The sequence below is a fragment of the Palaemon carinicauda genome, chromosome 14 (genome assembly GCF_036898095.1).
Source record: "Palaemon carinicauda isolate YSFRI2023 chromosome 14, ASM3689809v2, whole genome shotgun sequence".
Classification (NCBI taxonomy): domain Eukaryota; kingdom Metazoa; phylum Arthropoda; class Malacostraca; order Decapoda; family Palaemonidae; genus Palaemon; species Palaemon carinicauda.
The window spans coordinates 122465497-122675496 of NC_090738.1; the positions used below are offsets into that span (position 1 = coordinate 122465497).

At 39.7% G+C, this 210000-nt stretch overlaps 2 protein-coding genes across 11 annotated transcripts; one reads left to right on the forward strand and one right to left on the reverse strand.

Annotated features, from left to right (window-relative positions):
- Positions 1–5482: 5482 nt before the first annotated feature.
- Positions 5483–81879, forward strand: LOC137653713 (DNA-binding protein P3A2-like). Of its 9 annotated transcripts, XR_011046536.1 has the most exons (15): positions 5598–5948; positions 13316–13418; positions 17641–17727; positions 17895–18141; positions 19066–19190; positions 36310–36426; positions 40442–40637; positions 49346–49458; positions 57147–57251; positions 57394–57420; positions 57609–57761; positions 67491–67620; positions 73704–73942; positions 77652–77847; positions 80308–81879. XR_011046536.1 is itself a non-coding variant. In XM_068387307.1 (14 exons), exons 2-14 carry the CDS (start codon positions 13389–13391, stop codon positions 80350–80352), a joined length of 1614 nt encoding a protein of 537 aa, XP_068243408.1. In that variant the 5' UTR covers positions 5483–5575; positions 13316–13388; the 3' UTR covers positions 80353–81879. The 9 variants fall into 9 exon arrangements, 8 of the variants coding, with proteins under 8 accessions (XP_068243408.1, XP_068243407.1, XP_068243410.1 ...); XM_068387307.1 differs by lacking the exons at positions 5598–5948; positions 77652–77847 and adding an exon at positions 5483–5575; XM_068387306.1 differs by lacking the exon at positions 77652–77847 and having other exon boundaries at positions 5599–5948.
- Positions 81880–93974: 12095 nt separating this feature from the next.
- LOC137653715 (tectonic-like complex member MKS1) lies at positions 93975–203773 on the reverse strand. Of its 2 annotated transcripts, XM_068387316.1 has the most exons (15): positions 203673–203773; positions 185060–185359; positions 184422–184604; positions 184137–184287; positions 167978–168054; positions 166892–167023; positions 163947–164057; positions 141035–141143; positions 140103–140274; positions 129923–130051; positions 129413–129511; positions 124332–124498; positions 123947–124043; positions 106507–106662; positions 93975–94116 (listed from the first exon to the last, which is right to left on the reverse strand). In XM_068387316.1, the coding sequence occupies exons 2-14, from the start codon at positions 185125–185127 to the stop codon at positions 106544–106546; spliced, it is 1614 nt and encodes a 537-aa protein (XP_068243417.1). In that variant the 5' UTR covers positions 185128–185359; positions 203673–203773; the 3' UTR covers positions 93975–94116; positions 106507–106543. The 2 variants fall into 2 exon arrangements, with proteins under 2 accessions (XP_068243417.1, XP_068243416.1); XM_068387315.1 differs by lacking the exon at positions 93975–94116 and having other exon boundaries at positions 106251–106662.
- Between the last annotated feature and the right edge of the window lie 6227 nt (positions 203774–210000).

A 210000-nucleotide genomic window follows, 5' to 3' on the forward strand; every position in this document is an offset into this window, starting at 1 on the left:
TATAGTTTATTTATGGCATATTTGTTTTTGATGTTGTTAATAATTTATATGTGACATGTCTGTTTTGACGTTGTTACTTTTTTTAGAATGATTTATTGTTAATTTGTTCTCTTCATTTATTTATTTCCTTATTTCCTTTCCTCACTGGGCTATTTTTCCCTGTTGGAGCCCCTGGGCTTATAGCATCTTGCTTTTCCAACTATAGGGTTGTAGCTTGGATAGTAATAATAATAATAATGATAATAATCGAGGTGTGTTTTATCTGTTCAGCTGCAACCCCATCAGTCATTTTTTACCCACATAAAAAGAGAGATTGTCAATATGACCATTTCCTTCATGTCTGATTTGGGTTTCTTATCTTAACAAATACTTCTTCAACAGTCTTCTTTTCCTCTGGATACCAGTTATTTCTCACATCTTTGGACCTCTTTTCTGTACACATTGATATATAGCAGAGTTTTAACATTGTGATATCTTATATGAAATAAAAAGTCATGTATGGAGTATCAAGGTGGTTCATACATTACGCTAGAATATCTTCAGGTTGTTATAAGAATCAATGTTCTTTTGAAATAAGACTCCTAACTACTCATTCCTGTTCTCCTTGCGGTTTAAGCTTTTCGTTCCTGCGAAATGAACTCTTTCATTTGACCTTGTTGCGTATGGAGGTGTATACCCATATGGTACTTTCTTTTGTTTTTAAAGATAGCTTATTGTTTAGCTCCTGAGACGTTTGACGTTTTTTGTAAGTTATAAAGTATAGATTCTTTTTGTATTAGTTGAAGAATTGGTAATAAATAGTTGTAGCTCTATCCTTATCGATTATCACCCACTTTCCATAACTCCCATATTATCCAAAGTTTTTGAACGCCTGATGGGAAAATGTTTGATGCTCTTGCAATTCCTAGTGCCGTGCAGAAATCCCTTGATTTTGTTCATGAAGTTTATATGATTAGTCTTGACTTTAGCACAGCCTATGGCCGTGTTGGTTATGAGGACCTTGTTTTCAAACATAATTAGATGGGAGTTGAAAGATAATTTCTTTCTCTTATCATTGAATTTCTAACCAACAGCTTGCAACGTGTAGTTGGTGATTGGCCCAATGGCGACCACAGGAAAGAAATATCTTGTTTTCCTTATGGTAGTATTTTTAGCTCTTTACTTTCCATATTATACACACAAACTATGGGGGTTGACCTTCGAAAACAAGCCGGTTGCTTATGCAGATGATGCTACTCTTTATGCTTATATTCTATCGCCTGAATGTACAACTGTGGTTGCTGAATCCCTCAACAGAGACTTAGGAGAAATCAGTGTATGTTGCAAATTATATTATTATCATTATTAATATCATCATTATTATGATCACTTGCTAAACTACAACACTAGCTGGAAAAGCGGGATGCTATAAGCCCAAAGGTTCCAACAGGAAAAAAAAAAACCCAGCGAGGAAACGAAATGAGGAGATAAACTACAAGAGAAGTTTAGGAACAATGACGACATTAATTTTTTTTTCATATATAAACTATAAAAACTTCAAATGATAAGAGGAAGGGAAATAAGATAGAATGTTGAAGAAAATTGAACTTTATAAAAACCTAAAATAGGATGATTGTCAGTAGGTCAAAGACATTAGAACTTCTTCAACCAGACAGTTTTTCATTAAGTATATACAGGGGATTTACAATTGTAGGTCTGATTCTTGATTGAAAATTTTCTCGATCAAGAATGTTTCAATCATATTTTTCTTAACAATATCTTTGCAAACTATAAGTTCTGTAACAGCTTTCCAATTGATAGTGTGGTTGCAATCGTTCATATGCTGAACGAGGCTGCTGACAATATTACCCGTCCTAACATAATATTTATGTTGCTTTAGATTTGTTTCTACGGATTTTTCACTTTGTCCAACATATCTTAGGCCACACTGATTACAAGGTATTTCGTAAATAACACCCGTTTATCTGTAATAATATAATATATTCTTCAGTGTGTTGTTTTTAAAAATGACAATTCCAAATGGTTTCAATATCCTCGGTAGAGGTACAACCTGTTGGGAAAAAAACTAAAAAAAAAGAGGCTATCCACGTTAAAATCATTGTTGGATACAAATCCATAAAAAGTTTTTTTTTCGCTTTTGGACACGCTTTGTCTATTGAAATGGGACGGATACTTCAAAACTGATGATATTTCATGAATTTTCCGAAGCTCAGCTTCAAGGAAATCAGGGCAACTTATCCAGTGCCCGTAAAACATAGATGAGAAAGCCATCATATATCTATCTATCTATATCTATAGATTCTCTCTCTCTCTCTCTCTCTCTCTCTCTCTATATATATATATACATATATACTGTATATATATTTATATATATATACATAGGCTATACTGTATATATATACATATATATATATATATATATATATATATATATATATATATATATATATATATATATATATATATATATATATATAATGTTTGTGTACACACTATGACCAGACTTAAGGCAATGAGGGTAAATAAAAACCAGTAAGACGGAGTAATTAATCGTTAGTTGTGACGACGAAAGGGCGAAAGTGGGTGATTCATATGCTGTAAGTATCTTAGACTAAATATAAGATAAGAGTAAATGTGCGTCACATTATAATAGGAGTGTACCAACCATGTGTCACACATTTGTACATAATTCCTTTTGTATATATTATGCTTGTATCTTCGCTCTTCCCTCGCACTAAAACGAACATGAAAATTCATGTCTGCTGTTTTCCTCTGTAACATTGTCATTTCCTCGAACATGTATTTTCCTGTTGCCTTACGGTTTTGTATATAAAGGAGAGTGTTCTTTAATATAGTACTCAGTTGATTGCATCCTGCCTTTAAGTCACAACCCTTCTCTCGGCCCGTCACAGGATATGAAGGACATGTCGCAAGATGTGAGTGAAACATCAAGAGGCTCAAATAGTTCGTGGAATCTAAGAGGTTGCTGAACCAACTATCCTTGATCCTTGGTAAGAGCAGAAGAGACTCTTTAGCTATGGTAAGCATTTCTTCTAGGAGAAGGACACTCCAAAATCAAACCATTGTTCTCTGGTCTTGGATAGTGCCATAGCCTCTGTACCATGGTCTTTCACTGTCTTGGGGTAGGGTTCCCTTGCTTGAGGTTACACTCGGGCACAGTGCTCTATCATTTCTCTTCCTCTTGATTTTTTAAAAAGTATTTACAGTTTATATATGAAATATTTATTTCAATGTTGTTACTTTTCTTAAATTTTTTTTTAAATTGTGTTTCTCGTACTTTCCTTATTTCTTTTCCTCACTGGGCTATTTTCCCCGTTGGAGCCTTCGGGCTTATAGCATTTTGCTTTTCCAACTAGGGTTGTAGCTTAGCAAGTAATAATAATAATAATAATAAAATTGAAGTATTGATGTTGAGAGCTGTTTGCAGAGTACATGAAACAATAGGTTATTGAAAAATAGTATTCACTAATTAAGAAGAGTCAAGATGTAGAAGTGGAGAAAAGCACAGAAAGCGTTTGATTGACGGTTCTAAAGACATATTGTAAAAGAAGGATTTTGATATCCTGGAAGCAGGAGAGTGTTTACAAGATCTTTAGTGATGTTGCATTATGGGTAAAGGATTTGACTTGATGCCCATGAGCCTTTGGTGTAAGTGGGTAAATATGTTATCAGACTTGACTTTTACTGCCTGATGGATTCATTTACGATGCAGCAGTTAAAGGATTAATGTGTCTCCTTGAACACACACACATATATATATATATATATATGTATATATATATATATATATATATATATATATATATATATATATATATATATATATATATATATATATATATATTGAAAAGGTTTTACAACAATAAAAGACAAAGATGAAAATATGTGTATATATATAAATTAAGTGACCAAGTCCACAGGTGATGTGTAAAAACTCTGAAGTCTTTTGTGTAATTTGGTCTACAAATATAAACATATTTCTATGCTCTTATCATTGTGGAACGTTTTCAGCATAACAAGAAAAGTACAACATAGTACTCATTTGCACCATACACACACACACACACACACACACACACGTAACGCCATGATCAACAAAGCTTTACTAGTCAGGGGCACCCATACTAGGTTGGTTTGTTGTGAGCGATCAGACTAAAGTCTCCCATTGTCACCCATCAGCAGTAGCCAGCGTGGTGATGAAAATGACCAAATAACCCAGACTTGACTAAGGATATGTCTGAGGCATTTGTCCTGCAGTGGGGAAAAACCCCGGCTGCATTTGTTGTTGCTACTATAGAAGAGAGAGAATAAAATAATTTTAGCCACCTTCACATGCAGAAAACTTATTTGAGTCTGTTTTGCCCATACCCAAACAAGTCACAAGAGGAAAAATTGAAATTTCATTGGAAGTAATACTCTTATCTAAATAACATGTCAAAACTTATTTTAAACCTGAAGTCAATAGGAAAAAAAATACTAGCCCCATTTATTATCATTACAAGCCAAGTTACAACCCTAATTGAAAGACACACCGAAACAGAATGCTACAAGTACGATGGGGGGAGGTTCTAATCATTCCTCTCACGATTTAATTCCTACGATATTTTATGGTGACCACGTCCAACCTCGTGATTTTTGGTAATTAAGTGTATGCGGCATGAATTGTGTTTTCTCTGAAGTTATTCGCTGTTAGGGTAAACCATTTAACGTCAAAGGAATGTGTATCATCTTCAAACAATGTGTTTTACATATACTGAAATGAAAGAAGCAGAATTAAGCAACGTAGTACTGTATAACGAAAACGTCACAAACGAAAACGCGATTTTTTGTCGAACAAAAAAGCAGACTACATTTTGGGGTGACTGAAAGAGATATAATTTTGGAAAATTCCCACGAAAAGTTTTATAGCAAAGAAATCATTTAATAGTAAAAAAAAAAAATCATAGTTGATGTTCATAACGCAGTTACTGCTAATATAAATATAGTCTGTAAAGAATCTTCAATTTTATGGCTGTGAAATACGTATCTTTTTTTTTTTCGAGTAGGTTGAACTAATTACATTTTCTGCAAACAAAGTTTTCTGTCGCCCGAGGCTTTCCTAATGAAATGTCTGGAAATATAGGTTACCTAGTTTCCCAAGAACTCAAACGTGTATATCAACTTTAAATAATCAGTATATGATAATAGCAGAATGGTTATATTGTGAAACATAAAATACAAAGCATAAATTAATAATAAAAAGCTACGCACTTACGGAATGTCACCCAACAAAAATGTAAACAAATACAAAGCGATAAGAAGAAGATTAATAATGAGATATAAAGACCAGACTAATATAAGAATGAAGTTCCACTGCCGGAGAATAAAAATGGAAAATACAACAAAATAATAAAAAAAACGAAAAAAGGAAAGAAAAAAACATTAATGGAATAATGGTGTAGGATTATCTCAATAGATGGCAGTGGCGACGGGGGTTCAAAATCACTAGGTTGGCCATATTCCGCGTCCTGTCCTTGTTTCTAGGCATCTTCTTCGTATTTTTACTTCATTCAAGGTAGGTCTGACCTATTCTTCCCCTATAAATAGGTCAACAACCGGCTGTTGAATGGTGTAAGAGGAGGCTGAAGGGTCTTATAAGCAATGTTTATGTTCCCGCCGCAAATATCTTCTGCTAAGCTTTGTTCTGCGCAGACTCAATATGGCAGGGGTCGGAGAGTGGGCCGCTAGCCATGGAGAAAATCAATATTTTTCCTTCTTGCCACAAACAATTCAACAAGAAAATTAAGAGTGCCGTTCTTTGGTTCCCGGTGCTGTCCTTGCATTCGAGAGGATTGGCCATTACCTGCAAGGCGAGTGGTGAGGTGGAGGATTAATCGTCAGCAGAGGAGAGGAGTGGCTATCTACCCAAAATTGAGTGTAGGACGCAGGTAATATGTGCGTACGCAGCCCAGGCACAGACAGTGTCCAAATTTTGCTCATTTGGGCCTGCTCAGTTCCCGTACCCCCGCCCATCTTGCGCCAAATGTCACTGGATGAACCCCTTGGCATGCCATCGCGGCGCATAGAGTCATGAACGAGGCATTAAAACGCCTGCGAACAAAATCATTGTGAATTTTTTTCCCTCGAGCGAAAAGAATCCTTTACAGCTGAGAAGAGCTCTGATGCAAAGGGCTCGTGCGGGCCAATAATATGTCTGTCCATTGGCAGGGGTGTTTTTAAAGGGCCCAGACCGCTGGGGGATTTAAATAGTTTCGGAACTGGGTCAATGGCTTTTATAACTAATTTTACTGATGGGTATTTTTAAGGATTTTCCTCTTCCATAGCAATGTGTTCGCTAGCATGATGATGCAACTATCTTCAAGTTGACGTAGTTATTTTTCCGATTAAGGAAAATGTAGCTCTTTTGCTCATTAGTATAAAGATCTAGAACTATTAAATACTTTAAAATTAACTTAACTTTAGTCCTCAAATGCCAATTAATTTATCCCAGCTACGGTATACAATAACTATTAAACGTCATCGGAACGTATAGCCTAGACCAGCTGCTAACTTTTAATATATGTTCAGTCCTGTTTTTATTATTCCTCCACTTCGGTATTTATTTCTCATGAGATTATTTTATTGTAACAGTATCTATAATTACATTGTATTAAAGAAAAAACATCGTTGACATTAGGCCTAACCTATCACAAGAAGATAGGTCTTATTTACATAACTTCAAGGTTTTTGGGTATCAATAAGTCTGTGTTGTTAACCAATACATTGAATTAGTTATTAGTGATTTTGAAATTTTTGTTTTGGTAGATATGAAATTTGAGAAATAGTCAAACAAATAATGTTTCTAAGTTTTAGATAAGATGTAGGTTGACATTTTTCAGAATTATATGGGTGCTTAGTATGCAGTTTTGATTAATATAGTGGGTTGGAAAGTTTTATTTTAAGAGAAATTATACAAACTATTGCTTTAAGTAAACTTCATCTTACATTACCAAAAACTTTTTTAGGAATATGAAAAATTAACTTCATATTTGTAAATGACAATTGACAAAGTTAATGAATTTGACAAAGTAAAGTTACCTGGCTTTCTTCAATGTTTTCCACATCGCAACATTGCCTTTTCATATATGGTTATCACGGATATTGCAATCCTGTTGAATCTTATGAGTTTGATAATTAGCTTTGTGACTTTAAAGTCCCATGCAAATTTTATTCCAAATTGTTTGTTGACAGTTGAAAAGATGTTTGTTGGTGTTAATTTTATTGGATGACTTTGCCTTGTGGAGTTTTGTTTCATGAGGATAAAATTTGTTTATTGCATAAATGTTGCACTGGCTTATGATTGAGTAAAATTTTTGTTATTTAAAAGAGAAAAAGCTTGATTCTTAGCAAATGTTTTTATGTTGATCAGGCTGACATGAGTCTTTATATAGTTTATATATGACATATCTGGTTTTGACGTGGTTAATAGTTTATATAGGACATATCTGTTTTGACGTTACTGTTTTTAGAATGATTTATTGTTAATTTATTCTCATCATTTATTTATTTCCTTTCCTCACTGGGCTATTTTTCCCTGTTGGAGCCCTTGGGCTTGTAGCATCTTGCTTTTCCAACTAGGGTTGTGGCTCCGTAATACTGTAGATGATAGATACTGTATTTACCTTTTGCAAGGTTCTTTACATTTAATAATAGCTTCATTTCCAATTACATTTAATATAACTACAGTAAAATACAACATATAAATTTACTGTTGATTGTGGTAGCCATAAAGAACGGCTATTCAATACATTTTCAGACGACTGATATAAAAGTTTCAAAGCTGTAAATTTGGCATTGAATTCAAGACACCCATGAAAAACATGGAGCTGGAAAGCCAAGTTGTTGAATTGATTTCGGTTACCGGTAACTTATTACCTTACCAAGAACATATCTTGACACATTTTGGGGTGTATGCATTATTATGTCTAACTTAGAATAAGTTAAGTGAGTAGGTAAGGACACGGCTTGTAGGTTAGGTTAGGGGGTAAAGTTTAGGTTAGTTGATGTCTAACTTTAATCATCGTGTGAGGAACTGGCCGCTGATATACAAAGGCCCCCACATTTTTTTATTTATGTGTTCTATTTGTTTAACTTTTCTCCCAACCCTTTTATTGGACATTAATTACTGTACTGCATGGAGCGTTGGTATCATGCAGAAATTATGACCACTGTATTCCTTAATAATGCGTCGTTTCATTTAACGCTTCCCTTGGAATCAGCCTAGGTGTGTTCAGAGGCTGTTACCATACCTCTGTAACCCCCCTTCAAGTAGGATGCTTTGTTCTGCGTTAGGTTAGGATGCTGTTCTTGGTGATAGGGAGTGAGTGGTGTCGGATGTGATCAAATATTAGTCATTCTGAAAATAGCTCACAGATGGCAAAATATTAGATTTTGCTTGTGACTATTAATACCATAGCCCCTTCAATTCCTCCCCCGTACAAAATGAATTACAGTGAACCCTCGCTACTTCGCGGTTCGACCATCGCGGATTCACCACTTCGCGGATTTTTTCCATAACCCGTATATATACAGTATATATATATATATATATATATATATATATATATATATATATATATATATATATATATATATATATATATATATATATATATGAATGTATTTATGTATATATGTAGGTATGTATATGTGTATATATATATATATATATATATATATATATATATATATATATATATATATATATATATATTTATATTTATATGTATATATATATACACACACACACACATATATATATATATATATATATATATATATATATATATATATATATATATATATCTATATATCTAAAGTAGGAAGATGTGATGTAGTTCTAAGGGAAAAGTATGGGAAATATGTCTGGGTAATAAGCAAAGCTCTACCTCCAGTTTGTTTCTACATTATGATCAGAGATAAATGTAAACAAAACATTGGTTGCCATTTTTTATCGTGCTTTTTAGCATGTTTTGGAAATGCATGATATAAAATCACCTTTAATATTTGTGCCTGTTTTAGTTTAGGGTACTATAGTACATGCATTAAGTGTTCTGTACATTAAAGGGTAGTTTGTTAACAGTACTACGTACAAGGGAAGGTTTTAAAAGTCTGAATATACATGTTGAATAAATAGGTAAATATGGTGTCACTACTTCGCGGATTTTCACCTATCGCGGCCGCGACTGGAACCTATCTACCGCGATAAACGAGGGTTCACTGTAATCACTTGAGTCTCAGGTCTTTATTTTGGGGGGGATGTTTTACTGTATTTCGCCGTTAAAACTATTATTGCTGAGAATTTTATTTTGTCTAATCGTATAGCAGAATTAACTTTCTTTCCAGCGTCATATGGTTTAGTACAGATTTTGTCGATGTAAATCATCAGAGATAATTTCTTGGGATTGCTGGACGTAAAATACGTCTTATGGGTTTTAAAGTGTCTTATGGCATTCCTGGGATTAATGATGTTTATGGCATCATTTGTAAACAAATGCTATTTGTCATCGGTTCTTCATTGTCCACGCATTTCTGCTTAATTCTTTTGATACTGATGTTGGATCAAATTTCTTCTTATTGACTTATATTGATGTTGGATCAGATTTGTTGATATTGACTGATACTGATGTTCGATCAAATATTTTCCATAAATTTAGAGTGCTGAATATTATGCAATTAGAATTTTTTTTTTTTCAAGAATTTACATTGAACCTTGCTATCATATTCAAGTTTTATCATCATAAAGTTTTGACTGTTTTTTTGCTTGAAAAATGAAGGCCACTTCATAAACTACCCCACTTTTTAGAGGCAATACTGTATATGTAATGCTATTGTCTTTGATGTGAGACCCCATGCATTCCATCTTTCCCTTGCATTTGTTTTTATCTATTAGTTTTGGGCTAGGTTTGAGTACCTGTTTATTGGCCCATCTCAGACTTTGTATTAAAGAAGGTGATTGGATAATTTTTTTCTTCCAGGAGGAAGTATACTTTTTTTTTTATAGAAAAGTTAATGACAGGATTCCATAGAATTATCCACACAGTTCTTTGTTGTATACTCAAACATATAACTAATGGCAGTACTCGTCTTTATTTTATACAAGGTACCATATAATTTCTGGGTCGATCTGTGGCGCCGGGTGAAAAGTCCTTCTTGTATGTCTTTTCTGATAAAACCTTCCAATTATACCAGAGAAAGATAAAAGCATGGAATGCTGAGGTTACAACCCTCGCGCGAGCACCTTTTGGGTGTCGTGTATAAAGCAAAGGCGCGTGAAATCCACTATTCACAGGTTGTCTTCCATTTAGTTAATTCCTTCGTCAAAGGGATGGGCCGATACAACGGCCCTAGACACACCCTTTGAGGAATACAGTATAATCTCCAGTGTGTGTATTATTAGTTATTTATAGATGTGCATAATCTGTCACATGTATGTGCTGGCTTACTATAGCATACAAGTTAAGCAAGGATCTGGTGTGTATGAAAAAATATTCTTAAATTATTTAGGTTTCTTCGAATGTTGTACATGAATTACATCTACATGGTTCATCAAAAAAAGGATTCGAAGGAGTTATTTTTCAGTGAATCGGTCCATGTTTTGTTCTAGTACGCAGTCGAATAGAAGCTGAATATAAAGAAAATACCCAAGATAGGAATATGCACCTTTATTATGACTGAAGGCTTGAGAATGTAAATTAACAAAAGCTCATGGAAATAATATTGTAGATTTGGCAATGAAATATGATAATTGAAAGTAAAAGGCAAAGTGGGGACATTACTAAAGGTCTGCTCAAAATCTAATTGAGAAGTCTGTTCACTTTCCACCAAAATCTTATCCAGGCCTCACAATGACATTGTGGTGCCTGTGAATCCTGCGTCCTTAGTTACATGGAACCAAGTCAGTTAGCACCAAGACGGTGTTGTGTGTGTGGAACTGTGACATCTCAGTCATCTCTGAATCGAAATTTTCTTCATTAATCGGAATTTTCTTCCGTAGTTTCACTTATGCTGAAATGTAATCGGATTTCTCAACATAATTCCTCATACCACCATATTCTCATTTAACTGAATAGATTAGAGCACATAACATTTTCTAAATTTAAATTGAAAGTTGATTTGTGCCTTGTAAGTGTCAGACTCAGAAATGTAATTTTTTCATTTCAGAGGTTGATAATCTGACTCAGTTGTAAGTTCAAAGTTAATCAAGGACGATTTGAATATGATTGAAATCCTAATGTAGTCTTAATAATGGATTTGTAGGCATGATTGGCAGCATATAAGAATTTAGAAGAGGTAACATGGCATCTTCAATCTTTTTAAGGTTGTATATACTATACATACAACTGATGTTTGGTACTTGGGAACCTTTCCTAGGATACAGTATTAGTTATAACTGTCATCCTTTAGTTTAGTTTAGTACCTTTTGGAATTCAGAGGGACTACATTGTAGCAATAACTTCAGTAGGACTTTTGCTTGATGCCATTGAAGCCTGAGTGACTCTAATCCAGTGATTTCCTATGGGATTCAGATTGGTAAGGGATCAACAATTGTCACTTTGAATTGTCTCGTTTTAACATTTTTTGAGATGGTTCCTTGATTTTGTTGTTTTGGTTAGTAGCTCAAGCTAGCGATTTCAACGGTAAAAAATCTGAAAGGAAAGCTTGGTTTGTTTAGCTGGAAAAGATAATTGAGATAATTTTTATCACTATAGATGGGTTTTCTGTTTGTAGATCCCTGACTATAATTTGAAATGTTTGGGGCTTGCTGATGTGATTTAAAGTAAAGTTGGTTTAGAGATTTAGAATAACACCTTGGAATCATTTGCTGATCCTATTCAGCATTTGATTATGAAGTACAGTACTGTACAAGATGGTGTTTGGCAACTTCATTTGGAATTAGTTGGTCATAAAAGTACGGCAGAAGTTTGACTGACAAGTTATCCGCATAGATGCCTAACTTTGTAGGAAGACTATATAATGCTTTGTGCCTGATAAATGGCAGAAATATTCAGATTTACTTGATGGCGAGGGTGAGGGATCTATGCTACTAGTTCATTTATAACCTTTTTTATCACAAGTACCACCATTCATGGAAATGTGAAGGGTAGAGGAATTTCGTTTACATGGATGCCCCACAAGACTAGACCTCTGTATGGTAACTATCCAATCCATTGAAAGAAAAAGCCCTCTGGTAAGGGCTAGAATTCTATAATCAAGTGTAGTTACTACCTGAATTTGTAAGATAATGGTTTGTGTGCATTGATATGTAACTATGGTTTGTGTGCATTGATATGCATAACTTCTTGAAACTATATTTTGGATCTTCTATTAAATTGTAAGCACCCATATTAGTTAAATAATGTGTTATGAGTATATACTGTATGACATTATATTACAGTATAGTTTTGTGCTTTTTAGTCGTGTAGTTCTTGGTCAATAAAGATTTTGTGTTAGATCGTAGTAAAACTTGAAAATTAAAATTTGATTACCATGCTCTAATTTCATTATAGTGACATATTCTACATATAACTTTTGATAATCACGTGATTTTGTGGTAATTGTCATAGATATTTTCTCAAAGACTGGTTTGCTTAAGAAATTCCTATATCTTTCTTTGGAGGCTATTCATTTTAATTTTATATAAATTTTCATGTGATGTAAATGGTTCTTATTTTTATACGATGGCAGATTTTGTTAAGTGAATCTGTCAGCTGATCAATATATTGATTAGTTTTGCATAAAATATTTAGATTGGTGTGAGGGTAAACCATATTTTTATCTAGGAACAAGTGATTTTTCAAGTCATTTGTAGTCATAGTGTTTATGAATACTGATCACGCATGATATAATTTTTAGTCACTTCATGGCAGTATGAATAGATAGTCATCCAATGATTATTTATCATCTTAAGTTCCTATCATCCTTTTGAGATTAACTAGGGGGGAGAGTCATAAAACCTGTCCGTTGTAAATAACATGCTGACCATTTTTTATTTCTTGCTGCAAGTTCCACTTTTTATAGTATAAGGGTGCTTATGGTATAAATTTAAAAGCTAATTACTGGTCCTTTTTTATAGTACAGTATGTTCATATAGAAAATAGTTCTGCAGATGGCATCGTTTAGAATTAATTAGTTTTAGAATATGTCAATGTTATGAAAATCTCAAATGGTAACTTTATTTTTTGTGAGTTGGACTTCTTTAATGTAAAGTCCAGTTTCAAGCATTGCCATCTTTTAATAGTATTTGTATCCATAGGCACCAGAGGAGAAAGTGTGATCATCAACATCCTCACCTTTAGACTCGTCACTTCAAGGCAAAGCAAGTTACAATGCCGGGGTCCGACTCAGGTTCACCATATGTAAGTTAGCCGTGATCAGTTTTTTCCCTTCTTAATCCCATTTGTGCACCATATCTCATATTTATGATTTTGCTCTAAGTTCATTGTGTTCTTTTATCTTGCCTAATATGGTTGCAACTACTTATAGATTATATTTTTCCAAGTAAAGATTCTATCTGAGGCTTTGCAATGTACATGAAGTATTACTGTTTTTTTATGTATTGGTGTAGTGTGTTTTTAAAGATGACATATAAATGCATAATGCTTGATATTTATTTTCTGCATTAACTTTAATGTTACTTGTGGTATTTATTGATTTAAAAGTGCTCCTCCAGTTGACAATTAGCTCATTCTGTAGTTAGCAATCCTTCAATTTAAGATATCCTGTGCCTGAATAGATATGTATTCATAAAATATAAGTTCTACTAACTAAGGTTTTTTCTCACAAAATAACACTTTTCTCCTATTTCTCATTGGCTTAGGCTGTACTGTATATGTTAGTTTCTGCATAATTTTATTTTTCATTGATATATCATTCCAATTCCCTATCTTTCTTATTTCAGCAGTGTTTGATTTTATTTCCCATTCTGTGTGGTATTTTTGCCTGGCACAGTAATCTTTGCAATAATGAATAATTATTCCTTAATTGTTTGGTTGTTAAGGATCTTTTCCACTGGTTGGACTATTTTAAGTGCCTTGTTGTTGCAGTGCCAGTCAAGAAATTGAAACTATAGGCTAATCTTTAAAAGATGAGGATCATCTTGGACTTTTCTGCAGGAAAATTTTCTATGAGGCTGTAATATTTAATCTTTGTGTTATTCTGATACCTTTAGTCAGGAGTGAGAAATTGACCTCTTGTCTTGGGGTTCAACATACTGTAGGTGGGGTGCAATTTGGATTAGACCTTTGAAACCCCACTACATTAAACTTAGACCCACTAAATATTTTTTTCTGCAGGAATTCTAGATTCAGGCATCTGTAAGTGAGCTATGCAGTCTTAACACCTCGTAATTTCTTTTGAGTTATGCAAATTTATTTAAAGGTGTATCATAGTCACTTCCAAGTCTCTGTCGCATTGACTCGGATGGTATCAGGTCACTCTGTAGGCATTATTTGCCATGTATATCTTTCTACTTGACCTCTGTTCTTGCTTTCTTTCATCCATCCTGCTTTTCAACCTCTTCTACCTTTGTCCTTGTATTGTAACTTGGGTGCTGAATGACCTCAGAGCCAAGCACTGGGCTATGTAGCCCAAATCCAGGTATCGAGTTCAGAGGAGAAATTGTGTTGAGAAATATTTCTTAGGAGTGGGTAGTTCATTAAACTTTCCAAAATCTTGGTAGGTACAGTACTGTGTTCTTCAATTCCCAGCTTCATTGTATCTTGCTTCTAATTTAGATTAATGATCTGAGGGAATCTAACAGTAAAGTGATGGATTTTGTTTTTCCATAAGTTCATTGAGGCTCATTTCTGTCTTCAAAAGAGAGGAGCTGATCCGTGGTTAGTGGATCCCCTATTGAAGGCAACAATTACTGAGATCGCATTGATTTAGTACCACTTCAAGTCTCTTAAATTAAAGCTTAGCAGAATTCTTAGCATTTAACAACAAATTGAAAAATGATAGAAAAGGTAGATGGAAATTATGTGCCAGTCAGGCTGGGAGACATCTATATGTATTTTTTTGGTGGAAGGTACCCACGAAGACCTTCATTACAGCTGAAGAAGAGCAGTTCCCAGTCACATCCCATGAAACTGTTTAAATCTGCTTTTCTGTGTTAATGCCACTTGGGATTGCAAAATCAAACTTCATATAGTATATTACTCTGGGGATCCACGACCCTTTTAAAAAGGACAATGTTAGGAAGAAGCAACTGAATGTTATTTAGAAGTTAAACAACAAAGCTTTGGTGACTCGCTTTGTTTTTTCTGGTATAGATAAGTGAGGCTTTCAGTTCTTAGGTCAAGAAGTATTCATAGTGAAGTTTCCCACTCCTAGCCATGTTACTATGAACAATGCTGCAGTCCATCCTCCACAGAGGACACGACAGACACTTCTGAGTTAAAAAGAGTCTGCTGGGCACGGAATTCAGCAGTCCAAAGATGTTCAGGAACCAAAGGAAAATGGTCATCCAATTGGTTGGTACCTACTAAAGCATCCCATTTATTAGAGAGAAAGGCTTAACTCTCAAACCTTCCACTTCTGTGAATTCCTCAAACTTTCCGATATTTCCTAAAAAAAGGTTTGCAATCTTTAGGCAAGGTAAAATCTCCATTAAGCATCATCTCCCATATTGACTTAGATGCCATCCTCACTAATTTGGACAAAAGGGGAGTTTATTTTACCCTGACACTGTCATTCTGAGCACAAAATCATCAAGCAAACTGGTTTTAAAATGAATCCTCCAGCCCATGAACTGCCTCTGCTAGAGTATTCAAGGCAGACTTATATGGCATCAGAACAACCTCTTTTGGGATTAGCTGGAAACATGCCATAAAAGACTGTTCCATGAATCTCCATTGTGATTTGGGAAATGCCAAAATATTCTCAAATTCAATATCGAATGGCTCTTATGTCGAAAAATAATCGTCTCCTTCCAAGAGGCACATTCATCACAGGATTGTCAAGGATTTCACAATAGGTTCCCCTCCTCTACATCTTAGGAAGAAGTCTCCTCCGTCACCACCTCCCCAGCTTCCGAACTAGCAGCACTTGGGTCAGAAGAAAGAGCCCTATACCGAAGCCATCCTTGGAGGCCGATGACCCAATTGCCCAGCCACCGTCTGGGCTACAGGTAGACAGAGGGCGGAAACTCCCTTGAAGGGCAGCACGCTGAATGGGATAACTGTAGAGAGAGTGGATTAAACCCTCGGCTATCTTGGTGATAACAGGCGTCCAAGGGAGAAGCAAGCGTACCAACTTCTGGGCGGACCGGTAACTTGCCTATGAGAACCCTGGGTTGAAGCCAACCTTGATGGTAACCTAGACATCTAGCAAGCAACCTAAGGAATACCTCCCAGGGAAGACAGAGGAACCCTAAAGTAAAACTGCCTCGTCTTCAGTATCAAAGTCATCCTCTGAACCAAAATCCTAGAACCTTGAAAGGGGCCTGGTAAACCAAGACCCCATCTCCAAAACACCCTAACTGCCACATCTCAAACTGCAGTTCAGATGAGATCCCCAAGATCCGTGCTGGGTAAATACTCTGCAGAACTTAGCAATTTTTGTAAATCATTTTGCCCACATTGAAAGGAGATGATGTCGTTATCGCTCTACCCTTTCACAAGTGGATCCTGATTCTGAACAGAATGGATATATAGATAAATATCGTGTTTTCAAGAAGCCAAGGAGTAACAGCTAATAATGCCGTACAAATTGGAGTTAAAAGCACAATTGTTCAGATGTCAACGCACTTGATCAAAATTCAACCCATAGTACGTTAACTTTATTATCAAGAATAGAGGATAACCAACTAAAACTTGATTCCTGTTAATTGGCTTAATCATAGGACATGGTTCCTCACATCACAGGACAGTAGCATTGTTTCGTCTGGAATAACGTAAGAGATGGCACTTGGATACAAGTTGATTACAGGTAGTGCTGTATCCAACTGTAGTGATGGTTCTTTTGTCTATAGTGATGACTTAGTAATGACCTCGCCCATGGCAGACGGCTCAGTAGTGCCTCGCCTTGGTCTCTCTTATACATATTGAGTCTATGTTTTGCACGTTGTTACGCTGGCCCCAGAAAAGGGGAGACTATATTTCTTTGGTATTTATATCGTATTGGATTCCCTGTTCTAGCCTTTCACCGGAAATTCCTCAGAAACCACACAGCACATTAATCCAAAAGATATCCTTGAAAACATTATTGCCAGAATCCTTAAAATTTTTAGTTTGTTTCCAGTCATTAGATTTTAAAGAAGGCTGAATTACCAATAATCTTCTTCATTGATGAAAAGCAAACCATTGAGTCCTTACTCTAGGAGTTAAGAATGGGAGTTCAGTAGTATAAGAATTATACCTTTGTTCTCTTAGTTTTAGCTCCCCTTCATTTCTCTGCATACAGTACTACCTTTTTATCCTACTTTATATATGTTCTTTGCCAAAGCTTGATGGCTGTCTTGTCTTTATTGACCCTGTACATGTCGATTAAATTAATTTTACCATTTCAAGTTAATCAATATTTAGTAAGAAATAAGCAGAAGGAACAATTAATCAGTTTAACATATTTGTATATTTTCAGTTGGTGATGAACAGTGTAGATGCATCAGCTCTGCGAGGATGGCGTGTGGCATTGGCTGGTGGGCAACAGGTAAAACAGCTACCATGGGTAATATAATTCTTGTTTTGTGGCAAGGAATTTTTTGTTGTCGATATAATTTATTTTTGAGATTGTGAGCTTTTGTCCTAATTTCTAGAAATTTTGTTATAGTTGCTGAAGTTTTTACAGTATATACTGTGCCTATCCATAGTAACTTTTTTTTTTCTTCATTTTAGCTCGTTATGAACAGTGTTGGTGCATCAGGGCTAGCGGGAGTTGCTGGAGGCGGAGCTGTTGATCCTCTTGGAGATGATACCGGGGGTGGGGGAGGATCCGGTGATGCGGTCACTAATAACTTGGGAACGAGTGACGACGACGACGATGATGTGCCATCATCCACCGGTAGTTTTGATGATGATGACAGTTCTCTTCCAGGAGTTGATGATGTGACCGCCCAGTTAGCGGCGGCAGGTGGGTGGTCAGGTATGAACAACTCTAATTTCATTTTATTGGAGGTGGAGGGAGCCAACAGATAAGTATGACACCAGCGCTGGAGAAGCTGTGACCTAGAACGGCTTTATAAACATTCTACTAACAATAGTTGCAACAATTTTAGGTATATTTGATAGCAATAGGCATTTAGTTAAACATCAAAGACTATCTTTAAATAATGTATGAATAAAATACTGGTACAGTATTTGTTAACATTGGCAGTGAACATTTTTTTTTTTTTTTTACAAGTATTCGATTAAATGGTCATTCTAACTTATCCATAACAAGAATATGCATAGTCGTTATTTTAGCTAAATGACCTGAGCTTCTCCTCAGCAGTGTCATGCATGAATTGGTGAAGGGAAGGGCAATTGATTGAATAATTAAAAGTTGCATGATGTTAATCTGACTACATGAATGGTTTCTTTTTTATGCATGAAATTTTTGTTTCATTACTAACACAGAGGCACATAATTGCATGTTGTGTGTGTCAAAATGGTTATTTTAACTAATTTTTATTTTTTTTACCAGTGCATGCCCTATTTTTTATTTGTATTTTATTTTGTTTTTTTTTTAGGAGGGAAAGTGACTTTTTGTTATTTGCCTGAGATTTGAGTTATTGTTCTTTTTTATTTGATTTTGTTTGGCTTGAAATTTATAAGAAGTTTTTATTACAATTCACTTCATTTATTTTTTATTTTTACTTCTGATTACCTTAATTGTTACTGCTCTGAATATGTTTTTTTTACAGTATTATTTGTACTTCACTCTGCCTTAGTCGAAAGCTAGAAGCTCTTCAGAGTCAGAAATTCAATGTTCAGTACCCTTGCTTAGCTACATTGCCCAGTCCCGTTCCCTCCACCCAGGAGCGGACAGGGATTTATTTGTGTTTTTGTCTTTCTTTGGCATGCCCAGGTCCCGTAGGAGTTGCAGCTGCTGCCGCCATTGCCTCGGCGAAAAAGCGCAAGCGTCACCACAGCTTTGAATTAAATCCTTCCATACGCAAAAGACAACAGACGAGACTCCTAAGAAAATTAAAGGTCAGGATCTATGTACATGTTAACCCCAAACAATGAGGTTGCTTTTCCTTATATGGGGGTTTAGTTATGAAATTAATACTTTCCAATCTTGCTTTTATTGTACAGTTTCTTTTGAAATTCCAGATCTGTAACCTATTTCCATGATGTTTTCCAATATTTCCATGATGTTTTCCAATTTTCTTTGTCTTGTTACTTTTATATCTGCTTCTCTGACTTAACTATTCTTCATCCCTTCTCAATGGAATTTTTAAGCCCTATTTTTTAGCTGTTGGATGCCACATCTCCATATAGTGCCTTCATTTGACTGAAATCTTCCCATTGCTCTCTGGTCGTGAATAATAGCATTCTATAGCCTACTCAAAATCTCTCTATTTTCTTTTATGTGCCCGTTTCATCAGCATCCAGTAGCAAAGGCACAATACAAGAGTTTTAATCTCTTGGTCTATCTAATATTAGGATTTTTTTATTTGTCAATTTAGTAATTCCTTTCAACTTCATGTTTTTTCTACAATTTTTCTTCTGGTGTCTCTCCCTCAGCTTTCATAGTAAATTATATTTCCATTAGTAACAAGAATATTTTATGATCAACTCGACCTCCATTTTTTTTACCTTATTTGCTTTTCTTATACAATTTGGACATTTTCAATCTTGCATTTCTGAGTATCTTTTGACACAGTATACTACATTCAATACAGAGAATTAAGTTCACCTCCTCTCCCCTCTCTTCTACAGTATCCACATATGCCTTTTTCCAACTTCTTTTTCCTTTTGTATCCTTTCTGGGCACCACATAACATTTAAAACAGTGCAGCTGTCAAATGCATATGGCCCAGTGTTAAAAGCTTATGGTTTAGAGGTTGTTCATGACTTGCAGAAACAAGGACAGGTCATTATTCTTCCTCTCAATATCCTAGAGACCAATCATATACACATGATCAACGCTCAAGGAAGCAGAGGAATAAGTACATTCATGAAAGTAGCTAATATGAAGGCTGTGGAAATGTCAAGTTGAACTTGCCACTATTCCTAATGTAGCAGATGATGTCACATTACACGATTAAATTTTCCAAATACCCATTGAGTAAGAGATTTTCAGTTTGTAGTGTATGAAAGAAAATAGGGAAGAATTGGAAGTGAAGAGGGGAAAGTGGAGAACTAACTTGTGTTGCAGTGAAAGATATGAGATGAGTTGCAATATTTAAGTTAAGAAAAAAAAACAGTTTGGATATAAAAAGAGATTGCGAAATTATTGGAAAACAGGAAAACTGTATGTACAGTACACTGATACCTTGGAGATGGAACATCCTAGATTGGTTAACATTTTTTGTCCTAGAAGTTAAACAACTTGAAAGAACCCAAATGGACTAAGAAAGGCAACTGAGCCAGTTTACATTAGACTCTTGCCTAGTTCAGACATGCAAAGCATTGTTCTACTAAATTGTTTATAAATTTATTTGTAGTTTTTTGTTTATCCATGCATATTGCAAAAGGGGAAATGTCATAGGAGGAGGGTGAAAGAGATCATGCCCCTAGTTCCGTGACAAAAAGACAATGATGGAGAAATGGGCCAAGTTACGTAATTTTGCTGGAAAATATAATTAACTCTTGATTAATTTTTAGTAAAAAGACACTCTAGGGAATCACAGTTAGTGCCAGAAAAGGCAAACGAAGATTAGAACCCCAGAAGTTCAGTTACCAAACATTTTTATGGAAGGGTGACTCCCTTCTTAAGCAACACTAACACCATCTCCTCCCCTCCTCAACACCTTCCACTTGAGTCATCAACTCTCCTTACTTCAAGTAAAGTAAAGTGAAGTTCTTGTTCACTTACTCCATATTTATTCGTTTATTCTATTAGTTGTCTTTCTTATGTTTAGTGTTCTTTTAGGTATTGTAAACTGTGTGCAAAAGTGGCCCATAATAGGAGTGTTCAGACATTTGTATTGGAACGAATTACTGTATGTTTGATCTTTTGAGTTACCATTGTATCCCTTTAGAGACAAACCAACAGCTTATGATGCATACAAAGTGTTTTTATAACTCTCTAAGATGCAGAAACATTTGCACTGAAAGAAAATAGGCCAAGTATTTATGCTTGTACACAATGCTTGCTCTACCATATACAGCATAGAAAACGGTATTGATGAAGGCTATAGAGATTTTGTTTAGGTGGGACCATAGTCTGCTAAAGATTATCCAAGGTGTCTTATACAACTTGGAAGGGGGTTGTTGAATGGCTTCCCAAGACAACTCAAGACCTTATGTCCCAAAATTATAATTCCCAAATGAGGTAGACTCACATCTCTAGATTGATACAGTTTTCACTTGAGAGGGAAAGCAATGAGGAGCAGTTTCATGGATTAGAAAATCAATAGATATGGAAGTCAAAGAACTGAAAAGATTTAGGCAGTAAATGGAGAAGAAAGAACTGATATTATTATTACGAGCTAAGCTACATCCCTAGTTGGAAAAGCAGGAGGCTATAAGCCCAAGGGTTCCAAAAGGGAAAAAATAGCCCAGTGAGGAAAAGAAATGAGAAAATAAACTATAAGAGAAGTAATGAACAATAGAACTTATTATATGTCTAACCCTATAAAGGGAAATCTGTACTGTTTTAAACGTTTTAAAGATAGTAATTATGTAATTAAGTTTTTTGGAGGAAACAGAAGTTGGAGATGAGCCCAATCCCATAGGACAACTCTTTTGTCTTGTACTATAATGTCACAACTTTTTCCTATCCTTTGATTTTTTATTCTTCCTAGGGATTCTCTTAATTGATGTTGCTTAGGGAACTTTATTTTCAAGTTTCTTAATTGACAAACCCTGGAATAAATTGCTCTTGTGTCCCAACCCTTTGAGCACCAAACCCTCACCAAAATTTTCCACTGAAGTTCCAGTCCCTTCTTTTGCAGATTTTAGTTAATTTTAGTGCAAAACCTATTCACTGTAGGACATTACAACCCTTATGAACTTATAGCTGAGGAAATCAACATTGATGTACAATTTTACATAACTCGTAACATTTTCTTATAATAATAATAATAGAAAGAGAAAAAACTAGTAGTAACTGGCTGTAAATTAAGTGCGATGGCACCTAGGGGAGCCGAAATGTCGGATGTGACATACATCCAGTGGCGCTCAAAGGGTTAAGGTTAATTCAAACATGATATTTATATTATGGTTGTTTAGCTGCAAATGGAAAATCAGTGTTTCTGTACAGTATTATCTCAGAATTTGCCTAGAAAAAATGTACAGTACTGGAATTATGTTCTAATTCAAATACATACATTGTTTCACAAAATATGATTCCTTCTGATTTCAAGGTAAATTAAGGTAATGAAAATTTCAACTTAATTTTTTTTTTTGCTTTTATCAGTTCTAATTCCAAAAGGCAGGATAAAGATGGTTGTTATATTATGGATATTATGCCATTCGATTGGTTCCTTGCTGAAGGCAGGTTATTTATTTCATGAGGGATGCTTCACAAGAGGTAACCATCCCCTCTCTTTCTTACTACTTTGGAATCATCAATTACTATGTACAGTACAACCAATAATCTCCCTGATCCACAGCTGTCTGTTTGCTACTAGTTGTAACTAGAATAATTTATTTCACCAAGATTGTATGGTGGCGTCTCTCAATTTTCAAAAGGGACCATTTCAATGACTGGCTGCTTTTCAATTGGAGCTAGGACAACCATCAAATCATTAAGGTGGTAGTCAGCGATGACGGGTGGCATGAGGGGCACCCTTAACCCACCTGCCTGACACAGAATTGTCACTTGTTTTTGGTTGCAACTTGGGGTGGGGGGGGCGCACTGTTCTTCTTCTCTCTTGACTGTTGGCTCTTTTCTTACGTTCCATTTGTATGATGAGTTTTTTTTTTTTTTTTTTTTTTTTTTTTTTTTTTTTTTTTTTTTTTTTTTTTTTTTTTTTTTGGTGTTCTTGCTAGAGAAGTGGAATCATCTGTTAACCTTTTATTCCCTTTCTTTTCTTGGAGGGTTGTTCCTTGAGAGGAAGATGAAGCTCGACAGGTGGGAAGGCTTTTCTCTCAATTCCTAGGATCTTACTGATTAGTTCTCTTTCTTTAGTAGGGAGTGGGAGTATTCACCCACTAACTGGTACCTACAGGGTCAGTCAAGCAGGATGTGAACTGGTTTTAAAGTTACTGCTGTTGTACCTGGTGCTGGTAAGCAGTTTTCTTCAGCACCTTAAGCCAGTGGAAGGTTCCACCTCTCCCATCCTTATTGCTTTATAGAATTACTTGTTGCACCACTTTGTTCCAATAAAGAACTCTCGTTTTGGTTGGCAACTTAGTTGCTGGTTCATGATTGTGATACTATTGTGACAGTCATGGCTTTCATCAGTTGCAGGCGAATGTATCTTAACTGGACTGACCTGCTGCAATGTAAAGTGGGCCTTCTTTTTTCAATAAGAAGCTCGCTCATCGACTGGTAGCTTTCGGGCCGATTAGCAATTGTGAGCCTGGTGTGACGGCCACTGCTGTACCATCAATTGTAGGTGAAAGATCCAATTCTTGGATTGAAATCCAGCCAATTGGAAATGTATCTGCTTGGCAATCTGCTGGACTGGGGTTTTGAGACCCACTCATGTTCGATAGTAACTTGTAGTGTCTGCATCCTTACCATCCTTGGGAGCTAAGAATTGGGAGTTTTGGATAGCCAGTGGGTCTACATGATGCCATCAACAGCCATCACCTGTCCCTCCCTGGTTCTAGTTTGGGTGGAGAGGGTGCTTGGCCACTTATCATAAGTATATATGGTCATTCTCTAGGATATTTTCACTGTTCCTTGTCTTTGCAATTCATGAGCATCCTTTAACCCCTTCGCTATGATGACATTGTTTGACGTCAAAACATGCCTGGTGATAAAGACGATGACATCCGGATACGGCATCTACAAATTAAAGTATATCCTATAAAAGAGTATAGGACATGATCGTATATTACACAGTCCCCACCCAGGAAATTTCACCAAAAAATCTCTCCCTGTTATTAGTCCCTCCTTTCTTCAGCCAACCAACAAAGTCTTTGGGAGTCTAGCCTTTATTTCTGATTCTGTAAGAGCTATTTTAGTCTGTTTTTGTTATTATATAGAATTACATCCCTCTCTCTTGCCAATGGCGACATTCCCTACCCAAGGCATTACACAAACCCCCCTGACACCCCCCAGCTTAGAGACGTAGTGATCTTCACATTTCGCCCCACCACTAACTGTAACACTTGTGATTCTAGTCCTTATTCAGGGCCATGCAAGTTCTATTTTAGTGAATTTCTATGTTTGGATATGTGTTCAAATCGCATAGAAATCACCATGTAATGCTCTTCAGTCGTCATCGGTTCTTTGCCCTTTGACTCCAGTCCGACCCACAATGTCGCTAAAACGTTTTACCAGTGCAGTACAGTAATGCAAATTGTTGAAAGACAAGATTTGTTTTTTCTTATTTTATTCCTTTTTTCTCAACTGTCAAATGTACAAATTATCATCATCTTAAGGGGGCCGGCCGGCTAATGCCGATTTTCAATGACAAGACTTGGACATTCATACCACTCAATAAGGTAACTTTGGACATCTCCAAAATGCATAGGATTTTTGCTTCTAACCTTTGTTTTGCGACATCAGGGTGATTTATCCTGAAAATTAGTCTTTTTCAAATTCTATCTTATCCCTTTATAATTATTACTAAGATCTGGCATTACTACCCTATATAGACCTGATATAGACCTCCAATAATATGAAGAATATTTTTTCTAGAAGTAATTTTTTTGCCAGATATTAATTTTTTCTTTATGGTAAAACAATAAACCCTAAAAATCGGGGAAAAAATTAGGGAAAAAAATATGAAACAAAAATTGGAAAAAAGGGCTTAGTTTTATCATTTTATAATGTATTTCTTAGTTATATACCAAATTTAAAAATAAGGAAGACTTTAATTTGAAGGTCAACAAGTATAATTTTGAGATACGGTCATTCAAAGTTTTTCTTTGTATTTTTACAAAGACAATATTAATCATGATGATTATGAATTTTATATTCTTTTTTAGCTATTAATAAAAGAAAACAAAGCTATTTATCATAATTTAATCATAAATGAATATCCTTTTGCTCAATATCTTGCTTTTCTTGGCTCCTGTGAGACAAGGTCTCTCTCTCTCTCTCTCTCTCTCTCTCTCTCTCTCTCTCTCTCTCTCTCTCTCTCTCTCTCTCTCTCTCTCTCAATGATAAAATTCTTGGCAAAAACAAGAAAAACAAATGTAAAACTGATTGAATGTCATCGGGCGTTCAAAGTTTTTCTTTGCATTTTTACAAAGGCATTATCAATAAATCCTGAATATAATGAATTTCGTGTTCCTGTATGGATATTGATAAACAAAAACCGCACACACACAAAAACTGCACACACGCTCTCTCTCTCTCTCTCTCTCTCTCTCTCTCTCTCTCTCTCTCTCTCTCTCTCTCTCTCTCTCTCTCTCTCTCTCTCTCTCTCTCTCTCTTTTTTTTACTGCAATGTGATATGGTACCCACACTACCAAAAGGATATTGCACAAATAGAGTGTACAAAGGTCCTATACTGCTAGAATAGAAGTTAAGGACCTTGACTTCTGGGAAAGACTGCAATTTTTAAAACTATACAGTCTAGAAAGGAGAAGAGATTGCTACATGATGATACAAGCATGGAAGCAAATAGAAGAAATTACTGAAAACATCATGGAGCTAAAGATATCAGAAAGAGCAAGCTGAGGTAGATTAATAGTGCCAAAAAATATACCAGGAAAACTAAGTAAGGCGCATAGGACATTAATCCACTACACACCAGCATCGATAATGCAGAGACTCTTTAATGCGCTGCCAGCTCATCTAAGAAACATATCAGGAGGGATCGTAGATGTGTTTAAGAATAAGCTCGATTAATACCTAAGATGCATCCCAGACCATCCAAGACAGGAAGATGCAAAATACACCGGAAGATGCATTAGCAACTCTCTGGTGGATATACGAGGTGCTTCACACTGAGGGACCTGGGGGAACCCAAACATAAAATAAGGCAATAAGGCTCTCTCTCTCTCTCTCTCTCTCTCTCTCTCTCTCTCTCTCTCTCTCTCTCTCTCTCTCTCTCTCTCTCTCTCTCTCTCTCTCTCTCTCTCTCTCTTTGTGTGTGTTGTCTATTCTTCTTTGAAATTATAAAGTTTTTGCCAAAAGCAAGAAAAACAAACTTGATGAGTGAATGTCTGAGGTCAAACTCAGACATGTACTCTCTCTCAGGTTTGTGGTAGAACTAAAGGGCGAAGGGTATAGTTTACGATCGTCTGCAACTCATGGAAGTTATACAGATGCCATTGTTCACAATTTCTTTAACATGAAAATGTTATGATTATCAAAATTTGTGATAACAGAAGAAATACTACATTTCTTGTAGGGAACAATGTTTATGGTTGATTGAGTTACTTTTACAAATTACCCTGTAACTATGAAAGTAAGAGGAATTTTGACAAAATATTTTGTAAGCATTCTCCATTGCCCTTTAATGTCTTATTTATTTCATATTAGTACTGTATTGTTCATTGTTTTCATTAGTAAAGGTTATTAACATTTATTAACATTCTACGCAGTATTTGTAATGTTCTTACTTGCGCATTCCCTATTTCCAAGCCTGTGAAATACCCAAAACAGGAATTATCCAGTTCATAGTGACAGTCGTACACAAAATGGAATGATAGAATACTTCTTATGCCAAAGGAAACAAATGGATATATTCATTACATTTCTGTATAACGTAAAGTTCATTATTACTGATGAGTACAGTAGTTTTCTGTGTTTCGACGCCTATTTATGGTGGAATTATTACAGAATAACATAGTCACTTCAATGAATAAATTTTTTTTTTTACGACGCCTATTTATGGTGGAATTATTACAGAATAACATAGTCACTTCAATGAATAATTTTTTTTTTTTACTGATAAAATCAGTGTTTTATCATGATTTAGAGAAAATTATATAAAGTAAATTTCTAAGAAAAATTTCTATAATTTCTTCACAATGAATGCTAAAAATATTTTGGTTGTTTAGAGTGCAACACAATAGAAAATGAAGCAAACTTTTGAAAAATTTATTCTGTAATCTGTAGTAAAATGTTGGTTTTTAAAGAGTAAGGGAGAATGTATATCTAATGGTGATAAAACTTTTAAATAGCTTGAGGATGGATCCGCTGCCTCGTAGTGAAGGGGTTAAACCACACGAAAGGCTGATTTGGGCATCATTCCTGCTACATCTCTTACTATTACAGAGTCTAGCTTATAGAGCTCACAAACCGACTTTTACCTGTATGGTCAATCAGCAATGAGGAGCTAGAGTTTAGTCATTAACTGGTGAGAAAAAGAGACTGTTACCCTTTCGTCCAGGCTGTGGGCCCAATACATCTGCCCGCACAGCTCTACAGAACCCGTTCCGTGAGGGGCTGATCACTTGTGCTGTTTATCCATACAGGGATGAACACTGCACTGGCCAAGTAATCAAGGAGCTTGTCGCCCTCCCTCGCTGTTAACCTGGATGGTGGAGTATTGCTTTGATCTCTTATCTTTCATGAGGTACTTAGGTACCTCTGGAATAGGAGATCCTAGCACTCTGTACCATTCCAGAGCGCTAGCTTGCTGTGTATGCCAATGAGCTTGTTGGTAATAGGTCATCTCGGACTTCAAAGTCTAGAGCTGGGCCAACCTCACTACCACAAACATTCACCAGTAAAGCAGTCTCTCTATGCTTGAAGTACTGTCAACCGACTGATGGTTGGTCACGGTAACTACTTTTGGATACAGAGTCTACAGTAGCTGGTCTAAGGAACAGATAAGTGTTGGACTCTTAGGCTACATCTCAGGAGAGTTTAGTTGAGGTCATGGTGGAAAGGGGTCCTTTTTGTCATCTTTAAACAAGGAAAATAGCCCAGCAAGGAAAGGAAATAAGAAAGCAAATTACAGTGATCCTTTTCTTTGTCGTGGTTCATTTATTGGTCTTTCAGTACATGGCAAATGTGTAAATATGTTTGTGGAGGAAGTTTGGTGAAATATATCCCCCCATACACAGATATTAAAGTAATTTGTATTTTTTCTTTTATTTAAAAAATAAACTGCAGTTTTTATCACTATTAACTTTGATAGTTTATGATCTATCTATCTATCAATCTATGTACCTTGACTCTTCACCCAATTTTGGGAGTTAGCCAATATAAAAGAAAGAACAAGAAGGCATTTTTCCTCTCATCGTTCCTCCCTGCCTTGCAAGGGACTCGGCCACGTTTGGCTAGTAGTGCTAGGGTACCACAGTCCACTGTCCCCCTTTTTCCACCACAAATGAAGCTTCATATGCTGACTCTTCTACTGCGGCTACCTCAGCAGTCATCAAGGTGGCCCAAGGTAACAGCAGGGCCTACCGGAACTGCTTCACAATCGCTAGTCATTCATTCTTATTTCTAGTACGCTCTTTTGCCAATCTCACATCTATCCTCCTGTCATCTAAGGCTTTCTTCTCTCCATTCATTCATCCAAACCTTGGCCTTCCTCTTGTACCTCTCCCATCTGTTATTATATTTAAAAAAGAATATTCCATTGAATTTTACTCGGGTATAGCTACCTTAAAGAAAGGAAATGTTTTATTTAGTTGAATCCATGCTTGTAAGACATTCAGAAGCGACAGTGATTTTCAAGTGAGAGAGGAGTATTTTAAGCGCTCCAGATTTTTTCCTAGGGAAAATACACTCGATCCTTACAGAGTTTATCTGTGTCTAAATCAAAATTTTTGAAACTTCATACAATTTTTGCACAGGTGGTACTTTCCCACTTTCCCCAGTGTGTGGATTAGACAAAGCCAGACAAGATATGGTATAATCTATATTTGTTCCAACACGAATACTTACCTCGAACTACTTTCTTAGGAGTTACCTGTAATCTCCTCTCTACCGACCAGAGTTTTGTGTAGGGTACCCTCAATCCCGTTTTCTATGGAGGCCTACCCCGGCATTAAAGAATGTGCCCCGAGGGTAGGCTTAGCGCTAGGTCGATGTCCGCTTGGGTCGAAATCGTCAGTAAGTTCTCTGGTCGTGACGTGTCGCCACGTCGCTCTCGTTCTCTATCGATCCTTTGTGTGCGTTGTGTGTGTCCCACGTGTTTCCCGCGTGGTAACTTGCGTTTCCTGTGTACTGTTCCCGGGTGTTCCTGTGTGTTCACCTTCCACCCTTGTGCTTCCCCAGTGTATTCCTTGATTCCCTGCGTGCCTGTGTCTTGCGTTTGTGCATTATGGAGCAAATCCGCCGTTGTCCTGGGCCTAGAGCCGGTAAATCGTGTGGAGCGTTCCTCTCCAAGCCTGAAGTGGACCCTCACTCCCTTTGCTCTTCCTGTAGGGGAAAGGTTTGTTCGTCATCGGATACGTGCCCCGAGTGTGTAGGTTGGAGTGATATCCAGTGGGTACGTTACGGAACTAAGAAGAGAAAATCGTCGAAACGTTCACCCAGGAAGACTAGCGTTACTTCGCCGCTACCATCACCCAGTGAACGGTCCGACGGGGCCTCTGTTTCACCGTCCCCTACACAGAGTAGGGGCCGAGGTAAGTCTGTCGTGGGGAAAGAACAGAGCGATCTTCCCCAAGAATCTAGTGAATGTGCAGTGGGGGTTGCCGGTCCTTCTAGGGCTAGTGAAGAGCCCAGCAGTGCGTCTGGAGACTCGGCCCTTGTGCTCGGGGGTCACGTGTCCTCTGATGACTCCTTGTGGGGTAGTAACGTTGTGTCTGTGTCTTCGCCCCCTTCGTGGGCCTGTGTTTCAGGGTCTTCGGCAGGCGGCGACAACCAGGGTAAGTTAGGTTCTACGGGGAGTGATGCCTTCGGTTGGAAACTTCCGAAGACACCAGGTAGGTCCCCTTTGCGAATGGAAGAGGGCCTGGATCCCTGGTTTCCTGGCGTTGGGCGTCAATCATCGTTCCCAACCCCTCTCACGGAAGTCTCCGAAGAATTCCTTCAACCTTCTACCTCTGGCACTCAACGAGTCACGAAGTCCCCCGCGGTCCCCGCTCCCGCCCGCCGTACGGTAAGTGCAGTGTCGTCGGGCTCTTCAGAGGAGTATTACTCGTCGGGGGAAGACGCCAGGAGGAAACATCGCCGTCGGAGAGAGCGGTCCAGGAGCAGGCGTTCCCGTTCAAGGTCGCGCTCCAGATACAGCAGGAAACGCTCCCGCTCTCCAAGACGGAAGTACAGAAGGAGTAGGTCACCGGATGGCGATTGGGTCTTCGTACCCCGTGAGACAGAGGTACGTTGTTCCCCGGACCGTTGGTCCAAGGAGTTCTCGCCAAGGAGACCTTCCTTCAAGCACGGTTTTGACCCTCGCAAGCAGGTTCGCGAGAAGGACTCTACAGGCAGGCATAAGACCACGAAGCCTCCGGTTCACCCTTCCCAGCGGGGGGAACCGCGCTTCCTTTCGGGCAGCCTGGCCGAACCAGCCCAGCTGGTGCGGCCTTCGGGTCGGAAGGAACGGTTCCCGCTGTCGGGTCAGCCCACGGGAACCGCGTCCTCGTCCCCCAGAGACCTTGAGCGGACGCTAGTCCTCGCTGGGTCGACGGCGCCTGCGCTAACCCCTGTCCCTGGTGCGGACGCCTCCGCCGAAGAAGTCCAGTACCTCGGTAGGGCGGCGCCCCTGGCATCAAGAACGAGACGTCCGGTGGGTGTGCCCGGTGACCCGGCTCCCCGGTCTCAAGCCGAGACCTCGGCTGACGGTAGGGAGGGTTCCCCAACGGAGGACTCGGCCTATAGAAGGGTGATTGGCCTTATCAGGAGGCACCATAAAATTGAAGAACCTGCAGCTACTGACGAGGACTACTGGAGGTCCAGCCTTATACGACTAATGCAGGCCCCTACCCAACCTAAGACCTCTCTAGCTCTCCCTCTAGCCCGAGATCTTGTCCTAGGGCAAGAATATGTAGACAAAGTGGTGGCTAGTAATGCCGAGGCCCCCAAAATTACTCCAGGGTCTCAAGACTCAGGGCAAGGTATATGTACCGGAACGGCGTCGTCCAGGCCCCTGCAAAGTAGAACCTTCCCTTGACATCCTGGGTCATGGCGTCTCGGAGGATAGAGCTTCTTCGGCCCCAGTTTGTTTTTCTCCATCGGAGGCCGCCATGATGGAAGAAATGTCGAGGGACCTGGTGCACGTCTCCTCTTGGCTGGACTGGTGGGCTTCCACCTTAGTAGGAGTGCAAGCCTCGTTCGACCCCACGGACCCGGAACAGCAGAACCTCCTGAGGAAACTTATTACCTCCGGGGGTAAGACCTTAAAGTTCGTACCAGTCTTTCGCCCTGACAGTGAATTGGGTACTCCGCAAGAGAGACACCATCCTGGCTAAGGTGTCCCGGAAGGTCCCAGACAGGGAAGCGCGGGCCATGAGGAGCCTGCCCTTGTGGGGTGACTCCTTGTTCCCCTTAAAAGAATTAGACACCATTATGGAGAAGGTTTCGAAGAGGAAAGATTTGAGCACCCCCAGGCCTACGCCTACAAGGAGACCGCCCTACAAGAGGTCCGTCTCAGACAGTGCCGCGACGGCTCAGGCCTCCCCCAGCATGACGAGGAGAGAGGCTCCAGCATCTTCAACCTCCTTTAGGACAGGTTATTCTGCCTCTAGGAGAGGCCGTTCAGGCCGCTCCTCCAGAAGGAGATAGAGTGAGAGGCCCCCTATCCCCGCCCAAGCCTCGGGTTGGGGGATGCCTCAGACTACATTGGCAAGCATGGAAGGCTCACGGAGCGGAGCCTTGGACAGTGTCCGTACTGAAGGAGGGCTACAGGCTACCGTTCTTAGCAGAACCACCCCCTCTAATCCCGGCCAGCCGGGCGGAATGGCTGGTCCCCAAGGACCCGTTGAAGAAGACCGCCCTTCAAAAGGAAGTGTCCTCCATGTTGGAGAAGGGCGCCATGGAAGAAATTCTTCACCCAGGCCCGGGTTTCTACAGTCGCCTGTTCCTGGTAGAAAAGGCGACGGGGGGGTGGAGGCCGGTTATAGATCTGTCGGCTCTCAACAAGTTCATAAAGAAGACAGATTTCAAAATGGACACTCCGAAGTCAGTCCTGCTGTCCTTGAGGGAGAAAGATTACATGATGACCATAGACCTCAAGGACGCCTACTTCCAAATTCCGGTCCACCCCTCGAGTCGAAAGTTTCTCTGGCTGAAATGGGGTTCCCAGATCCTGCAATTCAAGACCCTTTGCTTCGGATTGTCAACAGCGCCCCAGGTGTTCACGAGAGTCTTCACGACCGTCTCAGTGTGTGCTCAAGAACGAGGCATTCGCCTCATCCGATACCTGGACGACTGGTTGCTTCTTTCCTCCTCGAAGGACCTCTTGGAGGAACAAGGGATGAAACTCCTCCAGTTTTGCAAGGATCTGGGCATCGTGATCAACCCGGAAAAATCAAACCTATCCCCATCCACCAGAATGACCTACTTGGGAATGACTCTAGATACCATTCTGGGAAAAGCCTTCCCTTCAGAAGACAGAATAAACAACCTCATGGAAATCATTCGCCCGTTCCTATCGGGGCGCCCCAGGAGAGCAAAGGACTGGCAAAGACTGATAGGGCACCTGGTGTCGTTGGAGAAACTAGTTCCCCAGGGGAGAATAAGACTCAGAGCCGTGCAATGGAACCTGAAGAACCTCTGGTGCCAACTGGACTCGCAACAAGTACTAATCCCAGTTCTACCAAACACGAGGCCCTCCCTGGAATGGTGGCATTATCGGTCGAACTCACTCAAGGGGATGCCCTTCGCGAACGACCCCCCCGAGTTACTACTGTTCACAGACGCCTCCAACCAAGGATGGGGAGCCCATCTCCTCGATGAGACAGCGCGAGGAACCTGGATGGACGGGGAAAAGGAACTCCACATCAATGTTCTAGTGTTGAAGGCAGTCCAGAAGGCTTGCCTACACTTCGCAGATCTTCTAAGGGGAAACACCATGGCGTTGATGTGCGACAACGCCACGGTAGTAGCATACATAAAGAAGCAAGGAGGCTTGAAGTCGAAGGAGTTGTGCAATCTCGCCATAAAGATTCTAGATTGGGCAGAAGAGAACCAAGTGGTGTTGTTAGCAAGGTTATTTCCCGGGAAGAAAAACGTGCTGGCCGACGGTCTCAGCAGAGTGGGCCAAATAGTAGGGACAGAGTGGTCCCTCCTCCCAGAAGTAGCCAAGCTCATCATCCAACGTTGGGGTTCCCCGGTGATGGACCTCTTTGCAACCAAACTGAACGCCCAACTCCCCGTATATTGTTCTCCTGTACCAGATCCGAAGGCAGCCTTGGAGGACGCCTTTCAGCACAGGTGGGACAACCTAGACGTGTACGCTTTTCCCCCCTTCACGTTGATAAGGCAGGTGCTCAACAGAGTAAGGACAGCCCGAAACTTAAAGATGACTTTGGTAGCGGCCTGGTGGCCGGGGAGAGAGTGGTTCGCAGACCTAAAAGACCTGGCGAGTCAACCTCCGTGGCCTCTACCTGACAGGTCAGACCTTCTACATCAACCTCATTTTCTCAGGCTCCACGACAACCCACAGTCCCTACGTCTTCACACCTGGAGACTATCGAGCGACTCCTGAAGAAGGAAGGATATTCTTCAGCCACTGCTAAGAGAATGTCGCTATACCTGAGAAAGTCTTCAGCTGCGGTCCACCAAGCTAAGTGGGCCTCCTTCACGAAGTGGTGCGCTGCGAGGCACATAAAGCCCCTCAATGCCTCTGTCCCGGACATAGCGGATTTTCTGGTATTTCTCAGAGACAAAATGGGAATGTCAATCCCAGCCATAAAAGGGGTATGAGCCGCCTTAGGCAAAGTCTTCTTCCTGAAGGGCATCGACCTGGGGTCCTCTAGGCACATAGCGATGCTTGTCAAGAGCTTTGAGCAGTCCTGCCCCCCACAAGCGAGTAGGGTGCCCCAGTGGGACTTAGCTAAGGTCCTGAAGATGTTGAGTGGCCCCCCCTTTGAACCTTTGAAAGATATCGTGGACAGGGATCCCACTCTCAAGGCAGTGTTCTTGCTGGCCTTGGCGTCCGCTAAGAGAGTAGGTGAGATCCATGGGCTGTCATGTGACGTCTCTCATTCGAAGGGGTGGAAAGAAGTATCCTTCAAGTTCGTTCCTTCTTTTGTGGCGAAGACCCAGAACCCAGCGGTCTGGGATCCTAAGTTCGAAGGTTTCTCCATACCAGCCATCCCTAAGACGGGTAATTCTGAGGATTTGAAATTATGCCCTGTCCGGACCATTAGAAAATACCTTGAAAGAACGGCTCATCTCCGGCCAGGCATCAAGAGCCTCTTCGTCTCCACGGGTGTTACTAAGAGGCAAGTATCCAAGAACACCATTTCCTTCTGGTTGAGACAAGTTATTGCCAGGGCCTACAAAGAAGGCCTGGCCGTGCCAGGCGCCCCCAGACCTCATGACATCAGAGGCCTGAGCACGTCCTTAGCCTTTGAGAAAAATATGGCAGTGGGTCAGATCCTTCGGGCAGGTACTTGGTCGAACCAGTCGACCTTTACTGCCCATTACCTCAAGGACTACTCGAGGAAGTCCTTAGACGGGTTCTCCATTGGAACAGTCATCTCCGCCCTCCAAGTGGTTTAACGGTAAAAGCCCCAGGCTCAATCGCGGATAGCAACCGGGAGACACAGGTGCGTTTCCTTTCATCCTACCCAGTTGCTCCCTTTCCTCATCGGAGATTACCTACTTGTACCATTGGATAACACGTTCTTCACGACTACGTTACTGGATGCAACATCAGAACAAGTTTTTAAAAGGGTGAGTACTTAGACACTAACGTGAGCTCTTTGTGTAGTTACCCTCTCGTCCGTTTTCTAGTATGTACCGTTATACCTAGGCTTATTGGCCTCCGCTTACTGGGTCTGTAGGTCAGAATAGCACTCCCGCCTCGTAAAGTGTAAGTCTCCTAAGAAAGTAGTTCGAGGTAAGTATTCGTGTTGGAACAAATCAAAAATTTTAAGTAATTTTTATTTTTCCTAACATACTTACCGAGAACTACTTTCGGGTAATGGCCCTCCCTTCCTTCCCCGAGTGCCTCTCTTCCCTTGCAAGTATTGTGCTACTTCAATAGAACTTACTGACGATTTCGACCCAAGCGGACATCGACCTAGCGCTAAGCCTACCCTCGGGGCACATTCTTTAATGCCGGGGTAGGCCTCCATAGAAAACGGGATTGAGGGTACCCTACACAAAACTGGTCGGTAGAGAGGAGATTACAGGTAACTCCTAAGAAAGTAGTTCTCGGTAAGTATGTTAGGAAAAATAAAAATTACTTAAAATTTTTGATATTTTTTAATCTGTCTTCATCTTCCAAATTTGTACCAAAAAATTTGGCCAAGAAACATTCTCTTAGTGTCTAAGGCAGAACTATCTGGCATAACCTTCGACACTCTCTTTCCCATACCAAGATTCTCATCATTGTTTATTTCACTTTGAATTGTTGGTTTGAAACTATTATTCCCTCCTTGCACTTGCAGAACAAGCAAATTAAAAGTTTTGAAATTTTTTTTTTTTATATAAAATTATATGTAAATTGGTTTCCATTTATTTTCTAATGGCTTTTATTAGGGGTATAATTTTCTTTTAAAATACTAATATCAGTTTTGTTTAATAACATGATCAATATGTAACCAATCAGCAATGAGTTGAGGAAATATTTAGAATGAGGACTTTTATAATCCCCATTTGATTTAAAATACAACTATCTTTTATATATGCCATATGGTAAATAGGTACATAACTCCTTAACTGATTGTGAAAAATCATTTTGAATTTACAGTACCGTACAATGATTTATTGATAATCATTATAGTTTGAAAAGGAATTGGTATGCTTAAAGAAAACTTACAAAGATGTAAATGAGAGGATTTTATACTAGTAATACGGCCCTAAAAACTACCTTGATATGTAAGTAACACATGAAAGCATTAGAATGAAGGTTGTTAGTTGGACAAGTGTATTAAATTTGCTCATATTTAATAAAGGGGTTCTTTTAGTAAATTATAATCTGTTTTTTTTCTATGCCTTATGATTATGATTTTTTTGCAGGCAACAATTGACGAATATGCAACGAGAGTTGGTCAGCAAGCTGTAGTTGTCGTTGCAACCCCCAGCAAGTCCGGAAATAATTTTAAGTGTTTTGGTGCAAAACCTCTAGAAGATGTTGTAAGTACATTTCATGTGATTTCAACTGTAATGTCTATATGTTAAAAGTTTGTTTCATGGGTTAGATCAATAATTTGATTTTTAAACCAAAATTGATTATTTCAGTACTTACCTAAATTCATATGCTATTTACTCTATATCTCTTGCTTGAGGGTACACTCGGGCACACGTTTTTATCCAATTTATCTTCCTCTTGTTTTGTTAAAGTATTAATAGTTTATATAGGATATATTTATTTTAATGTTGTTACTATTTTTAAAATATTTAATATTTCCTTGTTTCCTTTCCTTACTGGGCTATTTTCCCTGTTGGGGCCCCTGGGCTTATAGCATCTTGCTTTTCAAACGAGGGTTGTAGTTTAGCAAATAATAATAATAATAATAATAATAATAATAATAAGATGAAAAGATTGGTAGTAATAGAAATAAAAGTGATATAAGAATAAAATTTAAAAAAGACATGTTAAACCCTTTTGTTACTACTGGAAAGACGTGGTTGTGTATAGAGCGCTTGTGTAAACAATACCTTCCACCCATTCATCTTTATCTTAATTTATCATTCTTTCCAACTGCCTAGCTTCGGTCAGCTCTGCTGTTTTCAACTGTCTATTTTCAGTGTCGGCTACAGAGTAATTTCTTTTTTACTGTTCAGTTGATTGTTAGGATAGAAGATATGTCTTCCATTACGAGATTTAATGGTACTATAAAGTGAATAGGATATCGGCAAAATTGGATCCCCCTTTGATGCATGTTCCTTACTTGTTCAATGTACTGAGTGTAGTGCATTATCAGAAGATATACTCTCTTATCTGAAGTTAGTTGAATTTGGTATGAAAGATATAGAAGCATAATAAAGGAATAGGGAGAATTTTTTTTTATTTTGGTGTCGGATTCCAAGGCTTCCCCTTCTGCTGTTCCTCTTGCCCTTCAGGCTACTTCTGTGAATGTAGGTGGGATTAGTGGTTGAGGATTCCAAATAGAGTTTATTTTTTTCTGCTTTGATTTTCAATTTCTACCATTATGGGATAAGACTTATGTCTCATTTTAATGATCTTTTGTTATTTTACTATTATAATGAGTGGTACAGTGCTCACATACGAGTTTCTTTAATTATACGTATACAATTTCAAGTATTTTGCCACAGATACATTACAGTACTTACAGTTTGTAGGAAAGAATAGTTGATAGATTGCTAAGCCAAGAATTTCAATTCTCAGACGGTTGACCTATTATATCATAGCATAGTTTCGAGGTTTGTGTTTAACTGTGGCTCTGCTCATGCACCCTCAACTCAGAGAGTTCCTAGTGGATCTGGGATCCCCAGACTTTATAATCTTACACAATGATTGTCCTTATTTAATCATGAAATTCTTCATTTTTTTTTATAATTTCATCTTCATTTTTTTTATTTGTATTTACCTTTTATTAAGAATGGATAGTAAATAGACTGGTTTAGATATTTTTTCATCATTGCCAGTTAAGGGTTTTTGTAGTCCTGTTGGAGGGAAATTAACAAAGAAGTTAAAAATAATTTTTCCAGATGAAATTATGCTGTTATTTAATCTTCCAGGTCTTTGGGTATGTTTTTAGTTATTTTTAGTGACTTATTGCTAGTTGAGGTACAACCCTAGTTGGAAAAGAAGGTTGCTATAAGCCCAGGGGCTCCAGCAGAGAAAAATAGCCCTGTGAGGAAAGGATATAAAGAAATAAATAAACATCAAACAAGCATGGAACAACTAATATGAAATATTTTAAGAACAGTAACAAGATTAAAATAGATCTTTCAAATATAAACTATAAAGAGAGACTTATGTCCGTCTGTTCAACACAAAAACATTTGCTGCAATTTTGAACTTCTGAAGTTTCACCGATTGAACTGCCTGATTAGGAAGTTCATTCCACAATTTGGTCATAGCTGGAATAAAACTTCTAGAATACTGTGAAGTTTTTAGCCTTATGATGGAGAAGGCGTGACTACAGTATTAGAATTAACTGTATACCGAGTATTACGAGCAGGATGGTACTATCTGGGAATGATGTGAATGCGAAAGGATGGTCAATTTAGAAAAATCTTATGCAACATGCATAAAGAACTAACTAACTGACTGATAGTGCCAGAAATTAATAGTGATCAGGAATAAGAAATTTAGGAGACTGCATGTTTTTGTCTAACAAATTAAGATGAGATTCAGCAGTCAAGACCAGACAGGAGAACAGTACTTGATAAACAAAGTGAAAGAATTAAAACTTATTCAGAATAGATTAATCACCAAATAAACCGATCTTTTGTGCAATTGGAGAGGAAACAGGTTGAATTGGTTTCTCAAAAGTAATTTCACAGGCAATAATCATACCTAACATTTTAAAAGAGCCTTATAGAGTTAAAGAAACATTATCAATTCATAGATCTGGATGTTAAAGAGCCACTGTCCTCGACCTTCCTACAGTCATACTTTGAGTTTTATTAGGATTCAACTTCATACCCCATAATTTTGCAATAGTTTTAGCTAGGGATCTTATTAAGGGATTCAGTAATCCCAGTGGCCATGTTGTGTAGGTTATACAAAATACCGTTTCAAGGGAATTGAGGATTCGTCAAAGATGTTACACCTTTCTTTCGGTACTTATTTATTTTCTGTATCTTTGAAAGTCAATTTGACTTAGTGTATTTTAAGAGAAATTCTTGTTATGACAAACTGCAGTGTATTTTAAGAGAACTTCTTGGTATGGCAAACTGCAGTGTATTTTAAGAGAAATTCTTGTTATGGCAAACTGCAGTGTATTTTAAGAGAACTTCTTGTTATGGCAAACTGTTTGGAGTTTGGTATTTTGGGCAACTTGCATGCTGTTAGCAGACAGGACTTATAAATAGGAGAAAATCTCTAAGGCCAAATGAGTGGTGGCTTGTCTAGGGTGTGCTCTTGTTATATTCCTCTTGATAATTTGCTTAAAGAAAATATTGTCAGGAGAAAGAGACGCAACACTAAATGATATCTGATAGGATTTCTGCTTTGTATCCGAGGGATCTCCACCGGGTGGGCTGATCAGTTTCTTCTTACTCTTGCAGAAAATAATAAGAGAGCTCAACAGCAAGTTGATATTACAAGCAACAAGGGCAATAGTGAGAACTTCAGGAGATTCTGACTGCTGAGTTTCTAACTTCATTTTCTTAATGCATGTTTGCCTCAGCTAAGCTGGGTTGGGTTATAATTTTTCAATAGCATTCACAGAGTTGTAAGAATTTATATTCCCCTTGGACATCTTATTGCAGAAGGTTGATGCATTATACCATCAGATAAAGTATATTTATGCTGCCTTTTAAGGTATGACTTTTATATATTTCTGTAAAAGATCTCAAGACAGCAATAATCATAACAAAATTAATTGGCAACTAAGGGTTCTACTTTTAGTTTGAAAGACCAATGCTAGAGCTGGTGCAAGAATGTTGCTTTATTTTCCCAATGTCACCTTTCATCTGCAAATAGTATTTACTATGTACTTCTTTGCTCCATAACTATGTTATTTTTTTCATTACTATGATGCACAGTAAAAGACTTGATACTAAACCTTAATGGACACCATTAATCCTCAACTCTTATTACTTGGTAGTTTTTTAAATATAGAAAGTTTACTTTGAATTAAGGTTATACTAAGAATATGACTTATATAGCAAGAAGTATGTGAACTTCGTAAAATATACTAGGTGTCATGTGCAACCTCCTTAAAAGTAGCCAAGAGTTAAGGAGTGTTATGTTTCCCCATTAGAAAATCATATGACTTAAGACAAATACAAATATCCATTGATTATTAGGAAACCTTAACAGTTGGCCTTCTTGTTAAAAAAAAAAGAAAAAAAAAAAGGTGTCCGAGTGTTTGTTGAATTAATAATGGGAGGCAAGTGAAGTTACTATAAAATAAAAAAAGAAGAACGGAAAGCTATCTTTAGTAATTATGCAGTATTGTCTGAAAAGAGTATTTGGTTTACTATTGTAATAAAAAAAATTTTTTTATTGCAGATGAAGACACTTAGGCAGATGTTAATGACAGAGCTCGAAAATGCATTGGCCCAACAAGCACCTCCCCCTCCTCAAGATGATCCGTCTCTCCATGAATTGCCACCTCTGGTCATAGACGGTATCCCCACTCCTGTTGAAAAAATGACACAGGCTCAGTTAAGAGCTTTCATACCTTTAATGTTAAAATATTCTACAGGTATGTTGATAATCAGATGTTTGTTTGTGATAGATAATTCATATCCTCCTGCTTGGCAGTAGCATGTTTTTTTTTTAACCCTTTGAGATTCCTGGTGTGGTTGAAAATGTGTTAAAATGTACTTGGTTTTGGCTTCTTGTTGTATACGAGATTGCGTGCAAATATTTTTCTCTGTTTTTGGGCTCTTAGTATTTAGAATAGTAAAACCATAAGATTAATGTTGCATAACGATGTTATGAAGTAAGGTGGGTCAGCTTTTGTGTTCGGACCTGTTATTAATGTTGGAGAAGAGTTATTGAAATGGTTAATGTTATTTAAATTTTTTCACATTTTGTAAATGGATATGAAAAAATTATAACAGATTTGAAAATTATTTTTTAACCATAAATACAATACAATATCTGTTCAAGTATTAGGTATACATTGCATGTTTTTTCCTTTTATTACAGTAATGTAATTAAAAGAACTGGGAAAAATAGGAAGATATTTTCTTTCTCATTTAAAATTGGTGTAATGGTAATTTTTTTTGAACTGCTCTTACTTTTTTAGAAGTTGTAAGCAAACCATCACTTCACTACACATCTTTCTTATGCAACTAAGCAACAAAGTGTTTGATTATTGTGTTTTTTTATATCTTTTTGTGGAGATCACAATCTCAAGAGATCAGATTTGCATTATGTCATTATATCTGAAAATATTGAGTTTATTATATAAAGCATGGTTTGTTCCAACACGGAGTACTTACCTCGAACTACTTTCTTAGGAGTATCTGGGATCTCCTCCCAACCGACCAGAGTTTTGAGTAGTTTACCCTAGTCCCATTTTCTATGAGGGGTAACCTCAGGCGGAGTGATACGCGCCCTGAGGCTAACCCCGGGTCAGAGAGCATGCTCGCTCAGATCTCGACCTCCAGTAAGTTCTCTGGTCGCGTCGCGATAACATCTCGACGCTCTCTCCTTACCCAGTGCGACCCTTTGTGTCTCATGCGGTCCCTACGTGGTCCCATTGTGTTCAATCTATACCCTTTCCTACCCTTTCCCTCTGTGTTTGTCGTGTAGGGGCAGCTTATGTTCTCCTACAGCCACGTGTCCGGAGTGCGTGTCCTGGAACGAGGTGCAGTGGGTGTGCTACGGCACCAAGAAGAAGAAGGCGTCCAAGAGGTCACAGGAAGCCTCTCCTCTCCTCGCCGCTTATTTCTCCCGATGCCTCGTCGGGTAGAGCTTCTCAGCCACCTTCCCCTACCCAGAGTAGGGGACGAGGTAAGTCAGTTGCGGGGAAGAGGCCCATTGCTCTTCCCCAGGAGTCTTGAGATTTCTGCTATTGGGGATGTTTTGTTGGTCCAGGCAAGTGGGGAGCCTGAGGGAAAGACGGGAGTGTGTTCGGAGGACGGAGTCCTGGTGCCAGCAGGGCCCGTCTCTTCCGACGATCCTACGTGGGGAAAGGCTGCTGCAGCCTCTTCCCCCGCTTCATGGGCCTGTATTTCAGGTACGTCTGCAGCCGGGGGAGACGCCGAGAAGGAGGACTCGCCATCATCGGATCCCCTCGCATGGGCGCCGCAGAGGACGTACTAAAGGGCGCCCATGAGACTGGAGGAAGAGTTTGAGGCGTGGTTCCCCAGCAAGAAGTTACCTCGCTCTCCCCCAGCGCCTTCAGCAACGCTCCCTCCCGTCTTCCTGGAGCCTTCGTCACCTACGGACCGACACTAGGAACCACCAGCGATGCGGGACGACTCGGAACCTTCGGTGCGGCCCTACAAATCTTCGGGCTCCTCTTTCGAGTCATTCTCTTTCTCCTCGGAGGATGGAGCTCCGAGAGACCAGTAGAGGAGGCGAGAGAGGTCCCGCAGAAGGAGGTCCCGTTCCTGTTCCAGATCTCGCCACACCAGGAGGCACGCTAGAGGGAGGAATGGGTGCGCGTCGCCATCCCACGCAGCCACCTCCTGGGAGCTTCAGCAGTTCCGGGTACCTCTGGCTGGCTCCCAAGGGCTCGTTCTCTCGCTCCGAAGTACGTCCCCTACAGCAGGTCCGAATGTCGGAGGGAATCCTCACTTCAGGCTCCGGCAGACCGGCATAAGTCCGCGAAGGTTCCAACTCCTTCCGCCCAGTGGAGAGTAGCCCCTTCGGTCTGGCAGCCATGTCCCAGCCTCCAAGAATAAGACAGGCCGGCCAGAACGTGAAAGACAACCAGCAACCACGAGGAAGCCCGCAGCAGCTTGGTCCTCCGTGGGGAGAGACAAGTCTAGGACGGAGGCCTCCGTCACAGCGGCGATGCCCGTCCTCCATCCAGAACCGCCGAAGTCGTACCATGACAAAGGAGGCCTTCACCCCAAGCGGGGCCCCCCGTCGTAGGTGCTCCTTCTCAGGCAGAAGAGCATCCGACGGAAGGCCAAGGAGATAGCACGGAAGGCTCAGCGGACGAGGCTCCGCGTACAGAAAAGTACTAGCTCTCATCAGACGCCACCACAGGCTAGACGAACCGAAGCCTGCGACGGGTGAGGACTGGCTCTCGGGCCTCAGCAGGTTGGTAGATACCCCCGTGCAGCAGAGGCCCTCACTGGCTGGCTCCCTAGAGCTCCTTCGCCATCCTCGCGGTACGTCCCCTCCAGCAGACCTGATCATCGACGGAAGTCATCGCACCAGGTCTCGGTCGACAGGCATAAGCCCGCGAAGGTTCCGACTTCTCCCGCCCAGCAGAGAGTCGCCCCTTCGGACTGGCAGCCTTGTCCCGGCCTTCGTTTCTTCGATGGCCCGCCCTGAACGAAGGAACCAACCAGCCAGCACGGGAAGCCCGCAGCTCCATGGATCTCCGCAGGAGCTCCATCCGTCCAGCAGAGGCACCCGCTGGCTCGACCCGGCAGCATGGCATCCATACCCGGTACCACGACAGCTCCATTCAGGCTTCGTGGTCAACCGCTGGTATACCAGGGTACTCACACCCCACGGATTCCCCGGGAGGGGGTAGACCCATGACGACTACCTCCGTCCCAGTGGCTCCATCCGTGATGGAGCCAGCTGCTCCATCGTCCCGGCCAGGCCCATCCAAGCATCGGAGGCGGCCGCTGACACACCCATGACGGCTACCTCCGTCCCGGCCAGCCCCATCCAAGGATTGGAGGCAGCCGCTGACATGATATGGTTCTTACACCCCACGGATTTCCCCGGGAGGGGTAGACCCATGACGGCTACCCCCGTACCGACGGCTCCATCCATGACGAAGGCAAAGTGGCTTTCCCCCTAGCGGGTCGAACAGGGCTCTTGCCTCTCCAGTGACTGCCCAGTGTCTCTTCGGCTCCGTCCGCCTGTTGGATGTAGAGGTTGGCACACATAATCTTTACCTTGCCTTGCCCCCCTGTAGAGGAGCTTCAACTCCACAGTTAGCCTTCAGACCGTCCTACTCGGGCTCCAGGAGAGGGCGTTCAGGCCGCGCCTCTCGAAGGAGGTAGGAGGGGAGGCCCCCTACTTCTGCCGACGCCTCAGGTGGGGGAGGATACCTCAAGCGTTCTTGGCAAGCATGGCGGGACCACGGAGCGGATCCGTGGACCGTAGCAGTACTAAAGGAGGGGTACAGGTTGTCCTTCCTAGCGGACCCCCACCTCTGATCCCAGATCAACAGGCGGATTGGTTGGCACCCAAGGACCCCTTGAGAGTAGCAGCATTGCAGGAAGAAGGCTCGGCAATGCTGGCGAAAGGGGCAGTAGAACCAGTCAAGAACCCGTGTCCAGGGTTCTACAGCAGGCTCTTCCTGGTGGAGAAGGCGACAGGGGGCTGGAGACCGGTCATACACCTCTCAGCCCTCAACAAATTTATGTGCAAGACCGACTTCAAGATTGACACTCCGAAGTCGGTCCGAGCGGCCTTGAAGGAGGAGGACTTCATGATGTCCATAGACCTCAAAGACGCCTAATTCCAGGTCCCTGTCCATCCCTCCAGCAGGAAGTACCTAAGGGTAAAATGGAGTACCCAAACGTTGCAACTCAAAACCCTCTGCTTCGGACTGTCGACAGCCCCTCAGGGCTTCACGAGGGTCTTCGCAACAGTTTCAGCCTGGGCACACGAACAGGGTGTCCGCCTGATTTGGTACCTAGATGACTGGTTGTTGTTTTCAGCTTCAGAGGAAGTACTGAGGGAGCAAGGAGCGAAGCTCCTGCAGTTCTGCAACGTCTTGAGTATCATCATCAACCTGGAGAAGTCCCAGCTGATACCCTCCACCAGGATGACCTACCTAGGGATGGTCCTAGATTCCCCGTTGGCGAGGGCCTTCCCCTCCGCGGAGAGACTGGACAACCTAGAACTGATATACTCCTGCCCTTCCTGTTGGGCCAGCCCAGGAGAGCCAAGGACTGGCAAAGACTGATAGGACTCCCCGCATATGATTGTCCCGGTTTCCCCGGAGACGAAGGAAGTCCTGGAGTGGTGGCACGTCAGAACGAACACCCTCAAGGGAATGCCCTTAGCAACTGACCCTCTGGAGATGCTCCTGTTCACGGACGCATCCAAGGAGGGCTGGGGTGCCCATCTTCTCGACAAAACGGCAAAAGGAAAATGGGAAATCGAGGAGACGAACCTGCACATAAACGTGCTGGAGATGATAGCCGTACAAAGGGCATGCCTAGAGTTCGTCCATCTATCCCGGTGAAACACCGTGGCTCCGATGTGCGGCAACGCTACGGTGGTGGCCTATGTGAAAAAGCAAGGAGGACTGAAGTCGAAGGAACGATGCAGTCTCACGATGGAGTTCCTAGAATGGGCCGAAGTCGAACAAATCAATTTTTTCAGCCAGGTTCAATCCGGGGAAGAGGAACGTTCTGGACGATGGCTTCAGCAGGATGGGTCAAGTGGTAGGTCCCGAGTGGTCCCTACATCCAGAAGTGGCTAAAACCCTCTTCCTGAAGTAGGGTTCACCGGTGATAGACCTCTTTACCACGAGACTAAACGCACAGCTCCCGTGTTTTGTTCTCTTGTGCCAGATCCAGCAGCAGCGTTCGAGGACGCCTTCCAACACCCTTGGGACAAGCTCGACGTTTACGCCTTCCAACCCTTCGGGATGCTCAGACGTGAGGACCTGTGGATGACTCTGGTAGCGCCCTGGTGGCTGGAGAGTGAGTGGTTCGCGGATCTAAAGGAACTGGCACGCCTTCCACCTTGGCCACTTCCAGACAGACCAGATCACCTCCGGTAGCCTCACTTCCAAAGGTTCCACGAAAACCCTCGGTCCCTCCGCCTTCACACGTGGAGGTTATCGAGCGTCTCCTGAGAAAGGAAGGATATTCGTCGAGGTCGGCGTCGAGGATGTCAGGGTACCTGAGGCGTTCGTCAGTCGCGGTGTACCAGGCGAAGTGGGCTACCTTTTCTAAGGGGTGCTCCTCGAAGAACATCAGGCGATTAGGGGCCTCCATTCACGAGATAGCAGACTTCCTGGTCTATCTCAGGGACGAAGTGGGCACGTCCATCCCAGCCATTAAAGGAGTCCGGGAAGCGCTGGGCCAAATCTTCCTCCTGAAGGGCATTTACCTAGGTGCCTCCAGACATATCTCGATGCTCATCAAGAGCTTCGAGCAGTCGTGTTCCCCCCAAGCCGCTAGAGTGCCCCAGGGGGATGTGGTTAGGGTACTGAAGATGCTTTCGGAACCTCCCTTCGAGCCTCTCGAAGACATTCCAGACAATGAGCTCACCCTCAAGGCAGTCTTTCTGTTAGATCTGGCATCAGCAAATGAGTAGTGGAGATTCATGGCCTGTCGTACGAGATCTCACACTCGAAGGGCTGGCGAGAAGCTACCTTCAGATTCTTACCCTCCTTCATAGCCAAGACTCAGAATCCAGCTGTTTGGGACCCCAAAGTTGAAGGGTTCTCAGTGCCAGCTATCCCTCGTTCGGACAACCCGAGGGCCTTGCTGCTGTGCCCTGTCAGGGCAGTATGGAAGTATTTAGAGAGGACAGATAGGCTTCGACCGAGATCAAGAGTCTGTTCGTTTTCCTCGGGACTGTGAAGAAGCCAGTCTCCAAGAACACTATCTCCTTCTGGCTATGGCAGGTGATCGTCAGGGCCTACAGTAGTGCAGGGGTCCCCCTTCCAGGAAAGCCCAGACCCCACGACATTAGGGGTCTAAGTACTTCATAGGCGTTTGAGAAAACATGGCAGTGGGCCAAATCCTGAGGGCAGCTACTTGGTCTAGCCAGTCGACCTTTACGGCTCACTACTTGAAGGACTACTCGAGAAAGTCCCTGGACGGGTTCTCGCTCGGTCCCGTCATTTCCGTGCTCCAAACGGTTTAAAGGTGTAGCCCCAGTGGTAACTGCGGGTAGTAAGTCCAAGAGACACAGGTTCCTTCCTGAGCCCCCTTGTTCTTCCTTCCCCTATTCCCTTACCAGAAATGACTCAAGTAGCCCCCTGAAACTGCTATGGGATACACTATCATTGGAAGGACACGTCTCCTAGGATTCTTGCAGAAGTGAGTTACTTGGACACTAAGATGGTTTTTTGCGTAGTGTTCCCTATTTTCTCGTGTTTTCCTTGTGGTCAGCAGAACCTATTCTCCTACCTAGGTTCCTCTTCTATACTCGTCACGGTCTCTAGGTCCTGAAGGACACTCCCACATCCTAAGGTATAAGTCTCCTAAGAAAGTAGTGCGAGGTAAGTACTCCGTGTTGGAACAAATCACAAATTTTAAGTAATTTGTATTTTTCCAAACAGTACTTACCTCGAACTACTTTTGGGTAGTGGCCCGCCCATCCTACCCGAGTGCCTTGCTGGACTTCATAGATACCTAAGCTATCAAGAACTTACTGGAGGTCGAGACCTGAGCGAGCATGCTCTCTGACCCGGGGTTAGCCTCAGGGTGCGTATCACTCCGCCTGAGGTTACCCCTCATAGAAAACGGGACTAGGGTAAACTACTCGGAACACTGGTCGGTTGGGAGGAGATCCCAGATACTCCTAAGAAGTAGTTCGAGGTAAGTACTGTTAGGAAAAATACAAATTACTTGAAATTTGTGATATTTCAAAGTTTTGAATACAACCTTTGTTTGCTTTATCACATTAACAAATATAACATTTGAGCCCATTAAAGAGTCCCAGTATGTCATTGCAGCCATTAAAACTAATGGCTTTAGCTAAACAATGTTGATGAAAAGAAAGTGTCCTCTGTACGGAAACTGTTTTTTGTTCTGTTACTTCTGAATCATCTGCTATTATCTCTTTAGAAGATAATTTTGATTTTACTGTGATTGAAAAATGCAGGCAATGAATTACTAAGGTAAGGACAAGTTTCCCAGGAGATTATAAGAATTAAAAAGTTGAAAATTAAAACTGTAATGTTTGGGACTGCAGGAAACTGAATGGCTTGCCAGACACAAGAACTAATGTCATTAGTTGGTGTATATAAAATTATTGTAGAGCTTATGCACATTACTACTGTTTACTCCTAATCTAATTTCTGTGGAGAGATTTTGATGTTGGGGTTTTGTTGAGACATGGAATTGATCATACTGTATTATGAATACTGCTGTAATGACTATTGTGAGATAAGAATTGCTTAAAATTGAAATTTGATAATTGTTTGGAAAGTGAATAGGTAAGGAGGTGATGAATTGAATAAACAAAAGATCCTTGAATGTGCGAATGACATTTTCTCAAGAATTTATCCCAAAAAGTTATAAATGAAAATAGTTTTATGGGTCGGACAACATTTATGAATGACAGAGAAGCTGTATGCATTAAGAAAGACTGTACAGTACATGAATGTTATAAGCTGACCTGTATTTAAAATGGGTCAGTTTATAACATTGGCCCAAGATAAGAAAATATCATCTCAATCTATTGTATAGAGGTAAAAGAAATATCGGGGAAACCATTGACACAGAGACAATAAATGTACCTTTCAAGCTAGATGATATAATAGTAATCAGTAATTTATAGAATACAAGCAATATTCCTCTCCTATTGGTAATGATTCAAGAGTGGAAGAAAGACAATTAGGTAAACTCCAAAAAATCTACCACATATTGTCACAAGTATGGTAAACATTGGAAACTATAGATAACTAGATTTGATGTATTTAGTAAAGTTTAGAATACTATTCCAATATTGTATAAGATGATGTAACCTGTAAAAAAGGTTTGTAATTTGTGGAGCCATCCATGGTTCAGAATATATCGAGCAGGGCTGTGCTTGCAAATTTAACTTTTAAGTGAAATTGAGCAATAGTTTTCTTTGCCTTGTCAACCTTAACTTCGATACTCGACTGTAAGTTTTCACAGAGTAGTAGTGTCATAAATCTCCTTTGGGTGATGTTATATGAATGTAAACAATTCAATATATCTAGGAAAAGTGCCACATGTGATGAATGGAAGGATTATTTAAAATATAGTTCATGGTGTATTATAGATTAAGTTAATTGCCTCTATTACCAGTAAGTGCATTGCTCCCATCCAGGTGTAATGGCTGAAGATTGTTATAAAAGTACAGTAGTTGAATAACACTGCTGAGTCTGGTTCCTTTTCTCTTAGAATTAGACCAACGCATGTGTTTTTAAATGGAATGGAAAGTTTGAGGATGATTGACAGCTCGTCACAGAATAAGTTTGTTGGTTTTATAAATGTTAGAAGATTATTTTTACTATTCCCGAGTAGTTTATTCTTTAACTTTTTATGAGATGATACTTTTATTTTTTATACATTAGATTGTAAGCTTGTTATTTCTGTTCTTTCACAGGGAGAGGTAAACCAGGGTGGGGTAAAGAAACGACAAGACCGCCTTGGTGGCCGAAAGATGTACCGTGGGCAAATGTAAGAATGGATGCAAGATCTGAGGACCAAAAGCAAAAGGTATGGTTTTATTTTTGCCTGTATTATCGTAACTAATGATGTGACTTTGTAAGCCATATCCTAATCTTGAAAGTGGACAGTTTCATGTCTGTACTTTTTAATGGTGATATACTTAACCCTTGGTTATAGTGCATAGCTGTATAGCGTTTTTTTACTATCGAGCATATTTTAAACCTGCTCAAATATCTTTATCGTGCCCTAAATGACTGGTATAGCACACTCTGGTTGGTCAATATCAGCTGGTGTAATAGAATGCCATGTTTTAGTCTCAGTTGCTTGTACCACCTGAAGCAAGGAACAGCTCATCACTCCTAACGATATTGTCTTGTTAATTTCATTCGTAAACTAATATTTTGTTTGTAAGAGAGAGCGAGGTATGGAAAGGCAGAGAGAAAGTTAGAAAGAGAGAGAGGCTTTTATATACCTGTACTACACAAAAATAAATCTTTGTAAAGAAAATCTATACTGTTTGAAATATACGACTGAAAATATTGCCAACTCATTACCGAAAGTTAGGCTGTTCATTGCTGATAAATGAACCTAGCCTACATGTGAAAACCTTGAAAACCCAGAGGGAACACAAAAAATAAAGCTTTTACATAACCTGTACTAAATAAAAATAATGCTTTAATATACCTTGTAATTTGTATAGAAAAGCCATATTGTTTAAAATGTATGACAAAAAATATTACCAACTCGTTACCGAAAGACAGATTCATTGCCAGCCTCGGAACCTCTTCAAACCACCCAAGTCCCTCTTCATCCCCAAAGAGGTAAATAAAATGGCCTATTATGTTTTGATGTTATTATTTATTTGACAGTTATCTTTTGTCAAGACAAAAGATAACTGTATTTTGATTAAAATGAGGTAAAAATGGGTAAATTTGTAGTAAAATTTGAGGTCGGTCAATCAATAAGAATTACCATATGTTTTTCAGTTCAGCTATTACGTTTTCGGCTATAGCTCGGCAACAGCCGTATTAATTAGACACGACAACAGAGCGTAAGTGTATATTCATAATAGTTTGACTGGAGAATGAATGGCCAAAGAGCTGCTTCATAGTAAGTACTGTATTGGAAATTGGGTTATATTTTATTACGAATGACTAAACAAGTACTTGTTACTCATCTGGTATCTTTTCCTGTTTGAGGAATTCCTTATATTATATAGGAAAACAATCACCCCTTCATCTCCTAATGTTTTCTAGTCTTCCACAGGGATCAAGTCTGGTCCCCTTGCCTTGTCTATCTTCATTTTTTTCAGTGGTTTAGTACCTCTGATTGGGTTTTAGGCTAAGCTAGTCTTAACCTTCCCACAGCCTCTCCTCCTAACTACTTGTATGCTACCTTCCCGTGGTCCCCCTGTTTATTACAGAATGCATGTAAGTGACCAAGTGTCTGAAGTTATAATCAGACTCTCTCTGCTTGCTATCTTGTTGTGTATGCCTCTTTAGGTAAAGGCTAGGAGAAGGAAAACTCCAAAATAAAACCATGCCAGTCAGTCTGGGTGCAAGGCTAAATCTGGTGGACTCGATTATCGACAGACCGATGTAACTCCACGCCACAGTCTTGCACGTCACACCTGTGTGCCACAGGATGAAAGTGTGGAGCCAGCGTTTGTGGGCATTGCTCGGCAGTGTTGTCCACCCAAAGCAAAGTCTTGCCAATGACCTTTTCAGTCTTACTACTATTCCTCTAACACCTCCTTATTTCCTTTCTTTTCCTCTCCTCCTAACCCTACCTAAAAAGACCAGTGGGCTATGGGACAATGGTGGTGGGAATAGGCTTGGTATAGCTGGAAACTCTTAGTCCCGATCTGCACACTGGCGGCAGGAGTGTGATGGCCGCTTTCCCTGTGACTGTAACCACACAGGAACTCTGTCCTGCATCTGTGACTGAGCAGGCCTATTCAGGAGTACTGCTGCTCACCTTAACTTGGGAAGGCCCTATAAAAGGTGGGCTAAACATTGCTGGTCACACCATCCCAGTCATTGGGCAGTTGCACCCAATGACGCACTGTATATGCAGCCATAAAAGAAGGAATGATTATATATTAATTGTACCTCAAAGTAGGTGCATGGAATGTGCGCACCCTTATGGATGCCAGACACACACACCCCTCTGAAAGATGAACTGCCTTAGTCTCAAGAGAACTTGCAGGATTCAACGTCGATGTGGCTGCTCTCAGCTAGACTAGAATACTTCGCTAAGGGCAAATTACAGAAGTTGGGTCAGGGTATACTTTCTTTTGGAAAGGGAAAACCCGGAAGACCATCATTCCCAGGGTGTTAGTAAAAGCCCATAACCTGACACCACATGCGATTAATGAAGGAATCGTCTCATTAAGACTACTACTTCTGGAAATAACGGTTCTTCACACTAGTATCAGTGGACGCCCCATCACATGATGCGGAAGACCATGTCAAAGGGGCCTTCTACCAACAGCTTGAAACTGCCAAACACCAGAGTGGGGCGTGACCATGAACTGTGACACAACATAATCGGCAGGCAAGGCGTGGGAAACTGCAATGGTTATCAAGCAAGACAAAAATTAGGTTTTGATCAGGAGAAGCATGCTTGGAGCCGATGACTGCATGACGGACAACTGGCTGCTCATCACAAAATTAAAACTAACCCTCAAAAGGAAGCCACATACCACCCAACAAAACTAAGCCAGAAGAAGATAATACACGGGTGAATTGAAAAATCCTGATACATCTTGAGCTTTCCAAGCAGCAATCCATCAGAACCTACCTGCCAGAGAACCTGCAATTGACGCTGAATAGACTAACTTACGAAATGCCATCAATGAAGCTGTGAGAACCGTAATTGGCCACCAGAGCAAACAGCTCCAGGACTTGTTTGACGACAACGACAAAGATATTAAGTCCCTCAACGCCAAATGGAAAGCTGGAATAGTCCTCTACCAAGACCCTAATTCCCACCCAAAGAAGGCTAAATATGCACTAGCAATGTCACAGTGTCAAGCCAGGCTTTGAGAAATACAAAATGAATGGTGGCAGCAAATGGCTCGAGACCTACAAGGTTATGCCAACTGTAGGTACCTTAAAAACTTCTTTGCAGGCACAAGGAAAATTTTTGGACCCAAGCACACTGCTGCAGGGACACTTTTGGGAGCAGACAACATCATCCTCTCAGAAGATGAAGAGATCCAGAACCGTTGCGTAGAACCTTTCAACATCCTCCTGAACAGGAACTCATCAGCCCAACAAGGCTTCCTCCGAAATGTGCCACAACATCCACCCCAATTATGGATGTCCCTGCTACCAACATTTCAAGAATTCAATGCAGCTTTAAAACAAAAGCGCCAAGGGAAGGCTGCGGGACTGGACAATATTCCTACTCAACTCCTGATCCATGGTGGTTTAGTCCTGAAGACTCGTCTTCACTCCCTCATGCTAAAAATATGGGAGGAAAACAGGTCCCCAGTGTTTGGAAAGACGCACTCATGGTCACAAGGAGATAGAGGAGAATATGGGAATTATAGAGAGATATCCTTGTTATCAATTGGAGGGAATGTCAGGCAAGGATTCTACCAAATAGATTACAAAATGTAGCTGAAACAATCCTGCCAGAATCCCAGTGTTGTTTCCCAGCCATCTAGAGGAACCATAGACATGATTTTCTGTGCTCGCAAACTACAGGAAAAATCAAAAGAACAGAAAAACTCATATTCCTAATTTTCTACGACCTCAAAAAAGCATGCAACAGCGTACTAAGAACAGCCATGTGGTCTATCCTCAATTGCTTCGGAATCCCTGAGCCTTTTGTTGACATGATCAGAGTCCTACATGATGGGATGACAGCTAAAGTAATCCACCAAAGCAACCTGTCAGCCCCCTTCCCAATCACATGTGGACTAAAACAAGGATGTGTATAACTGACCCTTTTCTCTTTATACTTGCCTGCCATGCTATATGAAGTGCCCCACAACAACCCAGGGATTGAGATAAAAGAAGATTTGATGAAGGAATTTTCAAACTGGCCAAACTCCAATCCTAGCGCAACACCAATATCATTTAGGTACAGTATGCAGATGACAACACTGCCGTAGTCCACACCCAAGCAGAACTCCAAGAATCAGTGGATAATTTCCATGCTGCCTACACGTGTTTTGGCGTAACAGTTAACAAGGCCAAAACTAAGATATTGGCCCAGCCAAGACTAGGGGAAAATCCCCCAGTAATTAACATCACCATGAATGGAACCATTGAATGCGTCGAACACTTCCCATACCTGGGAAGCATCCTTTCCACCCAGAGCACCTCATCCAAAGAGATTGAAAACAGGTTACAAACTAGCCACACTGCATATGGGAGACTATCCACCAGGATGTTCATGAACAAAGACCTAACTACCCATACAAAGATGATAGTATATAACACCATTATAGTATCTACCCTGTTATATGCATGCGAGACTTAGGCCCTTTATAGTAGGGACCTCTAAAAACTTGAACAATTCAACCAGAAAAAACTGAGCAAAAATGAAAATCAAATGGAATAACTAGGTGGCCAATACAGCAGTCCTTGAAAGAGCCAACGTCACCAGCATCGAGGTCTTGATCATGAAATGCCGCCTAAGATGGTCTGGCCATGTGATGTGCATGGAGGACACAAGACTACCAAAGAAAATACTCTTCAGTGAGTTAGATATAGGCAATCGTCCTAGAGGCTGCCCTATGCTTTGATTTAAAGACCAACTGAAAAAATCCCTCAAGGTAGATAACATTGACCCCATCACTTTCGAAGCTTCAGCAAATAATGGGAACCAGTGGAGAAGCAAAACTAAAGTGGGCACAGACCTCTTTGAAGAGAATAGAAGAGCCAACCTGTTAGCTAAATGACAGCAATGGTCAGAAAGACCAAATCAACCACAACCACTTCCCATGATTCAGTGTCATCAATACCCTTGATTATTCAGGGCACAAATTGGTTTTATGAGCCGTAAGAAGGCTTACCACCCCAACAAAAATGAACCTACTATGACCCTCGCCTATTCAACCTTCTGTTGGGACTGAAAACTATGATATTTGGATACAAGTACATGCTGACCATGACTATACAAGCCTATACAGTCATACCTCTCAACACGAAAGAATCTGCTTACAAAATTTCCCTGCTGCGAAAGAGATGCAAATGATTTTATAACTCTCATTGTGAAAAATGTTTTGTGCAACGAAAGGAGGTACGGTACAAGAGCCCGACTTTCTCCGAGACTGATTTTAAAAATCGCGCCGCCAGCCTTGAATCTCGCCACCATCCTCCCTCGCTCCCATTGGTTATCTCCCTACTCAGATGCCAGTTACAGCCATAAGATCCTGCTCTCCTATTGGTCAGCTTTTACTGTACTGTATCCCATCCTGCATGTATGCATTAGCGTTCCACAGCCATTTTGTTTCGGTAGCGTTATCGTACGCATTGACTTTGTGTTTGTGATTTCACTTTCGTGACTATTGTACTGTATTGTTGCAATATTACGTTGTTTTACTGTATTAGCCAAGGGTCCGAAGAAAGTTTCTGATGTGCAGGGAAAGAAGAGGATGATGCTTTCTATGGGGACAAAGATGGAAATAATAAAAAAAATATGAGACTGGCATACGGTGAAGTGTGATTGCGAAGGAATATGGCTGAAATCCCTCTACGATAGGAACGATCCTGAGTCATATCAGGAAATTTTTAAGAAGCAGGCAGAAATAAGCTTCATTGGATAGTTTTTTTTAAAGAGAGGCCTGCAGTACTAGTAGGTCAGGAGGAAGCTTTAATGAACCAAAAAGAAAGAAAAGTGCCAGTGATGAAGAAAATGCGTAATTAAATTTAGAAAATACAAAGCGTAAAGTAGAAAAAAAAAATTAGACAGAAAAAAAAAGTTTGAAGTATATCGTAAAGTTGTGTTGATATTTTCTGCCATTTATAAATGTGCTTCCTAAAATTAAGTGTTAATGTTTTCTGCATTTTTATTGTATTGCAAAGTTGAGTGTTTATGTTTTCTGCCACTTATTAACGTTTTCTACCATTTGTCATCCTTCTCTACCACCCTGCCACTTTGCTCTCGGACATCCCCTCACTCCAAAGGTATGATTCCACATTTTTGTTATTGTATTTTTACTGAATGCTCTAATTATACATTTTTTTTACAGGGTACTAATGGTTAGGTTATTACTGAATGATCCAAATGATTGTTCAGTACTGTATTTTATTGAGTTCAGCCTTCATATAACATTTAATGCGGTGTTTTTGTAGGGCCTGGAATGTATTAGGCTATTTACATGTAAAATGTGACTCACAACACGAAAAAATCCTGGTACAAATGCCACTACGGAAATGGAGTAAATCCAGATATTAGGAGTATAATATATGGCTTATTGGAATATGAAAATGCTTCTAAATGTGCAAAATTTATCATTAATCAAAAACAAACCAATAAATTCTGTGATGTGAAGTGTTACTGTAGTCATATTGTTATTCTATAGCATAGCAAAAGATTTTTTTCTCACATGAAAGTTATAAATTGAATGAGGTAAAGTTATTTTGCTAAAGAGAATGGATCAAAGGGAATTGGTAGAAATTTCAAGTAAATAGAAAAATAATATGAATGAAAAAGCAACGCACTTTGAGGCTGAGAAGTAGAAATATGATGTGAAGAACCTATGCTTCTCAATACAGTGCCATACTGTGAAACACCATAGAATGTATTCCTCTGTTTATGAACATTTCTACATTCTAATTGAGTTATATTATTATTTAACCAAACTATGAGTTGTTTTTCCATATTCTTAGTTCTGGCATAAAACTCTTGTTTAGAGTGAGAGTTCAAAATTAGTTGAAGATAGAAATTTAAGAATTTGGCTAAGTGGGAAGAGACTAAATGGAAAGGAGATGACTATGAGATTTAGTAGTCACCTGGGGTATGAAGTTTCCTTTTTACTTCTTTTGCAATATGTTTTTGGAATTTTAGAATTTTGTTTGGTACTTGAATTCAATGTTAACACTAGTTATATTTTTTTAACTGTTATTGACCATATTGGCCGTTTATCAACAAAAAGGTAACCTTTCTCAAAATATTGAAAGTTCTACTTAATGTAACTAAAGATTTTTATTTAAAGTTTATTTATTTCAGATTATAAGCCTACTGTTTTATTGAATTGTAGGTAAACTAAAGCAGATACACTTGGAAGGTTTTTTTTCCTTTTAGTAATAGTATCCTGTTAAAAATGGTATATTGAAGTAAGTATAGTCTTGGAATGAACTCCACCTTCGTGAGTTTACAGTTTATAAACTGCAATGTTTCTCTCTTAATGGTGTATTATAGACCTGTTTAGATAGTTTTATGTGTTACTTTTGTGCACTTCTTCTTCGTCTACATCTTTTCCCTCTTCTATGTGGGAAAAGATGTAGCTTTTGAAGGTTCTTTAAAATAGGTTCCAAGCTCTTAATATTTTGTTTTAATGTGAAGTTATGATGTTGGTTTATCATTTTGATTTAAAAAAACATGATAGGGTTTTTGTTGAAATCAGTAGATTTATGAGAAACCAAAAGGTATTTCAGGCCCTCTGTGTGGATGTTTGAGAAACCAAAAGGAATTTTAGGTCCTCTGGATGTTTGTAAGTGAAACCAAAATGAAGTTTAGGTTCTCAGTTTTCTTTAGAATGTTCTTGTCTCTTGCAGGTCTCATGGACAACAGCGCTTCGTCAGATTGTTGTAAATTGCTATAAATATCATGGTCGTGATGACTTATTACCTGCGTTTAATGAAGATGATGATAAAAGTCAAGTATGTATATTGTTCAGTTTATGTTATTGATGACTTTAATTTTGATTTTGTACAAAAGTAAATTGTCATTTTGAAATTCCTTTATTTTATAGAAATCGCATTTTTAAAATGTACTCCTTGGAAAATTGTTCTTAATTTCTAGAGGCTGGACAGGATATGCTTACACGGGGTGACTATGCATTGGTTTAATTTTTTTGTCATAAGTATTTGTGAAAATACCTTCGAAACATATATCTTTTACTGAAGATATTGCAAGAGCTATATCAGTGGTTGTTTTAATGCTAAAGAGCTACTTCAGTTTGAGTATCAAGAGTCTACCTTAACTCAATGGATATTTTTTGTTTTTTGTCATTGAAGGTCGGCACACAGGGTAACGCCACATATTCAGGTCCAGTGGTTCAAACTATCAGTAATCCAGATGGCACAGTCTCTATTGTCCAAGTTGACCCCAATAACCCTGTAATTCAATTACCTGATGGTACAACTGCACATGTCCAAGGAATTGCTCATGTAAGTACCAGTTTTTTAAAGTTGATATTTCATTTAGTAATGTTAATTAGGTAAGAATCTTTTTTGAATTTTACTGAATTTTTTTCTGTTTGTATTGATTTGTGGAGCGATTCATATAAGTTCTAGTAGTTTATTTGATATTTTTGTAATTTTATTATCCATAGATAAGATAAACTAGTGTACTGAGGCCTAATTCCTAGAAAGGCAAAATGGCCAGTTTCTTCTCTCAATAAGGAGAATTTTCAAGATATTCTCAATGCTGTTTAGAGGGAGTCCCCTCATCCTGTATGCCATTATACTTTACCCAGCTTGGCTTAAAAATTGAGGGGATAGGTAGATAACCGATAGTGCTTTTGCAAGATTTTGATTTTCCTCAGTCTTTCATTGCTGAAGGCAGTTATGAAATTAATATTTTATATGATTTTATTTGCTTGTCAATTAATACGCATTGTTTAAAGGGTATGTAATGGGTTGTTACTAGAACTCGAAAGTTATTTAGGAAGGAATCGTATTTGTTTTGATATCTGGATTTGTTTCAATATGGTATGTTTTCACAACTTTGGGTCTTACTGAAGTAATTTATCAAAAAAGTTCACACTTGATTAGTAACTGTATAAAATATAGTCTTTGTCTAAATATCCCATGCTCCTGCTGCTTGTTAGACAATATAACCTCAGTTTTATACTTTCAAGAGATTCCTGGCACTCTTACTCATCTGTAATTACCAGATCGTCTGCATATCACTCTTTTGAAAAATTTTCATTCCTAATCCCGTGACTCAGTATATTAATAATTAGCCCATTCAAAAAGGGATTGGGTGCTATTCTTTGATGTAAGTCCATTTAAGTTTCTGTTTGGTAGTAGGTTGTTACTATGTCTGTCCTCGTTCTTATATACATCATTTCGGCAGATGTAATGTTATTTTTCTGACACATTTCTCTCTGTTACTGTATACCCCAAAACACTATCCCCCTTGATATTGTATCAAATGCACTTTGCTAGGTTTAAGGGGACCGTCCGCCATGGGGTATTGACATAACTTTCAGAAATCGAAAATCGTTTTATTGCTTCTATGTATGCGTAAACATGTCATACATACTCCCCAGAAGTTTCAGCCAATTATTTTTACAAATAACGAAGATATAGAGGTTTTTAAATGATGACGTCATCCTTACTGTGTCGTCTGCATGACTGAGTTTGACAGAATCGTCTTTGTGTTAATTTTGCATATCTATAGCGATTTTTCACTTATATTTCGATCTATCGTACGTCTGGCAGAAATGGAAGGCATTGGTAGAGTGTAGATGAACGAAGTCGTCTACTACAATAACAGAAGCCAAAGTTGCCAAAGATGTATAGAAGTTATAATGTATGCGTTTGTTTACTTGAAGTTTGTATGTACATTGTGTTTCCACAACGCCCTCGGGAACATTATAGCAAGGCCAATGTTACCTAAGGTTATAGAAAGAACAAATAGTCAATCATTTTTCCAAACAATGAAGATATAGCGGTCTTTAAATGATGACGTCATCCTTATGGCGTCGTCTGTATGACTGAGTTTGACAGATGCGCAGTCTCTCTCTCTCTCTCTCTCTCTCTCTCTCTCTCTCTCTCTCTCTCTCTCTCTCTCTCTCTCTCTCTCTCGAATTGTTTACCACTGCTATTTATACAAATACTTTTATCTCTCTCTCTCTCTCTCTCTCTCTCTCTCTCTCTCTCTCTCTCTCTCTCTCTCTCTCTCTCTCTCGAATAATTTAAAACTCCCATTTATACAAATACTATAATGACAATGTTCAACTCTCTCTCTCTCTCTCTCTCTCTCTCTCTCTCTCTCTCTCTCTCTCTCTCTCTCTCTCTCTCTCTGTTTGAACTGCCATCTATATCAGCCAAATGCTCTCTCTCTCTCTCTCTCTCTCTCTCTCTCTCTCTCTCTCTCTCTCTATCTCTCTCTCTCTCTCTCTCTCTCTCTCTCTCTCTCTCTCTCTCTCTCTCTCTCTTTTTTTTTTCTGGCAGAAATGAAAGGCATTGGTAGAGGGTAGGTGAATGAAAACTACCAGCTACGAAAACATCAGCAAAGTTTCCAAAGACATATATAAATTATAATGCATGTGTTTATTTACTTGAAGTTCGTATGTTGATTGTGCTTTCACAACGTCCTCTGGAATTTTATAGCAATGCCAATGTTACATAAGGTGATAGAAAGAACAAAAAGTAAATGGACAACAAGAAAAAAGAACCAAGAAAGAGGGAAACATGGATAAGAGTACAAAGCTGAAACCTGCTAGCTAAAACACTGGCAACAATTAGAGATCGCTGGCAACTCATAACATAGGAATAGTAAACTGAGGGTTCAAATACCTCCTTTAGGGTGCATTTATGTAGGAATAAACAATAAAAGTTATCATAATAATATTATCTTGATTTCTTTTAGAAAAGAAGCGAAAGTTTGCTGCAAATCTTTGGGAGCTCATAACTCAAAAACATACTTATTCCCACTTAGGTACATTTTTCTCACTTATTTGTTGTTCAATATTAGAGAAAAAGATATCGTTGAAAAGAAGAATAAAAATCCCACAATTCTGTCAGACAAAATTTTGATTTTCGTTTTACATTTTTTTTCACGATTATTTTCCGTCTAGACAAGGAAAAAAAATAAAAATTCATTAAAAAAAACAGAAAAGAAAATCAAAATTCTGTCGGACAGAAATGTTCGGTTGTTAGAGTAGTTTTTGTGGTATAAGTTTCAATACAATTGGTATTATAGTAGTGGGGAAAAATGTACCTAAATATTTTTTTTAAATCATGATTTTTGCTAATAAATCCAAAAGTTCTTGATCAAATGACTTGAAATTTTTATATGATGAAGGTATTATATATGTCTAAAACATATATAGAAGTTGTGTAATTTGGATCATTAGAAAAAAAAAAAAATGGCGGACATGGCGGACGGTCCCCTTAAAAGTGCACAGTTGAGCTTCTGATTACCTTTCAGGACCTTTACCTGTAGCTTTCTTATTATAAAGACTGCATCAACTGTACCTATCCCTCAAATGAACCTATACTGCTGTTCACCAATCTTCACAATTGCTCATAATCTCAATAACTATTCTTTCTAAAACCTTCAGTAAACTTTCTTTTAGTTTGATTCCTCCTGTAATTACCACACTTTATACCATCGCCATTTTGCCAAAACACATTTACCATCTGACTTTCTTCCCAGTCATCTGGCATTGCTTTCTCTTCCCTTTTTACACTCAATTCAGTATATTCCTCCCTCTATACTAAGAACAGTATCTTAGATATTTCAACTTGCACTTCTGATGGTCTGGGTGCTCTATCACTTTTCATTTTACTTTAAAGCCTTAGTTTTGTTTAAAAAATATTCTTTAACTCTTACATTATCATAAAAAAGCCCGAAAAATGCAAACAAACCTTTGCCGTTGTTAAACATAGCGATCTTGTCAAGAATTATAATTTTACAAGAAATATTGTTTTTTATGCCAAAATAAGTATTTTGTTGTAAATCTCTATACTTTACATAAAAAATTTAACTTTACATATCATGAAAATAAATATTTTTTTGCCACTTTGTGTGGTGTGAATGAAAATGAAAGTTTCAAGATCTGAGCTTTTGCAAGCAGTTTTTAAGAATTAACAAATGGTCTTATGTAATGAGCAAAGATGTGGAGAAAAATTTATTTCTATCGGAAAATGGGTAGAAATCTTGTGTGACCGTAGTCATTCATCTCAGTAAGAGGATTAAAACCAAGATTCAGTTGGTTACTCCCGAGAGATTAAAGTAATATTTTGGTAATGGTTAAATCACCTGAGAAACAGTCTTTGACAAAATATACCAAAATAATTTAAAAGAGCATATGGTATTGAAAATTAAATGGTTCTCAAGTTCAACAGAAAAGGCTGAAGAATCACTTAATTCAGCTTCCTGGAAGTTTATTAGTAAAATAAGAGCTGTATGTCACTGTATATTAATTTTATATACCTTTTAGTTTACTTGTATTTCCTGTTTCCCAATCTCACTGAATGATAGTTTTCTTTGTATTGAATGATTCAATGGACTGGGCATAGAAAGATATGAAGGCATATTGGAAAGGGGTCTCCCTTTGGGTTGAGAAAAACTTTTTTTCTAAAAATTCTTTATGTTGAAGAAATCGGCCACCCTGTTTATCTTGGCATTGAACTTGGGCAGAATAGTGTTTGGAATTTGGAGGAAATAATTTCAAAGAATTTTCCAAACTCTAGTAACATGTTTTAGAATTCCTTTAAAAAGTTCTATAGAATATTTCATATGTAAGTATAAGGTACATTGCCAATGAGTTTTTTTTTTTTTTTTTTTTTTTTTTTTTGTATACATAGTTTTGAAGGATTGGTAATTTTTTGTATTCTGAGATGACCAAGTTGAATAAAATTTCACTTAAGATTTAGATTTATCTGAATTTACTTGGAATGCATTATCACGTAATATAACACAAAAGTATTGCTATGGGTAATTTTGCATACACTGTGCATGCTTAAAGCCATTAGTGCATGTTAATTTCTATTGACGAGCTTTGACTTGTAAGGTTGCTTATCTTTCTAACCTGGGATGGAGATTAGTTTACTAATACAAGTAAGGATTCTCTGCTTGTTTAATTTTTCATGTAATCCTATATGTGGCTGTTATTTCTTGTGGATTTTGTTTACATTGGAGACCTAGTAGTGCATGTGGTATTTTAGCTTGTACAGGTACTAACTGTTTATTTATTACAACCACCGCAATCATATGCTGTTTTTATTTCACATTTAACAATCATCTTGTACAGTTTTTTTTTATTGAAAGGCATCACTACATCTGTATGATATTTCACTTCCACACCTCATTACTCTCTCCGACTTTAGAGAGTCTCTATTTTGAGTAACAATAAAGCATTGACATGCATATATCTTCCTCTCCCCAGGACACGCTGTTTGTTCTTGATTGTTATTATGCCGAAGTCTTATTGTTCATATTAATTTAGAAATATATCTCCATTTTTGCTGTTGATTTATTATTTTCTTTGGTGGTGGTATTTTGCTTAATTTTCCCGTGTTCCGAAGCTGACTTTTGCCTGTCCCGTGCAGGGCCACTATGTGATAAATTCCTTCTTATTTTTGCTGTTCATTCACCTTTTTTAATCTTTATTAAATTTATTAGTTATTTCTTCTCCCACTTTTAGTTGCATTTTTTCTCCCTTTGTGTATTCAGCAGGTGAATATTTTTTTATTTTATCTTCACATTAACCTGTTACATTTAGTTCTCTGTGAAGTGTTTCTGTTTGTTATATGTACTATACTTAAATAATTATATATTTTATTTTTCTTGCTTTTATTATTTACTTTTGGTGAATTAGGGCTAATGAGTTTGTTGTAAGCCCATGTATTTCTTATTCCTGGATCTAATCTGCCTCCTGCTGTAGCTGATTCTTGTTTATTATAAAGGGGCCTAGCGTTTTCTCTCCTAATCTTTGAGAGATCTTCATAGCTGCTCATTTCAACTCTCTCCCTTTATTGGGAGTAAAGTGTCAAGGAAGCTATGAGATTATCTCAGGAGTCAATAGAGCAGCTATGTTTGATATTGGCAGTTTTTCAGACTTGCCATTAGCATTTTCTCTCTTCCAACATCAGAGGCCTCCTTCTAGAATGAGTTTGAATTTCCTAGTCCCTATATGTTTCACCCCACACTTTCAGCTATCATCAGCCTCCCATGCCAGATGTCTGTACACTACATTTGGGAGCTGGAACTCTTTCCAAAGTAAGTGTCTTGCTCACGCTTTTATCCTGGTAGATGGGTTGATCAACAGACATGTCTTCAGGCAGAGGGGCTGTATCAGATAAGACGCTCTTTCCCATGTTAGCATTGTATTCTCGGGTGTGTGCTGGTCCACATAAACATTGGAACATCTTGTTGTCAATGGTCTTTGGAAAGGTTATCACTTCCTTACTCTGGAGACAAGTCTCCTATCATTGCCTTGGTTGGTCCTTTCCGACTGCTGTTTTCGTGATAGAAAGAAGTTTTAGATGATAAAAAAAGCTTAATATTTGAGAAGGGAGCAATTGAGGAAGTGTCTTCCAAGTTACTAGGCCTCTGAAATCCCCCGTTAATCATCCCTTAAGGATTTTGGAGGTTGACGACTATTTATTGACCTTGGCCAAGTGAACACATTGCTTTGGTTAACTTTTTTTCTAGGTGGAGACTGATATCTGTAAGGAAATTAATTAGAAAGGGGAACTTTCTGGCCTCACTGAAATTTAAAGAAACTGCCCCTGAAGTAAGTTCCTCAGTTTATTTTAGAAGGAAAGGTTTACAAGTCATGAGTTCTCTGCGTCATCATGTCAATGATTCCTTAAGTTTTCAATAAGATTGTCATCGGCCATAACCTTGTCCCACTGGGTCGAGATCCATATTCGCTGTTCACGCCTTGTTCTTTCTCTCTTTCTCTCTTTTTTTTTTTTTTTTTCTTTTTTTATATTGTGCTCTGGTGTTCCTTGTTTCTTCTGGCAAAATTGGAGAATGGTTATCTGATTGCGATGTATGCCACTTTGGGATGTGAATTGATATTCAAAGAGACAGATTTCATTGTTAGCAATGGTTATTTGAGTCTTGATTGAATACTCTAGTGATTGACAAACTTTGGCAGGTGATTATAAGTCACCTGGTATCCCTGGAGAGGTAAGTCCTACACAGCGGCATTGAGATTTGATCTTGAACTACAGTGGCCTAGTTGCTTGGGAAGTGTTGTCAGTGTTCTAAGAGCTCCTAGTTGTGATATTGAACAAGGTTTTGCACTAGTTTTTTTATGGCTACAGAAGGAGAATCTTTGGTGGAATATGCCTTTAGTTCCTTTAGGGCCAGAGATACTCTTGTTCATGGATGTGTTAATTTAGGGTTGTGGTGGTAAGGTGTTTGATCTTACGATGAAAGATCCTCGGTTACCAGAACAATGCGGGCATATATTTTTCTTGGAGCTGAAGATTTTAGGATGAAAGATCCTTTGTTATGAGAAGAAAAATACTGGCATGTTTTTTTCTTGGATCTTTCTAGCATTTGTGAAGTAATTGGAAGTGGAAACGTTTACCTTGTGTCGGACAACAAAATTATAAGCACCTAGGTATCTAGATTTTATGGATCTTTTGGAACACTATAATTTAATCATTCCCAAGTTAGTTTTGGGAACTTAAAATGTTCTATACTTTTTGAAACCCACAGCAGGAACCTCAAGGTCCTCCTGCTAAGGTGATCTTTATTCAATGTTAGCAAGGTTTTGGTAAGTGTACTGTATATAAACTGTGCTAGTTGGTATGTTCACAGTACTGCTTGTCAGTTGGCTTCTGGGGTACTGCTCACTAGATTCTTTTACATTGGATTTTGGTAAGTTGTTGCAGCAGCGAGTTGCTAGTGTCGTCTATTTCCCAGGTGACCTTCATTGCTAACGTCTATTACTACAACATGAATTGTTTATCAACATCGTGGCCTCTGTGGATAAGCAGTCATCTCCCTCGGTTCAAACCTCTTAAAGCAGTTCCCCTTTACAGATCACATTAAGGTGTCTAATTCTTGTATCTTCATTGATGAAGATTATCAAGATAGCACTGTGATGGAAATGCTGTGGGGAAATTGCAGTGACTGCAATTGCTATCCCATTTCAAGCCTTGACAAGTGATCTTTCACAGAAATTGTAGGACGTATTCATTGCTTTTTTCTAAAATGAAGTAATCCTTCACTTGATGTCTATTTTGATGACTGCAGACTTAGCTTTTTTGTTGTATAAAGAAGATATCTTTATTATCAAGGAGTACTGGTGGCTTTTTTTATGTATTTCATAAGGTGTTAATAGAATCTATACTCAGTAGAAACATATGAGACAAACTTTGTTGCTTTGCCCACTCTTTTTCCAGGTCTTTAGCAAAACCTCCTAGCTGGGGTTTAGCTGTAACTTTTTGGAACTTGATTACATCCCTTTAAATCTCTTTTGAGTCTTCATACTTTGATTTGATGGCAAAAATGGTTTTGTAGGCTCTTTCCTCCTTCTCTTTCAAAGTAATTGTTATACATTGGACTCTTACACCTCAAATTTCATGGCTAAAACTTGATGAGAAGGCACCTTAGACCTGATTGTTGTTTTTGCATATATCGTAATATTCAGGTGTCCAAGAACATATTTTGTTTTGGGCAGTATGAAGTTATTACAGGAACTTACTCTGATGTGTCAATGTCTTTTCTTGGTAAAAGATTAAGGAGCATATGCACTCTTGTTTTTTCATTTGCCCTCAGTATAATTTGAAGCTAGCAGTCATCCTTCTAGCAGGTTCTACCTGTTAAAGGTGTTCGTAAGAAATGACTCTTAAGCATTTTGATTTTTTGCCATCAAATCTAATTTCAATGGTGGATGATGTATTATTTAGGGTTAGGAAGTGTATCGTCTCCTTATGCTGCTGATAGTTCTCAATTCTCAAAATCTGAAGTACAAGCCATTATTCTTTTGTAAATAGGCCCTTAAAATACCCTCTTGTGTAGAATTTTCATCTTTATTATGGATACCATGACCCTTTTCTTTTTGACCCGAGGATTGACTTTTGATTTTTGTCTTCAGTTCCCTCATTGTTTGGTTTTTCTGCTGTTTTGTTTAGATGGCTCTTTTGTCCATCACAAATTTCTATTCTGGCAATATGTGATTAATGGGGAGAGTTAGGGCCTCTTAATATGGAATTATACAAATTGTGTAGACTACGATTATTCAGAAGAAAGGCAACATGTTATTAATTGGTTTTTAATACAAATGTGTTATTTGCCAAAGATATTTTTTTCCACTAACTTAGCAAACAAATTTTAGGTACATTTATTGTTTTATTCAATCTTACTGTTGAGGAAAACCTGATTTTGTGGATTGAGGGTAGAATGTTTCATAATTTCTTGAGCGTTCTAAATTACCGTAATAAGGAACTAAAGAATATTGGTAGCTATCAGGGTTTGTTGATTAATTTTAGAAATAACTCTCAATATTATTTGGGGTGTTCATACCATTGCTTGCAAAGAAATCAGGTTCATAATTTCATAATGGTACTGTTACACTTTACAGTACTTTGCATTTTGATAAAATGAACTTTAGAGTTTAAAAGCTAACAAGGAAAAAATACTCTTATATTATACATTGGCTAGCTTTGAAAGAATAAAAGTGCTTGACGACCATAAATTTTCCATATGATTATTAAGATTTATTTGGAAAAATTAGTTGATTTTAGAACACCAATTGTATTATTAGATTTGTTTTTATTCAGTACAGGATCGCTTCGCAGTTTTGAGATTATATTTTCATATTTTTATGATTGAATGGAAACTTGGTTTATTTACGATGATAAAGGGTAGGTTAGAAAAGACCCATAGGGTAGTCTTGGTATATAGACCTAGCAAATTGACACCAAAACACTTTGCATGCCATATATGGAGTCTTACAATCATAGTATTTGTCTATCAACCACCTGGAATGAACTATTGGATTTTAATAGATTTCTGTAAGTTTCCATGAATGAATAACAAACTACTAACCTTGCGTGCTTTGCTTTGAAACTTTGTTGAAGATGCTTGTTGACTATGCTTGGTTCTATTCGATCCGTTTGAAATGCATGGCTTCTCCTCCTGGGTGCTAGGGACTAACCTAACATATGTTAAAAGGGATGAGGTTATTGACATTCCAGATCACAACACAGAATGGGGAATCGTTGGATGGCGAGAATGGCTCCGTCAATATTGACCTCAACCAAGTAGCGGAGGGAAGCTTGAGTCATGAAGGGACCATCATACTTACTGGAGAAGATGGATCTCAAAGTAAGCTGTCTTTCCAGAGTTATGGTTTTAGGTTTAATTTTTTCACTTTTGATGTTATGTTAATTTTTCAGTGGTAAATAAGAATTTGTATTAAATTGGTTATAATTTGTTGTGTGACGCAACTTTTTTCTCCCTTGATTTATTAAGAATTTCATGCGTAGAACTCAAAAAACTTACAATTTTGTATGGCAGATTTTACTTTTTGCATAATTACTATCAAATGCTATATCATTACTCTTAAAATATTTGAAGCATAGTCTAAACTTCATGTTTGAAGAAGTATAAGAGAACCTCACGGGGTTGGAATCTTTTGACACGAAAATAACCTATATTTGAATTCCTATTACTTCTGAAAGGATTTAATTTTATTCAAGTGAAAAGCTAGCTGTTCCTTCACGGATACAAACATTTTCTTTTAATAAGAATGAGTTCAGTGAGGTGTCTAGTTACTGACGGGTAGCAGTGAAGCCCTGCCCCTCCCTGCAGGCTTACCTAGTAGCCACTTTGACTTTAGCCTCTGAGTTGTACAGACGTATGCTCAGTATTCCAAACTTGGATTGTTTTAATTATTTTTCTTACTTTTAGACGGACTTGTCGGCTGTCGGTATGAAGCCTACATGAGCAAGTTGGCATGCACCCTCATTCCTTGTATCCTTCTTAACCCTTTAACCCCCAGGCTATTTGGAAATTTCCAACCCTTAACCCCCAGGGGGTTATTTTTTTCCCAGCACATTTTGCAGTATATTTTTTTTTAATTGCTCTAATATCCTTAATTTTTGTCATAGAGAGGTCAGGTTGGTCTCATTCTCTTGGAAAATGCCTGAATTTTTTCAAAAAATTATCAAAAATAAGAAAAAAAGAATATTTATAGCATTTTTTTTGCAAGGACGTACCGGTACGTCCATGGGGGTAAAGGGATGGCTTTTGTGAAACGTACCAGTATGTCCTTTGGGGGTAAAAGGGTTAAAGAGGTCAGGACGGTTTACAGTCGTCTTCTGCAAGGAATGCGAGGAGTGGTCACCATTCCAATGGCAGGGGGAGAAAGAGGAAGGCCAAGTGATATTTTTTGCCTTTGGGGTCTTCCTCGAAGTCTTAAGAAATCTGCAGGACCTCTCCGTTCTTGTCCAGGTACTATGGCTTCTGATCCTTTGCTGTCGGCCTTCATGGAGGGAAAGTCGAGGATGGACAATGATATCAATTTAATCCTAGGGAAAGTCCAGAGCCAGCGGACTACCTGTGGATCCCCATACTTTGTGCCCTTTTTACAGGGATCATTACTGCTTACAATCTTCTCTCTCTGTGGAATGTTATGAGTGGTTGTACTTCCAATGGCAAGATAACGGCAGGAGGACAAAGTGAGACTCTTCTCCTTTGGGTTCTTCCCTGAAGTCTTAAGAAAAATCCTAGACGTCTTCATTCGTCCCCTGGGACTCTGGCTTCTGGTCCTATGCTGTCGGCCTCCTCTGAGGTGTAAGCAATGAAGGAAGATGATATTGTTATAACCTTAAGGAAAGTCCAGAATAAGCTGGCTTTACCTGCTTCCCATGGAGAAGTAGGTATTTCTTCTTGCAGTGAACGGAAGAAGTACTAGTTCCAGGTGACGATGCAAACAAGGATGAAGCCCTAAGGAAGTTATGGCTATCCTTAGGTCTGGAGGGCATTTTGTTGAAGGAAAGAGGCCTGCAAGGGCTTAGGCTGTTTTCTCCTCTCGAGTCTTCTTCCACCACACCATCGAAGATGATCTGTAGCATGACCCTCTCTATCCTACCCAGCCCCCTGGAGGCGCATTTGATTGCTGATCCTCGACTTCAGGAACGTCATCACCTTCAAACTTGACCTCTTCGGTTAAGAGAAGGAATTGCCTATCACCTCCTTGACCTCCCAGTCCTTTCACTATGACATCATCATCGGTGATGGTTTTGTCAAGTTCTGCTCATCTTTAAAAAGATGGAAAATGAGAGATTCCCTTCAGTGCAGATTACCAACATCTCAAATGCACGATAAGAATGTCATTTGCTCTCCCTGGGACCCACTTTCTCCAACTGTCAAGAAGCATAGTTTTACATCCTCAGAAAACAAATCTTTTTGCAGAGAGAAATAAGATGAGAACTTGGACGAGAGACATCGCTTGCATGCACTTCATTTAGTTGAGTATTCTTCAGACTTTGAAAACTCACCTGTTCGTGTGCTCTTTGGAGCTTACTCGTTCTTCAGACTTTGAGAAGTCATTTGTTCAGGTGTGCTCTTTGGAGCTTGTTCTTCAGACTTTGAAAACACCTTTAAAGGTGTGCTCTTCGGAGCTTACGCATTCTTCGGTTGCCTCGCATGCTGCTGATGTTGAGCATTTACTTGCTTGCACAGGTTCTCCTCACTTAGTGCGCATTCTAAGACAATGCGTATTCTCATATCATCATGCTTGCATGCACTCATCTGTTTACAGTCAAGCACACTAAATCTAATCACATGCAAACACACTCATCTTTTTGAGCGCAAGCACGCTAATGGTGCACATCTACTGATTCCATCTAAGTACTACTTTACTCTCTTGCACTCCTCTTTAGTACGCACTCTTTGGATCTTCATGTCCCGCCTTTTTGCATGAAGGCATGCTTATCTGTTTGTGCACAATCTACGGATTGTGAGCGCTACTTTTCGTGCTTACGATCTCCATTTACCATAAATTCTTCTGAACTCGAAAATTCTCCTTTCAATGCTCTCCCCCTTCTAGTGTTTATTCATTTGTTCGGGCATGCACGCTTTCTTGTGGATTCGCGCTTATTAGATTATGAACTTTCACCTATACAGTGAACCCTCGCTACTTCGCGGTTCGACCATTGCGGATTCACCACTTCGCGGATTTTTTTCATAACCCATATATATATATACATATTGGTAATAACAAAATCAACATACTGTACTGAATAATCAATATAATCGATGCAAAAACTAACCTATACACAGATGTGTACAGTAAATGCATTTGTTTCTTCATTATGATCAGAGAAACGTAAACAAAACATTGGTTGCCATTTTTTATCGTGCTTTTTGGCGTGTTTAGGAAACGCATGATTTAAAATCGCCTTTAATATTTGTGTCTGTTTTAGTTTAGGGTACTGTAGTACATGCATTAAGTGTTATGTACATTAAAGGGTAGTTTGTTAACAGTACTACGTACAAGGGAAGGTTTTAAAAGTCTGAATATACATGTTAAATGAATAGGTAAATATGGTGTCACTACTTCGCGGATTTTCACCTATCGCGGCCGGGTCTGGAACCTATCTACCGCGATAAACGAGGGTTCACTGTACATGCATGACCTTCTGTGAAGGCACAACCTTCTGTTCACAATGTGCTTGCTCTCCTGTTGGAGCACATTCTTCAACGCTTGTGTACCAATTAAGGGGTATTCACCATTCCCTGGGACTTCATATCTCGCACTCTCCTATTCACGCACGTGCCTTACACTTCTAGAATGCCTTAATGCAATAAAAAAGTGCAAACATTTATCTGGTCACTCACAAACACACACTCCTGATTGCATGCAATCTCTAAATTGTACATGCTATAATCTTCCCCCTCTGCAAGCGTGCACTACTGCTTGCATTCAGTCGAGCTCACATATATATCCTTTGATTAATGAAAAGTCAAGGACTTTTGTGCCCTCCTGTGAGCATGCGCGCTCTCTGGATGGCTGCAGATATGCCTACCTGTAGTCACTTGTTAGGGTACGATCAGCTAGACATGCTTTGGTCACCTGAGAGAGGGGAGCCCAGAATTCGTCAAAAGAACAGAGAACGTTCTTCACATGATCTTCAGGATACGGAATCCTATAGGGAGAGAGAGAGAGAGAGAGAGAGAGAGACCTCAGGAACTTCATGGGTGAGCTCTTATAGAAGTCCTTCGCCTAGACTTGTCATATTGTGTCAAGCAGTCCAAGGACTCTTCAGTCTGTTGGCCTTCATGACGTGAATGGGCTAGCTCGTCAGAGGTACAAATTTCTGCTTCTTCACCCAACAGAAGCCCTCGTCCAGGAAGAATCTCCAGAGTACCACCCAAGCTTGGTACTAGGTCCAGAACGGAAAGTTAATAGACCTCTTCAACCTTCCTCGGAGCAGGATCACCCCTCCGTTTGCTGAGGAGTCATTAGACACAATAGACAGTGCAGCTCTCCATGTTAGAAAGGCAATAGAGAGTAGATGAACACATTTCAAGCAAGCCATACAATGAGGATCTTACCCCCAGCGATCTCTACGCTGAGACAATTCTATGTTCCTGAGGAATCTAGTCCTTCACTTTTGCCAGTAGATGCAGCAGTCACAATCCTAACAATAGTTATATCAATAGAGACTGGGCCACTACAATCTTTTTGGCATCACAGTCTTTAAATATGGAGGCTACAGCAATGGCCATACAATTCAGAAATCAAAACATTGACTTGCTTAATTGTCGGCACATTACTCAATTGTCGCTGCATTCTACCAAAATCCAATTAATGTTAATACTATTCAAAATGAAAGTAGTGATAACCAAAATATGGTTCCTGTTATTTATTTTAATCGTATTCAAAGATTCCTCACTGGATGAAGTGATGGAAATATGGATGGCAGAAATAGACTGGCCCCACCTGTAGTATAGCTTCTTTCAGCTATGCGATGATGACATAGTAATATTTCTTTGGTATTTATGATGTATTGAATTACTTGTTCCAGTCTTTCACAGGGGTCATTGGAAACCACATAGCACCTCCTCCAAAATAGGTTTTTCCCCTTTATTCATAAGAGCAAATCATGCAGTCCATCTATGAGTATTGGCATTTGAATTGGTGGTTTGGTGAAATTGCCTATAATGAAAAATTATTTCAGTTTAGAGCATAGTAGTTAACTTATACTGTTGAATAATAATAGTAGTACATTTTATGATAGTTTAATATATCTCAGACAGGCAGATTCTTTAAAATTTTTAATGTCAAACTTTTTGAATCCCCAAGGTGTCAAAATGCTGAAAAAGTTTTACATCACTAAAATATGTTACACCAGCCACCCGTTAAGATACTACCGTTAGAGAGTTATTGGGTTCTTTGACTACCCAGACAGTATTACATTGGATCTTTCTCTCTGGTTATGGCTCATTTCTAATTTGCCTACACATACACAGAATAGTCTGGCATATTCTTTACACACTTCTCTTTCCTCATACACTTGACAATGCCGAAATTACCAAACAATTCTTCTTCACTGAAGGTTAACTTCTGTTCTGTAATTGTTCAATGTCTACTTTCCTCTTGGTAAGAGTAGAAGAGGTTCTTTAGCTATGGTAAGCAGCTCTTTAGAAGGACACTCCAAAATCAAACCTTTGTTCTCCAGTCTTGGGTAGTACCACAGCCTCTGTACCATGGTCTTCCACTGTCATGGGTTAGAGTTCTCTTGTTTGAGGGTATATTTGTACACACTATTCTATCTTATTTCTCTTCTTGTTATTTTGAAGTTTTTATAAATTATGTATGAAAAATTTATTTCAATGTTGTCATTGTTCTTGAACTTGTAGTTTATTTCCTTATTTCCTTTCCTCACTGGGCTATTTTCCCTGTTGGAGCCCTTGGGTGTATAGCATCCTGCTTTTCCAACTAGGGTTGTAGTTTAGCAAGTAGGAGTAGTAGTAGTAATAAAAATAATAATGATAGTAATAATAATCATCATCATCATCATAATCATAATATGTGGCTTGGTTTCTAAAACTGTTTCATATTACCATAGAGCAAAAGGTTTGTCATATTCAAATTTAAAAAACTTGAAAATGTTTCAAGAGGTTTGTTTTATTCACACATTGTAGTAAGAGTGGCCTCTCAATCCCATAGCTTTATCACAACAATGAACAAGGAAGGATATTGGACTCTACTCGTAGAGAATGACATTGGCTCTTAATTCTTTCAAGACAGATCCTAATTCTTAGGCAACCAGTCATATCATGAGTTATATAAGATAAATAAAAGGTCTATTCTGTGTCTAAACATATTATTTAGAAAGAATTAATTTTAATTTAAGGCTTTTTACCTTTACTCATATTTTAAATGTTTTACTCCACAGTTCCTGTTAATGTGTCCGGTTCGTATCCAGTGTCAGGGATGATCACTGTACCGTTACCTGTCTACCAAACTGTAGTAGCTAATATCCAAGGAGCCGATGGACAGCCACTGCAGGTTGTCACACCAATAGTGCAAGTTCCAAAGATTGAACCAGGTCTAGAAAATGTGGAGGTTTCAGCGGGTCTCAACGCTTCATTAGATGCATCGACAATCATCTCCTCAGGGGGAGGACCTGTGCAGGCAAGTTTTTTCTTTTAAAAGATCCCAACTGTATTTTTACATTTTTGTGTAGTGGTTTTTGTTTTTCATTAGATTTATTTTTAACATGTTTGGCTTTATAAGTCGTCTTTCCCACTTTTATCCCTATATTAAAGGGTCGGTTACCTTCTCTCAAAAGCATCCTCTTCTAACAAAACTCTTCTCTCCATTCATCCTTCACCTTATCTCGGCATCTAATTCTCTGCCTCCCACTCGATCTTCTCCCCCTATAAGTCGAGTACAGTAGACCAGGTTTTGAGATTTTTAAATATTATCCTCAATAATTCATCATCACCCTCCCCAGAAAATGACAAATTACATATGTAATGGCACAGGTGCCTCTTTTCCCTAATCTTCGCTAAATAGCTATGCAGTTTCATCCTTTTTTTATACAGTATACATGTGTACATGTATTTTGTGTATTTCAGTAACCATAAATATACATGAAAATGGGGGATGAGAGAGAATTGAAAATACAAGAGATAAAGGGAATGATGGAAGTAATTTACACTCATTTCACATTTACTGTACAGCACTATGTAAAAATATCTCCTAAGGTCATAAAATACAATCATTCCAAAATAATCCACAGTGTTATCAAAATAAATTATAGTGGGAAACTAAAATGTGTATAAATGACTGAAGAAACAAGACAGACGGAATGTATTTTTACACTTTCCTTTCATACTTCTGTTAAAATCACCAAAAAGTTTTAAAATACTGTCAACCCCATTTGATTTACAGTAAATGGCTACTTCAGCAAAGTTTAAGAAATATTACTCTGATATAGAAAGATAAAGAAAAAAAAAAGATATTATCTTGTACTATCAGTCTCAAAACTATGTGGTCAAAACCCTTAACATACAGTTTGAAACAGATCTACTGGCAAATGAGTCATTATTTATTTTTGTTTCCAGGAAAATGGAATGTGACATTTTCTGTCAAAAAGTGCAATTATTTGAAACATATATGCCAAAAATGGAAGAAACTTTTCTTCTCTTACATATTTAGACTTCTTACAAAATATTTGTGATTGTTCCAATGAGTTCAGCCATGGCACTGTTTATTTTGTTAGATTTTCAACCTGTAATTTTTTTTTTTTTTTTTTTTTTTAATAAGATATATTACATTTAGTGTATTGTATCCTGTTAAAATAATGCCATGATAGATTACTTCAATGGGCAAGAGATGTTCAGTTGCTGATTGTGTTGGGTGACACCAACTGTCACATTGGATCACCTGTGAATATCAAATAGATTGCTGATAGTATTTTTCGTTATTTTATACAGGTAACTCATCAGAGAAATAAAATCCTCATAAAATTAAAACTAGGCTTCATTGTGATACACAGTCAATTCTGGTCATCCGCGTGTTTAGTACAGTATTCACATATTTCTTACAATGCAAACGCACCAAATTTTACACCAAATTTCTTAACCATAAAAAATCTCCAACCAATGTGAGTCAAAACTACAAATTTTGCATTAGAAATGGCAAATTATAGCTTAATGTTAAAAAGAGCAAGTGAAATGTGAAATTTTGCATTAGTATCAGTTCTTGGTGACGAGTTGTCACTGGTTACCAGATGATTTTCAGCATTGAGTTGTTGTGATGGGTTCAATAGAGCCTGAACCCATTGGTCTCCCTTTTACACCTTGAATTTGTGCTTTGCATGTTAAAACACAGGCCTTAAAGTAGGGAAGACTATTTCTTTTGTATTTTTATGTTGTACTGGGTTCATCGTTCATGTCTTTACAAGAAAATGATTTTGACCTCAAAACACTCTCCCCCAAAATTAATTTTTACTTTCTCAGCCCCCCTTTTTAAGTGAAAAATTCTGCCAAAAGCCTTCTTAAGATATATTGAAACTAACAAATACATTACAAATTACATTACTGATGTTTTAGACTAGTAAAATTACACAATAACAACTAAGGGAAATTTGTCAATAGCAGACTTGGCCATAAATTTACAAATTAAAAGGAAGACTGGGCAACCTATTAAAATCTTCCAAAAACAAAATTTATAACATTGTAAATTTAACCATTTGTATTAAAACGTTAAAGACCATATAAAATCAAGTACATGTATTATATACCAAAGTTTAGGAAGGAAATAACAAGAGAAGAATTATTTAATGGAAACTACAGTATATTTCTAATACAACCGACAGTATACACCGATGAAAGACATTTGATAAGAATTTCAAATGATTTATGGATCAAACATGAACCTCTGTAAGGGGTTAATCCATAGTGCTCATCAAACAGTATACGACAGGTGTTACTTTTAAAAGGTCTTTGCACTGTCCTTGCTGCCCCCAACTGCACCCCCTTTATGGCCTTTTACTATACCTCTTTTCCCACTTTTTTGCAATCTTACTCTCCGTCTGAATTTTTTCTTCATAATGCAATTGTAGATTTGCCTCCTATTACACGGTGCTGAATAGCATTCCAGGTCCCATTGTGGATATCCTTCTCTCCCAAAATTCATGAATTCAATCTTATGTATGCTCAAGACATCAATACTTGTTTTACCATATAATGAACAAAGATTTCATACTCCACTAGCAATATCTAATGTAATCAATTGACTTGCAGTATAAAAGGAATGAGCAACATTTTTACATATTTCCATGAACATAAACCGAATCTTTTCTGTGATAATTAACTTTGAAACATCAGAAGAATCAAAGCAATAAATGATTCACAATGGAAGAATTAGTTGCTCTTTCTTGCTGTAGTAGCTCCGCTCCAGGTCAAAATAATTTCAATCTTTAATTAATTGAACATCTAGCTCACAGTTTTATGACGAGCTTTGGATAAAGCAATTGTTTCTAAATGAATGGCAAAATGCCATCATCACAGCAATAGTAATACTATAAAAAATACCCCTACCCATCAAACTTTAGATCAGTAAGTTTAACAAGTTGTGTATATGAAATGATGAAAAAAATTGTAAATTAAAAATACTTATAAGAGAATCTATAGTTAGGCCAACCCCTTGTAGATTACATAAAAAAGTCAATCAAAACATGATCCATAATGTCTTAGAAAGAGCATGTTCAGAGAAAATTAGAGTGGGAAGAAGTAACTAGCAATATTTTTTTTGACATTCTAAAGGTGTTTGACACTACCTGAAGATATGGTTAATTGAAGAAATGTGTTAGTGTTTTTCAAGGAAATTGTCTTTATTTACAGTACAGTATATAAAAAAACATTGAAACAGACCGGAAAGATAATGTTTTTTCTGAAAGATAGATTGTAAAATGCCATATTCCTTAATACAATATACAAATATAAATCAATTACCAGATGGAATTAAATATGGCTTATTTATGCAATATTTTACAGTTTCTTACCTATGACAAACATGTTCTTAATATTTCTGTAAAGAAAGTAGATACTTGGGCCTCATCAGTAGGCTCCCAATTTTCTTACAAACCTAAAAAATAATAAAGATAATTGAAGATTTTAAACTAAAAATGAAAAACTAATACCTATCAGCCAAATTTTAGAAATCACATTTTTAAGCTTTAACTTACACAAACCAGAAAGCCCACATTGCATGCACAAAATCCAAGAGCAAAAAGGTATTTAACATGACGAAAAAGAGCTATCACTTGCAACTTGGAGAGTCAACAGATCAACCCTAATGTTACTATACAAAACAACTGTTCTATCTATTCTAGACTATGGAAGCCAAATATATGGCTGAATATGAGATGGAGTTTTAAAAACCTTAGATCCTAGTCACACTGAAGGACTCAGAAACTGCACTGGAGTATTGAAGTCCTTTCCAAAATAGATCTGAACAAGTTGAAGTGATGATCCTCCAATCTCCATTCATCGTGACCTAGTAACCATACAAATACGATAAAAATTCAGGCAAGTGGTGCTCCAACTGAAGAGCTCTTTAAACCAAATGACATTATTCTTAAAACCATCATACACCACTTTTTCCAAATACAGTACAGTTCTATTTAGCTAACAGAATATCTGAGTCGATAAATATGAACATAACTATTCCTCCAATACCAGTGTTTCCTCCCCCTTGGATTATGAATAAAGTGCATACTTTTATATACCTATACACTGTATTATCTAAACAAAATCTTTGCATATACCCCTAAACATTTAAGCAACATACAACAGATCAGTTAACTTACAAAGGCCCACATTATATTTATTCTGCTAGAACCATACCATTGTCTGTGTAGAATTTGGTGCAATATCTTCTAATAAAACAAACTAGTTTTCTTTACCCAATAATGTGCAGTATCTGTTTTCAAAGCGAGTTGTCTGTGATATGGTCAGCTGTCAAGGTTGTTATTAACATCCCACCTCTTAGAATTAATTTTATGTGACTAGAAGTGTTTTAGGAACCTTTTAAAATTATATCATAAATATCCCTTATTCAATCAATTGAGTTTGTTCACACTTGTATAGGAACATTTTGTCCTTTAAAATAGAGATAACTTTAGTGGAGCTAGAATGGCCTGTGAATCATTAACAGGGTAGTTGATAATGACGTTATGTGAGGGGAAACCCCCACCCACCAGCCTGTCACAGAGTAAGCCACTTTTGTCTGTGGCTGCAACTTAGTACAGTATGTACATACCGATGTGCTGCTCTCTCAAAAGTTCAATCCCCCTTGTTTTTATTATTATTATTATTATTATTATTATTATTATTATTATAATACATTCCAACATTCCTCTCTCCAGGAAAGCTATATTCTTTCTTATTAAAAATTTAGTGACAGAAGCTTGTAGAGAATTAGATTCTAGTCAAATGAAAAACTTGATAATAAAAAGTTCATTACATTAGAAGTGCACCTACAGTAATACCTTAGATTACAAGTAATTGAATAGGAACAAATCCGTTTACGAGCATACAACTTAATATTGGCGTACGAGCATTGTATCGGTCTATGAACAAAAAATTTCCCTCCGTATGTGTATTTTTTTGTGGACTTTTGCACAGTGTTCATGGGCTTTTTATACCATCATTTTGTTTTTGTATTAGCCCAGCCTCCCAGCAGCACTAGTAGAATCATCATCTCGTGCTCATCTTTGGAATTGCTTTTTTTGTACAGTTGTGACCATATGTTCTTTGTTGAGTTATGGTCACTATTGTTCATCATACAGACATTTTGTGCTGCATTGTAAAGCTAACAGTATCGTACCAAGGCCACAAGGTGAATGAAAAAGCTGGTAAGAAAAAGGAAAAGATTATGCATGCAACCGACTGCAAAAACTTTACGTTTGCACTGCAATAAAGAGCATTTCAAAGCATTAAACAGTGTGTAACTGGTGCTGCCATTGGCGAATCAACAGCAATATGTTTTTAATCTAAAGTTATCTGTATATCTTGATTGATGAGAAGCAGTTAGGTGATAGGATTAACGAAAACTCTACTATTGAAAAGACAATAGCATTGAAGCGGAATAAGGAGGAGCATCAAGAGAATGCAGAAATTTCAATTGAGTAGGAGGAACTGTTGTTAATGTGGGAGAGCTTGCAAAATTGTCTTAAGTAGTAACTTTTTAAAGGAAGGGAAAAGGAAAAAATAATCGACTAATTAGGTTACTTGTCACAACTGAATGTAAGAGTAAAGAAAAACAAACAAATTGTCCATAAACGGTAAGTTACGCGATGCAGTTAGTGAAAACCTATTTTAGTAAGTGCAAACTGAAAAATTCCTAGACTATTTGTGATATTCTTTCACTCATAGAATGGAAGAGTTACACATCTTGTATTTGGGATCTGAGGGTATTCGAAACAATTTTTAGCAATCATTCATAATTAAAGAGCTGCTTTTAGGGTTTTATGGAGATACAAACATCTTTTCAGTCTTTTTCTTTCTTCCATTCTTTCTCATCTGTATTTTTCTGCCACCAGAATTTGTTTACTGAATATAAAATATAGATTAAATTTAGAAGGCAATGCATAATCAAATTAATTTTATCATTATTTCAGTGACCTGTAACTACTAATGAATATACTGTATTGTCAACTTTGTGTATTGTAAATGGTGTTTTAACAAAATTATAAAAAATTCAAAATGCTATAATTTATATGATCTGAATGTTGAGCACAATATTTTGTCATATTTATCCTTTCCAAAAAGGGGTACAATAAAAAAATATATAGAAATAACATTTTCCAGCACAATCTTTTGGGAGCCTAAAACTTGGAGTAATTATTTATAGCTGCCTATCTTACACAAGATTGTTGATTATAGTCCTAAACAAATCCTTTATTTTGTCAGTGCTCTCTTGTAAGGTTGATGTACTGTATTTCAGTTTTGGGGAATAATTTAAACCATGTTTGTTTTTATTTTCAGGATGATGATGATGACGGAAGTGTAGACATGGTGGATAAAGAATGAGGCGGCTTTGGTCTTATGATATTGGGGGACCGTAATTCCTTCTAAACTTTCAGTAACGGTTGGTCTTACCGTTTCCCGTTCATGTTTGTCTTTCTGCCTATCTCAGCTTTTCACCAAAGAATAAGTGTGTGATATCTGGAATACAAAGTTATAGCTGTGGGTTATTATTTTTTCTCTCTTTCTTTAATGGTTGAGTCGGAATGATCCAGCTGGTTCTTGACTGCCCCAACTATTACTTCTAGTTAACATTTTCTTTTTCCAGATTTTGCTCTATTGAGCAGAATGAAACCATACCTGATATGGAGACTTAAGCTGCTGCCACTAAATGTCACTATAATTATCATCCCCATCATCATCATAATCATTGTCTTCATACCAATACCGGTTTGTTTTCCTCACTCGAGGAAAGAAAAATTATTTTCGTAGACTATTCGAAATGGTTTGCACTGGTCAGGGGAATTTAGTCATGAAAGTTGTTGTATCTCTCCTATGTAATTTTAAAGGTTATTGGTGTGGTTTACATTCTGATGAATCCTCAAGAATATATGTACTGTATTATGAAAATGAAAGAATTGTATATTCTATATTTGATTCGTATATGAAAGAGTAAATTTTAAGCTTATTCAAAAGCAGGTATAATTTTTCCCTCTACTTCTGTCTGTGAAGTTCTTGAAAATGCATGAAGAATTATGTCTATCTTTATTACTCGTAGAAAATGTACTTCAATTACGTGGGATAATTTCATTTTTCAGAGCTTTATATAAAATATTTAGCCAAAAAAGAAATCCTCTTCAATTAATATGTATAAAACAAACTATTTCATTTTTTTGGACCATTGATTTTATAAATATGAAAAAGCCTCTGAAAACTACCTCTTTGTAATCATTGTAGATCATTTATCTCTGATTTTTTGAGAATTGACTCCATTTATCTTGGAGTCGCTGTACATTTCTACTTTAAAATAGGAAGGCATAATTATGCATTGTGTGTTTTTCTCTTCACAAAGATATTTTGTTTCTTATATTTTTTATTGACTTTTGCCCTGTGGCTCAAACCCCATTATATTACAGATTGTTAATCCGGTCTGTTAAGTGTAACAGCTTTACTGTTGAACTATTCAGCCAATAATAGATCAGAGAAGCACTCATCATTATTTTTGAAATGCATCATTGATGTACACGCACTCAAAATAATTTCACCACTTTCCAAGTATTTTTTGGAGAAAAAACTTATAAAGTGTTAATTGGTAACTTTATTGCAAGTTCATGAAACCAACACAACATTTACATTAAAAGTAAGCAATATACACGAAGCATCAAAGAAGTCTCTCTTTATCTTATCAATTAAATCGTCCTATCTCTAGATGTAGACCGTATGTGTTGTACACAAGTATTGATATCTTGACACCTAATACAGAGAGAGTCCCTTATTGGCTTGTCTGATTAGGTCCTGTTTGGTTTTTATTTGGCTACCATCCAATTTGTTGACAATATAAGCCAGATTTATTGGGTTCAAGTTGGGAGACTTTGCAGTACCAGCTGAACTCGGTTGAGTCCCTTGTTAGGCTGGGAGGAACGTAGAGAGTAGAGGTCCCCTTTTTGTTTTTGTTTCTTTGTTGATGTCGGCTACCCCCCAAAATTGGGGGAAGTGCCATGGTATATGTATGTATGTAAGTTGGGAGACTTTGCAGGCCATTCAACCTTGACATTATGGACAAAAGAATCGTCCATCTCTATATGCACTGGTTCTGGCTCAGGGATTAGGAACTTCTTTACTGATGGAACCAGGAACATATTTTAAAATTTTGGTGTACAGCCTGCTGTTCAATCTAATATTAATCTAGATTAGTTCTCCTGGAACACTATCAGCTATCCATCCCCAAAGTGATCTTGTGATACTGCCACTCCTCTTTACTGGCTGAATAATCTTAGGCTTTTACCTTGAAAGGAAATCATAGGCCTTTCGAGTACTTTACATTATCTTTTCTGTCGTATCTATCTACAGTACACTTTAGCTCTGTTGAATCCAATCTGCCGAGCAATGATTGATGATGACCTTAAAGAAAAAGTGCGTTGCATTTTTTTATTGTCCATCTTATCTACTTATTTACATTTGCGTGTGATGACGTGATTTAAGATACGTGGTTACAGATATTGTTTCCTTTATTTTATTTAGTGTTTTTGTAACCATTATCAGATACATCACTTATATTTATTGTATTTTTCAAAAATTATCATGTTTCTTGGTGATCATGCTTTATTTTTGTATTTACACTTTGGATTCATCTTTGACTGTTATCTAATGATCTTTCTTCATATTCCATAAACTAGATTTTTCTACATTTTTTGCGTTAATTTATTTTCTTCCATATAATGTACAGTATAATGATACTGTAAAGTGAATCACTCCTTTTCTTGTGTACAGTATATTAAAAGAATAAAGTATTATATTCTGGACAAAATCTACTGGACGAGTATAGGGGAATATCTTTGAGTGCGTGTACCATGAGTGTTTGTGTAATTTAAGATGTAAATGTGTCCTCTTATGTAAAGTATTTATTTCCCTCCTTTTCCCAACGGTGGATGTAATATAGTTTGCTTTGTATATGTCATGTGTACTATAGGAGTTGCTCAATGTTGTGTATGTTCAATGCAACAGTATGTGTTGTAAGGAGTTCTTTTGGTAGACTCGGTGAGAAAATATTTATTTATTACGTTGTAGTTTTGTTAATTGCTTTGCCTCTTTTAAGCTCATCCATTATTGGTAATGAATAGTGTTGTTATTTATTTTTTAATTATGAAAGAATTAGATACCCTAGAGTGGAAAGTACCCGTCTTAAGTATAAGTTGTTGACGCATATTGAAAAAATTGGTCCATTATTTAATGACAGTATTTACTTCTATAAAATGCTTGAATAGAGTATTCTTTCATAATATTCATAGCAGAAAAAACTTCTAAACAAATGTAGCACTTTTCCATTTTACTGAAGTCTATTGGTGGTACAAATACTTTTTATTTAAAATGTTTGAATTAAATTTTATTTGGGGGGGGGAAAGAACCTGTCAAACATCCAATTTTTAATGATTTTCAGCATAATCACTAGTACCTTCTTGTAATTTTATACTGGTGAGTTTTGTACAGTTGCCAAGGCAGCTGTTAGTCAGACTTGTAAATTCATGAAGTATAGTAATTGTATCAGTATTGCTTTATGATTTGGTGATATGACTAAATGAAAAGTAGGAGTTGCTATATTTTGTTAAGATTTATTGCTAAAAAGTTAGCCAAATTACTAGTAATAAAATACATAAACTGACTTTATATTTAATCAAATAATAGGCAAAACCAAACAGTCATCCATTTTTTTTTTATTAGGGGTGGTATGTTTTAACTTTGGTAATATTATCCAGCATAAATATTTTAAGATTTCTACCAAAAGATCTCAGAGCGTGAAACTCCTTGTTAAAGAAAAATAAAAAAAAACATAGAGGCTAGGGTGTTATGTTCTAGAATTCAACAGTGGCCTCCTTTATTGATATGGACATGTAAATTGGTTATTTATACAGTACTTTCGTATTGTCACTGGAACACTTTCAGTAATTACGTTTTGATTTAAGAGATTGTGTATTTCACATTTCTTGGTGCTGAATTTCATTTTGATTTTTCACTTGTCGTGTTTTTTGTAACTTTTGTACATACTTGAAGTGTTGCGCATAGATGTTGTAAATATCTGAATTTTGAAGATTCATCCATAGGTTGAATAACCCAGTAATTCAAGAAATAAATTTTAAAGGAAAAGCAAGATCTGACACTACTGTATAAGGAAGTTTGACTTTGCATTATTCATGGCATGACTAGATTGCTTCACGTTTTAGTGGGTATAAAGTTTTGGGGATTATATCCTTCACTTCTCTTTTGTACTTGTTACTTGGGTATTTTTGATGTACTATGTAGAATATAACCAGAAAAATAGTGTTCTTCAATATTGAAAACTTGAATAGTATTTTGGTAGCATCTTTATGTTGCTTGGTAAGAGCATTTTTTTCATTTTAATTTCACATTGCTTTAGTTTGGTTTTAAAAGTTGCTTCTCATTATGTAGAGATAACAGGAAGATTGTGCTATGAAGGGGTCTATGCTGAGTCCCTGACCTGTAGCATGATTGTTGTCCAGCTAGTTACAAAGAATACCACATGTGGAGGAGCACCAATCCATCTGAGCTTAGACTTAGAAAGTGACGTTCATTCCCTAATTATTATTATTGCATTTGTATGTCGAGTAACCTTGTATGAAAAAAGTCAAGTTTTTTAAAGTTATTTCTATTTTCCAGGAAATGCAACATTATATAATTTTTTATACCAAATTGTTAAAAATCTTCCGGGTGAAATGTGTTTCAGGGATTTATTTTAAATCACAAGGGATGAAAAAGGGTAATGGACTTAATTTTCAGTATTTTAAAAGTAGACGTCTAAAAGGGCCACTGTCCAGTCACTATTAATCTCTAGAAATAGCAATCATGGCTGTGATAACTAGTTTAGTGTTGGGCCAGTATGGTGCCACAGAATTAGGTGGAATGACAGCAGCCTGGGTGTGGACATCTGTAAATGAACGGTGTCAGTGAAAGGATGGTTTTAATCTTGTTGACTCTAGAAAGTGCATCAGCCACCTTCAGAGAGAAAATTTTGAGTGACTAGTTGTCCTACTGCATAAGAAAGAGGTACAGTACTACCTATTGTCAGAAACTGTATGAGAAAATATTTTACTTATCTATAAACAATATGCATTCATACTAAATGAATATTATCTTTTTTTTATGATTGTATATGAATACCATACTTATGTATGGTTTTACCATTTTTGCATCAATGTACAGTAACAAATTGTAGTACTGTAAATTTTGAAGTATTTTATTAAATATTTTGATGTTTCAATGAAAGTACTTTGTATAGTATACGACGTAGCAGAGTAGTGTTGTTTTGATTGCATCTGCCGTTGTAGAAACTAATATTCCTTGCAAAGGAACTGTAGCAGTCATTGGAAGACAAAGTCTGACTTTGTTCTTTACACCATAAAACTTTGGTGTTAGTGAAACTTGTGTGATATGTGTTAAATTAAGAAAATGGAACATTACTTGAAAAGTAACAGTAGGATTATATTTTCTTGTATGAACATGTAGTGTATTGTAATGATTGTGTATTGATCTTGTAGGGGCAATTGAACTCGGAAGTTGAATATCCGGGAAAGGTTTGAAAAGCATTAAGAATGGAACACAGGGCTTTGGCTGTTTGCTTGAGATGTAGGATGTGTATCATGAGGGAGAATGCAGATGGTCATTTACCCTTGGACTGAACTTATTATAATGTGATGATTTCGATACTAGTCGACTGTGGCATACCATGGCTAACTATTAAATGAAAAAGAAGACTAATCAGTAATTTACAGATTGTGGAGGATTGAATATATGAGAACTCCATTTGATGTTGTGTGTTAGTCATCTTTCAGGTGAGTGCTGATCTCACATAAGTCGTGGGACACAGCAATCTCAAGCATCATTAACCAAAGAACATGCAAAAATCTTTATAGCAAAATTTAGGGGTCATATCTAGATTCATCTTTAGATCATTTGTGAGGACATGAGCAGTTGGATTTTGTTGTTCAAAGTTTTCTGATGTATTGTCTGTGTGTTCTTGTAGTTCTGATGCCAATTTTGCAGTGTTCCATGTCATAACTTAGGTATATAGTAAAACATTATGGTACAAAAGGAAGACACGTGGGACATAACCCAATGTCACCTGGCGCTTTATTATTATTGTTTCCGATTTATCAACATTTGAAGGTGTTAAATGTTTAACAGAAGAACTGCTGTTTCATAGCTATTTTTCAGCTTGAAAACTTGAATTTATAGAAAGTTTATAGCTTCTGTACATCTAACTTGTAATGATTTCTCAAAGTTTAGTAGATTTTGAATTTAGTGACTTGAGCCAATCAAATCACAGGTGTTTTGAAAATAAACACTTGTTGCTTGTCATATTCTGCAAATGCTATCATGCCTAAATGCATTATACTTGTATACTCTTTCTTTTGATCTTTTGAGAGCACAGTATTTGTGTTACAATATTAGTTTTCAAGGCCAGTATTTGAAGCATAGACTTAAAATGAGTGTGAAGTTATATTCAAGATTTTGATAGAATACTGGTACAAGCGTATGCTAAGCTGATCATGACAAAGTGAACTTGGATTTTTTAGGAAACCAGATTTCTGTTAACTAAATTATATTTTATTCTAATATCAGGGCAATTTAGTTTTGAAGTAATTTTGTCTACACGTCTCTGGTTTTTATGGGTGGATACTTTTATTTTAGAATATATTGGCAGGATTTTATCAATAAATTCAGTTGCAAGTACACACAATGGCATGGCATGTAAACTGTGCCGGTTTACAATAAAGAATGTAACAAGCAGCAAACTATTGAACCAGGCAATGATCCTTATGTTGGATTCTAGAAAATTTTTAAGTGAATAGTTTTCCTTGTACGTTAACTTTGGTTAAAATAGTCCTGTAGATGCTAACTCTAAATGAATTAAAATCTGGAAGTGTTTGCTCTTGGGGACTTGTTATATTCAGTAACTATATTAATTGGAATTGGGTTTAAATTCACTAGCTTTTGTTTTGATTGTTTGATGATATACATCCATCAGTGCAGATTGCATTGTAAATATATCACTCAGGATAGCATTTTTATTTTAATGTTTAAAAATCTTTGTATAAGATTTAGAAATGTTTGGGTGTAATTGAAGGAAAATTTTTATCTTCATTAATGTCATATGACTTTCATTGGAACTTTAGTTGGAATAATTCTTCAAAATTTGATGAAGTAATGTCTTTTTCTCTTCGTAGATTTTAGTCTTGGTTCATCATTGTTTAATTTTTCTGGTGAATTTTAAGTATATGCCAGGAATCACAAGTACAGTATGTAGTTTTAAATCTTTTAAAAGCAAGAGTCTGCAATGACGGCTTACAAATGATATTTTATAAAGCATAGTTTTTTCCATCTGAGTTGAGCAGTAGACCTCTTAGTTGAAGAGGTTTACACAAGTATATAATAGCTACTTTATATTATAAAATATATATCATAAGACATAATTGGGAGCATTTACTTTCCAAAGTTTTAAATTATCTAGGAGAAGCATTTTGTAAGCTTTAAGTCGATTCAATTGGTTGTCAGTCAAGTCAATTATTATTTTTGCTTTTATCTATAAAAGTTGCCAAAATGAACTGTTTATCTTTCTTCAATCAACCTGACATGTTTAGTAGACTATGTATGCCAATATTTTACAATATGGTGAACTTGAGGTTATATTTTTATATGCAGAATTTGCAATTAATTTGTTGTGCAGTAGACTTTGGGCCCTGTAATTGTTAATAATGTCAATTTCCTTCCTCACTCCTGTCCTTTCTCAGTAGATCTCTCTTGTTGGCATTGTTTTACTTGATCTATAACATTAATTATTGTAATTTATCACCTGCTATGTTGTGGCTTTTATTGTTGCCTGTGTTCTTACATTCCTCCTCCTCAAAAATTTATTGCCTTTTAAGGTAAATTCATGCAATTCAGAACATGCTCGCACATCCCTGAGTTTTGCAGAAAGTAGGAGAATGGAAGATTCACAATTATAATAGTTACGCTGCAATGTGGATTTACTAAATCTAATCTAATAAATTTTTAGTGTGCATTAGTATCATATAGCTTGTTACATTATGCTTTCCCCTTTATAGAAGTCAATTTTTGATTTATCAATTATAATGTTTTTGGTCTTGGCAAAAACTATATATTTAAAACAAAGAATACCAAAACCCATCCCATTCGTACCGGTAACTAGGCCCGTGATCTATGAAAAAGCAAAACTGGGGGATGAGCAAACATTACATTTGTACTAATTTTTGTTTTGGACAGCACAATGCACCAAGTCATTTCACTCAGTGTTGATTATAGTCAGTAGTTTGAAGGAGTATTGTCTTGGTTATTTTTTTATTTCATAAATAGCTACGTGTTTGTGTGTTAACAAATCCTGTACTGTATAATTAAGAATTAAGATAGGATAGAGATAACTACACTTCGTATAGGAGTTTAACAAAGAAATCTCGGTGCCAAACTTTATTTATTTATCATCACTCATACGCCCATTTTTCTCTCATTCATGTGCCATGAAGTTTACTCCTGTACTCCTATAAATTATTTGTAGTATCTTTATATCAGCACAAATATCATAAGCTCACATCAAAATTTTCATTTTAAGAATAAATGTTATGTAAAAGTCTAATTACAGTAATTTATAGTTAATTTGCACAATTCAGTGTTTGCCTTTATTTTTATTAAATGAGCCATTATATTTGATATCTATACATGAATATTGTTGAACTTGATGGTTAGGACTGAGTTTTGTTCACTGTTGTACTGTATTATGCAAATAATTTTACAGAATATCTCGAGGTAGTGCATTTTTCATTAGTTCCCAAACTAAGGCAAGTATTTGATTACAATTTCTTTGGCTGCAATTAAGTAATACATAGGGTTATATAGGAGTTCAAAAGAAAATTACCTCATAACTTCCTTGAAATATTTGTCAATTGTTAATGGTATGGAACAAAATGGTTTGACCACTGCACGTCAGTCATTTGAAGTTTTGCTCTTGTAATATATAATTGCATCAAATTAAATATGACCCATATTTCTATTGGAAAAATTTACCCTCCCAAAAGCAGCACAATTAGATTTCAGGTATGAAGTACTGTATTAGCAATTACCTTTCTTTTGGGCCACATAATTATATTTAAACAATAATTTTGAATAAGCAATGATTGAAAATGTAGAGGAGTCTTTTCTGTGGTTTGGATAAGGATGGTAAAACAAATTTATATGGTCTAGTAACAGTTGATTAGGTTTTAAAGTTTTTAGGGTTACTAATGCATTGCCTGAATCAAGTTGTTCGATATATAATTAATTTTCTAATTAAAATTTTGAGATATGGGTAAACATGATAAGAAACTGTTTCCGTTCCTCTAACATTAGACTGGCTATTTGCTAAAATAGTGAATGAAATACTGTGTATGCATATTCTTATTGCAGTTACTAGCTTTCCCCCATCAAAGCATTGTATGTTAGTGTTTATATTTCAAGTGTTAATTTTGTTTATTTTGTTAATAAAATGTGAATATGTAGGTGATGCATATAGGATGTCATAGTCTTTTTAATTATGATGTACTTAATACTTTAGCCACAATTGTGTTCCAGAAAAGGAAAAAAAGCCATAGGCTCAGCTCATTAGACTGTAAAGTAATATTATGTGGTGTCCTCTTTGTATATTTTATGTAATTTATTGTCGACTGTAAATATAAAAAGGAAGATGCATAATAGGTTTCATTGTATTCCAGTGTTTTCATTTTCTTCTTGGGTTTAATGTGCGGTGTGGTCTCCAGGAACTTTCCTGTAAAATGTTAGAACAGAATTTAATAATAACATCAAAGAAATAATATGTTCCTATGTGAAGGCAAACCATTTGTTCTTTACTTATAAGGAGTAGAATAACAGCGAAGGCTAAAATACGGCTCTTAAAATTTTAAGTGTTAACCAACTTGCAGGGGAGTTACCCACTGCCACCCTTTCAGCTCTTTCTAACCTCTATTGAATTTCAGCCATATCAGAGAGCACTTGTTCCTCTGGCTATGAATTTGGCAGTTTTGCTTTCCAATAATTTTTTTTTTTTTTTTTCTTCCAGCTGTGTATTTGCTGTTTATCTTGTGATAATGTGGATGTATCCAGGGCTCCCACCTAAGACCTGTGGGACGTATATGAGCAATATAGAAGTAGATCCTCACAGGTTGTGCATGGGGCATATGAACTTAGTCCCACCTTGTGAGTAATGCAGGGAACGGCCATCCTCCAAGGGGGCATTGTTTGGCAGAAGGAAAAAAGAATGCTAAAAAGGATTCTTCTCCTTCGGGGTCTTCCTGGAAGATTAGAAGTCCAGACCTCCTACTTCTTTCCCAGCAACGATTCTTCTATGCCATCTTCCTCTTGAGGGAGGGTAGTCAGTTAAGAGCGATGGTCGGCTCACTGGGGTAAGGAGGCTCCCTTGTTTCCCCTGGCGAAGCGGTGTTGCCTCCCTCTCAGAGTAGTTGCACTAATCTTTACTTTTCTCTCAATTTACAGAGGCAGACACTCGTGAGGTCGTCCAAGAGTTAAAGGGACTGTGCTCCTACTTGGATGTTCCACGGAGGAAGAGCTAAGGAAAGAGGTGTAGGAAAGCGGAAAGAAGAGGAGGAAACGCGATTGCTTCGCCTCCGAGTTAGACTCTGAAAGAGAGTGAGTGAGTGACTGTGAGTGTGACCGCACCTAACCGTTCTGTTCCTGTGTCACCCAAACTTCTTTCACTGGGAGGCAGACCACTCCCTACACTCGTCACAACTCCACCAACAACACGAAGCCTTCTAGGGTGACCCTCGCAACCAGGGCATGATCGCATGGGATTGTTAATGAAAAAGCACAATTACACCGAAAGAGAAAATCAGCGTGAACAACAATGTTCATCAACGTCTTTGGCAACCTGATGAGGAGGATAGAGAGGAGACAGCCTCTCTCTCAAAGCCAAAGAGAAAAAGCGACTAGTTTCACAACTACGTGAGTATATATACAGGTGGCTGGTACCACTATCCACTCCCTACCTGGGTAGGGTTGTCACCTCGCACCATAAAGTCTAAATGGCTACCTTAAACCACTCCCTGAGGGGATCTAAAGCAATTACAGCTAACTCGAACTGTAAAAGAATTGAGTACTCAACTTTGACGGCGAAAGGAAAGCCATCATGCGAGTAAATACTCCAAAAAGCAGAGAAAAGCGCTCTTGACAAAACAGAAATGCGTATGTAAGCTGCGAAAACTGGAATGAGTTTATCGGAGACGAACAGTACTATGAAGGGAGAGGATATGTAACAGCTCCTCACCTATCCTCCTCAGATTCCCAGACTGGGTAAGTCTGTTTGGGATGTAGATATCTACTGATACGTCCCTGATTATACACGATGTCTTAGGATAGTCGTTCCGGGGGTTAGAACCCCGTGATACCTCACGGTAATTCTCTTGTAATATCACTCTCAGAAATATTATACAGTAGGAAGCTGCCAAAAGGAACTTCCATCAGGACGACATGGCTATCTCACCCAAAGATAGATTTTTCCTACGTCAAAATCCGTTTTATAGCCTTCAAGTGGCGCCCCCCCCCAATACCTTAATCTCTTATTTCTTTTAACAGGTAATGGCAGGAAGACTCTACCTCCGGTAGGGAGAAAAGTAGAGGTACAAGAATAGGAATAATACTGCATAATCTTGCACCTGTTTATGTTGCTAGTCAGCCTGGTGAAGACCGTTAAAAGCAGGTTTGCTTGGAGATTCTATTTTTGCCGCATAAATTGTGAATAGCATCTTTTATGTTAAAGAAATGACATAGTGTGTGACTTTGCAATCAAGAGAAGGGGCCTCAAAAAATACTATTATTAGTGGTCTCAATTCATATCCATTTTCATGGATGTAGAATAAACCTGACAAACTGTGTATCACCGAGGACTGTAAGGCTTTTTTGTTGTCTTTCTGATGTAGAGGTGAGAATGTAAAGTCAGGTTCAATGCACAACCTTGTTTTAAAATCCCTTTGATCTTTACATTATTGCTTATTAAAATTTGACAAAAAAAGTTTTTTCGACCTTATGTCTTTTTTTTTTTTTTTACTTATTGAATTTGCTACTAATAAGTCTATTATTTTTTTTTCTCAAGAATGAAATAAACTTATTTTCCCTTTATCTTATAAACTGGAAGCGTTTCCTTCCCCTGTAAATGTCCCCTTCTCAGCCACTAATTTTGTCTTTGATAAGAAATTTTTTTTCCCTTTATTTTTTGTTTCCCCAATAATGTTTAGTACTTAAATAACCTGAAATTGGCTTATCTCTGAATAATACTAAGCAATTACAGTCCCAGCTAGGTCGCCTTGCCCAGTTCTCTTGACCTGTCGCCCAGATTTTTGGGTATTCTACCATTTTACCTTTTTGTGTAGTGAACGGAGTGTGGTCGGCATTCGGACACAAGGCAGTTTGGGTGCTACCTCTGGCCACAGTCCGCAAATTACTACAATATGTCCATATATAAAATAATAAAAGGTTTTTATTAGGGAAAAATACAAATTATCTACAAATTTGTCTTTTTCTCTTGATTTACAGAGACACCCTTTGACTGCCCTGACCTTCACTGGGTATTGGAGGAGAAATTTTTAAAGAGAAATAATTGTCAGAACACAGAATTGATGCCATCATTTCTTTTACTGGCTGTGCTTGCGCCTGCCGGCTCCTCCGCCGGTCTTCACCCGCCTGAGTCACGTTCTCATCAGTCAGCCCCTGCTCTCCCGTATCGGCTATTCTTTGACTTCTCGTAAGGCTGTCTTGGCGTGATATCTCTTCCTCAGAGGCAGATTTGAGATCAGTTTCTAGCAAACGATCTATTCTTTTACAGGGTTGTGGTGGCCGATGTGGTAACATCCCTAACTTGTGAACGTGACACGGGGGTTCGAGTCCCGCTCAAACTCGATAGTTTCTTTGGTCGCTGGAACCTCACCATCCTTGTTAGCTAAGGATGGGGGGTTTAGGGCAGCCTATAGGTCTATCTGCTGAGTCATGAGCAGCCATTGCCTGGCCCTCCTTGGTCCTAATTTGGATGGAGAGGGGGGTTGGGTGCTGATCATATGTATATATAGTCAGTCTCTAGGGCATTGTCCTGCTTGATAGGGCAATGACACTGTCCCTTGTCCCTGCCATTCATGAGCGGCCTTTGCCTTGAATCTGCAAGAATCTTGTTGATCGCTCTTTCACCTGCTCGCCTTTTGATCGCCGTACCTTCAGGTCACCGGATCTTGCCTGCTAGTGCCTCCTCTTGCATATTATGAAAGGAAAACTTCCTTCTCACAGCCTGTTATGGGTGTCAAAGAGGACGGAGTTACGCTCTTTAGATGCCTCCTTGCCTTCACCACACAGAATGGTAATCCAGGTCACCCTTAAGGACTTCCCTGCTCCATTGAAGGATTTGTTGCCGCCTTGCCATTGCTACCTCAACTCTCAATCACAGTTGGGGCACTCTCCTCGTTCTAGTAGAACTCGCTATAAACAAGTATTGCCCTCGCACTACAGATGCTCTCTGCCCTCCTGATGGGATTCTCCTCCGAGGGATTACCAAATCTCGCCCTCGTGGTACAGGTGCTTCTTACCCCCAAGCTATCGCCTCACCTTGCCCTTGCGCTTGTCCTCTCTTAAGGTATCTACATTGCCCTTGCAATTGATCGACCACTGTATATCCCAATGCTCACCACTTTTATTGTGACGCTTGTGTAGTCGCAAAGATTCGGCTGACATTCTGGTTAGCATATCTTTTGATGGAACTGGAACTGGAACTGAAACCAGACACCTTAACCTTAACCTTACCAATAAAATTAGCAGTTTTCATATAAAATCTAAGGAGATTAATGGAACCAAAATGCTTCCTTAATTCTAGTCCAGTATGTGCCTGTAATTTAAGGATAAACAACAATCTTACCTGAGAATGACCAGGGGACATCAATCACATAAATGCCATGTCCTTCTTACCGCATCAGAAAACAAAATAAAAGGCAATTTCTTGACATAATTGGATCACATTCTCAGGAATTGTCCTAGCAAATGAACTACAGTAGTACCCTGAAGTAAAAGAAATTTTTAATAATTTTCTTATTTTTATTAAGGAGATTTAAAATATAAATGATTGTACAGTACACCAAACATAACACTCGGATAAATGACTAGGTGACACTTCTTATAAAAAATGTATGAATACCATATTTTTAAACTACAGTTTTCATAACTCAAGCCACTGCTTTACAAATGCTATTATTTTGTCTGGTTTATAGGTCAAGACCAATTCCCAAATTCCATTTTCAACGCATAATAAGAGGGGGAGTCCTTGTATTATTGAAAATAATTGTAATCGGATGAATGAATTCAAATTCTAGTCTTGAGTGTTAAATCATTATTGAGAAGTGAATATTAGAATAAGATATTTGAAAAGAACTTTGATAAATAAAAAAGACCAGAGGGAGCAAATGAAAAGTAAGAGATGGAATGCAACAAACTTGGAGACTAAAGGTACATACAGGTAAAAACATCTCTAGTACTGTACTGTACAACAGCACTGCACAGTACAGTGTTTGCATTGTCCACTGTAAGGGACCATCAACCTACAGGTGCTAACCTGTATGGGGAGGCCTCATGGGCTAAGGACTACCAAATTCTCACTGGTCAAGTGTTTTTCGTCTTGTTTCTGATCATATTGGTTGAATTTTTAAAAATAAAATTTTTAGTATACTTCATGAATTATTTCTAATTTCTGTGTACAGTCCTGAGACCTTTAATAAGAATATGACTACAGTAATAAGGTAAACAATAGTTGCCTGTAGGGTCAAGCAAACTTCATTTTAACCCTTAACTTAGGTTGAGGCATGCAATGCGACTTGAAGGTCTCAAGTTTGTATAGTTAGGAAAAATACAAATTACTTTATAAATTTGTGATTATTCCGACGAAATACTTACCTCGAACTACTTTCTTAGGAGGACTGGTAAAACCACTCTGCTCCGACCAAAGGGATTCAAATCCCACCCCCCACAATGCCCAGCCAAGTCGAAGGAAGTGTCGGTAGAGTTGTCCTCGGCCAGGACGACTCCGGTACAGGTGAAGTCCCCAAGGCCATCCCCAGTCCCCGTCCATGGCGGGGATGTAGGTGAGTCTGTTGCCGGGCCTCAACCGATTGTTGAGCCTATTGTTCCGTCGGGTGAGGTCCCTGTGGCGGATCCCCTATTATTTTCCTTGTGGTCGCGATTGCGCTTTGTGGGTACCCCCTCCATGGAGGAGTTTGTGGCGTAAACTTGTGGTGTGGAGGTGTCCCCTTGGTAGCGGTTCCGGCCGTAACGCCGGTACACGAACTGCCTTCTCTGTGTTGCTGTAGGTCTGTCATCATTGGCTTCTTAAGTGCTGACTTAGCGGGTGGACTTGAAAAAGCCATTGGAGTGATTGACTGGGAAGGGCCCAAGGCCCTGTAAGTCACAGCTTGGTGCATTAGGGAGTCATGACTCTCCTTCCTCTCAGTGCTTGTAAGAGAGCCGAAGTCTGACCTGAGAAATTACCCGTTTTAATCCGTAATACATGTCAAGAGTTGGAAAATCTTGGCATCTGGGAAAATCTCATACAAGACCAAGCACTGATAGCAAGAGTCTGAGTTCTTGAACATCATACGAAAAACCCTTTCTGGGGTTGGGTTTTGGTATAGCACTGTTCCTCCCATGAAACCATGCAGAGGAATAGGTTGAAGTCTTACAAGACTCGGACCTATCAATCATCCTGTCCTTTGGTGACCTCTTCTTCCTTCTTTGGGGTCACAGGACTAAGCTGGTAGTGCTGGGGAGGAACAGGTAACACATGATAGATGTACAAGTTACCTGCTGACTCGAAAATAATGATCACTTGAAGAATGAGCGTAAGTTCTGATTGTGTTGTTCCCAGCGTACGATTCCCTCTCGCTGATACCGATCATGTGGTTCCTTATCATGATTCCAGTTTGCTGTTACCGCTACCTTGCGGCTGATCCCGTGGGAAGCGACGATCATGAACAACAAGCACGAGGAGACCTGTCTTGCTGGGAGAGAACGCAAACGGAACATTCCTATGAAAGAGAAACGCCTAGGGAAAGAGTGCAAGGTAACCCCGGCACTCATGAAAGGTAGGTCAGATATTGTAGCCTGTACAAAAAAATGAGAATGATCATTGGTTCCTCTTCCACTGGTACTGTGCACTGGAAAAGCAGAAACAAAGAAACTACCAGAAGTTCTGTGACCTGAAAGTTACTGAAGAACAGATGCGAGGTGTCTGATGATGTAATTCCAAGAAGTGTGGTGTTATTCTTGGTGCATGTATGCACTTAACGACAATTCTACGCTAGAGGTAGCAGCATCTTCTGGCATTGAATTTGATATGAAAGTGGGGATTGTGTGTGACAACATTCTTTACGTTGTGGGAATAAATTCAGCAAACAATCCTCAAGAACAACACCTAATGCAGGTCGGGCAGTAGTGTGTGTGGTGATCATGCTCGTAGTGATTGTTTCATTCGGTAATCATGTAGGTATTATGAAACTGTCAGTTAACTTCATCAAGCTTGGGCTGCTCATAGATAGTACCTTATAACCTGTTCCTTCTAATGGATTGTAGCTCTGTCCTTGATCTCACATGAGACCTAGCACTGGTAGCAGGAGCATGATCTATAGCTTGTACTGGACACCTTCTTGTTAGGAGGATCGGGTTTTGGTGCAGCTTTGCTGCTCCCAAGGAACTGTGTGTGAGAGAGAGAGAGAGAGAGAGAGAGAGAGAGAGAGAGAGAGAGAGAGAGAGAGAGAGAGAGAGAGAGAGAGAGAGAGAGAGAGAGAGTGAGTGGGGAAAAAGGGCAGTACCCTTCTATTCCAACTGGTAGTGCGTACAATTGGCTTGTATGAGAGTTGTGAGTACTGATCGTCTCTTTCCCGTTAACATTCCCCTCAATATTAACACTCAGTAAAATCTGTGGTCACTTTTGAAAACAAAGTTGTGTCTCTTTTCAAGTTTTGTCTTTAGTGTAGTACAGTATTACCAACTACAGTATACATTTAAGGAAGGAAGTTCCATTTGTATTTATTCAGCATTTCAATCAGTCACTTATTTTATGATCCTTCCTTATACATATTAACCTTAGTTTTTCCTCGGTGAAGGGGTTAACTATTGTAATGTAATTGTTCAGTGGCTACCTTCCTCTTGGTAAAGGTTAGAAGAGACTCTTTAGTTATGGTAAGCAACTCTTCTAAGAGGACACTCCAAAATCAAACCATTGTTCTCTGGTCTTGGACAGTGCCATAGCCTCTCTACCATGGTCTTTCACTGTCTTGGGGTAGAGTTCTCTTCAAAGTAACAGCAAAGGCTTAAAGTTCATCCCCTCTGGAGTCATGCAGGCTGATGATGACACTAACAGGAAAAGAGAACATAACAGCACATCTATGTAATACGTACTTAGCACCATCCGGAATTGGCAGATACTGAAAGAAAGAAGAAAGGCATCACTCTTCCTCTTCACACTTGGTGACAGCAGAGCTCTTCCTCCGATGGAGTACCATCAATGTTTAAAGGCAACCAACTTCCTTAAATTCACATTGTCATTGTAAGGCCATACACATGAGGGATAGAACAGCAAGACATGCTGCTTGGCAGGCACAAGTATGTTGGATAATGGCAGGTAGCCCAGAAAACTATCACACAATTACAGATATCAGGAAACATTGCAAATCCTTGGCTGCTTCTGTTAATATCCCTTGAACATGCCTGTCTACAAGAGCATTTATTCAATCTGAAAAAAAAAGCAAAAGATTAAAACAACCTGACGAGGATGCCGAAAATTATGTCTGTACTGTCCGTTGGCCGAAGCCAAAGTGAGGTTTGCTCTACCTGTTGGGTGGGCCACAGGGCCTTACTGTCCACCCAACAGGCAACTATTGTTTACCATGTTAAAAGTTTTACATCAGTTTCATGCTTCAATCATTCTTTTCATTTTTGCCATTTATAACATTACATATATCTTGTATATACTGTACCATTGATTTTGCATGTTGTTAGCTAAAATGTTTGCTGTATACTTCTAAGTATCTCGATGAAATGGCCACTACATATACTGATACAACCATACACAGATAGCCGTCCTAATACCATTTGGCAGCACAGTCTATTTTTTTTTTCTCAGTAGATTAAGCATCATTTACTCATTTTCCCTAATCCCCTGTGTTCGGAATCTGATTTATTCTCCAAATGCACTAATTAATTTTTTTAGACCTTTCTGGCTTTTTCAACTGTCCAATTTATCTCTCTTTAAATTGTCAAGATTAATCAAGAACATATTTTTGACTGATCTCAGTGCAGCCTTTTGTTAATAACTATCTTCCTGTCTCCTCCGACCATAATTACTTTTCAATTTTCTTCCTGAGTTTCCTAAATGGTCAAAATTAACCCTTTGAGGTTCTGATGGCATCATCATAGTCCCACCTATTGAAATTCTTGTCATCAGTAAAAATATTTTTGATGAATATCAATGGGTCATTTTGAAATTTTTAATACACTTCAAAACTGTGCCACAACAGCAAGCTACAGAATATGAAAGACGACATCCTCAAGTTGGGTAACTTTACCTGCTGGGTAACCACCACCAATGACATCACCAATGAGATATAAAATATGGAATTCAGGACTTGGTATAATGCACAATAACCAGCAAAAAAGCATTTGGATAGTAATGGTTTACATATACACTTCTAGAAGAATATCTTAAGAAATAGTTTCTGGGCTCGAACCTGTGCCGCCCAGTGAATAAGCTCCATTTAGCACTTATTCCTAGGTAATTTACTGCTAAATATACCAGAGAAAAAATGTAAAGGAGTGCTAGGTTAACTAGCTCGCTCACCTATTGGTGTCGGTATAAAATTGGGCGTATAATCCAGAGGTCCCGCACTATTTAGATTCATCCACGACAGAAACCCCAATAGAGGAGAGCCGTTCAACCTCACTCGGTACTACTAACACTGCATCCGCTCAGAACCCAACTCCTTTTAGCACGTCTTGTGTTGTAACCCGCATTTTTGTTGTGCTCTCGTTTTTCCACTTATTTTCATTGGATTATGGCTTCTTCGTCGGTTTCCCTGGAGACACCGTCTAAGTTAAGTACCAAGCTTGGTTTTGCTGTGTTTTGAGCAACCTAGATCGTTTAATATTTGAATTACTGTATAGGAGTTTATTCTCTTCGTTCATATCGATCTTGCTTGATCCCACTTACAGTTGGTACTCCTGTTTTGAGAGCTTTTAGTTTCACTCGCGGTGTAACTATATGTATTATTTTTATTATTAAATTTTATTTGTTATTGTGGATATTCATTATTTAGCGTTTAGAACCCTCGTGGTTCACTTTTTGGGCCGATATCATTTACGTATCGTTATGGCTGCCGACCTTCGTTGCTAGGCGGCAATGTTATTTTTTAAGCCATCAGGTGTCTCTTTTGTGATTTAATTATTATGTTGCATGCCTTGCCCAAAAATTTTTATGTGTTTATTTTATATTATCAACGCTATTACTATTATAATGAATATTGTGCTATTACTCCGTTTGATCTGTCTGGTTGGGGATCGTCAGTTGGTAGCCCTGCTGCTCCGTATCACGTGATCCTCCCCCATGCTCCCCCTCTCGCTAGGTGGGCGGCTAGGCTTCTCTCCCCCCCTCCCCTAGGGGACCGTTGCCTTCCCTCCTTTTAGAGGGGGTAGTTCAGTGTTTATGGACTTTGTCCTCCGGGTGTCCCGGCGGGTTCGTCTCTGTCTAGTCTGGTTGGCCACCGGTCAACAGAGTTGGATCCCGGTGCACCCTATTTTATATTCACTTATCACACTGGTTTATGTTATATGAAACCCTCTGGGTTCGGTTGGCGGTTCTTATCTACAGTTCCGCCCCCCTATTAATTTATAACAGTTCCTATGATGATTATATGACAGATCACTATCCCGGAGTTCCTATACGAATTGGTTTTGGATACTTTTATTTCCCGGCCCGGGGCTTAGCCTCGCCCCGGGAAATCAGACACCATGTGTCTTAATTTCTTGTTGTTGCATCCTTTTTTATGCTCCCGGCTCGACCGGAATGGATGGCTATACTTTAGTCTTAAGTTAGACTTATGTTTAGGCCCCGCCCCTACTTAAGAATATTACAGTTAAGCTCTAATCTTGTGTTAGGCTTATGTTAGGCCCGGGTCCTCCGGACCCGCCCCTACTTAAGAGAATTACAGTTTCTCATATACTATTCTTTTTATAGATGGTGCATTGTCAGACGACGGCCTGTGCAGCTGTTCTACATCAGCCCTGCGGCCATACCGTCTGTCGGTCTCACGCCCTCTGCGGAGTGCAGCTGGAGGATGTCGTGGTATGGCACCCGGATAACTGTGTGGTCTGTTTTGACCTCGTTACCACCCTTGGATCTGACTCGGTGAGTCCCGTTGGCTATGTTGCCTTCTTATTTATCTTACCTTTTTTGGCATACATACACTATTTAGTAAGATATCTATGGTCTTGAAGGACCACTGGGAGCCTTCCCTTTTTAATTCCCACTATTATTTCAGGCATCCCCGGAGCAAAAGTCTGCGGCTTGGGCCACGCTGAAAGTGTGGGTTGGTGGTTTTTCCCGGAACGTGAAGTCCAAGCGGCCGTACGTCCTCTCCGAGGACTACTGTTCCTTGATTTACCCCAACGCCAAGTCTTCAGCCGCTGTGGCTAGGCATGTTGCAGCTCCCATCATTGCCCACATTGATGCCACCATAGCGGGGTTCATTGATCCAGAGCAGGATCCGTCGGACGCCCCCGGAGATCTAGAAGACAATGTTGCCTCCATGAACCTTGACGTGGAACCCATGTTATTGGATGATCCAGATACAGGTAGGGTGGTAAGTGAGGCAGGTGTTTCCGGCGCTGAGATTCCTATCCTCAGCCCCTCTCTTTCTTCTTCATCTGATCGCTCTTCCTTTCATGGTATTTCTGGGGACCGTGATTCGTCCCAACGATCACACTCGGTTCCCCCCAAGAATAAGTCTAGAACCTTACCTAAAGCTCGTAAGCCTCATAAGGCTTCTCATGGTTCTAAACAGAATACAAACCTGTCATCTAAGGCTTCTGGCTCCTCCTCTAAGTCTCGCGACCCGGGAGTTCATTCCGCCACACCTGCTGCTAGCCCGGGCCTTTCTGAATCAGCCATGCTTCGCATCGTGTCGGAGATGCAGGCTAAGTTGGTATCAGAGATGCAGTCTAAGATGGACACGATGTTCTCTAACATCGGTCAGAGACTTGGGGCATTAGAGCAAGGTGCTCCGGAGCGAGTCCAAAGCTCTCTCATCCCGGATGCCTCTAAGCTCCCGCCGTTTTCCAAAAATAACCCTTGGCGTATGGCTCTTCATTCCCCGTTCTCAGACGGAATGTTAACTTTGGAGGGTCTTGGCACTCGTCCCCTAGAGGACTTTGAATTCTTTCCTCCTGGTCTGGCATTTCCATTTCATGGTTATGCCAGGCTTACCGAGGAAGCTTTGGTTCGGTTAGACAAGGTCCCCAAGGAGACAGTCATCTTCCCAAAAGAGCAAGCCCAATCTGTGTGGGCCAGATTCCTGAATGACATCGGCTGCACCAACACCATGTTGACGCCTTATAAGAGCTCCTTCACAATGTTCTTAATGGACAAAAACACCGTGACTCCATGTGTCAATAAGGTAGCAGAGCTTGCCTTCCAATATGCTCTGGAGGAGAAGCCCTTGCCTCCCATCCGAGAGGTGGATCCAATCTCCCTCCTTCTTCCTTCAGGCATTGAGTGTTGGGACAACGTCCATACCACTTTTACCTCTGGCAAGCTAGCAGCAGACTGTGCTTCAGTAATGTTTAGTGAGCGGCTTCCCCGTCTCCCGGAATCCCTCATTAAACAGGAGTATGATTTCCGCCTACGCGTTGGCCGTACTCTGAACTTGGCCACGTCCACGGAGTCGATAGCCTTGACTTACGATACTGAGAGTATTTTTAAGTCTCTCAACAAGGCTACGTTGCAGTCATTATACTATGACCTGTATGACTTCGCTACTGCTAAACGCAGGTGTCGCAAACATGTCCTGGCAGAGGCGACTATTAGGCATGAACCTAATAAGCTTATCCGGTCCTCCTGTTGGGGTTCAAACCTCTTCCCTGAGGATCTTGTAGAGGAAGTCTTGGCGGAGGCCACTAGAGTCAACCAGAGCCTTAAAGCCCGTTGGGGTTTGACTCCTAAACGTAAATATGACCCTGCAAATTACCAAGCCCGGGGTAGGAAGAAGCTCCGTCCATATACCTCCACCCAGTTCAGGCAACAGCAGAGTGGTTCGTCCATTTTCCGGCTGCCTCTTCCCCCATCTCCTGTTGCCCCTGCACAGCCTTCCACCTCTCAGGCTCCTTCGGACGACTATGTCACCGTTCTGCTCCCTAAGAGCCAGCTTTCCGGTGCCTCCGCCACTTCTCCTGCCTTTAACCAGTCGTATGAGGCTCATAGCTCTTCCCAGAGTTATGGTAGAGGTAGAGGCTACCACCGTGGTTCTAACCAGAACAAAGGCAGGGGAAGAGCCTTTCGCAGAGGAAAGAACTTCCGAGGCGGACGTGGAGGCAACTCCTCAAACCAATACTGAGGTGCAGCAGGTAGGGGGGAGGCTCTATGCCTTCCGCAACAAATGGAGGTTCAGTCCCTGGGCTTTCAGTATCATCTCCAAGGGACTGGGGTGGAGTTGGATTCAAGGACCTCCTCCTCCGAACAAATTTCGTCAACATTCCACTCCGGACCTGGTCGAATTTGTCCAGGATCTTTTACAAAAGAACGCCATACAAGAAACGAAACACCTGAAGTTTCAAGGTCGGCTGTTCAGTGTCCCGAAGAAGGATTCAGACAAGAGAAGAGTGATTCTAGACCTATCCCTTCTCAACTTGTCCATTCAATGCGACAAGTTTCGAATGCTTACCGTCTCGCAGGTGCGGACCTTACTTCCCCGTGGGCCCGTCACCACCTCTATCGATCTTACAGACGCCTATTATCACGTCCCGATAGCGAGACACTTCCGTCCGTACCTAGGCTTTCGCTTAGGGGACAAAAGTTACTCCTTCAAGGTGATGCCTTTCGGGCTCAACATCGCCCCAAGGATCTTCACAAAGTTAGCAGAAGTCGCTATTCAGGAACTCAGAAATCAAGGGATTCAAGTAGTAGCCTATCTGGACGACTGGCTCATTTGGTCAGACACCTCCCAAAATTGCCTAAAAGCCACTCACAAAGTCATCCATTATCTTCAATCTCTAGGCTTCCAGATCAACTTCAAGAAGTCCCGTCTTCTTCCAAAATCGAAGTTCCAATGGCTCGGCCTGCAATGGGATCTCATATCTCATACTCTGTGTCTTCCCAAACCCAAGAGGTTAGAGATTGCAAGGAACACCAAACGCTTTCTCAAAGACAAAGTAAGTTCCAGACGACTCCAAGAGAGGATTCTGGGGTCCCTTCAGTTTGCCTCAGTGACGGATCTTCTTCTGAAGGCAAAATTGAAAGATATCAATCGTGTCTGGCGTTCGAGGGCGAACCGGAAGCTCCGGGACAGGAAAGTCCGCCTTCCTCCCATTCTACGGGAAAGACTTCTTCCTTGGACAAGAGCAAACAGTCTGTCAAAGTCAGTTCCCCTTCGATTTCCGCCTCCGAAATTAATCATTCACACGGACGCATCCTTATCAGGTTGGGGCGGCTATTCGCAGCTCAAGAAAGTTCAAGGTCTTTGGTCTCCCTTGTTCCGCCAATTTCACATCAATGTGCTGGAGGCCATGGCAGTTCTTCTAACCCTGAAACGTCTCGCTCTTCCCAAGAAACAACACCTTCGTCTGGTCCTCGACAGCGAAGTGGTGGTCCGCTGCCTCAACAGAGGCGGGTCAAAGTCAGGGCCTCTGAACCATGTTCTAGTAGCCATATTCTCCCTAGCAGCCTTGAACCGTTGGCATCTTTCAGCTGTCCACCTGGCGGGAGTCCGGAATGTAGTGGCAGACGCCCTGTCCCGGACCTCCCCTCTAGAATCGGAATGGTCACTCGATCTAAAGTCATTTCGGTGGATTCTCTCTCAGGTTCCCGGTCTCCAAGTGGACCTCTTCGCCACGGAGTCCAACCACAAATTGAGAGTATATGTGGCTCCCAATCTAGACCCTCAGGCTTACGCCACAGACGCCATGGCACAGAATTGGGACACCTGGGAAAAGATTTATCTCTTTCCCCCGGTGAATCTTTTGCTGAAAGTTCTAGACAAGCTGAGATCCTTCAAGGGACAAGTAGCCTTGGTCGCACCCAACTGGCCCAAGAGCAACTGGTATCCTCTCCTGCGAGAGTTGAGACTATACCCTCACCCGATACCCAATCCGGTTCTGTCTCAGATAGTACAAACACGCGTTGTGTACGCTTTCTCAAACATTCAGAGCGCCCTAACTTTATGGACTTTATGAAGTTTGCGGCCATGCATGGTGCCAATATTGATCCTCAAAACACCTTGTTCCTAGAATCGGATAAACGGGATTCCACCATCCGCCAGTATGACTCTGCAGTTAAAAAGTTGGCAACATTTTTGATAGACTCAGACGTGAACTGTATGAACTTGAACCTTACAGTCACTTTCTTTAGATCTTTATTAGAATCAGGTCTGGCAGCCAATACTATCACCACTATTAAATCTGCTCTGAAAAAGATCTTCCTAGTGGGTTTTAACATAGACTTAACAGACTCTTTGTTAGCTTCAATTCCGAAAGCTTGTGCCAGACTGAAACCGGTTACTCGTCCTACCCCGGTGACCTGGTTCCTTAATGATGTACTCAAATTGGCTTCTGATACCATTAACAGTTCTTGTGATTACATTCCCCTTCTCAGGAAAACACTCTTCCTGGTGAGCTTGGCTTCCGGGGCAAGAATTTCTGAACTGGCAGCCTTGTCGAGAGACCCGGGTCATATTGAGTTCCTGCCTTCGGGAGAGGTCCTTCTTTCTCCTAAAAAATTCTTTTTGGCTAAGAACGAAGACCCTCAACAGATGGTCCTCCTGGAAAATTGTTCCCCTCACGCAAGACCCGTCTCTGTGCCCTGTTACTACTCTTAGGTCTTATTTATCCCGGACCTCCTCTAACTCCTCGGGGCCTCTATTCGTTAGAGAACAAGGCGGTACCATTACTATTAAAGGGATCAGGCAACAAATTTTGAATTTTATTAAACAAGCTAACCCTGACTCTTTTCCTCTTGCACATGATATCAGAGCGGTTGCTACTTCGGTGAACTTTTTTCACCACATGAATTTTACGGACCTTTCCAGGTATACAGGGTGGAAATCACCGTCAGTGTTCAAGAAACACTACCTTAAACATTTGGAAGCCCTAAAATTTTCTACAGTAGCCGCAGGGAGCGTAGTTACTCCCAGGTAACTCACAGGTTAATGCCTTGTCTCTTTATCTCTCCCTCCTACCTGCCTCATTTATACCCTATTGTATTCGTTGGTCTCGCACCTGAATACTGTTATTATATTTGTAAATTTTTAAACTCCTGAGTATCTGTATATATTATCACTCACGGTATTATTATACCTACCTTATTGGATTTATGTTCATATTTAAGATACCCTTATAATTGTTTTTTGGTACTCATCTCTGATTAAAGCATCCTGTATTTCCCTTACGCTTATGTTTTTTCCTTTATTTTGCAAGTTTGGTGACATATTCTCTTGTATAGATTCACTGGGCGGCACAGGTTCGAGCCCAGAAAAGGGATTTTGACGTAGGAAAAATCTATTTCTGGGCGAGGGACCTGTGCCGCCCAGTGAACCCTCCCAGCTCCTCTCCCTTGAAGTCCCCAAACTTTGGGTGCTAAGGAGTTGGGTTCTGAGCGGATGCAGTGTTAGTAGTACCGAGTGAGGTTGAACGGCTCTCCTCTATTGGGGTTTCTGTCGTGGATGAATCTAAATAGTGCGGGACCTCTGGATTATACGCCCAATTTTATACCGACACCAATAGGTGAGCGAGCTAGTTAACCTAGCACTCCTTTACATTTTTTCTCTGGTATATTTAGCAGTAAATTACCTAGGAATAAGTGCTAAATGGAGCTTATTCACTGGGCGGCACAGGTCCCTCGCCCAGAAATAGATTTTTCCTACGTCAAAATCCCTTTTTTGGCATTAAAGTCCTAGTTACAGCACCATATGTCTTAGTAGCTAATCAATAAATAAGGTTTTTTTTTGTCTAAAAAAAGTCTTGTTACTTCCAACAATAATGGGAAAGTGGGTAACTATCATTACAGTATAACCAATCAAATTCTTTCTTCAAAGCTCACCTACTTTAAGATTTACTATGACTAGAGGTAATTTTTTAATATCTGCTATGAAAACTCTACTTGCATAGTCACTAATTTTACCACTTAGAAATCTAGAAACTTACCAAGTTTTGTACTTTTAATGGCAATTCCGAAAGCTAATTATATCAAACCTTGCTTAGCAGCTCTTAACTTTTGCCGAGATCGCTGAAATGCCTCAAGAACTGCATGAGTTGAGAGTTGCCACGTGGATGAATGTAATCCCTTGACAGCTAAAGGATCTACAAATAACAGAAAATATTGTAAGGTCCCATAAGTCCTTATAGATCAGACAAATCTAAAATGCAGAAAAATACAAATACAGTAAAGTATAATCATTCCTCATCTATTGCAAGTGTTAAGTTCCAACCCCACACCCGATGTGGGTACCTCATCTATTGTGAGTGTTAAGTTCCAACCCCAACCTCGATGTGAAAAACACAGAAGTATAAACTCTCCCCATATGCTTATAAACTCTTTCTACACTATCAAACACTTTTTATATTGCATATACATCATACATACATACATATACTTCCCCCAATTTTGGGGGGTAGCCGACATCAACAAATGAAACAAAACAAAAAAGGAGACCTCTACTCTCTACGTTCCTCCCAGCCTAACAAGGGACTCAACCGAGTTCAGCTGGTACTGCTGGGGTGCCACAGCCCACCCTCCCACATTATCCACCACAGATAAAGCTTCATAATGCTGAATCCCCTACTGCTGCTACCTCCGCGGTCATCTAAGGCATCGGAGGAAGCAGCAGGGCCTACCGGAACTACGTCACAATCGCTCGCCATTCATTCCTATTTCTAGCACGCTCTCTTGCCTCTCTCACATCTATCCTCCTATCACCCAGAGCTTCCTTCACTCCATCCATCCACCCAAACCTTGGCCTTCCTCTTGTACTTCTCCCATCAACTCTTGCATTCATCACCTTCTTTAGCAGACAGCCATTTTCCATTCTCTCAACATGGCTCAACCACCTCAACACATTCATATCCACTCTAGCTGCTAACTCATTTCTTACACCCGTTCTCACTCTCACCACTTTGTTCCTAACCCTATCTACTCAAGATACACCAGCCATACTCCTTAGACACTTCATCTCAAACACATTCAATTTCTGTCTCTCCATCACTTTCATTCCCCACAACTCCGATCCATACATCACAGTTGGTACGATCACTTTCTCATATAGAACTCTCTTTACATTCATGCCCAACCCTCTATTTTTTACTACTCCCTTAACTGCCCCCAACACTTTGCAACCTTCATTCACTCTCTGACGTACATCTGCTTCCAGTCCACCATTTGCTGCAACAACAGACCCCAAGTACTTAAACTGATCCACCTCAAGTAACTCTCCATTCAACATGGCATTCAACCTTGCACCACCTTCCCTTCTCGTACATCTCATAACCTTATTATTACCCACATTAACTCTCAACTTCCTTCTCTCACACACACTTCCAAATTCTGTCACTAATCGGCCAAGCTTCTCTTCTGTGTCTGCAACCAGTAGAGTATCATCCGCAAACAACAACTGATTTACCTCCCATTCATGGTCATTCTCGTCTACCAGTTTTAATCCTCATCCAAGCACTCGAGCATTCACCTCTCTCACCACTCCATCAACATACAAGTTAAACAACCACGGCGACATCACACATCCCTGTCTCAGCCCCACTCTCACCGGAAACCAATCATTCACTTCATTTCCTATCCTAACACATGCTTTACTACCTTTGTAGAAACTTTTCACTGCTTGCAACAACCTTCCAACAACTCCATATAACCTCATCACATTCTACATTGCTTCCCTATCAACTCTATCATACGCTTACTCCAGATCCATAAACGCAACATACACCTCCTTACCTTTTTCTAAATATTTCTCGCATATCTGCCTTACTGTAAAAATCTGATTCATACAACCCCTACCTCTTCTAAAACCACCCTGTACTTCTAAGATTGCATTCTCTGTTTTATCCTTGATCCTATTAATCATTACTCTACCATACACTTATCCAACTACGCTTAAAAAACTACAGTAATACCTCTTGAATTACAACACTCATGCACATCTCCCTTACCCTTATATAGTGGTACAATACACGCACAAACCCAATCTACTGGTACCATTGACATCACAAAACACATATTAAACAATCTCACCAACCATTCAAGTACAGTCACACCCCCTTCCTTCAACATCTCAGCTCTCACACCATCCATACCAGACGCTTTTCCTACTCTCGTTTCATCTAGTGCTCTCCTCACTTGATCTATTGTAATCTCTCTCTCATTCTCATCTCCCATCACTGGCACCTCAACACCTGCAACAGCAATTATATCTGCCTCCCTATTATCCTCAACATACAGTAAACTTTCAAAATATTCCGCCCATCTTTTCCTTGCCTCCTCTCCTTTTAACAACCTTCCATTTCCATCTTTCACTGTCTCTTCAATTCTTGAGCCAGCCTTCCTTACTCTCTTCACTTCTTTCCAAAACTTCTTCTTATTCTCTTCATATGAATGACCCAATCCCTGACCCCACCTCAGGTCAGCTGCCCTCTTTGCCTCACGTACCTTGCGCTTTACTTCCACATTTTTCTCTTTATATTTTTCATACTTCTCTATACTATTACTCTGCAGCCATTCTTCAAAAGCCCTCTTTTTCTCTTCCACTTTTACCTTCACTCCTTCATTCCACCATTCACTGCTCTTCCTCATGCTGCCTCCAACAACCTTCTTGCCACACACATCACTTGCAATCCCAACAAAATTTTCTTTTACTAACTTCCCCTCCTCCTATAAATTACCAGTTTCTATTACTTTCACTTTGTCATATGTCATTTTCAACCTTTCCTGATATTTACTTTTTACCCCTGGTTTTATTAGCTCTTCAACCCTCACTAGCTCCCTTTTACATACACCTACTCTATTCCCCCACTCTTTTGCAACAACTAATTTCCCTTCCACCAAAAAATGAGCAGACATACCGTTAGCCATACCCTTAAACACGTGCACGTCTTTCAATCTTCCAAACATTCTTTTAGTTATCAACACATGATCCATTGATGCCCTTTCTACTACTCTTCCATTTGCCACTCTTACCCATGTACAGTATACTTATTTTTATCTTTCTTTTTGAAAAAGCTATTACTTATCACCATCTCTTGCTCAACACACATATCTACCAGTCTCTCACCACTCTCATTTTCACCTGGTACGCCATACTTCCCAATGACACCTTCTACCTCTCCAGCACCCACTCTAGCATTTAAGTCACCCATGACAAAGTATAATCATGTTTATTTGTTAAAGAAAAAAATAAAATTGGAACACTCATCAGTGAAGATAAGTACTAAAACTTGATTTATGATGATGATTTGCTGTGCAGTACTGTATTGAATAATGTAGATGTGATGTAAATGTACTGCACAGAGCAAAGAAGAACATTACCGCTTTGTGAAAGCACCACTTCAGGTGGTGCAATATCTTCATTGTCATCCAGCGTAATAACTTCTATTTCTGTTGATGGAGCCCCAAGTCTAATTTTCCTTTTTTTTATGGGGGAGGACCATAGTGATTGGCAGTTACTGACGTTGCCTTTTCTCATAGATTGCACTTCTGAACTGCAATGCATAAACTAACTGCGGATCGCAATCTTCCACCATTCTCTGAAGTCCTTTTGTCATTTTTGCTATCGTTGAGAGCCATTCTAGTGCTAGGCCAATTTCCTCTTCTTACCACGGATTGCCATGGTTTTCCTCTTCCTCCCTTGCTGACTTAGTCATCTCTGTCAAATCTTTATCTGTTAATGGATCTGAGTGGGCTACAATCAGGTCATTCACATTATTGGTATTCATTTCAGTGAAGGCATCACCTCCTAGCAATTATGTATTGCCAAGTGCTATATTACTTCAGGAGAGAACTTTTATAACCACTGACTGCTTCTGGCCACAATTCCTTACAGCAAGCAGAGTGTTTTGTTCTTTATCTCCTTTATGGCCAACTGAATATTTTGAAGACACGTTACACCTGTGTACCAACACCAGTATTCCTTCGGTGAAAAGTTATCATCCGAATCCATAGCCTCAACCGGGTGTTGCAGGGTGTTTCGTGTATAGAGTGCCTTAAAAGCACGAATAACGCTGAATGGGCGATGTAGTTGGCGGTAAGAATTCAACTTATAAGCTCTCATACGATAAGTCGATCATGTAGTCTAAAGCATTGTCAATTAGGAAGAGCACTTCTAAATCCAAGACATCTTTGGCATGATAAAGCTTGACTTCGGGGATGAAGCACTGGTGAAACCAATCTGATGTCAGAGTTTTCATTATACATGTCTTTTGGTTATATCCAATGCACTGGCAGCAGGGTCAAATTTATTTTTTGAGGGGCCTATGATTTTGGACTTATTGTATAAATAAACGCTGACTTCATTATAAAGCCTGCAGCATTTCCACATATTGTAAGTGTGAGGCGGATTTTGTAGGCCTTAATTCCAGGGTCTATGGCCTCCTATTTCATAATGTAAGTCAATTATGGCACCTGTTTCCAAGAGGACAGTCTCATCAACATTGAAAACTTAATCAAGTGAATCACCACTTTTTCTTGATGATGGTCTGGAATGTCACCTTTACATACATTACTCAGTGGCCGATTTATCAAGGACACACACTTATGATTGAACCTCCTTTGAAATTTATCAAACCACGTCTTGCTGGAATTAAATTTGGTTGGTTTAGTAGGGAATATTGCAGATGGTCCAAGCTGTAAGTCATTGTCACCGCCATCAGTAAACTTGTACAGCTACCTGGGATTCCAGCACATGATCCAGCACATGATGTTTTCATCTACTGCAAGGTTCTTCATACAGTCATTTTATCCAAAGGGTTAATACTGACCTCATCCTTCCGATGGCCTTATTGCGGAAAGTTACCTTCATTTTTGGTGTCTTGTTAAAAGTGACATTAATCGTCATCCTTATATTCTTTACATTCTTCTTCAAGTAGCAAACTGTAGATTTGTTGATGCCATAATGGCAGCCTACATCCACATAGGGGAGGGAGCGCTAATGCCCAATGATAGGGGGAGGTACCGCTTAGCAGATCCTGTCTGTAGAGAGGGGTTGCTTGATTATGAAACTCATCTGCAACTGACATAAGATCCAGAACATAGCGGCTACAACTACTGCTCCCAAATGAGAGAGGAAAGAAAGAAGAGTAGAAAGCCAGTCATTTTATCTTTCATTATAGGATCATGCAAAACCGACCAGGACCAAAGGTAAAGGTACCCATGAATTTGTGGGTATAATTCAGCAGGTTGCAGTACATACAGGTTACCTAGCAGACTCCTAGTTTAATACCTACGACACCGACATGTTCTTCCTGAAAGTTAAGGTGGTCGCGATACCCCCGATTTCGTGAGCCCTTGCCTGAGCTAGACCTCCAACTCACTTGCTGGTTGAAGGTAGAAAAATCTAAGGTCTTACAAATCCCAAAAGAAACTGAACCTATCCAATCCTTAGAGCAAGTACGTCTCTGTGTCCATAAAGTGCTATCGCGACTAACCATCAATCGGATGATGGTACCTCAAGGCTATATATTATATGCTCGTCAACCTGTTTTGGGTTGGTTTCCTCTCCCTAAAATATCACAAATTATTAGTAATTTGTATTTTTCCTAACATACTTACCGAGAAACACTTTCTTAGGAGTTACCTGGAACCTCCTCTCAAACGACCAGAGTTTTGTGTAGTTTACCCTACTCCCATTTTCTATAATGGTAGGCCTAGCAGAGGGATACGTGCCCTGAGGGCAATCCCAAGGTAGGCCGCATGCTCTCTCGGGTCGTAATCTTCAGTAAGTTCTATGAAAGTAACAATACTAAAGATCAGTGAGGCACCTGGGGGAAGGAAGGGAGGGCCATAACCCGAAAGTGTTTCTCGGTAAGTATGTTAGGAAAAATACAAATTACTAATAATTTGTGATTTCTTCCAACACAGAGACTTACCTCGAAACACTTTCTTAGGAGACTTACACTTTAGGTGGGAGTGCCTCCTTGACTGAGGGCCCAAACAACTGGAAAGTAGGATAAACTACACAAAGAGCTCATTAATTGTGCATAAAGTACTCACCCTACATAATTCCTTGATAATGTACTTGATGTAATATGGATATATGGCATAGTGCGGGTCAACTGTGCAAGACTTCCCAAGACGATAAATAGTATGAGGAGAAGAAGGGGAAAAAATGAAAAGATCACCTGTGTCTATAGATTTGAAACCGCGATTGAACCTGGGGCTTGGGCCGTTAAATCGGTTGGAGCGCTGAGATGACTGGCCCGATGGAAAAACCATCCAATGACTTCCTCGTACAATCTTTGAGATAGTGAGAAGTGAACGTCGACTGGTTAGACCAAGTACCTGCTTTGAGTACCTGCGCAACTGACATGTTCTTTTCAAAGGCTAGAGAGGTACTTACACCTCTAACATCATGTGCCCTGGGCTTTCCTGGAACTGAAAGTCCAGCACTCGAATAAGTTTGAATGATAACTTGCCTGATCCAAAAAGAAATGGTGTTCTTGGAAATATTCTTTTTCGTCCTCCCCGTGGACACAAAAAGATTCTTCATACCAGGGCAGAGATTTGCTGTCCTTTTAAGATATTTCTTAATAACTCTGACAGGGCACAGCTTTAAATCTTCTTGATTACCTGAGTTTGGAATTGCCGGAATAGAGAAACCCTTGAACCTAGGATCCCAAACGGATGGGTTCTGGGTCTTAGCGACAAACGAGGGAACAAACTTGAAGGATATTTCTCTCCAACCCCTTGAGTGTTCTATCTCATAAGACAACCCATGAAGTTCACCTACCCTCTTCGCTGAAGCCAAAGCTAACAAGAAGACCGCTTTAAGCGTAAGATTTCTGTCAACAATATCTTTTAAAGGTTCGAAGGGCGACTTACTAAGCATGTCTAGAACTCTAGCCAGGTCCCATTTCAGAACCCTAGGAGACGAGGGTGGACAGGACTGCTCAAAACTCTTGATGAGCATCGAGATGTGTCTAGAAGAGCCCAAATCTATCCCTTTCAATAGAAAGACTTGTCCAAGGGCGGCTCGCACCCCCTTAATTGCTGGAATCGACATGCCCAGCACATCCCTGAGGTGAACGAGGAAATCTGCAATGTTGGGGACTGCAGCTTCTAAAGGCTCTATTTTCTTTGCAGCACACCATTTAATAAAAGTAGCCTATTTTGCTTGGTAGACTGCTGTAGAAGACTGTCTCAAGTAACGGGACATTCTCACAGCTGTCTTTGACGAATACCCTTGTCTTTTCAGGAGCCACTGGATAACCTCCAGGCGTGAAGACGAAGGGATTGAGAGTTTTCGTGGAACCTCTGAAAATGTGGCTGTCTCAGGAGGTCTGGTCTGTCCGGTAGAGGCCACGGAGGAAGAACCGCCAGACCTTTTAGGTCTGGGAACCACTCTCTCTCCGGCCACCAAGGGACTACCAAAGTCATCTATAGGTTGTTGGCTGTCCTTACTCTGTTGAGGACTTGTCTTATCAAAGCGAAGAGAGGAAAGGCGTACACGTCCAGATTGTCCCACTTGTGTTGAAAGATGTCCTCCAATGCCGCCTTTGGGTCTGGGACAGGAGAACAGAATACGGGGAGTTGCGCGTTCAACCTCGTCGCGAAGAGATCCATTACCGGAGAACCCCACATCTGAATGATGAATCTTGCTACTTCTGGGTGAAGAGACGATTCTGTCCCCACTACTTGGCCTACCCTGCTGAGGCCGTCTGCTAGAACGTTCTTCTTTCCCGGAATGAATCTCGCTGACAGTCTGACTTGTTCTTTTTCTGCCCCCTCCAGGACTTGCAAGGCGAGAACGCACAACTCCTTCGACTTCAACCCTCCTTCCTTCTTTATGTACGCCACTACTGTGGCATTGTCTGACATTATAGCCACTGAGAGTTTCTTTTCAGATCCCGAGTGAAGTGTAGGCAGGCTTCCTGAACCGCTTTCATCTCCAGAACATTGATGTGGAGAGTCTTCTCTTCTACCGTCCATTTGCCTCTCGCTGTTTTTCCTAGAAGATGGGCTCCCCACCCTTCTTTTGATGCGTCCGTGAAGAGCAAAAGTTCTGGAGGTCCGGAAGACAGTGGCATCCCTTTTAGTGTGTTTGCTTGATTCTGCCACCATTCTAGAGCCTGTTTGGTCTCTGGTAGAACTGGCACAATCCTGTCCGGGGAACCTCTCTGATCCCACCGATCTTTTAAGTTCCACTGGATGCTCCTGAGGTTCTGTCTTCCTTGGGGAACTAACTTCTCTAATGACACCAGATGTCCTATTAACCTCTGCCAATCCTTTGCTCTTCTGGGTTAGCCCTCTAGGAAGGGACGGAGAACTTGGTCCAGGTTGCTGAGCCTGTCTACTGATGGAAATGCCTTTACTAGCAATGAATTCAGGACAATCCCCAAGTACGTCGCTTTGTTGGTTGGGATCAGATGAGATTTCTCCAGATTGACTGTGATGCCCAGAGTTTTGCATAGTTGAAGAAGGTCTGCACCTTGCTGCTTCAAGACTTCCTTTGAGGAGGAAAGGAGTAACCAGTTGTCCAGGTACCAAATTAAACGGATCCCCCGTGCGTTAGCCCAGACGGAGATTGTCGTAAAAATCCTTGTGAATACCTGGGGGGCTGTAGAAAGTCCGAAGCACAGGGCCTTGAATTGCAAAATCCGGGCACCCCATTTCACCCGGAGAAACTTCCTGCTTGCTGGATGAATTGGGATTTGGAAATGGCATCCTTGAGGTCTAAGGAAATCATGAAATCCCCTTCCTTCAAGGACGCCATGACCGTTCTTGGGGTGTCCATCTTGAAATGTGTCTTTCGTATGAATCTGTTGAGGGCTGACAGGTCTATCACAAGTCTCCATCCACCCGTTGCTTTCTCCACCAGGAAGAGACGACTGTAGAACCCCGGTCCCGGAAGATGCACAATCTCCCTTGCTCCCTTCTCCATCATTGTGGCGACTTCTTCGTCCAAAGCTGCTCTCTTCAACGGGTCTTTGGGGACCAATCACTCCGCCTGGGTTGCTGGAATCAAGGGAGGAGGATCCTGTAGAAAGGGGATCCTGTAGCCCTCTTTCAAAACTGTTACTGTCCATGGTTCTGCTCCGTGGAGCTTCCATGCTTGCCAAAATTGTCTGAGGCATCCCCCTACCTGAGGCTTGGGGAGGGGAGGGGGGCCTCTCAAACTATCTCCTACGAGAGGATCGACCTGATCGACCTCTCCTGGAGGACGAGTAGGAACTTCTGTAGGTGGAAGGGGCTGACATAACCCACCTTCGGGAGGGATTCAACGACTGAGCCCACTGTCCTGTAGAAGGCTCTCTCCTTCCTTGAGATGGGGAAGAACGAGATGTAGCAGGAGCCTCGGCAACTGGCCTCCTAAAGACGGGTCTTCTCGCTGATTGAACCTTCGGAACGATGACGTCTTTCTTCTTGGCCACCTTCTCCGCCACCTCATCCGGTTTCTTGACCGGAAACAGTCCCTCATCCCAAACCGGGCCCTTGCTTCCCTGTCTGGGATTTTCCTAGATAGGTTTTTCAGAACTGAGTCCCTTCTCCTGAGAACCCAGTTCGCAGAAAGAGCTAACGCCTGGAACGTGAGAAATTTTAAGGCACGGCCACCCGATCCAACCAACTCCTTCAGAGACTCTCGTTTGGCAGGATCTAAAGTCTCGGTCGGGATCTGCGTACCCACCAAGGTAGTAGCCCACCAGTCCAGCCATGATGCGATGTTCACTAGATCCTTCGACATCTCCTCCATCATGATGGACTCGGACTGGGAAAAGTAAATGGGTGCGGTAGAGACCCTGTCTTCTGGGGCACCTTGACTCAAAACCTCCAGGACGTCCTCAAGCTTGCACGCCCCATGTGGGCGTCCCTCCAAAGCATAATATTTACTTTGGGATTTCAATCCCTGTAACAGTTTAGCTGCAGTGTAGCCTTTGGATGATTCCCCATTGCGGGTGATCACCTTGTCGATGTGAGTTCGCCCCAACTTGACGTCTCTCGCCTCCGGAAGAGCTAATGAAGCCTTCTTTTGGACGGGCTCCTCCATAATTCGATTTAGGCCAGAGGTCCAGTCGTCTTCCTCCTGTGGTAGAGGCTCCGCAATCTTGTTGTGACTCCTTATCAAGGAGACCACCCTCCTATAAGCGGAGTCCTCCGTCGTACCAAGCCCTGCGACCTCATCCGAGTCCTCCGTCTGGCGATGGCGTGAAGTATTAGCACGGGCACCTCCGCTCTGACGGGACCCGCGGCTATGTCTTCCTTGAGAGACGGGCGCCTCTGTCACCTTAAGGGGCTTCGACGAAGGGACGGGCTCCTCCGTGAAAGTGTTCGACGGAGGGACCTGTGTGCGTCGATCCATACCATGGGCAATCTCATCGAGGCTGCCCGTCCTAGGAGGTGACTCCCTCTGCTGGGTGGGTTGAATCTCCCTAAGACGAGACTTATGCCTACTAGACGAGGCCTTGTGGTCATAGGCTGAAGCCGACATGTGGCTACTGGAGGCCCTTCTAGGAGGACTGTCTCCTGCCAGCTTAACCACGGAGCCTGAGACTGAAGTCAGGTCTCTCAGCTTGGATTCTGGTACCAGGACCCAACGTTCCTGAGGAGAACCAGCTCTCCTGCTCTTCCTATGCAGGGAACGAGATCTCCTTCTCCTTTTTCTTGATTCCGAGGGAGACCTAGAAAAAGACCGCCTCCTCCTGGAACGGTCTCTCTTCCTTCTACTTCTCCTTCGGCATTCCTCGTCCGATAAAAACGAAGACTCCACCACTGATGATTTGGACCTCTCATGGTAACGCGGCCTAGCAACAAATGGAGCTTTTCTCGACACCTGTTAGGTTCCTGACGTGGAAGGCTGAAGGAATTCCTCTGGAACTGCCGACAAAGGAGCTGGAGGTGTAGACGGACGAATTCTGAATGGAAAGGACCCGTTGAGGTCTTCCTCCGTCCTCAAGGGGGACCTGAACGGAGTCCTCGGCAGGCTCCATCCCAGGGGATCTTCCTGCGGGGAATCCTCTCTATCCATGTCGCCCTCCGCTGCCGAAGCTCCGGAAACATCTACCCACGAATCTGGGGAAGAAAAAGGCACATTTTTATTCCACATGGGGTCCCCTGCCGAGACGTGCTCCCCTAGCACAAGAGCATCGTCCCGCGGACCCCCACTACACATACCCTCCGGCGCCTGGATCGCCTTAAAAGAATCAGAAACATCCGTAACAAGACCTTCCTGGGGAAGAGGCACCGTCTTCTTCCCCTTAACCGACTTACCTCGTCCCCTACTATGGGTAGGGGAAGAAGAAGGAACTCTACTCGGACCCTCACCAGCCGAAGTTGTGGGAGAAGAAATACAAGCCTTCTTTGGAGACCGCTTCGTAGACTTCTTTTTCTTGGTCCCATATCTTACCCATTGGACCTCATTCCATCCATCACATTCCGGACACGTGTCCGAAGGAGAACACACTTTTCCCCTACACGAGGAACAAAGGGAGTGCGGGTCAACATCGGGCTTAGACAAAAAAGCCCCACACGACTTCCCAGCACTAGGCCCAGGACAACGGCGAGTATGCTCCATCGCACACAATCACAAAACCACTAGACACAGGCTCGACAAGAGAATGAGAAAACTAAAAGCACAAAGGAATTAAAGCCAAAGCACACAGTTAAAGCACTAAGCACGAGTAGGAGCGCACAACGGACCATGCGGTAATCACGTGGCCACAAGACACAAAGGGTCGCACTGAGATCAGAGGAGCGTCGGGATGATAACACGACGCGACCAGAGAACTTACTGAAGAAAACGACCCGAGAGAGCATGCGGCCTACCTTGGGATTGCCCTCAGGGCACGTATCCCTCCGCTAGACCTACCATTATAGAAAATGGGAGTAGGGTAAACTACACAAAACTCTGGTTGTTTGAGAGGAGGTTCCAGGTAACTCCTAAGAAAGTGTTTCGAGGTAAGTCTCTGTGTTGGAACAAACAAAATTTCAAACCAAAAAGGAAACTTGTAATCAGGAAGGAGATCATGAATTGATCTGTGGAGTTTCGTTCTATGTTTGGTAAACAGTCTATGGTACTGTATGAGAGAGCAAGAGCAGTACAGTGTATCCTCTCTCTGGTGAATGAGTGTGGTCAGCCTGACTCTGTGCTCGCGAGCCCAGAGTGGGGACCAGTCACTGACTGGCTTGGCATAGTCCACAGCATCCTAATGCAGGACTGGTACTGAGAGAAAGTATCTCCTCTTACTAAAGTATAGCACCGAAGTACTTCAGCATGGGACTGTGGCCCCTCAGCTACTGACCCATGACTGCCCTCTCTCCATGTGCTAAAGAAGTGCCACTTCCTCAATTCGGGATACCAAAGTACCACTAATATTATTATCATTATTACTAGCTAAGCTACAACCCTAGTTGGAAAAGCAGGATGCCATAAGCCCAAGGGCTCCAACAGGAAAAATAGTATAGTGAGGAAAGGAAATAAAGAAATAAACTACAGGAGAAGTATTAAACAATCAAAATAAAATATTTCTAAGAATGGTAATAATATTAAAATAGATCTTTCATAAATAAACTATAAAAATAAATTTATGTCAGCCTGCTCAACATAAAAGCTTTCACTATAAGTTTGAACTTTTGAAGTTCCACCAATTCAACTGCTTGATTAGGAAGATCATTCTACAAATTGGTCACAGCTGGAATAAAACTTCAAGAATACTGCAGTATTGAGCCTTATGAGGGAGAAGGCCTGAGTATGGGAATTAACTGTATATCTAGGATTACTGTACAAAGAGGATGGTATTGTCCGAGAAGATCTGAATGCAAAGAATGGTCAGAATTAGGAAAAATCTTATGCAACTTGCATAACGAATTAACTGAGCGATGGCGCCAGATATTAGTAGCTAGGTCAGGATTAAGGAATTTAATATTATTATTATTTTTATTATTACTAGCCAAGCTACAACCTTAGTTGGAAAAGCAAGATGCTGTAAGCTCAAGGGCTCCAATAGGGAAAAATAGCCCAGTGAGGAAAGGAAATAAATAAATGATGAGGACAAGTTAACAATAAATCATTCTAAAACAGTAACAATGTCAAAACAGATATGTCCTTCATAAACTATTAACAACGTCAAAAACAGATATGTCATATATAAACTATAAAAAGACTCATGTCAGCCTGATCAACATAAAAACATTTGCTCCAACTTTGAACTTTTGAAGTTCTACTGATTCAACTACCCGATTAGGAAGATCATTCCACAACTTGGTAACAGCTAGAATAAAACTTCTAGAATACTGTGTAGTATTGAGCCTCATGATGGAGAAGGCCTGGCTATAAGAATTAACTGCCTGCCTAGTATTACGAACAGGATAGAATTGTCCAGGGAGATCTGAATGTAAAGGATGGTCAGAGTTATGAAAAATCTTATGCAACATGCATAATGAACTAATTGAACGACGGTGCCAAAGATTAATATCTAGATCAGGAATAAGAAATTTGATAGACCGCAAGTGTCTGTCCAACAAATTAGGATGATAATCAGCAGCTGAACACCAGACAGGAGAACTACTCAAAACAAGGTAGAATGAAAGAATTAAAACACTTCTTCAGAATAGATTGATCACCGAAAATCTTAAGACTTTCTCAATAAGCCTATTTTTTTGTGCAATTGAAGAAGATAGACCTAATGAGTTTCTCAAAAGCAAATTTGCTGTCGAGAATTACACCTAAGATTTTAAAAGTCATACAAATTTAAAGAAACATTATCAATACTGAGATCCGGATGTTGAGGAGCCACCGTCCTTGACCTACTTACAATCATACTTTGAGTTTTGTTAGGATTCAACTTCATACCCCATAATTTGCACCATGCACTAATTTTAGCTAAATCTCTATTAAGGGATTCACCAACCCCATATCTATATTCAGGGGATGGAATTGTCTAACAAATTAAGATGGGATTTCACAGCTGATGACTAGACAAGAGAACAATACTTGAAACAAGGCAGAATGAAAGAGTGAAAACACTTCTTCAGAATAGATTGATAAATGAAAATTTCAAAACTCTCAATAGGCCAATTTTTTGTGCAATTGAAGAAGAGACAGGCCGAATGTGTTTCTTAAAAGTAAATTTGCTATGAAGAATAACATCTAAAGTTTTAAGAGTCAAAGAGTTACAGAAACATTATCAATGTTGAGATCCAGATGGTGTGGAGCCACTGTCCTTGACTTACTTATGGCAAAGACAGTACCTTCATCTGCATATGCAACAAGCTTGTTTTTTTTTAGGCCAAACCACATATCATGTGTATATAGCCTGAAAAGTAATGGGCTAAGAACACTACCCTGAGGAACACCAGATACCTCATCCCAATACTTACTATGGTGCCCATCAACAAAAACTGCAATTTATTACTTAAAAATTCAATAATGATACTAAGAAAATACCAAGCTACTTCCAACTATTTGAACTCGCAGTCAATGGTCTCATGATTAACTCAGTTAAAGGCAGCACTAAATCCAGGACAATCATACAAACTTTGTGACCACAATCAAGAGATTTCTGTACAGTATTGAAGCTTGTAAGAAGTGCTTCACATGCTCCCAGGCCTTTGCAAAAGCCAAATTGCAAACTAGAGAAAATATGATTACCTTCTGCATATCTATTTAGATGTTTTCCCAAAACGTTCAAAAACTTTAGATAATATGGGAGTTATGGAAATTGGGCAGTAATCAGCAGGGCTATAGCTACCACAAACACATTTACCTAATGAAGTAACACTACCAATTCCCCAATAACAGCAAAAAGAATTTCTACTTGCTAACTTGCAGAAAATAACAGACAGTTTATGAGCTAAGGAATCAATGATCTATTTAAATAACAATGGAAAAATACCATTTGGGTTTACACCTACTGTACATAAGCATGAAGGTCGATAAAGTGTCTTACTTTCATGGGAGCAAAAAGCTAAACTTATTAGTATATCCTTGGGAATATAAGAATAAAGATCTAGTTTCTCATTACTCTGCTTACTGTCAAACACATCATCCAAAAAGGGTTGCCTTTTCCTTTGAACAGTGAGTGACAGAGCTGTCTGGTTTAAATAATGGAGGAATGGTTAAGTCCACATAAAAGAGTGCATATTTAAGGGTAGCCCACCACTTATGTTCCTGGGTTGTACCAGAGGGGGTTTCTAACATAGAATGAAGCAACACTACCCTGCCCTGGTATAAAAGGTAAAGAGGGGCACCAAAGCTTGCTGCATATAAAAATGGTGCTACTCTCTTTGCATCAATTCTACCTCCTGAATGTAGATCTTGGGTTGTTGAATCCCTTAAAAGTGTTCTAGCTAAAATTTGTAAATGGTGCAAATTAAGGGACATAAAGCTGAACTGTAACAAAAATCAATGCATGATTGTAAGTAGGTCGAAAACAGTGCCCCTCAACATGCAGATCTCTGAATAAGGACGGCTGACTGTATTTCTATCTTTATTGCATGCCTGACCTCTGCCATAACTTGTAGGCTTGCTTCTTTTCTTTTATAGCCCATTATTTGTCATGATTATGCCATTATGTCCTTTTTTTCTCTTTAACCCCTTCCTATATTCTTCTGTATGCTTTGTCTGACTTTAGTATGCAATCTTTTAGTAGTTTCTCCTGAATACTTTTTGTTTCAAAATTCGTTCATACTTTCTCTACATACTGAACTCTACTAATTTTTTACCTCTTCATCTTTCAGTTTTCCTGTTTTATTCTTTTAACTAGCTTTCCAATCATTATTTTTATTTCTTTTACGGTACATATTCTCTTGATATTTTGCTTTACAACTTACTCATACGTGATGTAATATTTTACTTAAAATTTCAAACTAATGAACACTTCCTAAGCTAAAAGTCCAAATCGCCCCATCCTAGCTCACAAGGAAGCTGAGGTTGCAGACACTACAAGAAATCCTTGAACTTGAGCGGGTCTCAAACTTCTGTCCCCCAGATTGGCAAGGCAGGGACGTTTCCAATAGCCTATCACAGATGAAGCCTACGAATCTAATTCTCAGAATGTTTGTTTTCTATTGTTGGAAAATGTTCTAAATGTTATGAATTTCTACTTATAATAATGAAAGTCTGAAGAGTTGCTGACAAGTTACCTAGTAAATGGTAGAATATTAAAGTTACTACAGATGACCTCTACAATTTGACACTTAGGATACTTGCTTACCAATCTCAACCTTTTCAAATTATCATACAGTAAAATATATAATTTCCCACTTGTTACTTTATCAAAATATCTTGAACCAAGAGATCTTTGAGTTTTCAGATGATACAGCTATACTGTAATATTAAAAAGATTTAATCTTTCTTGAAAATATATGTGTTGTTCTTTGTTCAGTGCATCAGATGTACTGTCACAGTAATACAAATAGTTAATATAATATGTAAATCGTTAGTAAGCAGGTCTCAAGGTTCGTGACCTATGTCCCCGCCACCTCGAGCCTGGGAGAGAGTTTATTTGTAAAGATTGGCATCATGCATGGAGAAAGCACTGTTGCTATTCTTTGACTCCCCAGGTCAATGCATGAGGGAGGTCGGATAAGCATCAAGGGATTCAATGTGGGGCAACCTAGATTGCAGGGGATGTCACGTATTAATGGCTACCGCCTGTCTTTTCGAGGGAGCACCTGATCCTCATAGAGACAGGTGCCTTAAAAACTCACCCTTGAAAGCAGGGTGAGGAGAGTTGGTTGTGAACCATGGTCCCATGCCCTCGTCACCACTGGGCTCCCGTTACGCCCAAACGCCACTGCGATTACATGTGATTCCTTTACCTAATGTCTCTTATGAACAGTAATTAATATGTTTACCCACAGCTCCCTCCCTCTTGCTTGACTTGGTTGAAATTAATGTTGTAAAGTTCAGTTAATACGTCACAGTTGAGACTCGAGATAAAGTGATCTATTATTGATTTATTTATAATTTACAACTTGTGAGAAATTATGAGCACCAAAGTAACTTGGAGTTAAAACTGAGATGTTCATAGATAACGTAATTATGTGATTGAAGAAACTCATCTGAAGAAAGTCCATACTCATTTATGTCAACTAATTCAGAAAATAAACCCCTATCGATGTAACATTCGACTAATTACCCCAACTTCTAATTACAGTATTGAGAACTGTTTATTCTAAAGAACATTATGCATGCCATACTACAATGTTGAATTACCATAAAATAAACTCAGTATTCTACCAATGGTAAAAAATCAAGAGTAATGGAAATTTTGTGGTGTACCTGTGGTATCAACTGACATTCTCAATGCAACATTATTATCGGCAAAAAAAAACTAGTGTATATATTAAGATGCCATTTGAAAAGCAAATTTTCTTTTGATAAGGAATAATATGCTTTAAAAAACCACTAAAAAGAGATGCAAACAAACTTACTCATATCAACATCACCAGTCTGAAGTATCGAGCTTGTTCGTAATTCTATAACACCACTACTTATTGTGTTGAACCCAAGACGACTTGCCTGCCCTCTCTGTATAGTATAGAGAAAAATAAGTACAGGTACTGCATACAGTAAAGTAGAAAAATATCTTAAATAGTAAAATTAGTGTTTGCTGATCTGCTGAAAAAATAAATATAACTAAAGCAAGGGATACGTAACAGTATAAACTAAACATCAAAAGTATCTTAGCAGCATTCATTACCAAGAGGTGCAAATTCTATTAAAATAAGAATCCAAGCATCTTCAACTTTTACTTGAAAAGTTAAATAAAGATATATTAAAAAGCTCTATAAATAATAAAGTAATGATATGACATACCTTGGCATTTGCTCCAACAACAAGATAGGAAGAATCGGTCAAGAGCTGACATCCTCCAAGAAAGTATCTTTGCATTTTGGAAAATGGGGAAGTCTGAGCAGGTCTCCATGTTAGAACAGAATGGACACCATTTTCTTTATCCTCCTCAACTTCGTTCATCTGCTGCTCTGAATAAGAGATTGAAATTTTAAAAATAACTTATAACTGGAAATACATGTACAGAACTTCTTGATGAACAACAATTACCAACCTTATGTTTGAGAACACATGTAACAGTATGTATATAGTTTGGATTTGTAATATACACATGGATTCATTCCATTACTTACCAACATTGTATTTAATCAGCACACTTTCAAGATATAAATTATATTCATGAATAGAATAATAAATCAAGTAAACAAACTTAAAAATCTTCAACTAACTTATTAATACTTTTCCCTTTTGTACATTTTGCAATACTTTCATGAAATTTCCATAAATATGACAGTCATCCTTCGATTGCTGAGACAAGGCATAGTTTGTGACACTTCTAGGTATATCCTACTTTTCCTTTTATCTATGTTCCCTGGTTCTTTGGTCTAGAGTTTTCATTAAAGTATAAGTTTGTATTTTGCCTACCATTTGTCAATTTTGTCTTCTTTTTCAGGAATGCTGCGGTAATCTGATGTCATGGATGACTTCACTTCCATTTGCTTGTTTTTGAGCCCTGTACTCTGTGTCTGTCAAGTAACCCTTTATTGGCCTTTTGAAAGTGTAATCAGTGATAGTGAAGTCAACAAGTTTTTGGCAACTATTAAAAGTAAAGCAGCCAGAAAGAAAAGAAAGGTGAATTTACAAATGACAGTGAAATAGAAAAAGCTTTGGTAAATCTTGTGTTTAAAGAAGAATGTGTTAACGAGTGGAAAACACAGGTAACAGAATAAGTTGTACTGTACTTGAACGGCTATTATTCATTGCTTGAATATTGTAATGTTTTGTTAAATACCATTATAGTGATATATTTTTCTAAAAACATTTATAAGGTTGCATTTGCCAGTGGAATAAGACTTTCTGTTTGTCTGTTTAAGATTGGCCCATCTTATGTGGAACACTTAAACGAATGAACGAACAGCTGTATTTGATATAAAAAAGATTTAGATAAAATGGATGTTTCACTTCTCTGTATCCAATAATAATGCATGTAACATTCACATAATAGTATCGTATTAAGAAACAAAAACAGCGAATAAGTAATATTTTCCATTGTTTTCATTTATAAGTTGATGGACAACTACCATCTATGCTTTCCAGATCAGCAGATTAAGGCAAACTTCCAAACCATCTTCTTTATTTCCAAAAAGAAACAGTACTGTACTCTATTAATGCTTGAACTATCATTTTATCATACCATGGTAAATATTTTCATTAAAAATATTTTTCTCTCATACCTGTATTTTACTTATTGTCGAGTCTAATGGCATGTTTGCTTTTCATCTTTTTTTTTCCTTTTGACTTTCATTTACTGTTTGGATTATAATTATTCTATTTTGTAAAGTTTTGAGTCATTTTGATTAGTAATTTGTAACTAAGATTGTTATTAATTTTTGTATTATAAATACAGTAAAGGGATTTTGATGAAGGAAAAATCTATTTCTGGGGAGAGACCTGTGACGCCCGGTGAAAAGTCCTTCTTTCTACCTTTTCTGATATAAATCTTCCAAATATACCAGAGAAAAATAAAAGCATGGAATGCAGAGGTTACTACCCTCGCGCGAGCACCTTTTGAGTGTCGTGTATACATCAGGGGCGTGTGAAAACCACTATTCACAGGCTGTCTTCCAATTAGATAACTCCTTCATCAAAGGGAAGGGCCGTAACAAAGACCCCAGAAACCACACTTGTACCATGCCACCGTCACCCACACGAACGCCTTCTAGGTAATCCTTCTGTTTTGGACTTGCCCGCAAAGTCTTAATTTGTTTGTGATCAGTGTTTTCGCAAGTGATTGTCTTTAATTCAACATGACTGATGCTTTATTTTGTGAATTATAATTATTAGATTACGTTTAGTTCACTTATTCTTTTCATACAGCGACTATCCGATATTTCTTAATACTATAGTATCATTTTCTTAAGGTGACTCTACTGTAATGGAAATATCACTACGGTATCATACACCTAAAACCAAAGATTGGCCACCAGTGGTCTGAGTGATCTCTGTTTCCACAGCGGAGTATAACTCAAGGCGGAGCTAAGGGTGTCGGCATAAAACGACCCCAATTAATGACTCATACACTAACGTAACCTATTAATAGTTCTAGCTATATTAACAGTAACCACATCAATAAAACATGTATAACATTAAACGTAATATCATCAACTCGGATAATAAGAGGAGGCATGAATAACTCGTGATCGTAAAAAAACGGAAAACGGGAAATCCACCTCTCTTACTCGAGCTAATAAAGAAAACGAGAGAAGGGGTAACTCGTATCTGTAGAACAGGAAACGAGCACTCTATGCTCTCGCTCTCAAGGTTACATAATAAAAAACCAACATCACACAATATGATAAGAAAAAATAATAAAATTTATTGCTTTTTTCTTAGTAATTGTAATACAGTAACCAAGAACGAAGAATAACGACAACGTAACAAATAAACAAAGATTTAGTCTAAATCGAGCATCCTGAGGCGAGTACAAAACTAAACAAAGACTAAATCGCTATTCTTCGTAGGTCCAAATTGGACTTGCTAGCAAATAAATACCATAGTAAAAACTTAAAAAAATAATGATAATAAAATTGGTCATAAAACGTAAGTGATATAACCTAGATGACAGAGTACCAGATGGGCAATAATAACTTGAAAATTTACCGAAGCGAACACAACCCAAAATGGCTGCCGATACCGAGGCAGGTCAATCGCTTCCAAAATTAAAAACCACAATACTGGAAACAGAACAAATGCCCGGTACTGCAATAAGCTGTCAAAACAAACTATGGTACTTAACATTGGTAAAGGTGAAGTAGCAACGTCAGTCATGTTGAATTAACGACAAACACTTCGAGAAACACTGGGCAAAAAAATCTCAACTTTGCGGGCAAGTCCAAAACAGAAGGATGACCTGGAGGGTGTTCGTGTGGGTAGCGGTGGCGTGGTGCAAGTGTGGTTTCTAGGGTCTTTGTTATGGCCCTTCCCTTTGATGAAGGAGTTATCTAATTGGAAGACAGCCTGTGAATAGTGGTTTTTCACACGCCCCCGATGTAGACACGACACTCACGAGGTGCTCGCGCGAGGGTAGTAACCTCTGCATTCCATGCTTTTATTTTTCTCTGGTATATTTGGAAGATTTATATCAGAAAAGGTAGATAGAAGGACTTTTCACCGGGCGTCACAGGTCTCTCCCCAGAAATAGATTTTTCCTTCGTCAAAATCCCTTAATTTTGTTATTCACCGAAACAAAATATACTTTCTTTACCGTCATTGTCTGATTGCTGTTACCTTACTTAATATTAATAAAACAAATTGTTTAGGTATCCTATTACATTACATTGTATATTAAGCCTTGTATTGGTTGACAAGTGAACTTTGAGGAGCTCGTAGGAACGTATCCTATAATATGTCAATGGGAAAATGCACTTCGGTGAATGGATTTTCACTTAACAAATGTTTCTTCAGGAATGGAACTCATTCGTATGATGGGGCAATGGTGTAGCTTCTATATTTACATCAAAATTATACACATCAGGAAAATCTTTACTGTGGGGGATATGGGGATTTAATCTTTTGCTCTCAAAAGCTGAAAATGTTTCTAAACTTAATTTACTCTTTCATCTGGCAAGGGAATTCATACAATTAATTTCTGCACATAAAGGCTGATCAATCACGCTAGGTACAGAAAAAAAAGTAATGGGAGTGGATAAAGCATCTGACTGCCTGACCTGTTATTCTATCTCGGATTCCAACTGCATCTGGCAAGAATTTGAATTTTGGTAACTAAAGGTTTCGATAAAGATGAATCTGAGACCATATGAGATATCCGTTTGTCCTAGTACGAAGCAAGTAACATTGAAACTTCAAAGCTTAAGGAGAAGATTTTGATTCTCTTTTGCACTGAGAAATATCACAAAAATTATCAATCTTTTGTAAATTATTACAGGTCTACTTTCTGAAAAGGCTGGCCTATGGCTTTAAACATACGTTAACTGGTACTAGCATTTGTACCTTGACTTTGTCACTCGCCTAAACTTTATAATGGGAATAAAAAACATTCTATTTAATAAAACTTGAAAACAGTTCCTAATTTTTTACCGGTCAATTGCCGTCTGAATTTCTCTTACGCCTAAAATATCTATCATTAACTCTAGTGGCTACTAACTTATTTTGCCATTACAATTTTGAATGATTTGTTTATTCCTCCCACCTACTGGTTAAATCACATTGTTGACCACTAGGACACACAAAAAAATGGACTGTGGTTCTTAATCTTCTATATAAGCCTATTAACTAAACACTTGGAAAATAAATGTAACTTAAAACCAGAGGAAGATATACTTGTTTATCTTAAAAAATACAAGTTGTTCTTAAGGGAATAAGTTGTTAACAGCACCAGTGACAAGAGGTGAATAAAGTTATTGGTACTCCCTCTACCACTGGTTAGTGTTTCTCCAAATACATGATGCTTAGGGATGGCAAAACAGCACAAGGGGGGAGGGGAGAGATGTATTAACTTTTTTAATCATGTTTCGGTATGCAGTCGCTTCAATATTGTTTGCCTGATGACTAAAAAGTAAGATTTGCTGAAATATTTATTGTTCAGAAATTACTTTGTCAAACAAATCAAGTTTTAATCCAACAAAATACAGTATTATGAAGACAGTAAAAATAATGAAATAGGTTAACATGGTTATCATTTCACCTCTAAATGATAAAACACCATTAAAAGGGAATGCATATAGAAAGCAGAAATAAAGACCACTAAGAACGCTGGTATTCTAAGAAGTTTTAATAAAGCCTTAACTATTATATTCATCAAATCAACAATAAAGTGTTTCTTAATCTTTACTGATCATATGACCCTACAAAAAATCAAAATTTACCTGGCAATGGAAGAACAAAAGCTGCATAGCCTTCATCTCGATCTCTGTCCCACCAGTCAATTGAGAAACAGCCTAGTAATAGTACTGGCCAATCATGACCTAAGAGAAGGAGAATAAAAGACTTCAGATATCTTTTAACCCTTTTACCCCCAAAGGACGTACTGGTACGTTTCACAAAACCCATCCCTTTACCCCCATGGATGTACCGGTACGTCCTTGCAAAAAAATGCTATAAAATTTTTTTTTCATATTTTTGATAATTTTTTTGAAAAAATTCAGGCATTTTCCAAGAGAATGAGACCAACCTGACCTCTCTATGACAAAAATTAAGGCTGTTAGAGCAATTTAAAGAAAATATACTGCAAAATGTGCAGGGAAAAAAATAACCCCTTGGGGGTTAAGGGTTGGAAATTTCCAAAGAGCCTGGGGGTAAAAGGGTTAAAGGAGCAGCAGGCTAAAAGAATTTTTTTTTTTCACTGCAAACACAGAAAAATATATAGGACGCCTAACCTGATTTTGAACGGGTGACATCAATCACAAAAGGAGTAGAATACTGAGCAGTCGGTATATCATCTATAAACTTCATGGAGCAAGCAGGTGTAAAACCTTCACATACTGATCCCTTGTTGACCTTCCATCCTGTAATATGTATGCTGATATATTTTCCTTTTGCATTTAAACCTTACCTGCAGTCAGAGTACAATACAAACTGAACAAAATTAAAGAACACATATTGTATAAGTTTATTGCAGATTACATATAACATTAAGTTGCACTGTACGCATATACTGCCTTTCATGTAAATAATACTGTGATCAATATTGTTTAAGATAACTCAACCATACCATAGACAGAATATATGACTTTCCTTAGGCTGACATGAAGGGTTTGTTCTAACATTAATGTTCAAATTCTAAGTGATAAATTAAAATTTTCAAAATGTTAACAATTATTATAAGAAAAATAATTAGTAAATAAGCATCAGTAAATACCCATAAACTATTATATTTAGCAACAAATGAAATTTCAAATATACCAGTCTTCTTTAGAAAAAAGATCAACAGCAGCCATTAACCCTTTTACCCCCAAAGGACGTACTGGTACGTTTCACAAAAGCCATCCCTTTACCCCCTTGGACGTACCGGTACGTCCTTGCAAAAAAATGCTATAAAAAATGTTTTTTTCGTATTTTTAATAATTTTTTGAGAAAATTCAGGCATTTTCCAAGAGAATGAGACCAACCTGACCTCTCTATGACAAAAATTAAGGCTGTTAGAGCAATTTAAAAAATGTATTCTGCAAAATGTGCTGGGGAAAAAATAACCCCCTGGGGGTTAAGGGTTGGAAATTTCCAAATAGCCTGGGGGTAAAAGGGTTAATACAAAGCATGGGCATAAGTATCCTATGTCACCAATGCATACCTCACAGAGATCCCCAGACTTGTTGATCATTTTTTAAAGGATTGTATTAATTTAATCATCCTTCATTTTATCTTTCAGATTCCATTCATCTTATTGTAATACATGTGATAAATCCTCAGCCTGGCTTTGTGCCATCTTTGTTAAATGTAGGTTCTTGATACCATTTGAAAGTAGCCTAGTTATAGTTAGCAAAGAGAAATTCATCCAGTACTTTTGCCTATTTCTTTTATACTACTTTCGTTTCTCTAGCATTAAAATTTCAGTTTCCAAGGTCCGCTATCAAGAATGTGTCACCTTTAGTTTCACAGCTTTGCTGAATTAGGGATTTTACCAGATTATAGGAAATCCTTCAGCAACAAATCTAAGACTGGTTAATAGCACACATCATTATACATGTAACTTGCTAGTTATACAAATCCTGCACTTCTTAACAGTATTATACCATTATAAACTTAAATTGTAACTGAAGTAACTGACTCAATTCAATACAGATCACTAAAATATTAAAATTCCATATACTGTACACCTGTCTTTATATACTTCTTGTCTTTAGCCATGTGTGTTGTGGCAATGTAATTAAAAGTTTGTCTTCTTTTCTCATCTAGGGTCAATACAATTATGCTACTCATATTCCTATTTTTATAGGGTTGAAGTATTTACAACCAAAATTTCTATATACTAACACAAGTAACTCGGTCGCATTGCTTTAAATGAAACCATCATTACTATAGCTTGTTAAAGAGCTTAGTAAAAAGGGTTTTCATCTTTTCATTCTACCTCTTAATAGAGACTTGAAAAATGATAGAAAAATCTCTCAATCAAAAAGAAATTTGTTACACCATGATAACGATCACGTAGTGTCCAATCACAAGACAACTGATCATGCAGCAATCGATCCCGAGGATGACGAATTAAAACGAGTGAGGATTGTAACCCGATCACACTCAAGCAAGAGAATATCTCATTGTTTGTAAAAGCGAGGGTATCGATTGCTGGTTCCTCTCACCTCTAATTCTCTATCTCACACGAGTGATGGAACTTCACTACAAGCCAACCTCTAATTCTCTATCTCACACGAGTGATGGAACTTCACTACAAGCCAACCTTCATCCCTTTGATACTGAAGCATCCCTAGAGAGAGGGATTGAGGTGTTCCCTGTTCATCCAAGAAATGAAAGAGAAGGGTAGTGCCTTTCGTAATGACTCACAGACCAAGTGCTCAGTCCGGTAAAAAAACGAGTACTGATAGCAGGAGAGCACACTCTTGTACTGCGTAATGAGTCACCTTCCTGGTTGGGTCCTTCCCCAGTACTCCCCAACGCACGCGCACACGCATGTACGCACACACACTCTCTCCCTCTCTCTTGCACATAATAAGAGAGGTTAGTTGTAGTCTCACTATATTTCTGTAGATCAGACTTCCTGGACTTCTTCAATGATTTCTTCTCCTTCTCAGGAGCAGTAGCATCTGAAGAATCTGACGTAGATGAGGAAGAGGAGCAACACACATGTTTCTTTCTCTTACCAGCCTTTTTTGGAGTCAAGATCTTGGAGGCAAACCATGGCAGTACCAGAGAGAAAGAGGTCACAGAGTCCTCTTCAACAGCAGTTGAGACTACTGTACACCAGCAGGTGCCACGCCCTCCAGCATCTCTATAGGTGTAACAGAAGTTGGGATATTCACCGAAAGAGCAGCTTTGGAGGACCTGGTGGCAGCCAAAACTTCTAACAGCTTCCCTGGCAATAGAGCATCTGGGTAGGACACAACTTCCTTGGGATAAGGTCATCGATATTAGTCTGTACAGTCACAGGCAAACCTCAAATGAAGGAGGAGTCTTACCTTCGCTAGGGGAAGGTGATATTTTTGCTTTCCTGAAAGACCTACTGCGCGGGCAAGATGAGGTCTTCTTCCCCACTCGAATGATGATGAAGATCAACAGCGGGCTTTGTCATAAACCTGCCACATTTCCTACTGGATTTATCTGGAAACAGTGTCATGGGTAGATGCAAGATTATTTCTGGAATATATTACTGAAACAAACATTTATTCCCAAAGTGTAAGCAGCAAAACGAGATTCGACTTCATAGGGTTTGGTCAAAGCTGTCACCACCTCACTGTAGTCAGCATTTTGGAAACAAACAGAGCCTCGATGAAGAGTGCCTGCAGCAATAAAGTAACTGTCTTGTCTGGACCTAGTTGTCATTGCTTTAACCAGTAGAGGCAGCTTTTTTGAGAAACCGAGCCTCGAGGGATATTTCTGTTTATGAAAAATGTCATTACAGGTCGATATGTACCACCCTTTTGTTATGGCTTTACACAGGGTCCGGATTGGATCAAAAATTTGTTCTAGAATCTTCTATGGCATGATCAAAGTGGAAGTTTTTGAGGAAACCAATCAAGATATAGAATTGTAAAAAACTCCCTATATGGAAATGACAACTGTCCATCGTAATTAGCTCCACCCATACATGGGTATATCAACCTCAAGAAGAGATTGTCCAGACAAGATAGAACAAGAGAGGAACTATGTCTGAACCAGATAGGAACCACATCCTTATGAGATAAGAACCAGAGAAGACTAGAGGTCTGACAGAGCTAGTTTCTGACCTTCCCTTCAGACAACAAATCCCTACCTCCAAAATCCTGTCATGGATGAGAAGAAGAGACGAATTGAAGAAGCCAGCCCTCCCTGCTTGTGACAAGAAATAGCCAACACTGCCTGCAGCCTAGCCTTAGTTCTACACAATTATTGAATTCTTGGAGAAGACTTCTGATGTCCCATCTTGATGCCGCCCTTCCGTGAAGTCATGTAATTTGATATCATCATTCTATTTTCATCTGACCTTCAGTCACCCTTCTGGGACATTCTCAAACCTTAATCCTCCGTACCAGTATCATTTCAGTAGCTACGGAAGACTATTCAACATTCCATAGAAGTATTGAACTACCTTATTGACTGTTCCCCTATTCTATTAATATTTTGATTGATTTGATTTGTCAGTTCAAGTAACTGAAGAAGAATCATTGATTTTCTTCATAAGTTTGTCAGGCTCTAGGGCATCTCCAGCTCCCTCCTCCCATTAGACTTGTCTCCCATCCCTTGCAATGCCACAGCCACAAGCAAATCACAGGGGTAAAAGTAAGAAATAGTATTTCAGTACTTTTTTAGTTGCATTTTACCATACTGTATTCATGTCCTAAATATTTTTCTTATTCCTGGTGATGTTTTTCATCTCATAAATAAAGTGTGTTTTATGCCCTAGATCATAACTTAACATTAGATTAGCATAGGTGAAAGACTTTAGTGCTTATGTACAGCACTGTATTTAGGTGTGTTCCAACTTCTGTCAAAGCTTAAGTTATAACATGTCATAAGAACAAATCTCTGTTGTAATCCAAGGGCTTATGGTAGTGGGCACTAATAGTACAATGCAGATTATCTTGGTTTTACAACAGACCCATGACTTTTACAGTCTTTTTGGGTGCTTATACTATCAGACACAGTGCCATTCTCATTAAGAGAAGAAAATAAGATTGGCAGCCTCCAATTCATTGGTACATATATGATTCACTCAGGTCACTAGAACGTATTTGTCTGATTTCTTGTACAGGTATTTCTATTGACTAGGTCATGTCTCTAGTCTTTATTTGACTTGATTGTTTAACTTGTATGTTGATGGAGTGGTGAGAGAGGTGAATGCTGGAGTGCTTGGACGAGGATTAAAACTGGTAGGCGAGAATGATCATGAATGGGAGGTAAATCAGTTGTTGTTTGCGGATGATACTGTACTGGTAGCAGACACAGAAGAGAAGCTTGACCGACTAGAGACAGAATTTGGAAGGGTGTGTGAGAGAAGGAAGTTGAGAGTTAATGTGGGTAAGAGTAAGGTTATGAGATGTACGAGAAGGGAAGGTTGTGCGAGGTTGAATGTCATGTTGAATGGAGAGTTACTTGAGGAGGTGGATCAGTTTAAGTACTTGGGGTCTGTTGTTGCAGCAAATGGTGGAGTGGAAGCAGATGTACGTCAGAGAGTGAATGAAGGTTGCAAAGTGTTGGGGGCAGTTAAGGGAGTAGTAAAAAATAGAGGGTTGGGCATGAATGTAAAGAGAGTTCTATATGAGAAAGTGATTGTACCAACTGTGATGTATGGATCGGAGTTGTGGGGAATGAAAGTGATGGAGAGACAGAAATTGAATGTGTTTGAGATGAAGTGTCTGAGGAGTATGGCTGGTGTATCTCGAGTAGATAGGGTTAGGAACGAAGTGGTGAGGGTGAGAACGGGTGTAAGAAATGAGTTAGCGGCTAGAGTGGATATGAATGTGTTGAGGTGGTTTGGTCATGTTGAGAGAATGGAAAATGGCTGTCTGCTAAAGAAGGTGATGAATGCAAGAGTTGATGGGAGAAGTACAAGAGGAAGGCCAAGGTTTGGGTGGATGGATGGTGTGAAGAAAGCTCTGGGTGATAGGAGGATAGATGTGAGAGAGGCAAGAGAGCGTGCTAGAAATAGGAATGAATGGCGAGCGATTGTGACGCAGTTCCGGTAGGCCCTGCTGCTTCCTCCGGTGCCTTAGATGACTGCGGAGGTAGCAGCAGTATGAAGCTTCATCTGTGGTGGAAATGTGGGAGGTTGGGCTGTGGCACCCTAGCAGTACCAGCTGAACTCGGCTGAGTCCCTGGTTAGGCTGGAGGAACGTAGAGAGTAGAGGTCCCCTTTTTTGTTTTGTTTCTTGTTGTTGTTGGCTACCCCCCAAAATTGGGGGAAGTGCCTTTGGTATATGTATGTATGTACAGTACACTTCATCTTCATTCATCTTCATAAAGGATTTCCTTAATAATGTTTTGTGATGTATTATAGTAAGCACTGTAATAACTTTATTGAGACAGGTTTTTACTTGAGATTTCTGTATTCTTTTCTACAGAGGTTGTTTCATTGTACCAGCCAGTGGGTTTTACCACTGGCCTAGAGATATTTTAGAAGACTTTATGGAAGCATCCTCATACCTAACTTCACTTCTAGTACAGTAGAGTACAGTACTTAGCATAGGTTTTGTTGTTTTTATTGATATTGGTAGGAATTAGGAACCAGTTATATGCATTTTATGTTTTGTTTCTGGTTATTCTTTTTTATGGAGAACCAATAGTTTGTATAAATGCTAACAATTGGGTGATGATATTGGATGAAGTGCTGACTTTTTTCATCACAACCCAATTAATTGTATATACACCCACATTTGTGGTCTTCAGATGTTCATATAATTGAATATCTTTTGCTCAACAAATAAAAAGATAGTGTTCTTAGACAGCATATTTCACCTGGAAGCACAAGTAGCCATCAATCAGCTTTTTCACATTTCATGAATGAAAAATGTTTAGCAGCTCTGATCCAAGATACGGAATGAGGTAATTCGGGGTACCACAGGAGTTAGAGAACTATCAGATAAGATCCAAGAAAGTAGACTGAGGTGGTATGGTCACATCATGAGAAGAGATGAACAGTATATTGGGAGGAGAGTGATGGAAATGGAGGTACAGGGAACAAGGAGGAGAGGGAGACCAAAACGAAGGTGGGCGGACTGTATCAAGGATGACCTTCGATCAAATGGATTAACCGGTGATGAGGTGTGGGACAGAGGTATATGAAGAAAGTTGACCAGAAACATCGCCCCCTCATAGAAGTAGGAAAAGATGTAGACAAAGAAGAAGAGGAAGAAGTCTGGAGAACCTCTGGAAGGTGTCAGAGATACTGGGGTATACGAGTCTGGAGAACCTTGAGAAGGTGTCAGAGTTACTGGGGTATACGAGTCTGAAGAAACTCCAGGTGTTGGAGATACTGGGGTATACAAGTCTGGAGAACCTCCAGAAGGTACTGGAGATACTGAGATAGGTGAGTTTGGAGAACCTGCTGAAGGGGCTGGAGATACTGGGGTATACAAGTCTGGAGAACCTCCAGAAGGTACTGGAGATACTGAGATAGGTGAGTTTGGAGAACCTGCTGAAGGGGCTGGAGATACTGGGGCAGTTGAGTTCAGAGAACCTGCAAAAGTGGCTGGAGTTACTGGGACATGCAAGTCTGGAGGACTTCCAGAAGGGGTAAAAGATACTGGAGCAGGTGAGTCTGGAGAACCTACATGAGGTTCTGGAGATATTACTGAGGCAAGTGAGTCTGCAAAACTTGCCTAAGGTGCTAGAGATACTATTTGGGCAGGTGAGTCTGGAGAACCTGTATAAGGTGCTAGAAATACTGGTGTATTTGACTGTGGAGAACCTCCAAGAGCTTTTGGAGATACTACTGAGGAAAGTGAGTCTATAAGGTAGGTGAGTATGGAGAACCTCCATGAGCTTTTGGAGATACTGCTGAGGCAAGTGAATCAACAAAACCTCCATAAGATGCTGGACATATTGGGGTAGGTGAGCCTGGAAAACCTCCATGAGCTTTTGGAGATACTACCGAGGCAAGTGAGTCTGCAAAACCTGCCTAAGGCACTGGAGATACTGGGGTAGGTGGGCCTGGAGAAACTGCAGAAGGTGCTGGAGATACTGAGGTAGGTGAGCCTGGAGAACCTGCAGGAGGTGCTGGATATACTGGAAAATACCTGGCTAGTACAGTGGTAATGTCTTCACCTAGCATTCACATGGCAGCAGATCAATCCCCGCCTGGGACAGTGAGTTTAAGCTGTTTACTGGGGAGGCCACTGCTGTGGTTGGGCACTACAGTATGGGGTTGGGCTTACCTGGCTGACATTCTGGTGAATATCTATTCAGATGAAACTGGAAATGAAACCAGACACCTTTAACACTTAAGGTGCTGGAGATACTGGGGCAAGTGAGTTCCAAGAACCTGCAAAAGTGCTGGAGATAATTGGGTAAGAGAGTCAGAAACTATTAAAAGAGCTGAAGGAAGTAAAGAAGCAACTGAGTTACAAGGCACATGAAATGTTGCAGGACTCTCTACCTTCTTGAAGTAACTTTCCAGTCTAGTTTGGACACAAACTCCTCTTTTCCTCCAAAATCTGCTTGTAACACATCATAAAACCTATATTCCTTTGCAGACCTTAGTATACTTCTCAGTGTTGGGGTCCTCATGTTCAAACCTTTCCAACTCTTCATCTATCAATGCAAAACTTTCTGCCATGTTTTCTTGGTCGTAAATCACTTTGGCTACAGGTTTGTATGTCCTCCTCCTCATTCGCTTCAATTACCTGCTTCTCCATAGGTTGTGAAATGGCTGTGGTATCATTATTTTTATTATTACAAGATAGGCTATAACCCTAGTTGGAAAAGCAAGATGCTATAAGCCCAAGGGCTTCAACAGGGAAAAATAGCTCGATGAGAAAAGGAAACAAGGAAATAAATAAACTACACGAGAAGAGTAAACACTCAAATAAAATATTTCAAGAACAGTAACATTAAATTAAATTCTTTACAATAAACAATAAAAACATAAAAAAAAAACAAGTGGAAGTGAAATAAGATAGAACAGCATGCCCAAGTGTAACCCCAAGCAAGAGAACTCTAATCCAAGACAGCAAAGGCCATGCATACTGTAGTGCAGATGCTATGGCACTACCCATGACCAGAGAACAATGGTTTGATTTTGGAGTCTTTTTCCCAGGAGAGCTGCTTACCATAGCTAAAGAGTCTCTTCTACCCTTACCAAGAGAAAAGTTGCCATTGAACAATTACATTGGAGTAGTTAACTCCTTGAACGAAGAAGAATTGTTTGGTAATCTGTGTTGTCAGGTGTAAGAGGACAGATGAGAATGTGGTAAGAATAAGCCAGACTATCCAGTGTATGTGTAGACAAAGGCAAAATGAGCCGTAATCAGAGAGAGCGAGGATCTAATGTAGCACTTTCTGCCCAGCCAAAGGACCCAATAACTCTAGTAGTAGTATCTCAATGGGTGACTGGTGCCCTGGCCAACCTACTACTGTACCTAAAAGGTAAACCACCTTGCTACTTGGATGAAAGTCATACAAGCGAGCAGGGTGACTGGGGGTATTGTCCCGCACTAGCAACACTTTAAAGGGCAAACCATTAGAAATACAGCTTCACTAATGGTACAAAAAATTATAAACCAGTCCTCAAATACCTGATTTTTCACCAAAACTTTTTATCGGATTACAAGATAACAGGCAACCAACCCTTCCAAATGCTTTTGAATGCCCTAGAATTTTCAGTCTTATACACAAGCAAGGGCTTTTAGTTTGTAGTCACCAGTCACATTACCCCCAAGAAAAAAAATTCACTCTCTCTTTGCCAGATTTATGGCCAGGTGCTGTATTCACCTTGCTGATGTAGGTATGATTCGGCAAATAATCCCAAACTAAATCTTTCTCATCCATATAAAAAACCTGTAACTATTTCTTATCTCAGCTACCACATTAGGATACACATTGGTGCTTTCTCATCATCACTAGAAGCTTCACCTTTAAATTTAATATCATAATAAACCACATGAACCAATCGCTACTGGCCACAAACACTTCACTTTCACTCCCTTCCCCCTTTTCCCTTATCAACACCTCAAACAATCTTTCTCCTGAATTAATGTGAGACTCACAGGGATATGCCGTTGAGACTGGTCTTCCAACCAAAGAACTAACAGTCTCTCTATATCAATAATGAGATCAAAATGATATACCCTAATTAATGTCGATTTCATAGGAGCAGATCCCTTCACATGATCAAAGATATGATCTTAGACTTTAATAATCGTCGAGACAATTGAATGGCTTCACCAGAGCATGTGGTTAATGTATGATAGCTTTTCTCCCTTTTCTGCCCATTTCACAATGACTAATTTCCCTTTCATGGTGATGGCTTTTCTTTCCTTCGATGCACTGCCACTATTTTCTGCCTTACATTTGGGAGCTATGATGGTGAGCAAAAAGTTACAAAAGAAGCACAGAGGCAATGTCAATCTAGAACAGCATAGAAACAAGAACTGAGGGAGAGCTCATATGCTGTTTTCTTTGTTCACGCACTGCATAATTAATTTTCTTCCGTTACAAAATAAAAAAATCTATTGACTGCACTTATGCAAACTAGTCTGGTCATTTGCAGCAATGATGCAAGCATCAGAAGTTCAAGCATAATTTCGTAATAATTTACTGGAGAAGTACCGTACCCTTGAAACATCACAGATTTACACAGTTGTAATCAGAGGACTTGGTGTACACAAGAGGACTGATAGCAAAACATGTTTGCTAGATCAACATTTTCTCTCTGCTTCTGTTTGAATATTTATAATGTTACAGTATACATACCCGGGGGAAGATGCAACATATAGTGTATGTAAAGTTTATCAGCATCATCAAAGTGATGGGCTCTTGCAATTTCTCCATTAACAATGAGACGAAGCTCCCCATCCTTCAGGTAATCATCATCCCAGTTTGATCCAACCTTCTGTTGTATTTCTTCGATTCGCTGACGTTCTATCTGTTTATTCATGGAATACAATATCCCTAAATTAGTGCCAGACAATAACTTTTGAATTATCAAATTATATGGTCTAAAGCTCCTCAAATTTTGTTTTGCTATAAAATGAATCAGAAAAAAATACATTAATTTCAATGATTTTATGTCTTACAGCTTTTTACGGCTGCCATTATTCTTCTACTCTTGATTTAATTTTACTGATGCTAAGCATACCCTGTGGGAATACAGTTGTATTATAGTTGTTAAAATGGGGAAAATATCCAAACAATTATATGAATCTAAAAGAATAAAATGAAAAAATATTAAAACGACACCAAAACACTATACTGTACAGTATACATTTCAATGGCATTTCAATCTTTCATTTTTAGAACAAGCTATAAAATGACTATACACTCATACTAGGCCATTTGTCAATCCTGGCACATGCACTGATCCATTCATAAATTGTAAAGGAACCAAACACTAAAAAGTTACTAAATAATGGTGTCTACATGGTTTATCACATACAGTAAGTTTGAATTCTTTGGCACTATCATATCTAAAGGTTATCACAAATGGAGAAAAACCCATACACTTTTATCAGAAAAGTGACTAGAAAAAATGTTTGTTTATATAAAGAAAATATCTGAAGACAACCTCAAATTTCTGTCTGAACTGAAGTTTCAACCCATTGAACATTAAGGGAATTTAAGGTACTACTGTATATTATTTGCTTATTTGGTACAAAAAAATCATGCAATTAAAAAAAAAAACATACTTGATGTTTTATTTGTTGCTCCCTCTTCTTGTCCTCAGCAGAACGCATGTGGGACGCATGGCTAATGCTGTATTCATACAATGCATTGTCCGAGCCAAAACTCTCTAACCTAGTTGGTAAAAAAGAGACATTAGAATACTATAGACTACAACAACAGCAACAATATTAGTAAGCAAATGAAATAATGTTCTAATGTATCTCGCTCCCTGATTTTCCTAAATACTGTAAATACATGAAATTAAAATCAATTTCTCCAGCAGGGAATAACAATACAGTAGTGAGAATTCTTTGTACTGTGTTTTAGACTGGTAGTGATGGACTAAAAATACAGTAGTCTTTGTGTATGGTATCTGATGTCATAGTTAGGTAACGGTCACTAACCTTCTATACTGTACTTGACCCTTTCTGTATACAGTGCTAGTTAAGGGGCCCAGCTGGCTAATGCCATTTTTTAAGGACAGGACTTTGACATTCATACCACTTAATAAGGTAACTTAGGACATCTCTAAACTGTATAGGATTTTTGCCTCTGACCTTTGGTTTTGCGACGTCAGGGCTATTTATCCTGAAAATGAGTGTTTTTCAAATTCTATCTTCTCCCATGATACTTCATATTGAGACCTTGGATTACTACCCTATATATACCTGATGTAGACCTCCAATTAAATAGATGAGTTTTTTTTTCTAAAAGTAATTTTTTAGCTAGATATGAATTTCTTCATTATGGTAAAACCATAAACCTTTTATATAAGGGGAAAAAGAAAGAAAGAAAAATATTAAACAAAAATTGGAAAAAAAGGGCTCAATTTGATTGTTTTATAATGTCTTTCCAAGTTACATACCAAATTTCATTGCTATATCTTTAAAACTTGGGGAGAAGATAGAATTTGAAGGTTAAAAAGTATACAGTAGTTTTGAGATACGGGTGTTCAAAGTATTTGTTTGTATTTTAATAAAGACAATATTAATAAATCATGATTATTAGGAATTCAATGTTCCTTTTTGGATATTAATAAACCAAAACAATATTATATTTCATAATCTAATCATAAGGGAAGATTCCTTTGCTCAATATCTTGCTTCATTAGGCTCCTGGTCTCTCATTCATCCACAACATACTCTCTCTCTCCTTCACTAACTCCACTAATATTACCAATATTATCCACTTCTGAAATCTTCTTATAGCAAATTTTCTTCTTCTTTATGTTAGCAAGATGTTAAATTCTTTTCATTTTTGGCATGATGAAATTCTTGCCAAAACCAAGAAAAACAGGCGTAAAAGCGAGCGAATGTCAGAGGTCAAACTCAAACGTGAACTCACTCAGGTTTGTGCTAGCACTGAAGGGTGTAATCATAACTTCCTGACTTGTGACTCATGGAATATATACAGATGTCATTGCTCACAATTTGTTTTAGATTAAAATGTAATAACAATCAAAATTTACGATATCAGAAGAAATACCCTGTGTTGCATTTTCTTGTAGGGATCAATGTTTTTGGCTTACTGAGTTACACCCTGTAACTATGAAAGTAAGAGTAATTTTGACAAAATATTTCATATACACATTCTCCATTGCCATACAAAGCTCAGCAAATATTTTCAAGATTTTCCATTTTTCGCCACATACCCCCATATACAGTATTGGCATACCGACCTGGACCCTTAATGGTAATACAGTATATTTTCCCATATGTCACAATACAAACACTGTACAGTATAAAAAATGGAATTTGATGATGAAATGAACTGTTTCTATGCTTTTCTGAGGTTAATGGGGCTTCCTTCTTGGGCTAGCTAAATGTTAATATCTATTAAAAAATTCCTGGTTTTCTTTCACTACCCATGCTCCTCAAGTGGAATAGCATGTTTATATGGTGATACATGACAATAGGAGCATTTGGGTCTATGACTCTCACCTAAGGTTCATATGGCCAGCTCCCAAGCTCTGATAGAGGTGGGATAGTGAAGGAAAGATCTAGTCATGCTAATGCTCTGGTCTAAATAATTAAACCAACTAGCCGAGACTCATCTTCAATAAGGATAAGCTAAAAGGTGAAAGCGAAGAAGTCTTAAACAATACCTCATGAATTAATATTGAGAAAATTAAAAAAAAAAATACCCATGGTCTAAAATTTAATACTAACTAGAGGAATTTATTAAATATGAATTACAGTAAATTTCCTTAATCATTTATTCACCAACTGTTGATTATACTATACAGTACACTACTGAACTTTTGATACCATTATACAAATATATATAAAGGTATTAATAAATCACTCAACTGCAGCAGCTAATCAGAAAACACTAAGAAAAAATTGCAAACCGTGCATCATTACACCACCATTCAGTAGAGTAGGCTGCTGTAAAATAGTTTCAAGTAAAGGAAAAGATGGCCCAAAGGCTAAAATGTTTCTCCCATTCTAAAAATCTTTTCTATTTCCTTTTGATTTTGGTTATTCACACATTTCTTACTGATAATTAAGGATAATATTTATTCCATATTATCCTAATTCACTTTTATTCGGTATTTCCTGCTATATTCTATGTATATTAATTTTACTCAGTGCCACAGAGTAGAATGTTTCTCCCATTCTTCCTTTACTTTTGAGTGAACACAGGGTCTCGAATAGGTATAATATTCTGTTAAGGAAGATGCAGAGGTACTTCCAAAAAGACTGATGAATAAAAGAAGTACTGTACGCATTATTCAGGTCCACCAAAAGCAGGAAGTCTCCTTTTCTGATGGAACTCGGTACAGTCATATTATTATTATCATTACTAGCTAAGCAAAAACCCAAGGTGGAAAAGCAGGACGCTATAAGCCCAAGGGTTCTAACAGTGAAAAACATCTCCGTGAGAAAAGGAAATAAGGAAATATGATATTTTGATAATAAAATAAATTTTTAAATATACTTACCCGGTGAATATATAATAGCTGACGTCTCCGGCGGCTCGACAGAAAAACACAAAAACTCGCGAGCGATCGCTATGAAGGTTGCGGGTGTGCCCACCAGCGCCAACTATCGGCCAGATACCGCATAAACATGTAAACAGCTCCAGTTCTTCTCATCCCGCTGGGTCTCTATCGGGGAGGAAGGGGGGGCCTTTAATTTATATATTCACCGGGTAAGTATATTCAAAAATTTATTTTATAATCAAAATATCATTTTTAAATATTTAACTTAGCCGGTGAATATATAATAGCTGATTCACACCCATGGTGGTGGGTAGAGACCAGTATTAATACAGTTTACAGCGTATATGCTTAGAGTTTTTGACAGTTATATCATAACAAAACCCAAATATATATAGGTACTGTACCTGGTAAGGAAGTTGACTTAGACGATTACTCTGCCTTGTTAGTCTGTCTTCCTCATGATGTGGCGGGATGTAAACAAACACAACCCCCCCACACCCTTGATCACTCCTACTTTCTCAATATCCCACAATACAAACTTTCCCCTGACTCTACTTCAAACTGGACTCTTGGACAGAAGGAAAATGAAAACAAAACATAACCTTAACACTATACTGTATTCTTAAAAGTAAACGCAATCATAAACCAAAAAAAAAACACTTATCACGAATCATAAACAATATTAAATATAAAACCGTAACACCATTCAAATAAAAAAACCCTAACAACTTAAAATTAACACACCCAAAACCAATATTTGTTTATGAGTGGAACTCTTTATCCACACACACGTGACACACCAAAACCAATATTTGTTTATGTGTGGACGTCGTTCTCCACACAAGGGCCAACAGTCCTTTTATAGCCCAACCCCACAACTCGGTTGCAACGCCACAATATGGCAACACTTGACACTCAGTCAATACAAAAATGTTTTCATTGATTTAGTCCGTGAGCGTAATCATCATCATCATCATCCTCATCGGTATCATCATCATCAACAGCAATCAGAAGTACAGTAAATTCGGTCCGGGTCGTCAACAAATAAATCAATCTGAGCAGTCTTAAAACAATCTAATACAGGCCAGGTCGTCAACTAAAGATCGGCATTCAAAAATAACTCTCCAAAGGAGGAATCGCGGCCTGCCAAAAAAAAATAAAAAAACACTTATGAACACTCCTAACTAACAACTATCGCACTATAATCAAAGATAAACAATAAACTTTCTATCATTCACGAACGCGCCTAACAAAAATGAATAAAAACAGTACTTACTCAGAACATAAAAACACTAAACAGCCGGCTTCCGAAGAACAAAAAAATGCAGAACCGACTCCTTCTATCGTTCGAGATCCAATGCTTTCGCCCAAGACATTCATCACCACCCTATCCTAGCTAAAAAAAATGTAAACAAACAACCTCAATTATACCAACAATCTTTTCAACTTCAAACAATCATTCGCTAATTACCCTTTTTCTTCGGCGCGCACCGCGGACACACAAAACACGCACACACAAACGCACATACATACATTCTCTCGCGCACGCGCGATCTAACAAAGCTAAAGCACATGAAATTCTCTCTCTCTCTCTCTGACAAAACTAAAGCAAATAAACACTTTCTTTCTCTCTCTCTCTCTCTCTCTCTCTCTCTCTCTCTCTCTCTCTCTCTCTCTCTCTCTCTCTGACAAAACTTAAATAAACACACTCACACTCTCTCTCTCTCTCTCTCTCTCTCTCTCTCTCTCTCTCTCTCTCTCTTTCTCTCTCTCTCTCCCTCTCTCTCTCTCTCTTGATTTGGCAAACAAAATTCGCCATGAATACACTATTAGCCTCAATTACTATTACCTTACAGCCATTCTTTGAAAGCAAACCCTTACCAACATCAACTGACACATGGTGCAACCTCAAAAAATCTATTCCCATCAAAAAACAACTAAGCATTTCATTCTCTCCCATTACAATAAAATTATGTTCAACTTCCATACTCCCTAGTTTCACCTTCAACCTCACTTCTTCCCAAACAAGTAAACTTCCCTGACCTATTCCATGAATTCTCACACTCGTACACTGTCTTTTCACTTCCCAATTGTACCTCTCAATTTCCCTGATAACCGACTCATTTACTAATGACACTTGAGCACCCGTATCAATTAAACTACAATATTCATTCTCATTTATATTCACATATGTCATCATCCTTCCTTTTACACCATGCATACATACATTTACTCTCCTTTCAATTCTGTCACTCACTTCACCAATATGTTCATCATCATGTTCACTGTCCTCTATACCCCCATATCTTAGATTAAGGTCACTTGCACCATTATCCTTCTCACTCAACAATTTGCAACATTCCTCCTTACATTGAATCCTCAAAATATATTCCCTATCATTCTCCTTACATGCCTGATATTCCATCGGTCGATTCCATCCAAAATACAAATACACAGTTACACCATACAACATACTTACCACCATTAATATCTTTGATAATAATTCCCCTTCTAGTACACTACTCTCCTCCTCATATACCATTTCTTTTGACACTTCATTCATCACCCTTCTTTTAAGCTCGCTTACGCTACCTGGTATTTCCGTATCTAACCCCTCTTGTATTAACTTACTTAAACCCATTAGGATACACTTATACACCATATCTTGCCCTTCACAACTCTGCTCCACAACTAAACCTTCAGGCAACCTTTCAGAATTCTGATTACTCTCTTTATCTTCCATCCTCCCATGCATCCTCGACATCGCATCTGCTATCACATTCTTATTTCCCGGTACATATTCTAACCTAAAATCAAATTCATTCAAATCCTCTATGGTCCTAGCAACCCTTGCATTCACACACTCTTTCCTTATCATGTACACTAGGGGCTGATGGTCAGTACGCACAATGAATTTTACACCATACAAAAATACTTTCAATGCTTTCACACAAAATTGTATTGCAGCCAATTCCCTGTCAATCGTCGAATACTTCCGCTCAGCTTTATTAAACGCTTTACTAACATACGCTATTACTCTCAATTGCTCTTCTCCATTTACTCTCTGCATTTGAACCAAACAACCACCCATACTAACCCCACTCGCATCCGTATACAACTCTAGCATATTCGCATTTTCACTGTAGTCTGGAAATGCCAAAGTGACGTCTTTCGCGGCCTCTTCCTTCAACCTTTCAAACGCTTCTATCATGCGATCATCCCATTTTAATTTTGTACTATTCCTTTTACCCGTCCATTCATTCAAAGGCTTCCCTATACCTGAACAATCTCTAACAAACTTGCGCCCAAACTCAACCAAACCAAGAAAACCTCGCAACTCACGCACAGTCCGGGGACGTGGAAATTCTCGCACCTTATTCACAAACTTGTCACTCTTCCTTATACCAGATTCACCCACTACATGCCCAAGAAATTCCACCTCCCTGGACAACCATGTACACTTCTCAAGCTTAATTTTCACACCAACTTCAATTAACCGCCTCAACACTGCCTCAAGCAACCGCATATGTTCCTCAACAGTCTCGCTCGCAATCAGAATATCATCTATAAAAACAGTCACCTTCTGTCGATCGAAACCAGCCAATACAACATTCATCGCTCTTTGGAAGGCAGCAGGCGCATTAGCAAGACCAAAACTCAACCTTTTAAATTGAAAGTGACAATTTGTACTTGAAAATGCGGTAATGGGCCTGCTCCCCTCTGCCAGAGGCATCTGATAATAGCCCCGCACCAAATCTAATTTAGTAAAAACTTTCATTCCATGCATCTTATAAACACAATCAGACACCACATTCATTGGAAAACGTTCTTTAACAGTCACCTCATTCACCTTCCTATAATCAATACACATGCGTAAACTTCCATCAGGCTTTCGTACAGGGACAATAGGGCTATTCCAGGCACTCTCACTCCTTTCTATTACACCCATACGCTCTAATTCCTGACACTGCTCCTCTATCTCCTTGGCAATAGGCGGAGAAAAATGCTTGGGACGCTGATATATGGGGGTATCATCACTGAGAACTATTTTAAATTCTGGCAGGTCTGACCCCCCACAATCATCGTCACCGAGACTCACAACTCTCCGCTTATCCCATAACATCTTAAGCAATCGTTCCCTTTCGACCTCACTTATACTCTCATCTAACTTAATTCTTCCTTTCAATGTATCGTAATTCCAATCGTCATCGTTCTTTACCTTACCAGCCATTACCTGTCTCGCCTTAACATATCTTCCATCCTCTACATTGATCAGTGTATACATACATCCCATGCAATCGCCCTTACGTATTCCACGTACTCTCTTCCTCCTAACACTCGGCAACAACCTTACATACACCTTGGGTTCCTGCATATTCATAACACCATCATATATATACGCACTCGTTTTCACCAAATTTCCTGCTTCCATACCTTCCACTACATATTCATCCTCGTCACTATTTGAAATTCCCAGACTGCTCGGCCATGCAACTTTTACACTAATAACCTCACCTTTCTTACCCGATAACTTTACACTTTCCCTTGCTACCAATGGCACTCCCTTCCACACCTTCGTACTCACTCTGCCGTCTTCCTTTAAATAAAATTCCCCACAAATATTACCTTTAACCTTTATTTCAATCATATTCACACTTGGATGTACAATCATACCACATTTTTTCAGAAATTTATACCCAAGCAGTACGTCATATTTCTCATTCGCTCCCTCAACCACGTAAAAATCATTATCCTCCATCATCAGCCCCCCAATCATAACATTTTCCCGCAACTTTCCTTGCACAGGCATACGCAAATTACCAATACCTTTTACTTCACCCTTACATCCCTTAAATTCACAAACCTCTTTCACCTTATCATATGCATTCCTAAACATTAAATTGACACCACAACCAGTATCAATCAAACCAACCAACTCTACACCATTAAAAATCATTTTCACACTCATGCAATCATGTGCTCTTTCTCCCATCACATCTTCATGCAATAAACCCTCACGAACATGCATCACATTCACTCCCCACACACACGAGGACTCACCCAGCTGAACCCTCTGAGTATTTAGTTTCCCGAACATCCTGGCTGACTTGATCCCTTCTTTCTACAAACCCTAGCTACATGCCCATCTGCACCACATTCAGTACACTTACCCCGTGGCTCCTTGCACATTCTAGCATAATGACCATCCTTACCACAATTACCACAAATTACATTCATACGATTATTACGGCATCCACTCGCTATGTGTCCAGTCATACCACACCGATAACACTTAACCACTTTCTCTTTCTTACAGTCGCTAATACGATGCCCTGTCTCTCCACACCCGAAACATGCTCCTAATGCCCATCTACACTCGTTCTTTTTATGTCCTACCTTCCCACACCTATAACACCTCTCTTCACGGATACCACTACCTAACCTAACTTGCTGCGTACTAGCACTTCTATCTCTCCAAACTTGATTTCCCTGTCTAAACCCGTCATTTCTCGGCATAGGTATTCCTACATTACTCACCCTAACACTTCTATCTACTACACTATCAGCTACCCTCATTGGCCCTCTCATAACAGCATCTCTAAAACTACCAAATTCTGGCACACTTTCCTCCATTCCAGTTCTTACACTCACAGATTTACTTTCTTTCATACACCTATCCAACTCGTAATCCTCAACTATCTCTAAAATATCATCCCAAGTCAATCTCTCTCTAGTCCACCTCATTTTCTCCTTCCGTTTCAAATTAATAAACTCACACACACTCTCTGGTACTGTACCCAAAAACTTCTTCATTAGTTCCTTATTTTCATTTATTCCTTCGTCCCCATACTTCTTTCTAGCCAATGTTTCTAACCGACATACATACATCGAGATTGCTTCACCCACCTTCATTCGTGCTTCATAAAAAATCATTTTTTCGCTTATACCTAACACTACCTTTCATACGTTTTACCTGTTCAATTATCCTCTTCTTTACACTTTCATACTCAACCTCTCCTACACTCATTATCACCCCATACATCGTCAACAAATATCCTGACAAAAATTCTCCCAACTCCCTAGCCCAAACTCTCTTACTATCCCCATACTTAGCCTGACAAAACTTTTCATATTCCCTAAAGAAGTCATATACATCCCTACTGCTATGTTCATTAAACCTTTCACACCTAGGTACCTCTCTCATAAACACTGTCTTACAAACTTCCTCTACTTCATTCTCACTACTATCTTCACTGTCTACTCCCTTCTTGTTGCCTTCTTCATTCGAATACAATGAATCTAATTCTACACTCAAAGTCCTATCTTTAACTATTCCCTTCTTACCCTTTTTCTTACTTACCACCTTCACCCATTCATGATCATCCTCACTCACACCCTGACCTTTCTTCTTTTCTTTCTTCACATTTTCTTTACCTTTCTTCTCCTTCTTCCTATCACCCTTCGTTCCAATCTTACTATGTCTAGGCCCTTTACTTTCAATATCACTATCACTACCTTCCCCATTATCACTTACCCTATCCTCTTCCACCATCAACCCGTTACCAGAAGCAGAAGCCCCTCCTCCGACTGCACCTTCACCTATGACAGTTTTCATCATCCCCATTACTTGCCCTATCATAGCTTCCATTCGTTTCTCATTTTCTCGCATCCTCATCTCAACACCCTCTTCCACTCTCTCTACAGTTCCCTGAAGTTCCCTAAGTTTCCTTTGCATCTCCTCATTCTCACTACTTAACCTCGCATTCTCCAACAACAACCTCTCCTCTCGCTCATTAGACAACCGCAATTCCTCCTTTAAAATATGCAACTGTTCTTCCATTAACTCCATTTCAATACCATTAATATTTTAAGTAATTCCAAAACCTATTTACCCTTGTCCAACAGTCCAGTTTCAATCCCACCTTCGACAGTCCTTTACTTTCAGTCCCTGTTCGGGCGCCAAATTTATGTGGCGGGATGTAAACAAACACAACCCCCCCACACCCTTGATCACTCCTACTTTCTCAATATCCCACAATACAAACTTTCCCCTGACTCTACTTCAAACTGGACTCTTGGACAGAAGGAAAATGAAAACAAAACATAACCTTAACACTATATTCTTAAAAGTAAACGCAATCATAAACCAAAAAAAAAACACTTATCACGAATCATAAACAATATTAAATATAAAACCGTAACACCATTCAAATAAAAAAACCCTAACAACTTAAAATTAACACACCCAAAACCAATATTTGTTTATGAGTGGAACTCTTTATCCACACACACGTGACACACCAAAACCAATATTTGTTTATGTGTGGACGTCGTTGTCCACACAAGGGCCAACAGTCCTTTTATAGCCCAACCCCACAACTCGGTTGCAACGCCACAATATGGCAACACTTGACACTCAGTCAATACAAAAATGTTTTCATTGATTTAGTCCGTGAGCGTAATCATCATCATCATCATCCTCATCGGTATCATCATCATCAACAGCAATCAGAAGTACAGTAAATTCGGTCCGGGTCGTCAACAAATAAATCAATCTGAGCAGTCTTAAAACAATCTAATACAGGCCAGGTCGTCAACTAAAGATCGGCATTCAAAAATAACTCTCCAAAGGAGGAATCGCGGCCTGCCAAAAAAAATAAAAAAACACTTATGAACACTCCTAACTAACAACTATCGCACTATAATCAAAGATAAACAATAAACTTTCTATCATTCACGAACGCGCCTAACAAAAATGAATAAAAACAGTACTTACTCAGAACATAAAAACACTAAACAGCCGGCTTCCGAAGAACAAAAAAATGCAGAACCGACTCCTTCTATCGTTCGAGATCCAATGCTTTCGCCCAAGACATTCATCACCACCCTATCCTAGCTAAAAAAAATGTAAACAAACAACCTCAATTATACCAACAATCTTTCCAACTTCAAACAATCATTCGCTAATTACCCTTTTTCTTCGGCGCGCACCGCGGACACACAAAACACGCACACACAAACGCACATACACACATTCTCTCGCGCACGCGCGATCTAACAAAGCTAAAGCACATGAAATTCTCTCTCTCTCTCTCTGACAAAACTAAAGCAAATAAACACTTTCTTCTCTCTCTCTCTCTCTCTCTCTCTCTCTCTCTCTCTCTCTCTCTCTCTCTCTCTCTCTCTCTCTCTCTCTGACAAAACTTAAATAAACACACTCACACTCTCTCTCTCTCTCTCTCTCTCTCTCTCTCTCTCTCTCTCTCTCTCTCTTGATTTGGCAAACAAAAAATAAATTAAAATAAAATTAATCCTCCACAACGAAGCCCAGCCATCCTCTTAGGATGCTGAAAGACTCCCAGGAGCTGAAGTATCAAGGGCGGCAACCCATACAATAGGACCTCATCAAACCCCTAATCTGGGCGCTCTCAAGAAATGACATTTGACCACCCGCCAAATCAACCAGGATGCGAAAGGCTTCTTAGCCTTCCGTACAACCCAAAAACAAGATTAAAAACATTTCAAGAGACAGATTAAAAGGATATTGGAATTAAGGGAATGTAGTGGTAGAACCCTCACCCACTACTGCACTCGCTGCAACGAATGGACCCAGTGTGTAGCAGTCCTCATAAAGAGTCTGGACATCTTTTAAGTAAAATGACGCGAATACCGACTTGCTTCTCCAAAAGGTCGCGTCCATAATACTTTGCAGAGATCTATTTTGCTTAAAGGCCAAGGAAGTTGCTATAGCTATTACTTCGTGCGTCTTAACTTTAAGCAAGCATCGGTCTTTTTCATTCAAGTGAGAATGAGCCTCTCGGATTAAAAATCTGATAAAATATGACAAAGCATTCTTTGACATAGGTAAAGATGGTTTCTTAGCTGAGCACCATAAGGCCTCAGATCCACCTCATAAGGACTTAGTACGAGCTAAGTAGAACTTAAGAGCTCTAACTGGACACAGTACTCTTTCAAGTTCGTTGCCTACGATCTCTGACAGGCAAGGTATATCAAAAGACTTAGGCCAAGGACGAGAAGGCAGTTCATTTTTGGCTAGGAAACCAAGTTGAAGTGAACATGTGGCTTTCTCTGTGGAAAAGCCGATGTTCTTACTGAAGGCATGAATTTCACTGACCCTTTTAGCCGAAGCCAAGCACACTAGGAAAAGCGTCTTGAGGGTGAGATCCTTCAGGGAGGCTGAATGTAATGGCTCAAACCTGTCTGACATCAGGAACCTTAGGACCACGTCTAAGTTCCATCCAGGAGTTGCCATACGACGTTCCTTAGAGGTCTCGAAAGACTTAAGGAGATCTTGGAGATCTTTATTGTTGGAAAGATCTAAGCCTCTATGTCTAAAGACCGAAGCCAACATGCTCCTGTAGCCCTTAATAGTGGGTGCTGAGAGGGAGCGAACATTTCTCAGATGTAAAAGAAAATCTGCGATTTGGGCTACAGAGGTACTGGAAGAGGACACAGATGCTGACTTGCACCAGTCTCGAAAGACTTCCCACTTCGACTGGTATACTCTGATGGTAGAAGCTCTCCTAGCTCTCGCAATCGCACTGGCAGCCTCCTTCGAAAAGCCTCGAGCTCTTGAGAGTCTTTCGATAGTCTGAAGGCAGTCAGACGAAGCGCGGGGAGGCTTTGATGAACATTCTTTACGTGGGGCTGACGTAAGAGATCTACCCTTAGAGGAAGACTCCTTGGAATGTCTACCAGCCATTGAAGTACCTCGGTGAACCACTCTCTCGCGGGCCAGAGGGGAGCAACCAACGTCAACCTTGTCCCTTCGTGAGAGGCGAACTTCTGCAGTACCTTGTTGACTATCTTGAATGGTGGGAATGCATATAAGTCCAGGTGAGACCAGTCCAGTAAAAATGCGTCTATGTGGATCGCCTCTGGATCTGGGACTGGTGAGCAATAGATCGGTAACCTTTTGGTCAACGAGGTGGCAAAGAGGTCTATGGTGGGTTGACCCCAAGTCGCCCAAAGACTCTTGCACACGTCCTTGTGGAGGGTCCATTCCGTGGGTATCACCTGACCCCTCCGACTGAGACAGTCTGCCAAGACGTTCAAGTCCCCCTGGATGAATCTCGTCAACAGGGAGATGCCTCGATCTTTTGACCATATGAGAAGGTCCCTTGCGATCACGTACAGCGTGTGGGAGTGAGTGCCTCCTTGCTTGGAGATGTACGCCAAAGCTGTGGTGTTGTCTGAGTTGACCCCTACCACTTTGTTTCGAAGAATGCTTTCGAATTTCATCAAGGCCAAGTGGACTGCTAATAGCTCCTTGCCGTTGATGTGCATGCTCTTCTGAACTGAGGTCCACAGACCCGAGCATTCCCGACCGTCCAGGGTCGCACCCCAACCCAAATCCGACGCGTCTGAGAACAACACGTGGTTTGGGTTCTTGACTGCTAGGGACAAGCCCTCTCTCAGACTGATATTGCTGTCCCACAAGTTCAGGCATGCTTTTACTGGTTCGGAGACTGGGATTGATACCGTCTCTTAAAGTCTTGTCCTTGTTCCAGTGAGAGGCTTAATGGAACTGGAGAGGCCGAAGGTGTAGTCTCCCTAGCGAGACAAACTGCTCCAGGGATGAGAGAGTCCCTACGAGACTCATCCAACTCCTGACTGAACAACGTTCTCTTTTCAGCATTAGTTGGACTTTGAACAGGGCTTGTTCTATTCGGGTGGCAGACGGAAAAGCCCGAAAAACTGGACTGCGAATCTCCATCCCCAAATATAGAATAGTCTGGGATGGGATCAGTAGGGACTTTTCTAAGTTGACCAAAAGTCCCAACTCCTTGGCCAGACCCAACGTCCAATGTAGATCCTGCAGACAGCGATGACTGGACGATGCTCTGAGAAGCCAGTCGTCCAAGTACAGGGAGGCTCGGATCCCCGATAGATGAAGGAATTTTGCCACATTCCTCATGAGCCTCGTAAACACGAGAGGAGCAGGACTGAGGCCAAAGCACAGGGCTCGAAACTGGTACACCACATTCCTGTAGACAAACCTCAGAAACGGTTGGGAATCCGGGTGTATAGGAATGTGGAAGTACGCATTTCTTAGGTCGAGAGAGACCATCCAGTCTCCCTCTCTGACCGCTGCTAAGACGGACTTCGTGGTCTCCATCGTGAATTTTGTTTTCGTAACAAAAACGTTGAGCGCACTGACGTCTAGCACCGGCCTCCAACCTCCTGTATGCTTTGGTACTAGGAAGAGACGGTTGTAAAACCCCGGTGATTGAAGGTCCGAGACTTTCACCACCGCTCCCTTCTCTAGCAACAGAGACACTTCTTGATTTAGGGCTTGTCTCTTTGACTCCTCTCGGTACCTGGGAGAGAGGTCTATGGGAGTTGTTACTAGAGGAGGTTTGCGTACAAACGGTATTTTGTACCCCTCTTTGAGCAACAGAACAGACTCTTGGTCTGCACCCCTCTTCTCCCAGGCCTGCCAGAAGCTGTTCAATCTGGCCCCTACCGCTGTCTGAGGCTGTGGGCAGTCAGACTCTGCCACGGGAGGACTTGGCTCCTCTCTTTTTACCTCTCTTTCCCTCGGCACGAGAGCCTCCCCTGCTGGGAGCTCTGCCACGAAAGGGCGGGATAAATCTAGACGCAGGAGTCTCTATCCTGGGTCTCACAGCAAAGGATGAAGAAGGAGCCCCTTTGCGAGCAGAGGACGCCATCAGGTCATGAGTGTCCTTCTGCACGAGCGAAGCAGCTATATCCTTAACCAGCTGTTGTGGAAACAAAGCAGCCGATAAGGGAGCAAAGAGCAGTTCCGATTTCTGACAGGGAGTAACTCCTGCTGAAAGGAAAGAGCAAAGGGTTTCTCTCTTCTTCAAGACTTCCGACGTAAAGGTGGAGGCGAGCTCATTGGAGCCATCGCGGATGGCTTTGTCCATACAGGACATGATAAGTAAGGATACATCTTGGTCGGCAGACGAGATCTTTCTACTTAATGCTCCTAAAGACCAATCAAGAAAGTTAAACACTTCAAAGGCCCTGTATACGCCTTTAAGTAGATGGTCAAGGTCCGAGGGGGACCAACAAATCTTCGAGCGTCTCATGGCCAGGCGACGGGGAGAGTCTACGAGGCTAGAGAAGTCACCCTGGGCAGAGGCAGGGACTCCCAAGCCGAGAACTTCTCCCGTGTCATACCAGACGCTCGATCTAGAAGCAAGCTTAGAAGGTGGGAAGGCAAAGGCTGTCTTCCCCAAACTCCTCCTGGTATCCAACCAGTCGCCTAAAAGACGTAAAGCCCTCTTAGAAGAGCGAGAAAGCACTAGCTTAGTAAAGGCAGGCTTGGTAGCAGCTAAGCCTAGAGCAAACTCAGACGGAGGCGAACGAGGAGCAACAGAAACAAAATGATTTGGAAAAAGATCCTTGAAAATCATCATGATCTTCTTAAAATCCATCGAAGGTTGAACAGCCTTAGGTTCATCAACATCTGAAGGATTATCATCAGGATGAGGATCAGCAACGTCCTCATCTGAAGGAGCCTCGTCCAACAACTGATGAGTCTCAAGCAAGGGAGAGACCTGCCTTGGTGGCAATGCTTGACAAGCAGAGTCCACACGCACAGGAGCATCAGTAGCAGTCCAGGACGCTACGTCATGTAACTGCTTAACGGACTGACTAGCAACAACAACAGGAGCGGGAGGACGCTCGACGTCAACTCGAGACTGCTTTGACTGCCTAGACTGAGCAGTCAAAACAACTCTTGACTGCGGTGCTTGACGCTCAACGTCAAAACAAGTCAACTTCGCTGGTTGGCGAACGTCCTGAACGTCAACAGGAGCATGCGGCAGCGGCTGAACGTCCACAAGCGGCTGAAAGTCAACACGGGACTGCATCGAGTGAGGCTCTACGACACGTGACTGACGTGACTTTGTAACGTCAACGTCAACAGGACGAGCAAAGGCTCGTTTGGGCGGCTGACGGCCAGGATCTCGATCAGCTAAACTGCGAGGATCATCGTGAACCTGCTCAGCAGTATAGTCCTCCATAAGAGAGGCAAGCTTATTCTGCATATCTTGCAGTACAACCCATTTAGGATCAACGGGAGCGGGTGCGGTTCGAGACGAGGGTAACGTCTGTGACTGCAAAACATTGCCTACAATAAGACTCTCGGAGCCTGTGTTACGCTTCTGTTTAGGCGGCGAGCAGTCTTCCTATGACTGCACAGGGTCAGAGCTGTCCCAATGGCTACGACCAGGACGCTGGACCTGTCCTGAAGGGACTGACTTTCGCTTTAAGGGTCTCGAAACCTTGCTCCACGGTTTCTTACGCGAGAAGCCTTCGGATGACGAGGAAAACACTGCCTCGCTCGTCTTATGGTAGGGGCGGTCTTGACGAGACACGCCCGAAACCATAGAGGGAATGTCTGTTCGTTGGTTAAAGCCTCTCGAACCCATAAGTCCTACGACATTACTTCTCCCTGGGGCATGGGAGCTTGCAAGAGGTCTCGGACTAGGCGAACGACAGGCACGAACAGACGAACCCTCGGTCGCAACACTGATAACACTTTGCGCACTAATCACTTTATGTATCCCCACGATTTTCTAATGTGGCACTCTTACACTTTAACTCTTTTACATCCGCCATGAGTTGATTACGGTCCGTAGCTAACGATTCAACTCTCTCGCCCAAAGCTTGAATGGCACGTAACATATCCCGCATTGATGGTTCATGAGTGCTAGTAGAGGGTTCAGGCACAACTACTACTGGGGAAGGATTAGGTTCAGGGGCATGGGAGGAGGAAAATTCTAACGATCTAGAGGAACTTCTCCTCACCCTATCTCTCTCTAGCTTACGAGAATACTTATCAAACTCTAGCCAGTCGAATTCCGAAAGTACCACGCACTCATCACACCGATCTCCTAATTGACAGGTTTTACCCCGACAATTAGAACACACAGTATGTGGGCCGAGAGAGGCCTTTGGAAGACGTTTGTTACAATCCCTAGCATTACATTTACGAAATTTAGGAATTGGAGAAGGGTCAGCCATTTTGAAAAGTCAAAGAAAGTCCAAAAACAATCCAAAGTCATCAACAATTAAATCTATCCAAAAAAGAGTTCAAGAGTTTAAATTGAAGATAAAACACCTCCACTGCGAAAGCTCAAACCAAAAAGAAGTACTTCACCAAGACTGTTGAAAAACTCCAGGTTAACAGCGAGTAATGGAATCAACTTGTCGATCAGACCGACAGAGAAGAACTGGAGCTGTTTACATGTTTATGCGGTATCTGGCCGATAGTTGGCGCTGGTGGGCACACCCGCAACCTTCATAGCGATCGCTCGCGAGTTTTTGTGTTTTTCTGTCGAGCCGCCGGAGACGTCAGCTATTATATATTCACCGGCTAAGTTAAATATTTAAAAAAACAGATTAAAAGAGCAGTAATGAATAAGTAATGTAGAATATATTAAGATCAGTAACATTAAAATAAATCCATTAGTACAGTATATATAAACTATAAAGAGAGACTTGTGTCAGCCTGTTCAACATACAGACATTTGCTCCAAGTTTGAACTTCTGAAATTCCACCAATTCAACTGCCCGATTTGACAGATCATTCCACAATCTGGTCATAAGAAAAGTTGTAAATGTTGTAGAGGCTGTGCAATAAGTTCATGTGGTGGTGTATCCAATGATGTTAGTCTTCTAGAATCATTATAAACGTTGTAGAGGTTATCCAGTGATTGCATGTGGTGTTGTAGCCGGTAATTTTATCTGTCTGGAAATAAAACTTCTAGAATACTGTGTAGTATTCAGCCTTATGCTGGAGAAGGCATTATTGTTTGAATTAACTGCACACATAGTATTACCTGCAGGATGTACTATCTGGGAAGACCTGAATAAGAAGGATGGTCAGAATTATGAAAAATCTTATGCAACATCCATAAAGAACTAATTGAAAGTCAATGCCAGACTAATATTTAGATCAGAAATAAGAAATTTGATAGGCTGCAAGTACTTGTTCAACAAATTAAGATGAGATTCAGCAGCTGAAGACCAGACAGGGGAACAATAATTGAAACAAGGTAGAATGAAAGAATTAAAATACTCCTTCAGAATAGATTGATCCCCAAAAATCTTAAGACTTTCTCAATAAGCCATTTTTGTGCAATTGATGAAATAATTGACTAAATGCTTTTCTTTTTAAGAGTAAATTTGCAATAAAAAAATCACAAAAAAATTTAAGTCATATGATCTTAAGAAAAATTATCAATGCTGTTATCTGGATGTTGAGAAACCACTGTTCTTGGCCTACTTACAATCATAGTTTGAGTTTTGTTAGTGTTTAACTTCATATCCATAATTTACATCATGCTCTAATTTTAACTAGATCTCTATTAAAGGATTCAGCAACCCCAGATCTACATTCAAATGGAATTGATGCAGAGAGTAGCATCATCTGTATATGCAAAAAAGCTTGTTTTTTAGGCCAAAACACATATCATGTATACACAGAATATAGTATGAAAACTAATGGGGCAAGAGCACAACCCTGAGGAACACCGAATATCACATTCCTATACTCACTACGGTGCCCATCAAAAACTCTGCAATCTAACTGAAAAATTAATAATGATACTAAGAAAAGACCCACCTACTCCCAACTATTTTGAGTTTAAAAAAAGGGCCTCATGATTAACATGGTCAAAGGCAGCACTAAAATCAAGGCCAATTATACAAACTACCTAACCACAATCAAGAGATTTCAGCACAGCATTGGACATAGTAAAAAGGGCATCACAGGCTCCAAGGCCTTTTCAAAAGCCAAATTACAAACTATGGAACAGATGATTACCTCCAGCATACCTATTCAAACATTTTGCCAAAAGATATTAAAACACTTTAGACAATTTGTGAGTTATGGAAATTGGGCAGTAATCAGTTGGCTACAGTTACCGCAGACACATTTACTTAATGGAGTACAGTAACATTACCAATATTAAAAAACATGCTAAAAGAACCTCTTCTTGCTAACTTGTGGAAAAAACAGACAACTCAAGAGAAAAGAAATCGGCAGTCTTTATAAAAAACAAAAGAAAAATATCATCTAGGTCTACACCTCCATAAGCATCAAGGTCCACCATGAGATTTTTAAGTTCAAGGGACTGAAAAGCTAAACTAGATAGTTTAGCCTCAGGAAAACAGGAATGAGGAAAATAAAGTTTCTCATTACTCTGCATACTGCAAAACACATTCAGCCAAAAGGGTTACCTTTTCCTCTGGACAGTGACTGACAGAGCCATCAGGTTTAAGTAAGGAAGACTGCAGATTTATGGGTAGCCCACCACTTATGTTCTTGGGTTGTAATAAAAAGGGTTTCTTTTATGGTTAAACTGTATTCCTTTTCAGTTGAAGAATAAATTACCTGAACAACAACTCTTATCCGAGTATGGTTATTCCAAGTCAAATCGGATCTGTTACCCTTCCAAAGATGACAAGCTTTCTGTTTCTCCTAATAAGCATGGCTACAACATCCTTGAACCAGAGTTTGTCTTTCCCTCAGTATTTTAGCACAAGAGAAGGGACACACCTATCAATTATGTTAACCAGATTCTTAATCAAAAGAGCAACAGGCTCAACATTTTTATACAATTGAGATCTATTCCAATTCATACAATTTCCATCAAGAACCTGATTGTTGTGCAAATTGGTTTATGGGAGAGGTCAATGACCAGTCTTTAGTCTGCAGTTGACCTCTCCTCCAGGAAGAATCAATTAAAGAATATCGGAGATGCAACTTTTATTTTCAAATGAAATCTTCCCCAAACATTCCTTTCACATCTGCTACAATACAAGGGTTTTCGGTGATATGGGAGATACAAACACTATTTGTCTGCAGAATGGGTAATGGCTGGTGGCCCCAAAAACCTGGTAAGTACCCATCCTGAAGGACAATCACTACCTAAGGATCAGCCCAGTCTCTCTGCCAGGTTACATAGTGGCATGTGAGGCATCCTTTTACTCACGGCAGCAGGAGAGGGGAGCTCCAACATAAGCAGTCCCTTGGTAGTAAAACTGGTCAGGTTGGGGACCTTGAAAGGACTAATTATGCCCAGTATCCTTCTGGGTGGAAGAAGTTGCATGAGGTCCTAGGGTCTAGAGAAGGTCATGGTGACCTTCTTCCTCACTGATCCTTAAGCATGGCTACACCTGAAGGTTTGTCTGCGGACACCCTCAAAGACCAAGAACCCTTGACAGAGACTGCACAGTGGATCAGAGAGTCCTGCAAAGCAGTTCTCCATTTTTACAACCACGCCTACCTGTGACTCCTCACCAAGAGTAACGTTGACTTCACACCAAAGTGTTTCAAAGCACCAGTGCTACCTCTTGACCAACAAGTTTGAGAATGGAGACATCACAACATCTCTCTCCTTCACAGTCTCAGGGGAAGCAGTACACTCTCTCACTGGCACTCGTAACACAGACACAGGGCTGGTGTTACTGGTTGAGGGAGTATTCAAAACCAATGAACCTGGGGTCACGGATGCATTCACATGTCCATATATACACATATAAACTAATTCTTAAAGGTTTTATATTGGTAATTATTGCACAAATTATAGCCCCTAACATTAAAAATGAATAAAAACTAATAATTCACCATAAAAGTAGAAATAATTGACAAAGTAACAAGCACTTTATCTTTGAATGAGAGTTGAGGCTGGTGTCCGGGAAGATCAGAATGTAAAGGATGGTCAGAATTATAAAAAAATCTTATGCAACATGCATAATGAACTAATTGAACGACAGTGCCAGAGATTAATATCTAGATCAGGAATAAGAAATTTAATAGACTGTAAGTTCCTGTCCAACAAATTGAGATGTGAATAAGCAGTTGAATTGGTGGAACCTCAAAAGTTCAAACTCGCAGCAAATGTTTTTATGTTGAACAGGCTGAAATAAGTATTTTTTTTATTCTATATATTATTTATCTGTTTTAATGTTGTTAATGTTTTGTTAAATATTTTACTGTACCTGTATTTTAATTTTTCCATTACAGTACTTCTGATATTGTTTATTTATTTCCTTTCCTCACAGGGCCATTTTTCCCTGTTGGAGCCCTTTGGCTTATAGTATCTTTCTTTTCCAACTAGGGTTATAGCTTGGCTAGTTTATAAATAAATAAAGGAACCTGCTTTTGTCTAACCTTTGAAATGTGATTTTTCACATTTTCTCTTGATGCTCTACCTTATGGAATTCCAACAGCTTCTGGGTCGTCAGCTGCTTGCTGTTTTTCAAGATCATTGATGTTGTCACTGTCCACTTCCAACCCCATTGTCTTTCCCAAAGCCACAGTTTTATTGTCAACTGATTGGGTTAGAATTCCTTAATACTGTGTTCAGAAACTTATTCTGGTCATTGTTTTTTCCAAGCAAAATTGAGGGTTTGATGGTGGCCGCTTAACAGGCTTTACCAATGATCTAGAGGCTATTAAAAATCTTGAAATGGTCCTTTCAAAACTCTTAAGAGCATTATGTTGATCCCTTTGGTGACCTGAAAGCATCACTGGAACATTGCTTTTGCGTAAAGCTTCTTAAAGTTTGAGATAACCTGTTGACCATTGAGTTGGAGTATTGGAGTGGTGTTTGGCACCAGGAACTTGATCTTTACAAATTTGAACTCTTCCATTTGGTCTTCTTCAAGGCCCGCAGGATGGGCAGGAGCATTATAAATAACTAACATAACTTTAAGTGAGAGGTTCTTTAAAAGGTACCTGTACTTTTTTATCTCAGGACTGAAAGCCTCACTGACCCATTCAACAAACAAAATGTGAATCACCCAAAATTTATTGTTTGACCTTCATATGATGATCAGTTGCTTCTTCTACAGTGTGCACTTCTTAAAGACTCCTGGATTCTCCGAGTGATACACCAAGAGAATTAGCACAAAACAGCATGGTTAGACGCTCTTTCATGGGCTTGTGACTGGGAATCGCCTTTTCTCCGTCAGTAATGAAGGTCCTCCTGGGCATCTTATTCCAAAACCGACTGGTCTCGTCACCATCAAAAACTTGTTGTCGTATGTAAGACTCAGCCTCATGAGCTTTTTATCATCAACAACAAACACCTCTGCTGCCTTGACATCAGAGTTTGTAGCCTTGCTGTGCTGCACAACACTATGGATGCCAATTCTCCTCCTGAAATCTTTGAAGAACCCCCTTGAATATTTCTTTTTTATTTTCTGCAGATGTACCAGGCTCCTTTTTCAAAAGATCAGTATATAATACCACTGTTTTTTCACAAATAATATTTTTGGTAAGCACATTACCTGCTAACTGCTTCTCATTAATCCAAATAAGCAGTTTTTTAACATTATCATGGACACGTAACCGTTGTTTCGTCAATGTCAACACTCCTTTTATAACATCAATTGATTTGATATCATCTTTCTTCTTTAGAATTGTACAAATGGTGGATGTTGTACAATTGTACGGTCAGCCACACACTTACCTTGTGTTTTGAAATAATTCTTTTCACCTCTATGGAAACCATCTTCTTCTGTCTTTTTTAACTATCTTAGGGATCACTGTCATGATATTATACAGTACTGTTAAAGAAAATTCCATCAAAACTCAACAAAGATCTGTTCCAAAGACGCTCCATGGAGATGATGCTTTTATAATTACTGCTTGGAGAGTGGAAGGGTAAATGGGGTGATGCAAGCTAATGTGAGACAAAATGAAGTAAAATCACATGACCACAATATGCAAACAACATGGGTGGCATAGCTTCATTCGTACTTGTCTAAGAAAAATACCCATACTTCATAAAAGATTTGCTTTCAGACCGATGCAATACTTGTAAATCAATAAAAAAAATCTATGCTCATATTCATAGTTACTCATAATAAAAGGTACAGTACTGGTACTGTAAAAGAGTAATGTATTCTTTGTTAATCCCAAATAATTTTGTATAACACTCTTCCTTATATAGTGAAACTCAAAATTAAATTTTATTACTTACCTATAAGGCTTGGTGTTTGGCTTACTGAAGTCAGGCGCTATGGTGAGAAGACTATTGACATTAAAACGCAGCGCACAAAGAATTACTTCATATGCTCTGCTATCTCCCAAGCTAAAGAAGGTAAAAGAATTTTTAATTATAATTATTAAAGTGACTTATGTGCTAAAATAAAATTTATTTTTTAATATTTAAAAATCTTTAACTTTAAAGATGCTATGTTGCAAATCAATATCTCTGATTCCTCTAAAAAGTTTGTAGTAGGGAGACATTTCTCACAAAGTGAAGCCCCAAGTAATGTCTTTTACAGTTCTTACTAACTCGTCAAAAAAGAAATACAGTACGTGATGGCACCGAATGGTACAGTTCTAAGACAATTCCACCGAGTTCAGTTTCCCGAGCAAGAAAAGTTTGTGACAGGATTTATGTTGGTAGTCCTGACCAGAGATGTGAGGGAGTCTTCATACACTGGTGGTAGGTATAGGGTTGTTGGCATGAATATTACTGCTTACAGAGATCGAGAGACAAATAAAACATCAAATCAATAATACCAAATTATGCATCTCTCTCTCTCTCTCTCTCTCTCTCTCTCTATTCTTTATAATCCATTATATACCCTCATCCATCATATACGTACTGTGTATATGAAATAACTATACCTCCTGTTCTCATTATATCACCATTATATTAGGCATGAATGTAAAGAGAGTTCTGTATAAGAAAGTGATTGTACCAACTGTGATGTATGGATCGGAGTTGTGGGGAATGAAATAGACGGAGAGACAGAAATTGAATGTGTATAAGATGAAGTGTCTGAGGAGTATGGCTGGTGTATCCCGAGTAGATAGGTTAGGAATGAAGTAGTGAGGGTGAAAACGGGTGTAAGAAATTATTTAGCAGCTAGAGTGGATATGAATGTGTTGAGGTGGTTTGGCCATGTTGAGAGAATGGAGAATGGCTGTCTGCTAAAGAAGGTGATGAATGCCAGAGTTGATGAGAGAAGTACAAGAGGAGGGCCAAAGTTTGGGTGGACGGAGTGAAGAAAGCTCTGGGTGGTAGGAAGATAGATATGAGAGAAGCAAGAGATTGTGCTAGAAATAGGAATGAATGGCGGGAGATTGTTACGCAGTTCCAGTATGCCGTGCTGCTTCCTCCAGTCGCCTTGGATGACCACGGAGGTAGCAGCAGTAGGGGATTCAGCGTTATGAAGCTTCATCTGTGGTGGATAACGGGGGAAGGTGGGCTGTGGCACCCTAGCAGTACCAGCCGAACTCGGTTGAGTACCTCGTCAGGCTGGGAGGAGCGTAGAGAGGAAAGGTCCCCTTTTTTCATTTGTTTGATGTCGGCTACCCCACCAAATTGCGGAAAGTACCTTGGTATATAGATAGATATTTATTGCTACTATCATTACCAATACCAGTAAAATTATCATCAGTATTATAAATGAATACAGTATATAATAATCAAAATCCATCAGTAAATAGAAAACAAAATGGCAAATTATATACTATACAAAAACTAGAAAGGCAACTTTTGGCCCATATTAATCTTTTACAAAAATGAATGCCTAATGGCTTTATCATCACAACATCACCCTACTCTAAAAGGGCATTTTTGGGAATATAAATTTTTAGACTAAAAATGGCCAAAATCCCCCCAAAAAATCATTCTGAAGTGGTGTGTGCAAAAATTGTGAATAATGTCCTGTTGACTATAAGCATTTCCATACCAAATTTCAGGTCATATGGTTTAAATACCAGGGCATAGGAGCAAAAAATGCAAATTTTTCACAAAATAGACTAAAGTCACTAAAACTAATAATTTTGAAGTGATGTATACAAAAAATGTGACTTACATCCAGTGGCTATATATCCAAGGTACCCTCATTAGAAACTTCAGGTCATTTGGTGTAAATATGAGAGCACAGGAGCTGAAAATTTAAATTTTTGGTCTAAAAATGAACAAAGTGGCAAATTTAACCATTTTGAACAAACGTATGTTGAAAATGTTGATGACTTCCTATTGGTATTTATCTAAGGCAAGCTAACCTTGTTGGTACAACTCTTGGAGTGTACAGTATTCCCTCAGCTAACAAGGTTTGGAGCAAGGTTGTTTAAGCTCCTGGTTATTTGTATTACTATCAACAGAGCATAAGGTTTATGTTTTATTGAATAGTTTCAGTAACATCCTCATGGTCAACATCATATAAGCCACACACACACACACACACACACACACACACACACACACACACACACACACACAGAGAGAGAGAGAGAGAGAGAGAGAGAGAGAGAGAGAGAGAGAGAGAGAGAGAGAGAGAGAGAGAGAGAGAGAGAGTGTGTGTGTGTGTTCGCGCACCTGCGTTACTAATTTGTCCAAATTATGTGCAAAATTTTTTAACAATATTTGGGAATTTAATAAACTACAGTACATGGTTGAAGTAGGGTATGGCATGATCTAATGCCTTGCTTAGAATAGGCATAATATACTTGTATTGAATTGATATGAAATTGTTCCCTCTATCTTGTTAAAATTGTTCCCTCTATCTTGTTAAGTTTGTTGGCAAAAACTTCAGTGGCAAAACCCCTTCAACACCAGTCTCAGGGCTCCATTCCATCTTAACTTTTTTTGTCCGTGCTACTAGCACACATGCTGCTGGAAATCCATCTTTCTCGGGAAACTTGACCCTGTGGAACTGTCTGGAACTGTACATGCATGCTGAATAGAAACTAATGGGAACAAAATGGAAAAATATACATAAAAGCATTGCAAATGGAAGTCCTCATTGTTCACATACTGAAACCTAGGCATAAAATTACCCGTCCATTAAACTCATCACTAAAATTACTATGATTTATGACAGAAATGTAGAAATATCAACAAATTGAAATTTCTTTCCAATGAATATGAAGTTATCTAAATGTACCATATAACCTTAGTGTTACCTTTCAGGTGGTGCTAAATCAGCCATGATGTAAAAATATTGATGCTCTGCACTGGTATCCTTTTTCGGCTCGGTTTTCTTCTTGACTTTGAAAATTGGCTCGGGATGATCGACACTATCCTTGCTGCCCCTCCTTTCACAACATTCCATTAAAAAATTGTACTTGAGTAGGAAAAGAATTTTCAGTGATGAATTAAAGCAATAGTTTCTTGTATAACTATAAATGCCTATTTGTATTTATTGTTAGGTAACATTATATACTACGGCTATTATGTAATCTTTTGCTAAGATCCCTATCCAGCATTGCTGGTGGCTTGAAGTGGTCTTTATTGAGAAAAATAGGCTGGGGAGACAAACTATTATAAAGAGAATTTTCAAACCCTTGTTTAATACAATATAAGCCTTTATGTATCTTCTGTTAAGATAATGTACTGTATGCACTGTTCCATAAAGAGTGAACACTCTCCTGTATATATGTGTGTAATATATACACAATGTATTCATACATACATACATACATACGTACACACACACACACACACACACACATATATATATACAGGGTATATATATATATATATATATATATATATATATATATATATATATATATATATATATATATATATATATATATATATATATATATATATATATATATATATATATATATATATATATATATATATATATATATATATATATATATATATATATATATATATATACACACATGTATATAATGTGTGTGTGCAGTATATACTAATTCACAAAATGGAAAGCACAAAAAGACCTGAAAAATTACCGCCCAAAAAGTTTACTCTTAGTAATATATAAAATATTTACAAAGATAATATTAGGCCGAATATAAAGACAGCTAAACTTTAATCAACCATGAGAGCAGACAGGATTCAGAAGCAGGTATTCAACAACTGACCATACTCATGTAATTAACGAACTAATGATAAAATCAACGAGTATGACAAGCCACTATGTATGACATTTATAGACAATGAGAAAGCTTTTGATTCTGTCAAAACTTCAAGAGGAAGAATTTTCATGAACCTTTTTAATGCTTTAACTATACCTCACAGTAGAGTTGTTTCTCCTTCGCTCCAAGACTTCTGGCTCCAGTCCTTCTGATGTTGATGCCCGTTCATGAATCTGTGGGGTAAATAAGTTGTCTTCAAAAGACATCAAAATTTGCATGTACAGTGAACCCTCGTTTATCGCGGTAGATAGGTTCCAGACCCGACCGCGATAGGTGAAAATCCGCGAAGTAGTGACACCATATTTACCTATTTATTTAACATGTATATTCAGACTTTTAAAACCTTCCCTTGTACGTAGTACTGTTAACAAACTACCCTTTAATGTACAGAACACTTAATGCATGTACTACAGTACCCTAAACTAAAACAGGCACAAATATTAAAGGCGATTTTATATCATGCATTTCCTAAACACGCCAAAAAGCACGATAACAAATGGCAACCAATGTTTTGTTTACGTTTCTCTAATCATAATGAAGAAACAAACACATTTAGTGTACATATCTGTGTATAAGTTAGTTTTTGCATCGATTACTGTATATTGATTATACAGTATGTTGATTTTGTTATTACCAATGTTTTACTTAATTTTTCTTAGGACTTCCAAATGAAATGTTTTTCTTTATGACGCCGCCTGAAACGACGGCGTCATAAAGTACGCTCAGTAAACAACCACGCTCAGTAAACAAAGAAGGTATTTAACGTGCATGATGAAAGTGATAAATAATGATATTTACAGTAAAAGCTTTTAGAAAATATGTTATTACAAATATTATTTACCGTATCTATATAAAATCATACAGTACATACTGTACGTAGCAAAGCAGGAAAACAATTTACGAGAGAGAGAGAGAGAGAGAGAGAGAGAGAGAGAGAGAGAGAGAGAGAGAGAGAGTGTTTTACGTACGTAAATGTAAATTTTAAACAAAAAAAATATGATAGGTTACAACATGTATACTCTTCAGACTTTAAAACCTTCCCTTTAACCTAATGCATACAGTACTAAACTAAAACAGGCACAAATATTAAAATGTTAGAATATTAAAGTAAAAAATAAAGATTGTTACTGTACTCACCACGAAAGAAGTTCAAGAAAAACTTGAATGATGATGGCGATGAATTTGCTGCACAGTAGAAATGATGATGATGAAGCTGATGATGTCTTCTACTGTGCAGCCAATGATAGTATTTTACGTCTCTTCAGACGGAGGTGTCTTTTCCTGGGACACCTCTTCAACTTCTTACTGGGACACTTCTTCAATTTCTTCCGAAGGCATAGTAGCAGGAGGAACTGGCTCTTTTTTGCGAGGCTGGAAGAACATTGTGATCGGAAGTTGCTGCCACTGCTTCTTTTTTCGCTCGAAGAGCATCCTGTAGGGAGTCATGTGTTCATCGATCTTGTTGCAGAATTGCATAGACCGAACCATATCCTCGTCCCACTCTTGCAACATTTCTTTCACCTCCTTCGCAAGGTTGCAGAGCTTGGCAAGCCGTTCTAATGTTAAGCCCGTTTCTTCGACAATTTCTTGGATCTCTTCCTGTGTTTCACTGTCTTCTTCACTGGCCGATTTCGTCAGGTCTTCGAGGTCTGTGGCCGTGTAACTTCTGCCTTCTTTCAACATATCGAGAAGCGTCATCTTCTCAGAAATCATCCTCATCTTTCGGTGGTGTTTAGGCTCACTACCAGCCTTAGTAGAAGCAGAACGCTTGGGAGCCATTGTACAGTAGAGTTTAACAGAAAGTTCAACAAAAAGTTCAACTTAAAACAGTCACGCACAGCACAGATTAAAGTTCACAATAACTTAACAACGTCTACACAGCGATACGGCGGGAGAGAAAGTGACCGCGAAAAGATGCTGCGGGTTGGAGAAGCGGTCAAAACACCAATCACAGGCTAGATTACAAAACTTGGGTTCTGATTCGTCATCTATCAGCGCTTGAACCAATCACAATCCGTCTTATATGCTACGTAGGTTACCAATTCAAAGTACAAGGTACCCTACGTATACAGTAATAATAATAATAATGGTAATAATAATAATAAATAATGATAATAATAATAATAATAATAATGATAATAATAATAACAATAATAATTTTAATAGCAACAACAATAATAATAATAATAATGATAATAATAATAATACAGCTTTACGTAGGCTATTTTACGCTTGTTTTGTTGTAGGCTCTCTCTCTCTCTCTCTCTCTCTCTCTCTCTCTCTCTCTCTCTCTCTCTCTCTCTCTCTCTCGTACGCTTATTCGAGATGTGATTTTTGCAACAAAGAATATTATTGGATGCAGTACTACGTACGTATACATACAAAAGATTCATGGAAAAGAAGCACATCCATTACATTTGTAATACAGTAGTAGCCATCAGCAGCCTTACACCATTCTAATATGGTATGACTGCATCTGATTTGCGTTCATTGTTCGATTTAATTTTACTACGTACTGTATACAGTACTGTACTGAATTATCGTATGGTCACATTCTCTTTTCGTGTTTTATTTCTTTCTGTGCTGAATTATATGTCATATGTAATGCAATGAACAATCAGTAAGAGCAGATATTACTAATTATAGTATCAATGGAATTACAGGTAACGAAATACAGTATCGTATTTGGGGTCTTCTGATATCGCGGTATTTTCGAAATTTCCGGAAAATCCACGATATGTATATATATATGGGTTATGAAAAAAACCCGCGAAGTGGTGAATCTGCGATGGTCGAACCGCGAAGTAGCGAGGGCTCACTGTAACTGAAAATTACATCAAGTAATAACCTTGGGTAAAATAAAAATACATTAAAATTAGGTTTTTATAAGAATAAAACTGACCTCTCTTATACAAACACAATAACATTAAGCCTCAATTTTGTGTGAAAGCACAGGACACTTATCTTCTGATATTCCTAAGTCAGAAGAGCTAAAAACATGTGCTTATGCATAAAAACCTCTAAGCCATCTGTAAAGAGTAACTGTTTTTCTCATTCTTTTGCATAAATTATCATTAATCAGCAAGATAAAAGGAATTGGGCTACTATAGGCACTACTCTTAAAAAGTTGGGTTTGTATGAAATGATTTGCTAAAAGAACAGTTTTATTTCTATGAGCTCACCTTGGGTTCATATAGCTTCTTACTCAAACGAAATTTAATTGTAGACATTTACCTTAAAATTACAAATTTCATATTTTCACTCACTTCAATAGCTTTACACTCCTAGTCTCTAAAATTTAAAACTTCCCATTTTCTCTCACTTCAATAGCCTTACCACCCTAGTCCCAAAATTGTATATATAGGGAAGTATATGGCAATGAACAAGGATTGGGTATGCCTTTTCAGTTTACTCTTCGTTAGTTATCGCGATGCATGGATGTCTTTTCACTCAAAGAATACAAATATGGAAAATTTGAAAATTAATTTGCATTTCCCTAACTATACAAACCCAAGTCCTTTGAAATTGTGAATATTTCAAGTACAGTGGGAGAGGCCATAAAAATTGTTAAAGATCTAGTTAACAACAAGATGTGAGTGCAAGTGGGGCTACTAAATGACACTTGTTTGTATAGCTAGAAAAAATAAAAATTATTTTCAAAAATTTTCCTTATTCCTAAGTGAATATAAATCTTTCATCCTTTAAAATAGGGAAGCACACTTACTGGTGGTAGTAAGTCCCTTAGAACTAAACTGGTCGATTCTTTTTCTTCCCTGGATTATGCCTGTCTACCTAGTCTCACCGAGATGCAACTATATGTCTGTACTTGTGCGGTTGAAATCTAAAGTGAAGAGTGTGGGTGGGGCTAAAGATTTCAACAGATGTTTCAGTTCTGAAGAAGACATTCTTCAATTTAAAGGACAAAAGGTTCCTCCGTAGTTCCTTAGTTAGGTTCATCATCCTCATCATCTCCTACGCCTATTGACGCAAAGGGACTCGGTTAGATTTCGCTAGTTGTCTCTATCTTGAGCTTTTAAAACAATACTTCTCCATTTATCATCTACTTCATGCTTCATAGTCCTCAGCCATGTAGGCCTGGGTCTTCCAACTCTTCAAGTGCCTTGTGGAGCCAATTGAAAGTTTGGTGAACTAATCTCTCCTGGGGAGTGCGAAGAGCATGCCCATACCATTTCCATCTACCTCTCACCTTGATCTCATCCACATATGGTACTCGAGTAATCTCTCTTATAGTTTCATTTCTAATCCTGTTCTGCCATTTAACTCCCAATATTTCTCTTAGGGCTTTGTTCTCAAATCTACATAATCTGGTTGATATTGTTATACCAAGATTCATGTCCATACAGTAACAATGATCCCACTAAACTGATATATAGCCTGATTTCTAAATGTAATTTCAAGCAATTTTATTTCCAAATTTTACTTAACCTGGCCATTGTCTGATTTGCTTTTTTTCAATCTTTCATTAAACTCAAGTTCTAAAGATCCTGTATTTGAGATCATAGTTCCTAAATATTTAAATGATTCCACCTTATTAAACCTTTCTCCTTCTAATGATATTTCATCTTCCACTGCACATTCCATTCTCATCATCAGTCTTTTTTCTATTTATCATGAGCCCAACCTCATGTGATATTTCATGCAATCTGGTAAGCAAGCTTTGCAAGTTCTGTGGTGTTCTGCTAATAAGAATGGCGTCATCAGCATACTCTAGGACAGCTAATTTGGTTACCAATCCAGTCCAATCCTTCTCCACCATCCCCAACTGTTCTATGCATTACAAAACCCATGAGGAGGATAAACAACATAGGTGACAACATATTCCCTTGGAGTATTTAACTGTTCACTGGAATTTTGTATGGTAGGACTCCACTAAAATTAACTTTGCATTTGCTATGCTCATGAGCAGACTTGATTAAATTTACATATTTGACAGCAGCTCCATAATAACGCAGGACTCTCCAAAAAATTGGCCGGTGCACACTATCAAAGGCTTTATTATAGATAACAAATGACATCAAAAGTGGATTTCTATATTCTATACATTGCCTTAAAATAAAAATTTGGTCAGTACAACTTCTACCTTTTCTAAATTTTGCTTGTTCATCTCTCAGCTTTTCATCAATCTTTCTCTCTAATCTCTTAAGAATGAGCATACTACATTATATATTTTCATGACTACTGACGTAAAGTGATGCCTCTGGAATTATTGCAATCAGTCAGATCTTTTTTTGACACCTTCACCAACACTCCCCGCTCCCATTCATCAGGCTTCGCCTCTTCACGCCACATTCTACAAAATAACTTGTAAGTAATCTAAGAGACTCAACCAGTATCACCTCAGCAGTTATTCCATAGTATCCAGGGGCTTTTCATCTCTTTGAGTTTTTTTATGATAGCTTCGACTTCAAACACACTGAATTCATTCATGGGCACATCAAGGTCTTCCTCAGCTTTTGGTATATCAATCAAATTATTCCTTTCATATCTCCTATCCATAACTCCCATATTATCTAAAGGTTTTGAACGTCTTCTGGCAAAACTTCTTAATAGGTTTGCTGACGTTAATCACCTACTCCCTAGTTTGCAATTTGGTTTTCGTAAAGGCCTTGGAGCATGTGATGCCATTCTTACAAACTACAATGCTGTACAGAAATCCCTTGATTGTGGTCAGGAAGTTCGTATGATTGGCTTTGATTTTAGTGCTGCCTTTGACCGTGTTAATCATGAGGCCCTTGTTTTCAAACTGAAACAGTTGGGTGTGGGTGGGTCGTTTCTTAGCATTATCATTGATTTTTTAAGTAATAGATCTCAAAGAGTTGTTGTTGATGGGCACCATAGTAAGTACAGTATAGGAATGTGATATCCGGTGTTCCACAGGGTAGTGTTCCTGGCCCATTACTTTTCATACTATATACAAATGACATGGAAAACAAGCTTGTTGCATATGCAGATGATGCTACTCTCTTTGCATCAATTCCATCCCCTGAATGTAGATCTGGGGTTGGTGAATCCCATAATAGAGACATAGCTAAAATTAGTGCATGGTGCAAATTATGGGGTATGAAGTTGAATCCTAACAAAACTCAAAGTATGATTGTAAGTAGGTCAAGGACGGTGGCTCCTCAACATCCGGATCCCAGTATTGATAATGTTTCTTTAAATTTGTATGACTCTTTTAAAATTTTAGGTGGGATTCTCGACAGCAAATTTACTTTTGAGAAACACATTAGGTCTGGGTGTTCTTCAATTGCACAAAAAATTGGCTTATTGAGATAGTCTTACAAGATTTTTGATGAACAATCTATTCTGAAGAAGTGTTTTAATTCTTTCATTCTACCTTGTTTTGAGTATTGTTCTCCTGTCTGGTGTTCAGCTGCTGATTCTTATCTTAATTTGTTGGACAGAAACTTACGGTCTATTAAATTTCTTATTCCTGATCTAGATATTAATCTTTGGCACCGTCGTTCAATTAGTTCATTATGCATGTTGCATAAGATTTTTCATAACTCTGTCCATCCTTTACATTCAGACCTCCCTGGACAATTCTTTCCTGTTCGTAATACTAGGCAGGCAGTTAATTCTAATAGCCAGGCCTTCTCCATCATGAGGCTCAATACTCCACAGTATTCTAGAAGTTTTATTCCAGCTGTTACCAAGTTGTGGAATGATCTTCCTAATTGGGTTGTTGAATCAGTAGAACTTCAAAAGTTCAAAGTTGGAGCAAATGTTTTTATGTTGACCCGGCTGACACGAGTCTTTTTATTGTTTATATATGACATATCTGTTTTTGACGTTGTTAATAGTTTATATAGGACATATCTGTTTTGACCCTGTTACTGCTTTTAGAATGATATATTATTAATTTATTCTCATCATTTATTTATTTCCTTATTTCCTTTCCTCACTGGGCTATTTTTCGCTGTTGGAGCCCTTGGGCTTATAGCATCTTGCTTTTCCAACTAGGGTTGTAGCTTGGCTAGTAATAATAATAATAATAATAATAATAATAATAATAATAATAATAATAATAATTCATGACCTCACTAAAGTATTCCATCCAATGTTGCCTTCCTTCATCTTCTGTTGTTATAACAGATCCATGTCTCTTTTTGAATTCATAGCTTTGTCAGCCCTATCTGCTTTCCTGTCTAAATATTCTTTCCAGTCATTCCTGGCTTTTCTTTGACCTCAGTATCAATACTGGAATACTTAGTATCCTTGTCTTGTAATTTTCAGTTCTTTCTCAAAAACTTTCAATTATCAATTTCTGTCTTCTCTTTATAGTATCCCAAGTATCATTTGATACCCATGGTTTTCTCCGTGTAACTGCATGTCCCAAAACTTCACTACCAGTTGACTGATGTGTTTTTAATATCACATCATTCTTCATTAATTGTTTGCTCTTCGTCTCTTAAAGTCTCTTAAGACTGCAAATCAGTTCCTAAATTCAATTGCAAAGGTTTCTTTGCTCATCCTCTACAAGCTTAATTGTATCAAACCTAGGTATTCTATCTACATTCCTGTTGTGCGCTTTTAGTTTTAATTTCAGTGTGGCAATGAGGAGCTGGTGATCACTACCAAAATCTGCACCTTTATAGCTTCTTACATTTCTCAGAGTCCTCATTCTCTTTTTATCAATGGCTATGTGATCTATTTGATTTTTGTAATTGTCACATGGTGAAGTAAATGTATATTTGTGGATGTCCTTGTGCTGGAAAAGAGTACATCCAATAATGAGATTGTTTGTTGAACAAAAACCTATAAATTGTGCCCCATTACATAGGTTACCATGATGAAATGGTCTGCTAGAAAATAAAAAAAAATCCTTACTGTACATGAATGACGCAAATATAAAGGAGACCCATAAAAATTACCAAAAATTCCTGAAAATTGGTGCACTGCCTTTGGTCCACTTCTGATCAAGTCCCTGTTATCTACTGACAAATATAGAATAGTTCTGGAACTCACAGGTCCAAAAAATAACATGAATGTCATATACCCTAGGTCATGCCATCAATGAAGATATAATCACACTTTACTGAACTGATTACAGGGTAAGAATCTGGGATACTGACAGCCACGAACAGTTAGGAAGTTGCATTTCTAAGAACTTGATCCTAAAATGTCCCTGTGTACCAGAAGACAAATTTCCTTGCAGAAACTATCACAGCTTAGCTGGAAGTCTAAGCTGACACAAACTCCTAGACCACCAAAAGTTATCTCAAGATATTTCTACTGAAAGCCAAATTAGAGGTATCAAAGCATTGATCTTTATTTTCAAATAAAAAATTTTCATTTATGAAATCATGACTGATGACATGAGTACTGAAACAGGATGCTTAGTCAGCCTATGTCTTGTCAAAGTTCTGCTCCAGTCTTGACTAAAACTAACTGGTTGTCTCAACATCTCTGCTGACTTCTGCTGCCCTGGCTTAGTGAAGTTTCCATTAGTGCCAAAGTTCATCTGTAGACCTAAAGAGCAGTATACCATAGTATTTATTGTCTGAAACAAAATACGTCTGTCATACGGTTTAAGACAGAAATTTCCTCGCCTGACACTGGCATAATCAGCTAAGCAATTCACACTATCCTTACTGAGAGTCTCTGGATGATAGGAGGATATTTATGTCTGGATTGATAAATGGTTACTCCTGACACCAGAAAATAGTAAGAGCTAAACCTTGCAAGCTTTTTGGAAGAAAGTCTTGCAAAAGGGACCTCGTTTTTGTCATAAGTTGCTGCTACCTGACAAAATGAATACTTTGCGGAGGTTCTAGAGTAATTGCTGGCCATGGAAATCTGGCAAGGTTGGACACTCAGTATCATCAGTTGAAGATAGCATTTATTTTACATCAATTCTCATATAAGCCTACATCTCTAGGAAGAAGGGGAAAGTGAAAAAGTCCTTACCCATTTCTTGATTTTGGCTTGTGGATTGAGTTTCTGTAATAATATGAAAGCTAGGAGCCAGTAAAGCAGACCAGCAGGAGGGGTAACTCCCTGGTATCTATAGCAATAGTCCTGCCAAAATCCGGTTATGATACAGGAATGCCTACTTTCTCTGATGAAGCTAAAGTATCTCATTTACATTAATATTATAGGGAATCCCATAGTGAAAATTACTCCCAACTGATTGGTTGGCAAAATACATGCGTAAAAATGTTATTTTCATTAGTAAAATAAATTTTTGAATATACTTACCCGATGATCATATAGCTGTCAGCTCTGCTGCCCGACAGAAAAACCTACGGGCGGAATACGCCAGCGATCGCTATACAGGTGGGGGTGTACATCAACAGCGCCATCTGTCAAGTAGGTACTCAAGTACTCGATGTCAACACAGAACCAATTTTCTCCTCTGTCCACTGGGTCTCTATTGGGGAGGACGGGTGGGTCCTTTAATTTATGATCATCGGGTAAGTATATTCAAAAATTTATTTTACTAATGAAAATAACATTTTTCAATATTAAACTTACCCGATGATCATATAGCTGATTCACACCCAGGGGGGTGGGTAGAGACCAGCATTACATGTTGACATTATTATGAGCTAAGTATTCCGTATTTCATTTTAGCAGTTATTCAAAATAACAAACATAAAATAAATAAGTACCTGGTAAGGAAGTCGACTTGAACAATTACTCTGCCTTTTTAAGTACGTCTTCCTTACTGAGCCTCGCAATCCTCATAGGATGCTGAGCGACTCCTAGGAGCTGAAGTATGAAGGGTTACATTAATATTATAGGGAATCCCATAGTGAAAATTACTCCCAACTGATTGGTTGGCAAAATACATGCGTAAAAATGTTATTTTCATTAGTAAAATAAATTTTTGAATATACTTACCCGATGATCATATAGCTGTCAGCTCTGCTGCCCGACAGAAAAACCTACGGGCGGAATACGCCAGCGATCGCTATACAGGTGGGGGTGTACATCAACAGCGCCATCTGTCAAGTAGGTACTCAAGTACTCGATGTCAACACAGAACCAATTTTCTCCTCTGTCCACTGGGTCTCTATTGGGGAGGACGGGTGGGTCCTTTAATTTATGATCATCGGGTAAGTATATTCAAAAATTTATTTTACTAATGAAAATAACATTTTTCAATATTAAACTTACCCGATGATCATATAGCTGATTCACACCCAGGGGGGTGGGTAGAGACCAGCATTACATGTTGACATTATTATGAGCTAAGTATTCCGTATTTCATTTTAGCAGTTATTCAAAATAACAAACATAAAATAAATAAGTACCTGGTAAGGAAGTCGACTTGAACAATTACTCTGCCTTTTTAAGTACGTCTTCCTTACTGAGCCTCGCAATCCTCATAGGATGCTGAGCGACTCCTAGGAGCTGAAGTATGAAGGGTTGCAACCCATACTAAAGGTCCTCATCAAAACCTCTAATCTAGGCGCTTCTCAAGAAATGACTTTGACTACCCGCCAAATCAAGTAGGATGCGAAAGGCTTCTTAGCCTTCCGGACAACCCAAAAACAATAATAAAACATTTCAAGAGAAAGATTAAAAAGGTTATGGAATTAGGGAATTGTAGTGGTGGAGCCCTCACCACTACTGCACTCGTTGCTACGAATGGTCCCAGATTGTAACAGTTCTGTAAAGAGACTGGACATTCTTAAGATAAAAGATGCGAACACTGATTTGCTTTTCCAATAGGTTGCGTCGAATATCTTTGCAGAGATCTATTTTGTTAAAAGGCCACGGAAGTTGCGACAGCTCTAACTTCGTGTGTCCTTACCTTCAGCAAAGCTTGGTCTTCCTCAGTCAGATGGGAATGAGCTTCTCGTATTAACAGTCTGATAAAATAGGATAAAGCATTCTCTGACATAGGCAAAGATGGATTCTTAACTGAACACCATAAAGCTTCAGACGGGCCTCGTAAAGGTTTTTAAATAGAACTTAAGAGCTCTTACAGGACATAATACTCTTTCTAGTTCATTTCCAACCATACGATAAGTTTGGAATATCGAACGATATTGGTCAAGGCCGAGAAGGCAGCTCGTGTTTGGCTAGAAAACCAAGTTGTAGAACATGTAGCCGTTTCGGATGAGAATCCGATGTTCTTGCTGAAGGCATGAATCTCACTGACTCTTTTAGCTGTGGTTAAGCATATCAGGAAAAGAGTCTTAAAGGTGAGATCTTTCAAGGAGGCTGATTGAAGCGGTTCGAACCTGTCTGACATAAGGAATCTTAGTACCACGTCTAAATTCCAACCAGGTGTAACCAAACGACGCTCCTTCGTGGTCTCAAAAGACTTAAGGAGGTCCTGTAGATCTTTATTGTTGGAAAGATCTAAGCCTCTGTGACGGAAGACTGATGCCAACATGCTTCTGTAACCCTTGATAGTGGGAGCTGAAAGAGATCGTTCTTTCCTCAGATATAAGAGAAAGTCAGCTATTTGAATTACAGAGGTACTGGTCGAGGATACGGATACTGACTTGCACCAGTTTCGGAAGATTTCCCACTTCGATTGGTAGATTCTAAGGGTGGATGTTCTCCTTGCTCTAGCAAACGCTCTGGTTGCCTCCTTCGAAAAGCCTCTAGCTCTTGAGAGTCTTTCGATAGTCTGAAGGCAGTCAGACGAAGAGCGTGGAGGCCTTGGTGTACCTTCTTTACGCGTGGCTGACGTAGAAGGTCCACCCTTAGGGGAAGTGTTCTGGGAACGTCTACTAGCCATCGAAGTACCTCGGTGAGTCATTCTCTCGCGGGCCAGAGGGAAGCAACTAGCGTCAACCTTGTCCCTTCGTGAGAGGCGAACTTCTGCAGTACCTTGTTGACAATCTTGAACGGAGGGAATGCATATAGATCTAGATGTGACCAATCTAGTAGAAAGGCATCTATATGAACTACTGCTGGGTCCGGGATAGGTGAGCAAACTATTGGGAGCCTCTTGGTCATCGAGGTTGCGAAGAGATCTATGGTTGGCTGGCCCCAGGTGGCCCAAAGTCTCTTGCATACATCCTTGTGAAGGGTCCATTCTGTTGGAATTATTTGTCCCTTCCGACTGAGACAATCTGCTATGACATTCAAGTTGCCTTGGATGAACCTCGTTACTAGTGAAAAGTCTAGACCTGTTGACCAGGTGAGGAGGTCCCTTGCGATCTCGTACCATGTCAGAGAGTAGGTCCCTCCTTGCTTGGAGATGTACGTCAAAGCCGTGTGTTGTCCGAGTTCACCTCCACCACTTTGCCTTGAAGGAGAGACCTGAAGCTTTTCCAGGTCAGACGTACTGCCAGTAGCTTCTTGCAGTTGAAATGCATTGTCCTTTGACTCGAGTTCCATAATCCCGAGCATTCCCTACCGTCTAATGTCGCACCCCAGCCTACGTCCGATACGTCCGAGAAGAAAACGTGGTTGGGAGTCTGAACAGTCAGGGGAAGACCCTTTCTTAGGTTGAAAAAGTCCTTTCACCAAGTCAGACCAGACTTTAACTTTCCGGAAATCGGGATCAAGACCGCTTTTAGCGTCTTGTCCTTTTTCCAGTGAAAAGCTAGATGGTATAGAAGAGGACGGAGGTGTAGTCTTCTTAGTGACACAAATTGAACCACGGATGACAGAGTCCTTACCAGACTCATCCACAGCCTGACAGGGCAGCGTTCCTTCTTCAGCATCTTCTGGATGGATAGCAGGGCTGGGGGTTGATCGTCTTGTTCAGCAACGTCCTCATCAGAGGGTTCCTCATCCGAAACTGATGAGGAAACGGCAACGGAGTGGGCAACGTCTGACTCGCTGAATCCGGTCGCACTGGTGGATGCGTGACGGAGCCGGACGCAATATCATGGTACTGCTGCACAGTCTGTGAACTGTCAACCATGGGGACGCGAGGAAGTACAGCGTCAACCCGAAACTGTCTAGACTGTCTGGGTTGTGCAGTCAACACCCTACCGGGTTGCTGAGGTTGACGCATTGCGTCACAACAAGTCACCTCTGCTGGTTGTTGAACGTCTTCCTAGTGACACACTGAACGTCAACAACCACCTCCGAGTGTCGCTTAACGTCAACGTGCGACTGGCAACCCACACTGGGTCGCATCGGTGGAGGAACCACCTCAACTGGCGGACGCGAGTAGGATACCTCAGCGTCAACAGGGCGCACAACCAACCGGTAGGAAGGTTGTTGGTCATAAGGTTCTTCTCCGTATTAAGTCCTCTATCAAGGACACAAGCTTGGACTGCATGTCTTGCAGCAAAGCCCATTAGGGTCTACGGGAGCAGGTGTGGCAACAGACGGGGTTAGCGACTGAAGCGGAACCATTTACCATCCCTGGAAGCCTTGTTATGTGTGACATAATAGTACAGCAAAACTTCAAAGGCTCGACAAAAGTTCATAGGAGGCTAAGCAGCTTAAGGCTCCTCTCCAAATGACAGAGTCCTCAAAGGAATATCAGTAGGAGGGAGAACAGCACTTTCTCATCTACAGGAACCTTGTCCGAGAAAAGCTAGGTTATCTCAGTGAGGGTCTCACTGGTGCATTAGCAGCAGACCAGAAGGCAACGTTATGTAACTGCATGACAGTCTGTGAACTGTCAAAAACTGAACTGTCAACCACAACAGGTGCGTGAGGACATGCAGCACTGGTGCATTAGCAGCAGACCAGAAGGCAACGTTATGTAACTGCAGACAGTCTGTGAACTGTCAAAAAACTGAACTGTCAACCACAACAGGCGCGTGAGGACAAACAGCACTGGTGCATTAGTAGCAGACCAGAAGGCAACGTCATGTAACTGCTTGACAGTCTTTGAGCTGGCAACAACCAAAGCTGTGTGGGGAAGCCTCAACTCCTGACTGACTAGTCTGCTGCGGGCGAGTGGCGGTAACCACAGTGGGTTGCGGAGGCTGACGCACCGTGTCAAAACACGGCAGCTTAACTCCACCCTCCTGTTGTTGTGGTAGCTCACGCACGGCAACGGAGTGCTCCGTGCGTCTGTGGGAGTCAGCATGCGTCTGGCAGGGTCGACTGCGCATGGGTGGAGGAGCTCTCACAGCCGGAGTGTGGGAGCAGGCAGCCGCAGCGTCTGCTGGGCGCACAACCGTGGCAGGTTGTAGGCAAACGGGTGCATCGTCTACCTTCTCCGCAGACGGAGTGTGGGAGCAGGCAGCCTCAGCGTGAGCTGGGCGCACAACCGTGGCAGGTTGTAGGCTAACGGGTGCAGCGTCAACCTTCTCCGCACGAAACTCTTGCATAACAGCAGCTAACTGAGTCTGCATAGACTGCAGCAAAGACCACTTAGGGTCTACAACAGCGGGTACGGCAATAGACGGAGCTACTGCCTGTTGTGACTTAGGGTCTACAACAGCGGGTGCGGCAACAGACGGAGTTACTGCCTGTTGCGGTACCACTTTGCCTCTCTAGGAGGTGTGCAGTCATCGGAAGACTGCAGCGAGTCCGAACTGACCCAGTGGCTACACCTGGGCCGTTGGACTTGCGCGGAAGGGACCGACTTGCACTTAATAAGCTGCGAGACCTTGGTCCAAGGTTTCTTACGAGAAACCTCTTCCGCAGACGAGAAGTAAATGGGCTCTCTCGTCTTTGTGTGGGTGGGGCGATCTTGGGTAGATACGCCCGAAACCACGGAGGGAAAAACGTCTGTTCGTTGATCAAGGCCTGAAGAACCCATAAGTCGTTCGACATTACTTCTCCCCTGGGCTTGGGAGCTTGCAAGAGGTCCCGGACTAGGTGAACGACAGGCACGAACAAACGAACCCTCGGACGCAACACTGTAACACTTTGCGCATATCACTTTATCACTTCGATTTTCTGTTTTGCACTTATTTCACTGAAATCGAAACTTTTACTGATTTCTACCTGAAACACGCAATCCTACCCTTCATTAAAAGGTAGTAATTGCGAAAACAGTCGTATAATGCAACAGAAAACATAAATAAAGATAAAGAATTCAGTGGCTGGGAAAGAGACTAAACACTAGTTCAAATAAACTACATTTACAATCTCTCACCGCACATAGCCTGGGAACAAGAATAAAACCCTAGAAACGTTTTACCTTCTTCCCCGTACAGCGACTAGGGAGGAGAGTAAAACGAGAACAACGTTACCCGCTTGAACGAAACGTTTATTCTCCTCTCTCTCCCTCCGTCTCTATCTCTCTCTCTCTTTCTCTCTTGAATTCGCACCTGAGAGAAGAGCCCAATTATATATCGTCAAAACATGTTATTTGCTAAAGGAAAAAACTGAAAGGTTTTCCAAATAAAAAGTTCCTTTAATTTAGAATTTAAACCATTTAAGCTAAGAAAGAATGAACGAAACGCTAGAATCGGTTTACTCTTACTGCAAAGTGAAACCGTGATACACTCTCTCTCTATCGTAACGATAGAGCGCATGTTGAACGTCCTGAACGTCAACAACTGCGTAGACTAAAAAAACTAAACGTTAGTTCATCTTTGAAAACAGTACGAGACTATCAAAGAAATTCTTTCATAAAACATTAAATTTAAAAAGTTTTAAATTCTTTAAAGGTTAAATACGATATAACGGGCTCAACGTTGATTAACTTCGGTTCCAAGTTAGGACCGCCTACTAAAAGGAAAGGTCGCATATAAACAAAACATAAAAATTTATTTTTATATGTTTATAATAAAAGGAAAGTTAATCGAAGAGGCCTAATAAAGGCGGAGAGATATAAAATATATAGATCTATAACGTGTTAAGCAAAATTACTAAAAACCTAAACACACTTCCGTCTAAGGGAAGGGTCGGCCATTTAAAAGTGAAAGAGAGTCCATACTCTCTTTGTCACCATAATTAAATCTATCCAAAACGAGTTCAAGTTTTGAAATGAAGATAAAACCCCTGCATAGCGAAAGGTCAAAACTGGAATAGTGTACTTCACCAAATAGTTGTGAAAACAAATCCAGTTAGTAACAGCGTATTAGGTAGGTCTTGCCAGTGGCACGACAGAGAGAAAATTGGTTCTGTGTTGACATCGAGTACTTAAGTACCTACTTGACAGATGGCGCTGTTGATGTACACCCCCACCTGTATAGCGATCGCTGGCGTATTCCGCCCGTAGGTTTTTCTGTCGGGCAGCAGAGCTGACAGCTATATGATCATCGGGTAAGTTTAATATTGAAAAAGTCATTTTTAGCAATTCCGCTACTTTTGCCTCCAAGACATTAGAAAATATTGTGAACTAAGGATAATTACGATTGGTTTGTTTGTCAGGAAACAGAAATAAAAATGAATAGCAACCTACCCTTGACTGATAATCATCCTCATGAATATATGTAAAGATTCTTTTCTTCCATGCCTTTTTCTTCTTTAGTTTGTTAGCCTGAGCATGCCAGTCTTTGTATTTTGAGTTATTTGCATAAAATGATCGACTGTACTCCTGAACTTCACTCGCACTGTGGAAAGAACAAAACAGATCACTGTTTATATAGTGGTTTTCTTCTTCATACAAAATTAAATACTAAATTACAATTCAAAATCAAGCTAAGCAAAACAGACAATAAACAGGTAAAACAGCCCATTATACAACCTCAATATTTTCTGCTGCCACCCTATAAGCTGCTGTTGTTTATTTGCTCTCTCTGAAGATGATGCAGAGAAGGTAGATAGAGGGATGAAGTTGCTAAGAGTAAGATCTCCTCCAGCTGTTCCTTCAACAGCTCTTGGAGAGGCGTCCACTAGCTGAGTTCCTGTCAACTGCTGAAGAATGACCCTATAAAAATAAGATGCATTAGAAATTTCATACAATTTTGAATGTTGCAATACCTTTGATGCCAATAACAACTGCAGCATTCAAATCTTTACAAAAAAGGATATCCTGTATTTGCACTGTATTTATAGTTAAAACTGTACTTACTGTATTAAACACAACTCAATTTTCTAGAAGTAACAAGAAATATTTTATATAACTCATTCCTATTTCCTGATTAGGCAATACTGTACTACGATACATTGTACACTAATTTATATGTCCTAGTTAACAGCTATTTGTTATCTGTATTCCAATATGGTATCCATCACTTTGTCAACATATCCAAAAGAGTATATCTTGAACATAAAAACATAATCTCATACTACAGTATTTGACACATTGTACAAAAATAGCCAAGTCTTCAAATTACTGAAACAATATTGAATTTAAGTTTTTAAACCAACCAAATTTCTCACCTAATTTTCAAATTTTTAATGTCTTCTTTTGTGAAGTAAAAGGAACAGCTATCACTTCTAGGTTCCATTTTGCACTTCAATTTTCTAAGCACAGTAAGTTACTGTTGCAGGAACTGACTCTGGTAACCAAGGCCACTAACATAGCTTGTACAGTTTATGTAGTAAAGAAACTTCCATTCACACCAAAGCTACAGGACAACAGGCTAATATCTTCTTTCTTCTTTATTCCACTTGGATATCACTTTATGGATATTGCTCAGCATAATCACAATGGATATGTCACTGGGCAAAACCAATAACCTGGAAGATATAATAATGAATGAGAAGTGGTATTATATTGTACTGTATATTAAAATTTGGATAACTTGTCTGTATTCAAAAGCCTTACACTCGAACAAATTCTTAAACAGTAACAAATCATTTTTGAATGTTGTATGAATACAATATCTCATAAGGAATGTCATGATAATGCAGGAAAAAAAAAACAGATATATAGGGAATTTAACTAACAAAGCCACAGTTTTTTCAAGATGGAAGGTCCCAAACACAGGAGAAACTGACATCTAATCATGCAATTTAATAAAAGTGATTAAAGTACTGTCTTGTGTTTAAAATTGGGATAAACTATCCCTAAGATTGATTATCTAGATGGATGACTTATTTGTTGAGTGACAGTGAGAAAGTACTGAATATACAAGAAAATGGTTCAACTCTTCAGAATGTGTGTGTGAATTTGACTAATAGCAAAGCTAAAATATATAACAAATTTGGAAATAATTTGTATTTTTCCTAGCAATACAAACCTGAAGGTCTTTAATATGGAGTATTCATATTCAATCACGTCGATTGTCCAGGGATCTGCCCCGTGGTGCAGCCACCTTCGCCAGCGGCTTTTCAGGCATCCCCCCATAGGTGGACAAATGGGAGGATTGCCCGTCCTAGTGGGACCTACCTCGGCCAGATCCCCTCTTTCCCTTCCCTCCACGGAAGGACTCCTTGCATTAAAAGGACTGTTTAGACACCTTCGGACCCTGCTGTTTCAGGTCTCTAGCCCTCTTTGTTGCCAGTTAGGAAGCTGGTCTCCTTTGTGGCTGAAGAGGATAAGGCCTCGATGTTAAGGCCTTTTGGATGAGAGTCATGGCTTGACTTTCTCCACTTCTCAGCCACCCGCTCGACATCCTCTGGATTGAACAAGGAGATCCCCTCGAATGGGGAGTTCCTGAGCCTCGATACCTCGGCCTGAGGGAATTGCCTGTGGAACTTTTATTCCAGGGGTTTTATTGCCCTCTTCTAAGTCTATGGATTCTATCTCTGGTCAGCATCAGATAATGATGATAACCCGCAAATATCAACTGTTATGCTAGGTTATCAATCGGTTGAAGACACACTGCTTGTACCAGGAGAGTTGCTGGCTTAGCCTGTCTACAGTGCTGCGAGAAATTAATAGTGCTCGCCAGCAGATTCCTGAATCCCGGCGCATGTCCCAAGACAGAATTTTGAGACTCTGAAGAACTATAAATCTCCCACTGAATTAATCACTGTGAAGAAGTTTTTTTTTTATTTCAAGTTTTCGTATAGTAATCACTTTTTTATTAGTCACTTTTGATTCCCACATTGGGTTAGTTAAAAGGGTGAGGAAATCTGTATCAAGTCACGGTTTGTGTAATTATTTTATCCATTGTTGTAAATTTTCCTTGACCGTGACAAAGTTATATTAGATTTAGTAATAGTGGAGAGTAGTTGGCATAGGGACACTAGGCAGTCTGCGCACTACTTCTGGCCACAGTTCTCAAACCACTACAGAGCAGAGTCTGCCGAGGTCCTCCTGGGATCAGAGAGAGAGAGACTTGGGATGAAAGCAGGCAACAAAAGGATCCTAGGAGTGCCGCCTAAGGACCGGGAACGAGGAATGACCTCCATCACAGCTTGCCGCATCACGTAAATAATGCTTGCAGGCACGGGGGGTCGCGAATTTCCAATGTGCTGGGAGGGGGATCTTAGGGTGGCACGGAGCCCTAGACTTGGAAACCTGTGAAGGCTTCGAAGTCCCCTTACCTGTAGGCAGAATCGGCACTGGCCTTTCCTCGGCTGTGGTGCCCCGGGTAATTGGCGAGATGTCATTGCCCTATGGAGGAGAGAGTCGTGGCTCGCCTTCCTCCATCCTTCAGCTACAGCCTTGATGTCCTCCACCGAGGAGTTGTGAAGCTTCATTACTTCTCTCTGAGGTACCTGTTACCTGAACTTTGACAGGACGAAGTCCTGTCTTTTCAAAATCCAGTTAACACATTGGTTGAGGATGTTGTGGTTGAGGAATTCCACTGTCCTGGCACCTGAAAGGAGTAATGCTGACATGGCCTCCTCCTTTTATTCGGAGGAAGTGTGCCTTTGTTCTTGAAGAGGTAACCCACTGTCTCTAACCTAAAATCCAACCATGAAGCAGCCTGCAAAGAGAAATTTGCAACCTGCTCCATTTTTACAGCTTCAGCAGCTGAGAAGGTCACTGGTAGAGCTGCCAGCTTGTCCAATGGCATGTTCTGGGTTACAGCCAGAATTTCCAGATCCAGAGGTAGTAGAGATGGATCTTCCTCTTGTATCTCGTAATACTTCCTGTGTTTCACAAAGGGAGGGGAAGTAAACTGCAAAGTTCCTGTTACCTGGCCATATGCCTTCTTCTTTGCACCCTTGATCCCTCTACACCAAGGCAAGGTTACCTTTGTCTTGGTGGGCCAAGAGTTGTAGAGAAGGTCAAGTATGATGTCTTTTCCCTTTGCTAAAGCTTGATCTGGTTCCCCCAAGGAGTTGCTCTTCCTGATACAGAAAGACCTTATCCGAGTGCTTCTACTCCAATGTTCTGATCTGTCATCAAAAGGGTCTTCCGCACCTGAACTCACATCCATGGGAGCTCGAGGCGGGTATGGGTTGTCAACGGAATAGCTAGCCATGGAACGAGACCTGAGGGGATGGCTGAAACTTTTTGGTCTTGTAGCTGTAGATTTGTAGATGGAAGGACCGGTTGAAGAAGTTGACGGCTCTGCCCTCGAGCGCCAGTTCTTTGGGATGGTCTTGAGATCCTTCCTTTCCCTTGATCAATTAACAAAACCCTCAAGAAGTGACAAAGAATTTCTATGAGTTACTTCTTTCAGCTGTTGGCCTTCTGGAGCTATGGGAGGAGGTACTTGTGTCTGTATAGACTCTGAAGGTGTTGGCTGGTCCAGTTCTCTCGGCGACTCTCAGTAGTCGTCAGTAAATGAGGTCTTCTCTGGAGATCTCGAGCCTCTACTTGTCCACATGACTAAGGAGTCTCCTGCATCTGGGGTCGATAGCCGTTGTCTCCTCTTCCTCCCTGGGTTGAGCGGGATGATCTCTAGACTGTGTTACAGTTTGATGTCCTCAGGAGAGCTGTGGTGAGATATCAGTCATAGGGGCCTCTCTTTTGTCAAAGAGCTGTTACACCATGGGTCCTGAGGGCTTGGCTATCTGGAAGATCTCAAGACTTCAAGAGGAATCACGTTAGTTCCTGGAGGAAGAGCTGTAGGAGGCTCATGAGGTGCCTTTGCAAAATCTTGTTGTACTATCTATACCAGGTTGACAAACCAGTTGTTCTTTGCAAAGGGTTGAGCTTCTTAGGAAGTATCTTTGCCTTCGGAGGGGTCTCAAAAAAAGGTAGGAATAGGATGGCTGGCTGGAATGCTGCGTTTAATTGGTGCATTCTTCTCCTAAGCTTTCATTGTATTTACCTGCTGATCTTTGCCCAGTTGTGTTGTCCAATGGCTAAGAGACCGTTGATGAGACGAACATTAACGAGGCAAATGTTGCTGGCAGGGAAAATGTTTTTGATTAGACAAATGTTGGCAAGGCGAATGCGGATGTGGCAAGCACTGCCATGGAGAATGTTGCCGAGACAATCTTATATGAAGCAATTGTTGTCTCGGAGATCGCTGGCGAGGCAAACCCTGTCAAGGAGATCGCTTGTGTGGTGAACACTGGCGAGGTGAACGCTGGCGAGGTGAGCGTTGGCAAGGCGAGCGCTGATGAAGCAAACGCTTGTAAGGTGAATGCTGGGGAGGTGAGCGTTGGCGGGGAGACCTCTGTTGAGTTGAACATTGGCAAGATGAATACTGGCAAAGTGAATGCTGGCGAGGTGAGCACTGACGAGGTGAACAACGATAGTGAAGTTAGTGTAACTACCTGCTACCTGTGTGAAAGAACTCATTAAGGCTTTGCATGTCCTCATTGATTGCATTCAGCGTACCTGGGAAGTCATCGAAGTCGAAAATTGCGGGGGGCGAGAATGGTTTAGTGGACTCTCTACTCTGGACTAGGGAGGAAATGGCAGAAGAGTTAGAATTCTCGCTAAGTAGAGTAGTTTGCCCAACACCCTTGCTATAAGTAGGTGGATGGGAGCACTCTCCAGCAAGGCAAGAATCAGTGTCAGTTCGCTCGTAGTGACATGAACTAGACATTGGCAGATGAGGTTCATGCTGCCTTGAATGCATAGAAAGTTTTACTTTATCAATAAAAACCTTAGGTACTACTTGCTGAGAAGTAGGCCAAACAGGAGGGAAATCTTTCTGTTGTAACAATGGCGAGGGGCGGGAACTGTAAACAGCCACCGAACCCCTTTGTCGTCTTGTTCTGACAAGCTAAGGTCTAAAGAGCTAGAAGGCAGCAGCATTGAAGAATCTCTTATAATCTTGAGAAAACTTCTGGGCGGCGACCAATAGGAAGGGAGTTGAACTTGTGGGTGTGATGGGCGAACATCGGCTGACGGAGGAAGCAAACTTTGCATACCCTCAGCCTGCTGAGAAAACTCAAGCTGTGAGCGAGCATTGAAGGCAACATGTAAAACCTGGTAGCAGCTAGTTTCTGGGTTAACCCCAAAGGGATCCTCCAGCGGGAATACCTGTGGGGTACTCGTCAACAACTTCTCTTGTCTCACTACCGAAGTAGCTCAAACCAGAGAAGAAGGTTTTGGGACTACTGCTGTACTAACAAGGACATGGGAGGTAATCTCTAAGATGTAAACTAAAGACTTTCACTTTGGGGGTAGGTGGTCGTGCGTTCCCGCTGTGTCCCCACCTGCAGATCCTTAACAAGCTGTTCCTTAAAGGGGGAACCCGAAATCCCCAAGGAAGGACACCACTACCGCAAACCGTCACAAGAAAGAGACTCCCTTAGGTTCGAGGGCGGTGCCGTTTCGCGAGGGGAAGCAACAGAGCCTTCTCCATAAGATTATCCGGTGGTCAAAGGGTCACCACTCTTACTTGAACGGTTCCCAGAGGAAACCGGTCGAGCAAAGTCAAAATGGCAAAATCGAGCCGACAAAGAAGGAAGTCTGGGCTTCTTCCTTTTCAAGCATGAACCCGAAGGGAGAGAGACTCTCTTAGACTTTTGCTTTCGCTGCCTAGCGAATCTCTGCCAGTGGGAGGATGGCCACTTCATACATAAACTATAAGGGCACTCAGTAGAGCACAGAACTCTGCTGTGGCAACATATTTCTTGACCTTTTGCTTGACCTCAACATGTATTAATTGGCTTGGATTTTCATATACTGTACTCATATATGAACCAAGTTTGAGGTCTCTGTGACAAGGATGTCCAAACTTATGGCTGATTACGTAATATGGACGTTTGACCTTTAACCTTCCAAAATCACTTCCATTTCTTCACACAACAGTTTAAAATCCCTGCAAGTTTCATTGTTTTACGATTAAAATTGAGGCCACATGGTTGATGGCTGGAATTTGACCTACTGCTTGACCTTGGACTCAACCTTGACCTTCAAGCTTAATATGTATTATTTGGTGTGGATTTTCATTCGCTCAAATATGAGCTAACTTTGAAATCTCTGTAACAACGGTGTCCAACTAAACCATGACAACTAAAATAAACATTCTCTCTCTCTTCCCTTTGCAAGTTTAATTAACATAATTTGATAATAGAAAGTAATGTTTTCTGATATGTTATGTGAATTGAACATTTTGTTTGAAAGTGACCCTTACCTTTGACCTTGACATTCCAAAATTTAAAATTTCCAGCTTTTTACATCAAAGTTAATCCCTGCAAATGTCATCACTCTACAATTAAAATTGTGGCCAGGAAGGTGTTCACTAACAAAAACACATACACAAACAGGGGGTAAAACATAACCTCCTTCCAACTTTGTTGGCAGAGGTAATTACATGAAGATTCTTGGGAGTACGAATGGCCTCTGTGGCAAAGACAGAGATCGTGTGGGTCCGTCTCTATGGCGGATACGAAGGTGCAGCAACATCTCCCTTCCACACCAGGACAAACCAGCGTGGTTTGGCACTTCGCAACACAACACTTCCACTCTAAAAAGAAAAAGAGGTTCAAAATAATTAGCAAGTTATAAGGGTTGATGGGAGAGGCAGACAGGATCGTCTGATCTCTACCGAGCCAAAATAAAAAGTAGCGTTACTCAACTGGTGAGTGTCTAAGCCGGGAGAATAGTCTTCTCCCACTAACTAGTAGTGGGTAGATATACCTTGCTAAAAAGTCTTTTGACTAGTTTTCAACATTTGCCAAATTAATATCCACTGCAAAGAGCGATACGTTTGTATTTGTGTCTGAACAAATAGGTAATTGAATTACAGTATGCACATTTTGGAACTGGTTTTATGCAAATCAGATAAAAATTTACCACGATATGGTAAAGGCATTTTTTACCTTTTTGTGACCTTGGCCTTGACTTTTGACCCAATCACTCAAAACTCTCATCAAATTATCCTTGGATCATGGCCAATCAACTCACCTAAATTTCATGAGATTTGGACTAATAGTCTTTGCGTTTTGTGATTCGTTTTTAACCTTTTCCTGACCTTGGCCTTGACTTTTAACCAAACTACTCCCAAAATCTAATCAAACTGCCCTTGGATCATCCCACCAAGTTTCAAGAGATTTGGTCAAATAGTTTTTGAGCCATGAGAATCTCAAACACACAGACATGCACGCCTATCTCAACATAACCTTCGCAATGAAGTTGGCGAAGGTAATTGATTATGGAAGGAATGTCGATTAATAGACATGGGTACGCTTGGGAATAAAAAAAAAGGAAAGTTCCGAACTATTTAACTAAATAAAAGATATTTCAGATCCTACCTAACCTTAACTAAATCGGAGTGCCATTACTAGAGGGTAACGGCCCCACCTACCCACCAATTACTTCTAGGACTAGTTAAAGGGTGCGTTCGCTGTTATTCAAACTATCCTTGAGTACTCACTATAAACTTCAGATTGTCTAGTAACACCTACAATCAAACTCCCCAAGCATTCACCCATAACAAACACTTCTTGTTGAAACTGGCTAAGGGCTCCCGCAGATTAGTCAAATGTGTAGTGTAGAAAAAGTTCTGCTAGGTTATGGACAGTTCATAAACCAACAAAGTCTTATCTAGGGAGATAAGGAAACATGAAGTAGAATTAGTGGATTTCCCTGCAACATAAAATTACCCTCATCGTCTTTAAATTCACTGGAAAACTGTGGTGCAGAAATGTTATTTTTATTAGTAAAATAAATTTTTGAATATACTTACCCGATAATCATGTAGCTGTCAACTCCGTTGCCCGACAGAATTCTATGGAGGGATACGCCAGCTATCACAATACTAGAAGGGGGTGTACTTACCAGCGCCACCTGTGGCCAGGTACTCAAGTACTTCTTGTTGACACCTCCTCAATTATTCCTCGGTCCACTGGTTCTCTATGGGGAGGAAGGGAGGGTCGATTAAATCATGATTATCGGGTAAGTATATTCAAAAATTTATTTTACTAATAAAAATAACATTTTTCAATATTAAACTTACCCGATAATCATGTAGCTGATTCACACCCAGGGGGGTGGGTGAAAACCAGTGTACAAGATTAAAGGATAGCTAAGTATCCCATATTTCATATAACAGTTATCTCAAATAACAATGAAATAATAAGTACCTGGTAAGGAAGTCGAATTGAACCGTTACTCTGCCTCTTTTTTAAGTTCGTCTTCCTTACTGAGCGCAGCGTTCCTCTTGGAGGCTGAATCAACCCAAAGGTGCCAAAGTATATGGGGTTGCAACCCCTACTAAAGGACCTCTACAAAACCTCTAACCCAGGCGCTTCTCAAGAATGAATAGACCACCCGCCAAATCAACAGGATGCGGAAGGCTTCTTAGCCTACCGTAACAACCATAAAAACAACAATAAAAGCATTCAAGAGAAAGGTTAAAAAAGGTTATGGGATTAAGGGAATGTAGTGGCTGAGCCCTCACCTACTACTGCACTCGCTGCTACGAATGGTCCCAGGGTGTAGCAGTTCTCGTAAAGAGACTGGACATCTTTAAGATAAAATGATGCAAACACTGACTTGCTCCTCCAATAGGTTGCATCCATTATGCTCTGCAGAGAACGGTTTTTATTAAAGGCCATCGAAGTAGCTACGGCTCTTACTTCGTGGGTCCTTACCTTCAGCAATGCAAGGTCTTCCTCCTTTAAGTGAGAATGGGCTTCTCTAATCAGAAGCCTTATATAATATGAAACCCCATTCTTGGACATGGGCCTCGAAGGTTTCTTGATGGCACACCATAAGGCTTCTGACTGTCCTCGAAGAGGTTTAGACCTCTTAAGATAGAATTTGAGAGCTCTGACAGGGCAAAGAACTCTCTCTAGTTCGTTACCTACCATGTTGGAGAGGCTAGGTATTTCAAACGATCTAGGCCGAGGACGTGAAGGAAGTTCGTTCTTTGCTAGGAATCCGAGCTGAAAAGAACATGTTGCAGATTCGGTCGTGAAACCAATGTTCTTGCTGAAGGCATGAACCTCACTGACTCTCTTAGCTGTTGCAAGGCAGACGAGAAAAAGAGTCTTGAGGGTAAGGTCCTTGAAGGAAGCTGACTGGAGAGGTTCGAACCTAGGTGACATAAGGAACCTTAAGACTACGTCTAGGTTCCAGCCTGGAGTGGATAGACGACGCTCTTTAGACGTCTCAAAAGACTTAAGAATGTCTTGAAGGTCCTTGTTGGAAGAAAGGTCCAAACCTCTGTGGCGGAGAACTGAAGCCAACATACTCCTATACCCTTTAATCGTAGGGGCTGAAAGGGATCTCTCATTCCTAAGATGTAGAAGGAAGTCAGCTATTTGGGTCACAGAGGTATTGGTAGAGGATATTGAATTGGCTCTACACCAGCTTCGGAAGACCTCCCACTTAGACTGGTAGACTCTACGAGTGGAAACCCTTCTCGCTCTGGCAATCGCACTGGCTGCCTCCTTCGAAAAGCCTCTAGCTCTAGCGAATCTTTCGACAGTCTGAAGGCAGTCAGCCGAAGAGCGTGGAGGTTTGGGTGCAACCTGTCTACGTGAGGTTGACGTAGAAGGTCCACTCTTAGAGGTAGAGTCCTGGGGATGTCGACTAGCCATTGAAGTACCTCTGTGAACCATTCTCTTGCAGGCCAAAGGGGAGCAACCAGCGTCAGCCGTGTCCCTTCGTGCGAGATGAATTTCTGCAGAACTTTGTTTATTATCTTGAACGGTGGGAATGCGTACAGGTCGAGATGGGACCAGTTCAGTAGAAAAGCATCCACATGAACTGCTGCAGGGTCTGGAACAGGGGAACAGTACAGCGGAAGTCTCTTGGTTATGGAGGTGGCAAACAGATCTATGGTAGGTTGACCCCATAAGGTCCAAAGTCTGTTGCACACACTCTTGTGGAGGGTCCATTCCGTGGGAATGACCTGATTCCTTCTGCTTAGGCGATCTGCTGAGACGTTCATATCGCCCTGAATGAACCTCGTGACCAGAGTGAGGTTTAGACCTCTTGACCAAATGAGGAGGTCCCTTGCGATCTCGTATAGGCTCCTCGAATGGGTCCCTCCTTGCTTGGAGATGTAAGCCAAGGCTGTGGTATTGTCTGAGTTCACCTCCACCACTTTGCCTAGCAGGAGGGACTTGAAGTTCAACAGGGCTAAATGAACTGCTAGTAGCTCCTTGCAGTTGATGTGGAGTAATCCCTGTTCTTCGTTCCACGTTCCCGAGCATTCCCGTCCGTTCAAGGTCGCACCCCAGCCCGAGTCCGATGCATCTGAGAAGAGATGAAGATTGGGGGTCTGAATAGCCAACGATAGACCCTCCCTGAGAAGGAGGTTGTGCTTCCACCACAGGAGAGTGGTCTTCATCTCTTGGGTGATTGGGATAGAGACTGCTTCGAGAGTCGAACCCTTGTCCCAATGAGCTGCAAGATGGAATTGAAGAGGGCGGAGGTGGAGTCTCCCTAGCTCGACGAACAGGGCCAGAGATGAAAGGGTCCCTGTGAGACTCATCCACTGTCTCACCGAGCAACTGCTCCTCTTCAGCATGCTCATGATGCACTCTAGGGCTTGGCTTATCCTGGGGGCCGATGGAAAAGCCCGAAAATCCTGACTCCGAATCTCCATTCCCAGGTACACAATGGATTGGGAGGGAATGAGTTGAGACTTTTCTATGTTGACTAATAGACCCAGTTCTCTGATTAAGTCTAAAGTCCAATTGAGATTCTCCAGACAGCGACGACTCGTGGAGGCTCTCAACAGCCAGTCGTCTAAGTAGAGGGAGGCTCTGATGTCCGATAAGTGTAGGAATTTTGCTATATTCCTCATCAGATGAGTAAAGACCATAGGAGCTGTGCTTAGGCCAAAACACAGGGCTTGGAATTGGTAGACAACCTTTCCGAAAACGAATCTCAGGAAAGGTTGGGAGTCTGGATGAATAGGAACGTGAAAGTAGGCATCTTTCAAGTCCAACGAGACCATCCAGTCCTCCTGCCTGACCGCTGCTAAGACCGACTTCGTCGTCTCCATCGTGAACGTCTGCTTGGTGACATACGCGTTGAGCGCGCTGACGTCCAGCACCGGTCTCCAACCTCCTGTCTTCTTGGCCACAAGAAAGAGACGGTTGTAGAAGCCCGGGGATTGATGGTCCCGGACTATAACCACTGCCTTCTTCTGCACAAGTAGCGACACCTCCTGGTGCAATGCTAGCCTCTTGTCCTCTTCTTTGTAGTTGGGAGAGAGGTTGATGGGCGATGTGGTCAGAGGTGGTTTGAGGCAGAATGGAATCCTGTAACCGTTCCTCAGCCAACTGACAGACTGGGCGTCTGCACCTCTCTTCTCCCAGGCTCGCCAGAAGATTTGAGTCTGGCTCCTACTGCTGTCTGGAGATGCGGAGAGTCAGTTTTTTCCTTTAGATGTCCTGGAGCCTTTCCTGGACTTGCTCCTGTAAGAGTCTGGACGGGAGCTTCCTCAGCTGGGGGCTCTACCACGAAAGGGCGGTATGAACCTCGTAGCAGGGGTATCAGCCACTGGGGAGCGATAAGTCTTGGGGACTGAGGTAGCAACCTTAGACTTACGAGCCGATGAGGCTACAAGATCGTGTGTGTCCTTTTGTATCAGGGCAGCAGACAAGTCCTTAACCAGCTCTTCGGGGAAGAGGAACTTCGAGAGCGGAGCAAAAAGGAGTTGTGACCTTTGGCAAGGTGTAATGCTGGAGGAAAGGAAGGTACACAGCTGTTCCCTTTTCTTCAAAACCCCTGATACAAACATCGACGCAAGCTCACCAGATCCATCCCTAATGGCCTTATCCATGCAGGACATTAATAGCATGGCAGAATCCTTGTCCGCAGGAGAGGTCTTCTTGCTGAGGGCCCCCAGGCACCAGTCAAGAAAGTTGAACATCTCAAATGCTCTAAACAGTCCTTTCAGTAAGTGATCAAGGTCTGAGAAGGTCCAGCAAACCTTAGAGCGCCTCATTGCAGTTCTCCGAGGCGAGTCTACCAGACTTGAGAAGTCAGCCTGGGCAGAGGCAGGTACTCCCAAGCCTGGTGCTTCTCCTGTGGCATACCAAACACTCGCTTTCGAAGTGAGCTTAGTTGGCGGGAACATGAAAGAAGTTTTGCCAAGGTGTTGCTTAGTCTGCAGCCACTCCCCTAAGATCCTTAATGCTCTCTTAGAGGACCTTGCTAGGACTAGCTTAGTATAGGAGGACTTAGCTTGTTGTATGCCCAGCGAAAACTCAGATGGCGGAGAGCGGGGAATAGCAGAGACAAAGTGGTCTGGGTAAACCTCCCTAAGCAGAGCCAAGACCTTACGAAAGTCAATGGACTGTGGAGAAGGCTTGGATTCATCCACGTCTGACGAGGGATCCAGGTGTGCCTCCTCATCATCAGAAGCCTCATCACCAGAGTGTAGCGAAGATATCGGACAAGAATGCTGAACAGCAGAGTCAGAACGAGTAGGAACAATATAGGTGGTTTCCTCTTCAAGTAACTGTTGAGGGAGAACCTGAGGCTCAGACTGCAAAGGCTGAATAACAGACGAAGCAGAAGGAAGGCGCATGGGTGGAGGAGGCTGACTCCTAGCATGAGTGGTTGAACCCAAGGGTTGCGCTTGCTGAGCGGTTGGTGGAAGCGGAGTAGCAAGTTCCTGTTCCTGTGGTGTGAGCGGAGCGTGATGAGGTTGAGGCTGCGCAGAACAAGGTAAATGTCTCGCAAGCTGAGGCTCCTGAGGCGCAAGGCCAAGGTGTAGTGGAGCTTGCCTTGTGGATGGTTGAGCTCGCTGCAGCGAGAGCTGAGGAGACTGACTCATGGACGGGAGAGGTTGTTGTACCTCAGCCGAGAGTTGCACCACTGGTGGAGCAGCAAGGGGAGGAGGAGGAAGAGAGGTATAATCCTCCTGATCCCATAGCAAAGGTTGCCTTAAAGAAGGCGGAGGCTGAACACCACTGGGAACAGCAAACTCAGACCGTGGCTCAACATCGTACGCCTGGCAGGTGGTACTGCGATCAGGCGGAGTAAGCGCAGGCGGAGCGAGCGCAGGCGGAGGGAGTGTAGGCGGAGGCGGAGGCGCAACACTCTCAGCCCGACACTCACGCATCAAGTCCGAAAGCTGTGCTTGCATGGACTGTAGTAGAGTCCACTTAGGGTCGGCAGAAACTACAGTAGGCTGAGGTAAAGCCTTAACAGTCGAGCTCTGTTGTGGCAGAACCTTACTCCTCTTGGGCGGAGTGCAGTCGACAGATGACTGCGGCGAGTCAGAGCTGAGCCAATGACTGCAACCTGGCTGAGCACTCGCGGACTGGACTCTGCGTTTAAGTGGTCTCGAGACCTGAGACCAACGTTTCTTCCCTGACAGATGATCAGCGGACGAGAAAAAGACGGGCTCAATCGTCTGCAGGTGGGAGTGACGGTCTTTGGAAGACACACCCGCAACCACCGAGGATACTTCTGTGCGCCTAACAAGGCCTGCTGAACCCTTATGCCCTTCGACATTGCTTCTCCCCTGGGCTTGGGAGCTTGCAAGAGGTCCCGGACTGGGAGGACGACTGGCTCGCACAGAAGTATCCTCACGCACCACACTGGCACTGACACTAGCACTTGGCACTGCACTGACACTAGCACTCGTCACAGCACTGGCACTAATTCCACCCACTGCACTCTTGCCCTTAAGTTCCTTGACTTCGGCCATCAGAGACTTATGGTCACTTACCACTGACTCTACTTTATCGCCTAAGGCCTGAATAGCACGCAAAACAACAGACATATCAGGCGGAGGGCAAACAGTAGGTTCGGGGGTAGCCACTACAGGGGTAGGAAAAGGTAGGGGATCATGAGGTGAGGAAAACAGTGAAGAGTGAGAAGAACTCCTCCTAACTCTACCTCTCTCTAACTTAGATGAATATTTTAAAAGACGGACAAATTCCAGTTCCGAAAGTCCGGCGCATTCCTCACATCGATTTTCTAACTGACAGGGCCTGTCCCTACAGTCAGAACAAGCGGTGTGAGGATCTACCGAGGCCTTCGGAATACGCCTATTGCAAGACCTACATCGTCTATGGGAGGGGGCTTGCGAAATGTCAGACATCTTGAATCCAAAGAGTTAGCCAAAGGGGTTTCCAAAATCAAGCAAAAGATCGTTAACCGTTAATCAGGACTATATAAAAGCTATCTAGCTAATATAAGAAGGTTTCCAGTAAAGCGACAGCCGAAATCTGAGAGAATACTTCACCAATTAGCCGTGAACAAACTCGAAGATCATAAGCGTATCCCAGAACGTCTTGCCGGAAGCACGACAGAGGAATAATTGAGGAGGTGTCAACAAGAAGTACTTGAGTACCTGGCCACAGGTGGCGCTGGTAAGTACACCCCCTTCTAGTATTGTGATAGCTGGCGTATCCCTCCATAGAATTCTGTCGGGCAACGGAGTTGACAGCTACATGATTATCGGGTAAGTTTAATATTGAAAATTTGTTTTTAGAAGAGCAGGTTGCATAAAACGACATATAAGAATAAGAAACACCAGAACTTACCTGAAGAAATTCTCCAAGAAAATTTCAGCAAAGTTTCCATAGAGGCAGAAAGATGATTCATCGTAAACATAGCATTTACTAAATCAGTATAGTATTTCCTTAGCTTTCAGGATCCAGCTCTTGTGAAGCATTCACTCTTGAAAACAGAAACTTCCCTTTGTTTACTACAAAGGGTAAATGTGTAGGAGAGCTCCGCGGAAGATCTTGAAGAATTTAAACACCTACAATTCACTATTATATCATATAGAACGCTTATATAATAGTCAATATATGAGCAGCTTCTATTTAACGAAGATATTCGTGTGTATAGTTATGTTTCACTTTGATTTTTTCTAAGTGTTTGTTTTTGTTTACTGTGTGATGTCTTGGCTAAAATGAGCTGTTTCACCGCCTTACTGCGTATGGCAAACTAGTTCTCAATGCTATTCTAACCAATAACAAGTGTTTTCTTGACGTCACACTGTTTGAAAACCAATCATGGCGGTTTTTACAAATCTAGCCAATGCTGACACTTATTACTTCACTTATCCCTGCTATTTTTAAACCAGTTACCACAGTTTACGTGAAGTTCCGCGGAGGAATATTTTTGCACGTCTCGGATCTCCCTTCAAACTGAAAAGCTCATTTTGCCGTGAAGTATGGAGCAATTAGCAGGACCTTCATCCCGTTCCGACTGTGTCACTTGTGACAATTGCTTTATTTCTTATGGGGATTTTTGTGTACATTATTCAGGGAAAGTTGATTTGCTAATTGCATTTGCTCAACGTCATGGTTTGATTTTGGCAGAGAAAAAGTGCCCTAATTGTGAAAATGTGTTCCGTATAGATTACAACAAATTAGCATTCCGGTGTGATCGTAGTGTGGTTACTCGTGGGAAAAGGAAGAGGAGGTGCATTTTTTTCGTGTCTTGTTTCAAAGGTAAGTTAGATATTGAGACTAATTTGAAGTTTGTGTTCCTTTTTTTGCAAAAGGCGTTTTCATTTGAATTTGTTTCGTTTGAACTGAAACTCAATGTGGCCTTAAGGGGGCGGAGCCCCCCCCCCCCCCCCCCCCCCCCCCGGTAGGCCTAGGTAGGGGTACAGGGCCCCATAGGCTAGGTTAGGTGGGTGTCTTAGGTTCGGTGGTGCCCTGAAAATTACTGTGGCCTTAAGGGGGGGTCGCAGGGGGGGCGGAGGCCCCCCCCCCCCCCCCCCCCCCCCGGTAGGCCTAGGTAGGGGTACATGGCCCCCAGGGTAGGGTAGGTAGTTGTATTAGGTTCGGTAGTGCCCCGAAAAATCACTTTTCTCCTCCTCCCCCCACCCAAAAACCCCGCTTCCCACTGGGGTCCCCCATAATTGTAGTAGTAGGTTTATGCTTACATTTTCTGTGTAAGAGTTAGGTGGTTGTAGGAGGATTATCTCAGTTTCAAGGTAACTGTAGCTCTAATTTACTGTTTTCTTTCGTTTTCTACTTTTAGAAACTTTTAAATCGAGCGCGGAGCTCTCCTACACATTTACCCTACAAAGAGTATCTCCTGCACCTGCACTAGCCATAGGAGTCTCACATTCGTTTCCCTTTTATATGCACTGTTCAGTACAGTAGTACCTCAGTTTATGAGTAACTCTAAACATAAGCAAATAGGTATGCGAGCATAAAAAATTCAAATTGGGGTACAAGCATTACATAGATGTGCAAGCACAAATTTCTATCTGTATGGGCATTTTTTGTGGTCAAGTATTGTACTAATGAAACTAGCACATGATGCGCAGAAAGTAGTCGAGAGCAGCCCATAGACCACCCATGCATTGTTCACATGATTTTTACACCATTTAGTTTCTTCTAAGTGCTCACCCACCCCTAGCCAAGACCATACTCCATCCACTCTCTGAGCACCGCTCCTAGCAGTAACATAAATACGCAGTGCGTGTAATGTGCGAGCATCTTTTGAGGTATCAAATTGGGATTTCTATTGCTTACCATCAAGTTAACAATATAGCAACAGTAACAGTACAGTACAGCATCTAGACAATGACCCACAAGATAATTAACAAAGATGGTAAGGAGAGGAACACTGCTAGGCTAAAAAATAAATTGATGAGAATTATGAACATGGTAAGTGTGTGGCATACCTGGCTAAAATGTACAATCGTACATCAACAATTTGTAAGATTCTCAAGAAAATAGAAATCAAAGCAACTGATGTTACAAAAGGGGTAATGACATTGACAAACAAGAGCAATATTTTCTTGATGATGTAAAAAAGTTGCATCTTATCTGGATAAATGAGTAGTAGTTAGCAGGAGATACGATTACCGAGAACATTATATTGTATGTGAAAAAGCAAAGGTGGACTATGTTATTCTGTGCAATCTTATAGGCGAGACAGGGTCTTAACTCCTAACTATAGTCCATTTCTTTTAGCTTGTCATATTTGCACCGACTCGCAACGGTGCCCTTTTAGCTCGGAAAAGTTTCCTGGTCGCTGATTGGTTAGAATTATCTTGGTCAACCAATCAGCGATCAGGAAACTTTTCCGAGCTAAATGGGCACTGTTGCGAGTCGGTGCAAATATGACTCACCAAAAGAAATGGACTATAGGTTTATGGCATTATACATAAACTTCTGTTGAAATAAAATTAAGCTTTTACTACAACTCATAGCACTCTAGGTTAGGTTAGTTAAGGGGTCAAGTGAAACACACCCCCAGTTAGGTAAGGATCTGGCACATTAACTTGGGATAGGTTGAAAATGCAATAAACCCCATGATTTTCATTAACTGTACCTATGTATCATTCAAATATAGTTCAATGAAGGATGAAAAAGAACACAAGATATTTCAATATTGATAAATACTGTAGTGGGGGTGGAGGATACCCCTCAAAGGAGTAAACATACTGTGTTTTACACTGGGTTAAAGGTAATATGCAAGTTATTTTATGCTGAGGAACAGGTAAACATAAACATCATACTTTGTGACTTATGGTACTATCGATATGGTTTGAGGGGTTGGCTCTCAGTCAGGTATGAACCTGATATAATAGGCTCAGTAAGATTAAGTTATGACACCCTTGTATTTTTCTTTGTTAATTGTTTGGTTTTTAAACATACTTGTAAGATTGTCATTTATGAAACATATGAACTATGTATTTTTCCAAGTTATGTTGTAATCATGCAAGTCTGATTTTTTATGACTGGTATAAAATTTTTGCTTGTTGGGCTTCCCAACCCATATACAGCACTAGTCTCTCACTTTGGTCCTCCATTGCTGTTTCATATACAAGGCTGAGGAAACAAAAACTAGTGGGTTGCACCCGCATTAAGGGTCAGAGATGCCCAAAATCGATAATCAATTAGGAAAAATATATGGTCTGTATCTGGCGAGAAATTATCGTAATATTGCCCTCACGTCGAAAACTACAAGAAAAAAAGCGAGTAATTTGTAGGACGTCAGACGTACCTCCTACTATTCCAGGTAGAGGAAGCTAGGGGAGCTAAATAAGGGGTTAGCCAACAGTAATGACATTCTAGCAGAGGTAGGGGTGAGTGGGTGCAGCCTATGACAGAGTAATCTTTCACTTGGTAAATGAGATTTAACTTACCTTTTTCGGGGTGTATGTATGACAGCGGCCACCTGCGTGTATGATTATGGCTAACTTAGAATACGGCAGTGTAAGGGGTGTCGCAGGGGGCATTAGACCCCACAATAATAAGTAAGGACAAGGCTTGTAGGTTAGGTTATGGGGGAAAGTTTAGGTTAGTTGATGTCCATTTTTAATCTCCACGGGGCGAACTGGCCGCTATTATACATAGTCTTCCATTTTTCTAATCGTGAACTGACCTGTGTCATCAATCCACTAAACTTTCAAACCCATTACTCAGTGAATAAGTCTTTAAAATAATAATATATGCATTAGCATATACACCAATAAAACCTACTATAGATAGCCTAGGCATACTGTACATTATGACCCAGCCCGTCTCTTGCATACGACAAGGCAATCTTAAATGAATGAATATAACCCAAGTTGGAGAAATAAAAACGAAAGTGGTTTACTGGCTTCTCTGAAACTCATAAATATTAAAAAGTAGAAGAAACATGATTCATGTGTTAACAAAAAATTTAATTTCCTACACTATCAAGAAGCAAGGTCCGAGGTATGAAGTGATTAAGCATGATAGGCCTATACTCACAGAAGGGGAACAGGGTTATATATACCGTGTCATAGCATGTTTTGTATATTACAAACATCCATTTGTTAAGATGGTATTATAATAAGCCATTCTATAACTGTACAATACTTACCTTTCGTTCAGCGGAAATAAATAAAGGCGAAATTATTGACGGACGACAGAATTTGACAGTTCAAGATTGTTTGTTTACGAACTTACAAAGTTTGACATTTAACAAGTGATAACAATACTTCATAAACTAGATACCATTGCATCTAATATGGCTTGCCTTGAACGCCATATTTGTAAGTGACATATTTAGTCCATATTATTATTATTACTAGCCAAGCTACAACCCTAGTTGGAAAAGCAAGATGCTATAAGCCCAAGGACCCCAACAGGAAAAAATAGCCCAGTGAGGAAAGGAAATAAGGCAATAAATAAATGATGAGAACAAATTAACAATAAATCATTCTAATAACAGTAACAACGTCAAAACAGATTTGTCATATATAAACTATTAACAACGACAAAACAGGGTGACCAGATTTTTTAAAACTCAAATAAGAGACACCCAAATTTGAGAGGTAGTTGGACAATATCGAATCAGACACACAACTTATTGTGCATGACCTTATCTCCTTCATTGACTCTTCTTATAGAATTGTTCACTGTATAGTCTATGTCACAGCATTGCAATCAAACAATTTTTTGAAGTTTTGATAGATATCATAACTAAAATTTCACTAGTGTGTTGTATTTTCATTAATATTGAAAATGCGGGACAAATGGCATCCCGGAGAGGATTGACAAGGGACATAGGACAAATGCAGTAAATACAGGATAATCCTATCATATGTCTGATCAACCTAGCTCTGAACGGCATCACAGATCCTAACGCTATACTATATACCTGAAATTCATCAATTTGTGAAAATCAACCTTTTTTTTTTTTTTTTTTTTTTTTTTTTTTTTTTTTTTTTTAGAATGGTAAGTGACTGAGCCTATCATGACAATACAGTACAGTCTGGTTGGACGGATTATTGAAGGGAAAGTCTGTAATTAATAAACATGTGAATGATATCTAAAAAGGTATAAAAATTAAAATATTCTATTTAAATGAATAAAAATTAATTAGGATAAAATCCTTTAGCTAGAGTTTGAATGAAATGACTCGCGCGAATTTAGCTCGTTCATAAACAAACATCAAGCAGCTCATAAAAAAAAAAAAAAAAAAAAACACTCTTAGCTAGAGCGTTTAAACGAAATGACTTGCGTGAATCTGACTCGTTCGCCAACAGCAGCCCATAACTTATGAGACTCTCTCACCTAATGCAATTTTAGCGGGAAATGTCTAGCGTCTCATTGGTTGACTCTTTCTTAGCTCTGATTGGTAATTTCCTGTGACGTCATATACTCGTATTTTTATGAATGAATTTAGCTGGGGAAAGGTGAAACATCAAAATCTATACTTATTTTAGATAAATTATAACTGGAAAATGAAAAATTTTCATGTAAATAAATCAAAGATGGTTATTATTCGTAATAAATAGACAATTGTTCTTGTTAAAGGTCACTAAGTAAAGAAATGCGTCAAGTTTTAAGGAATACTTGACTGTGTTCTGGCTACGATGTCAGATGTACGTGTGTTCGTCTGTAAAGCCGTAGTAAGCGAAGGCAACCGCCAATCACAGCTGAGGAAGGCATAACCAATCCGAGGACTGGAATTTACCGCTGAGAGAGCGTACTGGGAAATCACGTATGAGTTGCTGTATGAGAAGCCTATCAAAATTTCTCTAGCTAGGGAACGGAGCTTAAGTTTTTTTTCTATGTTAATTAGAGATATATTTCCTTCAAAATATATAGAAATAGACCCTTACAGAAAGTTTTTTCTTTTTTTTTTCCTTTTATTAGAGGGACAATTTCTGATTGCCAAATGTGAAATGTTACATAATTTCGAACGAAGATGATAAATGATGGTGGAGGTCCTGTAGAGAATAGGGTTTCCCTGATGTATAGGACAAGAAAAGCAGCCCCGAAAGTGAAGTCAAAGTTAGTAAATAATCTATATTGAAAAAGCCAAAGGAGAAAGCAAGTCTCTGTGACGTCAAAATGAGTAGGATGAATTTTTGCAGCTGTTGTAAATGACTGATTAATCTCTTTGCTTGGTTTGAGTGAAGTATCGAGTAACACCTTATATATGCTATTATCATATCGAGTTAAATAGCGAAGGAACTATATGACTTTAGTTCCTATTTTGTTACGTTTCAAGTATAATGTAACTGATCAGATCATTACCAAATCATTATCTTTATTAGGAAATACGTCGTTGCAAAGTTTAATACTAACAGAATACATACACATTTCAGATAAATTAGTAATTGAAATTTGTAACTTTCATGAAAACAAACAAAAACAAATTTAGTAATTAAATGGATCTTTTATTTCGTTCGCCCACAGCGGCCCATAAATGATAAGGACCCTCATCCCTTCTGCGTTTTAGCTGGAAATTCCTGTTACCTCATTGGCTGATTCATCCTCTCTTGTGATTGGTTGTTATATGTGAAGTCACGCAATCTTATTTTACGAATAAATTAAAATGGGTAGTGGTAATACATATTTCAGATAAATTGCGACTTAAAAAGCTATAAAGTTTATGGAAACAAATTCAAAACAATCATTTGGTAATAAAATGGATCTTAAATATCATTGTTGTATGCATGTAATATATAATAAATAAAATAGGATGAAAAAACCTTAACTAGAGCATTTGAATGAAATGTCTCATACGAATTTGATTCTTTTGCCAACAGCAACCCATAAATGAGTGGAACCCTCTTACCTTATACGTTTACTTGGCGGGAAATAACTAGCATCTCATTGGCTAACTCGTCCTCTGCTGTGATTGGTGGTTGTAGGTGACGTCATGTAATCTTGTATTTTATGAATGAATTGAACTGGGTAAGGGTAAAATACCTATACTTATTGTAGATAAATTAACGCTTAAAAAATACAATTCTATGACAACATGCCCATAATATTATTAATTTAGTAATTCAGTCGACAAATGATCTTATTCAAATACGTAAGCTAAATAAATACGTAATTTTTGAAGGAATAATTAACTGAGGTCTGGCTACGATGTGAAATGTGTATGTGTGAATTTGTAAACAAAGGCAACCACCAATCACAGATGAGAAGATACAGCCAATCAGAGAACTGGAATATCCCGGCAAAAGAGAATTCCGAAGGTTTATGAGTTGCTGTTTGTAAAATCTGCCCGAATTTCCATAATATTAGTTTTAAACGCACTAGCTAGAGGGGGAGACGGACCCAAAGATCTTTTTCTAAGAAAATTAGAGGTACATTTTCTTCAAAATATATAGAGGTAGTCCATTATAAATGTTTTAATAACATATTTTATCAGAGGGACCCATTCTAATGACTCAATAATTAATTTTATCAAAAAGAAAAAAAAAGCGTCTTTGTGACGTCATGGTGAGTAGGATGAACTTTAAAGCTTATTTAAATGACTGATTAATTCTGTTTGCTGGTTTGATTGAGGTATTGAGTAACACGGTAATGTTCGATATTCGAATAAATGGTATTGTTTTATTGAATTTATATAGTGAATGAAATGCAGTGCTTAGCTTCAATTCATATTTCGTTACATTTGAAGTATAATGTAAATCATTCGAATGAATAATCCACTGTTTTGATTACGATGTTGATATGTATGCTTGTGAAGCTATATTAACAAGGCACCAACCAATCACAACTGAGGAAGTTATAGCCAATCAGGGGACTGGAATGTATCGTCATGAACGAGTTCTAAGCACTTATGCGTTGCTGTTCGAAAAAATAACCACAAATTCGATGAAATTACATACATACATTATTATAATAGATACAGTCCGTTATAACATATTCTATCTGAGGAATAAATTCTGATTAACAAATCATTATTTTTACTAAAAATAATAAATTGGGATGTCATAATGACTGATTAATTTTATTTGCTGGTTTGAGTGAGGTATTGAGTAACTTGGTTATTATTATTATTATTATTATTATTATTATTATTATTATTATTATTATTATTATTATCTAAGCTACAACTGTAGTTGGAAAAGCAGGATAATTTTTAATCACACTCTTTTTAAACAATTTATATAAACTTTTTATATCAGTATTTGCATTCTACAACTAACTTCTATAAAGGAGAATTTGTATACCAATCCATTCATTCCTACTTTGGCACTCCAAGATTCTTTCTAGTCATTTGCAAACTCATTGGAACCTCATTTGCTTCATCTAATCTGTGAAATATCTCTCGCCCTACCATAACCATTCGATTTGCTCCCATGACTTTCATTCTTCCCCCATCCATCTTTCAGGATTTCATTAACCTTAAATACCTCACTCCTGTTCAAACATATACTCACTTTTCTCTTTGTGTAAAATTCTTTGAAAGATACTCATTTTGTTTCTGTAGTTTCTCTTTATTATCTCTAATCAGTAGTATGTCATCTAAAATATTGAATATTCCATATTCACTTCTCAATAAATTCTTATCTCACAGCTTTTGCATTTATTTCTAAATGGTTTTCTCTGACTTGCATATTCGCTCCAGCCAGAAACATAAAAAGAATCCATGGAGACCGTACATCAGTACTTTAGGCTAACTTTTACACTAATCCAGTCACCTTCCCTTCTTCATATTCTAACGAAACCTTAACTTCCTATAGAATAAAAGGCCTTCAGTCACTCAATGTAATACCTATACCAAAATTCCTCAACTTAGCCCACATTGGAACTCTATCAGCAGTTTCATTATAAGGTTTCTCTAAGACGATCTATGGCTGGATTTAGATGAAGAGTCACATCATATCACGACATGTGCCACACACAAGGGCTGGGGCATTACAAGGGGTTGTTCCTCAGGATTAACAGTGCCGTTGAGGTGTTCCAATAGATCACCTGTGCACTCACTGGTCTCAATTGGTGTGCTCAACATGTGATTTTCTCATCTCTTATGGAATTGACGCCAGCGACCATCTGACCATTCTCTAATAACTATCCAATTGCACCAGAAGACGTCTCACTCTGAATGAGGATTAATGTAAATTTAGGAAACCAATGTTAAAGTTCTAGTCACTTGTTCGGAGCGGATGAACCAAGTCCAAATCCAAGAGAGTTCAGGGTTGTACTAGGCATGGGTTCTCTGGAAAGCATGTCGGGGTGGTCAGCTTACTTGGTATGACCAATTACCGTGGTCAGAATTTCATTCCTAACTACACTACACTTACGATTTCCATGAACTGACTAGAGCTGCCTGCCTGGGGTTATGCGAGGAGAAACACTAGGGGGAATTTAACTGTCTTAAGATGGTTCTCGTTGAAACAGTTCTTCTTCTTCTTTGCCTTCAGCTTTTCCAATTTCTATATGGGGTCGCTGTTTCTATAGCCAGCCTTTTCCATCTACCTCTGTCATGTTCATCTTGTTCCCTTAGACCCCTTTCCCTCATTTCATTCACTAACTTATATTTCCACCTGAACTTGGGCCTTCCTATCCTTCTACCCTCCACCTCGAACAATAACACTAAGATACTTTGACACTGCAAAGGAGACAGAAATGTACATAGATGCCAGTCGTGTGGGCTTTCCTATTGTGCTTATGCTGATGGATAAAGGTTTCAAAAATCACTACAATGTACAGTTTGCAAGTCGAGCATTCACTATTATGGAGCAACGATTTTTATATGCTTTGTTATCTCCTGGCTAGTACAGTGGTGAAGTGTTTGCTTAGCATTCACATGACAGCAAATCAATCCCCGTCGCAGACTGTGAGTTTAAGCTGTTTACTGGGGAGGTCACTGCTGTGGTTGGGCACCACAGTGGGGTGTGGGTTGAGCTTGCCCTACTGACGTTCTGGTGAGCGTCTATTCTGATGAAACTGGAATTGAAACCAGACGCCTTTAACCTTTATCTCCTTTATCCAAAGGCATACGCTCATAGGACACCTTTCCGATTTAATTTTTTCCTTCTAAGATCTGTTAGCTCGTTAACATTTCTCTGATTTACTCCCCAATAAAGCATATTTCCTCCCAATAGTTTTTGCTCACCTTTAATCTTCTATCCCCATTACTATCCTTCCTATTTTAACTTTCCTTTTGACACAATTTTCTCTTCTTGATTACCTGAACGTGACACTCTCTTCTGGAAAAAATATTGCACCGCATTTTTTTTTATCTTATTTTACTAAATCTCCCATCTCACCACTTACTGTTTTTATTATTTTCTACTGTATACCCATAGATGCTGCCTGCAAATTCCAGTATCCATCCTGGAATACTCCATATTCCTCATATACTTTTGCCAGGTTTTTGTTTATCCACAATATATATATATATATATATATATATATATATATATATATATATATATATATATACTGTATGT

Excerpts from the sequence above, each read along its gene's own strand:
- LOC137653713 (XM_068387307.1), top strand. The coding sequence starts at position 13,389 with ATGCCGGGGTCCGACTCAGGTTCACCATAT. Across the intron at positions 17,728-17,894 it reads AGGTAAAACAGCTACCATGG|CTCGTTATGAACAGTGTTGG; the intron begins GTAATATAATTC and ends TCTTCATTTTAG. Across the intron at positions 57,252-57,393 it reads AAGATGATGATAAAAGTCAA|AGGCTGGACAGGATATGCTT; the intron begins GTATGTATATTG and ends CTTAATTTCTAG.
- LOC137653715 (XM_068387316.1), bottom strand. The coding sequence starts at position 185,127 with ATGGAACCTAGAAGTGATAGCTGTTCCTTTTACTTCACAAAAGAAGAC. Across the intron at positions 140,275-141,034 it reads AGCAACAAATAAAACATCAA|ATAGAACGTCAGCGAATCGA; the intron begins GTATGTTTTTTT and ends ATGAATAAACAG. Across the intron at positions 106,663-123,946 it reads GACTGGTGATGTTGATATGA|ATCCTTTAGCTGTCAAGGGA; the intron begins GTAAGTTTGTTT and ends TGTTATTTGTAG.